Genomic DNA, 288,358 nt, shown 5'->3' on the forward strand with positions numbered 1-288,358 from the left:
GAATGTCACAAACCCACACACAAGTGTAGCAAAGGCCACAACACTTCATGCGCCAATAACCTGCCAACTAATTTGGGGTGTTTCTGCCAACTCCATTGTCCATGTGTGTGCTGGAGCGTGGTCTTAAGTGTCCTATTCACTTCTGACAGCCTAAGCCTCCTCCAGCCTTTCAGTGTTCATCTGGATCTTTTTGCTGACACCTTGCTTTTTGCTTTCCAACGTTAATTCATAAGCCTGTCTGTCCCACATGTCCACTGGTTGTATTCTTCCCTCTGCTGCTTCTCCTCAGCCATCATTTGATTGCCTTGCTAGGAGTAGACTTTTTAAACAACTGACTGGACTCATTGTATTCAGCCTTTATACTCCAGCCTCTGCATTAATACCTGCATCTCTATAACCCATAAAGCCATTCCCATACTTTATGTTTCTGCCACAGCTTTGGCCAAGACCTGGTTGCTGGCTCTACCACTCTGGGAGACAAGCTCTGCCTGGTTTTGTACACTTTTGTTGAAGTTCCTATTGCTCTTGCTTCATGGATCTAGGAAAAGAATAATAAACCGTAGATGCATTTTCTTCCAATTTCTCATCTTGCTCAGACATCAGCCTCAGCTTCTCAGGACATAACTCAGGGTACTGAAGTGCATCTGATGTCTTCTTCTGAACCATGGAGTCTTTCAGGTCTGCTCAGCTGCTGTTCGCACAGGATCTGCAGCTAACCTAATTCTGAAACCCCTTTCTACGATAAGGTGCTTATGTGTTTCTCGGTTTTGTTTTGTCCCATGCATCATGAGTGTCTCGAGTTCACCTTTATCTGCTTTCCCTAAGGATATCTTGGCCCCTATTTTTGATGCTGGGCAACTTTCTTCTGCTGCTGAAGACTGGTGAGAATCACGTCAGTTAATGTCTTCAGTACATTCATCTGGGTAGAATTGACTCTTCCAGGCTTTTTATAACCTGGTAGAGAAACGCTGCAGCTTCTTCCAACCCGGTGGTGTATGCAACTTCAGAAAGCCTGGAAGAGCACAGTGAGTCCATGGCATCAGCAGGAGCTTGTAGTTTCTGTGTGCACAGCAGCCTACAAATTATCACAAATTTATATGCAGGTTTAGGTTAGTTCTACCTTTATGAGGAAATGCCCTGCCTTCCACGGCTAGGTCTCCAGTTAAAGTTTTATAGAAAACACGTGCAAAAGCATGACTTTAATTTCACATTTCACTAGAGTGCATGAAGTTGCTTATTTAACATATAAACTTCACAGGAAACATTTCTTTTGACTTTTCAGGATTTCTGCCTGGCCTTCCACTGTTAGTATGGCTATCCCAGCGATGTAGCACAAATCTTAATGAAAATGTAGGTTAAATGAAGTGATGGGTGTTTGGTGAAGTCTTATAGCAAACAATACTCTGCATCCCTTTGAGGTGTGACCTCTTGAAATACTACAATTACTATGCAGATCAGCGATGTCTTACTTGTTCCTTACCATGTTTGCTGTCTTCTGTGTTTTACATCATCTCTATAGAGGGAAACTTACCTTTTTTTCTGTGTTTTACAGCTTTTCCTGCTTTAGGGTCTTCAGCCATGGCTGAAGAATCCAAGCAATAGAAACACAACATAAAGTTGGAGGTGAATAATTTATCTTAATAAAAGGATTCTTTTTTTGTATCAGAATAATCTTTGAAAGGAGAACTGGATTCACTTGTCTGCATAAAATTGGATGGGAGGACACCTGTGTGTTTATAATCTATCCGTAAATTAATATTTTCATGGAAATTACATTTTCTGTGATTAAAAAGGCCTGTCTCACACTGGCAGGTCTATTGCCACACTAGAGCAATCTAGAGTAGCTGTCCTGTGATACTGGGGATAGGTATAAATAGATTTGCATTCACAAAGTATGATCAGACATTTCTTGAGTTACAGGGGTGTAAATAATTTCCTAGAGCCTAAGATATTGTCATCTTGGTGTTTGTAAGCAATCAGATTAAACTGGAACCTATTTTACAACAAAAGGGCATCCATTACTGTGTTCTATAGCCTAGGAAAAAAAAAAAAGCTTTGAAAAACACACTTTAGGACAATTAAATACCTCCAGCAACAGCACAAATGGAACAATTTAATAGAAACTGCACAATGGTCCACCTTATTGCATTTCCTCACCAGGCTTGTGTAGTAAGCGCCTCTTCCCAGCAGCAAGAGAGAAGAGACAGGCCATGGATGTACACCCATGATGCACATCAAATGAGAACACTGGAGATAACTGTGGAGATAACTGTTGATGACCTTATGGATGATCCTGAGGGAGCTGGAAGTGTTCATCACTGCCTTGAATCTTAGAAGGTCAAAAATGGTTACTCATCTTTCAAGAACAATCGCTTCTTTAGCAAGGCTCAGCTAGTAGAAGCCATCATTAGTACTTCATAACTTGCAGTTCTTCAAGGCAAAATGTCAATAGCACCATTCTCTTTGTGATGAATGAATTTTGTGTTATTTTCCTTTGTGTTATTCTGCTTGTAGCTATGATATTAATGTAGCATCTGTTTCTCCAGTTGGCATATACTGTATGGGGAGTGTAGATTATATTATTTTTTATCAGTTTTTGTCTGATACAGGCAAAAAGAGTGTGGCTGGTGTGGTGCTTAATTAACATTGCATTGAGTACTGCAGAATAATTCGTAAATCTTTGGAATTCCAGTACAAAGAATGAGAATGACTGTTTGTCAGGATAATCTTTTTAGTACTTTCTGATGGCAGAAAAAGTGAATTTTGTCCCCCCCTTTCAATGCAACTGTTTTTTCACAGCAAGAACTGTTAAATCTGCTCTTTTGTAACTTCTGTGGCGGTTTAACAATGGTACTTTTGCTCTGTTCTCCTGCTTCCTGCCCAAACTCAAGGCAGTGCCTGAAGTGTTTGCTCAGTGAAGCTAATCATGATCTGTGTACTCTTTCCCTCTTTGCCACTTGTTACAACCATCTCAGGCTGTGGAAGAGCTGTGTTTGGGCAGAGAGTAACGGGTGTCGGGAGTAAGTCAAGTGCTAGTTCCTCACTGAAATCACATGATGGCAAATCTGGGAATTCCTGCTCCATTTATGAGTGTGCACAGGATGCAATGTCACTCTCTCCCCATCCAGAGATGCTTACTACAAAGAACTGAGCTGAATTCCACAGCAACAAAGTCATTTACCCAAATGATCTCTCTATTCAGAAAACACCAGGCATCTTGCGGCTCCCTCAGCTGAACCAAGTCTTATTTTTAACATCTCTGCACCTTCTTTTTTGTTTGTTTCAGAGATTTTTATTTTCAAACAAAAGAACTGCTTCAAGAATTCTTCAAAAGAGCAGGTAAAATGCAATTTTTCTACAAGAAATGTTTTCTAGAATAGTTTAATGCACTTCTGTTATTTTGAGAGGATGAGTTTTCATGTATGCAATAAAATATTACATATTAAAAGTTAGTCAAACTTTGCAAATAGTGCAGTGTCTCTGGACAGCATTTATATGTATCTGAGCATTCAGCACTTTAAAACATCAGTGAGACACATTGAGTGTATGTTATAATATTGGATGATTCCTTTAGTTACATTTCCTTTTACCTTTACATTGCCTCAAACATTAACCTTTCCCAGAATATTTAATATTTAAAAGATTGTTTTAACTTTCTTTAGATTGTAGATTCTTTAGGGACTCAAACTTACTGTGATTTTTAACGTATGTTTTTTTGACATTCCTATTCTATATATGTGCAAGAGGAGTAGTTCAGGCTTACTTTTTTGTCTAGATGTTCTGTAAAACATAAACTTTCATGTTGAAAAAGTATGTTTAAGTCCCTGTGTTGAGGTAACACATTGATGTGGAATGAATACATCTCTCAAGTACAATGATTTAATAAAAAATGAATGAAGCAGGTATATACTCCCATTACTTTTTTGAGGCATTCCTTTTCATGGATTTTACTCATGTTAGCTGTATTTGTAACAAGCTGTTGTGATTTTTCCAATCACATTGCTGGAGTAGTCTGCCAGCAAGAGAGCAGTCTGCAGACCAACAATGGTCTGGTCTGTTCTGCTCAGCCCTGCATTTGCTGCAGGAGGAAGAGGGTGAAACTGTCCCACTTCCCGAGAGCTAGAGATTTTGCAAATGAGCTGTGAATGTTTGGTTTTCAATGAACTTTAAGGCAAGAAGTCAGGGCATTAGTCATGTAAATGTAGCTACAGAATTTTTATGGGGAATATTCATATATATTTATATAATAAAATCTATTACTCATATAAAACAGATGTTGAAGAGCTGTAACTTTCAAGAGATATGGTTCAGCTGATGTGTAGTAATGTTTTTATATTTCTTAATACAGTTATAGATGGAAACCAGACACTTATTTGCTACCTGAACTCTCACAAAAAATGTTGGTCTTCTCACATGCTGCTGTCAGAATTCCTGGTAGCTTCAATGAAGGCAGCTCCTGAATTGCTGACAAAAGCTGCACTTTCAATGCAGACTTTGATCTATCGGCAGGAGGCTAATTTGGACCTCATCAGTTCTCTCTTGAAGTGTCCACATATTTTCTTCTGAGTTAAGCAGGTCACCATGAGTTAGTCTTAAGTATCACTGGAACAAAGAAGGGAAACCATGAATGACAGAATTGCTGAAATTTAGAGTTGAACGGATCCTGGTGAGTTAATGAGAAGAATTGTTTGGGCTATGGGCTTTTCCCACAGCTAAATCTAGGAGGAGAAATGGCTCCTCACCGGAAGACTTTGGAGATTCTGTTTTGAGTAGAAACGGATGAAAAATTTAGGCTTGTGGTAAAGTGAAAGTGATGTTGAGGGACAAAAAGGGAAGAACAGTGTTAGTCTAAGGGACTTGCCTTTGATTTTCCCTTCAGAAGATGTGTTAAATAAAGCTATAGCCTACTAGGAGAGCTGATAAATTTAAACGTTTGCCCTCTTTTTCATTGCTAGATAAATAAAGTACAAAAAGGATAAAATGTATCACATAAGAAGAGTCTTTAGTCCGAGACAATGCAGCAATTATTTCTATAATGTTTTCCAATAGTAATAGCTGCAGAAATACTGAGAAAAACCCCCACAGTCTAATGAATATATTTTTTTTTTCTTTCTGTGACTGGGTGCTTTTGCCAGATCATATTTTCCCCTGAGGATTAACTTTGAACTGCCAATTAAAAGTTATTGCTAAATCCTGTTACAGCAGAAAGCCTTCAGGTTCTTACTGTTAAGATTTGGCCATTGTATCTCTCAGAATAGATTAAACTGCTGGGGTTTTGGTAAATTACTTTTGTAGAATATCCACACAGCTGATATATTTTTTAGGGGAAGGGTACTGACTCTATTCAGTTCAGGTTATTTCATTCAATTAAAAAAGGAAAAAATCTGAAATTGAGACAAGAGCAAATATTACCACGTTGTGTTAATAGTGCAATAAAGTTTGCCTATCAATACAGTGATGACCTGGTTTCTTGAGAGCTTTATAAAACCCCATCAGCCTGTCCTACTTACAAAAGAAAATTACTGAAATCTGTGTACCAAAGGTTGGATGACCTTTCCTACAATTTTGGGCAAAGGAGCCAGAATACTGCAATAATCCCACTATTTTCCAACAGGCACACGCTGTGTGTGTCGCTGCTCTGAGCAGGGACAAATGGAGCATTTTCTCAGAAACCACTGTGTGGTAATGGCTGGCAGATGTTTGCTTTTTTAATGTGGTCACTGTAGGATCATCATCCACTCTAAAATCTGTGTGTCCAGCTAGGAACAGATCAAACAGGAAAGAGGAATAAACCCACTGATATTTTAATTTGCCTGAGAGAAGAAAGAAAAGCTTCTGTGTCCATTAGAAGAGCTGCATAGTGCTGCCAAAACTATCCACTCTAAGATGTGTTGAACATAAAAATATTTCAGCCCTAAATCAATTTGGACTTTCATGATTCTCGCATTTTCCATACTTTAGCCATGATCCTAGACCTGTGTTCTTGTTGAAAATATTGAAATTCTTGATCTCTGCAGGAATATAACTGTATCCAGCATTTTCCTCTCAAAAAAGGCAGAAAAAGGGTGTTTTCTTAGAGGAAAAATGATAGCTTAGAATGAAATAAAAGTTGCATTCCTCTTCAGCAAATGAATAGATGAACCTGCTTTTATGCAGGGTACAGCATCTTCTGGTTGATTGATGACTTCTTCTTGCATGCATTACCTTGTTTTGAAGCCATCTTCATGACACCTATTGAGAGAAGACTTAGGCTGGCAGAAATCCTTCTGCAGCATTCAGTGGGTTTAGGTACCAGGTCTGTGGTATTTCAGGAGCCTATAAAAAAGAGTAAAAGCAGTACAGAAGAGGGGACTTTGATAACTGGTAGCATCAGCCACAGCAGGGATTTCTGGGGCTCTGGACTTCTCTCTCAGAGAAGCCAGCTTTTAAAATGGAGCCTCAGTAAGTGCAAAAGCTTTATCATCCAGGGGCTACTGAAGTCTCGTAAAAGACTCTCATTAGCTACATGGCACAGGACAAGGGTATGGACGCATCTGTCCTCCACGGGTTTTGTAGTCTGCTTGCCATTTGCCAGCCTCCCCCCACATCGACAGCAGATACTGTTATCTTCTTCCATGGCCATATGTCACTTCAGAGGCTTGCAGTGTCAGCTGGCTCAACACTGTGGTCTCATTTGATGCTCATGCCTTTTATTAGTTTGCATAAACACATGACTTCTTTTACCCTCTTGGGAGGGCTAATTATTGTTGCATTTATTTGATCGATGAAACTACCAGCACACCCTGTGGATGCTACGCTTGAGGTCTCCTCTAACCATTTCTCTTCTCTGACATGAACTGCTTGTAGCAGAGAACTTTACCTCTTTTATATGTATCATTACAACTATTAGTTTAATTTAACATAGAAAATTGGTCTGCTACATTTCTGTTTTAATTAAATAAAGCATGTTGGCATGATGAGCTTTATAACTTGTAATTTCAAAACTGATAACAGCATTGATTATTCTTTTTCAATAGGCTGGACTGTGATGTCTCTGGTTGCTTCACACAAAGGGACAGCAGGAGGTTTTTGTTGGTTTTGTTGGTTGTTGTTGGGGTTTTTTTTTCCCACTAGTTCCCAGCTGTTGAATTCTGCTCAGCCTCAACAAAACTGCTTTCTGCTAATATTGCTGTGGTGTTGCAGCTTGCAGCTCAGCCACCTGAGGTCTGGATTTGGGGAATGAGGTAGTGCCACAGCTGGGCTGCAGTTCTCAGCAGCCTTATAGAGACTGTCTACACAGAGCTCTTCTCCAGGAGGATTAGAATTGCTGCTGTCACTTTTCCCTGACTGAAATAATGACCTCTAAGAAATATTTAGTCAAATATAATGAAGACAGACTTGCTCATGCTGGGGTGCTCTGGGGCTGCCCCAAAGCAAGAGGCTTGCTCTGGTCTCAGACCTTGCCCTGGACTGTGTCAGTATTTTATTTTCCATTGTTCATGCGATCATTTGTTAAAAATCTAATTTTTTTACCTGTCATCAGTCCAGGAGGACTCGAAGCGTACATTTTCCTCCCAGTCCAATGGCAGAAAGCCAATATGGTTACATGACTTCTTTTGGATTTGTGGATTTGTGTTTAGCGTGGATTTGTTAATTACTGCACAGGGAAGCAGCTGTCCCACCAGGCACAAGGCACAGCTGGGATGTATTTTGTACTCTGCAACGAGCAGCAGCAGCAGGGTGAATGCAGCAAAGTGCCTCTTCCAGCTGCACGATGCAGGAGCTGCTTCAGCAGGGGTCCTGGGAAGTTTGCTGGAAGGGAGTTTGTTTGAAACTAAATCAAAACAGAAATATGTGTGACATTTGGTGCCAGTCCCTGTTCCATGAACACCCCTGAAGTGTGTTTCAGGGTGATTTTCCCCCTGAAAGAGCTTCTTTTTCAGAGAAGAAATGAAATGCAGCATTTTGTAATTGCTTGTCTTAAAAATACATTTTTGTTATGGCTTTGTAGGTTTATAAGTTTGTAATTTATTTTTGAGCAGAACAGCTGGATTGGTTAAAATGCTTTGTGAAAACTAGATATAAGTCATAACACAAGCACCACAAATCTTTAACTATGAAAACTACATATGTCATAACAAAGCACCACAAATCTTTAAGATTTTTTCCATTTTCTTGGGAACAGGGCAGTGTTCAAGGTGAAAAATGCCAAAAGAGACACTAAATACAAATTGGAGAGCTGTTGCAACTGTTCAGGATCTAGCACCACAAACTACTCTCAGACTATTACTGCTCTTAAACTACAGCCTCTCTTATATCAGACATTAATCATAACCTATAGACATATGCATAGTTGAGGCAATATCTCTTCATCTGTAGAGATATCATCCAATATTGTATGATTATGAAGGAGCCATTTCAGTGTTTGCACATCTATCCCTAGTGATTGATCTTTACAAACTCTGTCTGTTAATTTTGGTAGTTGTGGCTCTTTGCAGGGACACTTAATTTTAGTTCCTAGTAGAATTCAAGCTATAAAAGCCGCTGCAAATTTCACAACACTATGGAGATCTCATGATAGATGGGAAATTTAGAAATCAACAGCTAACCAGAGTTCTGTAGGCAGAAATATTTGTCAAAGCAGTACCATTCATCATCAGTAATGTTCATACCATAAAGAACTTTTGAATATTTGCCATTTGTATTTAGGAATGTACGCAGGAAGATTTCTGGTTAAGGAGCTGTTTAAAGCAAGAATAGTTTTTACCTGTTTGGTAGCTCTGGAAATATGTTTTCTTTTACCTTTTCAAAGACACAATGCACCTTCATAAATCTCTGTTAATTATCTTCTAATTTCCTGATTAGGTAATTAAACTTTCTTGCTCTGTCTCATCAGTGAGACGGGGAGAATTTTACCTGGCAGTCGTGAAGGGCAGCGGACAAAACCCAAAGTAAGCTTGGGGATATACATGGATGACACAGCTATGCGCCTCAAAGCTAAAGCTCCTACAAATTGGCCAGGGAGGGAGAGGCAGAGACACTTCAGCAGCACTTCTGTAGGAAATGAAGCAGCTGAACACACTCACTCAATAATAGGCACAAGAAAACTTATTGGGAGAACCTTAAATATCCTCAAACAGGGCTCAAGCTTCAGTCAAGGACCTGACTTTTTCAACAATAAACTCAGTCTGTTACAATCAGTTAAAATCAAGAGCCCCTTAGTTTTTTGTGCTGGTGTCTTATGCTTGCTTTTGTAACTGCTAATATATTTTTTCAAAATTGGCAGTCTTGTGCTTGTATGCCCTTGCTTGATTTGCTCTAAAAGTTCATAGTGGACTGAATGGGGCTAATTTAATTTATAAACTGGTGTTTCACCCTGCGGATACAATTTCCCATTGAAATTATTATTCCTGGTGTGTTACACTAAGAAGCATAAAAACACAGAAGAGAAAGCACTTAACTATAGCCAGTAGTGGACAGTTATCTTTTAACTACCCAAGCCAGAGTTTGGCAAGCTTGCTGCCCATGGATGACTCTTCATGTGACAGCTCGAGGGAGGCTCTGGTAGAGCAGGGAATCAGTGTGGATTGCTATAAATGTGAAGGGAAAGGGGGGGGTCTATCCATAAAATCCTTCCTTCCTTCCGCAGCCGGTTTTGAGTCCAGGTGCTCCTCAGACTGTCTGTGTCTAACTGGGAATGCCTTATTGCCATCTGAGGAATTTTACATAATGGTCAGACTGGTCAGCTGAGGGGTGAGCATCAGCCAAATGCTCTTGCTACTGTCATGTGTGCTGCGGTCTGGCCCGTGCCTGGTACGGTTTGCTACAGGCATCACCCTCTTGTCTGAACCAGACATCCTTCTGGGCAGGCTGGGGCCCAGCCTATGGTGTAGCTTCAGGTGGTGGCTGTGGGGATGGAGTGGAGGATGATAAACTTTTCAGGAGTGCCTTGATAAAATAAAGACCTATATTAGTTTTGAAAACTGACCTTATGGACTGACAGGGAGATATCCAGTTGTGCCTAAACCCTTCTGGAAACCTTCTGCCTGGTCCTCGGAAACGCTGATACTTCAGAAACATTTACTATTAGTGTTGAGATGAAATAAAGAATTCAGGAATAAGAGGCAAATGAGGACTCCCCAAAGGACATTCTGGTGGTTGTTCTGAGCTTGGCCCTGGGATACACAAACTCCACATCTGTGTCTCCCAGGAGCCATAATCTACCAGCTACTGGGAACCCATCCCTTCTTACATTGGTTCACACACTCTGAGAGTGCCTGGCCTGAATGCTGGGCTGATTTGGGCACCCCAATTGATAGTGCCTTGGTCTGTTGTCTGCCTTAGTTAGCTCTGAAGACAGGCCTGGTTTGAGCAGGGGCTGGACTGGGCGATCTGCAGAGGTCCCTCCCAACCTGGACTGTTCTTGATTCTGTGTCCTTTGCATTGGGTCTTTGGGTGGCTTCAGGTCTTCCAGGGAAGAAAGAAACTTCAAACTGCATCTTACCCACAGGAAATGAATGCCCTGACCACAGCCTGACAAGTCTCCTTTTCCCAAGAGATACGCAGAAACTGGTATAGTTGACCAGTTTGTAGAAACTGGTATAGCTCCACAGCTTGTACTGTTAGATATTAGCAGCAGAATACCCAAAGTCAGGACAAATGCCAGGCTGATGGGATATTCAGATGCAAATCTAGTTTTGGACCAGAGATTTTAATCCAGCTCCCTTGTATTCCCAATGAGCTTGGTCTTCTTGATTCTTTAGGGTCCCTCTTTCAGTCTGGTTTTAACCAGAATGTCTGCAGTTGTTCAGGAAAAACCTTCTAATAAAATATCACTTGCAGTGAAGTATCATGGGCCAGAAGCTCTTTGCAACAGGAAGCTGTGAATACTTGACATTTTTATGGGTTCAAAAGATGGCTGAGCAAGTCCGTGCTATGGAAGTCCAACAAGGGCTGTGGAGAACAAAGCTACCATCACCTGTTCAGGAGCTTCAAATCCTTGGAGACTGGGGAAGGCAGGATATGGGACTTAGGGTGAGGGAGGGTAGCTCTGAGCTACCCTGGGATGGCTGGTCTGTAAGCATGGTCTTGGCTGTCTACAAACAGATTTACTGCATTTCGGCAGCATCGCTGTGGTTCTTCCTCTACAGACCACATCCTAACGTGATCATATATCCCAGTGACAGTCTTACAAACTAACATACATGTTTTGCAGAAGAGATGTTTTTGCAAACACTTCTTCTATATCCCTGACTTAACTGAGGAAGGGAAGGAAAGGAGAGTTTCTTGTGTCATTGTGTACTTACTGTTTTGTTAGGCTGCAGGCTTTTCATTGCATACGTAAGTTTGGACAGCAGCTAGTGCATCGTGCTTGTGTCTGCCTCCTCACAATTTTCCTAGCTGAGTAAAAATGAAAAACAGGAAATGAAAGGAGTTTAAAACAAGTACATGTGAAATTAAACTGAAAGAAGCAGCTTCTCTGAAAAACTAGATACAACAGTCAAACACACATAACCACTTACAATTAGAACTCTTACATGTTTTAAGAATTTAAGGCCTGTTGCTCCATGTCTGTATCCTCAGTGACCCATGATGCATTAACATTTCATAGAGAGAGACTGTCAGGCTGTTAGGAAGCACTCATTTCCACCTGAGCATTATACAATGCTGTAACATTTGTCTCCTGAAGAAAGAAACAGTAATTTCAGTGAACAATATGGTCTTTGATGTCAATAAATTAATGAGGTTTTTTTAAAGTACCAGGTGATAATGAATTTTCTTCGTCCTTGTTAGCTCCCAAGACCCACTAAGCAGTGAACTTTTTCATGCCATCCATGACAGTTTTAACTGGATCTGCCCTGGTGGAGAGGATGCCTTGCTTCAGTCCATCCTTGAATGCAGTTTTTCAGGTGTTCTTAACCTGTGGTATGGCTATAGTTGCAAGTTTGTCTTTGTAGTTTTTCTCCTCGGGATGGGAGTGCTAATTTTTGTACACATTTTCCTTTCCTCCATTTTATATGTCTACTCTTAGATTTTGGTTCCAATCTTACTGGGTGCATTCTAATGTGGATCAGAAGTACGTCTGAACTGAATCTCCCCACCGCTTCCTTGTGCTGTGCTTTGGTTTGTGTGGTGGAGCGGTTTCAGAGTGCACAAACTTTACTTTTGGCTGAAATTAAATCAAGAGATGTGCTCTCATTGCTGATGGGCACTTGCTCCACAGGACCAGACCAGGGCTAATCCACACTAAAGCTTTCTGAGGTGTGTATAGGACTTTAGGCCCTCAGCACCAGTCCTTTGCCCTACAGATTCATTCCTGTTGTGCCACGCTGTTTACTAACACAGATGTAGCCACAGACAGCTTGGGGAGTACTTTTGTCTTCTTTTATTACTATTTGGGGCAATAGAGCCAGTGCAGGGTGATATATGTGATATTGTAATGTGCTTCTGTTCCTGCCTTGTCCTGGTGTTTTTCCAGCCCAGAACAAATGTTGTGCTCCTCTCTTTACTAGGTCAGTTCTCTAATATCTCTCTTTGGCCATGTTGACAGCTGCTTTTACTTCCCTTTTAGATTGGCTGTGTGTGATGCACTCAGATGTTTCAACTCCTAACGGAAAAACAAAGTATCTGAAACTCCTCACCATGCAAACTATGCTTTGCAGGGCCACTGGATGCTTTAGCTAGAGGCCAGAAATCTCTTAATAATCTAAATGGTAACTGGCCATCAAAAAACTAGAGTAACTTTACATACAATCACACCTAACTTGGTCTGGAGTTGAGCAGGGACCTGATATATCAGGAGACACTCCTCATACACTCCTTTTTCTGTTTTCAAGGAACTTATCAGTAGGTAAGTACTAATTTATGCAATGCATCACTTGGTCACTTGTCTTTGGCTGGCATGGGACACCTTTGGTGTTGCGTACACACACTCTAGCACTCATATGTGCCAAATATATGAAGGTTATAACTTCAGAGCGTGTATCTTTATAAAGGCTGTGTGGTCTTAATCCCCCAAGAATACCACTTCTGCTAACATTTTCTGTGCATCAGATTTCATTACATGGCCCTTTTCTTGTCTTGGACAAACAGGCTGTCCGAGCAGAAGAACTCAGTGTATTTGGGTAAGTCTCTGCAAGGAAGTCATCCTAGATGACATGTCCAAGATCCTGATGAAACTCCTGCATGTACTGAAGATTTTATGACTGAGGGTGTCAGCAGTGACTCTGTGTTTCCCATTCCTTCTCACTGTTCCTTCTAGCACATTTTGTATCTCTTTCTTATTGCTTATGGCTTAAGTGGGCTTAAGTCTCAACTCTGTCACAACATAGATGCTTCAGCTTCACTAACTTAAATGCTCCAAATGAAATATTAGTAAACCAGATCATTTGCATGCATGTAGGAACCACAATGAAGCTAAGTCATTGTAGCCTGGCTGAAACTATGAAGCCACAGACAGCTTCATTTTCATTTCAGAAGTGTATATTTTTCTGTTTTGCCAGAGGTACAAAGTAGGAAATATTTGCCATTGACTTCAATAAGGACAAATTTTTTCTCAATTCAAGGGAACCAATGCTTCATCCAAAGCATTTTTCTAAAGCATCTTTAGGATATGAATAGCCAAGAAGTTACCGGAGGAAGAGCTACTCTGTGACACTGAACATGCCTGGTGTTTTGCAGTAGGTGCCCTTGTGGTTACCTCTCTCCAGGTCTGACACAGAGGTCTGGGTGAGCATGGTCAGAGGGGCACTGCTGGGGGCAGCGCCAGTGCACCATGACCACGCTCCCAGGTTCGCAGTGACAACGTGCCTGTACGCTCCCGTCTGAAGACTGTCATCTCACAGCTTGTGATTTCTCCTTTGATAGCTTCGGGTGCTAGCTGGTCAGGAGGCAGCCATTACCTGGTTGTTGTTGTGATGGTGGTGATTTTGTGCTCCAATTCTTTTGTGTGATTTAGGCAGAATTTTCTGGAAATGCTTCAGTTCTCATGGATAACAGAACAGGGAGTCTGATATTGCCTCCAATAAGCCATTTTCCTGTAAGCCATTTTGATCAGCTTCAAGAAAAAGATCTGAGTCCTACAAAACCATTTGACAGTATGAAGTCATTTACCTTGCACAAGGTCCCTTGGGCTTAGAGCAGGCAGGAACGGGGCTGCTGCTGGCGTTGGCAGTCCAGTCTCTCTGCCTTATGTGCTTGGTGCAAACAGGAGTAACTGTAGTTGGGATTAATTTTTGATTTACAACAGAATATTTTATTCTTTGCCTGGATGACTGCAGACAATGTTGTTGCTGATAGACTTGCAATACTGCTGTGTCTTAAGACCATTTTAATCTCAGATGACCAAAAATTTAAAATGTCTGATAAGATGAATTTTATGGATGCAATGTTTAGATGTAGGAGATCTGAGACAGAGTTTTAAAAAAGTTTTCTTGGGGATACCCAAGATGCTTGTGTCACTGACCAGCGGTGACATGTTCTGGCTGGTAGGGCTCCATTTTAAACTCCTGCCCTTGCTTCCTCAGGCTACATGTGCCAGTTGACACTCACTTCACACACAGGTATCAGGGTATCAGGGATATGAAATGTGTGATGTGCAGACTTTGAATTTATGGTCTCTCTGCCTGTCTCTTGAGAGAGCCTGGAAAAGAGAAGACTTTGAGGAGATCTTACTGTTGTCTTCAACAATCAAAGGCAGTTATAGAGGAGAGAGAGCTAGGCTCTTCTCAGAGGTGCACAGTAAAAGGCAAGAGGTGACAGACACAAGCTACAATAAGAAAAATTCTGCTTAACTGTAAGGAATTTCTTTGTACACTGAGAGTGGATTAGTACTGCAACAGGCAGAGGGAGGCTGAGGAATCTCCAGCCTGGGAAATATTCAAAACCTGGCTGGACAAGACCTAGAGTAACATGGACTGAGTTTGGTGTTCGTCTTGCTTTGGGGAGGGTTTGGACTAGAAGACCTCCACAGGTCCCTTCCAACATGAATTATTCTACAGTGCGTGTCACAGTTATGTGAGAAAGCAGCCTGCTCTGAGCTTTTTACCTGTATTCTGAGCGTTAAAAGGAAGCAAAGCCAGTCTATGTTCATTTTCCGGAATCCCTTATTATGCCACGCAGTGAATTAAAACAAAGCAGGAGTCAGTGACGTGCTCTGCAAGGCTGTTGGACAGACCCGTGCATGTGTGCATGGGTGGGTGCTGAGGGGCAGGAGCCCGCTTGGAGAAGCAAGGCTGCCTTTGCAGCAGCGCGACTGGCCAAGGCTAGTGCCTGTGAGTCCCACTGACCCCGCTGAGCTCCCCTGGAGTGCAGGGTTCCCTTTAGCAGCTTCCCAAGGAGAAGAGGCAGGGGAAGAAGTATTTCAGGTTTGGAACAAGATTTGGGCTGATGAGAGGAGACATAATTAAGCCCCTCTCTGGCATGGCCTATTGGAAGGCATTTCTGCAGGTTCAGCAGCTTGGGGCTGGGAAGGCACCCCAGCACTCATTGTCAGCAGCGTCCTCCTCTGAAGGGTGGGTGAGGGTTTTGCTCCACTGGGGCTGGAGTCACAAGGAGCAAAACCCTGGAGACATCCCATTTGGTGACAGGGGCTCAAAGGGAAAGAGCAGAGTCTCTCCTTCTCCTCTCCTGGAGGGTTCATTTTGAGAGTTTTCTGCTCATACTGCTGGAAAAGCCAATTAAAATACTAGGTCTGGCTAAACTTGGTATCTTCATTGCAAAAGCATAATGAGCTCTTTGCATTTTGTGTTTCTCTCAGCTAATGAGTTTTCCCCTTTTATATGGAAGCTCTGAAGACTGATTTTTATTATCTTTTTTATTATTATTAAGCAAGGAAAAAAAGATAGTCTGAATACAGTACCTCTCAGACATCCTGCCCATGTCAAGGGCTGCCAAAGCATGTAGAGTGTGATTACAGCTTCCTATTTCATTGCTGAAGTGGCTCTATAAATAACAGTGTTCAATGAAAATTGCTGGCAGAAGCATTGCTTTTTAAGCATGAAAATGTACAAAAAAATCTCAGTAACTAGATGGGTTTTTTTGCCTAAGCCTCCTAAAGGTTTTATAGGTGCAAAAGGAACAGATTATTGTAAAGGATTTCTGAAACAACTTTTTCTACTGTGATAAACATTTCTGTTTTCCCTGGTTGTTATCAAAGATCTGCAAAGCCAAGGTCTAAAAACCAAATTCCAGTTGATACTGACACTTATTTATTTCCTGAGCTGGAAAATTAACCCCAAATGATTTTGAGATCATGAACTGAAAGGAAATCTGTACAGCCAGACTTTCATAGCGTTTGGGACTCAAGGGGGACTCTCGACTCCAACTCTCACATTTTTATTGCACATTTGCACATTTCAGTCAGTTTTCCAAGTGTTGGACTGAGCGGCATGCCTTGTCTAAGCAGATGTTCCAGTGATAACTCTAGTCGAGAAGACATTGCCAGGCTGCTGTCCTCAGTAGTTTGTTTCAGTAGTTAATCAATGTGACGACTGAAAAAAAAAGGTCGTAAAAATTGTGGTGTATTTCCTGTTTGAATTTATCTGGCTTCAGCTTCCCGCCATCAGTTTGTGTCATGCCTTGTCCACTAAGTTCAAGAGACTTTTAGTACCAGATATTTTCTCTCTGTGAAGGTGGCCTAGTAACTGAGTCAATGCTCCATCTTTTTTTTTTAAAAAAGGGACAGATCGAATACCTTCGGTCTCTCTCATGGTAGGGCATTTCTTCAGTCCTTGAATTATTTTCATGGAGTTTTTTTCTGCACTTCCTCCCTTCTTCCAAATTCCTTTCCAAAAGGGAAGCCCCAGCACTGTACCTAGCACTTGGTGGATAACAAATTCTTACATGGAGAGAAAACAACAATCCCAATTCTTATTCACTATTTGGACTTACACCTTCAAGGATTACATTTGTCCTTTTTGACACATGGTGCAGAAGATTGTAGGCTTGCTTTGTCTGTTAAATGCTGGAGCATTTTGCAGGGTCATGGCTCCTTGCTATGTAGCTTCATTTTCTGTAAGCAGACTGCATTCCTTGCTCCTAGACCTATTATTTGCATAGGTCTGTTTGCAGAGATGCTTGCTCTGAACAGGCCCAGATGACTGCCTTAAAAACAATTTATAATCATAAAAAATTCAAATGGCAATGCTGTCCATTAAGCAAAAGGTATCTCAGTAAATTTGGGGCATATAACCCTAAGCTAAAGGTGTCTGTATTCTCAGAGAGAAACTTCTCACATCAGTTCCAGCAATACCTGGGCTAAGCAGCTGTTACTGTTTACCTTTACATTTTGAAAGGAACAAAGTTATGGATTCTTTTACAAATGCTTTATGTATGTTTATCAGTCATTCAGAGATTATAGACACCTTTTCTCCTCTTCATGTGAACTGGTTTTGTTTAGCCACTTACTCTCTGCTCTAGAAATCGACACAGAGGGTCCAACTTTTTGGCTTTAATGAAACAGAGGAGAAACAAATTTTTTTTTGTAAACACATTATTCTGCCTCTACCCACAGACTGCTTAAAGGTCTCATAAATCAGAAAAAATGTTTAACATATTGATAGCAATACATTTCATGAACACTTTCAAAAATGTTGAATGGAATAAACATAACTCTTTTCTGACTTTACTAAGCAATAAATTAGTTGATCTACAACTCTGAGCATCAGAGAGACTTGATTTACTTTCAAATAACTGGTATTTAGCTTTAAAATACAGACTACTTGGATGTCAGAGAAAGTTAATAATTTAGACTTTTTTGTTGCTCTGTTAATTCAGAACTATTTCTGCTGTGAGGTAACTTTTTCTGAACTTTGATAAATGAAAAGAAGACTATTTTATCTAATAATTATCCATAATCTAGCAATTAGCTTGTATGAAGCAAAAGAAACAAATGTCTGCAGTTTGATGTGAAATTCATACATATCTTTAAATAATATGTCTCCTGAAGTACGATCCATGATTAAATTAAAGACTTTGGGATGCATGAAATTATCTAGTCATTGTCTTCCACTTTCTTATGACTGCTAGGGTGAGATTTCCAAATTATATTGGGGTAAAGAAAATTCTGTATTCCAGTGAGATTGCTGAGAAGTTTAGATAGGTTAAGTTATCTCTTTAAAGGTAATAGTCCTTATTCCCACAAACTCTAGCATGCATTTACACTGCTTTGACAGTGAAAATAAGATTTAGAGTAAGTGCAAATGTATCTTGCTCTAGATTTATGGTAGGGAGACGAGTCATCAGTGTGAGTGAAAGGCCCAACGCTTTCCCCTTATTTGTACCTGTGTCCCACAGTGGGAATAGGGTGTCATCTCCAGAATATAAGGACAGGGACCAAGAACAGAATGGATCCAATTGTCACACAACAAGGCGACAGTTTCTTCCAACCCTCTGTTGAGCTCTATGACCTGCAAATTATATTTTTCAGGGTCTACTTTTCAATAGGGATTTTTAAAGGGATAGTATGATGATGGAGGGCTAGAGCTAGAGATGACATAAACTCATTTGAACTTCTCGAAAGCTCAGAGCTGTCTGTGCTTGTGGGTCTGCCCTGACACAAGGCGATCATGGTGCTCACACATGCTCAGGGCAACTCACTCTCAGCCAGTGTGCTGCCCTGCATGACAGCCAGAGTCACTGCGGGATGTTTTCACTTCCATCTGAGCTGTTAGAGGCTAAAAAACTTTGAATGAGAATAAAGAAAGGGAAAGGTGGGTGCAGGTCTCCCTCCCCCCTCTGTTTAACTGTCACAATGTCGCATTGCTCTGTCGGTCAATGGTGAGTTTTTGATTGTGTAAGGCTGTCATGTCACGTTGGACTTTATGTCTGAAAGCCAAAAATACCTGAGGGACTGGAAGATCATGTGGCTATTCTTCCAGCCAAGTTTCCCTCAGATCTTTAAGCCGCTGCTTCAGAAATGCATTCTTGCTGCAGATCTTCTGGAGACTTGGAGGGATTCACAGAAGGGCTCACTAATGACTCTTCTGTGCAGTGAACTTTTTGCCCAGGAACGCACTGTCTTCCGTGAGTGCCAACAAACAGCATCACTCATTGGGGGCAGTTTGCTTACGATAATCTGAACAGAGAGGCCAACCTTTTTCCCCCTTTCAGGGAAACACAGTCAGGTGTACTCTCACACGCGGGTCAAACATTTTGATGAGCAGAAGCTGTTACTGTTACTACTATAATGTACTTCCTCAAAATATCAAAATAATTTACAGCTTTGATGCCTGAAACCTACTGGACAAATGTTATTTAGCAGACAAGACACACCTTAGCCCCAAAACAAGCTTCAACACATAGTAAAGCAGGGAACAGAAAATCCCGTGGTCCAGTTCTGTGGCAGTTCCTAGGCTGTGGCTTCACCCCCTCCTCTTAAATGCTTAAAGCAATCCCTGCTTGCTGGAACATTTGAATTGCTTGATGACTTTGGAGATTTTCTCGCTCTTCCTTTTTATTATGGTAGGAAAGCTCTGTTTCTGTGCTATACTTGAAATATCTTCTTCCCAGGGATACTTGAGTAAAATAATCACATCACCACCAATACAAGAGTGTCTGCTGTGGGTGAGGGAGAAGGAAACACTGTGGTCTCCAGGGAGCAGTGCCAGAAAATAGAAATGCACCAGATGCAGCATTGCTATTGATACACCTCCTTTCCTGCTGTGGATCGGGGTTGGTCTGGTGTCCTTTGCTTCCCGCCTTTTCTCTGCCTGTGCTGTCAACTTGCCAACATGAAGGGTGCAATTTTTTTGTGTATTTTTGACTTCTGGCCCTGAGATTGCATCATTCAGCCTTCCTCTTGAAGTCACGGACTTGGGCAACTTCTTTTTGTAACCAAATATCTCTCACAAGCTAAGCATTTCAAGCCTGTTTTACTATCTGTGAAGGACTTGATCCAAAGCTGAGTAAAATCAGTGCAAGGACTCTCACTAGTCTCAGTGCATTTTGGATAAAGCCCTGAGTCAAGGCTCACATTCCATACATTTTAGCTTGGATTTGGATTTTCATAAGCTTTAACACTCCAGAAAGCTGCCAGCTTCACAAGTCTACATCCCATAGAATAAGCTTTCAGGCTCTTGGTTTTTTAACAGTGCTTTAAAGCTGAGAGAGAAGTTAATGGATTTGTCAGGACTATAACATGAACCAGCGGCATCAACATCATGGAAACACCAGTTTTCATTGAAGATACCATGTTTCCTTCTAGTGCATGATTGCTTGCATCGAAGAAATATGAATGTACATAAAAGCAGGCTCATTTGCAACATGAGACAGGTAAAAAGCTGTGTAGAGCAGTAGGGTGCTAATGGAGTGCCCAAATCAAAAAAAGAAAGTTCTAAACATGTCTGTTTTCATTTTCACCCTTGCTTACTCAGTGTAGGCTTGGTCAATTTTTAATTCATACCAGAGCAGGTTATTAGAATAGCACTGAAATTTCTAATCCAAACTGAGGCTTATTAGCTCAATCAAGTCTGACCCTGTCCCAGCTAAAATCAAAGCAAAACTTCGATAGGAACAGAACCAAATCCCTTTGGCTGTCTGGAAAGAAGAATAAGTATTAATGAGGCCTGAAATCAGTACAGTTAACGTTCATTTCCAGGGTCACTGTCTGGCTCCTGGAATGCTTTGCTGTTTGCCATGACTGTCTCAGAAGAGTATTGTTTTTGCATTAATTGCTTTGTAAAACAGGACATAGTTTTGTTCTGGGGTCATGACTGATTTCTGAATGTAGCCATGAAGCTATTTAGTACAGGAAGGAAACATTTTTTTAAATAAATAAAAATCATTTTTTAAAAGTAAAAACTCCCAACTTTTGTGAGCATTGAATATGGAAATGGATCTATACAAAATACTTAACTACCCCCCTTAATGTCCTCTCTCTGGTTTAATTATCTTGGATGTATTATGGCCAGTGTCAACAAATCATGGAGTAGTTATTTTTACCTGCAGTGAAGTAAAAACTCCAGCCATGTAGGCAGGCTATGAAAAATTTACATTCATTTTGAAAAGTATAATCATGTAGTATGCTGCTTTGTTTGACAGTTGAAATAGTTGCTGCACCAAAGTGCATTTCACAAACCAAAACTCCAGTCTGATAATACTAGGACAAAGACACCAGCTAAAAACTGCAAGTCTATCTCACTGCTACCTCCATTTGCACTTGGGTCCTGTAGGAAAAAGATGTATTTCATTCTGCTTTGCTGCATGTTTGGAATAAAGGAGAAACCAGTGTTATCGTGAACTCTGCTCTTCTGCACCTGCTGGTATTATCTTTTTTCATGGTACAGCTGGCAAGGCATACGGAGGCTCTAATTCCTTTGTGCAAAGCGACTCCTTATCATCATCTTTTCTATGAAGTAAATTTAGGCTAACAGCAGACAGGAGAAATGTGACATGAACGCTTATTGCGTATCAGTATTCTAGCTGCTGCAGCAATCTCAAGCACCTGCAGTTTATCAAGTTAGACATAAGAACGATTGACACTGTGGGAATAACAATCATCTAGACATGTCATTCAGGGGGCAATAACACATTTTTTCCTGCACTTTGTTTTAGGGAGCTTGGTGTTCAGCTTGAAAGTCTGTAGAATAATTTGTTAAGAACTTGTTACATTTATTAGTAGAGTATGGTCATAAAACTAATAAAAAACCAACCCCTGATATAGGTATTCCTTTTCCACTTGGCACCCTGAATTTTCTTTTTTTCTGAAACAGAGCTGAAACTAACCAGGCTTATTTTAATGATTTCAAAATATAGTGTCAACTAATCAACCTTTTCCTACTGTCTTGTTCATTACTAAAAAAGGAAGATATAAAGACCTTTATATGCACCAAAGAACAGCACTGCTATATACCTAGTCTGACATGTCTGAAGGATAAAGAACCCAAAGTAAAAATAACATCACCACCAATCTGTAATAATGAATAAAGACCTGTTGGAAAACATTTAAGATTTCAGGATATTCTTTCCTAACAGCCTTTCCTGCCTGGGCTGTTGTCACCCTGTGCTGCCTTTGCTTGCAGCAGCTGGGGTGACCCAAGACCCTTGCAGGGCCAAGCATTTCTTTCCTGTCTCTACCTCCAGACCTCAACAGTTACTTACCCATAGAAGCTCGTCAAAGTGATCTGAGAATGTGAGATCTCACTGTCTTCCTATGACCATGTAATGATGGGTTATTAAAGGCAAAAGAGAAGTATCAAGCTCTCAAAAGTCCTCCGGCAAGGCTATAGTGCTGGAGTTTTTACTCATTGGTGTGAATCATTTCACATTCTTGCACAGACGTGCCATGAAAGGCCTTGGGCATCTCAGCAGGCTATTTAGTTTTTTTGAGCCATGACATTTATTTTTGATCTCATTTTTAGGAGAATGCTGAAACATTAACTTTATGGCATAAGGAGAGAAGGCATAGTCTAAGGAGAGAAGAAAACCCTCTCTGGGTTTACACTTGGGTCATGACAGGAAGGAGACTCTTTTTCCTTTCAAACCTGCCTGGTTTCTCATCATCTTTTATTCAGAGCAAACCCCACATGCTGAATGGTCTCCAGCTATATTTTGCAAGTGTCTTCTAGGGTCTTTTTCTTTTTTTCTCAAAATAAGATCTAAATCCCAAAAAGTCTGTTTCAAAGTTCCACCATTTTCCTTCTGATACAGCCTACTTCTAACACAGCCCCTGAATCTCCAGGGCCATAAACTTAGATAGTATTTAGCTTCTTAGTACTCAGCTGCTTTTTGCTCCTGTTTGTCTAAGATGCGGGCAGCATTTTGGTGCCAGTGAGGGTGCCTCACAGGCCCTGTGCACAGATGACGCAACTATCATTCACACTTGAATGGCGTTGGCTGAGTTGTTCAGTGGTTTCTTGTGTTAACACTGATGTTCACCCTCCCTCCCCCTTTACTTGCTCAGCTTACCAGCAAGAAATCTACTTCAGTGTATGCACTGGTTCAGTGATGTGACAGCATTAAGTAAATCTTCAAATGACCAAGACCCAAAGTTGGTCCCTGTAACTGTTCAGCATTACTTGGTGCTACAGGTTTCCTGTTCCCAGTGACTCCAGTCCCTGATGCTAAGTTAGTGACATTTGCTGGAAAATAGCTCACTGAAGCTGAGACATCTTTACAATACACAGATCCCTGAGCCCCAGGTCCCTTGGTCAAGGAGAGGTACAGACAGTTCTAAAGCATGGTGCATTGGCCCTGCCTCAGGGGTCCACTGTAGCATGAGCTGGATGAGGGCCTGGCAGTCAGTACCTGTCTCTCTCCATGGGCTCTGTGGGGACCTAGGACGTAAAGGTGGTGGTGAGGGGGAAGCTAACCTTACAATGCATTGCAACTTGGTTACTGATGTCTGATTAGATGCTTTAAAATTCTGTGTATTCATTTGAATGGGCTTTGTACTCACCTCTTTGACCAAGACAATAAGAAAGGAAAAAGGGGGAAATAACTGTTTTATCTGGATTTTTTTTTGTTTGACTGTTTGACTGTCATTATGCCTGCAGTGCTTCCTGAGCCTAATGACCAAACTGATAGAGCTTCCCTTACATTCTTCCTTCAGCAAAGGCTCCTTCTAAAAGGCTCCCCAAACCAGCTCTTTAGACTAAACACTGAGCAAGAGCAGGACATTGCTACATAGACATTCAGGTACAGAGTGTTTTCTTTAACAAATATATCCTAATTTATGGGGATCTTTTGCATAGGGTAACGCTTATATGGGGAGCTGAATCTTCAAATAGGATGATGGCTTACTGCCCGGATGATGATGGGAGTCTCTCTGTAAATGCCATCTTCAGCTCAAATGGATGAGACTCCCTAAAGTGTTGTGGTTTTTTTTTTTTGTTTTGTGTTTTTTGTTTGTTTGTTTGTTTGTTTGTTTTTGGTTTTTTTTCTGGCAGATTCTTAAAATGCAGCTACCACGGTAGCCTGTGCGTGACCCACCGCTATTGATTACCTTAAGATACACACAAACCACTTCCCATCGCCACCGCGCACGAAGGAGTGCCCTATCAGACCCTTCCCGCGCACGCAGAAACAGTTTCTGCTGACTAATTACTAATTATCCACCTACAAGGAGGCGAACGCTGCAGCGGGCGGTACCCAGACAACCCCCCGGCCACCCCCCCCCCCCCTTCCGCACTGTGTGCGCTCTTGCTGCGGGCGCGGGGGCGGCCCGGCGTCGCGGACCGTCCCGTGACACCCGGCTTTAAATATGGGCTCTCCTGTAAGAGGGGTGTTTTTGGGGGGGAACCCCCGTTTCTGGGCGGCAGTCCGGCTGCCAGCAGGGGTCAGCGTGGGCCCGCCTGTGTGCCGGCGGCCGCGCCGCGGCCTGGGCCGGGGCCTGGGCCTGGGCCGGGGCCGGGGAGCCCAGCCTGCGGCCGTTTGGAGTGAATGTCGTGTCACCGTATTTCATGTTGACATACTGACATGGTGTCAACACTTCTCTCTCTGTTATGTCTGCTCTGTCACGCTGACCTGCCATGCTCACTTCTCAGCTACTTTACTTAGCGCAGCCTGAAGGTTTTGTGCTGTCTTGGGATGCAGCTAGGCAATAGTTTTTCATCCTGCAAGGAGGTCCCGCCTGGGCTGTTTGCTTTTGCTCCTGTGCTATGGTTTGTTGCCCAGAGAGTTGCATTGATGCAACCATCTGTGGGGCTGCACTTTAAAAAAATGAAAATAACACGAAGGTTTTGTTTCTTTTGTCTGCTGGTCTGCAAGTGGTTTCTTCACAACATTACTTTTCTTTTGTCTTGTAGCCTGCAAATGGTCTCCCCTTCTTAAGCTGCTTGAGTCCTGTCTGTACAATAAGTTTGTCCCCTGGGCAGCCCTCCCCATCATAACCATCATCATCATCATGACCAGCCCCTGGACTTCCTCCATGCACCATCACCAGCAATGCCAGAACCCTCGCATCTTCCCTCACCACTCCCCTGGTGCAGACCTCCCATTTACTCATTCTGACTCTCCATCCCAATTTGCCCATTCCTTTCCCCACCAAGGACTTTCTAGCCCAGCCACCACCTCACTGCAGCGAGGGACGTCCATCCTGTAAGGCCTCCACTCCCATATCTCCCCTGAGCTCTTCGGCTGTCTAGTGAATCACAGCCCCCAGCTGTCTCCAGGCGCAGCAGCTTCTGGATTGCAGCAGCATCAGCTGAATGCAGAGGAGACTGGGGACTTCACATATGCAGAGGCTAGGTTTTGACTCTGAGTGTAGCAAGGTTTTTCCAGTGTCCTGTTAAGTTCAGAGTCCTCAGGTGAGTGAAGCTGTGGTGCTGGATCATCATCAGCTCTGTTGAGCTCTGTGAGCAGTGAGGGAGACAAACAGCCCAAGCATTAACAAAGTCAAGATCTTGTGTGTGCACCAGGGGCTGCTGCCTTAACACAGCTGTAAGGTCTGAGCTGCTGGATCTGAGCAGCAGGATCAGGGCAGCAAAGTCTGAACAGCAGGGTCTGAACAGCAAGGTGTCAGAGATCTTGCTGAGCTGGGAAGTCCGTAAGAGCTGTGCGCCAGTACGGGCTGCCTCCTGGCTGCAGGAAGCCACCAAAGGGGCAGCAGAGACAGTCTTGCCTGGAGGTTTAGGGGCTTCTGCTAAATTCCTGCAAGATGCTCTAGAGGGAGCACTTCCTCACTTTCCTGGTTACATGAGTGCCCATCCCAGATTGACAACATAAAATGAGAGGCCATAGTAAGTGGCTCCATGCTGCTCCACCTTCAGCAGATCTGGCCATGTAGTACATGGATTAGTAAAGCCTGTTGCTCTCAGGCAGACACCCTCCTATTCACTAAGGAAATGCAGCAACTTGCTGGAAACTGTGAAGTTCTGCCAGTTTGTAACTGTGGTATTTTAAACACTTTACAACCTGCTGAGAGAGAATATAAGGCATCTGGGTTTAATGGTTTGTTGTGTCTGGGAACCTCCACCCGGAAACAGTTCTCACTGGATCAATTTGAAGCAATTTCTTCTTGGGCAGGCCAATGGAGACAAAGATTCTCATAGCCCATCACCCTGCTTCCACCTGCCAAATAGCCCTCCCTGCAGCCCTGGGCCAAGACTTCATAGGGAACCTAAGTAGGGAGTCTTGCTCATCTCAGGTACGAGCCTCAGGCAGTCTTATTTGTACATTTATACATTTGGTGTATAATGACAAAGGTTTATCCACATCATGCCTCTTGCCACTGATGGGTGACAAGAAAAGACAACCCCAAAACATGGAAGAGTCAGTAGTGGCAATCTGCTGTGGCCCTGCAGTCCTACTCTGCACACCATGATCTGTTGTCTTTCCACTTGGTCATGCAAGGGAGGGCTGCTCTGCACAGTGTTATTCTGTGCAATCCCTAAAACCACTTTTTGGGATGATGGGGGTCATATATGTAAGATAGGCAGGGTTTTTGTGGAAAACAGCCATACTGGAATGTACTGTGAAATCCTGGATGTCAAAGTGATTTGTTTCACCCTGTATGCCCAAACCAGTCTTATCTCCTTCCTACAGCTAGAAATACGTTATAAGAGAAAACACAACAATTAAGAAATACTGAGAACTCTTGCTTGCACATCACAGCATTAGACACTGCAGTACCCTTTCTTTACTCAAAATAAATAAATGTAAGTGTGTTTTGGCAGTGGTAGTGTGGCAGCATGTGTGTGTGTGCGCAGTGTCTTGTTTTTAGATTGTGGCTCTAGGGATAGGTTTTTGGCTGAGTTTTCATCTACAAGTCCTGGGAATGGTTCTCCACTGTCTCCAGTATGGCAAGGGCAGGAATATGTGTGGCAATGGCCTTGCAAGGACAAGCCTGCAATGGGATGATTCCTGAGATGTAATGCTGAAGCCCTGCTCTGTTTCTCTGGGCCTGTGGCAAATAATGACTCTCCTCTCTGCTGTTGAGACCATTCTAAGGTGTCTTTGCCACAAGGAGGCCAGTACAACATCACCTGACTTGTGGGGAAACTGTCAGGCGATGCATATTTGGAGGGAGATGCATAGATAGAAATGTGCCCCGGTGGCACATCTGCCTTGGCTACTCTGTCAGCATGAGGCTGCAGGAGGTTCCTCATGGAAGCTTGTACCCGTGGCCTCTGTAGTGCTCCTGGCACAGGGGCACACTAAGAGAGGAGTTGGAGCAGGAGACAAGTTTATGTAGTCTCAAATGCTATAGAGAGACTTCCCAGGCAGGCAAGATTTAGCTTGAAATTTCCTTGGGAGAGAGGCTCCCCAGCAGATGCAAGCTCTGGGGGCTGAGCGTGAGTGTTGCTTCAAGAGCCATGTTCTCCTTCTCCTGGGTGAAGCAGGCGTGCATGCACACTCTGCTCAGCAGTACCGCACCCTCCCTCATCAGCTAGGTATTTTTTTAGAATTTGGGTTTCTGCCTGATAATGGGAAGGTGACTTAGTGCAGATGTAATTTTTTTTCCAGTCTTGGTGGGAGAAAGGTTTTGATGGATAATAAGATGTGTAAGACAGAAACCATGCTATTTCTGGGCATTACCTGAAGCAGATGTGATATTTTGTAGCCTCATGGCACCCAAGATTAAATTCTGTTTCATTTTTGATTGCAAAAATGCTATGCTATGCTTATTGATACCCAGGAAAATAATGTTTTAAATGATGATGTATTACCAGCTACATAATTTGCCTCCAGCATTTTGTTTTGCAACCAAAAAGCAGGCTACACAAAGCTTCTTAAATAAAATAATGTACCCCAGTGATCTTATTAGCACCTGAAAAGTTGAAGAAAAAATTGATTCTGCACTAGTACTTTAAAAGTGGATGCTCAACTGCTTGGACTGGGATGAAAGGGATAACAAACATGAAATACTATACTAGCCCTTTTGTAGTCAAACTCCAGAGATGGGTGGTTGCTGGATCAATTTCTAGCTGTTGCTAAAGAAACCTTACTGGTGCATGTCTCCAGAGAGATGAACCCAGAATGAACTTTCCTTGGCTAAAATCTCCCCTCACCTTCACGTGATAACATCTCACCTATGTTTCACTGATGATGGAGGCATTACAAGGTAAAAAAAAAAAGGAAGAAGAAATAAAAGTGAAGAAAAGTTCTGTAACTACAGAGAAATCTGATCATTTGAGAATTTCTTGAATGGTAAATGCACCTATGTCTTATAAGCTTAGATACCATGGTGACAGTTGCCTTAGCAATGTTTTAGCTACATAGGTAATCACAATCTCTTGTGGCAAAATGATGCTGTATTATTTTATTTTTTTGCAAAGCTTTTGTGAATGTGCAATAATGTGGTTTATAGTTTTGTATCTAGGCATCAGATTTTCTCTCAACTTTCTTGTCTTTGGCATTCTTTTGTTTTTTCACTGATGTTAATTCTGAAAATAAATGTCTTTCATGCTAAGGGCTTGTACATATGAAAGCCTGACTAATTTAGTCCTTACTCACCTCAAGATAAAAGATTCCCACTTTTGGGGTGAGAAAGGATCAATTTTAGAGGTTGTGTTCAGGTTCTTATCTTTTAAAAAGTAGTACAGCCTGAGTTGCTGTAGGTGTACTGCTCATGTTTCCACAGCCTGACATTCACAGCAGGCACTCAGACAAACCAAATGTTATGAAAAATGGAATAAGTGGGCAGATATCTCAATTACAATTTATGGAGTGTCTTAATAAAACCAGTATGTAAACATATAAAGTGAGATTGAAGACAAGAGCAATTATCTTTTCCATTTGGAGTTGGAAGTATTTGCATTTCAAAGTTTTTTATTAGGAAGGAAGGCAGTTTGGGATTCTAGATCAAGCAAAACTGGCTGCCTGGCAGGGCAGCAGCCTGCCAGAGGTGACAAGAAGATGTCGGTGGGGCAGTGGTGGCCCCCACATGGTGTGCATTGGCCTTCCCAACACCTCTAGCCTCAGATCCCACAGTGAGGGAATGGCAAGCATAGCCTTTCAGGACTTTTACTCAGGATTTTGTCTTGGATGACCCAAATTCAGTGCTTTCCAGGCAATGGAGAAGCCCTAGACCGGCTCAGTGACAGTGCATTTGTCACATCAGTCATGCTTGTGCTCCTTATACCAGGTGATGAAAGGGCTTGTCCCTTTATGGAAATATCTAGGGGAGAGGTGTTGTCCATTGAAAGTTGAAGCGTCTTCAGTGTTTTTTGATGTATGCCAGCCTGTATAAAAACTGGAGCCCAGTGAAGCCAATAGCTGCCACTTTCTTTCTTTCAGTAATTCACTGCACTCTCCCTACCTTCCCTTTCTTTTTTCTCCCTTTCAAGAAAACCAAGAAAGAACAAGTAAGCAAAGGCTTATTTATGTTGATGTTTTCCTAGCTGTTTTCCTTGCTGGCTAGCAAGCCTGCCTTTGCTTGGAACCAAGATCTGCATTTGTGCTGACTTGTATGTTCAGTCTTTTTTTTCAGGAGCCTTCATTCCTGCAAGGCTGTGAGAGTTCAAAGCTGCACAAAATCATCATTAGTTTTTTGTTATTTCTGTTTCTAGTGATTTCTCCTGCTGGGACCTATTCCCTATTACTGTGCTATTTTTGCCCCACAGCCCTGCAGGTCTACCTGCTTGTCCTGTGCTGAGATCTCTGCAGGGAGGACCAGGTATATGCTCCAACAGGGCTGCTTTCCCCAGCCGCGGGGATGGCAGAGGCTGGTGGGCCCGTTTCCTGAGCTCTTGCTGTCCTCTGCGGTGGCTTTGGCACTTTACACTGAAATATTCCTGTGATTAGACTCCACAGCGTGTGTTTAAGACAGGCTGATCTTTAACTCAGTCTTTGTGTCTGATTTGTGCACTTTGTGGGATTCTGAAGTGTTTTTTATAACTTTTCATGCTGAATTTTAATGATGAGAGCATAAAAGCTTTTTGACTATTATGCACTAAGTTTTATTATAATCACCGTTAATAATCATATAATAGAACCTAATTTTCATCCAGGTTTGATTCACGTTTCATAAATGCCTCTGGCAACTGCTGAAACAGCACGTTGTCTTCATAAAAGTGGAGTACCTGCTCTGCTTAATGAGGGGCCATAAGCTGCACCAGAGCTTCAGTGTGACAGGGCTTTACGAAGGAGCCTGAGATCTGGGAGGGGAGCGATGGCTTCAAGAGGACTGCTGCCACCGGAGAAAGCTGTGTTGTGGTGGTGAAGCAGTTCTGTTATAAGCCAGGAGGGTGTTGTGCACCATTGGCTCCTGTGCCCCTGATGTGGAGATGACTTCAGCTTATTCTGTGGGGTAGGCCAGTGCAAGCTGCTGGGAAATTTGTGGGAGAAAATTGTGGTAGACATGGCAGAAGTAGAAGAGCCATCTCTTTATGCATTTCAGTGCTTCTTATAATGTCTAATTTTGAAGTTGCAAAGATGTTTAAAATGTTGGAATTATTCCTGGTGGAAATAAACCAACAAAAGAAACATCCAAAGGTGCACAAAAGAATCTTCCGCTTGGCATTTTTAACATGCTTGTACTGAAGTAAACATTGAGTCAATTCAATTTAGCCCTAATATATTTGTTTTCACTTTCTTTAGGAGAACACCCCCCAGGGACAGATGTACTTGGATAACAAAGATGACAGTACAATTTCTAGACAACAAGAAATGGAGCTGAATCATACATCTTTACATCAAACCAGTTTATCTGCAAAGGTGGCAGCCAAGCCGGTGACCAGAAGTTGCAATGAGCTTCAGCTATTAAAAGAGTATCATGGCATGGTAGCGAGTCTTGGAGAACCACAGACCCTGTGTGAAAAACCAGAAATAAGAGAGGATGACTGCATTGCTCTGGGCAATTTCACTCCTGTTCCCATGCAGGGAAGGTAAGAATAAGGACAAAGAGAAAATTTTTTCTCCTAATCCAAATTAATTTTTATTTCCTTGCAGAGCAGATATGTATGTTCATTAAGTGGATGTTTCTCCCACCCACATAGAGAACAGGAAGCTTAATGGGACATTAGAGCAGTCTTAATTGCCATGGGAGGGCCATGGATCACCATATTTCTGAAATAATCTCAACTTTAATAGCAGCCATGGGCCAGTTTTGCTGTGTTTTCAACATCAGACACACTGCTTTTCTTCCCTTCTTGGTGTCACAAAACACACAGAGATAAAGCAGTTTTCATGTCCCACCCCTCATCTCTTTTGGAAAAATGCATTGGAAGGCTGTAAACTGAATCACTAGGGCTAAGACTGTGAACACTAAAATGGCACAAATAATGCAACTGTGACAGTTGACACACCACATATCAAGTGTACAAGGAGTGTGTGCTCCTTGTGCATCCCCTCCTGCACCAGGAAAAGTGCAGGTTTGGGGACGGTGGTGCTAGTCTTTCCTGTTGCAACAGATACAACATCAGCAGTTCTATTTGTAAGTGTTTAGAAATATTTTATAGACCCCAAAATATTGCAGGGGGCTTTTTAAACTTTCTTGTTCACACGTTCACTTTGTTAATCCCCTTTGGTAAGCAGGATGGACCAAGCTTTGCACCAGCAGCAACCACAGTGTGTGGAAGGCAGCCAGGGTGAACTGTTAAAATCTTTGGGTAGTTTGAGAATTTGTAGAGGTATCTTGACAGAGCCTAAAGTGAGAGCAGTGCTGTACCTAATCTGAGTTCCTGCAGAGCACAGGCCTTGAAACACTGTCTGGGGGTGTCTGCATCGAGCAAGATGGTTTACACTTCAGTGGTGAAGTAGAGTGCCAGCACAATTTCCCAAACCTGATGCTGGAGACCATTGTTGCACAAATCAGGAAAAAAACAGGGTAGATTTGAAAGCACTTTAATGTTTAAATCAGATTTTTAAAAAATAATAAAAATATAATTTATTTAATTATGTAATTAAAGTGGATCAGAAGTGTAATGCAGATCAGAATCCTGGGTCTTGCCTGTAGTCACCTAGACTTGCCATCCAAAGAACAAAATTTTCTTTTTATTTCTCTCTCTTCTTCCCTCTCTCCTCTCCATGTGGTTCTCCACAGCTGTTCATGTCAGGTGGGATGTGCATTCCTGGGGGCTCCCCACAGTTCTGAGCATGCTGGTCACATCCCTGCATTGCTGAACAGGGCTGAGGTCTGTCCCGTGCCCCTGCATCTCAGTTAGAAGAGAATCTTCTTACACTGGGAGTAAAGGAGGTTTGGGGCATTTTGTCCTTGATCTGGGCAAGGGAGAGCCAGGCTAGCTGGATAAGCTTTGCTGTGCCGCTTACTTACCTACAGTGTAAGTGTGTCATATAAGTCTACAGCAAACCAAGTCAAGATTTTATGTGCATCTGAAAATATTTCTGTCAGAGTGAGAATTGGAAAGCATTATAGCTATGCTTTCCAAATATTAAAAAAATAATCAAATTGGCAGCTTAACCACAAAAGCCATATAAATCCTTTAGAAATGATTTTTGGAGTATTTGAGGATTTTTTGTGATTTGCTACAGAATTGAATCTTGTAAAAGTTCTTCAGCATGTGGCGGGTGTGAGTTAATGTCCTTTTGTAAGGGCACAGTAAATACAATGTATATGTGAGGATGGGAGGAAGGCAGGGGAAGGGAAGGACTGAGTGCATCTGGAGACAAAGTTTTTCTTTTGCAAATTCACATATATGTGTTGCTACAGGTGTATTTACCAGTGCTATTTACTGTCGTGTTAACCATCCCGGTACAGGAGCAAAAAACACGATTGTGTTCTTACAGACCAGCCCTCACCCTTCTGGCTAAACTTCTTCCTGTTATTTTCCAGTGGGTGATATGAATCTGTGTACTGGCAATACACAACTTACTGTGAACCTATGAACCACAGTTTGGAAATCACGGTCACAGGTGCCAGAGATGAAAAATACTAAATCACAGGGGACCCCACCTTCCTGCAAGTTCAGGCAGTAGCTCCAGGTCTTTTGATAATACTGTTTTCCTTCTGAGTAAACTGTAGTCACTGTGCGTGATTTAGAAATAGATGTACAATTAAAGAGCCATGCCCATGCTCCCTTACAGAAAAATATGTATCTAATCTTCTATAGCAATATATTAGGGCTCATGAAAGGATCTCTTGAAATTTATCCTTGTTGATCTTAATCTCTTTTTCTCCTCCAATATTGATTTTTTTTTTTCATGGAGACCAATCTTATCTGGCTTAGCATGTATTTTAGCCATCAAACATTAGGTGCAGTTAAAATACTGATGTGGTCTGTGTGACTGCTCTGTATGAGTAATTAGCCTTAAATCATTGGGACTACTCAACAAAATGCAGAAAAAAACATGAATAAACCTTTGCAGACTCCTGAGTTGTTTGATTAGTTTCATTAGAATGAGGATTAGCTTTTAATGTAAATTGTTCTTTTGCTTGCAAAGAAAACTACTAATCATTAAAAAAAGAGGAGATCAAATCCTTTTTTTTTTTTTTTCTTTTCATAAAGAAGTTCACCAAATTGACAAGTCTGTATGGTTTGTTTTAATGCATCTACTTAACTTAAATTGCTGAATTATCTTTCAGGGATAAGATTCCCAGGTTCTCTAAATTGTTCAAATGTACACTGAGACAAGACTGTCTATTTAACAGAACAGGGGATTTATCTTGGTTGCTAAAATTACCTTTGAGAAAGTGCTCTTGAGTTAAGCTGGGTCCTTTTCCCGGGGACATAGATGTCCACCATATTCTGGACTGCACATTTGTGTTTAACTGCAGCACAATCCTGCAGGTATTTTGTGGTCAGTGTGTGTATTGTCTCGCCTGCCTGTCAAAATGCCTTCTCACTTACTTTGTGTATTGAAGAACAGCACCTCCTGACTCCAGCTTTTACTGCATTGCCTTAGGCTCCCTGGGCTCTGTGTGAGGAGGTCTGGACCATCCACAGTGGTCAGTCCAATGACTTTGTCTTTCCAGAGCATCCTTCCCCCTGAAATAAGCCTTCTTGTGAGCAGCATGCTTCCTTCAGTCCTGCTGGCTGCGGGAAATGCAGGCATACCTCTCTGAAGTGGACTATGTATGAGCTCCAGTGCAGCTCAGTGGCAGTGCACCTGGCCTAGGTGTACATTTACACTGAACTATGGTGTAGTTTAGTCTATTGGAAGTACTGCAAAATGGCAGTGAAATCTGGATTTTGATTTTGTACTTCTCTCATTCTCCTCAGCCTTTAAACAATGGATTGACCAGGCTCTTCTTCATTATGATTACATGAAAGTGGCTTTTGCAGTTGATAGACATTGGTCCAAGCCACCTTCCTGAGCCCCTTACCTTGCAGGAAGATTTCACGCTGCTCTGTGGCAGCATGGGCAATGATCTTCAGGTCAGCCCTGACAACTTCAAAAGCACAAGCTACTTCCTTTCATCATGTCTCTGCAGGTATGGGATGTGGTCACAAAAAAGGCCCCTTGGTTGCCTTGCTCTCACCATCGTCAGTGCTACTTCCATGGGAAGAACCTAACAACATGGCTTTATATCAACCAAATCTGACACCATCCATTGTGGTCCACAGGAAGGGGGTAAAGTCAGCTGTTTTTTGGCTTAGTGAGCCTTGAAGGCCATCTATAACAGTGCAATGAATAGTAAATTCTTAATCCCATGTGACCAACTACTTTGTGTTGCTGCTATGTTACTGAAAAAAGAAGGGCATTCATTGGAACATAAAAGTGGTAGAAGATGGTGGAAGAGGGGAGTAGCAGAGTAACTAGACCCTGTGGCATTCATTTCACGTTGCCTTTTGATCCCTTTCTTTCTTTGATGTAATTGCCAGTTATACCTCCTTTAGGTGGTCGGTTAATAACATCATCTTCTTAGGAAAAAAAAAAGAGGTTGGCAGATATGCATTCATTATGTTGGGAACTTTTCATGAGAAATTAGACTGTGAAAGCAAGGTGATGAAACCAAGCTCTAGTGTTACTCCACTGAAATTATATTTGGATGAATTTGGACCTGGAATTTGCAATTTTTTTCTTTAATCTTTGTGCCTCATTAATAAGATTAATCTCTGGGATAACAAAAAATAATATCTTTTTTTGAATCTGCTTGAATTTGTGTTTCATCGACCAAAACTGTTTCTCTCAGCATTTCTCCTGTCTCAGTTTCACTTGCGTAATGCTCACTTATGTAAGAAAGTAAAAACAATCAACCAAATCCAACTCTTTTGCCCTGAATCTGTAGTCCCAGGATCTGTAGGGAGATTGGTTTGCAATGAGAAGGTCAGTGAGTTAAAAATGTCTATTGAATTCTTGGTTTGCAGCAATACAACGGAAAGATTGCAATTGTATTTCCTGTTAGTGGGAGAAGCTGGGAGAGGATAAGCTATTGTATAGTGAAAAGTCAGTATGAAAGTGAAGTTATGCCTTTAGTAGTGAGGGATTATATATCTCAATTTTTATTTTTAATTATGTTGATGTATTGCTACTTTTAAAGGACATTTATGAGACTTAGAATTAGATGTCAAGAAGACATGGTTACTGTCTAAATAAGTAAAATTTATGTGACAATTTAAAAGCTTCTTCAGACAGGGGAAAAAGGCTGAGGAAAAAAAGCCCTCAAAAGCATTCAAAACACATTTTTTGTGTGTCCTAAGACTAATTTTGATCGTTGGCTATTAGAATAAAATGAGATCATCTTCTGTTCAACAGCCAAGCAGGGAAAGCGGTCATTTTCACACATAATTGCATGTTTGTGTACGAACCATTCTGATTTTTCATGTCAATCACGCAAATATTATAGAAGAGGCCAGGATAGATAGATGACTTCACAGCAAACTGCCACATTCATCATTCTTGTGTGGCTTCTGGTGATCTTGCTTGCTGCCTGAATGGTCACGCTTCTGGTTTTCTTTCCATTTCTTACCTGTAGTGAATGTTTCTGAGTTTTGATTCCCCGTGAGGATCTTTAAATACTATGACACTGCAGTGAACAAATAATACTAAAGAAGTTTTAAAGTCATGACTTTACTAATTGGTTTAATTTTGTTCATTTGGTTTTGAATACTCTCTCGAGCATTTGTTGCTAACATGGAGGCATGTGGCCACAACACAGCTTGTCATGAACAAACTGTGTAGGGCCATGAGACTGCTGAGCATCCCTTAGCTCAGATTACGGCTTCCTCCTGTTGCCCCTACTACATACCAAAATACCCTTCAAAACCCGAAAAACTCAAAAGCAATAAACAGCTCTAGCAAATCTTTAGCTTGAATGGTATAAAGTATAACAGGAAGACAACATTATGCACAATAGGCAAATAAATAAGTTATTGGAAAGTTCTGCTGCCCCCTTCTAACTCGCTATTCCCCATTTCCTGGAAGAAAGCATCTTGGAGTGGTAATGGAAGGAATACAGAAATATGGTTGTATGGTGTAACTCAAGGGGAGTGTTTGGCTTCATGTGAGTAAAAGAGGTGTGTTCATCAAAAGACTGATTTTAACTTAGCCTGGAGGAGGATCACAGGTCAGCAGGAGAGCACCTGAAGAGCAGTACAAAGGAATTCCATCCAGTAAGTCAGCTTCATCGGGGGCCTAACTTAAATGCCTCTATGCAAACACATGTAACATGGGGAATAAACAAGAGAAGCTAGAGATGTGCGCGTGCCTGCAGGTCTATGATTTTAATGGCATCAAGGAGACATGGTGGGATGACCTCCATGACTGGAGAGTTGGCATGGAAGGATACAGACTCTTTGGGAAGGACAGGCAGGGGAGACGAGGAGGGGGTGTCACCTTCTATGTCAATGATCAACTGTAGTGCATGGAGCTCCATCTGGGGATGGATGAGGAGCTGACTGAGAACTTATGGGTCAGGGTTAAAGTGAGGGCAGGGACACGTGACATTATAGTGGGGGTCTGCTACAGGCCACCCAACCAGGAAGAGCAAGCGGATGAAACCCTCTATAGACAGATAGAAGCAGCCTCATATTCAAAGGCCCTGGTCCTCCTGGGGGACTTCAATCACCCTGATACCTGTTGGAGGGACATCACAGCAGGGCATAAGCAATCCAGGAGGTTCTTGGAAAGCATTGATGATAACTTCCTTCCCTAAGTGATAGAGGAGCCAACAAGGAGAGGTTCTGTGATGGACCTTGTTCTCACCAACAAGGAGGTGCTGGTGGGGAGTGTGAAGCTCAAGGTCAGCCTTGGCTGCAGTGATGGAGTTCAAGATCCTTGGGACAACAAGGAGGGAGCACAGCAAGCTTGCTACCCTGGATTTCAGGAGAGCATATTTGGCAGAGTAGTGTGGGATAAAGTTGTGAAGAGAAGAGGGGCCCAAGGAAGCTCATTAATATCCAAGGATCACCTCCTCCAAGCTCAGGAGTAATGTATCCCAACAAAAAGAAAGTCGGGTAAGAATGCCAGGAGGCCTGCATGGATGAACAAGGAACTTCTGGATAAGCTCAGACATAAAAAGAAAGCCTACAGAGGGTGGAAGCAAGGACAGATAGCATGGGAGGAATACAGAAAAATTGTCCAAGTAGACAGGGATCAGGTTAGGAAGGCCAAAGCCCTGATAGAAATAGATCTGGCCAGGAACATCAAGGACAAGAAAAGCTTCTGTAGGTACATTGGTGAAAAAAGGAAGACTAGGGAAAATGTGGGCCCTCTCTGGAAGGAAATGGGAGACTTAATTACCTGGGGTATGGAGAAGGCTGAGGTACTCAATGACTTTTTTACCTCAGTCTTTACCGGCAAGTACTCCAACCACATCACCCAGGACACAGAAGACTGGGAGAATGAAGAACTGCCCACTGTAGGAGAAGATCATGTTCAAGCCATCTAAGGAACCTGAAGGTGCACAGCTCCATAGGACCTGATGAGATACATCTGTGGGTCCTAAGGGAACTGGCGGATGAAGTGATTATGCCACTATCCATCATATTTGAGAAGTTGTGGCAGTCCAGTGAAGTTCCCACTGTCTGGAAAAGGGGAAACATAAGCTCCATTTTTAAAAAGGGAAAAAAGGAAGACAGGGAATTAGAGGCTAGTCAGTCTCACCTCTCTGCCCAGCAAGATCATGGAGCAGATTTTCCTGGAAAATATGCTAAGACACATGGAAAAAAAGGAGGTGATTGGTGACAGCCAGCATGGTTTCACTAAGGGCAAATCATGCCTGACAAATTTGGTGACCTTCTATTGTGAGTCAAAACATCTTGCTAATATTTTTTTTTTCCTCTTTGTCTTGCTTTTTGTCTTGCTAAATATTTTTTTTGAGAATGAAGTAGGTCAATGTAGCTTCTGGAATGTGCAGCTGAAGGTTGGTGCTTTTGTGAAGAAGGGGTTTGAAGATAAGACAGTAATAAATAAGACAGTTGGGGTCTCTTCTTGAAGATAACAGGAACAAGGTTGGGATAAATTAAACCAAACCAGCTCAAGATACAACACAGCTGCACAACACCTCCTAAACAGACCTTTGTGAGCATGCGTGAGCACTGAGGTCAATCAGCAGACACGGTGAGGAAGACTACCAATGACCACCAGGGACCCCTCGAGACCACCACCCAGCAAGAATAGCGCATGCATAATTAGGATGCAGATATTGTAATTTGTTCCAGGAAATCTAATGCATAAGTAACTCATTTCTCAGAAGAATTATGAATATGTATAATCTCACTATATATTAGCTGCCACTTACAGATATGGGGGCGCGCTCACCTTTGCAAAACTTTGTGTGTGTGCCCAGCGCTGCAATAAAGAATGCCTGCTTTCTAAGACTCCAAAATGAGTCTTAGATTGTTCCTCTGATGGCTTTTCCGGTAACACTATGATGAAGTTAGAGTATTGGTGCATAAGGGAAGAGCAACAAATGTCATCTACAGGGACTTGTGCAAAGCATTTGACACTGTCCTGCATGACATCCTCATCTCTAAATTGGAGAGATTTAACAGGTGGACCACTGGGTGGGTAAGGAATTGGCTGGATTGTTGCACTCAAAGAGTTGTCGTCATTGCCTCAGTGTCCAAGTGGAGAGCAGTGGCGTTCCTCAGGGGTCAGTACTGGGACCAGTGTTGTTTAACATCTTTGTTGGTGACATGGACAGTGGGATTGAGTGCACCCTCAGCAAGTTTTCCAATGACACCAATCTGTGTGGTGCCGTTGACACACTAGAGGGAAAGGATGTGTCATCCAGAGGGACCTTGACAGGCTTGAGGGGTGGGCCTGTGCAAACCTCATAAAGCTCAGCAAGGCCACGTGCAAGGTCCTGCACATGGGTTGAGGCAATCCCATGCACAAATACAAGCTGGGTGATGAGTGAATTGTGAGCAGCCCTGCAGAGAAGGACTTGGGAATAGTAGTGGATGGAAAATTTACTATGAACCAGCAACGTGTGCTCTCAGCCCAGAAAGCCAATGGTATCCTGGGCTGCATTTAAGAGAAGTGTGGCCAGCAGGTCAAGGGAGGGGATTCTCCCCCTCTAGTCTGCTCTGGTAGCTCCCACCTGTAGCACTGTATTCAGCTCTGGGGCCCCCAGTGTAAGAATGACATGGGCCTGCTTGAGTGAGTCCAGAGGAAGATGATCAGGGGGCTGGAGCACCTTCCTTATGAGGACAGGCTGGGACAATTGGGGTTGTTCAGCCTGGAGAAGAGAAAGCTCTGGGGAGACCTTATAATGGCCTTCCAGTACTTAAAGGGAGCCGAGGAAAGGATGGGGAGGGACTTGTTATCAGGGAGTGCAGTGATAGGATGAGGGGTAGCAGCTTTAAACTGAAAGATGGTAGATTTATATTAGATATACAGAAGAAATTCTTTACTGTGAAGGTGGTGAGACACTGGAACAGGTTACCCAGAGAGGTTGCGGCTGCCCCCTGCCTGGAAGTGTTCCAGGCCAGGTTGGACAGGGCTTTGAGCAACCTGGTCTAGTGGAAGGTGTCGCTGCCCATGGCAGGGGGGTCGGAACTACATGATCTTTAAGGTTCCTTCCAACTCAAACCATTATATGATGATTCTATGATTAGTTTTTGCTGTTAATGAAACATACAGAAACAGACCTCACTCCTGATAAATTTCCCTGTCTTCAGAGTTATTTAATTTCTCTGTTGTGTACTGTTCATCATCTCAGTGGTCAGTTCTTATAATTATTCACAATATCTCATATTGGTCATATATTACAGTTTCTATTCTGTCATCAGCAGACTAAAACTATAGCACTCCCATGTAGCCACTCAAATGTTTTTTGATTCTGACAGGACATTTTGGTAAACAAAAATCCACCACTATTAATTTTTGACTTTAAGTGCTCCACTGAAAGAATTAGGGGGTACTAATTAAGTGCTTCACATTTTTGCAACTGTCAGGCTAAAAACTGAACTCAACACTCAGTGAAAAATTTGCAGTGTACCAACCTCCAAAGATCAAATGTTTCGGTTAAGTCCCTGTGACATTGCACAAAACTGTTGAATTTTGCAAGCAGCTGCTCTCTTCCTAATGGTTAATAATATGGTTATGTGGGGTTTGTCTTCGTTAGACCTCTTAGGCCAATTGTGGAAAGATGCCAGTAACATACAAGCTTCAATCCTCTTTGGGGTTGGACAGCTCTTTCCTCATGTAAACCTCTGTTTAAATGGGGGTTGGCTTTTAATGTCAGCAATGACTTTTTTTACATTATAAGGTTGGAGTGTTGAGCTAACCAGATCCAGACTTTGAAAAGACATGTGTTGCACAGGGACAGTCACAGCTGAGCAGGAGGGCATGCATGGGGCTTAAATAGCTGATATGAGGAGTAGCTACCCATGTAATAGATATATATGTACAATGCGCGCTCTGCTCTGAGGGATAGTAAACACACCTTGTAACTGTTGAGTAAATGTATGGGCCACCAAAGCACTTTTTTTTTTAGCTCTTTCAATTTATCACCCGTAATAAATAATGAAACATCAACAGAAACAGCAACTGTAACTCGGGTATTCTATTTTCTAAGTAAATTTCTTGATAGTTTGCATAGTTTTGTTTTGTTTATCTCCTCCTCTTGCTTCTTCTTCCAGGGACTATTATTTTGTTGAAAATATAAGGGCCTGAAGGAAGAGGAAGCATTTGCAGGCTACTGTCTTTCCTAGTAGTCAGAGTAGTCAGGTCAGGTCTTGGTAGCTTAGTTCATACTGAGTATTTGCCCCAAAATATTGCCTCAGCCTCTGCCCAAGCTACTGGAGAGCTGCTGCGAACATGGAGGGAGGAGAGAGGACTGTGAGACACAGGTGGAAAGAGAAACATCTGGAAGGAGAGATATCGATAAAATGCAGAGACAGTAGGAATAGTGAGAAGGATTAATGAAACCCCTTCCATGACGCTACAGAGGGACACTGGGTGAAGCTTAAATACAGTGACATACAGGTGAGAGCAGCATGTGGTGAGCTATGAAGTGGATTAGATAAAAGCAAGTTAAAACTGTGGTTGTAAACAAAACTCTGATGCAATCAGTCCTCAATTGTGATAAAAAATCCTAACTCCACCCAAAGCTGCAGTTAACAAAAGAGTATGAAACCAAGAGTATGAAAGAGTCCCAAACCTTGAAGTGAGGCAGCAGAGTTAACAGAATTCCTTGCTTATGCTGAACACCTTGCACTAGTTAGTACTTACAGCTTGATCTTCCAAACAAAAATAAGACATGTTAACAAAATAAAAACATGGAAGGCCATGATCCCTCAAAAAGTAAAACTATCCCACCCTGCAAGGGGTACAGAAAGAAATCTTTCCTTTTTTTTTTTTTTTTTTTCCTTCATATCTTACTGTTAGGAGCAGATGTTTTAGAGCTTATTTCTGCTTGCTGATAGAGATGTGTTTCAGTCTGTCCAGCATTGTAAATGTCTCTTCCATTAGAATTAATTAGCATCAGAGTGGATTGTGTTAGAAGCACTGGAAATCATTCCTCAGCCACAGCAAAAATTTCCAAGATACTGGTGGTCATACATTTAAGAACTGAAGTTCATGTTAAATTGAATGTAGTTGATGGAAAAATAGATTAATGTAGATGGAAGAAATTAGCCAGTGAATGAAAAAAAATAGGGTCACAGTTTGTAGTCTGGCAAATCAAATGGCTTTTTTAAAAACCATAAGGAGCTCAAGTGATTTACTCTCTGAAATAGAGGAAAAGCTGATAAATGAGTCACCAAAATGCTTACAGACAGTGACCAAGCAAGCAATTCTCTGCTTGATAGGTACTAATGGGACTGCAGGGGCAACCTGCAATAACTGTGCTAATGGACCAGCAGAAGTCAGAGACCACTCAGAGCTCTGTCCACAGCATGTTGGAGCTAAGTCAAGGACAGCACAGTGAGCTGGAGCCAGGTCTGTCAGAACTGGTTAGGTTCAGAAGTAATGCACTTGGTTTTTTTTTTTTTTTGTGGTTTTTTTTTTTGTTTGTTTTTTTGTTTTTTTTTTTTTCCTTTTGCATATTTTTATATAATTTCTTTTGGGCAGGGTGAAATAGAAAACAGATTGGCAGTTACAGCAACTCACAGTTTTCAGAAGTGCAGCAGAAGATACTGACTCAGTACTGTGTGAATTAGCATCATTCAGAAGCAGCAGTGAAAGGCTGAAGGTTTTGCTCACACTTTCTGAGCTACTCTCTTTTCCATGCTAGTCAGTAAGGACAGTAAACAAAGTCCATCTGCCATTCACTCCCTGGTATCCTTGAGCAGAGCTTCTGTAAGGACTCCCTTGCCTGAAGTGAAGCTCTGGTAATGGTGGAGTATGAAAGCATTTCTCTCAGACAGACATGCTGGCAGTTATATTGAACTGCTGTGTCTGGTAGGGCATTGCACTTGCTGTTTGAGGAGAAAACATTATGCTATTGATGAATTTATTGTTAGAAGTCTGATTAATACACTGCTTACTTGAACAGGGTAGGTAAATATCGTGCAGTGACTTTTCCACCCATTCTTGTGGTCTTATGTAATTTATTTCCTCTGCTGCTGAGAAAATAAAAAAGTAAAAGCAGCTTCAAATATTCTTCTGTCTGTAATCTTTCTAGGAGTGATAGGAGCAACTCTACCTCCTCAGCCCCGTCAATGACATGTGAGCTGCCATCCTCTTTAGGAGTCTATTGACAGCTGGTTCACCATGTAAACCTCTTACAGTGAAAAGCATGAACCCGAATTTAGTGAATCTGTCTGATAAAAGGAAGAGTAAACCCGGAATGGAGGGTAGCAAGGAATGTACTTCTGTTTTCTCTGATGTGTCTTTAATTGTGTAAGCTAAACCAGCAGGGCTATGCCATAATATATATATACACAATTTTGTTATATCCATTGGCAACACATGGCTTCTTTGCCAAGCTTCTCTGTGTGCTGTACATTATGCCTCCCAGTGCTTTCCAGTGTGGGCCAACAAGAGCAAATACTGTATGCAGAAGTGGCACAATGGAATTTGTGCATTTTATACATTGTTTTTGGCTCATGTCTATTTGGTGTGTTGTAGTCTGTGCCCAAAAATAAGATAAGCCAGAACTGTAGGGAATAGTGATGTTTCAGAGTAAAAATTTTGAACATGAGCATGTGGAAAACTATTGTGTTTAAACACAAAGAAAATGGCAACAAACACCCTTTACAAACCTGTTCATAGTTGTGTAACAGTATTGAAGAGGATTATAGGGCCAGAAATATTCCAACTAGCCTATTTTGACAGAAGACAGACTGTCCTGGCAGAAAAGAATGATAGATTGTCATACGGATTTGTATGTGTGGGTATCATGCTAATCACAGTTTTGAACCTATATGTCTGTCAACAAAAGTTGAAAGAGTTCCACTGATGTCATTAGACCTGTCATGCTTTCCTTCAGCTGGAAATCTGATGTTTGTGAGGCAGAACACACAAGAACTGCACATCAAAAGCAGTTAACAAATGTACCAATTCATTTACAATTTAGAGTAGGAATGATATTTAATTTTCTTGTTATATCAGTCCAACAAAAGTTTTAGGCTCAAGCAGACAGGATGGAGAAAAGAGAATTTTGACTCTTCATACTTGTTAAACACTGTACGAATCTGGGGAGATTTAGGTCATACATATAATACTTTGGGATCATCAAAACTAAGTATAGACACCAGCTTCCTTATATGTAATGGAATTTATTTACTTGTATGCAGAATTAATCATCAGGATCCTACCTGAGCTACATATGTATCTCTTCAGGGGTGAGGTCTTCATGGTATCATGGTCTATATCACATGTAGTCTTCATTAACAAGAAAGTTGCAAGTAGGAGCATACCTTGTCCTATTGATGATACAGCATTTGTTCCCTGACCAAAATAAATTAATATATATACTGGAATAAGACTGCAGAACAGAGACTCTAAGCAAACCTCTTGCAGTTAAGAACAAATGTTGATGGAGTCTGTCCTTCCTTTCTAAATCAATGGCCTTTTTAAAATTTAATATATCTATATGCTTTTGTCTTAAGTTAAAATCTGTTCTTTTATCTCTGCCATGTGTCATGATATTTTTTTCTCTGCAGCCCACGCTTTTTCGTAATGCTCCTGGAGGAGATAATTCGTGTAGCTTTAGTTCTTCCAATATTCTGATTAAGTTTCACATTGCATAACCTTAAAATAGTACGAAATTATTTTTTTCTCTGTGACAATGTGCTATGGACTTCTGCTTCTCATAAATGTCTTTTGGTTGTTTTTAAAACATTTCTTTGCAATTGTAACCTACTTCTAAGTGCCATGATTCAAATGCAATTCCATTATTTGGACTTTAAAGCTGCTATTTTTGTGTAGAGGAACAACTGTTATTCTGTGTTGATTCTTGAGGTACAGAAGAGCTATCTTTGCGTTAAATTTTAAGAACAATGTCTGGGTATGGGCATTTTAGTCTCTCTCTCTCTTTTTTTTTCTCTTTTTTGTCACTTTGTTTACTGCTCTGCTTCCTAGAGTATCCACTTACCTTTTTCTTTTGCATTTCCATATTGTCAGAGTATCTTTCAGTTTTCCTGCTATGTCACACTCTATGGATAATTTCTTTTTGCGAACTGCTTGTGCAGACTATATAAAAAAGACATTTGCTAATGCAGTGGCTGTTTATCTTGGTAACAGTTTCTGGAGGTGTTTTATTCAAAAGAGATGTGAGATGCTGTTTTTGTTAGTACTATACTTTATCCTACATTCAGGCATCTGATGTGTTTTTCAGGCTTCTCTTATTTGGAGGTGCTGTTGATTCAAGAGCACTAAACCTTTTTGATCCATTTGAGTTGATAATCAAACAGCTGCATAACTGTCTGGTCCAGCACATAGAGAAGGATAAGCTTTGCTTTTTTTTAATGAAAAGCCTTTTTTTTCCATGCTTTTTAAAATGCTGACAAGTGTTTTTGATTGAAGATTAATAGATTATTCAGGCATTATATCTGCCTGAAGAAACAAAAGACTTCTAAACTTTCTTCTATCTTTAACTGTCTAAATTAGCTGTGCTCCACAGCATCTCTGCCAAGGTGGGACCAGTAACAGAGATCCTTCATCTCAATTCTTCTGCTTTTGGAGACAGACTTGACTATGTCTTGCTTCTTTAATGGGGTTCATTTGTAAGGACCTGCTGATTTTTTTCATCTGTCTCTGTATAGCAGCTTGTAGCCTTCTACCTTAATAAGGGGAAGAAGACAGAAAGAAGCTGGTGACAATGGGCAGCCATGTCAGCATGGGGTTTCCTCTTTTCTGCAGATAATTTCTTGCTGAAGAATTCCTTTTTTTTAAGTCAGCAACATCGACACTTTTCCTTTTCTCTTCTCTTTTTCTTTGGGAACACAGAATGAGTTTTTATTTATGTAACCTCATGTCTGGATGGCCAGAAATTTTCATGTGTATGTGAAGTTTTATTGTCCATATGGCTACTGAGCAGAATCCTATCTTTTGTTTGGTGATCAATGTTCAGGATTTATTTAGCTTTGGGATGGTGCTGATTTTTAGAACTTGCATAGCAAATATTATGGCATTTCTCATCAAGAATGTGTTACTTCAGGAGCAAGATGGAAGGAAATCACCTCTGTAAGACTATGGAGTAACCAAAGTGTCACTCTTTATAGGGCCAAAGGGAACACAGTGTCTGAGAGGAGAGCCTGGCATCTGTGTGACGGGGAGGGAAGATGTACATCATTACTATCAAGAAATATGATGTATAGTTAAACTGTGGTGCTGGAACAAAGCCATCTGCCATGGAAGGAAAAGGACTTCCCTTCCAAGAGGCATGATTTTGTTTTTTTGACTTTTCAGTGCACAGGAGTATGTTCTTACCTGGAGAAGCATTACAGTTTAAATCAGGAGGAAGGGAAGTTGAAATGGCATCATTATTCTTTGTTTTTGTGATCAGCTTCCCCACTTGAGGGGAGACTTGCCAAATGTAATTTGCATGCTACTCTGCATGAGACAAGGAAATTCTCAGAGTTTCTTTGCAATGCATTATTTATAATCCTTGTTTTGCGGGTTTTTTTCTTCTTTTTTTTTTTTTTTTTCTTTGAGAATATCATTTCAGTGTGTTTATGGACTCAGATCTTGTGATTTAATTTCATCTCCTATTGGCACTGAATCAAAAATATGTGTTTTAAAGCTGCTTGTTAACATAAATTAGATAGTTCCTTCTCTGACATTGTAGCCTTGAGGTATCTATAGATATCTGAGGCTTTTCAAGGCAGAAAAAGATGTCTGGTAGCAAAACAGAACCCAGCACTGTGGAATGAGTTTCCTGAGGCTTGTAAACATGTTAACATGTTAAACGTGTATGTTAACATCTTACAGTGATCTTAGTGAAGGGCTATTACAGGGAAGAGCACCATCTTTGTGAGATAAAACTGCATTTATTATTAAATGATTTCACTGAATATTCTCCAAATGTACGAGCAAATATTATATTATTATCAGCTACTTTTTCAGTCTGTTTGGTTTCTTTAATTTGTTCCTCTGGGATTTTCAGTGCTTTAAAAATTTTTGTCTCTGATATAACTCAAGGTAGAACGCAATGACTAGTGATGTGGATTTACTCTGTATTGGAAGCTACTTGTTAGGAAGTTATGAAGAAATCATGTTTGGAAGGACTTGTTGATAGTTCTTTGTATTACAGAATCACAGAATCAGAGAATCGTCCAGGTTGGAAAAGACCTTGAAGATCATCCAGTCCAACCATCAACCCAACATTGACAGTTCCCAACTACACCATATCCCTCAGCGCTAAGTCGACCCGACTCTTAAACACCTCCAGGGATGGGGACTCCACCACCTCCCTGGGCAGCCCATTCCAACGCCTAACAACCCATTCTGTAAAGAAATGCTTCCTAATATCTAGTCTAAACCTTCCCTGGCGCAACTTGAGGCCATTCCCTCTTGTCCTGTCGCTTATTACTTGGTTAAAGAGACTCATCCCCAGCTCTCTGCAACCTCCTTTCAGGTAGTTGTAGAGGGTGATGAGGTCTCCCCTCAGCCTCCTCTTCTCCAGACTAAACACCTCCAGTTCCCTCAGCCGGTCCTTGTAAGACCTGTGCTCCAGGCCCTTCACCAGCTTCATATTCCTAATAAACATTGAATAACTTTCTTGGTAAAAAGTCTTCTGTACAAAAAAGAGATTTCATCTAAGAACAAATAAAAAGTACATGAAAAAAGTACTTTTTGGTACACTAATATAGATATTGTTTGTGTGAGGCTTATACATAACTTAGTGAAGAAGTCTTTCTGTCATCTGAAAGTTAATTCTCCACGTTCCTTGTACAGTCAACATGGGAGACAGGGAGGATGAAACTAATTCGAAGAGGTCTCTCTCTTGCCAGTGACTGTAACTATCCTAGACCAAACTTTTAGATGTTAAAAGTTATATGAATAACCTCAGTATCTTATGCTCAACCAGAACCCGAAAAGAAATTTTTAGTACCTCCATTATAATTAAAATAATGGAAAAAAAAATAATGGCAGACTTCCATTATAGTGGAAAAGTATCCATTTTATCAACTGAATAGTGTTATCTCAATATATGATAGTTATAACTCCCCCTACAAACTATTGATCTTAAAATTTTATTGCTCTGGAGCATATTTTAGCATTTTTGCTGCATCCAGTCCATTGAGATCAGGATCTACATAAAGGCCATATAAGTTGTCCTAATTATACTGTAATACCTTATGAAACCCGACTATTACCATATATGAGGGTTCTTGAACTTGTTTCATTTTATTGTGACCAAAGGACAAAATGCAAGTCCCAGCAAGCTTACAATAGTTGGGATCCATCATATGTTTTTTTTTAAAACAAAGCTTAGTTTGATGACAACTTGAATTTTTTAAGCTGTGTGGTGGCCTGCTTCTTGCCTTCACCTCCTCTCTCTATCACATTTCCAGGCACAGAAATCAGTCACATTTTTTCATGTTGTTAATGAGCTTTTTTTGTACATCTGTCTGGCTTTTTAAATAAACTCTAAACAATGGATACATTTTGGTTTTAGTGTTTTAGTTACATTTTTTCTCTAAAAGTTGCAGGTATGAATAGTTATTTCCAAATTCTTGGAATGAAACACATGGAACTATGATTTTTTAAATAAGTGTTTAAAAAAGAAGAAAAATAACTTCATGATTTCATCTTTAAGTATAGCTCACTAATTACTCTTTTCAATCACCAAAACTGAGGTGAGTGGCATAAGAGTATATTATAAGACTGTGCAAGGCCAGAAGCATAATTACATGGGACAGCTTGTCAGTACATCGCTTGGATTAAGGAAATTGTATCAAAATAATCCCATCTCACCATTGTGTTGGAAAGCGTTCCCTCATCTGGGAAGTGGTCAATGGTCTTGTAATAGTGCTTCCTTTTCTTGTATCATCCTTAAATTCAACTAGTCTGGAAGTGAATCTTCATACTTCATCATATATTCCCCAAACCTTTGAGACTACAACATCATATCACTGCAGTGCTTGAAAAATAACCTCTCTAGAGATGGTCACATCATCCTGTTGTTTCTCAGACCTATCTTTCTGTTTAAGTTTCCATCATCCAAGTGCCCCATATTACATCTTTAAGAGAGTCTGGTCAGATATAAAATTAAACCATTAAGTTGTGACCACTTCCTTAACTTTTGAGATTCTTGGAATTGTCTCATAGACTACAAAGAAAAAATTGTGGACTCCCCTTTATTTGTCATAAATTCAGTTATCGTCAGAGCTGGTTAAGCTAAAAGCCCATCATGAATGCCAAAGAGAAATGCTGGCATTTAAAAGCCAAGCTTGCAGAATATGCTGAAGTATTACAAGGGCAGGCATGCTGAAAGCATTGCTGATAAATTGCTTCCCTATAGCAGATTCATTTTTCAGTGTGCCCCACAGCATTTGAGAATAATACCTCTTAACAGGTTATCTGTGTAATCCATAGAGACACTGGGGTTTTGGAATTTGGACCACTACCAATACCAGCTACTGCTGCCTATTTCAAATTTTCAGCTTGCTGGCAGTCGCCAACAGCTAAACTCTTTTGGCAGCACCTGCTCCAGAAATGTATTTTCTCCTTCAGACTGTGTGCAGTTTTTGCATGCTCTCCCCTGTAGCTTCCTAATTTTCTTTGCTGAAGCAGAAAACGGAGAGGAGGAAACAGCAGCTATGCCTTTTCAGTGCAACTTCTCAGTCCTTCAAAGGGTAGCTTTTCGGACCTGCCCCATCACTGTGGCCCTGCTGGATAGTCACAAAGATCTAGGCTGGTGCAGGTCCCCATTCCCATTCTGTCCCTGCTCCCTTGCTGGTTGCTGTGGGACAGGCCCTGGTTGGGGATCTCATGGCCCTGCCAGACGCGTGGACACCCTTGGCTCCTGGCTTCCTTCCACAGGGCAGCTGGACCTTGTTGTGCCCTGACATGGGAGTGGAAAATGTGTGGAGTACAGCTTAGTCCTCTTAGGTGGTCAGAGGAGCTTCAGGGTAGTTTAAGGATTAAATACTTTATTTTAGCTTCACCCACTGCAGTGAGGTCATGGTCTATTAACCACACTCTGATGTCTTCTTGATGGCAACTTCCCCTGACAGAGGCAGGCAAAGACTTGAGGAAAAGGAGCTACCAAGTCCTGCAGGTATCTGAAAATATAATTTTCCAGGGAAGTACAGTAATCCTACAAGAAATACAGGAACCACTCTATTTGCCAAGCTATTTCTGAACTTAACATTGCCCTGCTTCTTAAAATAGCAGCACAAATGAAGGAGGAGAGACCATTACCACATGCTCTTGCAGGACATGTTCATTCTTCAAATCCAGCAGAAGTGAATGAAGCAAGCATATTGTGTGTGCCCTATATAAGGAACCATTTCCAGCTTGGAAAACTTGGCGCACATTTCACTACATCTTTCTTAAGCATGTTCTTTATTTGCCTGGGGTCTTGGCATGGCAGACACTTCTCAATATAAGACCCGCCAGTTGGCTGTGCCTTTTGCAGTGTCTTGCTGTCAGGTGGTGCCAGCACTGCAGTCCTCTGGGGAATCCTGTACAGTCCTGTCTAATAGAAAATTAGGAAAGTCAAAGAGAAAATGAGTCTGTATTAAGTAATGCTTTCATTGTTAAATTTTTCTGACATCTTAATGGTGCATGCTTTTAAACGGTCTAGAGGTTATTTGCTGATTTAGTTGAAGCTACATAAAGCAGTCATCAGAAAATGTCTGGAGCCTGTTTAGAGATGTGAGCTCTGGAGTCTTTGATCTGCCCCTTGATTTTTAGTGTATCAGTTGACCATACTTCATTTGCGATGGGTAGTCATAACAGCTGCCCCATGACATGCTACCACAAAAACATGAAGAGAGGGTTGCTTCTCTGTGTGGGCACATATATATCATAATGCTGACGGGTGTATGTACACAGCTGCTTAGTACACAGTAAATGTTTAAAAGTTGAATGCTATGATGTTGGCTAGCACAGTTTGTACCGCGTAACGATTGTCCAAAAGTGGACTTTATCAGAAACTGACAAATACTAAATCTGGTGGAAGAATGTGTTTCAAGTGTGGTCAAAACCTGGTGTGGGTTTTTTTTTTTATTATTTTTTGTAAAAACCTCTCTTTTTCAATTTATTTCTGCATTGTGTTTGTTTACAGTTATGATAAGAGTAATTAGTTCAGTACATATGATTTGTATAAATGTTCTCTATTCAGGGAAGACGTATGATTTGTATAAATGTTCTCCAGGGAAGATGATGCTTCTGAAAATAGGCTTTAACCTATAAGAATGTAGAAACGATAAATTAAAGTCTTACTGTTGTTACTAGTGTCCTGCATGATTAATTCTCTCTCATATTCTTACTCTGGCCTTCTCTAGGAAACTTTTCTTAAATTTGCTCTTGGCTTGGTAGTATTCCTGGACTTTTGTTTAAGAGGAAACCTCACACTTATAATGGTTTTAGTGATTACTAATTCAGGGAAGCATATTGACTTTTTTTTTTTTTTTGTGAAGAGATTCTCCTTTTAATTTTTTATATAGTGAAATTTCCAATAAGTTATCTTCCAAACTGTTGATGTTCTTGCATAATACGTATGTTTCCATATTCACCTCTTCAATTCTGACCAAATTCTTACCAAAGAAGTGAGAATTATTGCTTTCTGTCATCATAGAAATAGCTCTTTTACTGATAGTTGTGTGCATGATGTAGCATACGGCAGATGAAGCATTAGCTGATGTTTAAAATGTATGCTTTTTATTATAGAAAGTGGAAACTTAATGTATTGTGTGGCATGATTAATCTTTTCAATACAAGGCTAAATAATAGGTTCTAGCCAAACCTAGTGATTATTTTAAGTGTCTGCCAGCTAACTAGGATAAGTATGGTCTTTTCCTTTCTCAGTTTCTTGTAGGATGTTTACTTCTTTTGGTGTCCTCTGCTGTCGTGTATTTGAAATTGAAAGGTTACTTATTGCTGAACAACAGTTCCTACCACAGTCTTTCTTTTGTTTAAAGTGGCATGTGTTAACACATTAGTAAATGCCTGGAAATGTAGTCAGGGGGCAGGTGTGGTCCTCAACAGCAGGAATCAAGTTCTCTCGTTGGACTTCATCCAAAATCCCCTGAAGTCTTTGGAAGTTATCACCTGCAGGTAATGGGAAACAGCGGTGTGGTGTAGGTGGAACCTGCAGCACACTTCAGTCACCAACTCTGACTAATGTCCAAGGAAGTCATCAGTCCGTCAGCTGGAGCAACTGGAGTCTCCGAGATTTTTTCCTTTCCTCTCCTGCTCTCCCTGTACCTCTCTATGTGTCCAGGAGTGCAGAGGGAGACTGCTTCTCCTTAAACTGCTCAAATAATTGTAGGAGATTGAAGATCGTATGTCTGCTGTACAGCTGTAGACAAGTAAAAATTGCCACCAAAAGAGTGTGAACCTTGCTCATCTGTGGGAGCAGTGGCACAGCCACAGGTTGTGGGGGCTTCTGCAAGCCTGTGACTTGCATTTGGACCCTCACATTTTTTAATGCTGTGGGTGAGATTCTTCTCCAGCTGCTGTCAGGCAACTGAAGCTTCATCCATGGACACGTCCATGACTTGGCAGAACCTGCTGTATCATCTGGGGTGTGGACGGCCCTCCTACAATGCTGATTCCTCTTCTGGGTTACTATGGAGACAGTCAGAAATTGTAATTACTTGAAAGATTAGTGATGGGAAAGTATGACTCTGACTGCAAGTAACCAGCTCAGAAAACACACTTGTTCGGAACAAACCTATACTCCTGCAGAGAGAGCCAAAATCTGTATATACGGCTGTCACAGCAGTAGCCAAGTGGTTAAGAACACAATCTTCTGTTTGAAAGATTTCTCTTAATTAAAAAAACCCATGCCCAGCTGTAGCAAATGTGAGAATGAATGTGGCCACAGATGCAGTTGTACAGGAGGCAGGATATGCTCTTCTCTTTCTGATGTCAGTTCTAAATGGATCTTTCTGTGTCAGTGATGCTTTGTAAGTCTTTGAAGAAGTATTTGTCAAATACTTTTTTACATAGCTTTTGGTTTTAGTTTTCTCCCTTCACTTTTGAATGAAAGGGAAATGAGAATGTTAAATTTTTGTGTGAAGATCTATGTGCATATCTACATATAAATATATACATTTGTAAATTAAATAATTTCATGTCTGTTCTCATAATTGATGTATAAAATGCTAATGATTTTTGCATCTGAACCATGAGAGAAGAACAGTGGACACAACTGGTGTCCAGCTTACCAGCTCTTCACCCGTATCTAGTATAAATCCAGAACAGTCTTCTCATCCTATGAATGGGTTTATCCCCAGTGGGCCAGTGAGCTGATCTGGTTATTAGCTCCTTGGTAATGTTGCTTAATTGCTCAGTAGAGATAGATTGCACTTCATTCTAGCATGTAAGTATAATCAAAGTTTCTAGCTCTTTTGACTGTGAAGAAACATTCAAAATGTAAACTGATCCTAGGTTTTGAAATGTGTCATACAGATTTCTTTCCCTTATTTACACAGTGTCACAATTGCCAGCCACTTGCAGGGCTGAGGAGCACCAAGAAGGAGCACTGAGGAGCACTAAGAGGGTTTTTGAGCACTGCAGACTTGCTCCTCTAATAGCAGAGGGTCTTTGGGCCTTCCTAGGTTTTGCTTGCAGATGATCTCTGTTATCTTTGCATGAAATGGATGACCAAATTGAACCAACAGTGTCTCTGCAGAAGTATGAGAGGCACAGACATGCTTGCATTAGGCTCTCTGTTCAGGGATGACTTTCTTTTTTATAATCCATGCTATTTTTTCATTAAGTTTTTTCAACTTTTCTTTCTAGAGCTTTCAGCCTTCAAGATTCTTTTATGCCCTAATTAGCTTTATTGTTTATATTACTCTCATTCTCTAATTAGAGTAATCGCATCACGGGGGAGTTGAGGCTTTTCTGCTTTTTCTCGAATTATTTTTGTTTTGTCAAGCCTGGCTGTTTCCTGCTGCTTCTTCTTGTCCATGTGTTTTTACTCTCTGCAAATTGATGTTGTCATGTATTAATTGTTTTCAGTTTATCTGAAGACCTTTTCCATTTTTACTGTATTGGCCATTCTTTGCAATCTGTGAAGCTCTACAGTTCCATTTAAAAGTGGCAAGACCTATAGCAGCAAGCGGCGATGACAAATGTGCAAAAAGAAGGTAAAGATGATGTCTTTAACTAGCTTTCTGGATCCTTCACCTCAGGTTCTGTCATTTAAACCACCTTCTATCAAACCTTTATCCTCTCTTTCTGGTTGCCATTGCTGTGGTTGCTTTTCCCTTCAGGACTGTTTGTATACTGGTCAGTTACTTACAGTAGTGGTGAAGACCTGCTGAGGTGGGGGATTGTCAGTAGATATGCTTATGTAACACAAAGCAGTGTTGGTATCAACTTCTAACAATTAGAAGAAAATAGAAGTTTTTGTAGAAAGTTTTCTGGTTACTAATCTCAGATTTTGCACATGTCCTAGAAGGAAAAAAAGAAAAGTAAGTGTATAAAGGTTAATGGTGTGTGCAATATGAGGTTAGATCAGAGCAGGATAGAGTGTATATTATTTGGAGCCTTTTTTGTGGAACAAGTGGCATCATTTTGTGTAAAAGCAGAAACAGCTAATCGGTCTTTGCGTGAGTTAAATTTCTGAATGTACAAGTTTGTCATGGGTCGGTCCATCTGGTTCGGCAGCAGTGGTCGAGGTTGTAGTGGCTGCAGTTTCCCTTGTGGACTTTGGAGCGGTTGCACTGTCTGTTACTTTGTTACCAGATCCACAGCCCTTCTCTTCCTCTTGAGGGTGCTGAACAGTGTTTAATAGCACTTAGTAAGTGTGGGCTAGGCCCCAGCATGTTGCAGTGAGCTGTGCCTCTCTGGAATTACCCGGGTGACAACATACTTTATCCACTTAGGCTCACGTTGGCCTCCAATACAGTCAACTGTTGAGACTCCCCTGTCACTCCTGAAATAAAAATGGGTTCTGCTCCTTTAAAATTTGACATCATTATGGTGCATTGAGCACCAGTGTCCACTAAAGTCTTATACTGCTGGAGGTCAGATGTGCCAGGCCATTGAATCCACACGGACCAATAAACTCAATTGTCCCTGTCCTCCACCTGGCTGGAGGCAGGGCCCCTCTAATGTTGGTTATAATACCCGTTAACGACAAATGGGTTAGTGTGGTGTGCACGGGTTTCAGTCTCATCTTGATCACTCACTTCTTGTGAATACAAGTCAGAAGTTCTTCTCATAGGATCATGAGCAAAGTCAACCTTTCTGCTCTGTTTGGGCACTTGATTACTGGAAACTGGAGCAGCATTTCTCCTAAAAGAACCCTGTTTTGTACTTGTTCCTCCTTCCAACTTGCATAACCACTCTTCTAGGAGGTAGGTAGGTAGGTTTCCAGGGGATACTTTTAAACAGTTGCTTAACCCTGAACAAAACCTGAACCACATGCAGGAACACACTAGCTCCTAGCAGTAAGACGACCATGTTAGTATCAGCATTCCAAAGGTATCTGAAATTCCTGAATTCCTCAAACACAATTGTAAATAGCCCCAAGGCCGATGACAGCACCCCATCATAGATAAACATCACATAGTACAGCAAAAACAAGATCTTAACCCAGCTCTCACAGACTGTGAGCAACAGCATGGGTCCGTGCTGCTTCAGAGGTGATCGGGACTGAAGCACAGCTCCTCCTGGCACCCCGACTGCCAGTGCTGGGCTGGATGTTCAAAGGGAGTGTCCCCTCCACACACCATGCAGCCGATGCCACGTGAAGTAAATGGGTTGCATTAATCACACAATGGGCTCAAATAGGGAGCCCCACCCATCTAGGAATACTGGAAGTGATTACAAATTGGCCAGAAGGCAAAAATTTTGGAATGGTGCCAGAGGAAGAGGTAGCACATGCTGAAGAGGCCCCAACATATAATAAACTACTGGATAACAAGAAGTGATATGCCCTGTTTACCGACGGGTCCTGTGGCATTGTGGGGAAACATCGAAGGTGGAAGACAGCTGTGTGGAGCCCCACATGACTGGTCGCTGAAGCTGCTGAAGGAAAAGGTGAATCGAGTCAGTTCGCAGAAGTGAAAGCCTTCCAGCTGGCCTTGGATATTGCTGAGTGAGAAAAGTGGCCAGTGCTCTATACTGTCTCATGGATGGTGGCAAATGCCCTGTGGGGGTGGTTACAGCAGTGGAAACGGAGGAACTGGCAGTGCAGAGGCAAACTCATCTGGGCTGCTGAATTATGGCAGGATATTGCTGCTCGGATAGAGAATCTTGTTGTGAAAGTACACCATGTAGATGCTCACGTACCTAAGAGCCGGGCCACTGAAGAACATCAGAACAACCAACAGGTGGATCAAGCTGCTAAGATTAAGGTCGCTCAAGTAGATCTGGACTGGCAACATAAGGGTGAACAATTTATGGCTCGCTGGGCCCATGACTCCTCAGGCCATCAGGGAAGAGATGCAACATATAGATGGGCTCGTGACCGAGGGGTGGACTTAACCATGAATGCTATTGCGCAGGTAATTCATAAATGTGAGACGTGTGCTACAATCAAGCAAGCCAAACAGTTAAAGCCCATTTGGTATGGAGGAAATGGTCAAAATATAAATATGGGGAGGCCTGGCAGATTGATTATATCATGCTCCCACAAACTCAGCATGGCAAACACTATGTGCTTACAATGGTGGAAGCAGCTACTGGCTGGTTGGAAACTTATGCCCCATGCCACTGCCCGGAACACCATTTTAGGCTTTGAGAAGAAAGTCTTATGGCGGCATGGCATGCCAGAAGGAATTGAGTCAGATAATGGGACACATTTCCGAAACAACCTCACAGACGCCTGGGCCAAAGAACATGGTATAGAGTGGATATATCACATTCTCTACCATGCACCAGCCTCTGGGAAAATTGAGCGATACAATGAGTTGCTGAAAATTACAGAGAGCAATGGGTGGTGGAACTTTCAAACACTGGGACGAGCATTTAGCAAAAGCCACCTGGTTAGTCAATACCAGAGGATCTGCCAAGCAAGCTGGCCCTGCTCAATCAAACCTTCTATGTACCGTGGATGGGGATAAAGCCCCCGTAGTGCGCATTAGGAATATGCTGGGGAAGGCCGTCTGGGTTACTCCTGCATCAGGTAAAGGTAAACCCATGCGTGGGATCGCTTTTGCCCAAGGACCTGGGTGCACTTGGTGGGTAATGCAGGAGGACGGAGAAGTCCGATGCATGCCTCAAGGAGATTTGATTTTGGGTGAAACTAGCCAATGAATCGTCAAATAACCCTGTTATTGCAATTGGTGCCTCACAACATCCTCCTGCCACATCCAAAGCCTTCTGCTCCACTGACTGAGCTGACTCCACCTCATTCCTCCAGCCTTAAAGACTGCCATGACAGATGGAACCCGAAGTTATGGACTAAATGAACTCAGTAGACATTGTGGAAGGATGGCTGAGGGAATGATATCTGTGAGACCCGGGAACAGGGTGGTGATTCTTAGAATGTATTTGGAACCTGAGCATGACGTCAATGGTATGGAATAAGGGTTGGAGACTGTTCTGGTTTTGGCCAGGATAGAGTTAACTTTCCTTGGGCTGAGAGGGAGCACAGCTGGAGGGCTGGGTCCTGATCGATCATTGGAGCATTCCATCTCATGTGACGTCAAAGCTCAGCATATAGGCGGGCGCGTGCCCTCTCACCCACTGTTGTTTTGTTTTCCGTTTCTGGATTGGCTGGGCGGAGTTCTCCGGTGCGGTGGGGTCGCTGCTGTGGACGGGCTCTGTACCAGTTGCCGCTCAGTGAGCCACTACTGCATTTTACCCATTTTGGACTACTATTATTACTGTTGGTTTTGCTAGTAAATTTTTTTTATTTAACCTACAAATTTCTTCTTTTTTTGTCCCTCCCCTATTTCACCAGGGAGTGTGGGGGGGAGTAAACAACTGGCCACATGGTGGTTTGCTACTGGCTGAGTTCAAACCACAACAAAGTTCAAGGTCCACCATCAGAATTTTTATTAAAGTTGTGACCTTTGGATGCAAACTTTAAATGTGGTGGGTTGCCGGGATTAGACGGGAGCATATCAGTAATGCTTGGTGAGCACACATTTAAAGTCCTGATAGTGTTTTTGCTATTCTTATGGATTCCATTTTGTAAAAGCTCTAGGTAATCTTTTATATCTAAGGCTACAATAAGCTTAGAATAGCACTTACTTCAAAATACTGGGTTTCTCCACTTAAATTTTTTGTGTGAATGATATTCTCCTATTTAAAAAAAGGAAGCACTTCGATAGCTTCAGAGTATGCAATCATCTCTTCACAGATGAATTGTCAGTGCAATGTAGCACCTGAATTGTAATCTGCCCGACATTTGACCCAAGGTACTGGATAATTCAGTCTCTATAACTCATTCATTCTCTTCTGTTGAGACTGCAAATTCGGTGCTTACAGCGGAGTTTGAATGAGCATTGTGACCACACAAGGCTGAAATAATCATATCCAGTTGCTCAACACCTAACGTGGCTTCTGAATGATAACACTACCAAACAAGCAAGCTAAAACATTAACTGGAGGTTTTAGTTTTACAAAGTCTGAGTTCACACATACCTCTACAAATTGCAAGAAATTCCACTGTCTTCCATTGTGATATAAAGTTAAATAGAGATCCTTCTTTTTGATCTGGCCTTATATTTAGAAGATTGAATTACTACTCACCTTTATATATTTACTTAGTTGTCTATGATTTTATAATTTATTACCCCTCACAGTCCAGCAATAGCAGAAGACATTTTAGGTTTCCTCTAAGTGTCTTTGGGGGTAATGAGATCTGCATATTTACTGTATGTCTAGCAGATTTCTTCTGGACTTTCTGGTGGTGGGTGGCTGCAGTTTTGAATGGAATAAATCTGAGTGTGTTTGAATAATGGTGGTTTTGATGGGAAATTTCTCTGGAAGAGCCAGGTCTTGGAGAGTGTTCTAAAATGGCTCAATTATTTAATCTCTCCCAGAAGCCTGCCCCAAAGCCAGACCCCTGTGATTGTGCTTGATTCTCTTCAGCTATTTCTTAAACCACAGGATTTGTATTTTAGCAAAAGGCTTCTTAACAATGCTAAGCTGCAATATGGCAAGAAGTAGCTTACTCTCTGTTAATTATCTGCTGCACCAGGACCAAGACTTGACAGAAACTGTTTGGAAGGGATTGTGCTGCAGGAATGATGTATTTGTACTTCAGATAAAGCTTTCTTCCCTAATACAAAGGGTGCTGAGGTTGCCATAGAGATTAGTAGATTTCTGGTGATCCATGTCTCAAGTGACATTTATGGGACAGAAATTATCCTATTATTTTATATTTTATGAAGTATATTAATGTGAACTTATATGAATATATGTAATTATCTACCTTAAGAAATTTGCCTCACTAATACTAAAGTGAAGTTTTTCCATTGTAAATTTAAGTGACCAAAATATAAGCATGTGAGTGTGAGTTAAGTGTCTATTGCTCTTCCATCATTCAGAGGGAATTTAATTGACTATTTTAGATGCTGCTTTTAGGATAAGATAAATTTCCCTTATTTTATGCAGTAGAGTCCCCCATGACTATAAGAAAGTAACTACCATGACTAGTTCAAATTTAATGAAAACCTTAATTTAGGTGAACACCATTCTTAAAGAATATTTAACTAATTAGATGCACTTGTAACAAAGTATTCTGTAGTACTGTAGTGAATCATTGTACTGCAGACTTACTGTTCTTTTTTTTTCCCTCCAAAGATATCACTTCAATTTTTCCAAATTATTCAGCTTAAGGTCAAAAAACACTGGCTTTACAGAGAAGACACCACTACTGAAGGTTTCCTCAGAGGAGAATGGGTGAGTTACTTTCATTTTGCTCAAAATATTTTTTTTCTAAGCTCTATTCTGTTTAATTGTGCATGGTTCTTTCTTATATCCTGACACCAAACCTGCTGGGAAATAAAGTGAATGGCAGAGGTTGTGAGCAGAGAATTACTCTGGAGGACCTTGAGTGGAAAGAAGGAGCTGTATATGGGAACAGGAAGGATGTAAGGTCTGAGGTCAGAGTGGTTAGAGAGCCCTAATAATAGGCAACTGCAGGTCATGTGCTCTTATTTCCTCCATGTGGTGTTTCATCAGGTGCACTGAAAGACACAGCAGAGCTACAGAAACCCTCCTTATAGGGGGTTTACACACCAAATCCTGAGGTACACCTGTCTGGTGCATCAGAGAGCTGGTTCTCCCAGGTGCACCTAAACATCATGGGGTCTTTGCTCTTGCTCCCCAGTCTACCCAGCTGTGTCAGCAAGGGGGGCTTGGTCTGTACTGAATAAATCTCTTTCTATAAATGTTTCCATTAAAATCTCTCAAAGTGTATCTAAGGATATGCAAGGTCAGTTGCATCTACTACCTGTTGAAATAAACCACTGTTTTGTTTTATGTTTACTGCAAATGTGTGACAGGTTGCAGTGCATGGCTCTTCATAATCCAGATTTTACAACAGATGATGACGATTCATGGGACAACAGCTCTGCAGAATTCGAGCAAAGGTTTCAACTGGGAAGTGAGATGACAAGTTTGTCCAGATCTGCTTCTTCTGAGAAATATGAAATCTTGGACAACCTTCATGTCAAGTTCAGTTTATCAAAGATGAGGTCTGAATTCAAACATTCATTGATTTCCATTTTTTTAAAAAGTTATTTCTGCAGGGATTGATTTTTAAGTACAGAGAACTAGAAAATAATTTATTTTATGCAAATGAATAAAATAACACTCCATATTTAGGCCATATCTTGCCATTGATAGCTTATAAATAAACTCTGGTGAAAGTGATTACAGCCTCTACCTAATGATCAATAAGCCCTTTTTCTTACAAGCATCAATCATAGCACCTATTCTAAATTTGTAATTAAATACCTTCTATATTGCTTTTAACATTTCTTTGAAACAATTTGTTAAAAGCCCTGTGGTTGATTCTACATCTTTATTCTTCAGTGCTTTTATGAAATACTTAAAATATGTATCTAACACAGTCTTTCTGTAGTAGCTTTTCACATATACAGAATGCAAAATCTAACTGAGCATTTCTCTATCTTTAAGTACATTAATATATTTCACTCTTTACCTCAAAGTAGTCTTTTACCTCATGTAGGCATGGAAGAAATTGAATCTGTTAATACATTAAAAGATACCAATGTGATAAGAGTTTAAGTTCAAATTTTCTCAGGATATTTTTTGCCTGGGATTTAACTAGCAAACCCTTTAATCTTGGATACTAATTCTGTCTGCCCATTTGGTTTGGCCTCTGCAAATAGCTCCACAGATTTGCATGGAGCCCAGCACTGCATGTCTGCTTCTCCGTGTTGATCCACAGAGCCTTTCCAACGAGGTGTCTGCATTTTTTACCAATCTGTATGTTGTCTTAGCTCATCACTTCACAATTGTTTTCCTGCTTTCATCATGCATATGGTATTGTGTGGAGTGCTGCTCTCCTGCACTGCTGCTGAACAAATGGAGCAGGAGAATTTAAATAGCTGCAATTAGTGCAGTATGAGCATCTGTGAAGATGTTTGGCAGGTGTCTTTCTTCACGCTTGTGGTAGCTTTGCCTGGTATTTGATGGAACAAAGGCATTGAGTGGGAGTGTAGAACCCATTGTTTCCAGTACAGTGTAGGTTTGTAATCTGTGGAGTAGTGCAATTCTCTGGCAGAACTTCCCGTAAAATATTGTCATTGCTACAGTGTGCGTTGTACGTATGGGGCCAACTCCTTGGCTGTTGTAAATCAGCATAACTCTGCTGAGATAATAAATGGAGCTAAACTGCCCAACACCACATGCAAATCAGACTAAAAATCATTTGGTTTAGAACAGGAGGTGAAATTCTTCATAGATTTATATTTCATGCATTCCCAACTGAAGTCAAATAGGATTGTGCCGGAGGCATATATCAGCGCAGGATTTGGCACAGGGTTTGTACTTGCATTGCTGTGCCAGTTTAGCGCTGTAGGAAGAGACAGATTGCAAACCACAGGCGAGTCAAAGGCTGATCACTTCTCAACTGTAAGCTGTTAAAAGTGCTTCCCTAATATAAAATGCCATGAAAACAAACAGACAGGAGGAAAAGAGCCTTCTAAATTGTACTTTTAATAAACTAACCATTTCCAAAAGCTTTTTTATTATATCTTGCCAATTCCTTTACATGACATTCTGTTATTTACAGCAAGTGGTTATGAATTTATAAAGGTTTAATTAATGTTTTTCAATTTCTCTTATGTCTTAAAATCAAGTTATTCCTGTTTCAGTAAGAATTTGAATTATTATTATTATAAATGATAATTTCAAAGTGCAAACAAAATATCAAGTACATTAAAACTAAACCAATCTGGACTGGGCTTTAGTAATTCATAACATAATAAGTTCTCAAAAATACTAGAATAGAACTGTAATGTAGCGATGGGAAGAACAGACAAGCAAGGTAGAGAATGCATGACTAAGCTGGCACTAGGTATTTTCCATAATTCACACAATACCAAAAGAAGTTATCAGTTATGAGGTACTGATGATGGCTTTTGTTGTCATTCCTCTCTTTTCAAACCTTTATTATCTTCTTCCCCCTCTCTGCCACCTTGTTTTTCAGTAGAGCAGGGCTACCTGACATCTGAAAGAAGCCACCTAACTGCCTTCCTTCCCTTCTTCCTCGTCCTTCTCTAGATTTTTATGCTGTGTAAAGTTGTTACTGCTTGTATTTCACAGGATATTGTAGTCCCCTTGTACCAGTTTGTCTGTGGCAACATATATTTATTAGCTGCTATTTTTTTTCTGCCTGTTTGGTGAATTCTAAAGAGGAAGGGATTTTTAGAAAACAACATTTTTCAAAAATGTGTCTCCAGTCACTTATGTTGCTTTCTGTCAATGAACTTGATTTAGGGACTTATTTCCACTGTGATTAAAAATTATTTCTGACTCTCTTCAGACTACTCTGCTTTAATATTTTGTTCTACAGCATCTGTCATCTATTTATTGCACTGTTCCCTTCTCAACTAATTATCCTAGTAACTTGAAATGTTTTCCTTCTTGCTTGTCATCAGGTTTAAATCAAACCTTACATTTGTCATTCTGTCAGAAGAGCAATGTTTGAATGTTTACTTTTGAAAAAATGGAATAAGAATATCAATGCCTTCAATTAATGAAAAGAAGGGTGAATCACCAAAAAGAGTTCTGTGTATTAAGACATCTGGGTAGCATACTGATGGGCAGCCAGAAAATAATTAGTTGAGTTGTCTTTTATGGTAAGATTTTAAACAATGGCAGTTTAAAAGCTAAATCTTAAGATTTCTTACTCAAGAGCATGCATTTTCAACATCCACATTTTAATTTATAGTTATTCTTGCTTAACTCAGTAGTAAAACTGACACTTCAGAAGATTTGATGGCATCGCATCTCCAAAACTGGGCATTCCTTCAAAGGGCACAGATGTGCTATGGAAAAAAATACTTACTTTTGCTAGTTGGTTTATCTAGAGATGCTCATGAAGTATATTTGGTTTAAAGAGACACTATTAAAACCAGGAGATTCTTAAAGCTTGCCCTCGTCTTCAAACTGTCTTTTCCCAATACTTTTCAGGATGTATATTAGACGTCCAGTTTTGAGGAAGTCATTCATGATACCACCCCTCTATGTAACAACCTGTGCTTTCTGCTCAGCCATGCCACCTCCCTGCAGTGGCAATGCTCCTTTGTCTCCTTGGGGGAGACCAGGCTGAGCTGATGAGGCTCTGGGTCTGTTGGGAGCTGGCAGTAACAGCAGGGAAATGGTTCCAGGTCCCAGCACCAGCTCATGCTGCAGCTTTCATTCAGCTTTCCCAAGGGGTAAATTCTCCCTCCTGCACAATGAGACCCACCTGCCAGCAGAACCAGGGCAAGAGCCGTTATAGTCACCAAGGCTTCCCAAGCCCCTGCTGACCCTGCTGTGGTGTCTGTACTCTGATGTGGTATGTTATCACCTATAAGGGCTTTCCATGATGCTTCTGAAATGTCAGAGCTATTAAGAGAACAGAAAAGATTTGTTTTAAACTAGCTGTATAGTAAATACATGTTTTTTATGTTTCAGATGCTGTCTAAAATTCCTAAAAGTTTCAGGCCTTTTCATCTTTGTAGTTGTCTGCTCTGTAAGTATTGAATTTGCAATTGTCCCCTGGCCATTTCCTCAGAATTAGTTCAAAATGAGGTGTGATATTTGGTTTTAGCTAATAAAAGACTGTCTTGAGGGTGGGGACAAGATAGAAAAACATGAAAATACTGTTCAGGGCTTCATGCCTAATCAGCCCACTGTTTGCTGCACTAGCTGTCACTCTGGACAATATGGTAGTATAAGCAGTTGAGTTTGAGGAGGCAGCTTAAACTCAAATTTGTATGTCCTGTACAATTGTTGAATTTAGGATAAGTCTTGAGATACTGGCTAACACCTGAGGAATGTTCATAGGAAAAGCTGTGCTGGGGAGGATGCACTAGCAATGGTAGTGCTCCACAGTGTGAAAGGCAGAAGGCCATGGGGAGGTACAGCTCCCTACCAGGGCTGCCAGAGTGCTGCCCTCCCCTACCAAAATCTTCAAAATCGGCAAAATCTTAGACTGCAAGACTTGAGAAACATTTACAAAAGCTGGAGTTTATCCTTTTAGCTGCTGTGAGGAACTCTTTTTTGGCTAGCAGGCTTCTGTATCAGAGACAAAATAGATGGCACTGTCTTTCCTCAGATGTGGGTGTTCCTTTCCTGATAGCTCCTTAAGATTACAACTTTGTCCTAAGAGACACTTGAATGAAATACACTGAATATGTGACTTTGGCAGTAAGTTTATGGAAGGAATATTACTTGTCCTTCTTAAGTATCCCAGCTGTGTTGGAAACATACCTGAAAATACTGAAAGCAATCTTACAATTTAATGTATAGTTTGAAAGAGTCTTGCCTGACTATTTGAAATAGGCTTAGCAGGTATTTTTCAGTTTTTGTGTTATTAATGAATGTTTGTTTTTTATCCTTCCCCTAGATTTTATTTGGCATTTATCCAGATCAAGGTGTGTCCTGGCAGATGTTGGCTGTATCGCCTCTGGAAAACTTCTGTATCCTTCCTTCATTGAAAAAAAAAAAAAACCAGAATTGAAATTTCATTGATAAACTGGTTGAATGGTCTTATACCCTGAGAGGACTGGGTGTCCTCAGAGCCTGGGCTGCATAGACTTGTCCTTTGATGCAGACCACAGCTGTGCTTCCTATCCAAGTCATACTGAACGGTCTGTGTCTGGGGCGCCTTGTGGTGCCCATCCAGTCCTTGTGTCCAGCCTCTGCATGAAGCCAAGAGTGTGGAAGTGGGGTTGCAGACCCAGTGGGATCAAGGCTCAGCAAACAGCTGGGACTATGGCCTATACAGGCACCTGGCTGCAGCAACTGCACCCCAGACCCATTGTATACTGTCATCTATAAAATATCTGTAGTGTATACTTGGACCATGATGTTACCCAGTGAAATCCTTCAAAAGCAGGAAACTAGATGATTTATGGATGCGTTTCCAGAACAGCTTAGCCCAGCCATATATATGGATTTGTAGATCTGTAGATATTTTTCAGTGGAGGTGCAGATTCCTTTACAAATTTTCCATGCGAAATTGCTCAATAGTGAATTTAAGTCCACAGATTGCCAAGAAACTGTTCAAAAGAACAAGCAAGAGAATAATTCAAACTAAAAATGATTCATTGCAGGTGAATGCAGACCTGGATGTAAAAAGTCTTTGAGGGATGAACATTCAGTTAGTAAACAAAAACTTTTGCAAATAAATTACATTTCTTGTTTCTGCTATATTTCTAGTTTAATCAGTCTGGTTTGCAATCTGCTTGGCTCTTATTTCACTAGAGTTAAAAGATGATTCACCTATAGATATATTTCACCTGGGAGGTGTCTTGTTTTGAAAAGGTGCAGTAGGATTTAATTTTTGAAATGTTGATTTTTTCTCTTTAACTAGGCATTTCCATGGCTTTGAGCAGGAAGAATCCATTTTTAAATAGATTTGATTATTAGCATTCTCACTGTCACCAATAATGACACAATATAATGTAATTATTAGTTGAGTAAATGAGGAAGAAAAAGTTAGTGCTTGAGGGCCATTTATAATTAAAAGTTGAGATTGTTTTTTGGAGGAAAGCAAGTGAACATTTAGTAGGACTAGTGACAACTTCAACTGTAAACTCCCATCAATATCCTGTTCACATCAATATTTTTGTCCTCCTTGAAACTGTTGTTGAAAGCTCCTACATATGGTGGTGTTGAACAGTACCAGGGCTGTCGTGGCCCAGTCTGCCAAATGAGGGTATATTGGCAGCGAGTCTTTAAGTTCAGGTTTTAGTCAACTGTCATAGCATAGCTTGAGGATTTCCTCTCTTTCCACAGATTTTGGGTTGGAACCAGAGCTGCTGCATTGTACACATTGACTCTGCAACCAGTTATTCTTTTTTTTTTTTTTTTTTTTCAGGGAAGTGCCGCTGGGACTGGGATTTGAGCGTTCCTATATCTCACATTTTATCTATCATGTCAGGATGCTTTGAGGCAAATAGCGGTCAGACAGTCAGAATATAGCATTCCTCTTTCTTACTTGACAAACCTGGAGCTGAAGCTTCTGAGTTTGTCATGTGTTTTGAAAACTGTCCCCTACCTGAGGTCACTGAGCTGGGGAAAAATATATGAGAGGCAAGCAATCCAGCAAAGCCATGCTTCATTTTCAAGGTGACCTGGTAATTCAAGCAGAAGGGTCAAGGAGAAAGGTCACATTCTAAATGAAGTTTGGAAAAGGCACAAGCAATTCTGAATGTCGTCTCACTGTTGCTGTTGGTCTTCATTTGCACAGAAGTAAGCTCACGTGGTTGTCCTCCACTTTGTTGCATAATGAAGAAAGTATTTACCTTTTTGGCTAGCGTTGGATAACTTTAACCATTCACACAGCAGTGTTGAAGATGTGATTTATGCTGACTGACAGACTGTGGTATTCCCAGAGGACATTAGATGCTACTCTCTGAATGTCTATGAGAATTTGATGGTAGACTGGCAGGTGTGCTGCCGTAGTCCTTGTCACAAAACCCCTAGAGGTTGCTATATGAGACTGCTTTGGGTGGAAAATAAGTCTCTTAGCTCATATGATGCCAAATTATGCAAATGAAAACTCTTTACCTCTTGCTTATGCCTCAAAAGCTGTTAAGAAATGTTTAATGGATACTAGCCACTATATACTTTCTTTAAAAAAATTCCTTCCTCTCATTTCTATTTCTTTCCAGAAACACCCATGCACATTGATGTGTGTGTTGTGTTATGGATGCATGCTCATGCATACAATGTGTCTGCATATGCTAGAAAAATGAAAGCAAAGTTTGAAATATTTTTAAAAAACAAATTGAGTGATCCCCTTTGGACATCATATCCTTTGTCATCCTGGTGTCACTTAGATATTTGTGGTTTTTCTGTCATGCCCATTAGGTCTGAGGCTTGCTCAGAGGCAGGACTTTCTGGCTCTGTGCTGGCAGAGACTTGCATCAGCTAGCATGGGAGTGACCTGCTTTTCATATGGCATCTCTTTAGCACTTTTCCACTTGCTCTAGTTCCCATTTGTTTATGTTTCTATACCTTAATCTCTTTGGATTTACTCTAGCTGTTTTTCTTCCCATTATCTTATTTTTTATTGGCCCACTTATATCTCCCTTTGCTTTGCCAATCCCAGTGGGTACAAACCTGGCATGTAGCACTGAAGTGTGTGGGCTGCAGTTTCTGAAAACAACATCTTGCCTCCTGTGAATTAATAGAAGCTTTTTGAGTCTGTAAGGTTTTTTAATGCTGATTTCCCTGTCAGACCAGTTACAAATTCAGTGGATTTAGTATAGTTTTTCAAAATAGTGGTAATACTGTTCTTTTTTGACAACACTTGGGATTTATTGGCTTATAAATTCTAATTCAGCTCTCTAATACCAGAAGGAAGTAAGTTTATACTGAAGCCACACTAGAGGACCCTCTTCTGCAAGAAGCAAGATTCAATACCCCTACTGATGTAAATGCGCGAAGCATTTTCAGATCCTTTGCTCAAATACTGCATGTTAAGTGGGAAGCATCAAAATTCAGTAAGATGATGTGCCTTTGGAAAGTAGATTATAAAAATAGAAGAGATACAGAGTCTGAATAAATTCCATCATTTCTGAGTTTAGTTATATGTACCTATTCTAAGACATGAACATTTTTATTTTCTGTAACAGTTTGGCCATTCAAACCTCCAGGTAACTTCTCTCTGTTAGCTGGTTGACCAAAGAGTGAATGAGAAATATTCTTGTTCTTCTCCACAATTTACTTGGGCTTTCAGACTTGAAGAATCTTGTGAAATACTAAATATACTCCATGTTAATTCCTTTGTTTCTTATAACTTCTGCCCTGATCTAAGTAAAATTTTAAATTTTTCTCCAGCAATGGGAAGCAGACAGCTGGAGCACTAACTGTGCACTAACTTTTTGAATTGAACTAGGCTTTATGAAATTAAAAAGTAATGGGGATTCGTGAATGTTGTTAAGGAATTATACAATCAAACTATATGCTACCTTACTATCATTTAAAGAAGTGTCTGTCTCCCCAATACAGTGCTGCCTTTTCTTTCCATTCTACAATTATTGTTATTTCTATACTTCTCAATAGTAGAAATATTTTCTTTGCAGAAGAAAAGGTAAATCTCCTTCCACTGCATTTCTGTGCAAGGGGCCTCACACCTACCTTGCCAAGCTGTGGATTTCTGTCTTTCCTCTGCTCCTGACAAGTGTTTCAGTAACAGTCTTGTTTGTCTCCCTCTCAACCTCTGTACTTGTGCCAGTTTCTGTAACAGGTGAGGGTAGGTTAGATCAGTCTAGGTGAAGCAATTGCATTTTCCTTTTTCAGAATGTCAGAACTTCCTTCTCTGGGCCCTGAAACCTGATAAAAACTGGGGAGTGGATTGTGAATTCTTTCTGAGTCTGGCCAAGGATCTTGCATTTTTATAAATATATTTTAAAGCCTTTCAGTCCTTATCTGATTATTTGCTTTAAATGTTTCATATCTCTTTGGTAAAATTTTTGGAGCAAGGGCTCACATTTTGAAATGTATATATTTTCACAGCACCCAATGTGAAGGGTTTCTTACTCACTTGCTTTTTATGTGCAAAAAAAAAAAAAGAAAATACATCATCTCAAGTCATGGCTGAATGGGTCTCTAGTCAGTCCAAGTCAGACAAAACCATAAATATCAAATTGACTAGTCAGTGGCCATTTTCACTGACACCTTCCTCCTCAGTAGCTCTGAGAGATTTCATCACATCCAGTCCAGGATTAAGATCTCAAATTCAGAAAGTAGAAGATGTATCTCAATAGCAGTAACATGTTGAAATTTACATCATACCCTAGATTTCTCATTTCATTTGGATTCAGTGGAACTAGTTAAAACATTTCCACATGTGGAAGTGGATGGGAAAGCTCTAGATAGGGCAGACATAAGATGGATAAAAGTGCTGACCTTATTATCAAATTCCTTGCTGAAGTTGCATGGGTTTGAACGATTGGTGCAACTGTGTTAATCATGGAGCAAGAAAAGGAAAACTTGTAATCATGCCGTGACCATTAGCGACACTGAAAAATCACCTTTCCCAGTCCCTAAACCAGAGGTATATATAGAAAGAAAGACTCTGAGGCAAAAAAGATAGTCACATTTTAGCAGACTTTTCAGTTTCCATGGAGGTCCTAAAAATGGGTTTTTCTTCCAAGGACCATAAATTAACTTAATGAATGAAACAACCTCTCTAATCCCTTTCATTCTTTTTCCCCTTTCATTTTTTTTTTTACTTTTGAAACTCTAGATCTCTACTGTCAGACACTCCTCTGTTATTTTTCCTTGCAGAACACATTTAAAAATCTTTTATGTTTGTTGATGTTGTTGGAAACATACTAAGCATGTTGGCCTTCAGGCAATGTTTAAGCTGCTAAGTAGATGAATGAAGACCAGGACCATGTGCAGAGGCAGAATCTCAAGGCATCATTGAGAAAATGCTGTAGAAAAAAGGGTTTATTAAGGACTCTCAAAACTTCTAGAACCGATGAAGCACAGAGAAAGGATGGATCCAATGTAGACAAAAATGGAACCAGATTGCTGACACTCCAAAAAGGGAAAAAAAAATTATGGAGCATTCTTCAGATGAAGAAACCAATAGGTATAGAAATTCATGTGGTTCAATTTGGTATATTGTGAAGGGATGATGTAAAAACAACTCATAAGCTACAAACAGGGATAGGACATCAAAAGAGAAAGCTGCAAAGAGTGATGCAGAAATAACCCCAGTTAAGGGCAACATGTAAAAATAGATGCTAAGTCCCAGGCAAAATGCCTTTTTTAAAATGGTAATATCCTGGAGAAACTAGCATGAGTGACCTGGTCATAAATCAGGATCAATAGTATATAAAGAAACTTGGTGAAAAATAATCAGTAGATATAGTATTCTCAACGTTCATTTTACAGTAGGCAGAGTAGGTTATACAAGCAGATGTTAAAGAAAGCATAAAGTTAGCCATCTGCATGCAAATATAACAGAAAATCTGTGTCAATCATGGCTTTTCATCTGGCTCTGTATATGCTGAATTAATGGCATGATGGAGGATAGAGCAGGGGCTCAGTATTTAGGGAGTGACTCATCTCAGCTACACCTGAGTTAGTCATCCTAGGATCTCTTTATAATTAATAGAGGGAACTGATGCTTCTCATGAGCAATTTGTCTCATCTTTGTGTGGTGGTCTAAAATGAAGCAATGAATTCCATCTTAAAAGAACCCTCTTTTCACTGATTTGAAGGGAGTAACCAACTCAGATACAGTTGGCCACAAAAGCTACAATAAAGTGACATGAGGTGACTCTCACACACTCTTCAATACCTTCTAGGAGCAGCTAGTCAGAAAACCAAGCTCAGAAAAAACCGCTCTTGGTTTAGCTCTGAGCAGTGGACCCAGTCGGGTGCCAGATGTAAATACAGACAGCCCCTGTGCAGTGGTGCACAAAGCATACACAAACCCAAATCCCTTGACAAGATAATTCACAGCAGTAATATATTTTCAAGAATGGAACTACATAAAAATGAGGTATCTTAGCTGAAGTGAAATAAAAAATAACAGCTCTGGCTGTAAATCTTGTCAGGGAAATTTTTTGCTTTAAAGGCATACACTGGAGGCCACATTACAAAAAAAGTTCAGAAAAGACAAAATGTCCCAGCATGGTTAAGTTGCAGAATAAAAGGAGATATTAGAAGTTTAAAGATAGTTTTCCCAAAAGTTAGTCACATCTGAATGATTAAAATATAGAGGAAATCACACTCTGTCAATTTAAGGGAAATATAAAACCAAGTTAAGGCAGAACAAAAATATTCTGAAGAGCAGCGTGATAAAAAAATTGCAATTTGATTCATGTAAGTGTGGCTGAAGTTTCTTCCTGGTTTGTTTTGATTCCATGTTTCATAAAGGCTGTGATCTGCTCCAGTCTAACAATGAAATTATGACAGAGTCTCTAAATATTGTTTGGAGAAAGATAACTCTAATGGGATTTCAGAGCCTCAGTGCAGACTGGTGAATGATGTTCAGTTCCACTTGCAATCAAAGGGGAATCTGTTTTGCTAGGGCTCTTTCTGATGCACAGGAAGGAGTGGAAAAACATTCATCTTTATAGGAAAAGAAGGAAGGAACCACTCTTCTTGAAAATAAGGTTTAATTTTTTTCCCCCTTTAATTTTAGGCACCCTTTATAATAGCTCCTGAATGTGTCATCTAGGTAATTACAGGATTTATTTTAACAGTATTGCTTAAAAGGAAGCTGCCATAGTTATATGCACCTGAAGCTTTTCAAGATGTAAATTACTGGCTATACTCCTATAAAAGGCAGACTGTCAAGCAGTGTCCCAAATCATTGGGTTAATGACTTTAGGTCAGCAGGCCTGTTAGAAAGTATAATTAATGTCTCTAGTTAAAAGTATAGCTATAGTTCCAGGTGAGACTAATATTATGTATTAATTAGGACACAGAAAACCTGTGATGCCAAATCACACTTAAAACCTTCAGAACCAGAAGAGAACTGTTGTAATTTGTACTGATGCTTGCTAAGGGCTGTGTGTGTAAATTCTCCTGATTGGAGTTGGTCTTCTGATTTGTTGCATCTGAGGTTATTTTTTTATCCTTTCCTGTGTGATTCCTTTAAGCAAATAGACGCTTGAGAGGTTCATTCTTAATGAACGGCATGTGAGTGACACTGGTGCTGATTGCTCTGCTCACCATGCTAAGCAGGGTGACATTTGTATTACTTTGTAATGCATGGGCTGCTCACCTGTCACTAGATCTGCTAAGGTCTTTTTTGGATTAGTGTGAGAGACATCTCTTTTCTTGATCTAGTTCTCCTGCTGGGAATGTGGACAGATGCAACAGCTCTTTTAAAGATGAAGGATCCCTGCCTAATGTCACAAAGCTTCCCCCATTAGAGACTGGTCTACTATGGATGGCCTTACTGGGGCTCACTGGGAAGGACGGAACAGCACTGCCCTGAGTCCCCTCTAATCATACTGTGGTTTTTCTTCTGTTAAAAATCTCTGAGTTCTGTGGGCAACAAAAAATCTTTCGGGGAAAATCCTTCTAGTAGGTATATGATCTTGTACATGTTTTTTGCAACATTCACTCTTTGTAATATGCTCAATTAAATGTTAGATGTTAAAACCCTTAAGATACTCAAACCTGTGATTAAGGCACATGATTTCAACAGAGCATATATGTGTAAAATAAAGTCTCTTTTCCCTTCTCAGGGTATTTTTTTTTTGTTGGTGATGCCTTAGTTTTTTATCCGACCACAGATAGGAGCAAAACAATTACAATATTGCTCTGTTATTGTAACAAATGGACTGTGAAGGGTTTAAAAGTTCAGTCTTTCTTTCTTCCCCAAATACACAGGGATGCTTCTTTCTCAACCGTGCCAGAAGTGGACTATCACAATACTAAGTTTAAATAGTCCTACATGTATTTGGACTAATTGAGTCAGACTTCCAATGGATTTGTGGGTCATGGTTGGCTGATTTCTCCATTATATTAGACTAGGAATGTAGTTTGACCACACCTCATGCTAGATATCCAAGAGAGAGAGAAAGAAAAAGTAGATGATGGAGCTGGAGGAGAAAGAGTCTGTGAGTACCCAAATGAGAAGAGTTTGAAAATAGGTCTTTCAGATGTTTGAAAAATTGTGAGTAAAATTTTGACCAAAAAGCAAATCCTCTGTCATGAATAGGACATTGATTCTGGTTTAGTTTTTCCCATAGTTGGAGCTTTCACAGTGTTTTCCGCAGTACAGATTCTGTGATGTTTAAATTGCTGAGCTAATGATGCAGCCTTTCATCTAGTACAAGCACTTAAAAAGCCTTATTTATCTGTCTCTGTGTATTTCTGTATGTTATTTTGGAGCTTTGGTAGATCTACAGTGTCAGCTGAAAGCACTGGTGATCTCAAAAGTCACTAGGAAAGGTCAGATGTAGTTGTTCTGAATCCGTAACTGCTGATCCCTTAGGAAACGTGACCAAAACAGTGATACTTGGTGAGGAAGTAGACATCTGTTTTGTTTTCATAGTTTCTTAAGCATTTTAGCTGAAGAATGTTTTTTTAATAAGTTGACTAATCTAAATTTTTTTTCCTGGAATTTGTACAGCCTATGCTCATTTTTACTGGAAATTTACACCTTAACAACTTTATTAACAGCTATGAATCTGACCGATTTTCATGATTCTGCTCTGTTGAAGTTAGACATAGGAGGCCCATTTGTAGCAGATGTAGTTGATCAACAATCAGAGGACTACATTTTAGTACAAATCAGCCAGACTGAAGATGCTGGATCAAGGAGGAGACGCCAGCAGCAGGTGATGGTCTTTAGATTTTCTTTCACTTTCTCTGAGATGTGTTTTATCACTTACATTTCATCATCATTGTGTGGATTAAGTGGTCATGCTTCGCCCTGCTGTGAAGTGTGTCAACATCAGCATTAATACTTAATCCAATAAGAGGAAAGTTACATTTTCTTTTGTCTTTTTAAGACTTCCTTTAGCTTCTTATAATAAAATTTTGTGAAACTTATGTCCTTGACTGACACTTAGCATGGAAGTTCTTGTGTTTAAAAGGGGCAATGTTTCAAAAGTTGTCTTAGAAGGAAGAAACAAGTGCAAAGTGCCTTTTTGCACTTACTGAAATACATTTTCACATTTTGTTGCAAATTATTTTCTCAAATGTGTCACATTTATTGGTTTTATTTCTCTTAAGGCTTTCTTATTTTTGATGTTTGTAACAAGTTCCTGCTGCTCTCTCCCAGAGAACTCAGTGAGGGAAGATCTTTTACAGCCTGTCATTCTATATCACTGCAAAATAAAAATAAGCTTCATCATTTAATAAATAGCATTGACATACAAACAACTGCCTCTCATTCTGTATATGTGACAGGATGGTCTGCCTCTACTAGTGAGAGAACAAATGAACAATGCCATCAGTATTCCTGCTTATACCTAATCTCACAGTCTACAGCAAAATATTAGTCCCACTACCTCAGCATGGCAAAAAATACCATAATGGCAATTACTCTCTTAAACCACCCACCCCTGTGATGAGGAGGCTGCTGTAACTTGTGCTGCTGGCATTGATTCCCCAACTAGCCTTTGTGCTGCTGGGGGGCAGCCAGCACACAGTTGGTTGGAGCAGCCCACCTCTGCTGGCACGCCAGCCATGGTCCTGACATGAGTAGGTAGCCAAATTAACCTTCCCTGCATGCATGCTCCTCAGGCATTTCTCTGTGTCAGATGTTCAAAGCTGGCTGATTAAGCTGTTGTTTTTCCACACTTTGTAGCATACAGGGTCAGGACAGGCTTAGGATTTAGGCTACAATTAACCAAATTTGAAGTTTTTTAAAGTTCCTCTACTTTAAAAAAGAGAGAATATATGTATCTACATTTAAAGAGTGTATCTGCCTAAACTTGCATGAATATCAGTGTGTAGTAATGGGCAAAGTTTCAGAAAGTGTTTATCTTCTGAAAAGTTTTTATTTCTTTTTGCTCAGATCAGCAAACAGGAATTTTGTTTACTGAAATTCTACTATGTCCCCTTCATAATATCTAGGGGTATGAAGCTGCCTCCAGGCCTTTCATGGTCTGTACCTTATGTATGTTTTCTTCCCAGGCAATCTTTGGGAGTGAACCCTATTGTTATCTCTTGAGCCTAATTGCCCTAGATGCTCCTTATAGTCAATGCAAAGTGTGATTTGGCATCCCCGCTCTGGACCACCTCCTGGAGGTGTCTCTCACTTCACTGATTGAGTGGAGGAATGAGGACGAGTTTGCTCCAACCTGAATGCCTGTAATATACCTAATCAGGTGAAATTAATTTAGGCTAGTGTGTGTTATGCCCTGTCCACAAAAAATTCTCCTAAATGCACAGAAGAGAGAAAAAAGAGGAATAAAACCCTAGATCAGAGACATATCACTTCCACTGACTTTTATTAATATTGCCAAACGTGATTCTCTTGCAGGTGGTATACAACTGGTCTCTGCCCTTAAGTTCAAGAAGAAATCATCAAATCATCACAACTAGAACCTTTCAGATACCAAACAGGTTGGCTAAGAGACTGAGAAATGTTCCATTGGAGTAGTAGTTTACACAGACTTGACTATGACGGAATAGAAAATGTTTTAAAACTAAGCTATCACTGCCTGTTTCAGAGGGCCGGGAAAGGATGACTTGTTGCTTTTTAAATGATTTACAAGGCTGGTTTGTACATGAGTTGCTTTTGAAAGAATGCTATTTTGAGGGACAGAGTGAAAATGTTTGAAAAGTTGCTTGCAATTGCAAAGGTATAACACATATAAATATATTGATAGATACTCAATATAAAATTAATGCTTAAATAAAACTAATGACATTACATTCCAGAAATAAGAAAATCTTCTCTTTCTTTCACCAGAGGCACCATCTTCATAAACATTCAAGCTTTCCTACAGGAGCCTGGAAGTGTTCCTCTCTCCATGAAGCATCAGTACCTTCACGCAAATATAGAGGCACAAGTAACAATTGCGTCCATCATCTTACTAGGTGTCTACGTGCTGATCATACTGGAAGTAAGCCAGTTTTGAACTTTGATTTTCTTTTTCCCCTATACTGTAAATGAGAGCACAAGGAAGGGTTTTATTCTTGAGCTTTAATACAGTTTTAAAACATATATGAATCCTTGCTGTACTGTGAGTGTTGCTAATGGCATGAATAAGATACATGCAAGGAAATTGTTCTGAATTGTAACTGATTTTGGCAAGTTATATTAATGTTACAGTGATCTTGTGTATTTTTCTATTAGGACCTATTAGTGTTTTAATATTTTAATAGCATTATAGTTTGGCTGTGAGAGTGAAATTAACTCTGAGTTATAAAAGGTGTGTAAAACCTGCTTTTAAGTTAATTATTTTTCCAGATAAGGTAAAAGAGAAAAAACTACTCCCAAGTCCTTCTCTGCAGGGCTGCTCACAATCCACTCCTCACCCAGCCTGTATTTGTGCATTGGATTGCCTCAACCCATGTGCAAGACTTTGCACGTGGCCTTGTTGAACTTTATGAGGTTTGCACGGGCCCACCCCTCAAGCCTGTCCAGGTCCCTCTGGATGGCATCACTTCTCTCCAGTGTGTCAACTGCACCACACAGCTTGGTGTCATTGGAAAACTTGCTGAGGGTGCACTCAATCCCACTGTCCATGTCACCAACAAAGATGTTAAACAACACTGGTCCCAGTACTGACCCCTGAGGAACGTCACTCGTCACTGCTCTCCACTTGGACACTGAGGCAATGATGACAACTCTTTGAGTGCAACCATCCAGCCAATTCCTTACCCACCCAGTGGGTCAAATTTGACCCATTTGTCAAATCCATGTCTGTCCAATTTAGAGACGAGGATGTCATGTGGGACAGTGTCAGATGCTTTGCACAAGTCCAGGTAGATGACATTGGTTGCTCTTCCCTTATCCACCAACTCTGTAACTCCATCATAGAAGGCCACAAAATTTGTCAGGTATGATTTGCCTGTAGTGAAGCCATGTTGGCTGTAAGCAATCATCTCCTTATTGTCCATGTGCCCTAGCATAGTTTCCAGGAGGATCCGCTCCATGACCTTGCCGGAAACAGAAGTGAGACTGACTGGCCTGTAATTCCCTGGGTCTTCCTTTTTTCTCTTTTTAAAAATGGGGGTTTTGTTTCCCCTTTTTCAGTCAGTGGGAACTTTACCGGACTGCCACAACTTCTCAAATATGATGGATAGTGGCTTAGCCACTTCATCTGCCAGTTCCCTCAGGACTCATGGATGTGAGTCCCTCAGGACTCTCATCAGGTCCCATGGACTTGTGCACCTTCAGGTTCTTTAGGTTCTTCAGGTGGTCTCAAACCTGATCGTCTCCTACAGTGGGTGGTTCTTCATTCTCCTAGTCCCCACTTTTGCCTTCTGTGTCTTGGGCAGTGTGGCTGGAGTACTTGCCGGTTGAGAGTGAGGCAAAAAAGTCATTGAGTACCTCAGCATTCTCCATATCCCAGGTAACCAGGTCTCCCGTTTCCTTCTAGAGACGGCCCACATTTTCCCTAGCTTTTTTCACCAACATATGTATAGAATCTTTTCTTGTTGCCCTTGACATCCCTGACCAGATTTAATTCTATCAGGGCTCTGGCCTTCATAAACTGATCCGTCTGCTTGGACAAATTCTCTGTATTCATCCCAGGCTATCTGTCCTTGCTTCCACCCCTTGTAGGCTTCCTCTTTGGGTCTGAGCTTATCCAGAAGTTCCTTGTTCATCCATGCAGGCCTCCTGGTGTTTTTACCTGACTTTCTCATAATCATAGATACTTATAAGTAGATAGATGCTTATAAGTAAACTTTTTTGAATTTTAAAATGTGGAAAGACACCTATTGCCTTACGATGTTAGCTGTTTTCTCCATAACATCTATAGGAATGACAAAAGCTACAATCAGAGTAAATTTTAAACTATAAATATATAAACAAAACTTGACTGGTTCCCTCATGGATCTCTTGCAAGAGATCGATGTTAATGTTGTTAGAATATGTAATAGTGGCTACCTTATATTCACTATTTATAACTTTAGTGCCTGAAGTCCTGCTTTCTCAACACATTGCACTCTCTATTCCATTAGCAGTTATCACTATTAGAGAAATTAATTGGTGTTGCTGCAGGAGCAACCTCTCATGGACTTTAATTTTCAGTGTTGCTGTTCCCCATCTTTTATCAGTCTTTATTAGTTTCCTGTTTTTTATTCATTATCATTGGCAACTTCAGACAGTGTGGACACCCAAAGAAGTTTCAGAGCTATATTTTCACATATTTTCTTATAACAATGAAGAAAGAGGAAGCTCATCTGTTTCTTTTTATCTGTTACAACTCACAAGAACAACCCAAAGGTGTGCCTCTTGCCCCTCCTGCACAGCCCTCTTCTCCAAACATGAGTCTTGTGCCCACAACCTCCTGAACCCCACTGTCCTCATCTTTTAATCCTTCCTCCCCCTTCTCCCCTTGTCCATTGCTACCTTAGTCACCAGGGAGCGTGCAGAAGAACAGACCGCAAGAGCTTCTGCCTCCTGCAGGTAGAAATGATGGGAAAAGCTGATGAAGTGAGAGGTTCCAGTTGGAAAATGAAGTGCATTTACTGTAATTTGTCATCTCCAAATTTGCACCACTGTAAAGACACAGAGTAAATTCTGCTTTGAGGCAGTTTTTACTGAGCCTCTATGTTGGCATGGAATTTCTAGGTCAATATATGTCAAGTACTAGCCCTTGTTGGTGGAGAAGTCTTACTGTGTCGGGATGTGCTGTTCTTCAGAAAACATGTTAAGCTGTTGAACTTTGTTTCTTCAGACATTTATTTTAAGTGTTGTTTCTTTTGAAACTGATTATGTGTTATGTATTCATAAAATACAAATATGTTTCTGGAAAAAGAAGATGCCTCTTTAATTTCTAGTGATAACTTTTTTGATGCTTACCACAGATATGAATATTTTCTTACTTCATGATTCTACTCTGCCCCTTGAAGTTTTGGTATATTGCTTTGAACTCTCTTTAGATGGACATCTTTTAGTTACATTTTCTGTTTGAAATATTTTTTCTTTTTTTCCCCCCTATCTAATTATCCTTTCTTTCAGTAACTAGACATTCATTCACTTGAAATAGATTTTTTTCCAAATATTGATCAGTTCCCTCTTTGCATCTCAGTCTTCTTTCCCTTTCCTTTTCCCAGAGGACACAGGAGAAAAAAAATCTGCTCTTGTGGTATTTTTGAATTAATCTGTACTATTTTATAGACTTGTTGAAAACAACAAAATATTTAGTTTTGTTCTTAGAAGCGTACACTGCACAGGAAATTAAAACAAGTGTATGTTAAAAAAACAAAAAAAAGTGTGTCAGGTTTACCTTTGTTGATCTCAGCCCTACCATTTGACCCTTCAGGATTACTGAGGAGCATAGGTAAGATGGTCTATAAGTATGTTTTCATGTTGGTTGACAGGGCCATCTGGTGTAAAGTGCTGATGTACAGAGTTCTATGCTGATGTTGCTGTACTAAATTAGTTCACAATGTATTTCAAGATAAGCTCTTTCTAGTTTTCATCCTCAAAATGTGTAGCCTCTTTTGATCGAGAGCTTGAAAAAAAATTCAAACAGAAAAATCTTAGAAAATTTTATTTTTACACTTTTCTGATCCAAGCTTCTTTGTTCTTTCAGCTAAGAGTGCATTTTGTTTTTTGCCTTCTTTGACTTGCATTCTTCCTCCAGCAAAGCCTTTTACTGTGCATATAACTGAAGTGACTATTTACAACCCATTCACTCATGTTCAATAAGCAGGCACGTATGGTTGCTTCTGGTGGTACAGCATAGTCAAGGAAAAGTAGTGTGGATAAAATCTCATTGTTTCCTCTTTGCAATACAGTAAGATATATTTGATTTCTCCCCTTTTGCCTGTATTTGTATACACAGAGAATGGGATAATACACTGGTTACCCTGAAAAGAAATCTATCTACCTATCTACATCTTAGAATATCTCTTAATATTATAAACTTTTATTGGTATTTAGAAAAATTTCTTGAGTTGATAAAGCTCTTATTAGTAATTATTAACTGCATATTTGAAGCTATGTTGGAACTGCATTAGTTAGAAAGATGTAAGGAGGAATGTTAAAAATTAATTATTAAAAGAGCTCATTAATTTGAATGAATTATTGTGTGCAGTTGTCCACTATTTTCCTTTAATAATATATTTGTTTTGTGTTGTGGGTTAAAATGGAGTGTTAGCTGTTTATGATACTTAAATGAGCCAGTAGAAACAAAAATTAAGGTAATGGCCTTTTTAAAGCTATTTTATAAAACATTTTTTTTAGTCAGGAGAAAAGGCGGAGTAATATTCATTTTATTAAATTTAAAAAGAAGATATACCAGTAGCACATCAAATGGCAGAAAAGCGATACCAGCAAGTATCAGAAATTCTGTGAAAGTCTCCATAGGGCTTGTTTTATCACAGGAGCTATCATCTAGTTTCATATCCTGTCTTGTAGGTAGCCCTAAGAAAGATCTTGCCAGGATCTTTCAAATGACATTTTAATGATCTGACATCTTGAATAACATTTTCATTTCTGTATTTCTCCTTAAAACACAAATACTTTAAAGTGCAAAATCTGGCCTTAAAAGCTCTAGCTTCTTACTAACATGAAGTATGGGCTTATAATCACAATTTTTATTATTTTAATGGAAATGGAGAATGTCACTTTCTTTCCATATTACTTTTCTATTATTAACTAGCTTAAATTATGAATAAACATCCCCTAAGCTTAATTTTTTTAACTCAAAGCAGAGTGATTTTTAATAGCATCTAACCAGCAGAAATTAGCTGGCAGAGAGCAAAACTTTGATGTAGTTCAGTCTGACCATTTTTCTAGTTTTGTGGACTGGTTTTACCAGTATTTCCTTGCAGGAAGCATGAATGAAATGAAATAAGATGTTTGTTATTATTGCTGTCTATGCTCACAGAGTCTAGTTTTTGCTTATTTCCAGTAATGAGGCTATTTATTTGCACATGGAAAATTATGCTTCAGAGAGGGAATAGGAAAACAGAAGAAAAATTCACTGGTATATGAAACATAATACTAAGTGATGGTAATAGGCTAATCTTAAGGGAGAATTTTTCTGATGAGGAGTCACAGAAACTAGTGATCAGCTTACTCAGCATGGTTTCCCACTTCCCATCCATTGTCGTATTGATCTGTCTTTAATATAGGCAGAGAAGAGTGTGAATTAGGGTGTTCTTACCTCCACATATATCCTACCAAAAGATTGGTAGTAATGGGACAGAAGAAAATTCATAGCCTTTATTGGAAAAGACGGTGTAAAAAAGAAAATTGTAGCTGTTGTTCTCCCTGGCTTTTGTGGGAGAGAATATATTCCTGCTGCTTTCATTTGTGCTGGGATGGAATAATAGTGAAGAGGAGTTAAAACATTGCTGTAGGAGTTGGCAGAAAATTAGGGTCAGGTTATCAGAACAAACCATCTATCCTCTGGTGAAGAGTCCGAGCCATAACTCACTGGGCAAGAATAAAAGTTTGCTCTCATCTACCCTCCTGTCTGGGGGGGGGAGGGAGCAAAAGAGCCCAAGATCAGGGCAGAGCAGGAAAGCCAGTGCCCCTGGGTGTGTTGGTCATCTTCCAGCAGGGCAAGGGTTCTCTCCTGCACACTTTTCCTTCCTTGAGAGACTACTGGTCCTAACTGGGGGAGAGAGAAGGCTGCCTTCATATTGTCTTGATTATCTGCAGTGTTTTACAGTGAGGTAGAAATGGAACCAAGAGGTAGGGGCTGGAGAGCGAACTTCCCAGCCCGAGGCAGAAATCATAAATGTTGTGACTCTGGGGGTTGAACACAACCTGAAACCAGTGTAGTGAAACCTAAACCATAAAATCCAGTAGAAAAACTTAGTTTGAAGAAAAATCTAGCTCCCTCTGGAGCAGGCTAGCTGTGTCCTTCCTGGGCAGCATGTAGTTGTGGGTCTGGTTTGGAGTCCTCATAGCTCAAACCACCATTACCCTTCAAAAGTCTACTCTTTTTTTTCTATTTTTTTTTTCCCCAACTGAAAATGTGCAGTATAATGAGGGCAGTCTTGCAATCCCCATGAATAATGCTTTTAGGATATAAACTCAGGGGGTGCATTAAGAATAATATCAAGGCACGTTGAGCAGATGGAGACAGCAAAGCCTGTTGAGATAGATGCTGGAGGACTGGATTGGACAAAGAGATACAGACATGGGGCAGATCCATCTGTCCTGGCCCCCAGGGTGAAATATTCATCAAACAGTTCTCCCAGAGAGAAGAGCCTGGGACTGAGCTAGCAATTAAGCAATATGGACTATCAAGGTTCCCTGCCTTTCTCTGATTTAGGAGGAGGGTGTGACATCTGTCCATCTTGAGAGGTTCAAAAGTGACTTTAAAACAGCTGTGCAGGAGCATTACAAGTTGCTCCTTATGAGGAGCGTTGGATCAGTACCCCTGAGGTGCTTGAATTTCTACTGCTTGGGTAGAGCAGAGCCCCTACCACCAGCAAGGAGGCTTCAACAGGACAGAGCCAGCAACAGTTAGATAAACTACAGTCATTTTTACCTGCTGTAACTGCAACAAAGGAAGTGTAAAGGAAGCAGAGTGCTCTAAGACAAGGACAGGATAAGTTTAAATTCAAACAAAGATACAGTATAACAGCAAGCAAAATTCTCAGCTGGATCGCAGCTTGATATGTTATAACAACGATTTTGTATTATTAATCCAATATGAATATTGATTTTACACCGACTATTGCCTGTGTAATTGTTAGATCTATCTTGGTAGAAGTCTGGCTCTGCTTTGAATATGTGTGCTTTAAGGAAAAATATCTTCTTTTGGGTGCTATGATACTTCTGTAGTATGTAAATTTGCCTTAATTAAGAACTTAATAGGAAAAAATTGCCACTGGATGGTGCTGCTTGCTATTCTAAGGACTCAGTAGGATTGTCTGCTTTAAAAGATTCTGCCACCCAGGCTTCACTTTTTACAGAATGATATTTTTTTAAATAATAAGATTCATATTTTCAACACTAAGTGTAAAAACTAATTTCCAAATGTCTGCTTTATATTAAAACTAATTCTGAACTGTATTTTGTCCAATCTGTGAAAGACTGTCAAGCACAAATGTGTTGCCCTGCCTTGCATTCTCTGTATGTTTTAGGTTGGTTTTTTTCCTTTCTGTTTGAGACAGTCAGTAGAACATTATATTAGCTTAACTGAATGCTGCTGTTCAGCTTCTACCCTGCCTATGGCAACCAGAGGGGTAGAAAGCCATGTAGTCTTAAACTTTTAGCAAGATGTTAGAACACACATATGCTTCTAACAGACACAAATAAGAATGAGAACCACTCAGCTTCTTTTGCGTCCTCAAATGATGTCTTCTGTCAGCAAAAGCAAGGGCAAAAGTGAATGAACAAACATGAGAGAGTGTAGGCTTGGAGGAAGATGTGATGACATGATCTAAAGAGGAAAAAAAAATCCAGAGAAGAAAACTGGAGTGAGAAAAAGAGGAGATGTCAGAGATGGAAGACTCTCCAGAGGAACTACTGTCTAGAGCTGAAAGCTTCCTGTAAAGGTAATACAAGTGCTGCAGTTTGCCGTACTGTTGCTCATAGTGCATGGCTGTAATTCTGTATGTCTGTATTAGCCTGATATTAAAAGAAGGCTGACAAAGATTCACATAGGTGAAGTAAAATAGTTTGCCCCTCACTTTTGTGATTTGTTCCATGTAATTTCTTTACTAGAAATTCACAATTTCATTAGTCTTGAGGATGCTGAGATAACTGGGGAAAAACAGATGGTGTCATCTTCAGTTTTAGAAAATGTTCTGAAACTTCAAACATAATGAGGGTCTTGCAGTCCCCTCAACTAATGCTTTTAGGACACAAAAACAAGGGGGTGCACTGGAAATGCTACCAAGGCATGTGGAGTGCATGGAGGCAGCAAAGCTTGCTGAGATAGGTGCTGGAGGGCTGAACTGACCCTTGTAAAAGGGTCTTGCAAAAGGGTTTTGCAAGACTGAAAGCTTGTTGCCGGATCAGCCTGTAGATATACAACAGCTTTGGTCATGTCACCCCACAGTAATGGTCTGGTTTATCATCTTCTAGGTAGCAACATTAGTCCTTTACTGGATCATGACCAGATCTCCTTTAGTCACATAGCATATGTTTTTTGTAGCTTAAATATTACAGGAGTGACGTGCATTGGCACATAAAAATGATCACCATCCTGTCTTTCCACAGGGCTCTGCTTTCTATTAATCTGACCTGACTCAAGGCCCTGATTTACAGAACATCAGCTCATTCATCTCTGTGTGCCTCTGTTCAGTTTCGCATTGAGACAAACCCCCTAAATTCATATCAAATAAAAAGACTCACTTTTAAAATTTTACTCTGAGGAGCTCTGAAATTATCACGTTACTGGATATTCCCCTTCTGGTGTTTCCTGGAGGTGTATAAATATAATTTGCTTACATCAGAGCCATCCTAACAGGTAGAAGCTGGAAAACATCCACCTGTAGCTGTAATGACATAGATATGGCAGACTCCTCTTTTTTGTATGAATCCAATAGAAATATTTATGATGTATGATGCTATACCTTTTTATCCCTAGTTCACATTAGCAATATTCTGAGGTGGGAGGTTATTTCAAAACCAGATTCAACTTAGAAGTCAAGCAGTCATTTCGACCCTCATTATAAAGGAATAAACCCTCTTTTGGATCCTCTGGCCAACAATGAACAAATGCTGTTTCCCTCCTTCCTTCCTGGCTCTACACTTTTTTCTTCAGCTTTGCTTTTCTCCCAGGTTTCCAAGTTTTGTTCATCACTGCTTGCTGTTTGCTGAGAAAACTGGGTAGGCTAAAGCTTCATGCTGATACGAAACATTGAATTAACTGGTTCAAAGTAGCCCTTGAATGCTGCAAAGATAAACATATCCTTACTGTATGAGATGAACAAGACTATTGAAACCCTTATATTTTCATGCCTTGGAAACTTGGGGGAATGAATTAATCAGATAATTTATTCACAGAAAATAATTTGATCTCCTTAAGTCTCTCTCTCTCTCCAACTATGCATTGTGTTTTACATATAGAAAGAATTGATGTCAGCTGGTGAAACTTAATGTAGTTACTTAATCATAGAATTTCAAGGCTATCTTTCCTAGACAAAAGTACCAAGATATCCCTGCCTTGTGTTTCTTGGCCTCTTCAGTCAACATACCATAGGAATAAAAGTGAACTTACACAGGCTTGTCTTGGATACCATGTAGCATCACCTTTGATTTAAGATAATCATCTTGTGTAGTGTCATTTTATATTTTGAAACACTGAATTAGAAAGTGGCAAATAGGTGCCTTCTATGCATTTCGGTAAGGCAGGGTTATTTATACCATAACTTTCTCCACTGACATTGACAAGTAGTTTGGCACACTATCTGAATAAAAAAGGATATTATAACCGAATGTCATAGATAGGGTTGTGTAGATGTTCTTCAGGAGTAACAGAGTTTGCTATAGAACGTAATGTTTCTATTTAAGAACCCCAAGTCTTTTGGGAATTTATCTGTAGCTTATTGAATGTGTATGGAATATTATTTTCACAGTTATAGGGATCAGCCATTTACTGTGCAATTAATAAGAATGCATGTTAGTACAGAAATACACAGCTAATGTTTCCAAGTTGACAGACGTCTACAGTCTGGGCTCTTAACTGATCTTGGGCACATATTTCATACATATGGTAAGACTATTATACTGAATCATTGAATTGTTGTAAAAATGAGTAAGCTGTTGGTCCAGTTTTTTTTGTTTGTTTGGCTTTTTTTTTTTTTTTTTTTCCCCCAGCAAGGCATACTTATGTACAGTGATAGGCATACTTATGTACAGTGATGCAGTTTTGACATATTTTGAGTTACAAAAATGAGATTAATAATAAGATTTTCTAAAAATTTAGCCTAGTATAAAGTCTTATTTTATGATTCACATGTCTGCATGTATAGAATACGTATAGTGTCCTTATTTTCAGACAAAGATATAAATAGCTTTTCCTGCTGTCACTGATTTTTTTGATGCTTGTAGTCACTTTGGGATCCTTGATACACATCATCTTTGAGCAGCTGTACACTACATGCTTGTCTCAAGAGCTGCTTTAGTCCATCCCTGAATACTGCATCAGTATGTGTCATACTTTCTAAACTATGTCAACCATCTATCTCCCTTTTGCTTCATTAAAATCCCTACAGAATTTATTTGCTATTGCTTAACTAAGTAATTCTAAGGCAATTAATTTTCTGTTAGCATTCCTTTTGCACTAGCTTTTGAGAGACATCCCCTGTAAGGGGAAGACTGCTGTGTGGCTGAAGAAGCTGCAGAACTGCTTCTGCAGAGCTCATGTAGGGAGCAAACTGAGGGGAGGAGGGGGAGGAGGTAAGGCTTTAGCTGCCACCACCAGATGATGGAGAGGTATGTTGCTATGCCTTTGCTAACTGGTTTGGTTAGACTCTTTAATATAGGTGAGCATGAAGAATATCAGGTAAATATGCCTGGCTCCACTGACCTTCCTTTTCTGCTACTCTAATCTCATCTGTACCTGACTATATCCTGTATTTCTAGTCTATTGGTTTATATTCTGTCCAAATTGTGCAATTTGTCAGTATTAAAGCAAATTTTCATGAATTAAGAATTTGATGCCATTCAGCTTTGAAGTGGATCTAGTGCAGGATAGAGTTCAAAGTATTACAAGGCTTTTTTTGACCCTTGTTGTTTTCTAACATAAGCCTAAAATTTCAGTTATTTTGCTTGACAGAGGTAGGAAAAATTACCTAAATTAGTAAGCTAAATTACCATTTTTTTTCCTGCAAATTTCAGTTTTGATTTCAGCTTCTGATGTCAGTTTCAGGCTTTGGCATTAATTTTCCAAACCATAAGCGGATCAAATACATGTAATATGAAAGACTGAATTTTCATCTGTATCCTGCTAAAACAGCTGGAATAGTCCAAGGCAAAGCAGACCACCAAAATTTATAAAGTATGTGACAGCAAATGATATGATAATTTCCATCAAGGGATCTGACTGAGGAACATGTTTCCAGAGGCAGTCAGGCTAATACTATCTTGATTATCTTTAGGAAAAACACACTCTTTTTCTTTGAAAAAAACCCTCTTCTGCTGCTGAGGATATCTTCTTTTAACCCAGTAAACCCTTATTAAAACATAAAAAGGAATAGATATAAAATGTAAAGGCAGAGAAAAAGTTATCCTAGAGCAAATTTTACTCCCCTTCTCTCCCTCCTTGTCCCCTGAGAATAAAGAATTGATCTAGAGAATTTATAAAGTCTAAGAAGGATTTGGCTGTTGATTTTATAAGGAAGGTCTCAGCTACTCTGGAGGTAGGTGGAAAATGCATAAACCCCATACATGGCTATAGGGTTGGGAATAACCGCCTCCTGGAGCACATGTTGCACGAGGAACAACTGAGGGAACTGGGGTTGTTTAGTCTGAAGAAGAGGAGACTGAGGGGAGACCTCATCACCCTCTGCAACTACCTGAAAGAAGGTTGCAGAGAGCTGGGGATGAGTGTCTTTAACCAAGTAATAAGTGACAGGACAAGAGGTAATGGCCTCAAGTTGCACCAGGGAAGGTTTAGACTGGATATTGAGAAGTATTTCTTTACAGAACAGGTTGTTAGGCATTGGAATGGGCTGCCCAAGGCAGTGGTGGAGTCCCCATCCCTGGAGGTGTTTAAGAGTCGGGTCGACTTAGCGCTGAGGGATATGGTGTAGTTGGGAACTGTCAATGTTGGGCTGATGGTTGGACTGGATGATCTTCAAGGTCTTTTCCAACCTAGACAATTCTGCCACTCTATAAAATGAAAATTAATTTCTTAGTAAAATAAGCCGTTTAATGCAACAGGCTTCACTGGAGAAAAAAAATGGATAAGAAATTAATTCAGGCTGCATTTGAAGCTTTAAAGTCACTGAAAATCATCTTTCAACTGTCATTTATCACTTATAAAGAAGGACTTGTGGAAATAAAATGTTTGGTGTGATGTATCATTTATCAAATATCTTCAGAAACACATTTTAGAAATATGCATGCCCTGGATTTCAGCTGGGAAATGTATGCTCTGAAATAGCACACAGGTCACCATTCAGTTGGCTTCTAAATAGTTTCCTTTTACCTCCTGGAGCACTGTACAAGATAAAGAGTTTGGAATTTTGAATCATTTTTATAATGATGCTGTTGCAGTCTACCAAAATATTTGATGAACTCTGTGCAAACATTCCAAAGCTCTTTCAGATAGATAAAGACATTTAAACCTGGAGAAGGTCTAGGTTGTCCAAATCCAGTTTGCATTATAGCTCTGGAAATGTATATTTTTAATTAATATCAAGCACAAAGACTTGTGGTGTAAATGGTTTAGGTTGCTTTCATGTCTTACCTTATAATTAACTCCTGAATTAAGAGTATGGAAATGATCATACAGAACCAGCATCCAGCACATAGTGTTTATCACACAGCAGGCAATCATGACACAAACTTTCTGCAGATAATTATGAAATGAGATCGCTATAGAAGTTTTTCCAAATCTTTGTCCATTCTGAATTGACCCTATAGCATGACCCTATGGTGTTACCATCATCAAAGCTACACTGTTGATGTTAATTTTAAGGGACTCCATTGTTGCAGTTTTGGGTGTTTTTGTTACTTATATAAAATTCTGTAAATATCTGTTCCCTTTTTTTGAAATCTCTTCAGCTCTCAGCCTAGTGATATCCTGTATGAGTGAGCTCTATGACTGCGTTGTGCATTGTAAAGAGTGAAGTCTGGGCTGCACTGTTTCCAGTAGCAGTTTGTATTGAGATAACTGTCCCTTTGTAAAAGTCAAGCACCATCCTTTGCTGTTTCATTAAGTCAGCACTGCTAGGCATTCTTCAGACAAAAATAAATATGATGTTGGTGGTGAAGATGCCCCTTCTGCAAAGAGATTATAAGGTTTGCAGTTAGGTTGGGAGGTGGGGATCTCTACCATGCAAACTGATAGACTAAAAGCTTTGTATCTTCCTTGTCTGTTCTGACTTTTATGTATAAATGGCCATTGCTTGTTTTTTTAAGAAACCTTTCCAAGAAACAAGGCAAGGAACTTTTATAATAAGTGCATTTTACAGAGTGTGCTAAAACTGACTGAATCATTCAAGTGTGGGGATCCAATTGTGGGATGGAAGAAAAAAGAATGAGAAGAAAATAAGAAGTCACTTTGACATGTGGCTTTGACAGAATGAGAAGGGCCAAAGAGGGTGGGAGCATGTGAGGAGATATTTATGTGCAAGAGAGTGGAAAAAAAAATGCAGATAAGAGGCAAGTTGGAGAGAGAATAAAAGATGAGACAGAAGAGCTGTTAGGAGATGTGCAGGATGGAAAGAATTTTAGTGATGTTTTTTGTCAAAGGAATGAATACTGTGTTGCTGGACAGTGGTCCAGGCAAGAGTTTATCAGTGCTGGGAGATGGATTTTGAAAAAGAGAGATGAAATAGAGAGGAAAATATAGGTACCATAATAAGATCTACAAGAGGTATTGACTACTTCAGTGTCTTTGATGAGGACATGTTACACTGAGTCTTGCACCTGAGTTCGGTCACCCTTGCTAGTGAAGTAACATTTGGCCCACTGTTTCCTTCTGTTTCTATTCCTAGCTTGTAAAATAAAAAGTCTACCCAGTCAGACTGATGCAGCCAACCCAAATTTGTGGTCTTAGAGGCAATTCCTATTTGAAGGAGAAACTCATTATTAATCAGGGTTCTTTCAGTGTAACTGTCTTCTCTTACTAGAGAATTCACAAAGGTATGCACTTTCTCAAGCATGAGAAGGATCAGATGAATATAGATGATTTCTCACTTAATCTTTTAAAATGTCTCTAAATTCAGAAGTCCACCAAAACTCTCAGCTTTCCTGGAGTTAAATCTCTGTGTTAGTTTATTTCTGAGCTCTTTCAATTCTGTATCTGAGCTTTTGTTCATGGATTCACTCTGAGATTCATCCTGAAATGATGCTCATCCTCCTGCCAGGCTTCAAAACGGTTTGAATCACAGAGTCATTCAGGTTGGAAAAGACACTTGGGATCATTGAGTCCAACCATCAGCCCTAATCTACAAAGTTCTTTCCTACACCATATCCCCCAGGATCTCATCTAAACGACCCTTAAACACATCCAGGGATGGTGACTCCACCACCTCCCTGGGCAGCCTATTCCACTGTCGAACCCCTCTTTCTGTGAAAATTTTTTTCCTAATGTCCAGTCTAAACCTCCCCTGTTGCAGTTTAAAACTATTCCCTCTTGTTCTATCGCTACTTATCTGTGAGAAGGGACCAGCACCAACCTCTCTATGATGTCCTTCCAGGTAGTTGTAGAGAGTGCTGAGGTCTCCCCTTAGCCTTCTCTTCCTCAAACTAAACAGTCCCAGCTCCTTCAATCACTCCTCATAGGATCTGTTCTCCAGGCCCTTCACCAGCTTCGTTGCCCTCCTCTGCACTCGCTCCAGCACCTCGATATCTCTCTTGTATTGAGGTGCCCAAAACTGGACACAATACTCCAGGTGTGGTCTCACCAGTGCAGAGTACAGGGGGACTATCACCTCCCTACTTCTGCTGGTCACACTATTTCTAACACAAGCCAGGATGCCGTTGGCTTTCTTGGCCACCTGGGCACACTGCTGGCTCCTGTTCAGCTGCTTGTCAATTAGAACCCCCAGATCCTTCTCTTCCAGACAGCTCTCCAGCCACACCTCCCCAAGCCTGTAGCGATGCATGGGGTTGTTGTGGCCCAAGTGCAGCACCTGGCACTTGGCCTTGTTCAAGCTCATCCCGTTAACGTTGGCCCACTGATCCAATCTATCCAAGTCTCTCTGTAGAGCCTCCCTATCCTCATGTAGATCGACACTCCCGCTTAACTTGGTGTCATCTGCGACCTTACTGATGATACACTCTATGTCCTTATCAAAATCATCAATAAAGATGTTAAACAGAAATGGTCCCAACACTGAGCCCTGAGGAACACCACTTGTGACCTGCCACCAGCTGGATTTAGCTCCATTGACCACCACTCTCTGGGACCGTCCATCCAGCCAGTGCTTGACCCAGCAGACCGTTTGCTCATCCAGGCCATGGGCAGCCAGTTTTTCTATGAGAATTCTATGGGGAACTGTGTCAAATGCTTTTTGAAAATCCAGGTAGACAATATCCACAGCTTTTCCCTTGTCCAATAGTCGGGTCTTCTTGTCATAGAAGGAGATCCATACTATTTTCCAAAAGAATAATAATGGATTTTTACCTAATATAATGCCCTCCAAATGTGTGTTAGATGGAACTGTGGTTCAAAGAGAGTCACAGGTTATAACCTGCATCTCTGAATTTCTGCATTTGTAAACTTTAAATATGCCTTTACAAATATATTATTTGTTTGGGATTTTCTTTATGTGAAAAGAAGATTAAAGAGTAATCAATTCTTTCCTAAACCTCCCCAAATTTCAACTTTTGAATATTTACATGTCTCAGAGTTTACAGATGTGTGCTCTCTAGGCTATATTTTACTGTATAACTTTCACTTGATAGTTTGCTGGAAGGAAGAGTTGTACATTTGACAAGTTTTTTGTAACAGAGCTTTTCACCTGAATAGTCTTTGTTCATTCTTCAGGATATACTTCTGTATATCCTTCTTGGAAAATCACCAGGATGAAGGAACTGACAGATGACTGCATTTTTACAGCATTTTTTCCCTGTCTTTCTGCAGAAATTAAAGTAAATTTCACCCACAGGAGACAGCAAACTCCTGGAAACTGAAGATGCAGTCAACCCAATGTATGCAATTAAGTATACAATGGTGACAGCAAAAATGCTTATGTGGAACCATCCAAAAAATCTAAAGGAAATCAAATCTCGGAAAAGCCATCATATCTTTCTGAGAACTGAAAAAGAGCTATCTAATATGGGTGGTGATTAGATGAGGAGAAAGCCTCCAATCTGAGGAAAGTTGAGGATTCCCCAGTAGCTTACCCTTGAACTTTGCCCTGGTAAGAAGCTGAAGTCCTTCCCTAACTGACATCTCTGCTTCGTGTCTTTTACTGGAGAGAACTGTAAGGTCTAATTGCTGTACCCTGTCATCAGCCACAAAGAACTATCGAATGTTATCGAATGCTCCCCACCTTTGCAGAATCAGAAGGGCCATACGTGGGTGTTCATATCAATGCTCTGAAACTGGAGATCAAAGATGAAACAATGACTTATCACACACATTTCTGTGGGAGCTGGTGTTTTTGTGGTGTTCTGTGGGAGCTGTAATTAGTGCTATGTATTTTTAGGTCATTAAGACATAAAAATCTTGGTCTGATCTCCTGCTTTGTCACTATGAATAGGTTATTCTCCAGTGTATTTTGAAGAAAAACATAGGAGAATGAGACAGATTTTTCTATTGACTCCTAGATGAGTCATCTATGTGTTTATTTTTCTAGTAATTTGGTAAATTGCTTAGTTGTTTACCATTAACATTAAAAATTTATGTTCAAGGAGAAAAAACAAAACCAAATCTTTCATTTTTTCTTTACAAGCAGATGGCAGGGCCTTGAGATGTCCACATCCTATTGTTTCTTATCAGCAAAATATTTCTTATTAAATTAGCAGCAAAAGAAATATTTCTAGACTGCTTTATTTCTTTCTCAGGAATAATTCTGATTTGTGTCTGAATAATATTTAAACACATTAATAATAAGTGTTGTTAATTTGATTCAGTCTTTTGTAGTGTGATTTCCATTAATTACATTCTTACTTTAACTGAATTATTTTACACAATCTGCGATCTTCCAGACATAATGGATTAAATAACTACAAATGAGCACTTGGAGGAAAAAGCACATTTTCAGGGCATGCTTGCTTTTATACTTTCTCCTTCAGGATTTTAAGTGCAATTTATTCATTAGATATATAGACATGAGCAAGTGTCCGTATACTGTAGTAATTGTTGCAGTATTAAATGAATGTCCGTGTTATGATCAGAGGTCTGACCGCTATTTTCAGATGCATTGCTTGTATGCTAGAGAAACATTAGAGATGGAGGAGAACTGTTCAAGGTTAGGTTAGTCTATACTCTGGCGAAAGCAGCTTTTGAGTAACTGAGTAGACTGTGGAAAAGGTGTCCAGCAGATTTTAGCTGAAGTATATGTCTTTCTGGAAGCCAAAATACTTTGTAGAGAAAATGCTAATGTAAAAAACACACTTTATGAAGGAAGAAAACTCTGTGTGAGACAGAAAGCTGGGGCACAGGGCTGTGCCCCAGACCACAAATTGTACCTGGAAACTCAAAGCCCAGTATATCTGTGTGTGTTGTAGGATGGATCTGCCCCAGGTCTGAGCTATTTGCTTAGGAATTGCTTCGTAGACATTGGAGATGAACAAGCACCTATAAAGAATGAGGTGGATCACCTCCTGGGCACACATCTTCTTCCCATGGGCTGTGAAGGGAAGCCAACAGGACTAGGCTGTTTGATCCTTAAGTTAGGGAAGATAAATTGCTTGTAAATTGCTTTCCTTCTTGTGTCACCCATTGGCAAATAGAAGTAACTGGTGCTGAAGTCCCTTCTCTGCTTTGAGATCAGAGCTCACACTTCCTAGCAGGGTTTTGCACAGGCATGTTTTTTTTGGTTGGGTGTTTTTTGGTTTTTTTTTTGTTTGTTTGTTTGTTTTTTTTAATAACATGCTATAGTGAGGTAAGATAATCAGCCGTTCTCTGGGCAGGTGTTTTTGAAGGGGGGTGGTGTGGAATAAGAAAAAAAAAAACCCAAACAAACTAAGAAAAGAATAAACTACCAGAATTTTTATAATTTTCCCTCCTCCTTTTTAATTGTAAGAAGATGTTTAGAGGACTCTCTGGTCAATTCTTATCCTTTGTTGCAGATTGTTCACAGGACCCTTGCAGCGATGCTGGGCTCTCTGGCAGCTTTAGCCACCTTAGCTATTGTTGGGGAGGTAAGTTACCAAACTGTAAGTGCTTACTTTATTTCTGGTTATGATATAAATTTCCATGTTTGCCCTGTTGTGTCTGGGGACATGACAGAGCAGTGTTTTTTAAGAGAGAGAGATGGTAGGGCAGATATTGGGATGGGGAAACTTTTTTGGGAAAACAAGTCAGCCTAAGGTATAGACAAGAAGAGTAGAAAAAAGTCAGTTGATGCTGTTTTGTTCTGATTTGCAGGCAGCTGAACACAACCATTTTCAGCTTAATTCAGAGTTACTTTAACACTATTATTTTTAATAATGTTAGGTTACCAAGCAGACCTAAATGGAAATACTTATGCTACCCTGAATAACTGCACCTCATGCTTACACCTTCCAATTCTTTTGTTTCCCCTCCTTGTTTACTCTTAGTTGATATTTAGTGAAACCTCTGACTGATTTTCTCTGTTTTTCTTGTAACTGGTCACCACAACACTGCTATGTTCCCTTAAATTCCCTCCAGTTAGTTCACAGATGAAGTGGTATGCTTTTGTTCTCTTACCAAACAGGAAACTGGGGTGTATGATATAATTCAGTTATCTTTTATTTCTGTAGTGTTATGTAAGGACCAATTAGATAAACCCAATAGCATAATGTAGGCTTTTGATAATGACCCACTTAGGATACCAATAGTATTTTGAATCAGTAATAATAATAGTAGTAGTAGTAGTAATACTAACAGTAATAATGGAGTCCTTTTTGTGTACTTTGTAGGAACACTTACTAATTTCCATCATAGCTTATTTAAATGGTTCATCAATTAAGTGGAGTTTGTATTTCATAGCTAATCACAAGTTAGGTGTTTCAAGGCATTCACTGGTAATTGTATTTTTTGATTGCAGAGGCCAAGTATGGTCAAAGTGGTGGAGTGGATTGATTATGAGACACTGGCGCTGCTGTTTGGAATGGTAACTAAAATATATCTTTTGCTCTAAATGTGCTGAAATAATCACATTCAATATAGAGATGTTTCCTTTTTAAACATTTTGTTAGTTCTACTTTACTGAAAAATGTTATGATGAAAATTTGGGCCTTAAGGGGTTTATCAAAAAAGAGGATGATCAGACCTCTGAAGGAGCCTTTTGAAAATGTTGATCCTTTTCTATTTTTAAAAAAATCTGTAAAATTGTGTTGATAACATACTAAACTAACCTTGAAGTCTATAAATGGAAAGACCTGTTTAAGTGCCAAGTATTATCACTCTTGTTTATCTTGTTAATTTTGTTTACTCAAAACCTTCCTCAAACACACTCTGTTGGAAAAGTATTTGTCTTAGTCAGTGCTATGTTTGGAGCCAAAATAAGCAAACCAGAAATGGAGGAGAAATATCTGATTAGATTATAATCATATATTATTTTAATCACTTTGCCCAGAGCTATTTATGGTTAAAAGGGTTGTCCAAGTGCTATTAAACTCTAACACAAATTATACAATATACAGAGACAAAATTGCAATTATCTGTTGCCATTCAGAGCTTTTCTTATTTCCTGACACTGCTCCATGCCACAGAAAAGAAAGCAAAAAAATCTGTTGGGAGCAAAGATGGAAGGACAAGAGACCTCCCAGAAATGTGGGAAAATGCAAATTATTATTGGAGCCACTGTCTTCTGCACTCTGTAGAGCATTACTGCAGAAAGCAAACACACTCATTGATTAATAACATAAGGAAGATACATTGAGTACTTAATGTATGATGCCTACTTAGTCACTACAAATAAAATTCAACCAGACTAGTACGACATTTACAGACTGTTTATGTTGAGAACTAAATTTCACCATATGACATATTAACAAGAGATATCTGGCATCTGTAGTGGATGTCCTAATATGAAAGTGATCAGATTCTCAAAGCTGTGTCAGATAAGGACTTTTGTCAGGATCACAAACTACATCACTTTGTTTTTTGTGTAATAATTCAGTTGCAATTTCGTCATCTTTTGGTAGATGGTTTTGGTGGCCATATTTTCAGAGACTGGATTCTTTGACTACTGTGCAGTAAAGGTAGGCTTCTTTTGGTACTCTTAATTATTACTGGATTAACCAGGTTAGTATTTAACCAGATCTATTACACCAAGCACTATCTTTGAAGAACTTTTCTTAGGCCAGTGTATACTTATAACATTAGCAATGACAGTGGTCAACTTGTAATTTTGAAAAATCTCTTAGGAATGAAAGGAAGCCCTTAAGGCAATTCTGTTTCTACAGGAGGAAGGTAAAGGCCCCCAGTAGGGTACACAAGCATATGAACAATATAAAGCGGAGTTATTCCACTGACTTCATCAGGACTGCATTTCCACTGTATCTGAAATCTATATTTATGCCTGGCAGTGGGAGAGAGAAAATATGGGAACTATCATTAGCTTTACAATCACACATGAAAAATTGCCACGGACCTTTTCACAGCAGCAGAACCAAAGATTACATGAAAAGGGTAATACTGATGGATTGGTTGTAAAGCAAGTATTACCCATGGTGAGGGACTCCTTCACCTGCTGCAAAGCTTAGTTTTCTTGAGAAGGGTGGAAAGAAAGAAAAAAAAATGACAGGAAGAACTGCTTTAAACACAGAACTCCTAAACAAAACTGGGTGGACACAACCCTTGCCTATGTAGATGCCCAGACTGTGTAGCCCTGGCAGTGCTGTCCTGAGGATGGGGAAGGTGTCCCAGTGTGTGGAAGGGGTGGGAGGTCTGAGGTCTGAGCCACGTTAGTACACCCAGGCATCCAAGCAGAAGATGGGGGCTCAGCCCTCCTCCTGCCACATACCCCCTTTATGTCTGGCAGCAGAGCATGATGTCTCTTCAGACTTGTTTCTTCTTCTGCATGATGGAAAAGTTTACCCACTTTCATGAAATGTTTTCTTGCTAAATTAATATTGGAGAGGGTGCTGCTGGAGGTGCATGGAGTAATAAATACTCTGAGCCCACTGTCCTCATCTTTGGTGAAGTTGTTTTCTCTATCATTTTTTGGAAACTAAGCTGGAGTGATCTAGTCTCTTACTTTTGTTTCTATTTGTTTGGTTTTATTAGGCTTATCGATTCTCTAGAGGCAAAGTGTGGGCCATGATTACGCTTCTGTGCCTCTTTGCTGCAATTCTTTCTGCATTTTTGGACAACGTTACCACTATGCTACTCTTTACTCCAGTAACCATAAGGTACTTTATTGTTATGGTTTTGGGCCTGGTCATTTAGCGAGCAATCAGTAGCAGACATGTGTGCAAAATGCTTGTTTAGACCTTTTTTGATCATCTAAATGGAAATCAAAACTTCAAATACTCCTATTGTAGTAGGGTAAACAGCTAATGTTTTCAAAGGGATCGGTTGCCTTTCCCTTTGTGTTAATAGCACATATCTGAAGCCTGTTATACTGTCTTGGCAGCTAACTATTCTGGTTTGTCTCCATTATCTGAACTGCAATAGCATATTGCACCAAATGCTCCCTAGTAGATGAAATTTTTTCCTGTAAGTGGGGAGAATTTTTTAACTAAAGCTGCCTTGTCCTTTACTGGCTAATATCTAGATATGATTTTAGATATTAATTTATGTTATAGTGAAGTTGTTATCCCTTCTAATACTAGTGAAAAATAAATTTAAAAAATTAAAGCTTTGTTTTGGAATATGAGACTCTGAATTTTCTTCCTGCTGGTGATCATGACACTGGTACAGCCACTGGTTAATTCCACAATTTGGGACTAGATATTTGGAACTTTTAATAGAGAACAGAGAATTTAATTACTTCAGATTTCTGTAAATTAATAACACATGATTTGTAACTACATTTAATCAATGTGTGATTATAAATTACTGTTTAACTTGAATTTAACCTGTGTCTGGCCAGGCAAATCTGCTTAATCCAGTTCAGTGTTGGAAAGATCTATTGTGTTTTTAAAATGATCCCGAGTGATGTAATGCTTGCAGTCATTATCACATTAAAGTACACAGAAATCTATTAAGATATGCTCGTATTTTAAAATGTAGTGTAAAGCAGTAAAAACCAATTTTGCAAGTGGAATTTATTCTAGATTGGAAAACAGCTCGTGAATGAAAGATTCATTTGTCTTCTGTCCGATTATATTTTAAAGAGATCCTTTTGCCTTACTCCAATCAATAATTTCACCTCTAGCAGTAAACAACACTGGAACTATTAAACACCAAGTTTTCTTTAGCTGTGTTGCAGAATAATTTGAATTAACTATAATTGGGAGTGGACTGAAATCCAGACATCAATGCATCATGAACTACTGTTCACAGGCAGAGCTACTGTAGCATTCATGCTTTTTCAAAGAATCATAGAATAGCCCAGGTTGGAAGGGTCCTCAAAAGACCACCTGGTCCAACCTTTCATGGGAATGAGAGCCTAGATGAGACTATCTAGCACCATATTCAGTCATGTCTTGAAAACCTTCAGTGACGGGGACTCTACCACGTCCCTGAGAAGGTTGTTTCAGTGGTTAATTCTCACCATAAAAAATGTTTTTCTTATGTTGAGATGAAATCTCTCCCAGTGCAACTTGTACTTGTTGGCCCTTCTCTTCTCCATGTGGCTCCTTGTGAAGAGAGAGCCTCTGTCTTTGTAGTCACCCTTTAAGTACTGGAGTTTTATATTAAATGTATACCAAGTACTTTACTTTTATACTAAATGAGTTTGTAACACTGAAGAAGGGGAAAATCACTATGCAGGAAATATTTGTATTTGAATCACTATCAAAGCTAAAATAAAATTTTATCTTGCCTAGTAAAACCAAATAATTACCTATTTCTAAAAGCTTCATGCTGGGGGTGTTTTTTTTGTTTTTATCTTACTGCCATTGTCTTCAGCACTTGTTTACACCTTCACTATGTTTCACTGTACTGTCATTGCCATGGAGATAAAGCTTGCAGAAAATCCTACTGACTCTATGGATATAAGGATTTATATTTCCATTAGTAAGGTGCAGAACAATGATACTTGTTTCACTCTGCATTATGTAGTAAGCTGATAAAAAAATTAACAACTACCCATTTTTAGCTATAGTTTATTTTCAAGATACTTTGTTATTGGGAACTGGAAAAGGCTAATGGTTGTTCACATGGGGAATTATATAACCAGGGTAAGTAAACTGAAGTTTGATCCTACCATATAGCTAACACATTCTGATGGGTTTATACTTTGGCCTTGGCTTTCTTGGCATATGTCAGAGGTTCTTTCTTCAAGATATCACTAGGCCCATCAAAAAGAAAGAATCACTAAAGAAAAGTTAAGGTTATATTTTGAAACATTTGGAAATCAAGGAGTGATGAAGAAAATTACAAATATAATTGTGGTCTTGTACCACAATTGATACAATTGGGCCAGCTGTACTACAAAGTACCCTTTAACTGCATAATTTTATGCTGTTGGGGAAATAGTGTACTTTTGCACAGTTATTTTGTTCTGGAGTTTTTATGGGTTGACATATGTGTCATCTGACTTTTTTTCTGTTTTAAATTGACACTCTTGGTGACAGTGTAAGTGTATCAAGTTAAGCTTTTGTGCAATACAATCTTTTCATTTTGAAATATAAGTTTTAATAATACACACTTAGACTGAATAGTAAAGCTCAATTCTTCCTTCAGGGAAACGTGTGACAGCACTACAGCAAAATCAATCTTGAGAAAGTATTCTTGCTGCCAACTTTTCCCCCCTCCTGTACTAGTTAGAGGGGGCAAGCATTTAAGCATGGCCTTCATCTTTACACACCAGAGCAACGTTTTGAATAAGCAGTAAGCAGGAAAGCAGTTGTTCCTTATTCCAAAGTGCTTAAGTGTGACCTTAACTTTCAGCGTTTAATACCATGGCCCAAGTTTAAAGTCAAACTTGTACTTCAGCAATGAGTGGATTGTGCAGATCTATGTGTAAATGTAATTTGTGTGAGTTGAAGTAATCTGTGTGAAGATTACTATAAGTGGGCTCTCAGTTGAAATGGATCATGAGGTTACTGAGTCAATCCCAGTATTTGTCAGAGCACTTTAAGATGCTTCTTATTAAAAAAGCATTTTAGTTTTTCTTATTAAAGAAGCATCTTACTAAAGAAGCATTAAATATTCTTGAACAGCTAAAACCATTTTGAGATTTTTTTAATAATGAGGAATGTGTATTTTCTACTCTTGTTGTATTACAAATAGAAATGATCAAGCTTTAGAGAAGGGGAAAAATAGGAACAGAATAAACTGGATAAACCTAGGCTGAAAACTGAGGTTTCTAACAGATGATTTACAGCTTATAGGTTGCCTGCACAATCCTCTACCACTGCTCACCACAACAAAGCTAGTAACAGATGCTGAGTGCAAATCCTGTGGTTGTCTAGAATAGTTTTCCATAGGTCAGTGTACCCTGGGAACCATTGTTTAAAAAGTTATATGACACTGAGAAGTTGACGTGCTATTTTCTGTGTAGTCCAACTCCTCTAATAGTTGATTACTTTTAATGAAATGCTCTTTAAAATGCATCAATTTTGTAACTATTAATTATTGTATTATAAATGTAAAAAAATCTATCATTTTTGCATTTATATGGCTATAATTACTGTAGTACATATAATGTAGCACAGCTGAACCTTTAACAATATACACAGACAAAAATATTATGTTTAAAATCCTGCAATTTTTCAGTGAAATTACTGCATTTTGTAAATTTTATAAATTTTAAGATGTAAGGTAATTTAGTTATAGGGTAAGAGGTTAATTTCATTCCTTTTATACTGCAGGCTCTGTGAAGTACTTAATCTTGATCCTAGGCATGTCCTGATTGCAGAAGTAATCTTCACAAATATTGGGGGAGCTGCCACAGCTGTTGGGGATCCTCCAAATGTGATTATTGTCTCAAAGCAGGAGCTGAGAAAGAAGGTATGTACTGCAGGCTGTTTGGCTACTAAAATTAAGTATTGATACTGACTTATGCAGTGTTGAACCCTCTTCCCCCAGACAGCAACATAAACAGAAGAGAATCCACTTTTTCTGACACGCTATTTCTTTCTTAGTAGGATGATCAGACAGAATAGAGTGATCTTTTGGGGACAAAATTGTGGTGAAGAATAGACTGTTTGACACAGACTGAGAATACCATTTTCCTTTTTTTTTTTTTTTTTGTGGTGGTGGGGAAGATTTAATTGTCAATGGCAAAGTGAAGAAGGAAGCAAAACAATGGAGGGGGTAAAGAGAAGGCAGTAAGTTGTGAAAAAAGAAAAATGAGAAAATGAAGATGAAACTCCAAACTTATTTTTTAGAATAGGCTTTCTCTTAAAAGTTAAATATATTGAGACAATTCAGTTCCTTTTCAGAAATTTCAAACCAGAAATACTTTTCATACACAAAACCCACAACGTGAGAGGCTGCGTTGCCCCTGTAGACTCATGCCATACATGACTCCGCTGCAGGCAGAGCCTTTGTCCTTCAGCCGCAGTCCAAGGAGATGTGGTGGGTGAGATGAGAGAGGGGGCTCCTCCCATGCAGTACGGGCTGCAGCTGGCTCCCACCTCCTGACAACATTTTGGTATCCCCAGGCTGCAATGACAGATTTTAACTTCCAGCACTTGGCTCTTCTGCCATTTCATTTTGCTGGGTGACTGGTGCCAAAGGGAAGGCTATGGTCACTGATGCTGGGTGGGGCTGCAGGACTCCAGACACCTGGCAGCAGAACTGTCCCAGTCCCACCATCTCCTCCTACCCACATGGCCTCTCTCCCCTGTGGACAGACATAGCCACTGCAGGCAGTAGTTCACGTTTGCGTGAGTCTTCTATGCTTTCAACTATCCCTGCCTCCCCTGAACCGGGGAGCATCAAATCCCACTTCTGCCTCTGACACTGTGCTCCTCAGTATCCCTTGGTGCATCACCCATCTCTGGTATGTTGAGGGCAGCAGGGAGGCAGTCTGCTTAGGATGCAAGGGCCAGGCCCTCCTGGGATGGGGTAGCTCTGCTCTCCTCCTGCCCCTGCACCACCACGGCCAAGTAGCACGATGGAAGGGGCAGCAATGTAATGGGAAGGTCTGTGAGATCACAGGCATGTGTTTTCTGTTTTAGCCAGGTGTCATAAACCCCCCAAAATAAATAAATCTAAAGGAATTCAATGTAGTGTATGGGCTAGTATGAAAATACCTGTGCAAGTGGGATGAGGGCATTGTAGTATAAAACTCTAACTTTTTTTATTTGGAGAAAATTATGTTTTTCTTGCTGTACCAAAAAAGGATGTCTTCTAATTAACTGAATACGCTCAAATTAATAAGTACTGTCCAGGTTGGAAAATGTCTTAAAAAGTTCATAGTATTTAATAAATTGAGTGCTTACCTTCAAAATATTTGAAATGTGCTGCAATTTGTTTGTTTGGGTGATGACTTTGGAGACTCTGTAATATTCCTGGCTGAGGATTTGATAGCTAAATTTTACATTTTTAAATATGAAATCTGTGCAACTATTTAAATGTTCTATTCTGAAAGAGAATAATTAACACCTGTCATGCAGGTCATTTTCCTAAATATTCAGAAACTCATAATCTCTCTAGCACCTTTAGAAGTGGCTATAAACATGGGAAGCAATTAAGCAATAACGTTGAGAGGAAACAATTTTACATTTCTCTTGAATGAGGTATTGATAATTTTAGGAGGACTGAGATATATAAATACTCTAGCAAATGTGACAAAGCAAATTCTGTATTTGAAACAAACACAAAAACTTTACAAATGTTTTCACTCTGGATTGTCTTCAGACCTTTTGCTGCATCACAGAAATAAGAACATAATAAAATAGATCAGATTCCACACAGGACCATGGGACTTGTACTGCTTCCTTCCTATATTCTCAACTGTTATATCTATGTGTATAAGCAAAAGAGTGCCATTGACTCTGAGGCTGAATGGCATGGACTGGCTTATGTCCTCACTGCTTAGGGCTCACCCCCACTCAAGGAGATTTGCCTGGGAGAACGCTGGCAGGAGTAACTGGATAAAGCCAAGAATGAGGGTGGGGAGGGAGCTGGACCATCTGGCCTCTGTCAGTCTGCGCTGCTGAATTAATAGTGAGATCCCTAATTTTGTCCACCTGCTCCAGCATACTTCCTTTTATTCAGAAGAAGAAACATAGACATTGTTATCTTATTTCTGAAACACTTCTAGCAAAGGCTTCTATGAGGAAGGGTTATATGATAAACCCCAAATGTGCCTCTAAAATGCATGGGGTGTCTGCTATATTTGTACCAAGCAAAATTTATTTCTTTTTTAAGAAAATGTGTATCAGAGGTAAAAGTTCTTGAATGCGGTAATGGCATTTTGGAATCAGCACTTCATGCAATATTTTTTATAGTATATATTATGATCTTTTCTAGAGAAAATACCTGGTTCTTAACCTCTTTTTAGCATTATGGTCATGTTTTTGCCATTCTAGGAAATTTTCCTCCCTATATTGCCATTGAAATTCCCCTTTTTGTCCTCTTGCACTTCCTATTCAGTGTTATTTTTGCATAGTAAATACAGGAGTACTTGGACAACTGCCTCTGTAGGAGGCTGAATAGTGTATTGCACTATGTAGGTGATTGTTTTTTCTATTTTATTAGGTACGATCAGGAGGAGAATTTTACCAGTCTTCCTGAACTTTTACTGTTGTGCATCAACCTCTAAAAGCAGCCTAGTAAGATATTACACAAGTTTACACATTCTTAGGAAACCTTTGTTTTTAAATCAATACAAAATGAAGTGCAGCCTTGTTACTTTGGGTGCTGTTATTGGATTATAGCATTTGAAATGCTTTATTCTTTGTTTACTGTAGTGCTGGAGAAATTTTTTCCCTAGGTTCTGGGGAAAACTCATGTCATATTTAGAACATTTTATTTAAAGTCTGTTTGAATAAGTAAGCTTTTTGTTACAGTTTACTCATTAAAATGTAGGGATAAGTCTGCTTATTTGTCTTGAGATGCAAATGGATGCCAAAAGGATTTTTTCTTTGTAGCAGTGGTTAATTTATAATACTGACGTATTCCCTATATGCCTGGAACCAGTGGAACGTTTGCATAAGAGAGGAAGATTTGTTGTACTCTTGCTTGTTCTTAGTTGGAGTTGGAAAAAGTTTCACAAAATAACATTTATGTTGTGATTTTAGGGAAGGAAAATAAGAGATTTATTAAGAGCAAATGAAAAACTCATTCAGTGAATACAAACCTTTTTTGAATTTTTTTATTACCTTCAGAATACTGCTACTGAATGGCCATTGTTAGCAAAATTATATTTTTATCTTGAAGAGATATGTACTTCACACGTTGGGAACTCCATTTTTACATGCAGAATAGGGCATGAACAAGTTCAAAACGGTCATTGCTTTCAGAAAGGTTGAACATTGAGTCCTCTATATTTGGGAACTTCACTAGTATCTACAGTCACACCTTTGAAACCAGAAGTTGCTTGTGCTCTAAATTTAGACTGTGATTACAAGTTCTTTAGAGGATGGATGGTGAATAAGTCTCCAGAACAAAACAATGGTGTGAACACAGTGTGCACTAGTGTATCTAGCTTTAATCTGCCTAAAAGAAGTCATGATAAGAGCAAAGGCAGTTTTACCATGTGCTAGCCACTGAATTATATCCTCTTATTTACTGTCTTTGTTAGCATGTGATAAAGCTTGTACTGTTAACCTGATATGTGCTGACAATGTTGGGGTTTCAGCATCCCACTCAGAGTTCTTCCTGTCACTTAACAGGAATGCCCTGGAAAATGAACAGCCATCAGGTTCTCCTGTTCTGCCTTTTGCAGACTTTCAGCCTTCATGCTGAAATTTAGCATGATGCGATGTTAGCTGATTATATTTCATGTAAAGTTGTGCTACCAAAAATTTATGAATAAAAGTAGATAATTCTGAAAAATGGAAGAGATAAAATTCTATACATGAATCTGTAATGGTATTTCAAGCACTGGCAGATTGTGAAAAGGATTCCTGTAGTTTACTAGGCTATTTGTGGGTATATATATCCAAATACATATATATATATTGCTGGATACAAGACTGTTAAAACTTTTAATCAATTTGTTGAATCCCTACCCTTACCGTCAATGTTTCATTGATTCTTTTTCTCAAGAAAAAATGAAATCCTAGGTAAGGAATATGAAATAAAATTTATGGATTTATGACTGATTTCAGATTTTTTCCCCATCTCTGCATGTATTAATCATTAAAGAGTATAGTGCAAGACAAAAAGGGAGGTTCGTCAATGTCTCAGATAAGCATTATCTACATGTAACAATGTTAAACAATCAGTGATTTCTGATGGTGACATCATGAGCAGTTCCCCCTGAGATAACTTACATCTCAGTCACTCAGCTAGAAGCGATGTTTAAACCAGTGTGGAAATAATAAATGACTTTTGCTCTGCCTAATTTTATTAGTTTTAAAATATTAAGTAAAGGTCATTCTGGCTAGAAGCACAGTATTGGCTGCTTCCTGAACCACTGCACCTAGCTATAATTTTTGCTTTCTCTTTGCTCTAAAATGGCAGATTTCTTCTGGAAAGGTCTGAATTACTAGCAGTTAATTTCACACCTCCAAAAGCAATAAAAAAAAATTATTATCAGGATGATAGAAATTTAGCATTTAAGGAAAACGGTATGATGCTTCCTGCTCATATGAAATTGATATATTTGACTTTGCCTTTAAAACTGTAAACCAAGGAAAGATGCCCACTCTGTTTCAGCTCTGAATCTGTCGACAGTGGAACCTTTAGGCTGTTGTCTTGCTAAAATAAAATCTTTAGATTTTCTGTTGACTGGGAAATGGGAGAAATTTAACACAATCAGCATAGCCTCAAGTAAGGGACATTTGAAGCATGTATTGTATTTATCTGATGGATTGAAAACTCCTGGAAGAAAAGTATTTCTTGCCTATTGTGCATGCCAATTTTATTTCAGTCTATTGTGCAGGAAAAAGAAAATCTTTATGAAAATGACATTTTGTTGTATGCAGCAGACATGTGGAGCACTTCAATGTATTTTTACAAGGCTGAATCCTGGCCCCAGCTGTGCAGAGGACTCAGGAGGTATAAAATGTGTTATCCACAGCCACAAAGGTTATGAATGTAAGCTCTGTGGAGATGTTGCCTGCCCTTTCTAGGGTGTGGAAAAGGGGACAGGAGCAACTGTACTACCATCTTGGTATCCTCTGCAGCATTGTTTGTATCTGTGGTACAGTGTAAACACTTTAGTCTCTTAAAGTTCTCCGCAGACTGCCAGTTGACTACTAACTACCTGACAATGCCTTCTCCTTCCCTGAAAGAATATTCTGTGTACTTCAAAGAGGCTGGTGAGAAACACCCAGCCCAAAGCATCAGGGTGGGCAGTGGTCTGTTTTTCACCATGAGCCACTCTGATATCAGCCATAAAAAGGAGAGCACTTGGTGGTCCTCAGCCTCCTCATGGCTACAGGATACCAGTTGTCCAAGGCTAACGATCATCAGGATTCATTTTTACTCACTGGCTCTTGTGGATCAATGCATGGAGGTAATATGGGGAGGAAAGCCAGGAGCAAGGGATGGGAAGTTAATCAAATCCAGCCTTTCACTATCACAGACAAAAGTCATGCAAGCTCTTTCCTGAAATAAGCACGCTCCGTGTTAGAAAACGATTTGTTTCAGCTGAATTGGAAAGCTGTTCTGCAGTTGCAGCAGAGCAGCATGTTTTCTTTTTCCTCAGGGATCTCAGAGATAAGAAAGATCAATGGAGTGATATTATGAAGTTTAACAAAATCCTGAATCTCAGCCCAGCTACTCTCTTTGAAAAGTTTGGGTAAGCTCCTGGATAGGATGCCAAAAAATCTAGCAGACAATTTTTTTCTCTTGTGATGGTGTCTGCAAATCACTTTTAAGGCTCATCTGTGTCAACTCTTATGTCACAAAGCTTTGTTAATCCTGATTTTTTTTTAAGAGCATTGTGATCTCCATCTCATTTCAACTCCTTTCAACTATTAGTCAGATCTGAGACCTCCTTCTTAACCTCAGCATTTTAGTTTGCCTTCTAGGTTGATGTGATTTTCCTTTTCATAGAGAAATTAGTTTCGTTGGTTTCAAGTGACACATTTCTTGTGCTGTATTTTTTGTTTGAGAAGCTTCTGCATTGTGGCATTTCAGTAACAAAACGCAATTGTTTTGCTCTGAAACTGGTGTGATATTCAAAATGTAGAGGCAAGTGACTTTGTACATTTTTGCATTTGTTTCCAACGAGCCACTTCCTTAAATTCAAATCCCATTAATATATGATGGAGACTTCACATATATAAACTCAAGAGTTTCAAAGGATTCTTTGGGTTCCTATTTCTCTTTTTTATTTACTACATTAGCAATTATCTTTATGCTGGAGTATCTCTGCAGAGAATTTCTGCTGGCATACTCTGCCTGGTAGCTGGCATCCTTCTTCGTGTCATGGACACATTACTGCCAGCCTAAGAAAAGCTTCATCTCCACTGCTCTTTGTAAAACTAGATTGAGTGCAAAAGTAATTTTCCTGCTTCTGGTAATTCTGGTTTGAGTATATTCTGACCACCTCTAATTACTCTATTGCTCCTCAACCAGCTGTGTCCCAGTCATTTTGTTTTTCAGAGAATAAAATTTTTTCCAGTCAGATTTAGGCATTGATATTTTGGCTGGTGTAGCTTCAGTGTTTTTACAGCTTAATTCCTTTCAGCTTCCTACCTCTCCTTAGGACATTTTAGAGACCATAGAAAACTGAATACTTACTTTGCATACTGCCTGAACTGTTTAGTGGCACACTGTCAATACTTGAGAAATTTCCAAACCAAGGCCAGTTCACCTTGCTTTTAAGGATTTTGATTTTTTTGGCCAAAATTTTCTGATCTTTCTTTTTGGCTACAAGCTTAGAGGCAACCCATATATAAATTAGACTTACTGACAATTTTAAATGGCTGTAATTAAGGACATACACATGGGGGATACGGACTCTGTATACTTTGGGGACAGGTCTTACAAACATTGAGCCTTTGCAGATTTTCAATTATTTTTTTTCTCATTGGTATTTGTAAATTTTCTGGAGTTATGAATGTTGTTTATCCTTCATAGAAATGTCTCCTGTAGCTCTGAATCATAACTTGAAGCCCAGAGGCCAATCTTTCTGAACATTTATAAAAATTGACTTGTAAAATCTGTCTTGCAGAGATGTCAGATTTGTGACTGGCTGACCTATTATGTAGGCAAACTGAATGAAGGTATATTATTTTCCTTTGGGGTATCATGTTTTTCTGTCCGATTCTTAAAATAATCCTTTTTCCAATTCCTGAAGTGTCTTCCTTCTACTTTCATAAAAGAAATGGCAGTAGCTGAGTTATAATGAAAGGCCAGTGAATGAACAGGTATATAGTTTCACCTTTTAGTGGCTGGAGAGTAGAAGAGGCAGGGAATCTACAATTAAATAGCAACTAAGGATGATTTTCTTTATCTCATGAAGCTGAAACCTGTGTTTTTAATAGGATGAAATTCTAATCCTAGGTCTGCGTATTTGTGTTTTGAGATTTATTTAACTGTCTGCAAACTATGGATTTTTTGCAAAAGAGCACTAATCTTTATCTGGCTATGAAAGTTCTTTATGACTTTAATCAGTTTCTTGTGTCATGTGTCTTTTTATTATGCCCTGTGGTGCAATAGAGAAGCATTTTTTTCCTTTTTTGAACCAGAGACCTCTCAGCTGGGACATTTCCACATAAATTCTTTTAGTAGGAGACAATATAGAAGACCACACATTTAGGGTAGTAAGTCCCCAGTGGTCTTGATACACAGGAGGTAATATAAGCTAATGCTGCATGGGAAGCTGTTTTTAATATGTATTGACATTAGAGAAAGGTCTGTAAGTTGCACACAGTATTTGGTAAAAAACAAGTCACTATAGAGTCATAGAGATGTGGCACAGGGAGATTTCATGACTTTCTAAAGTCTCTGGGAAACTGGTGGATGATCTGAAAATTCAGTTTGGACAACCTGAGTTATCCAGGGCTTGGACCATACTTTCTTTCAAGTGTCACGGAGAGACTCGGCTGGGATCACCAGTTCAGACAGCCTTTGCTTTGTGAATATAAGACAGTTCCTTGCTACCAGAGTACTTGGATATGATCCGCCTTGGAGCTTCATGGACAACTTCTTTTGGACAGGCTACTTCAGAAGTTCCCAGTCCAAAGGCTAACCCTGATCCACTACAGTGTGTGTAATATGGAATCATGGAATAATTCAGTTGAAAGGGGCCCTGGAGGTCATCTAGTCCAACATCCTACTCAAGGCATGACTAACTTTCAAGTTTTAGGGCAGGTTGCCACTATTCATTCTTACTGCTTAAAACAGTAGCTTTTTAATATATTCTGCCTAACATTTTGAGAACCCCTTTATTAAAGGGTTTCATTATGCAAAATGTAAAGAAATATGTCCATTTATTAACCGGGCAGGAAAATAAACAGAATATTGACATATAATGTTTTTATTATCGAATAATATTTGTGAATTTAGATGAAATTCTGGTTCAGATAGAATTATTGTAAAAATCAAATCCATGTTGTCATAAGTTTAAAACAAAAGCTGATAATTAAAATTGAACTATTTCTGTGATTCAGTGTGATTTAAAACAAATTTATAGTGATTTAAGTAAAAAGTGAAAGTTAATGATTCAGTTTGGTGTTTTTTTTTTTTTTTTTTTTTCCTATCCATATCAGGAACACAAAATGTATTTCAGAATAACTCCTAATGTTATTTTTTTACTTCTCTGAATTAAATTGTAATGTGGCTCGTCTATTTGAAACAGATGAAATATAGCATATACTGTACTTGGAACTTACTTTATTGTTTTATATTTATTATTGATTTTTAAAGTACATATAGTTGAATACTTTTCTCTGTAAGTAATATAGAAAAATAACCGATTTTTAATTTAGGTTTTCATTTTTATTTCCAGGGATTGGATTTCGCAGCCTTCACAGGACATATGTTTGTTGGCATTTGCCTTGTTGTTCTGGTCTCCTTTCCTTTTCTTAGACTGCTTTACTGGAACAAAAAACTTTACAATAAGGAGCCAAGTGAAATTGTTGGTAAGTGTGAGCATGAAAACATTTTTATTATCACTACAGTGAATATATGCTAAATAGAAACTGAATAGTGCTTACTACAATGTTGTCCTCAGATGGAAGTGACCACTCAGTCTCTGAACATTATTTTTTTCACTAATAATTTAGATTTTACTTTTAGTTGTGATATTTTCTGACTTTTAGATATGGATGTTTTTCTGGTGCAAAGGTTGAGGTGTTGACATGAATTATTAAATATCTTTCAAAATTTATAGGGATATTTTGCATCATTTATAGTCACAGGCTTGAATGCCAGGGTGTTCTGTATCACAACAGACAACACCTGCTCAGGGTGCTGAGTTCACAAACTAGCGTTAGAAATATCCCAGGTTTCCCTTATGACAGGCGTAGTGCACTGATGCATTCCCTCACTGCTGGTTTTCTTCCACTGGATTTTTTCAGCAATCTTTTCCTGGTCTATGGTCAGTGAAAGACATTTCATCAAGAGTAGAACTTTCCAAGTTCTTTCCAGCTTGTCTCTGTGGCTCTTTCAACCCTAAATTTCCCTGGTGTATAATTTCTATAATTCAGTAGGACTAAATCTATGTCTTTTTTAGGTTGCTCACCTCAGTAGTCTCTAGAGGTATTGGTAAAGTTGTTTTAATTGCTGTTGAGTATGTTGGTCCCTTTTTGTCTTCATGCTTTTATGCCTTTCCATTCAGTTGTTTTGAAGTTTTCATAATTGTTCTCAGGCTTCTGTTTCATTGGTTAAACTTAGTAAATGCTGAACTTTCACAATTTCTTTATGAGGTAAGAAATAATTCACTAAGTATAATTTCTTAGCAAGCTTTGTACAAAGATAGTCGAGTATAATTTTCTTCCCTGTGACTGATGTTTTTTTTCACTTTTGGCTGCAGCAGACAGGATTCAGGCTTCCACTGACCATGCAACACATGTTTTCATGTGCTGTATGACATCTCTGAACCTGTGTGCATGGGGTCTGTTTAGCATGGAGAGGACAACTTTTGAAATGGTTGATAGAACTTGCCTCCATTTATAATCTGTGGAGAAAGATAAGCCCTTCTAAAGACTAATATAGCTGTCTACAATAGAACAGATATATTGCAGCTCCCAAAAGTTTATTTCTCTCTTTTGAGTATAAGGGGAGTCCAAGGTGACTAACTCAATGGTAGAGATCTTCGTGACAGCTAACTAATTTAGGCAAAATGAGTACCACATGTAGTAATGCCTTGTTCCAGGGACAATTAGCTTTAGGAGTAGGATTTTATTAAAAAGACAGAAGTGACTGTCCTCTCCTCAGTGGATTGTACTATGTCTCTTGAATCCCATCTGTTAGAAAGGTCAGAGAAGAGACTTCACTGCTTAGGAAGTTAGTTCTGTGCAGACATTTGGTTTTGAGGGACTTCAGCACAAGACATGCTCAGCCTACTTGTTCATAGTTTAGGGGCCAAAGTCTTTCCCAGTGTTAAGAACCAAAGCATTTTTGAGGTGTTCTAGAGGTGATAATACTTAACTGTTTTCTAAGACAATTAAGGAGACTTTTCCTTCTATATATTTGCCTCATATGAAATATGAATTTTCATTACTGTGTCATTGTAAAACAGCTGAGACTTTCTGTACCCTTGGATCCTGAGAGCAAGAGAAATAAAGCAATGAACTCAGTGCACAAAATGTCTAGATATTTATTTTTCTCTGACACTACAAAGTAAGATTTTTCAGAAAACCATCAAGAATCTTCTTTTCCTGCCTTCTCATACCAAGGGAAGGTGTTGCAAGAAGTCTTCCTTACCAGGTAAATAAATCTATTGACTATATACTTCTGGGTCAACGAGAGGAAAGACTTTACCAATAGAACACTCACCTCAGTTTACATTTCGTCAGTTCCCATTCAAATATCTAGAATTTTATATTGAGTGCCAGGAATGTCTTTAGAGAAAGTAAATCACTGAAAATAGGCAGTGCTAGCATGCAGAAAGGGATGCTCTCTCCTCTCCTCTCCTCTCCTCTCCTCTCCTCTCCTCTCCTCTCCTCTCCTCTCCTCTCCTCTCCTCTCCTCTCCTCTCCTCTCCTCTCCTCTCCTCTCCTCTCCTCTCCTCTCCTCTCCCCTCCCCTCCCCTCCCCTCCCCTCCCCTCCTCTCATGTGCCTTAAATTTGTCAATTTGAAATAATTAATGTTGACTTTTGTCTTATGGGAAGGCATCATTACCTAAAATCCATAAAAAAATTAATAATAAGCATGGGTGAGTGATCTTCCTACTAGTCTGGTCAAAGTTAGTACTTGGAAGAGAGGTGAAAAATTTATGAGGTAAACCATATCCACTCCCAAGTTGTCCTCAGTAGACTACTGAAATGCATAATCTGAACAGGTGGGGAGCTGGCTCATGTTCCTATTGCTCCTTCTCTTTGTAATGGTAGATGAAAAGCTGGACAGGACCCAGCAATGTGTGCTCACAACCCAGAAGGCCAACTGTATCCTGGGCTGCATCAAGAGAAGTGTGGCCAGCAAGTTGAGGGAGGTGATTCTCCCCCTCTACTCCACTCTCATGAGACCCCACCTGGAGTACTGTGTTCAGCTTTGGGGTGCCCATTATAAGAAGGACATGATCCTGTTGGTTTGAGTTCAGAGGAGGGCTGTGAAGATGATCGGGGGGCTGGAGCATGTCCCTTATGAGGACAGACTGAGAAAGTTGGGGTTGTTCAGCCTGGAGAAGAGAAAGCTCTGGGGGACCTTGTTGTGGCCTTTCAGTACTTAAAGGGTGCTTATATGAAAGATATGGATGGACTTGTATCAGAAATAGCATGGCCAGCAGGGACAGGGAAGTGATCTTACCCCTGTACTCGGCACTGGTGAGGCCGCACATCGATTACTGTGTTCAGTTTTGGGCCCCTCACTACAAAAAGGACATTGAATTACTCGAGCGTGTCCAAAGAAGGGCAACGAACCTGGTGAAGGGTCTGGAGCACAGGTCTTACAAGGAGTGGCTGAGGGAACTGGGGGTGTTTAGTCTGGAGAAGAGGAGGCTGAGGGGAGACCTCATCGCCCTCTACAACTACCTGAAAGGAGGTTGCAGAGAGCTGGGGATGAGTCTCTTTAACCAAGTAATAAGCGATAGGACAAGAGGGAATGGGCTCAAGTTGCACCAGGGAAGGTTTAGACTAGATATTAGGAAGCATTTCTTTACAGAACGGGTTGTTAGGTGTTGGAATGGGCTGCCCAGGGAGGTGGTGGAGTCCCCATCCCTGGAGGTGTTTAAGAGTCGGGTTGACATAGCGCTGAGGGATATGGTGTAGTTGGGAACTGTCAGTATTAGGTTAATGGTTTGACTAGACGATCTTCAAGGTCTTTTCCAACCTAGATGATTCTGTGATTCTGTGAGTTTTAGTAGGGCCTGTAGTGATAGGACATGAGGTAGTGGTTTTAAACTAAGAGGGTGGACTCAGACTAGATATAAGGATGAGGGTGGTGAAACACTGGAACAGATTGCCCAGAGAGGTGATAGATGCCCCATCCCTGGAAACATTCAAAGTCAGGCTGGATGGGGCTATGAGCAAGCTGATGTAGTTGAAGATGTGCCTGCTTATTGCAGGAGGGTTGGACTAGATGACCGTTAAAGGTCCCTTCCAACCCAAACCATTCTATAATTCTATGATTCTATATCAAAATGCTAAATATAGAGCAAGTTTCTACCTGTTCTACACAGGGCTCAAGAATGAGAATCCTTTGTGGAAGAGATCATCTCTGGGAAAGGAATTGTCTTTTTGCTGGAGAGGAAAGAAACCTTTGCAAGCTCCCAGATAAAATCCTTTGTAATTATGCATCATTATAAAAAAATGATTACTTTTCTTTATTGCTTGGATATATATTATTAAATCTTTGGTATTCAGCATTTTTTTGTAACTTTCCAACTTTCTTATTTAAAAAGAATTAATTTGTTTTTTATTAATTTCTTATTTTCTGATAAAAGTCATATCTTCATGGACATTTCCATGAATAACTACAGTTGTTATATATTTAAATTATCTTTAAAAGTGCCAACTTGCAAGGTGTCCTGAGATAAGTAATATCTAAACAGTCAGAAAATTTGTTCTGTCAGCTGTGAGCAATTGTGATGTAATAGCATTATTTTGTGAATATATATTTTAGAAAATAGAATTATTATATTTTCTTTTATCTCTAAACTTTTAAAGCATATGTTTGGGATTTTTAAGAAATCAAGTATACATAACAATTTTTTTATTAATTTGAATAGTACAATTTATTTGCTGATGTAATTTTTTGCCAATGAAACACTGCACTAGTGAAACACTGGCTAGCGTATTTCCCGCAATTCATCTGTCTGTAATCTTTGTTACTTGCAGCTTAGTATGTTCAGATGTAGCAGTCTCCTAATCAGTATACCATGTGTTCTTATAATCAGCTGCTCCTCCATTGCTGCAAAGCTAATCAGTAGCTGTTCAATTAGAGCAAATGCTGAAGAGCTACTCTTTCTACTGAAAATTTCTGTGAAAAGGGAAGAGAAAGCAACCAACACAGCTCCATCAGGAGGTAGCTGTTGTGGTCTGGATTTGCAGAATATGCTTCAAGGTGCTTTCAGAGGTCCTTCCATCTCAGCTTGCAATGATTCTGTGATAACTTCACATGGCTTATTTGAAGTAGCTGTTTTAATCAACTAAATACCAGCCTTCCCTCACCCTGCCCCCAACTAGCAATTAAAAAAAATATGTGAGACTTAACTGGTATATTATTCTCCACAGATTTTTTTTTCCCTGTATGCCACATGTTTTAAGATTTTTCTGTTGCTTTGGGGTACACAGATTACTGAGAATGGATAAACACTAATTTTAAGAACAGACAATTGTTGGCTTTCAGAGTGAGCTGCAGCACCTGTGCAGCAGAAAAACACATGTTCCTTCCCCAGGAGCCGCTGTCTACCTGCGGTGGCTAGAAGTGGGGCATATTTCAAAAGAAAAAAGATTCTGAACTCAGTTGTGAGAGAGAAAATAAAATGCTTTTTAAGAATGAAGGGACATTTTGAGGACTTTTTGAGTGTGACTTGCAGCTGATAAACCTGCACCTTGAACTGCGTGATGCAGAAAAAGATGCTAGGATTAGGACAGTAAGCTGAGAAGGTTTAAAAAGTATATATATACTTTCCCAAAAGAATATATAGGGGGAAATAGTAATATATGAGTGTAAGAGGAATTAAATTTGCTATTCCCCTCCCGCCCCAAAACTCGAAACCAAAGTTTTTACCTCCCTTAAGGGTTAACAATATATTATTTAGTCCCTGGGAAGCATGACAATAAACTACTGTGTCTCAGCTATCTAGCTGTGGAGATCTGGAGCTCAGTGTTTGGGAAGGTGACTATTCTCAGTACAAAGTATGGCACACGGTCTAGTGACAAGTATTATTACTGCCATTTTTGCCAAAGAGGAGGAGCTTTCTCTTAGCACAACAACTTATTTGGCACCAGCTCCCCATTTCCCCTGTGTTGCTTGCTCCAGTTTCTGATTGTTTTGTTGGCTGAAAGAGAGACTCACCATTGAAGCAGGAGTGGTGATGCCAGGAGAGGGGGGAGCACATTATTCTCTCTGGTGTAGCTCACTGTCTACAGCAGCTGGGAAAATACTGCTATGGTAGTATGATAGTCAGTATGCAAAGCTGACAACAGAAGGAATTTTCTAATTAATCATAGTCATGTGTAAAGTGCTTAATGTGTGAAAAACACGGTGCTGTTTCCCACAACGTGAAATGTGGTAACCAGATGAGTGAGCAAATCTGTTTCTTTCTTCTGTGTGGAGCTTTACAGCTGCTTCTCTAAGACAAGAAAAAGGAGAGGAGGAGAGGAAAAAAGACGTACAAGACCAGCAGTGAAAAGGTAGAAAGTCTAGAAAAGTAAAGAAGTAGAGGAGAGGTAATTGAGGGTTGTCAGACATGTACAATTGACAGGACTGTGCTGCCTGCAAGATGTCCAGGCATTGTTCCTGGACTTAGAGTACGTACTGCTCACATAGTGCCTCATTTTGCGTGAAACTCTGCAAAGAATGGCAGAGCTAAGGGGATGGTCAAGAGAGAAAACAAGGTAAAACTGAAAACTCATCTAGCACTTAATGTCTGGTGAGTTTCCCCCTCCGTGTCCCACAGTGACTACAAATGTCTGCTCTAGTACTTTGTGCTGCATGTGACTGACCAGAAGGTATAGCTCACTGCTGTCATTATTATTTTGTCCACGTGAACCCCCTTGCCTGTCGCAGCTCTGCGATGCCTGCCTGGGAGAATGGTCCCCAGGGCAGGTGGCCATTGTTAAAGGGTTAACACCTTTATTGCTTTCTCAGGGCATGGGATGTTGGGGTGGCCTCTGCGTCCTCTAACAGTAGTGCGTGCTCTCACGCCATGCCCTGCAGTGTGATGTACAACCTTTTGGTTTAATGCTGGGGAAGAACTACTGTGATGACTTGCAAGAAAACACCAATTCTGCTTCAGACAATTTGAATTGAAAAAATCCCACATAAAATAATAATAATAATGTCTAGGGGCACAGAGGGGACCCAGGGTAAGGTGTTATGTAGCATCAATACAGCTACATGTGCTGCTCGGGATCAGAGAACAGTCGTTAGCTCTATTTTAGTTAGTAACATTTTTGTAACTGTAGGAACCATTTCTTGCTAGAATCAGTGAGAGGTACATCAAGTACCTAGCTGGATGAAGTACATCAGCAAATCTCAATCCTGAGGTGCTTCTGAACCTATGTAGGTACTTTACTAACTTCCAGTAAAGCATTATTGGTATTTTAATTGTAATGTTGACAGTAGTGGGTTGTCCTTACTTGAAAGTTGGTACAGGTGAGGAAACCAGCAGGCAGATTATGCAGAGAATAATGTTCAAAGAAAGGAATATTTCAAGATATTTTTAAGCATTCAACTCCAGGCTCAATCTGGATGACAGTTTGCAATATGCATTTCACTCTACAGTCCTCACCCAGGATGCTAAATTCATGGGAATATATGGGAAGCATTTTTAAATCTTGAAGGACAATGCGGATCAGGGAAATGTTGATTTTTTTTTTTTCTTTTTTCTCTTCTCTGCAATCCAGTTGTCTATATTAACAATGAATAGTTAACATTTTAACTCTGTGGATAACAGCATGCTAAACTAAAAGATGAAACTTTCTTACAAATTATCTTGGGATCTAAGATCATATCTTGATGGTACCTATTGTGTCTTTTATTTTAAGGAACTGTAAGACTTTCAGTCTTAAAGGAACTAGCTAGTCTTAAAGTCCCTGCAGACTTTTTGGATAATATATCAGGATCTACCAGGGTCATGGTTTTATATTTGAAAATGTAAAAAACCCTCTCTTTTATTATTTGCACCTTCAATAGCTCTTCTGATGATCAGGAATGAAAATAAGTGTAGTTATTTGCTTTACACAGATTCAACATTTTTGTATTTTTGAACATTTTAGATCATTTTATATTTAAAATCCTTTACATGTCCTTTGTGCTGCTTTAGAGTTGATGGAGTATTCCCCTTGGAAAGAGGAAAATGTTGATCTCTCTTTTCTTGTTTTCAGATGACAAAAATAGTATTCTGACACTGCAATATCACATTATTTGCTTAGCGCATTGATAATATAGCCATCACAAGAATGCAGCTGTAATATTACTTTACCTGTCTTATGCAGAAAGAAAGTATAATACAGCGGCATTTTGAATCAATAAAGCTTTCTGAACAGCCTAACTCCTGGGGCTGCTGCAGCCCGCCCCAGCTTGCCCAGAGGAAGACTTCTGGGAGGTGACTTAGCTGTGTGACACCCTCTGAGCTTTGCAGTATTCTGCCCAAGCTCCAGCTGCTTTGCTGCAGGGATGAGGATGTCCTCTAAGTCCTGTGCTATGGATGCAATCCAGTGCTGGGCAACCGAACTGGCCTTAGGTGCCTTGGTGACCAAATGGGGCTCCAGCTGTTGGACTTTGAGTTGAAAAGCTTATATAAATGCTTTGTATTGCTTTATGCAACATTGTGCATTCCTTTGCGAGTATTTAGCTGAATAAGGCAAAGCGTGTTTTGTTGTGGTTTTGAAGACCCTGCAATGTTTATGCCCCTGCTTATCTTTATCCACTATGATGAACTGTACTACTCAAAGGAATAAAGACAAGAGCATTTCAGCATTTTTTTTTTTTATTTCAGAATTAGAGCCTTATGCTTCTGTTCTGTTGAGGGGTGCCATCTCTAGGAGAGAGGCATGGGTTGTTGAGCTGGAATATCACAGAATCACAGAATTGTCCAGGTTGGAAAAGACATTGAAGATCATCCAGTCCAACCATTAACCTAACACTGACAGTTCCCAACTACACCATATCCCGCAGTGTTATGTCGACTCCACTCTTAAACACCTCCAGGGATGGGGACTCCACCACCTCCCTGGGCAGCCCATTCCAACACCTAACAACCCGTTCTGTAAAGAAATGCTTCCTAATATCTAGTCTAAACCTTCCCTGGTGCAACTTGAGCCCATTCCCTCTTGTCCTATCGCTTATTACTTGATTAAAGAGACTCATCCCCAGCTCTCTGCAACCTCCTTTCAGGTAGCTGTAGAGGGCGATGAGGTCAGCCTCATCTCAGCCTCCTCTTCTCCAGACTAAACACCCCCAGTTCCCTCAGCCGCTCCTCGTACGACATGTGCTCCAGACCCTTCACCAGCTTCGTTGCTCTTCTTTGGACATGCTCGAGTAATTCAATGTCCTTTTTGTAGTGAGGGGCCCAAATATCCCTCAGTATGAATTCTTTCTACACTTGGGTTTCATCTTGCTGACTTAGTTTTTGTGCTTTTAAAATGGAGATGACACTTACTTACCATCTAATAACAGTTAGAAGATTAATTACATAATATCATGGATTAAAAAAATTACCAGAAGGTATAGATATTATTACTACTAGATTAAGCTATAATTCATGGTACTTAATTTGCTTTTCAGTTAACATTTAAACAGAAGTATTCTTGTTCTGAGAAGTTAGCTAAGAAAAATAATTGCCTTACTGAAAATAGTTAAGCAGCAATAGCATGTGGAGAAAAAAAACATTTAGAGGAACATGCTTTGCATGTTGTTAGTCACAGCCCAGCAGTGCAAACTTGTGTTGCTTGCAAAAAGGTAGCTAATGTATAAGTGAACTTGCAAGTTAAAAATTGCCATGTCATGATAATTCTTATCATCTCATCAAGGTTGGTCATGCTCTTCTGAGTATCTTCAATTAACAAGACTCACCTTTTCAGATTCTGAGACTGGCAATTAATTATGCTCAGTTTTTGGGGATGTCTTCTTTGTTACTGGCAGTCAGGTGGGAGGGAATGTCATTACTCTAAGTGAAAATCAATCTGACTATTAATTATCAGATTGCAGAAAGAATATGCATTTTAAAATGAAACAATGTTTTCTAAAATGCAGAAAATGTTTTCTAAAATGTCACAGCATAGGTCAGTAGCTGAAACTCTGTTAAATTCAGTGGTCCAGGATGTCATAGCTGAGGTCCCCATGGCAAAATATGATAAATTAATAAAGCAGAACAGACTAGCAGCATAGGTTTTACATGTTTGTTGATCCTTTATTTGATCCTAGAACTAAACCAAAAATTATTCTTTTCTTGTTGGAAATGGACTTTCTGGGGAAAAAAAAAAAAAAAGAAAGAAAAAGAATAAAGAAAAAAAAAACTTTTGTGAAATAATAATGCTATCTATATTGCTGTGGTGCCTTGTGGGCTTTATGAGTGTACCATGTTCACAAACATTTTAGTATCAGAATGGGCTGATTTCCCTGACTGAGCTGCAGCTCTCCTGTCTTCTTTTACTCCAGATCACTGCATACTAAACTTTGCTTTGCTTCTGTCACTTCAACTACTGCTACTACAGTTGCAGTTAAATGTTAATTTAGCTGCTTTAATGATAAACTGCCATGAAAGATGCATGACACACACATACCATTTCAATTATTAACAATAGACCTATCAGTGGTGGGATAAATTGGTTAGTAGGCTGATCCACCATGAAGCTAACCCTGTGAAAACCCTGCAGATTGGGTTTTGGTGGACGAGTGAGTGCAATGAGCTTGCCCTGATGTAACATGACCATTAGATCCCATCTGACACGGGGACAGGAACTTATGGACCTTCCCGTTTAGGGGCAGCCAAGTGCTCCCCTTACGCTGCCTTAACAGTAATTTCAAAGTGATTGATAAGAACCTGTAGTTGCATTAAGCTGTTGTCCATGTGTAATATAGTGTGTCATAAAATATCAGATGTTCCTAAACTCTAGGGGTTGCTCCCCAAATGGGTTTGCAGACCTGAAATGGGAGAAGTATGGAAGGGCCCAAAAGTTTTTGGCCATGTTCAGTGTTCTCACTGACCTCAGGGGCCTGCATTATATTTCCTTCAAAACAAAGACTGCTGCTAATACATATGTATCACCTGATGCCACAATGGGCTATTACAATAAGAGTGCATGAAAGAGAAATAGGAGAAACATTCTGTGGGATGACCTAGAAAACCTCTTCACAAATTATTACTGCAACAGTAGTTGCACTATAAAAAGATGTATCAACTGTTCTGATTTCCAAAAGAAAATTTTTGCTCTGAAGTAAATTCCACAGTGGGTTGGATGTTCACATCCTTGGGATGTTTAGAAAACTAACGACTGAAAAATCAAGCATGCTCTTGCTGTACATAAAGGCAAGATCAAAGCCATGTGTAAACATGCATATATTTTTTAACATAGACCAGAAAGCACCAGGCTGACCTTGCTGAACCTGGAGATTAGCCCCACAGCACTTCAGACATGGAACAGGAATGTGCAACACAAGTCATGCTTCTTTGTGCTCTGCGGGATTGTTTGTGGCACAGATACAGTGATGCTAGCTGCCTCTTTCTGAAGGAGAGAAGATAAAGATTCTTTGTATTAAAATACCTGCTGGGAATCTGCATCTTGGATAGATGATGAAAGATTCAACTTTCCTCCATCTGCAAAACCCTTGGTGAAATTTCACTTGGAAAGGATGGGGGGAAATGTTATGGCAGGATGAACAGACATGATCAGAAAAGGTGTTACAGCAAAGACAAGCTATGGGAAAGCAGGATAGCGAACTGGATAATCATGCCTCATGAGTGTTTGCCAGAGAAAAAGACAAAAACACACTCTTTCTCTTGGAACAATTCCCCAGCTCACATTTTCAGCCCAATTTCAAGGTGGATGTTATGAGGAGGAAGATGCCAACTGAAATAGCTTGTTGCCCCATTGACCAGAAACTGTGGAGCTGAAGCAGACCCCAAACGTAGTCACTAGTTTCTTTCAGAAATTACCATGCAAATTCAGAGACTTAAAATTTAATCTTGCCATTTTATTAAAGAAAAAATGTCACCATTTCTGAGGTTTAAAATATGGGGGTTTTGCACATCTCCCATCGATGTTAATCCTCAAAAAGAGCTGTGGGTTTTTTTTTTTTTCTTTCTGTGGGGAGCAGAGGGTCAACTGTGGCCTAAAGCTCTGTCACTTTCTTGTTTATATTCTGGAATAGAATGCAAAATCACTGCTGATATATTTCTGTGTGTCACAAATGTTGATGGAAAAGTAAATGATGGCCAGGAGAGGGTCTCCACACAAAGTCATGTGGATCCTTTGATAAACAGGACCCATCCATGTTTTAATATAATTTAGTGTCAGATTATGCTCCTGGCAAGAATCATCAAATATATCACAAAGGAAAGTGGTAGATTCTGCACCTCTTTGATATCTGTGGTTCAGGTATGAATCCCTTCTTGGAAGAAAAGCTTTAGCCGAGCACTAGTTGTTTAATAAGCTGGGATTGTCATTGTACTTTAGTGTGAATTCACATTTCTGGTCTTTCATTGTAAATCTTAGGCAAAGATTACCATTTTGATGGATGTGTGCTCATCTATAGACATGAACCATACAAAATATGAGTCAATTGCTGTTCAGATCCCTTTTTTTGTGTCAACTGTTCAGGCTCTGGACATGCTTTTGCTCTTAAAAATTTGAGTTCTGTCAAGTCTAATTCCCTCGTATAGTCAGTCAATCTTTCACGATTGTCTCTTCATTAGCATTATAAATACTTGGTCACAAAAGAAGGGTGGGGAATTAAGCATGTTTAGTACTCTTTTTGATAGTAGATACCATGAACCACTAGGGATTTGCAGGAGTAAATATTAATATCACTGCCTACATCAAAATGTGTTTAAATATTTCTTATGTTATTACATAATTTATTTTTTGATAAATAATGCATATAGTCTATATAGATGGTGCAAAGACTTCCACATTAATTTCTTAAGAACAATCTGCTGTTTGAACAGGGATCTTAAGATATAAAGCCTTGACAAATTGTATAAATTCTTGACACATTGTCTTCAACAACACGAAATTTGAGAGGAACAGAAAAAGGGTGAGGAAACATCCTGTTGCTTCATCAGGAAGCATTTGTGCAGACAGTTTCTGAATGAATATTCTGCTTTTATTTCTTTAGTGGTTTCCTAGAAAATCCAAAGGTTTTTTTTGGCATGCCCAGTCTAAGGTATATCCTGAACAGGAACACATGCTTTTTGGTCTTTCCCCAAGGCCTTGACAATGCTGGAAAAAATAAATCAAAAAGTGTTGAAAATCCTGACAAGATTTTGAAGGCTGATTTCACGTGTTAATCAGTCTGTCTGAACTTACACAGGATCAGATATCATTCAGGTCAGCACACAGGTGGTGGTAGCTATGTGTATGGATATTTTCAGTGCCTAAGAATTAAGTCCTCTTAAGAAACCTTTAAAATGTTATTAAACGATATTCCATAAGACAGTGCTAAATTTCAGTTTTGCCTTACACTGATAAAATTGCTTGTATGAACACAGAGTGTAAATGGAAACGTGTTGTCCATTCTGAATACAGTGAAGGAGCATTTGCTCTAATTACTAACTACAAAGTAACTGGAATCTTGTTAGCTGTATAACAATGTATATTGGCAGTTTATTTTCTGATGAAAAATGAATGTGCTACAATTTTAGCACTAAAGCTTGTGGAAGGCATCGGCAAGTGTTTGAAGACAGTACTTATTTTTCTTTGGAAAAGGACTTTGAGATTAATTTATTTAAAATTTTGAAAAGTTACTGTTTATTTTGCATTCCCTTCATCTCTGGAAAAAGAATGGTAAAAGCAGCTTCCTAAGTGGAAAATAATTGGGAAACCATTCTAGTAATTTTAACAGCTTTCAGTCCAGGCACGTTACACGTATTTTGTGTACCTCTGGTTTCACACACATTATACGTGCTTCTAAGATAAGTGATTTTGCTTCTTTTTAGAGCTGAAACATGAGATCTATGTTTGGAGACTGACTGCACAGCGCATTAACCCGGCCAGCAGAGAGGAGACTGCTGTGAAATGCCTCTTGATGCAGAAGGTGCTGACTCTGGAGATGCTCCTGAGGAAGAAGCTGAGGACATTTCACAGGTGAGCAGGGAGCAGCCTGTCCCACCTCCCCTGCTCCGACCCTCAGCATGGACAAACTGCAGGCACAGGCAGTTTGTTGGACTGGCAGGGAGCTCCTGCTCATCTGTCTACAGCCAGGAATGGTAGCGTGGCTTTGCTAATATCAGGGGTAATATTTCTGTTTGCTTCAACCAGCCAAGGGCTCATATCTAGTAATTTTTGGCAGAGCTGAAAGTGAAGGATTTCAGGGATCTTCACTGGGATGAGAACTATATTCTTAGTTGTCTCTTGATCAGATGGGTGTTGGGGCAGATATGAAGAGCCACCCTAAGTCTCAGTGAAACGCAAAGTATTTTAGGACAAAACCGATGTAAGGCCTGGAAAATATATATCAATATGATCCACATTTAAAGGCCTAGAAATTTCAGGTAGTTTTTGTTTTAAGAAGATCACAAATATGTTATTAGACTTTTCCTTGCAATAGTGGCTTCACATAGTAAAATCATATAATTTCTTTTTTTACTGAAAAATTCAAGTGTTCTTCAGTGAACTGTTGGGTTTGAAAATATATCACCAGTGAATTTCTGTGTTTTAAAATTATTTCATAATCAAATCTTCAGTGTGAACCCGAGTGCAGACATAATTAATTGTTTATGTATAGAAAAGAAGTTTATATAACCTAGGCCTAACAAAAACGCTAACCTTGTTTACATTCTGGCAAAACCAGCTGTTCTGCTATGGAATTTGATGACTGAGAACATCAGTGAGAAATACTCTGAAAGTGAATTGACTAAAGTGAAACTGAAATAATTTTCATTAATAAACATGTTAAATAGACAGTATGAGCAAGGACATGTAAATATGATTTCTTAAACTATTTCATTAATAAGAAGACTTTTGTTTACATAATTTTTGCTGATATTGTGCACTTTGAATGGTGTGACAGTATTAATACTTAAAGACAAAAAAGGCTGTTAAAATCGCCTCCTTTTTATAAGATTATAAGAGATTATTAGACTTTATGACACTCTAAAGAGGAAACTTCTGAAGTATATTTAATCTTGAAAATCAGGATCCTCCACCACAGTACACTTACAGCAATGTAAAAATTCATTAGCATTAACAATAGCATTCCTGAACTGCAAACCCCAAGGCTTTTTGCTGGAGGGCTGACTATGCTGATATCATGTTGAAGTTATTCTGATCTTAAAAACTTTGTTATAAAATGCAAATGTAAAATATATGTGTCCTGACTCGTTGCTGTTAGCATACGACCCTTGTTTTATCACAGCAGGACACACATCAACTCCTGAGAAACTATTAAGGGAACTAGATATTGCATATAGCCAGATTCCATACCGAGGTCCATACTCTGGAAACTAGCTCCTTCCAAGCCTGTGGCACTCTTCATCAACCAGAGGGTTTATGTATTAGTGGAGTGTGCTACAGAAGTGGAGTCTTAAGTGAATGCTCATGGGAATTTTGCTGCTGTGGTATGAGTGACTCTGTATGGGGGGAAAGGTGATCTATTTGTGATGAGAGAGATTTATTCCAACACTCTTGGCAGAGCTCTAATTTCACTTTGGAAAAAAGCAGGTGTCATTTTCTTTCAGGCAAATTTCACAAGAAGATAAAAACTGGGAAACAAATATTCAGGAACTCCAGAAAAAGGTAAATAGATGGCAGTTTTTCTTAGTATCCATGTAAGTGGACCTATGTCCTTATATCGAGAGTGCTTTGAATCTAATGCAAATTTAATAACACTCGTGATAGCAGAAAAGCTGTCAGGCAGGCTGGCTGGCTTCTCTGTGGGACAGGGTTACTGAACCACACTGTGAGGTTTTTGTTAGGTTTTATACTTTGGTTCCTTAGAAAAAATATCACTGAAAGAATCAATAAATGATTCATCAGTGTTTTCTTAAATTTTTAATCCATGGCCAGAAAGACTCAGAAGGTGTCAATAGGTTGTTTATAACTGTGCTGCATGACGATAGAGTACACTCCTGCTGATGTAGCAAATACCAACGCTAATTTACTACACTGTCTGTGACATGGCTGTTTTATTATTCAAGTAGGGATAAACCACTTGGATAAATCCTGTTCTCTCTGCTGTGCACACATTAATACCGCCTAAGTCTTTATGCTGAAGCCGGGTCTGATGAAATGTAAACTCTGCAGTGGGATTAATTTCATCTAAATTTAATTGTCTAAATGTCACATCCTCTCCACCTCACTGGCATCACTAATGAATCCAGGCCTGTGTTTGGGAGCTCAAGTCCTTGACTGGGACATCACCATTCTCCTATGTATCACACCAAAAGAGAACAAAACCAACAGGACTTCTTATTAGGTTTTACACCATTTTCAAGGCACTGCATAAAAGACAACCTTTTTAAAGTACTTTGGTAGAGCTTTAAACCATGTGAAAGAAGAGAGGGACTCAGGCTCGGAAAAGGTGATTCCCCGGGTTGGTGGTGAAAGTGAGATCAGAGCAGAAAAGCTGAGTTGTGATCAGAAGCACTGGGCCCGAGGATGAGACCATGAGGAGATCAGCACAGGGAAGCTGAACACGGGGGTGTAGAAGCTGAATAGAGATCATGGGCTTAGCATGTCCATGAGAGTTGCACAGGAGGCATGAAAGATCAGACCTCTAGGCTTGTTTATAGGTTTTCAAAGCATACATTGCAAAACAGGGTGATTTTGTCCAGGGTCATGAAACCCTAGAGGGCATGGAGTGCCCTCTGTAGTAGGAATTCCATTTCAACCCTACTTCTCCTACTGAAATGAAGTTGTGATGGGGGTAGCTGAATGCAGCTGAATTTATGCAGCAGGTGCTAGCTACTTATATCTGTTAGATCACATTGGGCCACATATTCATGCTTCAATTTAAATATTTCTGTCTTTTATGCTGAAGAGGAATATGCAATACAGGAATAGAAGTTTGTGCTTCACACATGCTTTTGTGAACTCTATGCATAATAGACAGCTCCTTCTTTAATACAGTCATTAATTTTTTCCTCCCTGTCTACAGCACAGAATAACAGACAAAATTCTTCTCATCAAATGCCTGACTGTGCTGGGATGTGTTATTCTTATGTTTTTTCTCAACTCATTTGTTCCAGGCATCTACCTAGATCTTGGTAAGTTTCGTAGTTTTGTTCCATCTAAGTAAAACAAAAAACTTCCCTGAAAAAAACCAATATTTATTTTCTGAGTCTGAATCTTTTCAGAAAGCCCTTTTCCATATGTCTCTGGTCTTCCAATTCCACCAAGTTAATCAGAACAGCAGTTTCTCAGAATAGGTTTGCAAAATGCAGTCAGGGCCCAGTCACCCCAGGAGGAATAACAGAGTGCTCATGACTTCATTTTTCTGACTTCCCAATACTAACAAGCTGACTAAACATTACAAAATGAGCAAATTTGACCTTGGCATCATTGCACTGTAGGTTTGAGTGAATGGCCAAGATGCATTATAGAGATCAGAAAATAATCACTCCATGGAAGAACAAAAAAGTATTCTGGCACTATTTCTCAAGTATAGATAACTCTTGTATAACTTCCAGTCTTCATTACCACCAGAATAAATAATTTCCCAAAATAAAATCAGGAAGACACTGTATATGTGTGAAATGAAAGTAGCTGTATGCATACTTTCTATGTATAGACCTAAATGTGCAGGTTTTTATACAGCTAGTTGAATAGGCTCTGCGTATCCTGAAAACAGAATCAAATTAAAGCTCACATTTAACTGAAAGACTGTCATAAAACCTACCTGTGTATTGCCCTATAAAAAGTTAAAAATATTTTTTTGGCTGCTGAGCACTTGAAAGTTATGGAATTTCAGATTTATGTTGTTTCATGCAGTCTGAATTGCCCCACTGTGTACATCAATCCCAGTGGCTGAAAGATGCAACAGTCTTGAAGAGGAATAACTCATAATCAATAAATCATTGATTGAATCATCATATATTCATATACTACATTGAAATCCATGCACAATACAGAGGTAGTCATAGCTGTACATTGGTGATCAAGTTGCAAATAAAACCTTCCATATCTGCTGCTGATATTTCTGGTGTATTGACTGGCTTAGAAAGGTACCAGCAACAGAAGGCTGTTCTCTCTGCTGGGTCCTAGGGAAACACCAGTGTTGTGTATTGCTGGCACCAGTGGGAGAATATGGGCTACTGTGTCTGGAACAATGTTTTTTAGTAGTTATAGCTTTGCTACTAAATGCATTTGTTCCAGGGACTGATCCCCAGCCCTCAGGCCTTAGAGGTGCAGGATGGCTTGTGTCCACAATGTTCAGACCTTGTCCCTTCAGAGCAGACTGACTGTATCTCCACAGCACAGCAGCTGGCCTTGTGTTTCCTCTTGACATTTGTATGTATGGGTTAATTAATTTTCAGGTTTGTAGTGAGGGCAGTTTTGTAGCCTAGCAGAGCTGTGTTTTAAGATTATGAGGCTGAGGGCATATGTTGCATTATCTGGTACATGTAATGGGGTTTGAGTGCATGAAGACACCAGAGGTAAAGTTGGAGTAACTGTACAGAGCAGAGACAAAAAACTGATCCAGACTCACGCTTGCTGCTGTTTGGGTGTGATCCCTGAAATGAATGGTCTCCAGAACTGCATCTTGGTTTATTTTTATCTTAGATTAAACAAGCTGAGTCACTGCAAAGGAGTCTGGGAGCAAAGCAACACTTTCACAAGAGGTACTCTGGGGGATCAGGACCTTGCTGTGGACTTGGGCTAAGCAGTTATCTAACAGTGTTGATACACCCAGCAAGACCTTGTTGACATGCAGTGGAAGTTCTGGTGCCCTGGAGCAGTATGAGGTTAGGAAAGGGGCCATGTCAGCCAGGCTTTCTTCCCCATTTCAGCCAATGCCACAGCTGCTGTGGCAGCTTCCCTGTTCCAGAGTATTTGCCATGGAAATGGGTGGTTTCAGAACAAAGATTATTGTTCTGAGGTGTAAGAAGGTGCAGAAACTGAAGACATTTGAAGTCACAGTGGCTAAGAACATAAGGAAGGTGTTCACTTTGGGAATTTAAGAAATCAATTTTGAACCTTACTTTTCTGTCCCAGATAAGTGGACACTGAACCATGTAGGATTTCTTGAATTAAACCCATCTGTAAGTGTTTTTGAAAAGCCACAGACAGTCAGTAAAGACCACATAGCACTGGTTGCAAATGCTTCTGGTAAGATATTCTTTCAAAACTACAAAGCAGTTGGAGTCAATACTAGAAGAAACTTAAGAACTGATGGTTGGTTTTTTGTCTTGCTTTACATCAGTGAAATGAATGAAAACAAATGACATGGTTGGCAGTGCAGGGTTCTATTATTCACTGGCTGATCTTCAACTGCAACCTTGAAAGTAAACAGGGGCTGTAATGTATTCTGTATAATTTCTACCTGATCTGTATTCATGGCAAACCTGTCAGATTAATGAATAAATGTTAATAAAGCCTACACATAATTTCTATTAACAATTAATGGAACCTGCAAACTTCTACTGAGATCTCATTGGTGATTCCTGATTTCTACTATCTTGATGATAGCTGTCACTTATTTATCATTACTAAAGTAGTGCCACTGTGGGTCTCTATGGATTTTAGTCCTCCAGTGCATGGAAATGAATTTCCTAAAACACAGTACATCTTGTACTCTGATGGTTTGGGTAAATTTGTTCAACATGTTTTTCTCATAAAAAGAAAAGTAGACTGTAGTTCAGTGTTTAATTTTCTACCAGACAATGTTTTATACAGAGGCTGAAGTGTTAGAAATCTAATAACTTTTAATCGCATTGTGTAGAGTGAATTAGAAAGATTATAGAATTCTTTATCTGTTCCCAACCTTGATACAATTACTGACATTTTAATTTAAATAATAACATTTGCATACTTAGCTGCCTTTTAAAATGCAGAACACTTTCCTATTCAGTTTTCTTGTACCTGTTCATCAATTTATTTAGTCTAATTCTATGAAATATCTATATTAATGAAAGATTAGTACTGAGACTTTAAATAAACAGATATGGCAAACTTTAAGACTTCTACAGTGCTTTCATTTGGCCCCATGGGATTTTACTTTATTGATAAAGCATCTGAGAAACATGACAAAAGATGAAAGTAAAACCCCTTTGAGGATTGTACCTGGCTCCTATTTTGACTAGCTTTCAGGCAGGCATGTCTAGAGCTTTGAACTATGAGGTCCCCCAAAAGGGACAAAAGATTTTAAAAGAAAAATAAAGCAAGTTTTTGTTGAAATTTAAACTAGATTTTTTTTTTTTTTTTTTTTTTTTTACAGAGGATGCTTAAAGTGACTGGGTCAGAAAGAATACACAAAATCAATTTATAACCTACTTCATTCTACTTCTGTGGGGCACGGTCCTTCCTTTTTTGTTTGATTTCAGTCAGTTCAATGAGTTGCTGAGCTGCTGTGGACTCTGTGCAGTTCCTTCTAGCATCCATGAACAGGGACCCATCACCCTTGTGGCCCTGCTTTTATCTGTCCCTCTCAGTGGTCTCTGCATGCAATGCAGGCACCCTGCTCCTTGCAGACCTCCTTGCTCTTGCTCCCTTCCACCTCTGGACACCTCTTTCCCAGGGCTAGTCCGAGTGGTTTATGAGGCAGGGGAAGGTCCTCTCCTCCTTTTAAAGGGTTGCAACAGACTCTGCTGCTCTCATCTTGAGTAAACAAAGTGCAAACCCAAGAGCAAACAAAAGAGATATTGCCTTTTTCAGAGAAGAGAGACGGTCTCTACTTTGGCTGCAGACTGCTGGAAGCTGGGAAAGTATGCCAGGAGAAATGCAATTGTATGGTTGCCTTATTTTTATATTCATTCCCACATTATTGCCACTACTTTACCTGTTGGAGATAGGACTCTTGCATAGGTGAACCTCTGGTATTATCATCTACGGCTGTTCTCATGTTCCTTTGATGAATTAATTACTTATGCAAGGGGACAGGGAGAGATTTTTGGATTCACTGAATTCTTCCATAATTTAGAACCGCTATTTGCTCCAGCCCTAGCAGAAGACAGAGTTTCAAATCATAACCTCAAGGGAACTATCTTGACTTTTTTTGCTTTTGCAGAAGGGTTATGTCTTCATACTACTGTCTGAGCCCATTCTGGTGTTTTTGGTGCCATGGATGTCTGTGGCCTTTCAGACATCAATGTTTAAGCTAATTACTTCCAGCTGCCCTTAAAATAATCTCTGGAGGAGGTCAATAATCAGTGAAGGTGATCAACAGTTGTGATTCATCTGACCTACTTTAAAGGCCTAATTAATGAAATGATTCACCTAACCCTATGTCACTTTACTCTTCATATGACAGAGGGTATCTTCTCAAACTCTACCAAGTTTTAGTCACAGATACTTAAAACCAAAAACCACAACAGCTAAATGGACATTTGGCTTGAAAATTGATTATTTGGGGGTTGCACTTCTAACTAAAATCAACTTTGGTATTATTAACCAGAGCAGTGTTAGCAAAAAACTTGAACTTAAGAACTTTTAAAAAATTTATGTCTTTATTATTTTAACTAACTAATGTGATCACTGTGACCTTTCTGGGTAGTAAGACAAGTTCTATAAATCAGCACACTATATCACTTCTGTCAAGCAAGCATCCTAGGTCTAAATTTTCCCTGTCACCCTTTCTCTAAAGCTAAAATCCCTCAATATTAACTGACAAAGGTCATCTTGTTTGATGAGACCTCATTTATGTAGTTAAATATAGTTCCTCTTGGAAAACTCTCTTTTGTCTTCTATATTCACTGTGTTTTAACTTCTGACTGTGGGCTTGGTCTGCAAATTCTGCTGCAAATACTTCTGAGGATCTGAAACTTTATTTTTGTGATTTATCTTAACTAGTTGTATCTTGCACCATTGAAACATTTTTAAACTGTGACAAATAGTGGAAAAATAGGGCAATAATTATTTGCATTTAATTTAAACTGACTTCTGTTTGTTTGGTAGGCCATGTGTGTCCTTTTTATTTTATTGCTAGAGAATTAAAGGAGAAATGTTTTCAGTTGCTGTAGATACAAAAGACTCTTGTATTGTCACTACTTTGGATACCAGTTGTCATATTTTCTGACTCATTTCCGTAATTTACAGAAAAATAGTTGAAACTAACATAAGAAATTAAATACTTGAATTGGAAAGGGCTTCAGCAGAACAAAACCGCCCAAATTATGTCTACAGAGAATGTTATGCAAATTATAGCAAAAAATTTGTCTTAACCTGCAGAGAGAAGTGACATCTCAAGTTCAGGTGAAGTTGCATCTGAAGTTTCTCCCATATAATTTCCCTCGTTTTTCATCCTGCTTTGTTTACATGGATGTGCACAATTTTCAGCTTATACTGTAATTTACATAGGTGAACCAATAATTATAATAGAGTTAGAACTGAGTGACACTTGTCTGGTAGCTTGCTTAGTGATGAAGAAAGAGCTGCACTGTCCTAGAGAGCTTCACAAACTTGCTTAAGTTTGCTATTGAATCACAGAATACCAGAAGTTCCATATCAATATTTAGTTGGCTTAGAAACACTTCATTACTGCAGCCTACTAAGATTTTAACAACTAACTTAATCCATTTTGTTTTCTGCAACATTTTCAATAATGAACTCACTGCAGCAATGATTGTTCTCTAACAACTTTGAGACAGATTGGCAGCGTTATATGTGTAAAATCTTGTGCGAGAGTTAGTGCTGTAACCAGTGGCAGAAACCTTAAACTCAGAGATCTTTGGCTAAATTATTTAATGCTATAAGCTGAAAAAGAACTAATATGGCAGAGGCGAAATAAATGCAGTCTGTGTGGTTTTGTTCTGAATGTGCAGCCTAGGAAGCTGCCTAAGAAGAACAGTAATAAAAGAACAGCTTTTATCTGGGCCCTGGGACAGAGCACGTATGTGCATTTGAACTTGTGCTAAGAGGTTTCTTTAGAACGGTGAAAATGTTTTTAAACTTGAATAACTCCCCTACAGCTCTGTGAGAAAGATCCTGCCTCACAGTGTGCAGCAGAACTTCTCAGGTCCTGAAGATTTATAAATGCTCATGGAGAAGGAGCACAGGGCTGAGAAAGGTGTGGGCAGATCCCATTAGTCTGAAAGGGGTGTTAATGTTAAAGCATCCATAAGGGTCTTATTTTTACACTTTAAAATGTTATTCTGGAACTTTTTTCTCATCTGCTATGAGTGATAAGTAGATTAAACCATGTTATACTCTTACCCTGTATGATGGTGGAGTTGTATAGATCTGACACTGTTAAAAAACATTAAATTATATGTGCAGGAACAAACAAACTTTACTCTAAAAATATAAGTGTTTGTACCCATAGAGAGGGAGAAAAAGAGAAAATGTTTATATTTTGGTAATGTTTGATGTCAGGTTAGTTTCTGCAATAGTTGAAAGGTTCATTATAGAGCTACTTAATGTTACTGAGGAGTTATTTTATAAAATGTTTGAAAAAACAGATCAATTTAATAAGCTGGTGTATAATTGTTTAGTACTTAAGAAAACAGAAGATCCTGGTGAAACAGACAGCTATTGAGCTATACGAACTGGTGGATGACATAGATTTAAGAAAGCATAGGCTTAATGCCGATAGCCACATTGTTAAGTTTAGCACATCTTATATTTCGCATCTTATATCCTCATTGTAAAAAGTGCACATTTGCCCTTTAATTTGTCACTGATCTAACATTTATCTCCAGATTATCTAGGGTCTGTGATATTAATCAGTTTTAGCTGAGGAGAGCTTGTAGGTATTGACTACTAAGTAATGGCTCAAATCATACTGAATTATCAACTGTATTTAAAGCTGTCACAACCAATATTTTATTTTCTTTGTCTTTTCTTTTTTCTCCTTGTATTTTTTAAATTTATTTTATTACTATGTAAAACTTTCCAACATTGCTTGATAAATTAAGGAGCCAGATGCAAAGCCTGGGAAGTAACATTTACGAACCTTTTCTATACAGCTAAAAACATCAGCTTGAATAATCTGTGGTTGCCTGGAAAATCCTTCACACATTTCAGTAAAGTAGATGGTTTTGGCCCCCAAATCGTTTGGACTAGGGAAGCCTTCTCTTCTGTATCTGGCAGAAGGCTCCCGCTTTCAAAGTATCAGTGGCAAAGTTATGCTTGTGATATTGTGAGCAAAAAGTGGAACATTCTTTATACCCATAGCTAAGAATTTATTTTTTATCTAATTAAAAGTTGTATCAATGTAAGCAAAACACAACAGTTATTGTTAGTCCTCTTACGATAATACTAACACAGTCAAAATTATCTAATTAATACAAACCAAAACTCATTAAAAATATACAGTTAAAACTGTTGTAAAAGAAAGACCTGACAGAAAACAAAAAACCCCAAATATTCCCACTATCTCCCTCTTATATTCTAATGTTAGTGTCACTCTTCGATGCTTTGCCAGATGCTAAGGTTCATAGGTTTAGGCTGGGAGGAGTCGCAACACGGTGTTGAAATCTTCAGGTCTTTGCTGGGATGAGCATGATAGGGGTGTCTTCCTCCTTACCAGGAGGTGAATAATGTTGATGTTGATGGTTTCTTCCTCCCTGTGCTTGGGTCCACATGAGACCATTTTTGTACATTTTCTAAAGCTTTACCTTTTGCTTTTTCAAATTTGGTATTCAGCTCTGCATTATACCCAATTTTATCATATGTGGTGTGTAGTATGCATGTTACATACTTGTTTCTTGTGCTTTTTGTTACCTCTAAAATGGGTTTTGATCATCTCCTAAGTTTGTTCTATCATCTATAACTAACCACTGTTGAGTTGCTGATAAACTTGGGGCTTTTAGTATCATCTGATGGATCTCTTTTTAGCTGCAAATACTCATCCTGTGCACTCTTGTCTGTGGCAACTTCTTTCTTCTCTTACTGTTTTCCATTAACACTCGACCTATGTGAAATTGTGACACTACTTTCTGTGACTAAAGTGGTTTCTTTAGTTCCTGACCTGATAATGGTAAACAGAGCAATGAATTGTAACATCTGACAAGAGAGTCCAGCCTAAGGTAGTAAGTTATAGTAAGATTAGAGCCATGGTTTTAAGCACTCATCTTTGAAAGTGCTCAACCCTTTCTGGAGACCCTTCCAGGTCCTTGCAGTTGTGCTTGCAGGGGCTGATCTGCAGCCCTTTCCCCCAGGTGGTATCAGCTACAACTGTCAGTGGAGTTTGGTATATTTGTCCTCATTTGCAATGGTGTTGGTTTAAGTTGTCTAGTGCTTTTACATTGAGGTCAAGAAGAGCACTGCATGGGACTGACCTGCTGGCCTCTGAGTATGTAGTATGGAGATCTGATTGCACCGTGAAGATGTGAATTGTTGTTTTAAAATGAGAATGGACATAACTGTATTTAAGAGACTTAGTACATCTTTGATGCATAGTGATGTTGAGAAAAATCCTGGTACAGTGTTTATGAATATGAGTTAAAAATAAATCTGTCATTTTTTTCATATTAATGAGAATGTTGGAATGGAGTTATATTGATGCAGTCAGCATTGACTCGGGACTCAGAAAGTCTGGTCCAGATGTTAGTTGTTTGTCCTTCTCAGCGTAACACTTTGCTTGTGAAAATAAGAAAAATCTGTTTTCCATGATCCTTGCAGTCTTAATTTCTTTTAGGATAGTTTTAAAAAAATTCTGCCCTTGAAATTTCACAGTCATCTTTACAAACATGTAATCAAGTATGGAAAATATCCTCTCTCCTTGGAGCTGCCCATTCACCTGACAAGAAGGAAAACAAGAACCAGTAACGGTTGTATCTGGTAGTGCAGCTTTTGTACTTTATTGCTTACTTCTAGAAAAGTTGACCTTTCCTCTATCTTGCTATTTGCATCTTCTCAAATTATTTTTGGTTCACAAGAGTCAATGAGGCTATGGCAATAAAGTGTGTTTGTTTGCAGTGACCTTTACTGAGATAATTCTGTAAATTTTTTAGACTTATGTATTGGTGCAATATACACAGCTATATATCTTTGCTGTAGCTGCAGTGCCTAGTTATAGCAATCTCTAGCCAGGGTTTCTTCCTTAGTGTTCTATTTTGAATGCCGTCCTATCTCATCTATGAAATTGCATTTGGAGAATTAACAAAGTTGGGTGTTGACATTGCAATATGAGGGTGAATGTGATTTCTGCATTCTGACCTCATGGTATTACAGCTATGGAACAAAGTCCAGCCCATCGTTTCCTAATGTGCATGTGCTGATCTGTGATTACAGAGCAGCTAGTCATCTGCCTCCTTGATTTATTCTACACTTCTGCTTTTTAACATTGCAGTTGCCTTCTATCAGCATAGAATCACAGAATCACAGAATCATTCAGGTTGGAAAAGACCATTGGGATCATCGAGTCCAACCATCAGCCCTACTCTACAAAGTTCTCCCCTACACCATATCCCCCAACATCTCATCTAAACGACCCTTAAACACATCCAGGGATGGTGACTCCACCACCTCCCTGGGCAGCCTATTCCACTGTCTGACCACTCGTTCTCTGAAAAATTTTTTCCTAATGTCCAGTCTAAACCTCCCCTGTTGGAGTTTAAAACTATTCCCTCTTGTTCTATTGCTACTTATCTGTGAGAAGAGACCAGCACCAACCACTCTACAGTGTCCTTTCAGGTGGTTGTAGAGAGTGCTGAGGTCTCCCCTTAGCCTTCTCTTCCTCAAACTGAACAGTCCCAGCTCCTTCAATCGCTCCTCATAGGATCTGTTCTCCAGGCCCTTCACCAGCTTTGTTGCCCTTCTCTGCACTCGCTCCAGCACCTTGGTATCTCTCTCATATTGAGGTGCCCAAAACTGGACACAATATTCCAGGTGTGGCCTCACCAGTGCAGAGTACAGGGGGACTATCACCTCCCTACTTCTGCTGGTCACACTATTCCTAATACAAGCCAGGATGCCGTTGGCTTTCTTGGCCACCTGGGCACACTGCCGGCTCATGTTCAGCTGCTTGTCAATTAGAACCCCCAGATCCTTCTCTTCCAGACAGCTCTCCAGCCACACCTCCCCAAGCCTGTAGCGATGCATGAGGTTGTTGTGGCCCAAGTGCAGCACCTGGCACTTGGCCTTGTTGAAGTTCATCCCGTTAACGTTGGCCCACTGATCCAATCTATCCAAGTCTCTCTGTAGAGCCTCCCTATCTTCATGTAGATCGACACTCCCGCTTAACTTGGTTCATCTGTGAACTTACTGCTAATACACTCTATGTCCTTATCAAGATCATCAATAAAGATGTCGAACAGAAATGGTTCCAACACTGAGCCCTGAGGAACACCACTTGTGACTGGCCACCAGCTGGATTTAACTCCATTGACCACCACTCTCTGGGACTGTCCATGCAGCCAGTGCTTGACCCAGCAGACCGTTCGCTCATCCAGGCCATGGGCAGCCAGTTTTTCTATGAGAATTCTATGGGGAACTGTGTCAAGTGCTTTTTGAAAATCCAGATAGACAACATCCACAGCTTTTCCCTCTTCTAATAGTCAGGTCGTCTTGTCATAGAAGGAGATCAGGTTTGTCAGGCAGAACCTGCCTTTCATAAACCCATGCTGACTAGGCCTGATCCCCTGGTTGTCCATTATATGACTTTTAATGGCACTCGAGATGACCTGCTCCATGACCTTCCCTGGCACCGAGGTCAGACTGACAGGTCTATAGTTTCCTGGATCCTCCTTTCTGCCTCTCTTGTAGATGGGTGTCACATTTGCTACCCTCCAGTCCATTGGGACCTCCCCAGTTAGCCATGAATTCAGGTAAATCATGGACAGCGGCTTGGCGAGCACATCTGCCAACTCTTTCAGCACCCTTGGGTGTAACCCATCTGGACCCACAGACTTGTGTGCATCCAAGTGGTGTAGCAGATCTCTGACCACTTCCTCTTTAATTGTGCTGACCTCATTCTGCTTCCCCTCCCCATCTCCTGGCTCATGAGGCTGGGTGTCCAGAGAACAGCCAGTTCCACTGCTAAAGACTGAGGCAAAGTAGGCATTGAGCATCCTTAGTTACCATGTTTCCCTCTGCATCCAATAAAGGAGGGAGATTTTCTCTAATCCTCCTTTTGTTGTTAATGAATTTATAGAAACAGTTTTTATTATCTTTAACAGCTGTCGCCAGGTTGAGCTCTAGCTGCACTTTGGCTCTCCTAATGTTCTCCCTGCATAGCTTCACTACATCTTTATAGTTTTCATGGAGACCTGCCCCCTCTTCCACAGGTCATAGATTCTCCTTTTGTTCTTGAGATCCAGCCAAAGGTCCCTGTTTAGCCAAGCATAGGTTCCTGTTTCTTTTGCCTTCTGTGGGGTTATATTTTCCATCAACCTTTTTCATGTTCTTTTAATACTCTTGCATTGTACCAGGCATTTACTGTTGCGGTGCAAGCTGTCCTGGACTGTCACCATCACCGATCTGTCCCCAGGAAGTAGCCTTAGACTGTGGTGCTACAAATAGTACAGAACAGAAAATGATTTTTATGAAGCTAAGCCTCTGAAAAGAGACTTCTCAAAAGACACGCAAGTTGATTTGTAAGAGGGAAACTTTATAAGAAAAATTATTGAAGATAAAACAGTGCTTATCTGTTGACAGCAAATATTACTTATGAACATTCAGCATGATTTCAGAATGTATATTTTCAGGGATGCCTGATAAAATAAAACAAAAAATTACAGAAACTGAAATACAGGATATTTTCATTCACATTCAGAACTACTGATGAAATATATTCCATGAGTAGAGCAAGCACTACTGGAAATGTTTTTGATTTAACTTTTTTACCCCAATATTTCTATATGCTTGTATAAGAGTATAATTGAGTGTACATTTTATATAACATTACAACTACACCATAGTATATGAAGGACCGGCATACCTCCTTAGACTAAATTTTGAGGGGTTGTGGAGTTAATCAGACTTCTTCTGATTAAGTTGTTGGAACACAGTGATGGACTTGACTTTGTTGTATATTCAATAACATGCTGTGTAATCAGTTATTCAAAGGTGAGTGCCAAATATTTTTTAGTTGGTAATTCTGTAATGGACATTGTAGGCTAAAAGGGTTTCTGCAGTTCACAAAAAGTTACTGTGGCCATTTAGACAAATAGAGAATTGTTAAGATCACAGAAAAAGAATATCATACTTTGCTCAGTGACAAATGTCTAAAAAATCAGTGTGTCCATCCCATAGTTTGGAGATAGGAGTATTATATTTTCATCTGGCAGAAGCTGATCTAGCTGTTTTTTAAAAAAACCCTCATTTCTTAACCACTATGAACACTATTGTGTAGCCTGAATCTTCCTTGCTGCTATTACACCTCCTCCTCACTTCTTCTTGTCCTACCCACTACTGCTGCCACAAAAAGGTTGCTCTCTGCCCTCTGGAGCAGCCTGGTACATACTCAAAGACTTTCCAAGACACCTTTAATCCTCTTATCTTTGAGATAAATATCCTGGATTATTTAAATTTTCCCTCAAAAGTCAACTTTTTGGATCGTTGATTGTGCTTATTTCTCTGCCTTGGATTTTCTAATGGGTATGCATCTTACTTAACATATATCTTCTCAAGGTTTACCAGGGATGAAGAGAGCAGAGGTTGCTTCACAGGATTTACCATTTATAGTCATGGTTCTGTATTTCAGTGGGCCATTAGGTTCAGTTGTGATCCACTGTATTTCCTGAGTCTTTTCTGCAGGACTCTTAGGCATCCAGTTGCTTCCCACCCTTGATTTGTAGTTTTAACTCTTCCTACCTGAATGTAGTACCCTGTGCCCATCTTTACTGAGCAACATGCTGTTTTGCCCAGGCCAGCATTGAGATCATGCAATGCTATCCTTGCTTTAGTTTTCAGTGCAAATGTCTCACGTGACATTCCAGTTTTCATAAAAGTGAAATTTCTGTGTAACCTTAGTATTCATAAACACATTATTTCAAATTCTGTGCACATAAAGTGAACATACAGTGTCTACGTGTTCACAGTGTTAGGAGGAAGCCCATTATGCTTTTCAGCTGGTAGTAGGTCAGACAAAATTACTTTTACTAAGGAGTACAAATCTTTCTTAATGAGCTTTCGAAAGGCCTACAGATTCCACAGTAATTTTTTTCTTTCATTTATTTCTCTTTCACCTACCTTCCTCCCACATATTCTAGACTCCTATTTGATTCTATTAGATTGTTTTCTATTTTCAAGTTCTTCTGCCTGATTATTTCAAAATAAAGGTTTTTTTTTTTTTTTTGATTAGGATTGCAATTGTATTCTGCTCATCATGAGCTATTTATTGTTCCAAAGGTGGTTTTCCCTACTGGGTAAAGTGTATGTGAAAAGCAAAGCACTCAAGCTATTTCTACTATACATTTTTTCCAGTCCCAAGCAGAAGACATGGAAATGTTTTCTATGAAGAATGCATTATAAATTTGCAAGGTGCATTTTATAATAAAATTTCATTTTATCATTCCTAAATAAATAGAAACTGTCACTGTCTTCAACAGGTACCATATCAGTGCAGAAATGGAATTTAGATTCATTTTCTCTTCCTGTTTTATTTCCAGAACATCAATTGCTGTGAAAGAGAGGCACTAAAAGGCAGTAAAGGTAGTGGTCTGTGGAACTATAAATGGGCTTTGCTTTCAGTATAATAATGAGAAGTTATTTTTTGAAATTATTTCTATTTCTCTTCCTCCTGGCTCTCTTTTGTGGCCCAGTAAGCTAGAAAATAAATGAACAGAGAAGCCAGTCTTTAATGTATCCTAGTATTTTCAATTCTTTAAAAAGGAAAGAATACTTCAAATTGAATCCAGGGCAAATGCAAAGCTACCCAAATATATAAAACTGATATAGTATGTTTGCTGTCGTGAACATACTTAGAAAGGCATGGGAAAAGACTTAGAAAACCTGCCCACTTAGAAAGGCATGCTGCCACTAACTTTGTGGTTATCTTTGACAAGCAGTTCAACAGAGAGCAGTTAATCAAGTAGTTATGCCATACACTAACTACTGTGGGCTTCAGTCTTCAGAAGAAGACTTTACTCTGTCCAGCTGCAGGGTGCCTGAAGTTAAACTATGGTATGAAAGGGCATTGTGAATGGAGATCTTGCATGAAGTCCCCCAAATTCCTCAAGACACTTCCTCCTTACTCTTCTCTTCTCTGTGCTCCCTCTGAGAGATGGGTAGCTATATCTCCTCTTTGCAGGCATAGCAAAGAAAGCAAATACACCCTGAACAGACCATGTGTGTGTAGACTGAAATAAGCTCTGTGCAGCCAGAACTGGCAGCTGATGTGTTTGAGCCTTCCGAGAGCTGTATTTGCTGGAGCACTGCAGGAGGACACCTCCCTTGCCTGTCCATATTCCCAGGGAACAATATTGTAGGTCAGGGCACTGTTCTCGCATGCAAAGTTGCATGCGGGAAGCTAATGCTTGCTGGTAACACTCATGGTGCTAGAAAATACCTGGCTCTATCCACGTCTTGGGCAATTCAATTACATTTCATTAGCTTTAGCGAATAATTATCATCTCCATATAGCACGTTCAAGTTGATTTGTTTTCGTTGGAGACAGGAGGGGAGAAATAATGCCAAGATATTATCACAGATTGTTCCAGAACTATTGAGAAAATGCTGTTCTTTAATTCTTCACTTCGTTGTACTTACATGCAAAATGTATGTGACAAAATGTAATGCTGTCACTTACATTTGTACAAAATAGCAGTAAAATTCTGCTACTAAGCTCCTGATCTGCACACATCTACTTCCCCTTGCAGTGTTCATGTAACAGGAATAGCCATCATCTTTATTTATTTAAAGCAGAGTTGAGCCTGCTCGCTGTTCTTTACTGGATGTTGTGGTTTGAACTCGGCCAGTAGCCAATCACCACAGGGCCAGTCGTTTACTTCCCACCCCCTCTTCCCGGTGAAATAGAGGAGGAAAAAAAAAAAAAAAGAAATTCATAGACTGTATATAAAAAAAAAAAATAGTAATGGTAACAAAACAACACTAACAATAGTAAGTCCAAATTGGTAACATACAATGCAATTGCTCACCAACCAGCGACTGGTACGCAGCCGGCCCCCAGCAGCGATGCCGACTGCATCAAAAAAATCCCACCATGCCAACCGGAAAACAGAGACCACATCTCCTTTATATACTGAGCATGATGTCACATGATATGTAATACTCCAATGATTGATCCAGGCCCGGCCCTCTAGCTGTGCTCCCTCTCACCCAAGGAAAGTTAACTCTATCCTGGCCAAAACCAGGACACTGGAATTCAGAGAACAGCCAAGATGACAGAAGAAAATGAGGCAGTGCATTTCCATAACCCCTTTCTTTGTGTTCAGAGCAAATAACTATTTAATTTTCATGGACAGATTTGCTTTGTTTTTGGAAAGACAGTAAATCAGCTATGCTAGCAAAAAGGCATGGTAGACAGGAACTGACAGTTCTCTCACTGTCTACTTTGGGAACTCTGGGAGCACTCCTCTCCCTGTTGTTTGTAACTGTTTTTGCAAAGTCTATACACATACCCAAAGTTCAGTGCCCACCCCAGAAAATTAATATGTTTTCACTTAATGCCAGAAGCCAGCATTCATCCTTAGATCAGTCCTGGAGTCTCTATCCAGTGGTTGGGAAAATGCCATTCTTCACAAGAAAATTTGGGACCAGCTATTCCCACCCTGCTCTCTTTTGTGGTTGGTTTTGCTCTCCTCCTCCCTTGCAGTATGGCGCTCATGCATGAACTATTTTTGACCATGCACTCTGATTTGATCACTGTGACCAAAGCAGGGAACAGACTTGCTCAGCTGGCAGCATGGCAATGTCTCTGTCTTTGGAGGTGAGAAGAGCTGGCTGTGAGTCATGGTTTTTGGATCCAGTGAGGCCCTCAGATCAGATTTTACTCAAAATCTGTATCAGGAGCAATGTAGGAACTGAAGCTACAAAATTTGGGATATAAAATTCCTTTGGTTTTCAGCTCTCTGCTTAGCTTTGGCTTTGTTTCCATCTATATGGTGGTATTTCTGCCGACAAGCCATTAAATTTCCTAGTCCTTCATACCTGCTCCCTTACAAGGATTTCCCTGCATCTCCCTGTAGATTAGGTTTGCACCAGTCTAAAAGAAACCTTATTGTGAGAGATGCTTATCAAGGAAACAGCAAGGCCACAGTGATCAGCTGTGTGGAAGCTTTTCAAGAAGGATCATGCTGAGAGAGAAGTCATTTGTAGTGCTGGGAAATGTGGTTTCAGCCAAGCAAAGAGTACAAAAGCCAGGTTAGGGCTATCAAGAATAGAGCTGAACTGGGGAGAAGATGGCACTTGGAGATGCTTGAGAGGACAGAAATAGGTCATCATCTGAAGAGTTGGTGTCACTGAAAGTGTTTTGGTTTTGGAGCCAAACAATGCAAGAAGTATGATTTCAGTGCTGCGCAAATACTGCAGCAGGAAATAAACCCACATCAAAGAGTGAAAGCTGGAGCTAGGGTCAAGCTAGCTGGTTTAGCTCTCCTTACCAAACAGACCAGCCAGAGTATCTCCTGAGCTGCTGGTTTTGGCTTTTGGGCAGGTCTGGTTGTCTGCACTGGGCTTCAATGTTTTCAACAGGTGTTCGTTACTGATCACAGTTAACCTGAAATTCTCATTTAGAGTGCAGTGTGTCACTGAAAGCTCCTAAAATGTACCTGAGAGAGCAAAATTCTTTCTTCGATTAGGGAATTGAATCTGTGACACTGTATAGGAATTTTCACAGAAAACAATTAATTTTTACAGCTTCATGAACAGTGAAAACATTTGGTGTCTCTACTTCTCTTGTATTAAATACGATTTAAATAGAATATAGCTTAATTTTAAACTGTTGGATATTTTTGGATCTCTTCTTTTAATTTAATGGAAAAATACATATGCATAAGTTGAATGGTCTAAAATTATATGAATCAGTCTTCTATCTGAATTTTCTTACAAGTGTTAAAGGCTTTTGGAGAGGGCTCGCTTTATTCATCTATCTACTTTATATCAGGGACCTGTTTTCCCTAAGTCACATTTGTTATTTGATTGCAAGTTGATGACTTAAAGTTTTTTGCCAGCAAAGATTGTTATTATTCTCTCTTCCTCACCTTTTCTGCAACTCTGTGAATCCATCACTTTCCAACTATGAATATATGAAATATTATGAGGTGTATGAAATAGTAATTTGAAGAGGTGGAAGGCTTTATTTCCATGCCATTTAAAAAACCCTTAAATTATGTATCTTAGATTTTTGTATCAAAAATAAAATAAATCATCTGCTATTTAGGAAAAAAAATAGAGAAGAGACAGAAAGAGGAACATCATTCTGAGGAAAGAAACACCCAAACCCCTTTTGTTTCATGTCTGAAATCCCATTCTATTGCCTAAGATAAGTGTGCCAGAGGAATCAAAGACCTTCAGAAAGAATTTTATCTGTGCAGAGAGAACGTGAGCCTTGCTGGGACAGGACATTTGCTGATTATGGTCTCTGGCTGATTGTGCATTTGATTTGCATTTTTTATCAATCAGTTGCCTAAATATGTGCCTTAAAACACTTCAGGATGCATAGAAGGATCCTGTCTGGAAAGGGCCTGTTTTGCTTTTTAAAGTCAGTCTCTCTTCTTTTTTTAAAGAGGTTTTCCTTTCCTCTGTTTATCTTCTAGGGCAGGTAGCCAGTGAGTTCTCAAGGGCCTGGGGCTGCAGCCAGCCTTTCGGGAGCTGCAGAATCCTTTAGTCTAACTCCTAAACACCAAAAGGTTTCTCTGTGATTCAAACCCATTGATTGTTGGGGGTAACCCAAATGTGCCTTATTTGCCTTTATTTCTTTTCTAATATATTTTAATTTGAAATCAGAGACCATTCATCCTGTGGTATCTGTGAACTTTCCCTGTTACAGCGTCAGAGCAAAAGTGTGACAAAAACCTGAAAATTACAATACTGTAACTTTTACATTGGTAGGACATAACAAGGCTGTGAAAGGTAAAGTGTTCTCTCTTTTTCTCACACAGGCTGGATTGCCATGTTGGGAGCCATTTGGCTGCTAGTGCTAGCAGACATCCATGATTTTGAAATGATATTGAACAGAGTTGAGTGGGCAACCCTCCTTTTCTTTGCAGCCTTGTTTATTCTCATGGAGGTAAGATTTTCTCATTTCTAAAGCCTGAAGAGTTATAACCGATTTAAAAGATGAATTATGTTCCTGGGCAGAGGCCTCCTGCAGATTCAATCACATGGGAATATTCAATCACATGGGAATATTGTAGATTGAGTGTAGCCATGGTAGAGAGAAATTGCAGATTCATGGACGTTGGCTGGACCTCTTTGATATTTAATTTTTCACTGTAAGCTTCATCTCACTCTCCTTCTGCTGCGTTTGTTGAATATATCTGACACAATCATTTTCATATAAGTGGAATTTTAGTTTCCAGGTTTGTCGACAGTTTATGTGTGCAGATACTTTATATGTATTTATGTGTTTGTTTTGCAATTATTTAGATAAGTAGTAGGAAAAATAAAAGAGCAAGAATAAACCAGAACTGAAAAATGTTCCTAATGCTGTCTGCTACATGCTGGCTACCAAATGGCGTAAGAGATTTCATGGGAGTGTGGTTTGAAAGGATAATATCACTGACTTTCAGTTTGCAATTTAATTTAAAAATGAATTCAGTACTTGAAATGCCTGGTTATCTTGCTGTGTAGTTTTATTGTGTTTGTCTGCTTGGCTGTTAGAAACAGTCCACCCATGTTTGTATCCCATTTTATGTACTATTTGATGCTTTCTTATAGCCTGAGTGGATTTATTTTTACCCCAAATATTTGGATAATTCTTTGTATGACTACTCACATTTACTTGTCAATTAGGCTTCTAGAATGCTTGGTATTTTTCAGTTGTAATTTGTTGGGTTTAAATGATGTAATAGTGTAGAAACATGACTGACAAAACCCTAGTGACCACCAGCACCCCCATGGCTAGTGAACTGTTTGAGTGAGTAGCCTGGGAAAAGCCTGTAATAAAAAATTTACTTACACAGCCTCCTTCCTCCCCCCTTCCCCTCAGTAATTGCAAAGAGTCCAAGAATTTGTAAATTGGGATCTATTAAAAAAAAAAAATCACCAACAGTAAAAGGAACAAAATTTGAAACAAATACAAACAATGAATAATTCAACTAACTCTAATTAAAGCCAAACTGGAAGTTAAAATTTGGTAACCTCTGAGAAGATGAATGGAAACTCTGATTATCATTAGGAGGCTTGTTTGCAAGCTACTAGGTCTAAAATTCATCAGGAACTGTTGATTTATTGTACACTCATTAGTACAGGCAATTTTTAGTTCTCTATGTTGTCAGGCTCTATATATCCTTGCATTTTCTAGCTATCATAGGGAATCCATATTGAAGCCATGTTTATTTTGTCTGCTGCTGCTGTAACAGTTTATTATTTGCATTCCCTGATGTATTTATTGTTCTAGCTTGGATTGAATGGTTTTGATTTGAGTGCCGTGTGACTGCACAATAACATAGTAAAACGTGCAGGAAGTTATTTGCCATTTACTGCCAGACTTTGGATACAACTGTTGTAATCCACTGAACTTCATTTTTATGGTTTCTCAGGTCACCAGTGAATAGTTTGCTAATGAAAGAATATTTTTCCTTTGGCTCTCTGGAATAGCATCAATTTAAGGTCATGAAAGAAACTTGTACAAATAATCAAGAAAAAAGCAGGAGACATTAAATTTTTCCGCATAAATGAATGAGAAAAGTGTTCTAAGTATCATCGCTTCTAATTTTGATCTGAATTTATTACACTCTGGATTAGCAGGAGATGACAGTCCTTGCCAAGGCATTTTTTTTCCTTTAGGGCAACAATGGCAAGAAGAAACAAGTCAAAACAAAGATATGCATTGAAATATAAGAAATTTTTCAATGATCTAGGCATTCAGCAGTTGTCAGCTCATATTCTTCACCTCACTGATCCTTTACCTTGGATGCTTCCCTGTCTGAATCTACTTCCTACTGCTGTAAATGTTTCCTTTCCTATTACAAGGCACATTTAAAAACCTGTGTGGGACTTAGGCTGCAAGTCATTTTGGAAAATATGATTTGAGTTCCAGAGCCATGGGGGAACTCTTGGAAGTTCTGCCTTTGCATGCTCCTCAGTCCAGTCTGGTAGATCTTTTGCAATGAAAAAATCAGAAATCCTTTGGAGCTCTGTTGTTTTCTATTGTGTCCTTCTGGTACTTTGTCTCTACAGCAGTCTTTTTAGTCCTTGTTCACAAGTGGCTGTTACAGATTATAAAATCTTTCTGCTTCTTCTGTCTCTGTGACATAAGTTCCTTCGCCTCTCAGGGATACAGTATTTTGTTCACTTTTATAGTCGAAATTGACATTTTACCTCAGTGCCCTCAGAGTTTATTTTCAACAGTCCTCATGGCATACTGTCCATAAGAGGGTTTCATGCAAATTTTTATGCACAAATTAAACTTTGATCTAAAATGGCACATGAATTTTTCTGCAGTAAAACTCTATTTTGAGCTGTCAGACAGGAACTAGTACACTTGAAGTAGTAGTACAGTAATAATTATTCCTCTTAGAAGACACAGGAAGATCCAGGACATCCTCTGTGCATTTTACACCCAGGGAAGGCCAGTGGAGGGGTGCTAACTGCTGAGTGTCACTTAGGTGCTTGCAGGCGATTGGCCTGGATATTGTAGATACACCCTAAAGCTGGTTATGCAATTAGTACTGTCATCAGCTCTAACGTGATGAGCTACCTGCAGACTGACTGTCTTGCAGGAGCGATGTGCCTGTCCTTCACTCCCTTCCCTCTTTCCCGAATATCTCTTTTGTAGTACCATGCCTGGATTCCAGAACAAATTTCGAGGGTTACTGAAAAGTAATATGAACTGTTAACAGATAATTAACTAATAAGGCAGCAATGTTAACTGAATGTAACTCTGGGCTTTAATTGCTGACAACTATGTGTTAAAAAGTTTATGTTGAAGTGTGAACACAAAGCAATTGCAGAAAAAATATTACCTTAATTAAGAATATTGCTCTTACATACATTTAAAAAGTCACTGTCATAACCTTTGAGCTGATAAAGCTACACAGATAGCTTAGAATGAAAATGGTAACTTAAAATTACCAACAAGAATTCATTTCTTAGGAAACTTTCTCCTGGGAAATTAAAGTAATGAAAAACTGCCATTTTTTTTTTAAATGTAAGGGGTATGTGTGTGTATTTAGAAGTCTTATCACTTGTTTTCTGTGTGCTGCATCTTTAAATGTAGAGATATCTTGTCTTGTGCAGACCATTGTTAAAAGGGAATATAGTTTCTGGGCCAAACTTAATATGTGGTGATATCCAAACTACTAGCATTCAGCTGCCACCTGAACAAGCTGCAAATACAGGAATTGCTGGTCTGAATGACAGTCCCTTTGTCACTGTAACATTACCATGTCTTATACCACAACACTTGGTGCCTATTAGGATCTTTGTCCATCTCTGTCATGGAATCTGACAGTGTGCTGGTTAAATGTTTTTTTTTTTTCCACTGATGTCTCTGAAGGGCTCTGTCTGACTTCCAGGTGTGCAGGTTATACAGAGTTGTGTTGTGTGAATACTGACTTCTGAGGCTCTGTGTGGGAACGGAGTCAGTAAGTGAAGCATTGCAGCTGACTGATTCTTTGCCATGGCAGAAAAAATGAAAGCAAGCCAATCAATGTGGTTCAGGCTGAGCCAAAAATGCTGCAATCTTCTCCCCAAGAAACTGAAAAGTCATAAAATAGATATACCTTATTCAATCTAAAACTAGTACTTCATTCTGGACACTTGTAAGAAAAGAAAACAAACCCAAAGTGAATTAAAGGCTAGCTCTTGTGAGCTAAAATCACCCTTTTACCTTGTGGTTTGAGGGAGCAGATCATTCTTTTGGGGTGTGAATACTCAGTTTGTACTCTCCTGTCTGCCCGAGGGGAGACCAGAGCAATCACCACTAGGCTGGAGTCTTCCTACATCTTTTCATCCATGGTAGTAGACATGGTTGTATGGGATGCTATCTAAGTATTCTGTACAAATGGGAGTGGCTCTCACAGGGAGGACAGAGCACTCTCGTCCAGGCTGTCCCCAGGTCCAATGCTTACAGGGGTCACCTCCTTGGTTCAGGTGCCTGACTTGAGCATCAAAGAGCTGATTTTCCTGCCTCTCAGGTGCTGCTGCCTCTATGCCAATTTCCATTCAGCCAAGATCTCTGGCCTGCTTTTAGTAGATGGGTACTGTTATTTTTTTATGGGTCTGAAAAAGCTGTTTAACAGAAACATGTATTTTGTTTTTCTATTTCTTCATCTGAGACTGAGCAGAATATGCCTGATTTCATCTGACCTTTTAAACGCGTGATATACTTCTATCTATATTGCAGTTTTGGGGAAGTTGGTTTAAAATCAGTTGTGTTCAGGTATTCAGAAAGCACGTATCCACTGAAGAATGTAATCTTTACTTTTCAGCCATTCTCTGATGCCTGTGCCCCACACAGTAATCCTACAGTAATCCACAGTAATTTTAAATAATCCTACCAGTCATTCCAGTACAACCAACACACTTCTGCAAATGCAGCTAACAATTTCAGCCATGTCTTTTCTCTCCACCAATTGCAAAGTTGCTGTAGAAGCTACATGAGATGAATATCAATATTTTGTGAATGGGAAGGAATTGTATTTTCTCACATCCACTGAAAAAAATGTAAGTGCGTCAGGTACTTCACTAGTTGATATCAATGTCTTCTTTTTTTTTAGGCTTTGGCTCATCTGCACTTAATAGACTATATAGGAGAGCAGACAGCTTTGTTAATAAAGGTGTGTTTAAAATATTTACAGTTTTTTAACAGTTAAGGAAAATAGTTTAACTCCAATAGAATAACGAATAATACATTCATTTTGAATTTAATGTTAATTATTACATTCCTGCATCAGCAATATCAAGAAAGCATGTCATACTTTGGTGTGGGTGATATTTAATATGTGTGTATCTGTCCACAGCCAGAATAAATAGCCATAAAAGCAAAAGGGAAACCTTTTCTGTAGCCTATTCTATAACAAAGGTGAAAAAAGTATAAGCAGTTAAAGATGAAAATTCACAGTTGCACAATATATTTCTTGTGTGAAATCTGAGTATTAGAAATATCAGTATTTGTTTTTTTATTTGTTCAAATTTTCTTGGAAAAAGAACAGTAATTGTGTTACTAAATGTTGGGCTATTTTCATTAAGATGCTTTTCCTATCTCAGAGTCTAAAGGAATAATAAATGTTGATAAATTAAACCTGTGAAGAATGTGCAATTATGCCATGGGGTGTGGACAGAGCAACACTGATCTCATCAAAGTTTTAATTTGATCTCTCTCAATTCCAGGTGGTTCCTGAGGATCAGCGCTTGGCGGTGGCCATCATTTTAGTGCTCTGGGTGTCTGCTTTGGCCTCCTCTGTGATCGACAATATCCCCTTCACGGCGACAATGGTAGGGTCTGTGCAGCACTTGCACATCCCTCTCCTGGTGATGGCAAGGGAGCTGAGCTTGCTGATTAAGATTTACTTAGGTTTTTTTGACCTCTGCTGTGTTGTAGTTTACTTTATCCCCTGAGACTGAATCATTATTACAAGTTTATTCATTCCATTTAGGCATCTGGCTAGCCATTGCTGCTAGCAGCCACAGTTAGCTGTGGAAGTAAAGGTACGGTTTTAGCTGCACCTTTTCACTTTCCCTTGTATATCCACATCTGTAGCTGAAAAGTAAAGTTGTCTTTTTGATGGAAACAGTCACTATCCATCCACTGCTATCATTTTCCCTCTATGTGCTGTGTAGTTATGCCAATGTTTTTTTAACACCTGAAGCTTTTATTGCTACCTTACTTATGTAATTAGTTTAAAAAACAGCAAATAATGTTAAGCATAACAAATCCTTATCAGCAGCTGTGTTTTAATATCAGAAAAGTATTAAATTATAACAAATTAGGACATGCTCAGATATGTTTACTCAATCAAGTTCTCTGTTTAAAGTGCAATAATCCCTTCATTATACCATAGGAACGATTCATTGTTACAGCATGTTCTCAGTTAAGCATAATTTTTCTGCGCCTTTTTTCTTCCATTGTTATTGGATGGTCGTGTCTACCCTTAACCTGTGTCAAGGTTTAAGACACTTCTTACAGGGCATGTGACAGATTGGACAGTTTTGTGACTGCTTTATAATTATATATTAATGTGGTATTTTGGTTTGATTACCGTGGTGTTTCCTGTGGAATTACATTGATTTAACAACAACTGATTGCAAGCAATAGTCATGAAGGGAAAGATTGGTTCAGGATGAGTCATCTCCCAGCAAACACTTGAGGACTATTAAGCGATAATGCAGAAATCTTAGCTTATAAGGTTTTGCCTCATATCCAGCTAGTCTATGAAAATTGGCTTGTAGCAATACCAAAAAGCAGCTGCATGCACATTGATGAAAGGGTCTTTTACAGGTTTTGAAAGAAGCCCTCTTTTAAAGGAGTATGTTTTGGGGAATAGATTGAAATATGGGAATCTTTTGGGATGTCCGAAGACCACATTTTCTGTATCTCTGAGGAGGGTAATACAGATGGACAGGAAAGGATCCTTGCTAACATCTTAGACATATAAAATGTATATCTTTTTCGAGAGACTGCTGCATTTTTTTCTTTAAAAAGGAGGTGGAGAGAGGAGGCAGGAAGAAAGAAAATTGCAGACATATTCTCACCTATGCAGAAGTGGTCATTAGGTGAGGTGTTAAGATACTAATGTGTTATATGACAAAGTGGAAACCTAGCATCATCTAGCTCAGTGAATGGCCTTGCACTTTAGTCTTTGTCATCCTACATTAGAAAATTCTTAAGTCCCAAGTTCTTATGTAAGATTGTATAAACTTTCATTTAAAATGATTTTTGTTTCTTTGGCACTTGGTTCCTACTGTTAAAATAAGCAATATTTGAGTTTGGAAGGCTAAATAACAATATATAGGTCAAAGTTATGATCTTCTGATGAGGAGTATTACATATATCAAACCCAGCTCTTCTGTAGAATGGCTTTTCGTTAATTGGGGACTGAGTGTTTGTGTGTAATAACCACACAGTGCAGCAGGTATTTCTTAAATCTCCTTTTATTTGTTCACTTGCTGTTTAGAGAATCAAGCTGTAATTGTTAATAGCAGATAACCATCCACACATCAAATTCACTTATTCCACCACATAGTTCACTCACACATTCACACAGTTACCCAGTGGGAGCAACGTTTGGAGGCCAACCCCAAGTTTGTGCTCAGAAGCAGAGGATCATATTGACATGCTTCTATATATGTTTGGTTTCATACACCCTAGTGACATAGGAGTATGGGGCATCTGCTATGACGTAGCCATAAATGATCCTGTCCTTCCCTTGCAAAAGGTACCAGCTTCACAGCTGAGCCTGTGCTCATAATAATAGAAGAAAGACTTACTAAGTCCCTCCAGGGCTCCATAAATCTCCTTCAGTGATGAACAAATGTCTGCATGACAATGGGGCAATCTCTCTTGTGATTTTTGTAGTCATAGCCTTGATGGGCCAGGTACTGGGTGGGAATGTGGGACCCATCAAGTTCCTCCCATTTTTTGAACCCAGAGATACAAAAAATCTGGGTAGTTTCATAGATATTAGCTGTATGCTCTGACTGAGCAAAGAGTGTTTGGAGAATGGCATGAGAGACCTCTGCCAGTAGTGGATTTTCTCAATCCAAGGTAGTTAGCCATGGACCAGTAGGAGTTAGGGGAAACCAGGATCACAGCGTGACAATTTATTTGACTTGTACATGGATAGGGATTCCTGAAATATCATGCAGAGATGATGAAAGGTTTAGTGGCAGCTCACAGTCAAGGACACCAATGGTGTCTCTTCTGCATTAGAAAGGTGAATATATCATCATTTTTGTCCCATATTCCAGGGATGAGACAGTCCTGTCAGTCCCAGCTCTTCTGGCTGTGAGCCTCCAGCTGATTGAGGACAAACTACAGTGATGGCAAGGGTGTCTAGAAAGTCATATTTCTCTGTTCCTTCAGGGGTGGGGAGGTGAAAGAAGACAGACATCAGTTCTTTCATGGGATGTCCCCAACACTGCCTCTGTGTTCCTGGATAAGGTCTTTCATTCATCCCCTACAACACTATGCAGTGCGTGTTGTCCAGACTTGGAGCAGGGAGATGGGATGGGGTACACACAGTGTAGTAACTCATAAATGGCATGAGGGTGGACAGATGTAAAGTTCTCCAGTGTGAGGTGACTGACCCCCCTGGGCTGAAGCACCCTAGATAAGAAGAAACTCAGCTCCAACTCTTTCAATCTCCTATTACACTGTGTTACTTGCTCATGTAGAATTAGCCCATATAATTGATATGTAGAATATTTTGACCCATTTTCTGCCTGAGAAATGGAAGAAATATGGAATTCCACTATAGCCTGAGGCTTGACTTATAAGGCACATAGCTGGAGGAAAGAAAAAGAGAAAAACATGCAGATAACTCTGTAACTGTGATATTGTTTCCTTAAAAAAAATCAAGTTGTAGTATGGTTGTCCGAATTTTCATTTCAGCTTCTTTGTTTGTACTGGTGGGATAATCAGATTCATAAGGACTTGCTTTGTGTACAGAAAAAAATAAATATGGAAAAAATGTGGATGCATAATTAATGGATCTTGAGACTAAAATTTTCACTTTATCTGTGTTTCAGATTTGACAACATTAAAATTTATAACTGACTGATTCTTTAACAGGATGTAAAAAGTGGAAGCTGTAGATCAATATTTAAAAAAGGTAATTAAAATAGTAATATATCTGAGCTAGCATTACAAAGAGTTCTAGGAAATAAACTGTTTTATGAATTGAAATAATGAAAACAGATAAGGAAAATTATTTCCTAGCAGAAAATCTAAGCATTTGCAAGAGTTTCTAAGTATCTATGTAGACAAATTAGGATATTTGCTTATCCTAAAATATAAACACAATGCATCTGCAGTTTTAAGAACTAAACCTAAATATTTTCAGTTATTTTAAGATGGAAATATTTTAAGGTGCGAAATATTCATGTGTTTAAATATTCTGAACGCATTGATGCTTTTCATCAGCCTTCAACACCAGCATTGTGGAGAAGATTTCTCTCTTACTAAAAAATCCAGAAATTACAAAAAATAGATTAGTCTATTATTTGAAGCACCTTACCCTGAAAATATCTTTTCGGTGCAGCACCATTGTTGGTCAAATTCTTCTTTACTCTAGACAAGAGTAAATCTGTTATAACACCACCATCAAAAATGTCAGTACTATGTGGAATTAATGTACAGAGGTTGCTAAACTGAAATCTCTGCAAAGAGCTCAGAACACAGCAAGTATTTTATGCTACAGAGGATGCTGTAGAAAGATAATTGCCTCTATGAAACAGTGGAATGAGTTTCTTAGGGCACTTAGCTCATCATATGTTGATTACTTTTACTGTTTCTGTCTTGGTGAAATTCTGTTTGTGTTAAACTAAAATAAAGCATTGGAGCTGCACAAAGACAAAGGAGTCTTCAGAGTATCTTCCAATTGCTTGTTTCGTATCATTTGTCCTGAATGAAAAGATCATGAACTGCCCCAAAACAAGATAGAGACTTCCTTGATGAACTGTAATCCCAAGGCTTTTCCCTTCTCTTTAAGCATTGTAAAGTGAATATCCATCTCCCTAATGAAATAGATGTTTATATGAGTGAGGGTTTATTGTACTTCATTGCATGTGTGCCTGGCAATTGTGATAGCTATCTGCAAGTGATAGGAAAATAGATCTTGTCAATATGTAAAAAATGTACTATAGCAAAATTCTTTAGAATTATAAAATAAAATAGACTATTTCAGTTGGAAGGGATTTACAATGATCATCTGGTCCAACTGTCTGACCAGTTCAGGGCTGACCAAGTTTAAGAAAGTTATTAAGGGCATTGTCCAAATGCTTCTTAAACACTGACAGGCTTGGGGCATTGTCTGCTTCTCTAGGAAGCCTGTTACAGTGTTTGACCGCCCGCTCGGTAAAGAAATGCTTCCTAATGTCCAGCCTGAACCTCCCCTGGTTCAGCTTTGAACCATTCCCACACGTCCTGTCACTGGATCCCAGAGAGAAGAGACCAGCACCTCCCTCTCCGCTTCCCCTCCTCAGGGAGCTGTAGAGAGCAATGAGGTCGCCCCTCAGCCTCCTTTTCTCCAAACTAGACAAGCCCAAAGGCCTTAGTCGCTCCTCACAGGACATTCCTTCCAGCCCTTTCACCAGCTTTGTTGCCCTCCTCTGGACCCATTCAAGGACCTTTAACATTCTTCTGAAATTGTGGGGCCCAGAACTGTACACGGGACTCAAGGTGAGGCCACACCAATGCTGGATGCAGGGGGATAATCACCTCTTTTTCCCGGCTGGTTATGCTGTTTGATGCACCGCAGGGTGCGGTTTGCCCTCTTGGCTGCCAGGGCACTGCTGGCTCACACTGACCCAGCTGCTGACCAGCACCCCCAGATTCCTTTCTGCAGGGCTGATCTCCAGCCACTCCTCTCCCAGTTTGTACTTGTGCCTGGCATTACTCTATCCTAGATACATAATCTGGTACTTTGACTTGTTAAATTTAATCCTGCTAATCATTGTCCAATGCTCCAATCTATCTGAATCTGTCTGCAAGGCATCTTGTCCCTTAAGCGTGTCAACAGCCCCTCCCAGGTTGGTATCGTCAGCAAACTTGCTAATGGTGCATTCAACTCCTGCATCCAGATTGTTGATAAATATATTGAACAGACCTGGCCCTAGAATTGAACCCTGAGGAACACCACTGGTGACCGGTCACCAGCCAAATGTAGCCCCATTCACCACAACACTTTAGGCTCTGCCCTTTAGCCAGTTCTTCACCCAGCGCACTGTGAACTGCTCACCCCACAGTTGGACAACTTGCCCAGAAGGATGTTGTGAGGGACAGTATCAAAAGCCTTACTAAAATCCAGAAAAACTACATCCACTGCCTTCCCTTCATCCACCAGGCAGGTGACCCTATCTCAGAAGGATATCCAATTAGTTAAACAGGACTTTCCCTTTGTGAACCCATGTTGACTGTGCCTGCTCTGAAAGGAACCCCAGAAGAGTCATTGTAGTGGGTGACTCCATTCTGAGGGGTGTCGAAGGCCCCATATGCAGACCAGACCCGCATCATAGGGAAGTCTGCTGCGTCCCTGGGGCCCGCGTCAAGGACCTCACAAGAAGACTCCCCTCTCTAGTCAAACCCAAGGACTATTACCCTCTTCTGGTTTTTCAGGTAGGTAGCGATGACATTAGCAGGAGAAGTCCTAAAGCAATGAAAAGAGATTTCAGGGCCTTGGGGAAACTGATCAAGGGGTCGGGGGCACAGGTTGTGTTCTCCTCCATCCCTCCAGTTGGGGGGATGGATGAGGATGAACACCGAAGAACACAGCAGATGAATTCGTGGCTTCAAGACTGGTGTCACCGTCAGGGCTTTGGTTTTTTCGATCATGGGTTGGTATACAGGGCACCAGACCTCTGGGCGTTAGATGGGATGCACCTGTCCTAGAAGGGGAAGAGGATCTTGGGGCAGGAGTTAGCTGGGCTCATTGACAGAGCTTTAAACTAAATTTGAAGGGGGAAGGGGGCAAAACACCATCCCATCTGAAGTGCATGTGTACCAATGCACACAGCATGGGTAACAAACAGGAGGAGCTTGAAGCCATGATGACACAGGAAAATTATGATGTTGTGGCTATCACAGAAACATGGTGGGATGCCTCCCATGACTGGAGCGCGCCAGTTGATGGCTACAAGCTCTTTAGAAGGGATAGACAAGGTAGGAGAGGTGGTGGGGTAGCACTGTATGTTAGGGACTGTTATGATTGCCTTGAATACAAGTGCAGTGAAGACAGGGTGGAGTGTCTTTGTGTTAGAATCAGGGGGAAGGCCAACAGGGCAGATGTTGTAGTAGGAGTCTACTATAGGCCACCCACCCAGGACAGAGAGGTGGATGAAATATTCTATAGGCACTTGGGTGAAATCTCACGATCGCTTGCCCTTGTTCTTGTGGGGGACTTCAACTTCCCAGACATCTGCTGGAAATACAACACAGCAGAGCGGGACCAGTCCTGAAGATTCCTGGAATGTGTGGGGGACAACTTCCTAACACAGCTGGTGAGAGAACCGACCAGAGAAGGTGCCCTGCTGGATCTCCTCTTTGTGAACAGAGAAGGACTGGTGGATGATGTGGCGGTTGGAGGATGACTAGGGCACAGCGATCATGAAATAATAGAGTTCTCTATTCTTAGAGAGACCAGGAAAGGGCTAAGCAGGACTGACATCCTGGACTTCCAAAGAGCTGATTTTGTCTTGTTTAGGCACCAGCTTGACAGGATCCCTTGGGAGATGGTCCTGAAGGGTATAGAGGTCCAGGAAGGCTGGGCACTCTTTAAGAAGGAAGTGTTAATTGCTCAGGAGCAGGCAGTCCCCAGGTGCTCTAAGAGGAGCAGGCGGCAGAGAAGACCACCCTGGCTGAACAGGGAGCTTTGGCTGCAACTCAAGAAGAAAAGGAGAGTTTACAGCCTTTGGAGGAAGGGGCTAGCCACTCACAGTGATTACAAAGACACTGTGAGGCTATGCAGGGCAGAAATCAGGAGGTCCAAAGTCCAGCTGGAAATTAATCTGGCTTCAGCAATCAAAGATAACAAGAAATATTTCTATAAGTATGTCAATAGCAAAAGAAAGACCAGGGAGAGTCTCCATCCCCTGCTAGATGCTGAAGGAAACTTGGTAGCAAGTGATGAGGAGAAGGCTGAGGTACTTAATGCCTTCTTCGCCTCAGTCTTTAATAACAAGACTAGTTGTATTGAGGGAATCCAGCCTCCTCAGCCAGATGATAGAGACTGGGAGAACGACCCCCCCGCAATCCAGGAGAGAGTCAGTGACCTGCTGCCTCACATAGACACACACACGTCTATGGGACTGGACGGGATACACCCGAGGGTGCTGAAGGAGCTGGCTGGGGTGCTCGCCAAGCCGCTTTCCATCATTTACCAGCAGTCCTGGCTGACCGGGGAGGTCCTGACAGATTGGAAATTGGCCAATGTGACACCCATCTATAAGAAGGGTCGGAAGGATGATCCGGGAAATTACAGGCCTGTCAGCTTGACTTCAGTACCCAGGAAGCTGATGGAGCAGCTCATCCAGAGTACCATCTTACAACACATGCAGGACAACCAGGGGATCGGGCCCAGTCAGCACGGGTTTATGAAAGGCAGGTCATACTTGACAAACCTGATTTCCTTCTACGACAGAGTGACCTGCTTATTGGATGAGGGAAAGGCTGTGGATGTAGTTTACCTTGACTTTAGCAAGGCCTTTGACACCGTTTCCCACAGCATTCTCCTGGCAAAACTGGCTGCTCGAGGCTTAAATGATCACACGCTTTGCTGGGTAAAAAACTGGCTGGATGGCCGGGCCCAGAGAGTTGTGGTGAACGGAGTTAAATCCAGTTGGCGGCCGGTCATGATTGGTGTCCCCCAGGGCTTGGTTTTGGGGCCACTCTTGTTTAACACTTTTATTGATGATCTAGATGAAGGGATCGAATGCACCCTCAGTAAGTTTGCAGAAGACACCAAGCTGGGTGGGAGTGTTGATCTGCTCGAGGGTAGGGAGGCTCTGCAGAGAGACCTGGACAAGCTGGAGCCATGGGCTAAGGCCAACTGTAGGAGTTTCAATAAGACCAAATGCCGGGTGCTGCACTTTGGCCACAACAACCCCCAGCAGCGCTACAGGCTTGGGGAGGAGTGGCTGGAGAGCTGCCAGTCAGAGAGGGACCTGGGGGTGTTGACTGACAGCTGGCTGAACATGAGCCAGCAGTGTGCCCAGGTGGCCAAGAAGGCCAATGGCATCCTGGCTTGTATCAGAAATAGCGTGGCCAGCAGGGACAGGGAAGTGATCTTACCCCTGTACTCGGCACTGGTGAGGCCGCACCTTGATTACTGTGTTCAGTTTTGGGCCCCTCACTACAAAAAGGACATTGAATTACTCGAGCGTGTCCAAAGAAGGGCAACGAAGCTGGTGAAGGGTCTGGAGCACATGTCGTACGAGGAGCGGCTGAGGGAACTGGGGGTGTTTAGTCTGGAGAAGAGGAGGCTGAGGGGAGACCTCATCGCCCTCTACAACTACCTGAAAGGAGGTTGCAGAGAGCTGGGCATGAGCCTCTTTAACCAAGTAACAAGCGATAGGACAAGAGGGAATGGCCTCAAGTTGCTCCAGGGTAGGTTTAGACTAGATATTAGGAAGCATTTCTTTACAGAACGGGTTATTAGGCAGTGTAATGGATTGCCCAGGGAGGTGGTGGAGTCCCCATCCCTGGAGGTGTTTAAGAGTAGGGTTGACATAGCGCTGAGGGATATGGTGTAGTTGGGAACTGTCAGTGTTAGGTTAATGGTTTGACTAGATGATCTTCAAAGTCCTTTCCAACCTAGATGATTCTGTGATTCTGTGATTCTGTGATGATTGCATTATTCTTTAAATGCCTTTCAACAGTACTCAGCATAATCTTCTCCATAATTTTTCCAGGAACTGAGTGTAGACTAACAGGTCTGTAGTTTCCTGGGTATTCCCTCACACCCTTTTTGTGGATTGGAATGGCACTGGCCAGCTTCCAGTCAGCAGGGACCTCCCCAGACTCCCAAGACCTTTGGTAGATGATCGAGAGGCGTCCTGCCATAACATTCGCTAGATCCTTTAGTACTCTGGGATGAATCTCATCAAGCCCCATGGACTTGTGAACATTCAGATGATACAACTGGTTCCTTAAAATTTCAGTGCCCAAATTTTGAGTTTGAGACATACTTTGTGGGAAACTCCATTAACTCTGACTGTATGTAAAAAACTACGTTGCCAGCAACAAATCTAATATATATAGATACATATTGTAGTTGCTTAAAAAACACCCACAAAATGTTCTGTGTATAAACAATTCTTAAACCAGGAGCTTAGTTATTAAGTCTCACACATTTTAATTCTTGAATGGCAAGAGCTTTTTTCATGTTGGATATCCAGCTTTCTTTGTCCGAAGAATAAATGTGGTGAATCATGCAGTGATGCTCCATGTGTCGTTCTATTAATCCTCCGATATTTCTTCTCCTTTTTCAACAGGCTAAACTCACAATGACATTCCTTGACAGGCAGACTTACTCATTTTTAGGGCCGGCATTTTCCTAGTATTGTCATTTAAATGGCTATGGATTTCTGCTCTTAGAATGTTAGGTGACATGATTTTATTACTACTATGCTCTTAAGTTTAATTGACATGTTTTATCAACTGTATATGCTGGAGCCATCTGTTTATATTTTTCTTTTATTAACAGAACTAAAAATATAGCTGTAGTAAATCCCCATTTTAGCTGAGTTTAAATACTGTTTCCTCAATATAGGGTAACAAACAATTTCCATTAACAACCTGGCTGGCAAGGTGACTTAGTCTCTGACAGGTATTTGTTAGAAACCAGATAATTTTTGGCCCACTATTGCCTCTAAAACTATCAGAGGCTTTGCATTTGCAGTACTGAATGTCTCGTATGTATCTTATGTTCTTAGTGCCAGTTTTATTTTTGGATCTTCTTTGCCTTCTGCCCTACCGGGGTTTTCTATGTCCTGCATTTCATTGCTTGATAAAAGAGTAAGACTGGGCCATAGCCATCTGCAGAGACAGATAAATCATCAACAATTTGGGGAACTACAAATTGTTTTCTATTAATGCATAGTCTCGGCAGTTTTCACAGATGTCTTTACCAGTTCTTAGCAAAGTGTGTGCTGTGAAATCCCATAGCGTAGAGCAGCAATGAATCTCTGAAATAAAGATGTGAATTGCTGTTTCATTGTAATTTTGCACAAATGGACAAAATGGGCAATATGACCTGATGCCTTCTATTGTGCTGTACAGATATAGGACAAACTTATCTAAGTTACTCTTCTTGTACAATGGGGGTGTATGATTATTTGTACAAGTGTTATATTTGGGAAGCAAAAGTAGCTGAGAGGGCTTCACTCTCTTATGAGTCTCCTGCCATCCCAAGAAGAGACAGTCACTAATAGAGCAGCACCAGTGCCCCTTCTCTTTGGTCTCCCCTCCACCTACCCAGTGTCCATCTAGTAAACCTAAATCATCATTTCTATTTCAGAAGAAGGTCTTCATAAGTTCAAAAGAGGTCTTCCTTCTTCACCGTCTTGACTGGTGGAATGTCATGCTCATGAGAAGGTTTTGTCGTAAAAATAAGTTAAAGGTCTTGCTTCAACTTCTTTGGTAAATTTAGAGTCTTGGGAAAGAGGCTGCGACAGCAAGGTGTGAAAATGTTAACTCTTTGATCGTGGTTTTGCTTACAAAGAAAGCAGTCTATGTACCAAAGTAAATACGAAAGCAAAATGTTCAAGAGTCTTCATTCCAATTCTGTACAAACAGGACTGAAAGGAACAAGGCTTGAGAGGTGTCAAGTGGACAACAGAATTGAGATGGGCAAACACCACCAGTCTCTTTTAACAAAAAGGAACTGCATACCACAACATAAATGCAAGGATCGTTATGAGAAAGCTAACAATAATTTATGAAATTTAGCTTTGTAGTAATTGGTGTAAATAATTGTGGTTTAAAATCTCTCAGTTTTTTTCTTTTTCAAAGCCTTCATTTAAAGTAAAAACAGAACTTTCTTTCTTTTTGATTGTTTCATTTGGCTTACATTTTCAGCATGTTAGAGAGCTGAGAGGGATAAGAAGAAATATACTGTCTTGCAGAATCATGCTTCTTGAGTCTGAATTAATTTCTAATATTATTAATTGTTAATAGATGATATTTTCTAGGGAAGGTGGATAATTTATAACTAATAAAATCCCATTCCATTTTTAAAAGCTTGCAATACTGATTTAAGATTAAAAACAGTGTGAAAGATGAAAATATACACATTTCCATTTTCATTCTTTTTATATTTGTAACAGAGCCTATGTACTTCCACAGTATATGTTATAAACAAACATTTTCTTCACAAGGGTCGATTTTGATTAGGTTAGTTATATAGACAAATGTGGCAATACCTGTAGACACTAACGTTGTTCTTCGTGCAGCAGCTTACATCCTATATATAATACACATAACACCCCATACAGAATCAAGATTAATGGCTATTTCCTTTATCAAGTCTGTGAGGACACTCTCCTTTTTCCAGGTACAATCATTATTTTTTACAGTTGCATTCTTCTGTTTTAATACCCGGAGGCAGATAGTCTTGAAACGAGTTGGTGAGGGCATTTGGCTTTACTCTGTTGAGCTACATCACTCATTTTAACGATATCTTGCCAGTCAAGCAGCAATGTAGGGTGCTTCAATATCGAACTTTCCACCAAAATTAACAAGTTTTCAAGAAACTAGTCAAACAGAGATTTATCCTGGTAAGACTTTGAAATAAAGGGTATAAGAAATGAAAGCTATTTTCCTGATAAGACATTATTTTTCTCCTTCTAATATTGATAAGGGTTTTGTTCACATAATCTGAAGAGGGAATAATGAAGGAAACATGAGGCTTCATAGGCTTTAACTTTTGCTTTTTTGTTTGTTGAGGGACAGCACTTTGTAAAACTATGAGAAGTTAAATCAATATGACAAAGATATTTGTAGAAAATGTATCACAGCCAACTCTACTCCAGTTTGCAAAGTATCCTACTTGGAATGCTTTTGATGATACTGTAAATGCTTATGGCTTGAATCAGAAAAAGTTGTAGAAAGAATTCAGTTTTTCAGAAACATTGAAAACTATACTAAAATGTTTACTTCTAACCCTTTTATATTTTGCATTTCTTTTTTTAATGTTCAGGTTAATTATAACAGTAGATGAAGCTGAGGTTCATCTTTGATTTCAAATATATTTCATATTTGAAATAAATATAACTGCAGTTTGAATTGCATATCATGTCTAGCAGTGGCGGCTTGAGAGAAACAAAATTTGAGAGGAGAAATAAAATCTTCCATGACTGTTTCATGGAAAAAAACAGACAAGATGTTGGGCATGCTGACTCTTCTTTAAGCCTTCAAATAGAAATAGACATCAAATAGAAATAGTCATCTTCAGGCAATGTATAATTCAAGAATAATTGTTTAGACATTAACTTATCTTGGTTAATCGATCAGAAGGTTTAAGAGGGATGATTAGCACCACTGGCAGGAGGGATGGGGAAAGGGTTGTAATTCTTCATAAAGCCTGTATATTACTCCATACCAAAAGAACACACACAGTCAGTAAAGGCGAGCATCATTCAGCCATCAAAGTGAAAACATTTTTCAGGAATCTGTTCCATCTCTGAGCTCATACCCTTTGAGTGGGAACTATGACATACATTTGAATGACAAATTGAAGGATTAAAAGTCATAACTATTCACTACTGAAAATCCTGTACTCTGAGAAAGCATTATTTTTAAGGTATACCACAGTTATTTCCACAAATCCCTTCCTGCTTGATCTCTTGCTGTTCCACATTTGCTTATTCTTTCTCTCTCCCTTTTGGTCCCGTAAACCGCTGCACACGTTAAAAACAGGTTAATAACATTATCACCTCTCCCCTTGCTAATGACCTCCTCTCTACAGGCACTGATTACACCTTTCTTTCAAACCAAGTGGTTATACAATTAAGGTGAACTCAAACCAGTTTTTCCCAACTAAGGTGACAGTTGTTTAGTTTTGAAAGGTGTTACTGACTGAGATCTGGTGCTATTAGAAAGCCTGTCAGCTGTATTTTTGGGCTCTATAGCAATTGCCTAATGAAGTCTGTAATGTCTCCCTACAAACCTCATTTAACTTTTCAGGGATTTTATTTTATTTTATTTTATTTTATTTTATTTTATTTTATTTTATTTTATTTTATTTTATTTTATTTTATTTTATTTTATTTTATTTTATTTTATTTGCTAAAGTGATCAAATGAAATTCGCAAGACTTGCAAATATTTCCCAGTGAACTAAATCTACATTCTCTGGTAAATATAATGTTAGAATAAAAAGTAAAATAACTCAGCTCTTCTTATGAATTCAGAAGCCTGCCACATTGATCTTTCTCAATTTTTCCCTAACAGATCAAATACTTTTGATTATAACAAGGATTCAGGAATTTTTTAGTTACTGACACATGATCTACAGCCATCTTGATTGTGAAGGTCTGTGCATCTCTTACAGCTGTCTCCAGCAAGAAGAGGCGATACAGCTCTGTCCTTTAGGCTTTAAGAAATGGAAAGGGAATTAATTTATAGTCACTGTCAGTTCCCTGTTGATCTAGAAGGATCTAATGGGAGGCATTCATAACCGTAAGAGAGCCTCAGTTTTGTTAGCAGTACCTGTGTCAGGCTTGGCCTAACATTGCCAATACCTTCCATTTGGCTTGTGGATCTAGCACAGTCAGTGGGGAAAAGTGAGCACAGATCAAGAATATGGTACAAAGATACTAATTAAAAAAGAAAAAACAAAAAAAGAAAAAACTGCAAGGTATTCTTTGCACTTGCTGGTGGTTTAAGTTTTTTACATAAACGAATTTTATTTATATTGTGTTGATGGTCGGATAATGTCTCCAGAATCTCTCTCTCTTTTCTTCTTAAACCACAGATTCCTGTGCTTCTCAACCTGAGTAAAGATCCTGATGTTAACTTGCCTATGAAACCATTAATCTTCTCGTTGGCCATGGGTGCGTGCCTTGGAGGTAAGAGTTTATGTGAGAAAGCGGACATAAGGTAATAGCTATGCAATTATGGCATGTATAAACTGGCACAATAGGTTCAGTGATTTTATTATGCAAAGCATAGGGAGGGCCTGATCCAGCTCCTTTTGACTTCAAAGGATCCTGTATAAGGATCCCAGTCACTGTCTGCTGCTACAATAGGATTTTTGCAATCCCTGTTTGAAGGCTGTATCTGCATAAAGTACAAATGCACAAAGAAGCAGTCCAGATGGTGCTTATAGGGTTCTGATCTTTTGTGAGAGAAAATACAAAGATGCATTTAGCTTTCAGAACAGGGACCCATCATTGTTCATTGAAAAGATGCAGAAAATATATAATAGCTGAGATCTGAAGGCTTGATTCAAAGTCTGCTGAAGTCACTGGGAGGTTTTCTGGCTTACAGAAACAGTTTGAGTATCCATTTGCTGACCTCTCTAGCACTCCTCACATGAAGAAGAGCCTTTTTGAAGTCTTTGGGAACTGTACCTCTAATAATGAAAGCTGATAGCCGTTCTTCTAATGCCTACCTTGGTGCTAACTGGGATTTCTTGTATTGTCAGTACATTTGCACAAAACAAGCAGATGGTTTCATTACTTTTTTTTTTTATTATTATTATTTAAAAATGTACCATGTATGTACTGTAGGCCCAGGATTTTCTCTCTGTTTGTTATAACAATAAAGGAGAATAGCCATCCGATAGTTTTTAAATTAATGTTTATACTTGATTACTTTTTCTTTTTATATTCTGCAAATGGCTTATGAAGGTGTTACAACACAAGTTTTCCAAATAGCAAATGTACTAAGTGCAATTAAAATATGTAAGTTTTTAATGAGAAATAAAGTTAATATTATATTTTTACTACTGAGAATTTTAATGGTAATTACATTGTATTGGGCTGTGTTTTAATCCCTAATTATTTAGGTAGTTAGCTTAAATAAAGTGGATAAAATGGTGTTCTGCCACATATCCACCCCTTCTTCCTCTCCATGCCCCTCCAAATAGTTTCCTTGACTTAAAGATTAAACTACAACCAGTTTTGTGTGTAATACAAGTTCTGGTTTGTTTATTTAGCTAAGTGATTGCTAATACAAGTGATTTTAATACCTAACAAAGATTATAATTATGTAATTTACAGATTGAATTTTAAGAGCATGTTGCAAAGGCAGGAAAATTTATAACAAACAACAGTTATTCATTTGAGGAATATCTTTTTGTACTCATCATTATATTGTAATTTTAAGGTGTTCCTCTTTAAAACCAGTGATTTGAATAATCAACATATCTTTATATAGATGTTTGCCACAAAAATATAATCTTTCTTCACAATTTCCTGATCACTGAACATACTCTGATTTAATTAAATTTTCAGATTAAAAATCCCCAAAACATAAGGAATATAAAATTGGCCAGATTATGCTGACATATTCTGAGTGGGAGACACTTCACCAGCCTTGGAGCCTTTACAAGTCTCAGCTGATTTTCCTAAAGTATCAGTTATCATTTTAACCCAATTTCCTTTATTTTGATTTATTGAAGGGCTGCAGGGATTTTAACAGAGACTTCTGTGTGTATGCGGTATGAGACAAAAGTAAAAATATAAACAGTACCATGGGAATTATTTGAATTAAAGGCACTAGAGATCCATAGGAAGTGTCCAGGTATTCAGATAGGCTTCATACAAATATTTCGATAAAAAGTTAGATCATTATCATTATTAGCAAAAGCTTAAACTCTCCAGACTGTGCTCTATTAGGGTAAAGATGAGCATATGCTGAGTTTTACTGGCAAGGTCTCATAGGAGTGTTAGCCTGAAAATTAATATGCTTCTGACTTTCCCATGTCAAAACAAAAGCTAATGAACAGCAGAGTATTGTTTGGGAATGAAAAATGTGGGAAAGCTTTTGCTTTAAAAGATCTTGCAGCCCCCAAAAATGGGGGAAAAGTGGCTTTTCTTTTTTTTAAAGAAAGGAAGTGTTGATGGCCTTTAAAAACTAGTTCTAAAAGAGAAGTCTTAACATCACTGACGTGGTGTGAAGGAATCTTTAAGGTAGGCTAATCTCCCTGTGGAAGGGGTAGATGATGATTACATTATTACTGCCTGGTACTTAAGGCAAAATATTGGGTCTTATCACTGCTTATGCAACCAATGGAACTTGGCAACAAGATATTTTGTAGAAGAGTCTCATGAAAAATACATTATAACTACATATTTTAGGGTTAGGTGTTTACTACACAGTGCAGAGCTTCAAGTCTGGTTATGTTCAGGGTAAACACTGCTGTATGCTTACATGTCCATAAAAGGAGCATCAGCATTTGTGCCTGTCTTGGAAAACACTGTGCAACATTTTGTCCTGAAAAATTTCCAGTGATTGCAATTACTTTTTTCTACTTCACAAATTGCACAGGCAGCTATGGGTTTGGAAGGTGATAGGATAGGAAAAGAAGTAATTTTCCTTCATCGCTTTAGCTGTTGTCCTGGAAATGAAAGAAAGATTGAGTCAGTCTCAAGCAAAATGAAGAGACCTTTGCCAGTATAACTGCCACATTGTTGTCATCTTCAGCAGTCTCTCCAAAAATAGAGCTGCTGCTATTAAATTTCTGTCTTCTTTCATGGCTCAGATGTAAGGAGTAACTGAATATCACATAGATGCTCCTTGCTCTGTAACATATGTCTCTGAAGGTGAGAAGGGATGAAAAATCCTGTCTCTTAATTAAGGAAGACAAGGACAGTGATGGCCATGGACAGTTCCTGGTGAGATAGTCACAATTTTGAAAATTTTGGGTCTTCCTCAGAGTTTGCTAGTTCTTTTTCTGACAGTTTTCTTGCTCAGGTCAGGACAATCTTACATGGTTAAGAAATAAACATGGTAATTTTTCAGGGGAACTGGTTCTGGAAATTTAGGTTTACATTTGTCCCAGCTATCTTTAAGAACTTAAGTTGTAAGTTAGGAGTCTGGCTGCCCCAGCCTCCCTGTTTGGTGATGGGGATACCAGCATGTCCAGCAGGCAGATGTTTATACATCCACTGAAATTGCCAGACGCTCTCTGCAGAGCACATTGGGGCCCCTCACACACAGAACTTCAGTAGCTGAGAAGGGTCCCCAAAGACAGGTCAAATTAATTTAGGCCTTTGGGCCTTTTGGTTTGTCAGTTCTGAATGCTGAACGATCCTATTAGTTCACATCTGCCCAGACATTAATGGTCAGGCTAAGTAACTTGAAAAATTATATTGCTTGTGGAGTTTTTTATGTACTGTCAGTGTTTCAAATATATTTTGACCATGAAGGGCAAGAGAATTAAAAATTTAAAAGTAACTAAACAAACAAGTAAGTAACTTCACTTGTTTCCTGTGGTGTCCTGACAAATCTGCATCCATATTTCTTTTGCACAAGAAGATGTTGAATAAAACTTTACTCATTATGCTTCCTATTCCAGTACATGATGGAATTATGGTACCTCTTGAGACCGAGTTGTATGTAGACCTTCCAATAGTGTCTAGGGAATGCTGCCCCACAATTTTGGAGGACAAATGAAAATGGCTAACAATTTCAGAACAAGACAATTTTAATTGCACTGCTTCGTCTGGCTCATGAGTTTTAAAATAACATGAAATACGGATTCACAGTCAGAAATCCACCTGTTAAGACTGTGCAATTGTGTAGAACTAGATTCTTTACTGAACTGAAAAGGTTATAGATCTCATTTGAAGGGTTTTTGTACATTTGATATTTAAAGAGCTGGCATTTGTCTTTTTATCTCTTTTTTCATGATTTATAAAAAGTATGTTTTTGATAAAAGAAAAAAAATAAGAGGGAAAAAAATTGAATTTATATTTGAAAGTCCCTACCTTCTGAGTTCTCTGTTGCTAGTGTAGAAAAGTGCAAAAAGTATTTTTCTTATGCAGTGACTATTGCTGTGGTCCAAAGGGGATATTTTCTATGGTGCATAGTTTTGCAGTGTTTTCCTTTTCTGTATATTTTCCTGGAGGACAACACCTGAAAGTCATCATTGTCACAATTCTGCAGAAAGAGGCAATCTCTAGGGTGCATGCAGCTGTGTTATTCCAGCCACACAATCTCAGTTGTAGGCTCTACTTCAAGAAAAGAGGTAGGAGGAGGGGGCTGCTGGCTCTTTTCTTCTAACCTTACAGGGTCAAAACCCAGGTGTGAATAAAATCCATTATCCGCAGGACATTGTGCTAATTACAGATATTAAAGGAGTGCAACCCACAGTGTAGCTCAACAGTGGGATTACTCTCAGTGGTCCAGTGCTATAGGTATTCTGTCTCTTGGCACCCCTCCTTAGGTCCCTGATGCAGATGGGATCTTGCATAGTGAAGTATCATTGATTTATTATTCCTGCTGATTCTGCTCAATAAAATCCTAAACTAGTTTTAAACCTTCAGACACAATGAAGGTAGAAATATTGTTTATATTCCTACACCAACCCTCCTTCTTTGCAATATGAGGGAAAAGTAATAGCCTTCAATAAAACATAAAATTTATTAAAATATGTAACAATTAATATTATGAAAAAACCACAGCTGTAGATCCTTTGAAGTTCTTTTATAGTTACAATAGATCAAATTTGTATAACACTTTTTAATTTGAAATATTCAAAAAGTCTATCAAGAACCAAATGTATGGCCTAGAAGTATAGTAGTTATTTAAAAGGAGCACTATTCAGTTTTGGTTTTGAACTTAATTGTTGTATACAATATGTAATTGAAAGTGTAATAAAAATTTCTAGTCAAGAGAATATACCTACCGGAGCTTGATTTTAATCAGGACACTGATATTGAAAGTTCATATTGTTTCTAAAGAAGCCTTTTAATGATGAGAAATCCTGGGGCTCAGTTTTATGTCTTGTGGGTGAGACAGCCCAAGTATTTTGTCTATGGATATAAAACTCCTAATCCATATCAAAGGGTGAGGAATTGTAGAGAATGAGAGTGACTTGATTCTGTAGCTCTTTATTGACTGCAAGGACTTTTTAGTTTTTACACATAAAAAATATTAAAAGATATTCAAGACTTGTAGACATTCAACAGATGAATATAAATGTCTTTGTTTAATGAGGCAAATCTGGATTACTTTTGTGTGAAACAGAAAATTTCTGAAAGCTATGAAGGCTGTCTCCTGTAAGGCTAATCAAAACCATAACTACTCAGTGTTCACTTCTGCAGCCAGATTTATTAGATTTGCTCAGATTGTGCTTTAAGTAGAGAAATGGAATATGCTATGGAAAGGAAGCCACACACATCAGTCTACCTTTATTTGAAGATGTAAAGCACATGAGAAACTCTACAGAATTTTCTTTTGAAAATGGAAGCAATGAGATGGCTTCCTCCAATACGTTTTGCTGTGACGCTGTAATGGGATGGTTTGATTACAGCAAAAAGCAGGGCTGATCATCCTTACCCTAAAATTCATGATTCTGTAGCAAACTCCTGGTGTCAGAGTGAAAACCCTTGTCTGGGACAAAGCAGTGCAAACAGCTGTGCCTAGGTAAAACTGGGCTTGTCACAGATATTTGTCAAAGGCCAGGGAAAAGCTATTTTCAGGACTTGTGTTGACATGAAGCCAGGGTAGTCTTTTGCTTCTGCATTAGTTAGCGAGAGATACAGGGACAAGAAAATGCATAAAGTCTGTCTGTTAAGCACTGGTGTAGCTTGTTATCCACTGTCAGAGCATGTGGAGGGGAAGTGGTCTGTAATGCTCACAACAAAACAAGACTTTTCTGTAAGCAATCCACTTTTAAGCTTGCTGTTGCACAAGGTACTATCTATCCCCTTTATATTTGAGAAAGCTACTTTTTATGAAGGTTACTCATCCTAGGTCAAATAACTTTATTAGTGATAATCCCTTCCCTTTGATTTCTCAGTGCTTTGAGAAATGAACACTAATCCTGCTGGGCACTTTTGAGGTGATTCTCCAGGCAAACACATCAATGCAGCAAACCCAAGGGTTTGGCTTGCTCTTGAGGTGGCACTACCAAAGTGACTCCTGAGAACTAACAGTATTTAGCTATAATAGATGTGCTGCTGACAAGTAAAAATCAACAGCTGAGAATGAGGCTTAAAGTGAGAGGAAATATGTTATTGATGAGAACTCTCTCCCTTTTCTTGTTGCAATTTTATCCCAATTTCCCAGTCTGTTCCTTTAGTAATCTTAATCAGTTCTCCCAGCATTGATTTGCAGTGCATTGCAGATTATAGTCACCTGGGGAAACTCTGTTTACTGAGGGAGAGGCTGAAAGATACATTTATATCACCTTTTCTGGACAGAAACAGTAGAAGACCTTCTACTGTGCTTCTGCAGTGATTGTGCAAAGCTAGGTCAGGTCCATGGAAAAGTGAGTATGATGCAGCAGCAGCTCTTTAAGTGACATGTCTGTATTTTTCTATGATCACACTTCAAAATGAGATTTTTTTTTCATTAAGAAAAAGGTCTTGATTTCATGCTTATGAATTATTATTCATAGTTAGTATTGACAGTAGTCCATGTAGTCTACCAAGAGTAAAAGGCAGAATACATATGCAGGATAAAATGTATGGCTTACCTCATACATATCACATACTATTGATATTAGAAATATTTATTTCATTGTAAAGAATCCAGTTTCTCAATAGCCATATGCCTTGTGATAAACGATGAGTTAGAGTAGGAGTCATAAAAAGAAGTTAAAATAGGAGTAATCAAAACAGATTGGTTATTACAATGTTATTCTTTGGTACTGTTCACACGTGTTACTACATTTTGAGCATACAAACAAGCAAGTAAGAGTATTTCTATGATTTTTAAGCTTAATTACTTTTTAAGATTGAAGATGAAGTGAAGATGAGGTCAAGACTGGGTGCTAGAAAATGCTTAGAATCATAGAATCATTCAGGTTGGAAAAGACCCTTGGGATCATTGAGTCCAACCATCAGCCCTACTCTACAAATTTCTCCCCTACACCATATCCCCCAACATCTCATCTAAACGACCCTTAAACACATCCAGGGATGGTGACTCCACCACCTCCCTGGGCAGCCTATTCCACTGTCTAACCACTATTTCTGTGAAAATTTTTTCCTAATGTCCAGTCTGAACCTCCCCTGTTGCAGTTTAAAGCTATTCCCTCTTGTTCTGTCACTAATTACCTGTGAGAAGAGACCAGCACCAATCACTCTACAATGTCCTTTCAGGTAGCTGTAGAGAGTGATGAGGTCTCCCCTTAGTCTTCTCTTCCTCAAACTGAACAGTCCCAGCTCCTTCAATCGCTCCTCATAGGATCTGTTCTCCAGGCCCTTCACCAGCTTTGTTGTCCTTTTCTGCACTAGCTCCAGCACCTCGATATCTCTCTCGTATTGAGGTGCCCAAAACTGGACACAATATTCCAGGTGTGGCCTCACCAGTGCAGAGTACAGGGGGACTATCACCTCCCTACTTCTGCTGGTCACACTATTCCTAATACAAGCCAGGATGCCGTTGGCTTTCTTGGCCACCTGGGCACACTGCTGGCTCATGTTCAGCTGCTTGTCAATTAGAACCCCCAGATCCTTCTCTTCCGGGCAGCTCTCCAGCCACACCTCCCCAAGCCTGTAGCGATCCATGGGGTTGTTGTGGCCCAAGTGCAGAACCTGGCACTTGGCCTTGTTCAAGCTCTTCCTGTTAATGTTGGCCCACTGATCCAATCTATCCAAGTCTCTCTGTAGAGCCTCCCTATCCTCATGTAGATCGACACTCCCGCTTAACTTGGTGTCATCTGCGAACTTACTGATGATACACTCTATGTCCTTATCAAGATCATCAATAAAGATGTTAAACAGAAATGGTCCCAACACTGAGCCCTGAGGAACACCACCTGTGACCGGCCGCCAGCTGGATTTAGCTCCATTGACCACCACTCTCTGGGACCGTCCATCCAGCCAGTGCTTGACCCAGCAGACCGTTCGCTCATCCAGGCCATGGGCAGTCAGTTTTTCTATGAGAATTCTATGGGGAACTGTGTCAAATGCTTTTTGAAAATCCAGGTAGACAACATCCACAGCTTTTCCCTTGTCCAATAGTCTGGTCATCTTGTCATAGAAGGAGATCAGGTTTGTCAGGCAGAACCTACCTTTCATGAATCCATGCTGACCAGGCCTGATCCCCTGGTTGTCCATTATATGACTTTTAATGGCACTCGAGATGACCTGCTCCATGACCTTCCCTGGCACCGAGGTCAGACTGACAGGTCTATAGTTTCCTGGATCCTCCTTTCTGCCTCTCTTGTAGATGGGTGTCACATTTGCTACCCTCCAGTCCAATGGGACCTCCCCAGTTAGCCATGACTTCAGGTAAATCATGGACAGCGGCTTGGCGAGCACATCTGCCAACTCTTTCAGCACCCTTGGGTGTAACCCATCCGGTCCCACAGACTTGTGTGCATCCAAGTGGTGTAGCAGATCTCTGACCACTTCCTCTTTAATTGTGCTGACCTCATTCTGCTTCCCCTCCCCATCTCCTGGCTCATGAGGCTGGGTGTCCAGAGAACAGCCAGTTCCACTGCTAAAGACAGGCAAAATAGACGTTGATCACCTCAGCCTTTTCCTCATCCTTAATTACCATGTTTCCCTCTGCATCCAATAAAGGAGGGACATTTTCCCTAATCCTCCTTTTGCTGTTAATGAATTTATAGAAACATTTTGTTATCCTTAACAGCTATAGCCAAGTTGAGCTCTAGCTGTGCTTTGGCTCTCCTAATGTTCTCCCTGCATAGCTTCACTACATCTTCATATTCTTCATGAGAGACCTGCCCTCTTCCATAGGCAATAGATTCTCCTTTTGTTCTTGAGATCCAGCCAAAGGTCCCTGTTTAGCCAGGCCTGTCTCCTTCTCCTCCTGCTTGTTTTTCGGCACGCGGGAACAACCTGCTCCTGTGCCTTTAAGACTTCTCTCTTGAAGTATGTCCAGCCTTCATGGACTCCCATATCGTTCACGGCAGCCTCCCAAGAGATTTTGTTAGGCAGTCTTTTGAACACGTCAAAGTCTGCCCTGCAGAAGTCTAAGGTGGCAGTTTTACTCACCCCTCTCTGTTTCTCCAAGGATCGGAAACTCAATCGTCTCATGATTGCTTCACCCTAGACGGCCTCCAAACTTTACTTCCTCCACAAGCTCTTCCCTGTTCACAAGAATCAGGTCCAGGAGGGCACCTTCCCTGGTCAGCTCACTCACCAGCTGTATGAGGAAGTTATCCTCCAGACATTCCAGGAACCTCCTGGATTGTTCCCTCTCTGCTGTGTTGTGATCCTAGCAGATACCCGGGAGGTTAAAGTCCCCCATAAGAACAACAGCAAGTGACCATGAGATTTCTCCCAACTGTTTATAGAAATTATCTTATCTTCCTTTGCATCTATTGAAATTAATTTGATGTGTGTAGGTGTCAATGTACATTAATCTAGACCTGGGTCTTCCGTGATTCAGAGGTCACAGTGTTGCTGTTTCACTGCTGACTTAAAAGTTTGCCATGGAGACAGATGTTCCTGTGACGGGAAACAAAAGTTTGTCTCTGTTGTTAATTTCAGTGTAGTTTTTTGAAGTCTGCTGAGCCAATACCTAATTAAACTGGACACATGTTCTGAACAAATAAAAAAGAAATGCTGCTCCTTTCAGATAACATTTAAGGTGACAATTTCTTCTCAAGTGAAATCTGCTTGGGGATGGTCACACTCAAAGGGTTGTGGTAAAAGGTTCGATGTCCAAGTGGAGAGCAGTGACGAGAGGCATTTTTCAGAGGTTGGTGTTGGAACCAGTGCTGTTTAACATCTTTGTTGGCAACATGGACAGTGGGATTGAGTGCCCCCTCAGCAAGTTTGCTGATGACCCCAAGCTGTGTGGTGCAGTTGACACGCTGGAGAGAGGGGATGTGCCATCCAGAGGGACCTTGACCGACGTGAGAGGTGGGCCCATGCAAACCTCATGAAGTTCAACAAGGCCAAGTGCAAGGTCCTGCATATGGGTTGAGGCAATCCCATGCACAAATACAGGCTGTATGGAGTATGGATTGAGAGCAGCCCTGAGGAGAACTATTTGGGTGTGTTGGTTGATGAGAAGCTCAACATGACCCAGCAATGTGCACTTGCAGCCCAGAAAGCCAACTATATCCTGGGCTGCATCAAAAGAAGCAACCAGCAGGTTGAAGGAGGTGATTCTGCCCCTCTATTCCACTCTGATGAGACCCCACCTGGAGTACTGTGTTCAGCTCTGGGGCCCCCGACATAGGAAGGACATGGACCGACTTGAGTGCATCAAGAGGAGGGCCATGAAGAGGATCAGGGGGCTGGAGCACCACTCCTATGAAGAAAGGCTGAGAGAGGTGGGGTTGTTCAGCCTGGAGAAGAGAAGGCTCTGGGGAGACCTTATAGCAGCCTTTCAGTACCTAAAGGGGACCTACAGGAAAGCTGGAGAGGGACTTTTTCCAAGGGCCTGTTGTGGTAGGACAAGGGTAATGACTTTAAACTAAAAGAAGGTAGATTTACATTAGTTGTAAGGAAGAAGTTCTTCACTGTGAGGGTAGTGAGACTGGAACACGTTGCCCAGAGAAGTGGATGCCCCCTAGCTGGAAGTGTTCAAGGCCAGGCTGGATGGGGCTTTGAGCAAAGTGATCTAGTGGAAGGTGTCTCTGCCCATAGTAGGAGGGTTGAATCTAGATGATCTTTAAGATCCTTCCAACACAAACCATTCTATGATTCTAATTAAATATATGAAATCAAATGTCTATTTTGGATTGCAGGGAGCAGGGGGGAATGCTTTTCTCATTTCACATTGTCTGCAAGATTTCTGCTTATTTCTTGTTCCATAGTGGGATCAGCTCAAAAGCTGTCTGAGGCTGCTGATAGAAAAAAAACAAAACAGTCTTCTGTTCTTAATAGGTGTTGTTTAGGCCACTAACCTGAGACAACAGATATCCATGTTCAGATCTCTACTCCAGGATGAAAATTTTAGTTTGCTGCCTATTTTCTGTTGATAATAATTGACCATCCTGGAGTAAATAAGAATCATGTTTTCTCTTTAGATCAGTTGGAAAAATCTTGGCTGCACAGGGGCTTTTTCTTGGAAAGCTTTGGTTTTCATGAAATCAACTTTTTAAAAAAAGGAGTCCTGAGCAACTTTTTTAGTTTCAGTTGTTTCTCAGAGTTGTTGCATTGTCCCTAGAATGACCAGTCAAAAACCTGTGTCTTAGAATCCACTGATACTGGTATGGCTTTGAATCCAAACTGGGATCAAAATTATCACAAAGAAGGTCTTTCTCCTACCCTTTTTCTTATTAGAAGAGGAAGATCTTGCTTCCTCCAATGTTACTTCCACATCACATCTTTTCTCTCCTTTTCCTTACTTCTGAAATCCATAACTTCATTTTATTTGAATTTGAGTGTTCTACTATTTTTTTAAGAATATATTTAGAAGTCTGCTCATTTTGTGTGCACTTTCAGTTGCAGAATGCCATATGGGTACCATGTGTGAATACTTAGGGAAATAATCCTTCTGCCTTTATTCTGAGCTATTCTTTGCCAAACTGATCTCTGAAACATTTACTAAGTCAAAACAACTAAGCGGAACGGGAATGGTATTTTCCTTCTGATCTGTTTCTCTTAAAGTCAGACCAGAAGAGTCTCCACTGAGCAGTAATATTTAACAGGGCCAAAATGAGATGAGTAGCTATAAGTCAGTGAGAGCAAAGAAAGACTTGTGCTTAGAATAATGGATTGTTAATGTAGTGATGCATGGCAAAAGAGATGATTTGGCATAGTATAAAAAATTTTCTCCTAGATTGTTACCACTTTTGTTCAAAATTTCAGTTAAGGAACAGAATGTAGGAGTCACTGTCACTTCCCGAGTCATACCTTAGATCAGAAACATTTGCTGAAGACATCTGCTTTGTGCAAGTCAAGTATACAGCATTTCTTAAGTTTGAGGTATGACTCATGGGAAAGCTATAGGAAATGGGTTGGTCCTTCTGAGCTCTGAATACTGAACTTGTCTACATTGCCTGATTGTTAAAGGTTTAGAGAAAACACAGGAATAAATTAGTCACTGGAAAAGGCTTAGGAGATGTATGTAGTTCTTCCAATAGGATAGATGCTCATTATAAACATGGCATATTATTTTCCTGTGGTGTGTTCTTCTCCTAAGAGGATTTGTATAATGTAATTTGGTGAAGTTCACTGAATAAAGTTATGTACTTTTACATATTAAAGAACCATTGCAGTTTGGTAAGCAAACTCTGTATCTGTGGTGAATATTTGCCTTATCAGAGAGATGTGAAATAGATCCCTTCCCCTCCATTGTTCCACTTATTTTGTTTGAAATTTCTCTTAAAAACTATATATCTTAGCAATTAGTTACCCTCTCTATAAAAAAGACACTAATTTGTCGGTGTCAAGTTTGTGTAAGAAAAAAAGGCATCCATTTTTATTAGCATCTTCAAACTATCTCATCCTTTGTTTTCAGATCATCTGATGGCACCTTCTTGTACGTAAAACCAAAAATCAGCAAGTTTATCTGAATGCAAGTCTCTGGTGTCATTTTGACAATTGATAGATTGGTGTTATGTTCCTTCCCTATTTTTCTGGCTTATGTAGAATCAGAGAATAAGACCAGGCTTATCTTTCAAAGCATGAAGCTATTTATAGGATGTGGAGATACAGTCTGTATGTTTCTTTTCAAGCCTATACAACAGAAATTGATTTTTCTTTTTAACTGGTACATCTTAGGACTTTAGCACAGAATAAAACAGAGGAAGAGTAAGAAATAGAGCACACCTATAAACTGGTATTTGTTTTCTGAACTGCAGGTAATGGAACATTGATTGGAGCATCCGCGAACGTTGTTTGTGCAGGAATTGCTGAACAGCATGGTTATGGCTTCTCTTTCATGGAGTTTTTCAGGTACAATTTTAAACTTCTCACCATAAATCTGTCATTTTTTTTTTCTCTAAGCAAACACTGGTTCCTTCAAGGAGAAAATCTGGAGAAAGGGTCTATAATGTAGACCTGTGCTCCTAGTTTGTTGCGGGTGGAGGGCAGATCACTTTATTTTTGCATGCTGTGGATAGTATGCATAAAGGTGGTTGGGAATGCAGTGGAACCCCAGGAGAAGCAAAGCCTCAGAAATTCCTGCTTTGATTACCCTCAATTTTATCTTCAGCTCTGTAGTGGTATTAAATTGTTGTTTGGTTGTTAAATACAGTTTAAATGTAGTTTCTCATCTGCACATTTTCACAGACGTTCCATCTCCAGGAGAAAGTGGGATGTCCCAGTTTACACTGAGCAGAACTTTACTCTGTGATCCCAAGTGTAAACCTCTATCTAAAAGCAATTACTTCTTTTGACTAACTGCTTAGCAGCTATGAGTGGAAGTGTGATGAGTAACTAGTAACAGCTCAAGTTGTTGTTTAATATTTGTTTCATTAATAATTGTTGTTTAATAATTGAAGTTTCTCTGCAGGCCATTCATCAGCAGGTTTTTAAGGGACAAGGTCTACTAAATGCATACAACAGTTTAATATTTTTCCAAACATGTCCAGTTTTTGAGGCTGTGGTTGAAAGGTATAAATGGAACCTCGCAAATAGAGGACTAGACATGAAGTTAAAGTATAGTTAATTTAAATAAAACATAATTCCTTGCTTATTTTTCTGCAAATTTTGGGCAAAGGATACTGTTAAGTTCACACCAATATTTTTTTCTCTTTTCTCGTTACATTGTTTATTTTAGTTTCTTGGCTCTATCAGCTTTCCTTTATATAGTTTACCTCAAAGCCTTCAAATCTGCATAACTAATATGATTAATCATATGGGAGTGTCTGGAGAAGAGTCAATGATAAACCTAAATAGAATGATGGTCTGAACTGTTCTTGCTAAAATTCTTGCTATGAGCGTGTTCTGCTCATAGCACAGTTTATCTCTTCACCCATAGTCTTCTGATGATATGTTTCAGAAAGACAGATAGCAATCAATATGAATGAGCAGAAAGAATATAAAAGCCTACTTTTGTTGGCTTCTTCTCAATCATTGAGCAGGCAGAGCATGAGCTCCTTCATAATTTGTTTTAGGAAAATATTTGATTCAGTTGAATGTGCCCCAATTCAATATTTTCTGAGGCTTCTCCTGGCGTTAACAGGTATTCCACGTATCCCTTGAGAATTTTGATCTCACTTACTTTTATTTATGAAGGTTGTCTCAAAGCATGAAGTGATTTTTCTTCTCTGTTTACCCAGGATCACTCATTAGGTTTCACATCCCCATTCAGGGTCCTCTGTGGTGCTTCTACTAGTATAGACACAGATTGTTAGTCTCATTTTGAAAATCCCTATAAGTCACCAGGGAAAAATCATGGATACCATGTGTGGGGAGATGATGGCCTCTGCTGCCTGACTTTTGCTAAGATGTCTTCTGTGCAACCTGTTATGGTATTGTTTTGTCCTTCTCAAGTGTCTCTGTGCAGGAAACCCATGTCATGTCTGTCCCAGGTGGCATCTGGGATCATAAAGCACATTACGCTACTTCCCATACCCTTCCTCCCTACCTGCATGCTAAGCCAAAATTATGCAACTGTTTTCAAGGGGGGGGCCTCTGCTAGAAGCAGCTTTTTTGCAAACCATGTTTTGACATGGTGGTCTGAGGAGGAACTCTGGGCAGGGTTGATAAACATATCTGGTGAATACACCTTGACACAACACGGTTGGAGAGGCTCTGGAGGCTGTGGGTGCCTAGTGGCAAGAGACATCATGATGACTGTCTGTGTAGGGAGAGAAAGAAAAGGCAAGAACCAGACTCTGTGTCCTGTAAGAGGGCTGATAGGTTCATGACCTTTCCTATGTGCGTCTTTGCGCAGTGGCTCTTGGTGCGGTTTGAGGTTCCTCTTCTCTTTTTTTAAGAGGGCAGCAGTGGCAGCCCAGCTGGTGTGCTGTGAAATGCTATTCTGCTGCCCAGCCAGAGCCAGAGGTGACCAGGTGTGATAACTTGCCTCGAATGCTGTGGTATGACCAGCTATCTGGAGTGCCTTCAGAAAAAGAAATCCTGTGCCAGAGGGGTGCATGCCTGAATGACCATGAATGTTTTAGTCTGTCAGAAATCTAGCATCCTGGGGAAAGTCCCCTTTGAGAACCACATCTAATTGCTTCCTTCCCTGGATCAAGAGTCCTACCTCCTCAAGGACCTGGGGACACTCATCTCCTTCCAGACTGTTGGACATGACTGGATGTAAGGGAAAGACAGCCATGGTGTCCCATCCTTACCTGGTAACCCAGCCTTACCATCCAAGCAACTCAGGCCCACGTGTTGGCTGTGCCTGTAAGGAGGTCCCAGTAGGATGACATTTAGGTGGGAAAGAATATATTGAGAAAGGAGTGAGAAAGGCATAGAGCTCCCTCCCTGTGTTGAAGCACCTTAAAGCAGCCTGGTGTCCAGAGTACACTAGTTGAAGAGATACTGGATCCCAACCACACATGCCTGGCTGTGAGTGTGCTGACCAGTGCCACCAAGTATCTTACCCAGAATGCATTCAGGTCTTGTTCCCGTCTCCTGCATTGCCTGTCAACACATGTAGAAACCAGTTCTGTCTGAACTGTGCTTACAAAGGAAAGAGCGAGATTTCCTGTGAGAAAAGATCCCTTGGTTGCTATGAATTCAACTTGCTGTTTCTGACCCTTGTGAGCTTTTCCTGCTACTTCATTATGTTCCACAGAAACAAAAAGATTGCCACATCACTTAGAATATACAAATACTGTTAATTAACTTACTTTATCGCTGTGAAAATATTTTAACCTTTGTATCTGTTATACGTGGCAGTAGGGCAACAAAAAGGGGCTTCTACTGGTATATCACAGCAGCAAAAGGAAGATTAGGGGATGTGAGCCTGCTGCTGAGTGGGGAAATGACCTGCTGACAAAGGACGTGGAGAAGGCAAAGGTTCTCAGCGCTGTGATCAGCAGCACAAAGTCAGCTGGAGATCAGTCACTAGTGGTGCTCCTCAGGGTGCTTGTGATTCCCAGTGGTACCTTCCAAGCTCAGCAATTCTGGGATTCATCTTTTAATGAGCCCCAGAAATCTGAAGGCAAATAATGAATCACTGCCACTGGATGATTTATTTGGGCTATCCGAAATTGAAAGGAAAGGAAGCAATGTTAAGACAAAAAGAAAATGGAAAGTCCTAGGAAATCAAGATTACAAGTAGCAATTTGCTTAAAGATGCTCTTGCATTTTTGGCATCAGTCCAGCCAAATTACACTCCTTTTCCACCTTGGAAACTTCCTCATCAAACTGTATTTATGTGTTTTAATCTTTCCTCTGAAAAAATCTTGCACGTACCCTAATTTTTCATTATCCTTCTAGTAATTCAGAAGGCAGAGCTGAACACAATATTCCAGGCACAGTCCTCTTATTTTTTTATCATTTTACAAAGATGAGATTAAATACAAAATATGAGGCTATTTGCCTTTTTGTTGTTAATCTAGGCCATTTCAAATTCCTATTTAATTTGCTATTTACTGTTAAATCCAAATCTCTTACAGCTTTCATGTTATTTACTTGAGTGTGAGTATAGCTGGTCCCCCCCTGCTCCCCCAAGTTCTTATACTTTTCCTACATTCTGTTTTTAATTAACATATAATCAGTGGTCAGAGGTAAAAGGGAATTGGTCTGCTATGTAATCTAGTAAGTGAATTGGAGGGTGGACTCAAAGAGAAATATTTAAGTGGTCAAAATAGAAATGATTGTGAGTTAGTGGGGTTTGGAAAAGGCGATTAAAAGTATTAGGATATTTGCTGTACATGGTCAAGGGTGAACATCAGAGCAAACAAATGAGCATTATGTCTCCAGAGAGAAGAACAACTTTTTTGGTAGTCTTGACCCTGTAGAAAACACCACATGTGTTAATAATATGAAGGTAATTGCTCAGGAACAGCATATATGAGTAAGCAGAAGGCAGGGAAAGATAATATGCATATTATGATTTTCAGTCTAATTGGCAGGGAAACATTAAATCATAAATAAGGTCTTAACATAAAGGAAAACCCCAAACGTAGGACAGTACTATTTCTCTCGGCAAATGGTCAGATAGGGACAGTATAGTCTTGTTGCCTTAATGATTTCCAGAGGTTAACATAGTGATTTTATACCAATTAAGACGGTAGAATAATCAAGAGAGCTTTGTTTTTCTTGAGGTATAAGATAAAAGAAGAGATTGCAGATGTCTCTTCTAATTAGATGCTTCATTTCATGTCTTTAGATTTTTACTAATACATCTCTGAGTGCGTTTATTGCAATATAGCATTCCACTAGATCAGTCTACCCTATGGAATATGAAAATGACCCACAGAAATCTTTTTGTTACCAATGAAAAATTTGGTTCCATCTTCATAGTGTAAGAAGTTCTCATTGCTGTAGAGGCTTTAATTATCTGTTTCCACTCACTAATAAAATTGCCAGCTTGATTTTAATTTTCTCTTTAAGAGAGACCTTTACAACCTTATAAAGATACATAGTATTTCAAACATAAAATAAGTCATGTTCCTTCATCCTATTGTAATTCAATACCAATCACCACTGTGTGTCTGTGATGCACGATGTGATAAAAAATAGAGAATCACAGTTAAATGCTGAACCTATTTGACACACAGAAAGTGGATATTATGGGAAATAGTCAAATACTATTTCAAGAAAATTTTGGCTGACTGTGAATATATCATGGTGTGGGATATATAGGTAAGAGAAGAATGGATTGGATAACTATGTAATGGGATAAGAATATGGGAGAGATTATTTGATACATGAAGAAATCAGTCTGCCCTGAGGAACAGGGTATGAGCCTAAGGACCTAGTTTAGATTACAGTGGTAAGGTTAGCTGGGCATGATCCTGAAAGCATGGTGCATATTTTCAGATTTTGCATTTTTCTGTCATTGTTCTGCCTTTATATGTAGTCTGAAGAGCTGGATTAATATTCTCTGTCTTCTCTGGGAGTAACAATAATTCGGAAGTGTCAGAAAATATTGGTTTCTGATAATAGCTTAGGAAAGAATTTGTTTTTGTCATAGGATTTGTCTTGGGAGATATTCACAGCAAAAATATTTACAGTAGGATATCCCATTTATCCCTGCTTGAGAGCACTCACCCATAAAGACTGTGAAACAGTGCTTCCCGTGAGAACTGTCATTCATGCATGTGGGAGGACAAATGTGTTGTTCTTTGTTACCACCTGTGTATCCTATTTATGCAACTTATTGAAAATAACTTTAAAAAAAATTGGGCTCTGTAAAGCCAAATAAATGTTTCTACTTGATTATGTATTAGACAGCTGTAGGCTTTTTAATTTCTGTTAATTTAGTGTCATTTTCCCCCATCTTCTTGCTATTAACACTGCTCTATGTCAAACACTTGCTGTTTTAAGGTTGATTCTGATCAGACTAAAACCAGGCCTACTATTTTGGGTGTGAATTTTGCTGATGGAGACTTCAGGTGAACAGTGTGGTATCCAAATACCTAAACACAATTCACCTATGGGCTTTCTGATCAATTGTGAAGCTCCAGAAGATAGAATTTTGGGATCTTCAAATTATATAACAAAGATTCAATGAACTGTTGAATAAAGGTTTAATAATTATGATACACAAATTAGCTCAATCTCAGTTCTCACTACTCTTCTGATCAGTAAGGAAGAATAATTGGTCATGGGTTAAAGGTTGGTGTTTTACATGGTAACATGTCATCTGTTCAAACAAGTGCAAATGCAACACTTGAGCAAAACTCTCTCAACAAACACATGTTAATGTACATTTCCAGTTTGGGTGAATTTTAAATTTTCACAACTTTTGCTTCATAAAATTTCTGTCTTTAAAAATCTGGATATTTTAGGTTTACTATATCAACTTCTTTTCATCTTTATCGTGATTTCTTTACATGTGTAAGAAAAATATTAGAATTTTTAAAAAATAGCTCATTTTAATCATAAATTTAAAATCCAATTATGTATGAAAATATTATCAGACTTAGGGAAGTGATTTTAAGAAATACAATTTAGATTTTGACATCCTATTCACTATTATGCTAGGAATGAGAAAGCTATAGATAATCTTAATTTTCAGTTGATCACTCAAGGAAGTAGAAGGTAGTTCAGCATGTATTCATCTTTCAGTATTAGGTTCTAGGCTGGGTTTGTTAAGAAGAATGCCAGTTTTCTTTCAGCTATCCAAGAATAATCATTGCAAGTTTTTAAATTGTCAGTGTTGATCTAATGACTGCTCTTAATCAAACAAATGTTACATTTACATCTATGGCAGTTGAATAAAGTGAATGCTGTTTATTTTAAACAGTTGCATAGCTTGTGTCAACCCCCGTGAAAGTAAGTATTCTTGCAATAGTGTTGTGCAAACCATTTTAAGAGCAATTCCTGAGTTATGGGTGGGATTTTTTTTTAATGTATCATTTTATTTGAGGTCAAGAAACACTGTGAGTGGAAATGTAAAGGAAAGTGGGTTTAACTTGTTTAATTTTAGAAAAAAGGGGGGAAAATAGTATTTTAAGCCCTTAAACATGAGGGTATTTCCTTTTCCAACTTGAAACAGGATTTATCTATATCATGTGAAGTTTTTCATGGAGCTTAAAATGCTCTTATGTCTTCTCTGTAGAGTCAATATCTTTGAATTGTTTGACCTGTGAACATACAAGTATTGTTTTTTTCTTCTCTTATTGTTGTGAAGTCTTTTGGATTAGAAAATTAGTTTCCAGTAAAGGTAGATTTAAATATTTATCATCTTACTCAGCTTAAAATAAGGTTATGTGATTCAGGTATTAAAATTTTATTGTGGTTTTATCTTTTAAACTCTATGAAATGTGTGTTTCATCTCTAAGTTTTTGAAAAAGGACATTTAAAATGCAATTGCAATAATCCAGTGTTTCATTGGGCTTCATAGGAAGCACTGATCCTCCAGACACATACACATCACTTTAATATTATGGGGTAAGCTCATGGAAGTGATATCTAATCATAGGAATCATAGAAAAATAGAAAAATTCAGGTTGGAAGGGACCTTAGGTGGTCCAGCCTTGAGCTCAAAACAGGGTCAGCTATGGGCTACATAGAAACAGCACAGCCTCTTAGGGCAGTCTGCTCCACTGCCTGGCTGTCTGTATGGGGAAAATGTTTCTTCTCTCTTGTTTCAACTTGTGCCAGTTTTGTCTCACCATCCTACCACGCACCACCATAAGGAGCACAGTTTCAGCTTCTCAGTTACCCCTTGTAGGTGCTGGGCGCATTGCTAATGCCCCTGAAGCTGTCTTTCTTCCAGGCTGACCTAGATCATCTCCTCCAGCCTCTCCTCAAGGGGCAAATGCTCCCACCCCCACTGCCTTGGAGACCCTCTGTGAGGTCCCTCCAGTTTGTCCATATCTTTCCTGTGTTGGAGGATCCAAAACTGAATGCAGTGTCTAGATATGGTCTATCAAGTGCTATGTAGAAGGGAACAATCTCTTCCCTAGATCTAAGGCCCATTCCCCTTTTCATATAGCCAAGGAGGTTGTTGGCTGCCTTTGCTGCTGGGGTTTCCACAGGCTCACATGCAGATCACCACTCCAGGGCCTTTCTCAAAGAGCTGCTTCTCAGTCAGTCTGTCCCCACATGGTGTTGTTGCAGGGGCTCTTCTGTCCCCCTGGACAGGACTTGGCAGTTGTCCTTGTTGAATTTTATAATGTTCTGGTCTTCTCATTTCTCCAGTTTGTCCAGGTCCAGCAGGATGGTGGCCCTGCCTTCCCTTTTCAACCAATGTAATATTATAGATAGTCCAGTATTTCCAGTGAAACTTTGCACAACTGTTGTGGTATGCAATGATATCCAATATTAGTATTCAAAATGGTGCCAATATAAGAAAGAAACTGTTTGCAAATATCTGTTTGTGCTGAAATGGGAATTTTGATTCAGCCTCATGTGTAACACTTCTCATTTGATCTTGTTTGATCTTCTGGGGAGGGGAACCTCAATCCCTGCCACTCTTACCAACTTGATGCCAATGCCAGCAATAGATGACCAGAGTCTGGAGAGGGATCACAGGTCAGCAGGAGAGCACCTGAAGAGCAGCACAAAGGAATTCCATCCAGTAAGTCAGCTTCATCGGGGGCCCAACTTGAATACCTCTGTGCAAATGCATGTAACATGGAGAATAAACAAGAGGAGCAGAGATGTGCGCATGCCTGCAGGGCTATGATCTTCTTGGCATCATGGAGACATGGTGGGATGACTGTTATGACTGAAGTGTTGGAATGGAAGGCTCTTTAGGAAGGACAGGCAGGGTTGACGAGGAGGGGGTGTCACCCTCTATGTCAATGACCAGCTGGAGTGCATGGAGCTCTGCCTGGGGATGGATGAGGAGCCAACTGAGAGCTGATGGGTCAGGATTAAAGGGAAGGAAGGGACAGGAGATTTATAGTAGGGGTCTACTACAGGCCACCCGACCAGGAAGATCGAGCGGATGAGGCCCTCTATGGACAGATAAGACCAGCCACATGTTCACAAACCCTGGCCCTCCTGGGGGACTTCAATCACCCCGATACCTGTTGGAGGGACAACACAGCAGGGCATAAGCAATCCAGAAGGTTCTTGGAGAGCATTGATGATAACTTTCTTCCCTAAGTGATAGAGGAGCCAACGAGGAGAGGTGCTATGCTGGACCTTGTTCTCACCAACAAGGAGGGTCTGATGGGGAGTATGAAGCTCAAAGTCAGTCTTGACTGCAGTGACCATGAAATGGTGGAGTTCAGGATCCTTAGGGCAGTGAGGAAGGAGCACAGCAATCTCGCTACCCTGGCTTTCAGGAGAGCAAACTTTGGTCTCTTCAGGGATCTACTTGGCTGAGTAGTGTGGGATAAAGTCGTGTAAAGAAGAGGGGCCCAAGAAAGCTCGCTAATATCCAAGGATCACGTCCTCCAAGCTCAGGAGTGATGTATCCCAACAAAGAGGATATCAGGTAAGAATGCCAGGAGGCCTGCATGGATGAACAAGGAGCTTCTGGATAAGCTCAGAGATAAAAAGGAAGCCTACAGACAGTGGAAGCAAGGACAGATAGTGTGGGAGGAATACAGAAAAATTGTCCAAGTAGCCAGGGATCAGGTTAGGAAGGCCAAAGCCCTGATAGAAATAGATCTGACCAGGAACATCAAGGGCAACAAGAAAAGCTTCTGTAGGTACATTGGTGAAAAAAGGAAGACTAGGGAAAATGTGGGCCCTCTCTGGAAGGAAATGGGAGACTTAATTACCTGGGGTATGGAGAAGACTGAGGTACTCAATGACTTTTTTACTTCAGTCTTCACCAACAAGTGCTCCAGCCACACTGCCCAAGTTGAAGAAGGCAAAGGTGGGGACTGGGAGAATGAAGAACTGCCCACTGTAGGAGAAGATCATGTTCAAACCATCTAAGGAACTTGAGGGTGCACGAGTCCATGGGATCTGATGAGATGCATCTGGAAGTCCTGAGGGAACTCGCTGATGAAGTGGCTATGCCACTATCCATCGTATTTGAGAAGTCGTGGCGGTCCAGTGAAGTTCCTGCTGACTGGAAAAGGGGAAACACCCCCATTTTTAAAAAGGGAAAAAAGGAAGACCCAGGGAAGTACAGTCCAGTCAGTCAATCTCACTTCTGTGCCCAGCAAGGTCATGGAATGGATCCTTCTGGAAACTATGCTAGGGCACATGGAAAATAAGGAGATGATTGGTGACAGCCAACATGAATTCACTAAGGGTAAATTGTGCCTGACAAATGTAATGGCCTATTTGACAAATTTGATGGGACCATGAGAACCTCATGAAGTTCAACAAGGCTAAGTGCAAGGTCCTGCACATGGGTTGGGGCAATCCCATGGACAAATACAGGTTGTATGGAGTATGGATTGAGAGCAGCCCTGCAGAGAAGGACTTGGGAGTAGTAGTGAATGGAATACTGACTATGAGACAGCAATGTGCACTTGCAGCCCAGAAAGCCAATGGTATCCTGGGCTGCATCAAGAGAAGTGTGGCCAGAAGTTTGAGGGAGGTGTTTCTGTACCTCTACTCCAATCTGGTGAGACCCCACCTGAAGTACTGTGTTCAGCTCTGGGGCCCCCAGTATAAGAATGACATAGGCCTGCTCAAGCAGGTCCAGAGGAGGGCCACAAAGAGGATCAGGGGCTGGAGCACCTCACTTACGAGGACAGGCTGAGAGAGGTGGGGTTGTTCAGCCTGGAGAAGAGAAGTCTCTGGGAGACCTTATATCAGCCTTCCAGCACCTAAAGGGGACCTACAGGAAAGATGGGGATGGATTCGTTATCAGGGATTGTAGGGATAGGATGAGGGGTAATGGTTTGAAACTGAAAAAGGGTAGATTTATATTAGGTGTAAGGAAGGAACTCTTCAATGTGAGGGTGGTGAGACAACAGAACATGTTGCCCAAAGAAGTGGATGCCCCGTCCCTGGAAGTGTTCAAGGCCAGATTGGATGAGGCTTTGAGCAACAGGATCTAGTGGAAGGTGTCCCTGCCCATAGTAGGGGGGTTGAATCTAGATGATCTTTATGGTCACTTCCAACCCAAACCATTCTATGCTTCTATGAATGTGTGTTGATCTCATTTAAATTATTTGAATGATTAAAAAAACCAACCTTAAATATGCTCCACATAGTTTTCATATAATAGATCTGACTACAAAATGGATATCAATTAATTAGGTGAGATTTTGAGCAAGGAAACAAATAATAGTAAAATGTGATACATATAACATTTATATAGCTTGTGATATAAACTACAAAAATGTGCAATGTTCAATTTGTGTAATACTTCTTGTTCAAAACCTTATTAATTGATGAATGTCTCATTAAATCCTTAGTTTCAAGACTTTCATGCTGAAAGTTCCCAAAATGATTATAAATAGTACAGTCTGTGCATATATATATACATGAAAGAGATGACAAAATTGAAGTAAACTTCTATTGACATAAATTTTGAGTCAGTTGTGGTCAAGCATGAATGTTGTTACCTCAAGTGAGTAAAATCATTGTAACCGCATATCGTCAAAATACTTGACTGTGGAATGACTATCAGATACAAAAATTCATTTTTTGGGGGGTGGTGGGGGGGTGGGGGAAGCAATCTGAATAATAAACCCAAACATTATCAAGATAAAAGTCAGATCAACTTTTTTCATGCTCAAAAATATTATTGTTTTAAATTCTGAAATGTTGCATACCATTTAGGAGGTCTGATATATAATCTGAATTGCCTCATAGGACTTCAGGATATCTTTCCCTTCTACTAGCGTAAAGCTACTCTTTCTAGCCTCGTATAACTACAGCATGCAAACCATGAGATCCAGACTATCTCCCGATATAAATGGTTATGAAAAAATAAGGAGAAAAGTCCAAGCCACCCCTTGCATTCCAATGTCTACTGTTCTGCATATTCACCAATGCTCCAAAACCTGTGTATTGAACTTTGCTTGTGTGGATTTCAAGAAGGTGCAAATTGGGAAAGGTCTGCTCCAAATGGGACAGTGACAATCTGTGGAGAAGGTTGGGTTTTTTTGCAAATCAGTGTGGTTCTTTGGCACTCAGAATCTTTGAGGTGTTCAGAAATTCATAGATTTGAAAGATTACATTCAGGAGGATTGCAGAACAAGGTCTAAATAATATTGGTCTGTCATGAAAATGAGTAATGAATGTAATTCTAAAAGCTCTTCCCTAAATGTTGCATAGATTCAAACTCCTCACCTTTTTGGTGTATTTGCAGGCATACCTTTATTCCTCTCGTGCAGTATTATATGTATACATAATATGGATGAAGTTATCCATCCAGTTCTTGCAGATATTTTTAGTTTCTGACATTACATATCAGTGAAGTAAGTAAGGAAAATAAATACATATATAAAAGTACAGCATAGAGAGAAAGGCTATTTTGGATCATACTAAAACCAGCTGAGTACTATTTTTAGTACTAATACTATTAACAATAAAAATACTATTTTTATTGTTAGCTGAAATGCAGGATACTGATCTTGTTTATTCTGAAAAACATAACGGTTGCATCCAGTATGGATGTAAGAATTAATTTTGTTACAAGAGAATTTATGATCACACTAGTGCTCCTACTAGATGTACAGGTTATAGGAGTGATCGTGTTTATAGAGTATTCTGTTAGAAATTGCATGCAATGGATGTTGTAAGTCACAAACAGTATAAAGTTATTTAACACTTTAAAACCAATCAATGAACAGTGAGGAGAGTGGTAAATGTAATATATATATCTATATTTTTGTAACGTTGACCATAACCTATTCTTGGTCACCTTTTCTAAATACAGGCTACCAACTGAATCAATACCTAATAACTTCCCAACAGCACTTAGAATGAAAATAATTTTAGCAGTAATGATTTCTAGATACTTATGGCAGTGTCAGAAAGTGGATATCCTGCAGGGTTTGTGCAGTTCTACTCCTATACAAACTATTTTATACAAAGGTTTTGAAGGTATCTTGGATTGTGTCTTCCTTCATGGAAGAAAAGACATAAAACTCTCCCCCAATGCATATGTAATAGTTATGTCATTAGGCTGATGCAACCTGTTGGGATAGGAATCATCTTTCAAGATTTTATATTAATCTATAGTATTCTCCAGTATTAATCTGCATTAAACAAATTTGCCTAAGCACACCCAGAGAGCATTATGTTCCAAGCTTTGCATTTAAAACACAGGGAATGGATTTTTCTCTGTGTACATACTTATAGCTGTATTGAGTACAGAGGCAGTCTGGAACTCCTACATGGTTAAAGTCTGGCAACATGAAACCCTTTCTTGTCTATTCCAACCAACATTTTCTAATTTTACTTCATGTTCACTACAGATGGCAAGAGGAAGCTAGAATAGGACAGGAAACGTTAGATTAAAAAAAACTGGGAGCTGTGCTGAGGCATTCTTGAAACATGAAGGGACAGCTTTCATGCAGTGCAACATGAAAATACTAGTCCTTTTTTTCCTGAGAGTGGAAAAGGCAAGGACATAACAGACAGAACGTTATTAACATAACAGAAAAGGCTTCTCATAACAGACAGAATTTTCTGAAGTATTTTTCAGAAATGACATCCCATTTTTAATAATTGAAAAATATATTAATCTGCTTAGCTATCCTCTGGCCAATATCACCAACTTTTAAACATATATAAGCTTTCTTTAACTTCTAACACAGTTAATGACTCCCCTCTTCTTGTTTTATCTTCTCCACTACTCTGTGGTACTCCCGTTACCAGAACCCATCACCAGGATGCATGCAAATAGAAAAAGATGTGTTCCTATCATGAGCTTTGGCTTGTGTTTGCTTATAGCACAGTATTACAAAATATGAAAGTATTAAGTTGGGTTAATAGAAAACTTCATACTTGCCTGGTTCATATTTTGAAATGATAGGCCAGCTGCAAAACTAGGAAAAAGAGCAAAATTGTAATTTTTTGAGTTCTAGAGGAAAAACTTGGCTGTGCTTGAAGTGACTTAAAGGTACATGGTGCAGGTGTGAGGTAACATGGTCCATCACCCCTGGGTCCTTGTCCCTGAATTGTCCGGTTTGAGAAATGGGGTGGAATGTGCTGCGTTTCCAATCTGGCATTCCAATTTGAACTTCCTTCCTATGGAAACTGGGTGGGAGGAGGGGGGTACGGGGAGAAGAGGCGAAAAGAGAGAAGAAAGGATGAGAGGCCATTGTGCACCCAGATGTAATTTCAGGTTGGAGCTGGTACATGACTAGAACATAGGCCGTTTGTTTAGAGACTCACACTGCTCATGTTCTTGGAGCAAGTCTTCTTGTGCTGCTATTAACACCTAGCTTCTTATTCTTCACCCATATGTGTCTTGACCATCTTCTCTACAACCATTGTGTTGAATTGTTATTTTTAATGAGTTTTGACATACAGATGATCATTGAAACACATCTTTAGAGTCATTAGCCTATAGTTTAATGCTGTTGTTTCCATAGCCGACTTTTTGCATATGACAAGGCTGTACAAATTTTCTGAATTAATTCCCCTTTCAAGGTACAGAGCTGTGAAGGTTGTTACAAAAGTGAATATTGCAGTAAGAAAAATATTATTTGTCTATAGACTTTTTTGTTTAGACTACTCAAATGTTTTGCATGTCTTTTTATATTAATTTGTAAAGGAAGCTGAAGAGAAGAAAAAGTCTTACTACATTTCGGTGGGTGTGATAGATAGGTTTTGAGAAGTACTTTGTGAAACTTTCACACCATACTTTTTTTTTTTTTTTAAATGAACAGAACCATATTTTCATGAAAAGATTCTTGAAGTATCTTCAAAGCCCAGAATTTTAGTAGCAGATTATGATTTGTGCTGAAAAGTGTATTTGAAAATCAGAATGTCTGCACCAAAGAACAGTGTGGTGGATCTTCAGTATCACTTTAAATAGTAGTCATGTAAAAACTTAAAAAATGAATTACCAGAAAAATCTGCAGGGAACAATTTTTCACTGGTAGGTGTTGGAGTTTAAATAAAAACTCTTTCTTTGATGGCATGTCTGGCCATAAGGATTCATATTTTACCACTACTGATATGGGCTGAAATCAGCTGAGAATATTCACCTTTCTAGCAAGCTTTTAAAAGGCAAGTAAATTACCTCATTTTTCATTTCACCGAATTTGATTTACACCAGATCCTATAAAACTAGTTTGAGTTGTACTGTATCTAAATGTACAGAATTTCATGGTTAGATATATAATTGAAATAGGTGTTATCCAGTTTTACAGGTATTTGGAGTGGAAATAAGAAGGCTCTGTAGTTGATTAAACTTCTACAGCATCAAGGCAGGAGCTAATTTGTAGCCTTTCTGCTTTTATATTGAAGTAAATATGCTTTTGTTAAATGCTAAAAGGCACAAAATGAAGGTCATATGCACCATTATGCTGTTAGGCTTGTCATGATTGTGATTTAAAAATTTAAAAAAAACTGGAGCCTATTAAATCAGAGAGATTTTCTGTAGTTAAAAGAGGTCAGTGCATTATTTTCCTAGATAATTCATCAATGTCAGTGGTGCTAATGAAAATGTGGGCCATGTGTCAAGAGTTAGTGTGTCCATGTTTCTGCTGCCGTTGTGGTCTAGCACTCACGTGTCATTGCAGATCATTAAATGAAAGGTTTGCTAGTGCCTTACAAGCTGTCAGTAGGTCTATGTGAGAATAGAGGAGAGAGCCTCTACAGTCTCTTTTGAGTGATTCCACTCACTGATGATCATGCCCAACTCATATTGCCAGCTTGTTTTGCTAGCTAAGATTAGAGGAATATTTCTGGCAAGAAGAGAAGTAAGACTGAAATAGTCTTTGCTGCTTTCCCCCACCATGTCTTGAAGCTAACAACTGCCTTGAATTTCTTCTTGTTACCAGCTCAGTTCATGTAGTGAATGTAAAAGAAAGGGTCTGCTTTTGATAGATGTGGTGCCCAATTGACCTGTGTGTTGTGTAGTGGTAAAAGAGCTGTATGTTATACAAGGGGAAAAAATCTAATAATGCAAAATCTTAATCTTAGTTATTTTGGTTTAGAAAATATTTATAAAAAAGAGATTTTTGCCACAGGTGCAGGAAGCCTTTGGTCTATTTTAAATTACAGTGGAATCCATCTTTGTTGGGGCTTTATAGTTGATACTATACTGTAGGTTAAAATGTGCGTTCACAGACAACTAAACAGTTTGACTGTTTGTGGCTTGTTACTTGGTCTTGAGTGTCATCTGGTCCAAAAGTAGTTAATCATACTGAGGTTAGCTTTAGGGTTGGTATGGCTGAACCCAAGGGTCTTTCTCTTATGCAAAGTGTAGTAGTGGTGTTTTCTGTCATTCAGATGGTCAGACCAGATCCTGCCTTTGGGCAGCCATGTGTTATGGCCATTCAGGCCTGTGCAAATAGCCCACCTGTAAAGAAACAAAAATGAGATAATAATAATCGTGCTAAATATTCCAAGTTCTCTGTGTATAGACTTGTGTATGGAACAGGACCTGCTAGAAGATTGTCTTTTTACACTGGTTTTACAGCCATGTGTATTTCATGACTTTTATATGTTTAAGGTTTCTTTCATGTCTTTTCCAGTTTCTCTGTCAGAAAGACAGTGGCTGTTTCATATGCTTCTCTTGATCTTAACATTTTTGTTTTATTCCTGCAGTGTCTTCTGGGGAGGTTCTAAATTGCTACCTTGTGCATAAATTCTTGTCTTTTGAAAAGCAAATACAGAAGGTCAACTGAAACACTTAGTTTGTTAAACAGCTGTGAAAGTTTGCCTTACTCAAGTGCCAGCTAGACTGTTTGAAAAAACATTGCTGCACAGATGCTGTCCCCACCATTCACAGGAATCTTGTTTACTGATTTGTTTCATTGTGACTGAGACTTCATGTATCTTGAAGGGGATTCACTTTGAAATAGACTAAATCACATTTTTACTTCTCTCAGTGTAATGAGGAGCTTTTTAAATCTTAAAAGTCTCTTCTCAGCAAGAGCAGGAGGTTTGTCTGTAGTGGTAGTGATAAACGAAATGTTAAAAGAAAGAAGGTGAGCAGTATAGCTATGAATAATCAAACCAGGGAGAGCGAAACCAAAATTGAGACCATTCCAAAACAGCAAAAGCCAAAATCCAGCAAAATTAAAAAAAAAAAAAAATTTCTGCTGTATTTCTTAAATATAACATATTGGTGAAGGCTGTTTATAGTAAAGGCTATTTGCAGTGTCTGGGAGAACAGTCAAATACAAGTTTACTGCTTATGGAGTCCTCTGCTTTTGTAATCAGTGATTTCTTTTAATTAAATTCAGAAGACTTTGGATTGTTGTTGACTGTGATATTTCCATGCATTATTTCCACTGACTATTGCAACCAGCAGGTGGTCATTACTATATTAATGAAATATAATATTTTCTATATTATACAGTTAAATAAACTGTATGAGAATAAAGGCAGCGTAGATTATGTCTCATTTTTAGATCTATTACTACATGGATTGTTTGGTCTAGTGGCTAATATGATGAGAAACATGGCTGTATTCCTATATAGTAAATAGTCTGTAACATTTTATTACTTAAATGTAATATTTTAAAATAAAAAAAAATTGCTCTTATCTGTCATGGACATGAGAGCAAAGTAAGGTCTTTGGGATCTCTGGGCTTTAATTTTGAAGTTAAAGCCTGACACTTACAAATTGTGCCTGTTTGACAAGAAAGGTTTTCTTTTTGTAGGTTTTACAGGAATATCTTTTTGACAGATTGATTGTGTAAGTCTTCGTGTTGCTCTAATAACTCCTTTTTAATGGGAGAACTTTAACTGATGTCAAACTCAAAAGTTCAGTGACAGATAATGTGCCTTCTCTTAGTTAAGAGGTTAAAAATATTTGACACTTCTGTATGCACAGAATAAACTGCCAATAAAAATATTAATTTCTAGCATTATTTAGATAGGAAGAGATAGAAACAAATTCAAAATGAGTGGTCAGCTTTTCTGTAAGTATTGAGACAGTGAATATGACTGTATTAATAAATACAATCAACAGCCATTACTGATATAATTAAGAAAAACATGATAAACTAGTGCTTGTTGTCATTACTGTTTCAGATGGAATAGAATTACAGGTTTTGAAATTTTTAAGTTTTCTGATGATGTAGAAATTTCAAAAATACTTTTCAGAAAAGCAGCTAATTTCTGAACTATTGTAGTATAGAAAAATGATTAAATTTCTTTTTTAATACAGATAACTATTAAAAAAATCCACGATTTGCTAAAATACACTGCTGTCTCATGTACATGTTTTTCTGACATTAAGAACATCTGGGTGGAGGAGCCCCAGAGGGGGGTGAAAGGGGATCCTGGTCCATGAGCAGAGGGGAGCTCCAGAGAGGTTGCACAGGAACAGTTTGGTCTGTGGGTACACTCTAGGCCATGGCAGCTTTGCAGTGTAATTGAAAATCAGATGATTTACAAACATGACCAGTGTCTGCAGGCTGTTCTGTCTTGTGTATATTGAGTAGTAAGACACAGCACAAAAAACTGCATACCTGAACTCATGAGTATGGATTATATGAAATTATTTTAAAAGAATTTTAGTCTGGTTAGTGACTTTTTGGATCACCTTTTGGCTGAACCTTTACCTCACAGAAGTTACAGATTTTTCCCTATGGTTGTGTTACTCTAGAATTTTCTGTGTATTCCTTGTGAACAAGACAATTGTTATAAATAGGATACTCATCTTGAAATGTGACTCATCACACCTGAGTTCATCCATTTAATTCAGCCTATTCATTTATATTCATTCTGTAGTCAGTGGAGAGGAAAAGAGAAGACTTGTCCTGACATCTTAAAGGTATATTCTGAGATGGGAAGAATTACCTTCTTGAAGTCCCTTTCTTTCATCTGACTAAAAATAACCCTATACTGTTGTGTCTTAAAGCTAAATAATATAAACTGTAAACCATAGATAAACGATGCATATAGCTAATTTTTAGCAGCTCTTAGATAAAGGCTGTGTTATAGCACATATACAAAAGAAATACTGATACAGTAGTAATACTTTTACTACTTGATTCATGAGAACTAAAGGATAAAACTAGTAATTTATCTTGACAATTTTTAGTGGAATTTATGCATGAATGTGGGTATGTCTATGAAAGGCATGGTAACTGAGAGTAATTCTACATTAATATAATGTATTTAATTAAAAGTTAATATTTCAAATTTTTAATTAACACTTCAGTTGAAAAGCAAGTAGATCAAACCCACATCAATTTTGAAATAATTTAGTCTTCAAACCTTTCTAATGCAATCTTCAAATATTATTGACCAATGCAAACACTAAATTTTATGGGTTATTTTTATTCCAGAAAAGCGTAGAACAAAAAAAGTGAATGAATGCACTATTTTAACACAATTTTATTCTGGCTAATCTTCATGTAACAAAAATATCTTAATTCTCAGTACAATGGTTTACCTGCAGATGGCATTCAGCTTCAATTAAAATACCTGATGCGATAAGAGCTAATCATCTAAGCTCCCACTGGAGCTCCCAGTGGGAATGTAAGGCTTTATTCACTTGCCTAAACACACGTATTTATCCAGTCCTGTATCCAGGACATCTTCATGGGTCTGATAGATATGACATAAGATACATGGACCCATGCCATCCTCAAGTGGCAGCTGGAAGCTGAGAGGGACTGTCTTCACATCTCCAACAGTACTGCATGTCTTTGTTTAGGCAACAGATTTGCACATCTCACAATAGACTCAATGGAATCTAACGTGTGATTTGTCTCATCCTGCAGTAGACACATCTATTCTACACACTGCTTACTGTGTTGATTAGATTTTCCTCTGTCTACTGCAGGAACTGAGACAAAAAAAACCCTTTCACATATAGTTCCTATCTGCATGTGCCTGAATCTGGAGCGGAATCCCAGCATAAGTTTCTTATCATGCATGCACTGACGTTGTGCAAAAATTCTTCAAATGAAAATGCAAAAGGGAAAAAAAAGCAATAACCAAGACAGAAACATATTAATGTAGCAACCATGTACACTGAAAAAATATATACACCAAAACTTAATTTAAGATACTACAACACATTCATCTATGTTTATTTTACTCTCCACTCTTTCTTCCCCTCCCATACTGTCCCTCTACTCACATCTTTTCTCGTGTTATTTCCTTGCCCAGTAGCAGGTAGTGTTTTCTTCTCCCGTAGAGATGTGTGAGAATAATGAGAAAGGCAGAGATAAAGATTTAGTGTTTCCCAAGCTCCTGAGCAGCTATTAGGTCAATAGTCAGGACTTTTCAGCAGGATCTGAGCTGGGTTCAAATCTATATTTCATCTAGCTAAATAATTGAAAGGGACTTTAAATGGTAACCTCGTACTTTAGCCAACCACCTGCTGTTTCGGGGCTGATGATGGTCTTGTTACGATTTTTGCATTTAAGACCCTGGGTTGTTGGGCCCGGTTTGCTGATGAGCAGAGGAGAGGAGTGAAGGCTCTGTTCTTGGTGCTGCAGGATGAGGCCGGGACTGGACCTTGGCTGCAGCAGGACTGGGCGGCTCCCCTTCCCTCATGTTACTTTCTCTCCATGTACATTTTCCCCCCAAACACTGGAATGACCATAAAAAGGGCAGTTCATAGGGGAGTGGTCATATGCTGACCAAGGTCTGATTCCTTGGGAATACAGGGACTTGAAAGGGATTCTCCTACTGTGCCTTATTGGTGCAGTCTTGGTGAAGATTGTGCATGGATGGTTAGGTGGCTGGTCGCAGTTGTTGTATTTCACTTTGCATAAAAAATATATATGTAGCAAGCAGGTATCATTTGTCCAGTGTATTTAGGAGGCAAAAATGGAAGGACACCGACTTGTTCTTGCATTCCCAAATGTAAAGTATATTTAGTTAACAACCTACAATTCTTTACCAGTCAGCTATTTAGTCTGTTGGAAATAACCCTTTTGCTATGTTTGCTTCACCTTAAAATTCTCATCCCAGGGAAAATTTTGAATATACTTTCATGCTCCTGTCGTCACATAACATATTTTCATTTAAGTTCTGCATTTATCAGATTTAGACCAGGATATATTAAAACAAAAAGCTCATGATGCATACCTACTGCAAATTTCAAAGTCGATGAGAATAACTTCTGAAGAATCATGCATTGTTGATAGCCATAATCTGTATAATCTTCAAGTCTGATCATACATAAAATGGGAACTTTAAAGTTTTATTGGCTAGTGGGAATTTTTGCTCACAAGAAATGCATAGCTCATGGAGACACCTGTGGTCTCAGAAAAATTCTTCTCCATGAGACTTATAATAATCTTACACTTTTTACCCTGTCCATCTTTTTTAATGGTTCTGTGCCTGGCTTCCTACATCCCTTGTTAAATTCCTAAAGAAATGATCTATTGATCCTTAGATGAGGATCATCTATTCAGTTAAACCCCAGATATAAACCTAATGTTTGCAGATTTCACCATTAAATATGACTGTTTATGTATAACTATGTTTTTCATTGAAAGCAGCTGAAATTTTTCTGTTATCAGAAATAAATTCCTGTTGAAAATGATGCAGTATTTTGAAAATAAAGCTTTCTCATTGCTATGTATGTGCTGATATTTGTCATAAATCACAGAATTCATGGAAGCATGATGTTTGTTAAAAGGGAACACATTAAGTCTTTATACACATTCATATACGTATTCCAATGGCAAAGCTGTTAAGGATTTAATTGACATTTACCATTAGAATTATCAAAAACTGCCTGGTACAAGAACAGTAAATCAAATACTGTCTGGTTATTTCCCAGGGTCTTCATGATGTAAACTATGATGTTTCTTTACTTATACCATTTCAAGACTTGTTGCAGGTAGTTCAGGATCACAAGAGTTATTCTAGGTTGTGACTACAGTGAAGACTGCTTTCATTAAACCCAGGATAACTAGAAATATTTCCATAAGATATTCAAAATTGATAAAATCAATGACTGAAGCACAGATTGGAAAAATTTGAAACTAAGAGCAAGTCCACTCAGCAGAAGCTCTGCTGAAAGACAAAGGTAAATTTGAAATTAAACTTTTATTCTGTTCTCATGAGCTTAGTCATATAAATTGCATAAAATAATTTGTCTTCATAACTCAAATTCATACTGATACACAAAAATAAGAAAAGTTCCAGATCCCATGGTTTTAGGATCATATTAAGCCCACTAATATGTCTAACTTTAAGCATGGGAATAGTCCATTAAAATAAAAATTATACAGGTGGTTTAAGTACTTTGCTAGACTGGGGCCAAAAATATAAATTGGGAAATACATGTGATTTTAGAAATGTTTTTTCCTATGTGGTGTGCTAGCTACATCAATGAAAATTTTTTTTTGTGGGTTTAGCATAAAAAATGTCTAATGATTCCTTCAATAATATTTTAGCTTTGTGGTCTCTTCAAATAGCCTTCTCAAATGATCCACAAGAACAAGAAAATTATTAGTTAATAAAAGGAGAATTTTTTTCCCTCATGTAGTAGTTTCCTTCTATATCATTGTTGCAGTTGCTAGTGCTGACTCTTAAACTTGAATTTGCAATTCAGCATGTATAATTTATGATGTTTGCCTTTTCAGCCAGGTTTTTTTTTTTTTTCTTTTCTTTAAATTTCCTTAGAATTTGCTTCAGCTGGAAAGTTTCCACATAGTACTGTCCACAAAGTATGTTTTGCTATCTAGGTGCTCTGCTGTTTTGGGTTATAAAAATGGTAAACTGAAATGAAAACTTCTGTGCTTTCTAGAATCTCTGACAATAACCTCTGTTTACCTGATCAGTTTTGAAGGAGAACGTATCCTCGGAGAATCTAATGGAGACATTAGTATATCAACTTTGTTTTATTATTCTGGTTTGGTATCTCACATCTTACGACATTTTATCTAATTAAAAGCAAAGTCTGTTGGACATATTTATAATTCATTAGCTGGAAATAGAACAGGACTATTTTACTAGCAAGAAATTAATACATATTTTAAAAATATTTTAGTAGTATGGATCAAGATTTATCAAAAAAATTATTTAATTTTTATTTTCCATGAACATTTGATGCAGGAAGTGTAATGCCAAAGTGGTTAAAATTAGAACTAGCTTTCCATTTAAAAGCTGATTTTTCTAACTGTGCTAACATACACATACTTACTTGAACTTTATATGAAGATACAATTAATTTAGCAGGCCAAGGAAAACTGCCAGAAAACCTCTGGTCTTCATGAAATTCAAGTGCCACATATGTATATCGTAGAAGATGAGGAAGTATGTGGTTCACAGTAAGCACAAGAAAATCCCTTACATATAATGAAGACATCATTGCTTTAAAAGGAGCCCAAATATCCAAGTTTAAAAGGGTTGTTTATTACTCTAGAGATGAGTGATGAATGGGATTGCTTTGCAAGTAAGTCTTAGATAATAGTGGGCGCACTTGGATATAATGACAGTGGGAGACAATACTTTGGTCTGGCTTATCTTTTAATTTTGCTGCCATAAAAGGTGGCTTTTTACAAAGAGATAGCCTGTGTTCTATGCATCTGTATGCAAACTCATAGTGGAAGGAGGGTATGATTTAACTATAGAAAAACAGGGAAAGTTGACATAAATACCTCCAAGTTTAACTTTGTCAGTCTACTTAAAAAAAAAAAAAAAAAAAAAAAAGAGAAAATCTCTTTCTCCTCAGGATATTTTTGGCTATCTCTAAAAAGCTTCTTATTTTACCAAATACAGGTATCAAAGAAGGATAAGATAGACACCTCTGCAGTTTCCATTTGTTGTATTGGTTGGGTCTCCACTGATGGCATTGAGAACTTAGCCACCTCCCACGTAGATGTCTACATACTAGGCACCTGAATTTAGGTGGATCGATCTGGAGCTGAATCTCACAGTCCAGGACATGTCCGGTGACTTCAGTGTAATGCAGATGTTCCTGACCTTGATCAGATGTAGCAGTGTAATCACAATGACACAGTTATTGAAGCAGAATTCACTGAGCTCCATGATTCTGGAACTCGACTGCTGCTGGTACCTCTGCTTTGCAGGTGTAATGCTAGCTCAGCCCTGTCCACACTGTCTACATTGTGCTATGACCTTTGGTGTAACTGTGGTGACATACACCCAAAGAAAGATATCTTGATTTAAAAAAGAAATCCTGCTTTTAATGACAACCACGGCAGAATGTGGAAAACCAGCAAGCCTGTATTTTCTTGCCAAGGGAATGATTTGATTCATTTTAGACTAGGGCTCGTGTATCAACTGCTGTATATCCAGGGACAAGCACCCTGGAGCCAAACACTGGAAAACACAAACTGGTAGCGTGTTCACACCTTCAGAGACAACAGAACAAATCCTCAGACTGGCAGAATACTGTTTTCTTCAGGAGCCCTCAGTGTTGGAGATGCCTGAGTTTAGTATTTTAAGGCAACGACTGTTACCACTGTCCAGTAAGCCTCAGGCTCTAAGTGCACCAATGAATGATGGGGACTAGGGCAGATGAGCTGGACTGCCTGAAGCACAGAGGAGATGGAACATGTGCTCTGTATGAGGGAGATCCATTTCATTCACTGTGTTGAGGTCCATGTGACACACCATTGCTTTTAACCTTGGCTCTGAGATAGATGGGAGTATCAGAAGCTGAACTGATTAGGTTTTGTTGTTGTTATTGCCAAAGCTGATCCCATCTCATTTTTAGAAACAAAACAGTGAGGACTGTGATTGCTGAAATTATACATTGGTGGTCTAATATGTCTCAGTTGAAGCTAATGGGCATTCTTCAGAGAGTTTCGGGGAGGACAGAACTAGGCCATGCCCTTTTGGTAAACTCAGCTGTTTCTTATGCCTCTTTAAAGGCATTTATGGAGCAAATATGAGTCTTGCTAATGAACAAGAAAAAATATTTTCCTTTCAGTTTAATATTTCCAGAATTTCTTGTGCATTTGTTTTATCTCTTCCTATGAAAGGACACATTTTTTCTTAATGCAGACTTTTAGACTGTGTGTTGTCACTGTAGGCGCTGTTGGATTATATAGAGTTTAGGAGACGGTTCAGTAATGGGGCGTAAGCCAGGAGGTGATACAAGAAATCTTATGCAAGAAATTATCTTCTGCCAGATGGAGCTGTACCTTGCTGATAGATGATTATAAGGCTGCTTATAAAACAGCAAATGGTTCTTGGGCCATTTGTCTAGCTTTGGAACCAAAATGACCTGGTTAATCTAGCAAAATCTGTGTCTGTTGGTTGCCGATACCACATTTTTCTTTCAGTGCTTGTTTAATTTAAATGTCATTCACAGAAATATACATTACCAAGCAAGATGTAGGTATATATTCATGTAACAGAAGTTCACTTGCCCAGACTGCAGGAGTTATCTATCAGCTCCTGAGGCTAGCATAATGTTTGGTAGCTAAACTGCTCTTGATTTACCCCGACTGTGAACTGAAACAGTCAAGGTAAAATCTTTCAGTATGGCAGAATATTTCTTTGTTCTTTTGATACAAACTCAGTTTGCAGAGACCACTGTTTCTTCTGGTAAGCACTTTTTTTGGCTTCATTTAGAAACATATTGTGCTTCTGATTTATGGTGTGCTAGTACAAGGTGGAGTTATTGTGCAGGTAGTTTCATGAGGATTGCATTAATGCGCATGTTCTCAACCCAGAGCTGCCTACTCCACCCAGGTTTGTTGTGCTGATTCATGCAGTCACTGTTACCACAGAACCAAGTTCTTGCCAAGGCCCAGCACAGTAAAAAGGCAAAGCATTGTAAAAGCACTGATCATAAACATGGTACCTGTCCAGCCAACTTGTAATCTGAGTGTAAGATTGTTCAACAGTAATGAATACAAAGAGTGGGCTAATTTAGGCTACTAAAGTGAGGTGTTTAACCTGACCTGTACTTCCTGTGTGGTCAATATAAACAGAAGATTATCATAGATATCATATTGTATCTGCATGGATGTTAGCTTAGCACTGAAATATCAGTAACTGTATCAAGTTGGAAGGTTGAGACAGAAAACACATCTCCTTGGGATTGTAATTTATTTAGCCCAGTTGTATAGTAAACGAATAAGATACAAATGATTATGGTGATGTGGCAGCAAAAGTTTGTGAACGGCAAACAGAAGAACAGGTCTCTTTCTCTACCAAAGGTGAGGAAGGACCTGCTACAGATAAGTAGTGGCATGGATCAGATGTGGGGGATCCCGTGCTGGAGCAATTTTCTTTCTGCTCCTTGTTTGCTATCATTTGTATTGGAGCCGTAGTTCTTTTTATACCTTCTTCTTACCTCCTTTGCATTTTAACCATACACATGGTGTTTTACATACACTGGATACATCTTCTTTTCTCTCTTTTATTATTCCCTAAACCCAGTTCTGCCTGGTCCTGAAGGTGGCTTCCCTTCAGTCATGAATAATTGAACTTTCGTGATTTGTGTTTCTATGCCCGGGACCATCGTAGTCCATGTTTGTACTCTTGGGAGATGTTGCTACATGTTTTGGGGACAGACATAGCTTTCCCAAGGTTTGTAGAAAGAAGTAACCTCTTTTATCAGACTTACTAAGTATAATGGGAAAAAATGTGCAAGTTGCTATGAAGATAGATAGGGCATCTCAGTGCTCATGCATATATATAAGTGCCTATCTCTTTCTGATAACTGCACAGACTGCTGCCTAGTTCAGAATGCCTCGGTTTTGGACACCCCATGTTAGGTGATGTTAGTCCAACTGAGAGAGGAACACAAAGAAGTGTAATACTGAGACTGCAGTGAAGATTACTGTGTACTGCCAGTTGTGCCATGACAAAATGGAGTGGAGGAATACTGACAAGGTGACTTTACAGGCAGTTGTAGGGGATCCGTACCAGCACTGGGAAGAATTGTGGGAGTAAGGTACTAAGATGAAATATGAAAAATGGTGATGAGGGCTGACACCAGGATGCAGCTGGAAACATTGCACTGTGAATAAACAAATAATTAATGAGGTGCTAGGATATGAATGTTGACAAAACTTCTGCTCTTCTCAAAAGAGAACTAGTGGAGGGATGCAAAGAGACTCCTGCAATGATCAAACTTTTGGAGCTGGAGAATAATCCTTGATATTTCTTGAGGCCAAAGAAAAGGACATTGAGAAACTGAGGTGAGAGAGCCCTGGGTTAGCATTTTAGTTATGTGAATAGGCAGGAAAGAACAATTACACAGAGCTAATCTGTAAGAGTGTTAGATGTAGGCTGGTTGTGAACAGAGATGTGAATCCAAACTGACTAAAATGATGTGTGAGGTTAAGGAGTACAATGATAGTGCTATGAAGAAAGGAAATAAATGGAAAGATTTGCAAGGGAAATAACGTGAGAATGGTGCTGGCTGTCATGGAGGGTAAACTAATAGCTAAACATCAGTAAAGATCTGGAAGAGGAGTGCTCTGAACTTTGATTCGAAGAGAGTGAGATTAGCTTAATTGGAGGGAATGAGTTCAGTGGATTGTTAGCACAGGGGACATTGCTGAATTGTATGTAGTCTGTGGTGAAATTACCCGGAGTTGGGAGGAAGGGGAGAAGGGAGAAGAGAATCAAGGACAGCATCTCTTCAGCAAGAGGACACAGTGACACACATATGAAGAGAGACTAGAGGAGAGATGGAAGATGAAGCAGCCTCCAAAGCCAAGAGTAGTACAGGTGGCTGTGTCAAAACCAGTGACTCCACTGTGAGGACGAGGGAGGAACATTGCTTCTAGTTTCACTTAAGAGGAGTGGACTTCAGCAAGAGTGATTTTGTTGGCAATAAAATGAAATGCTCTGCTATTATAAAGCACTTTTAAAGTTTCTGTCACTGATTGAAGAAAAAAAATACGTTGAGGGCCAAGCTAAGGCCTGAAATGAAATCTGCACTTGATGGTAGTAGTTTACATTACAGCTTAGGTGAGGAAAATCCTATTTTTTGATACATACATATACATTGTCATGGAGGAGAACTACATGACATGCATTAGAGTGTAGAGCTGACCCCACCAGAGGCTGTGAATATTGCGCAAGATTAATGCTGTTTACAAGGAGAAATAGGCAGAAGGTAATGTATATCTTTCTTGTTGCCCCTGCAGGACTTTTTGACTTACAGTGTAAACTAATTTCCTGTCCCTGCCATAAATTCATGTACATGCATATCAAGGAAAAGAAGCTTTATGTCTGGTACACTGACATTCAAAAAGCCATTGGCTGAATCTGCAATTGCTTCATACATTTACATGGACTTCAATGTTCTGTCATTGTACTAGTCAGACTGCAGAATGTCTCCTCACTTAAATGGTTACTAAGATTATACCATGTTTTGAATATTGTACAGAAAATCTAGTGAGTACATTCTTCTGACACAAAGTATATTTAGTCAGTGTATGTTCTGAAGTGCTAGCAATTAGTATGTCAATGTATAGAAGAATTTGAAACACTAAATATATGCTGAAGCTTATAATTAAATAAATTACTTCAGTGACACTTGTGCAAGTTGTTTATTTCCATTGTAACTACCAGAGCATGGTATATGTGGTGCAGACTAATGATGTAGTTGCATTTAGAAGGTATGTTCAAATACATTTTTCATGTTTAATAATTTCAACCAAGACATACAAACAACTCATTTCTTTGTATTTTAGCAGATACTATTCTTTATCATAAGAAGAATTGGACTTTTCAGTTATGAGGCACACTGCTGGAATGTTAACTTTTTGTTTTGTAAGATTTCTGAACAGTATTCAGAATATGTAACTGTTTAGAATACAGACTGCATGCAGAACTATTCTCACTTTGAGCAGTAATGATAAATTATTCCCTACTTCAGCAATGTTTTCATGTTCAATAGGTATACATCTGAGTAGTAAACTGATTAAAATGCTCCTTTTATTTGAACTTTGTTAGAGATTGTTCATTAAATCATAGAGCTGTTTTAAAATAATTTGGTAAATGGAACTTCACTTTCCTATTTCTTATTAAGTCTGAGATACATGTTGTGGGACTGTCAACAGCACCACACTAGTTAAGATCACCTTGAAATTTAAAATTGAAGTGTGATAGTAGTATTTCTTTTTTGTAACTTAATAACTGAATTTTAGTTTTTCTATTTAACTTAACAATTCCTTCAGCATTACATGAAATTTCAAATCAAGATGTATGCTAATTTATGCCAACATTTAACTTCACGTTTCTTTCTCTTCCCCTTACCTTCCCACGCTTATAAGCATTCTGATAATAAGTTGGAGACTAGAACTGTATAATGTAAGCACATGCAAAGCTAGATCCCTTTCTCTAATCATTCTTGAGTTATATCAAGGTAAGTCTTTAGCACATCTCAAGATCAGTTAGCTACTTGTAACAAGTATGTTTCAGAAAAAAGAATGCTTTGGAAAAGCTTTTTGTTCCTCTCTTTCCATCAAAGCCTAACTTTTAATCTACTTTCCTGTGCAGTCATACTGCTGTGAATATGTCTCTCTGTTTCCCACCTAATAAATTCTGAATGTGCTTATCGACTTCAAACACTTTTGACAGGGGAGAAGATGGTGGGGAAAGAGGGCTTGATTTCTCAAATATAATTAAAATTGCTGAAATGTCATCAAAGTTGGTGGCTGGGAAGAGGAAAAGAAACACTGTTAGTATTCCCACTGAGGGAAAATGCAGTCTGAGCCCACACTTCTTTACACACTGAAAAAATCCATGTCAGTGAGCATATAAGTTATGGAAGAAAGCTTCAGTAGGAGCTTTCTACAGAAAGTTAATCAAACTTAAGACACAAATTGGTAGGGAATAAGGCTTCATTATTTCCCAGTGTTCACAGAGCTCCTTGTCAGTAAAGGAAAGATTCATCTCACCTCACTTTTCCATTCTACAGTGTTAATGTCTTTATTTCCACACACAGAGCTCTTATTGTAGTCAATGGAGAGAAATAACTTTTAAAAGTGATTAAGTTCAGAGTATGAGCTGTATGCTGAGGAACAGGGTTTGAGGTCATAAACAGCCAGATGGAAGATAGTCCTGTTCTGACAAATTCTGCATCGTAAGCTGGGAATAAGTGAGTTGATGGGAGAAGGGAGGAAGGGGGGGTTGAGAAGGGAACAAGTTCATCCAAGTAGAGATGACTGTAAGAGAAGAATTGAGATACTTTGGCAATTACCAGAATTAGTCTGAAAATGCTGGATTGAGAATATTCACTTGGAGAAATGTATCTGTAAACATTTTTTTGAAAAACAATTCACAAGAGATCCAAACACATAGGTAACTTAAATGGCAGGAAGAGACATGAAGTCTGGGAAATTCAGAGAATGCTGTTAGTCTGAAGCTTATATACATTTGCCATATGAACCCTGATTAATAAGACTTCTTAAGAGAATATATTAATTCTCAACTTGAGCTTGCTTAATCCTATGCTTCATGTTTGCTTGCCAAATCATCATACAGACATTTGGAATTACATCAGAATCATAGTTTTACATGGCATTTCATTTTCTCAAATAATTTGATATTTTTAATAGTACTAGCAAAGTGATTTTCCCTCTGTTGCTAAATAGAGTGTCAAACAGATTATCCTGGTGTCTCCCAACATGATTCGAAGAAAGGAGGATTTCACGTTTATGTTACTTTCGCTATAATGCATTTGAAATTAGAACTGTTCAAAGGAAGTAGTGCTTTTCATGGAATAGTAAATAGATTTTTGTTTTCTTGTGTAAACTAGCTGTTATTTGTCACACAAAAGGTGTGATAGTATTTACTATATTCTTTGCATTTTTATTGCTTGAACTTAGCAGTGATTTTTGATAACTTAAACCAATAATTATCTTCCTGGTTATGTTTACACTCGGGGTTATTGCATTTAAACAACACTAATAAATCACTTGTATAAAAACTTCTTGGTCAACACTTGCAATTGTTCAGCTTCAGTGAGGATTACTTACATAGGGGTACTCTAAAGTTTTAAGCAGTTATATAGCAATTCAATAGGCTAAAATTTTAATGGCTCTGTAATGACATTAGTCTTAGTCTGATAGTGACTAAGAGCTGCTTTTCTGGAAGAAGGTACAAAACCTATTCCTGAAAAATAGATGTTTTGCAGGTTTTTGTTTTGTTTTGGGTTTTTTTGTGTTAGGTATCAATTTTATTCTACTTAGCTTGAAAAAGTTTATTAAAGGGAAAGGGAAGAATTAATGCTAAGAAAGTTTGAAAAGGAGTTCTGCTTTTTTGTCTTTTTTTTTTTTCTTTTGTAGTACTGTGCAACATATATTACTAAATATTACTAATTACATTTTAGAATATGTATTTGGTTGGGGTTTTTTTGTTGTTGTTTGTTTGGTTGTTTTTTTTTTTTTTTTTTTTTTTTTCCCCCTGTGTTCATTTGTTATTAACCCTTTTCATTACTACTTCCTGATAATGAAGGCTGAATAAAAATTGTTAGAGGCTCAAAACTGAGTGGCATCCATACAGATAAATTGTTTTGCTAGTACTATGGAAATTATTTAAAGATTAGACTTTCTGAAGGCAAAGAGGAAAAAACCCCAAAATTATTCCAAGTAGTCAAGAAATATTCTTATTCAGTCTCTGGCACTATAAGGATATTAATGCCAAGATTTTGCTTAAGATTTTGTTTTATGATGATACAGCTGAAATGCATCTGAATGCATCACTGTACCTTCTGTTTCTAAGACAGGAAATTTGAAAGTCTATTTACCTTAGCTGAAAAGGCCAAATTCAGAGAAATAAACTAAAATGGAAAATGTCTTAAACAAATGAAACAATGATCCTGATATTTTAGAAAGTTAATGTGATTCTGTGGTGGGACTTAGAAATGATTCAGGATCACTTGACGACACTTAAACCAACCATTTGATTGTCCAAGATGTTCAAAAGAAAATGAAACAAAAAAGGAGGAAGACTGGGCTGCATGTAGCCTTGGTGTAAATGGTTGGCCCAGACCATCTGGTCTGCTGCATAATTCACTTGCTAGAAACTTCCATGGCACTCATGTGTCGTGTTATGAGCTAAGTGCAGGCCCATGAAGAAATGCCCAGGTGGGTTGCTGGTGCATGCTTACATTCCTGGAGCAGCAATCCACTGTAGAGGTGGAGATGGGAGGAGAGAGGCAGAAGTCAGTGAAGAAACCAGCTTAGTTTTCACCCACTTGTTGAAAATATGAAGACAGTAAAACGTCTTCATATGTAAATGTAAAATTAAAAAAAAATCCATTAATTTTATTTCTGTTTGTCTCTCATTTCAGTCACTGTGTAATCCTTATTCCCAATGAGAACCAGAGTTTCTCAAGACCTGACCTTTCAATTTGAAGCACTGTAACGATTATCTGCCATCTATAAAAATTAGACAGTGAACTCCAATTGATGCTTCTGACGATTGACTTACAACACCTGTGAACCAATCATGTAGCTAGCCCATGTTTAAACATTCTGCTAGTGGTACTTACCTGCCTCTCCATACTACACTTTTTCTATCTTGCCCATCTGTTAGCTCTCCTCTTTCATCTCATAAGAAATGTTGATATGTATCTGTGACAATCCAGGGGGATATATCTGTATATTATTTATTTTTCTACTGCTTTGTATATGGCAGCTTTAACATACTGAAGAGCTAATGTACTCGGAATAGGATTCACTTTAACCTTAGTTTACTAGTGCACTTAAAATTAGACCTGTGGTTAATAAAAACTTTCCTTGTAATGAGCACATAAGGAGTTCAGAACTGTGACTTCTCTGCGGTAGGAAGACCTGTACACTACAGTGCACCATGGTGACAGAGAGGGCTTGGGAGGTTCCAGCTGCCCCCTTATTTGCCTCTGGTCAGCATTTCATGGTGGGCTGGAGAGAAGCCTCCAAGTGCACCCTGCTGGATTGAAAATCTCCACTTTGTTCTTCTCTTAGACTTTGTGGCCTAAAGCGTAGGGTTTGTTGTGGGAAGTTTACTGGCCTTACATCATCAACATTTTATCAGGAGACATCTGCTGAGTTCATAAGGAAAAATAATCAGTAGTGCACAGGAAGCATCCTTCTGCTTTTCAATTCAAAATGCAATTACATTGCTCCTTTGTCATGGTAAACTGCTATACATGAGTTCTCTATTATCACATTGTATGGCACGTGAATGGGAATCTCAAAGTGGGGAGAAAGAGGAGAGAGCAATGGGGTGGAACATATTCTTTCTTATATAGCATCTGGCTTTTTAGCAAAGTCCAGGGCTTTTAAAATAGTTGAGAGTGCTCTGTTGAAATTATTAAAGAATTGGCTGATTAATCTCTACCGTAAAATGTCATTTTCTTTTTGTCTTGTGCTTTAATCAAAATAAAAGAGCACAGTGGGGGAAAATAAAAAAAGAAACTAAGAAAAGTGCTCCATGATACCGTTTGTGAGGGTTGAGATTAAGGACATTAATGGAAATAACATTCAGGCAACTTCCATTTCTGAATCCTCACTGAGAAAAAGTAAGTTAATACAGAGTTAGTAAGGGTTAATCTGAAACATTTTGGAACTAAATTAAATCACAGTTAATTTCTGCTATATCCATTATCTTTGGTTTGTTTAGACTATGTAGAAAAATAATGTAGTCTATAAATTTTTGTAGATAAAATTTGTTTCAAGAATAAACAAAACACTTTATGAGAAATTTCTATAGCAGAGAGGTTTGAGCTATAAAAAGGTTTTTTAACAAAAATGTGGGTAAACCTCAAATTTACTTTTTGCAAAGCAAAAAACATATAACCATCAAAAGTGAGTTTACAATATATTAAAATTTTCATAAAATACAGAAACATTAACTGTAAACATTGCAAAACCTATCCCAGTAAGCCTAATGCATTCATTTTTGCACAGTGATCTCACTAGTTTTATATAAATCTATCTCATTAGTAGAATATTTGTATCAGAACCATTCAAACAATTCATGAGAATAGTTCATTACCGGGAATACTGAGGTTTGTACTCACAATCAGTACATGAGTCTTTTAAAGTACTGTCAGAAAATACATACTTCATTGATTTTTCTCTTCTAGTTGTCCATGATGATTTTAATCTTAAACTCAGATTCACAACTACACCTCATTACACAGATGTGTGGGAGAGGAATAAGTCTGGCTTTCCCAAGGAGCTGGATCAGTTACATATATTTGCATTTCCTAGTTTTTAGAATGGCTTGAAGGTTTCATAACAAGTCCAGAAGCAACAAATGGAGGACTAAACTTGTTTTGGGGTCTGCCTGGAGAATGTGGAGATTAGCAATATATTGCTAATATATGATGATAGAACCAAGGGTGCATGAAGTTCTGATAAACTCAGAAAATCACTAGCAGGTTATCTTGAATCTTTATGCCAAGCTTTATTATGGCATGTCATACTTCTTTAGTAGGGCACGAAGGGATCTAGTCTATCTATATAGAAGATGTTCCCCTAATAATGAATGGAAAGTCTACTCTGCCTCAATGACTTACATATTAAAGCATCAGGTAATGGATTGTTAGGGACTATTTGGGGACTCAAATAATCTTAGCAATAAAAAAAAATCAATTTTGTCATTAGTGAACTAGAAACTTATGTGAACTGAAACTATTTAAACTAAATTTACCAGTAAAATTTGCTAGAAGGTGTGCAAATTTAAGTTTGCAGAATTTCTCTCAGCTCTGGTAAATGTAATGGCAAACAATTTGTCTATCTGCACTTTGGCAGTAACAATAAATACTGTGTTTGCAATTCTTTCTTCTTGTTGGATCAGAAATGTTGGAAACAAAATCAAGTGTGTTACATTACAAGACAAAGAAAAATCATCTGACTAAAGATGAAGCTAAAATTCAGTCTGTGACATATGCCTTTTTGCCAACATACAACATGTAAGATCACTTGTTTTCAGATAGTCATAGCAATGCTGTCTGTCAAAGAATGGAGTTATTACTTTGATTATAAACTTCTATAGTTCTGACAGCCGACTTTGGACCTTTAACATTGTATACTGTATGTTTCTTGGGAGTATCTGTTAATAGAAAAGAGAGATAATATACTCTTTTAAACAAACTATACAGATTGAATTACTGAGAAAAAGTAGATATAAAGCAATTTATGTTTTAAAGGGATATGTAGATTTTAGCAGTATTAAAAATTAGGGGAAACTGCTTAAATACAAAGCTGTCTAGTAAAATTGCTTGAAGAACCTTTGTCTCTCTGAAGAGACTGCATGTATGGTAGAAAATATAATGACTAATAAAAAAATGGCATGCAGTTTCTTCTGTTTTCCATAGAGGCTTAGAAACAAAACAAGGCAAACCAGAGGTAAATTAAACTTTGATTATATTTGAAGGGCAAAATCTGAATAAAAAAGAGGAAAGGTGTTTCCAAATTATTCCAGTCTATCCAGTTAGTTGATTAGAATTTGGAAAACAACTACTGTAATATAAGATTTTTTGTGTAAGTAGTAAATAATTTTAATATTTATCTTGTATTGACAACATTTATTTTTTCAGGATATCAATGGTTTCTTGACACTGGAATACAATACTGGTGCTCTGAGTTAACGGCAAATATTGTTCAAGTTGCTAGCACATGAACATTTACCTTTTTTTAAAAAAAAAACAAAACAAAAGGCACATGATTTTTTAAAAAACTCGAGACTTAGCAACATTGAAGCTGTAATAGTATAGAAGGTCTGAATGCACAGTTCCCCATGGAAACAGGGATTGATAGTCATAGTTGACTTTGCAAAGGCTTCTTTCTATTTATCAAACTGTGGGTTTGGTTAACCCCTCTGGAAGCCAGAACGTTCTACCAATGTGTACAAGATTGCTTCCTTCTGGAAACTAAGGAAAGATCAGCCCTCTTCAAGTATAAGTGCGAACAGATGATCTCTTATCCACGGACTAGTGTTTGACAGTTGGTTTCAGCTAAGTAAATTGGGTGTGTTAGGTTGTCACGGCCGCCTGATACTGTCTCTCTTGTAATACAGGTTATATCAGTTACACAGGTGTTAGGAAAAGGAAAGTGTTGAGAGCAGTCTGGGTTGGCCATCCTCAATGCAAGAGCTTCCTCTGCTCTCTCTCTGTTTTCCTGGCTCTCACCTTGGCTGAATGTTGGTGCAAGCCTTTTTGGCAAAAGGATGCCTGGTATGTTCAAACATGGTTGGTTCACTCTTGATATTGGTAGTCAGGTAGAAAATAAGTGCTGTCTCAGGGAAATCTTGTGAGTTGCCGTGGGTAATCGTATCATTCATGTCAAGAGTAACTAAATTTTTACTCGAAGCTGCAACTTATCTGATGAAGACCCTGATAAGTGTTTCATGCCATAGAGCAGATAGATGGAGAAAAGACAAAACATCTATAGATGAAGCAAAGATGGGTACACAGTGGAATCATATTGTCTTATCATTATATTGGCTTTTCTGCCATTGGAGATCTTCCAAAAGAGACTATAGATGAGATGTCTGGGGTCCCTTGATTTGTCTGACTCCTGGTCCAGCAAAACACTTAAATGCTTATGCATGTCTCTAATAATATCCCATTGAAATCTAATTTATAGAGCCAAGTAATCTGGATTTGAGTGGGCTATATAAATTTGTATCTCAACATGTGCAAAGATCTCAATCTAGCTTCCTTTACATCCTGTCACACCAGTGAGTTTGACTTACATCATTATCTTTCTCATTTAAATGTGGAGTATTTATGTTGGTGTGGGGCCCTTCAGGCTCAACGTGGAAAGTTACTGTTTTTTCCCCCTTTGTCACCTAGATATAAGGTTTTGAACACATTGTGCACATTGCCAAATTATTAATACATATTTATTCATTTAAAGGGATATTAGAATCATAAGAATTGTCGGAAAAATAACTTCCACACATTTCAGTGTTATGTTTGTCTTCCCCAGTAAAATATCACTGTTGGTTCTATCTGTGTTTTCAGGTTTGTTTCTGTACTTGAGCTCTGTTCTTTTCTGGCTGTCCGCAGGATTTCACCATTTCCTATTGCGGTTGTGTGTTTAGTTTTAAAAGATAGGTCAGATACTGTTGTCATCTAATAACTAGTGTCTTGCTGATTTTTAAATAATCAATTATTTTTTTACTAGAATTGATGTCTTTTCCAGTTTTTATCATTGTGTTTCATACAGGTTGCTAACTTACCATGTATGAATAGGTTCTGTATAGTTATCAGAGTCACTTGTTCTGACAGTCCTGTATTTCATCTCAGTTGTACCACAGAGACCTAGACAGATACTGCAACAAATGTTCTATCAATAGTAATTTGAATCTGCCAGGTGGAGCTGGCAGACGAACTATTCTCTGACAGTGAAAGTCTACACTTTTTTCTTTAGATAATCAGAATTTTTGAAAGACAAGGAAAGGCCCATTGCTTGTTCTACACATAAAAGTGTTGAGGTTACAGCAGAACACCTTTAGGAGAATGTTCTCAACCGTGTAAGGCAAAACCTAACATTTTCTCACTCAAGATCTGATTTTCTCTATCTCAGGTTCACTCCTGGCAGTGACTCTATGGGGAATCTTGGCACAGGCTCAAAACAGATAGAATACCATGAGAAATTAACATAATTTTAGCAATCAGAGAAAAATAGGGTTATAGGTTTTGTTCTGTGATTTAAATTACACAGTAACTCCTGTGTATGGTAACTAGTAGGTAACCACACTGTAATTTTTATGTAATTCCAGACTATATGAAATTCACAGCAATTTAATGTTGAATTAATGATCACTTGCAGTTTTAGCCACCTGTTTTCTGAACTACAACAGGTGTCTGGATTTGAAGGGGTCATGGGCATGTGATAAACATTTTGAATCTGTTTTATTTAAGCTGGTAGTAAAGTCCACACTTTCATTTCAGGTAAATGGGATCGATATGTCAAAGACATGGAATGATTGAAAGGTTGACACAAGCAAAATGACAGGAGACTCATAAGGTAGTCTGCGTTGATAGAAAGGGAAAGAAGAAATAAGATGACAGGAAGTGACCACAGATATAATAAAAACAGAGAAATTGACTAAGAGGAAAATTCCTAGTGGCTTTGAGAGTAAGGTAGACAACAAATTAAAGATCTTTCCTTTCAATCTCCATTCCTTCCCAAAGCCAAAGAAAAAAGGTAGGGAATTAATCAATAGACCTAATAAAAATGGATTTTTGTTCGCAAGGAATTCTAAGGTTTTCTTTTTTTAACAATTAGGATGAAAGGCCAAAATAATCTTGTGAGAAAATCTCTTAATAGGAGAATTTGGTAACAAATAATCACGAAGAAATTAAGCTATATATCTAAGAATGTTATTATAACTAATTTATAGGGTTTTTTTGATAAATCTGAAAAAATATGGAGAATTTCAGAAACTACAGTATTCACAAGCAAGTCTTCTCCCCTTTTTCTACAAAAAAAAGATTTAACTCTGATATGTAATCCTAGCTGAGGTACAGAAAGAGAACTTGCTCACAGAGCTGTACTGCATTAGACTATAACTTATGTAGACCTATATAACTTCTGTTAACTAATTGAGTTCTGTTATTCATAAAGGTAAAATTGTTCTATCTTCCATTAAAAAAACCCACCCTTGTAGAGTTCAGTTCATGAGGGTTATAATATATTCTTTTCATTAAGATCCATGAATATTGTGGTTCTATCCTTTTGTTGAAAAGAAATATAAATAAGTTACTATGCAAATTGAATTATGACACTTCATTAAAAGGTGTAACTTTCCTTTCATTCAGAAATAACCTTATGTATCTTCTAAGTATATCCACACCTGAGTCTCTTTTTTGAGGCTGCTTTCATAGACATTTAGACTTTCTTTTAAAAATGAGCTTGTGATGACAAACTTCTAGAGCAAAGCATTGCATATGATGAGAGACTGTTTAAGAATGAGAAGAATCATCATCTGTCCTTTATTAAATATTTTCTGATGACATGCCAATCTTCAGGTGTGCAGATGATGCTTTCTTATCCTGTGTTGAATAACAGAGGAACAAGTAGGTGGGTGACAATCACAGAATGGCTGAGGTTGGAAGGGACCTCTGGAGGTCCGCCTCAAGCAGAGCCACCTAGACCCTGTTGCCCAGGACCGCATCCAGATGGCTTCTGAGTATCTCTGAGGATGGAAAATCCACAGTCTCCCTGGGCAACCTGTGCCAGTGCTGGGTCACCATCACAGTAAAAAAGTGTTTCCTGATGCTCAGAGGGAACTTTCTGTGTTTCAGTTTGTGCCCATTGCCTATGGTCCTGTTACTGTGCACCACTGAGAAGGGCCTGGCACTGTGTTCTTTACAACATCCCTTCAGGCACTTATACACATTGATGAGTTCCCCCCTGAGCCTTCTCTTCTCCAGGCTGAACAGTCCCAGCTCTCTCAGCCTTTCCTCACAGGAGAGATGCTCCACTCCCTTAATCATCTTTGTGGCCCTTCATTGGAATCTCTCCAGTATGTCTATGTATTTTGTACCAGGGAGCCCAGAACTGGACCCAGCACTTCAGGTGTGGCCTCACCAGCACTGAGCAGAGGGGAAAGATTACCTCCCTCAGCCTGCTGGCAACACTCCTCCTAATGCAGACCAGGATACCACTAGCCTTTCTCGCTGCAAAGGCACACTGCTGACTTGGTGTACACCATGACCCCCAGGTCCTCTTCTGCAAAGCTGAGGTTACACCTTCTACAGAACTTGCAGTATGAAACTGATATGAAGCGAGAAGATCAAAATTTTAAGCCTGATGCACACTCCACTAGTCAAGTTTAAATTGTCCATTAAAATGCAAATACAAGTGGGAGTAGAAGTTAGCTTTAACTCTTTTTTAACTCTTACTCCTGGCTACCACCAGGTTTCTTTCACTGCCAGTGTTTTGGTCTTGAGAGATTTCTGCTGTTGCTTTTCCATTGAGGAATCACTGAAGGTTCCCCATTTCCTTGGAGACATGGTTCTGCCACAGATCCCCCCAGGGATGCACAGGCTCTGTAAGTTATGAACTGTCATGGAAGGCAGTGCTTGTACGTTGTTTTTTATGGGTGAAAGCATCTCCTATGTGTGTTGGGTTTGTGTGTGGTGGGGTTTTTGGTAGGGTGGGAGCGGCTACAGAAGTGGCGCCTGTGAGAAGCTTCTCAAAGCTCCCCCAGCTCTATGTCAGACCCTCCTCTGGCCAAAGCTGAGCCAATTAGCAACAGTGGTTGTGCCTCTGTGATAACATATTTAAGAAGGGGAACCTGAGAGGAGAAGGAGTTGTGAGTGAGACACTTATGCAAACACCAAGGTCAGTTGAGGAAAGGAGGAAGAGGAGGGGGAGGTGCGCTGGAGCAGAGACTCCCCTGCAGCTCATGGTGAGAGGGCAGGCTGTGCCCCTGCAGCCCATGGAGGTCCACGGTGGAGCAGATGCCCACCTGCAGCTCATGGAGGACCCCATGCCGGAGCAGGTGGCTGTGCCTGAAGAAGGCTGAGACTCTGAGGGAAGCCCACGCTGGCGCAGTTTGTTGCTGGGAGGAGCGTAGTCCATGGAAAGGACCCGTGTCAGAGCAGTTCATGAAGAGCTGCAGCCCGTGGGAAGGACTGGCTCAGAGAAGTTTGTGGAGGACTGTCTTTCATGAGAGGGACCCACGCTGGAGCATGAGAAGAGTGTAAGGTGTCCTCCCCCTGAGGAGGAAGGAGTGATAGAGACAATGGGTGATGAACTGACCACACCCCCATCCCCTGTGCCTGTGCTTCTGGGTGTGAAGAGGTAGAGAAATCGGGAGCAAAGCTGAGCCCAGGAAGAAGGGAGGGGTAGGGGGAAGGTGCTTTTAAGATGTGATGGTATTTCTCACTCCATTTGATTGGTAAATTAATGTTGGCAGTGGTGTTCAAATTAAATTGATGTTCTTTTTTTATTTCCCTAATGGAGTCTGTCTTTTGCCTGTGACCATAATGAGTGAGTCATCCCTCCCCAACCCTATTTTGATTCCAAAGCCTTTTTCTTCTTTCTTTTCTTTTCTTTTCTTTTCTTTTCTTTTCTTTTCTTTTCTTTTCTTTTCTTTTCTTTTCTTTTCTTTTCTTTTCTTTTCTTTTCTTTTCTTTTCTTTTCTTTTCTTTTCTTTTCTTTTCTTTTCTTTTCTTTTCTTTTCTTTTCTTTTCTTTTCTTTTCTTTTCTTTTCTTTTCTTTTCTTTTCTTTTCTTTTCTTTTCTCTTTTCTTTTCTTTTCTTTTCTTTTCTTTTCTTTTCTTTTCTTCTCTTCTCTTCTCTTCTCTTCTCTTCTCTTCTCTTCTCTTCTCTTCTCTTCTCTTCTCTTCTCTTCTCTTCTCTTCTCTTCTCTTCTCTTCTCTTCTCTTCTCTTCTCTTCTCTTCTCTTCTCTTCTCTTCTCTTCTCTTCTCTTCTCTTCTCTTCTCTTCTCTTCTCTTCTCTTCTCTTCTCTTCTCTTCTCTTCTCTCTCTTTCTTTTCTCCTCCCCATCCCTGAGGGGGAAGGAGTAGGCAAGTGGCTGCGTGGTGCTCAGTTGCCCTCTGGGCTGAAAGCATGACAGTATGTCATGTCCCAAATCAAGCAGAACAAGGCACTGAACCTAGGTCTTGTACATCCTGGGTCCTGCTCGCTCTTGAAGTATCACAAAATAGAGCTGCAAGGTACTGTAGGAGATCAGTTTGTCCAGAAGAACTCAATTCAGACTCCAAAGACTTTACTCTTATTATTTAGCAAATTGTATTGGATAAATTTATAACCTAAGAAAACTGTAATAGTCACATCTGTAGATACTCATTAAAAATAGGATTTATTCCCAGAATAATCATACACAAGTTTCTTTTTCTTCTAAGTAAATACAGTCTTGTGGTGAAGCAGGATCAGAAATAACTAGGTCATTACCAGTGAAAAGCTTCACTTGCCTTGCTCTTTTTGTGCCTGTGTTTGACTTCTAATACATCACACTTACTTTCACGGAGTTTCATTTTGTTCATTTCAAATTCTCATTTTAATTTGTTAAGAACACGTTGAATTCTGTTCTCCACAGTGTCTGACATCTCTCCCGCGCTGGGGCAATTTGCAAGCTTTTGACTACTGAATCACTGATGTTATTAATAAGTAAGACTTTGTCCAAGACAAATCCCTGGGGCTCTCACTTGAAATGCTCTCACTATCTCATGCTGAACTAACATCTGCTTGTTGTAGATATTTAAGCTGGGTGGTTTCATTTAGATCACGGTTTTACTTGTAAGCTTCTAGTATGAAGAGGAAGGAAGAATGGGGTGAGTGCTAGATCCTGTCATCCATCCTTCCTTGTGTCTGACCCTGCTTCCTCTCCGCAGTGGTGAAAACTCCCTGAGCTGGCTGTGGAGAGTCAGGATGAACCTTTTGTACCATGCAGGGTGTGCATGTCCCTGTCTGCAGAGAGGGAGAGGCAAGAAAAGGATACCCAGTGCAGGATACAAAAATGTATTTTTATGCCAAAGATGCTAATTAGTGTTTCTTACAAATGTGAAGTTTTAGTACAAGAAAGGTTTTATGACTTTTAAACTCTGCTGATCATTTTTCCTGGACAGGAGCAACTGAATGACATGGCGCGTTTTGACTCCAAGGTGTATGCTGAAAATGAGAGTTGCTGGAAGTAATTTTTACCTTGTTTAAAATACATTCTTAGATTTGATATAACTAAAAAAATCATAGGTACTTAAACATTGTGTTGTGTGTGTCCTGGGACAGGAACTGTATCTTCCTTTCGGGGAGAGCAATGGGTAGTGTAATAGTATAACAGAGCACTGAACCAACAAAAGTAATCGATCAACTCTGCAGTAACTAATACTTACTGACTGAGCTTCATCTCCTGTTTCTCTGGCACACAAATTCCACATTGAATTTGATCCAATTACTTCAGGGCTCAGGCCAGCAAGCCTGAAATTCAGGCCCCAAGTTGAGGGGTAATTGTCCATGCAATGAGAATAATGGCTTCGGAGTTGTGCCCTATGCAAGCATCCACACTAAATGAAATGAGATTCATCCACAGACCAGCTGTGTCTGGCTCCAGTACACATTTGACTGGCACTGTCATAGTGGGGGTATGATCACAATTCCTGCATCTTTGTATGTGGCCCTGTGTAACTCATCCATTTTCTTGCATGGACCTCCTCCAAGCTGGAGCTAACTTTTCTGTTCTCTTTTCAATGGTCGAGTAGCCTTTGAATCTTTTGGATCCTTCCCTCCCCTTGCCAGTCTTCACAAAAGCATCATGTTGCCATTCACTGCTGAGCTGCTGTGCGTTCTCCAGGGAGGTTTGTTGGTTTGCATTAGTACAAATTAAGATCTGCGCTGTCCCTATTCCTCCCAGTGCCAGCTCATTATTTACTAACTGTGAGGTCAATAAAATTCTGTTTTCTGTCAGACAACAGCTGGTTTTCTTATGAGAATTGTAGCAATCTCCGGTTCACCAGCCTGTCATGTGGATACAGCTGCAGGGAGCATTCATTAGATATACTGAAAGATGTAGGAAGATTTTTTTAGCCATCCTATTTTATTCCTACAGCCATTGCTTGTTTTGCTTTTTTGTCTGGACACTTTTATCTAAGTAAGATTAGGGAAGGCCAGAAATCAGATTTGCTGAGAGAGGAAGGAAAGGGTCTGAGAAGCAGTTGACTAGCCATCAAATTAATTTTTTCTTTTTTCTAAAATAATTCCAAGAGATGCTTTAGCTCTGCTGTTTTACAATATTATCAGCTTGATCATAGTTTAGTGACTGAATAATGATTCAGTTCTTTCAAGTAATGAGTCATTCAAAAGCAAGGATCTGACCAGTCAGTCTGGAAAAGAAATAACACTTATCTGCAGTATATTTATCCATGTTCATATTAACACAAAAAAAAAGAAAAAAAATTTCAAATGCATTTCAGACTTTTCAGGAAATATTTGAAAGCTTAGTCACAATCCTATGACCCTTTCAACAATTCTTCATACATTTCACCCCTTGGACACAGTTGGCCATTCTCTCTCCTCCTCTTCCTCTCTCTTTTGCCAAGTCCAAATATCAGCTTAACATTTAATGCCTTTGAAGCCAGAATAGCTATAATAATGTCTGTTACCAAAATGGCAGAAGAGGCCAGCACACCAGATCCTAAATCCCAGAGAGATGGAGGAGAAAGCTTCTGGAGCCAGGCATGGGAACTGCCCTTCTGAGGCAGATCTTTCAAGCACAATTCATGCATACAGACACATCAGCTTCTTCAAGAGGATGTCAAGGAGACAGAAACAAGATGATCTGCCAGCCTGGACAGTCTTGCCCTTTGTACATTTCCAGCCTTGCAAGAGTTTCCTTCTGTTCTTGGTTTGACTCTATTTCTACTGGTATGTGAGACAGGCTCACTTTGATAGTGGGTTAAGAGCGGCTGTGAAGCAGGCATTATGGACAAACTTGTTCTTCACTAAATAATTCCAACATTTTCTGTTGAATGGTGAACAATGGCTGTTAAAGATGAAAGCACCTCTGATCTGCTGGTCACATTTATGCTTCCTTCAGTCAGCTTTTCAGCAAAACAGCAACGAGAGAAACATAACTCATGAGGATCTCAAGATTTAGAGTAGTGCCACAGATGCAGGTAGAAAGAGCAGACTACAGTGAGGAATTGAGAAATTTAATTTTCATTTTATGCAATTGGTTTCATACCCTGAGGAAGTGGGGGCCAAAGTTAATGACCCAAGATGCCCCTTCTAGCTGTAGCTTCCTAAAGAAAGAAGTTATTCAACCACCCAAGATAAGAGAATGTTGTCCTCCTGTCACCTACAGAATGGACATCTCTTCATTAGTGCTTTGATTAGCAGTGACACAGGGGAATAATGGGCTCGAGGAACCTTGCTAAGGGTTCCTAACAAGCAAGGCAAAGAGACACAACTAGTATACCCACATGTAATAAGTAGGTCTTACTTCAAGGAAGAGAATAAATGAAATGCTGTACTTCAGAGAACATTGCCATGCTTTGGTGAGGTTTATGGAAATTCTTAGCTGGACGTGACAAAAGAAAGTACATAAAGAAGGTCGTTTGTGGCACGATCATTTCTCATCTCAGTTCTCCCTGTGATTTTAGTAACATAAAACAAATGAGTGTGATCACAGCAGTGGTTCTTCACAGTCCCTCAGTATCATACAATAATGCTTTTAAGTTTCAGAAAACTCCCTTTTTTTCACACATATAGAAACCCACAAATTTAGCAGAGTAGAACTTGGCCAACTCCACAACATCCTTTTCAGTTTTCTGTCTCTGCTGCCTGTGTTTGTCAGTCTAAAGAAAGCTATAAAATCTGGGTGTTGTCTGAAAATCTTATTCTGTGGTGAAAGAGCTGTTTTGATAGAACATAAAATTCTTAGCACTTTTACAACTGCCTGGGGTTTATTTCCAAGAGTCCATTAATATTCAAGTCTGTTAAACCTGGTGAGAGGTACAGAACAGGAATACTAGCTGTATGTGTCTACAGATCAACAGGGAAACAATTTCATGAATTTCAGCCATAGGTTAAGTTATAAAGCACCATACCAGGGTTACACACCTAATCTTAAGTGATACACACTGGATAATCTATTCTACAGGATTTGTAAGAATTGATATTTTACCTGTACAATAGCTTGTTGTCAGGGGGAAAAAATACCCAAAAAAACCAACAAGGCATGCCAGATTCTGAGACAGAGTAAATTGGAAGAGGTATCCTGAAACCAATGAAATTATGCTAATTTTGACCTCCTATCTCTTAAATAGGCCGTATGTAGAAATGTGAGCTTGCATATTAAACTCCTAGACATTGCCATACTCAGTACATCCATGCTTTTGGCTCTGCTATAAGCATATTTGAGGCTTGGAATGTGTAGGATAACTTAAATTTCCTTTTCATAAATTGCTTGGAGAACAAACCATTGTATTCTTATTAATCTTTCCTTTATTTTATTGTTTTTTCAGGTTAGGTTTCCCCATGATGGTTGTGTCCTGTACCATTGGGATGTGCTATCTTCTTGTTGCTCATGTTGTAGTAGGTTGGAACTCATAGTAATTTATGCTTTCAAGACTCAAAGAAGCTTTCTCTTTAATTTAGTTTATATATCAGAACACTAAGAACACATATAAAAGGAAGAAGATGTGTAAGACCCCCAAATATAGCATAATTCAAAATGATTGTCAGCATCAGTATCAGGTTTGGTCATTCTTAACATTCTGTTTTGTGAACAGTTTGCAGAAATTGACAATCAAAATTAAAAGAATCCATATATTTACTTGTGAATGCAATTATTGTGCAGATGAAAAGGCACCATCACATGGGAATATGTTGTGCCTGAAAGTTTGTATTGACACAATCTGAGTATAGTCACAGATGAAAAACTCATTCACAATAGCAGATGTTCAGTAATTTCTTTTTAGGGTTTCATTTGTCTTTGTCAATGTATTTAGCTATTTGTATTAAAGTAATATTCAAGTTGTAATAATAGACAGCTAAGCAGAAATTCTGTACACTATGAAAGATGTATCATTATCTACATTTAAAAATAAACACATCTGCTGAAAATGTGCTGTGGAAGGAATTATTACTTTGGAACTGGGATTGCATTCTATGGAGGCATTTTCATTTTAAAGATCCTAACCTGTGGTAAGCTACCTTTTTCTTAAACTAATGCCCATCTTCTTACAAAAATATGGACATAAAATGTGATAAGGCACTGGACATCTTCCATTTCTGTGGTGGAGTACTCTAAATCTTTTAATAGGTTAATACACTATATGGAAGAATGAGATCATACTTTGGCTTTGATTTCCTCCTCTCTGATAATAATGTGGTAAACCACATATATTTTTTTGTATAATTGGCTGCCAGAACAGGTTAAACTTCTCATTACAAATATTAAATCCTGTGAGGCATTCAAGGTCTCAGTCTCCATCTTCCAATACCCTTGTGGGATTGGTCTGAATTACCAACGGGTCTGTTTTTTCTTGAGTTAGAGAAACTGGCAACCTTGTAAGTGCAACCCAAATGAACAAGGTTGAATTACAGGAAGCCAGTAGAGCTGATCAAATGTGGCTTTTTCTTGTGCTTAGTCCTTGAGATAACCTGGTGAGGGAGAAGCAGTATCTCTTGCACAGAGGGTGTGAGGTTAATCATACACCGCATTTTACTCACATGCAGGTTCTATTCCTCACCAAGATTTTTTTTTTAAAGTCTGAAATATGATCTTAAGAGACTAATGGAAATGAGTCACAGCACCCACTCAAAGCAAGGCTGTCTCCCACCCCTCCTAGTAGATTCAGTGGTAGCAAAGGAATCATGTGGAGCAGGAGGGGAAGAGCTCACTCCATTGCCCCAAAACCTGCCACCAAGATTTCCAGCCCCATCCATGCTTGGGCCCCCTGGATCAGTGAAGTCTCCTGTGGCTGGGCTGAGTTTTGCAGCACTGTTGAGAAACCTCGAGGCTGCTCTAACAGTGACTAGCTGTAGATCACAAGACCTTCTCCCAGAACCAGCATGACCTCCACTTCCTTTTATGTTAAAAAAACCCACCAAAACCAGAACGCTGCAAGAAGTCTGGATCAAAACAAACCAAACCAAATAACAAACAGATGAACCTGAAAGACATTTCTTCAGACAATTTGTCTGATATTGAATTGGGTCTGTCTCACTCTCCATGTGGAGACTTTTTCTTTGTAATAGCAGTTTACGCTGTAGTAACTGGAATTCTGTTTCAATTAAAGAAACATTTATGCTAATCAGCTTAACACTGATCCCTTGTTAAAAATATTCACACAACATTTTATAACCCTCAACATTTCTCACACTGGAGCAATGTTGGTGCAGTCACTGGTTGTGCAAGAATTGTTGCATTAAGCCCTAGAGAACGCAAAATCAGCCTCTGCTAAAACACATTTGGTTTTATCTGTTTTGGAGTGATTGTTTTTTTTTTTTTTTCTTTTTTTTCTCACACAGTTTAAAGTTTTATTTTCTTTTCCATTCCACTAAAACACTGCTGGCACATAGGAGTATAAAAATGAGACTATGGTCGCACAGCACAATTTACTAATTCTTTCTTAGTGTTCTTTTAAAGGGGCAAAAAACCTAAACAAAACCTAATCCTGCTCCTGGGACCTTGAAACCCTCCTGCCAACCTTAAACAAACTCATGCTAAAAATGCGATCACATTAGCTGATATGAAAATGCATTTACAGTTTGCTGGAAGGAGGAAGATGGAAGTGCAGCAATTCATTTCCACTCACTCATCTTAGCAAATACTCTGGAACACTTTGGTGTGAGAGAGATCTCACTGGCTTCAGGAATGATACATCAACAGGACTCAGATGAGATTTTCATTCTCTTATGTTACTTGTCCTGTCAAAAGAAGGCAAGTAGTGCACAGGGAGTACAAATCACTCAACAGGCAACCAAACTTAAGGCTAAATTCATTCTGGTTCTAGGAAATTTTTTTATGATATACTGTTTTCCTGAGGATTTCCTCCAAATTGACTTTCCTTCCTTAAACAACCATTTTGCTTCTTTTGCACAGCCAAGAAGAGCTCAGTGAGAGCTCATATGACAAAGCAAATTGTAAAAAGAAGATAAAGCTGTTTGTTTGCACAGGGCTTTACGTGAGTGTAATCTAATGTTCAATAACCAGAGAAATAACAGTGATAAATATGTTTTTCTGGCCTCTTGCTGTTGTTTCTCACATTAGGAGACAATCTGCTAAAATGAAAATTACCCAGGTATTTCAGATCATTTCAAGGTAATGAAGTATATTTTTCACCATTATAGTTATCAACATAATTTGCACATCAAAAGTGCACAAGTTACAGTGACTACATCCTTCACAAAACTATATAGGAACCCATAAAAACTGAGTAAATTTGAAGAGTGGGTGGAATTAATTTTTGCAGTGAAATTCTCTCTGAAAGGCTGAACAAAATAGTTAAATAATACATTATGTAAAAGTGTATTATCTTTAGTATGCTCGTGGCTGATCTCAGAGAAAGGATTCTCATTTTCATTGACATTCCTTTAGGCTATTTGGTGACGTTTGTTTTAAGCCATTGAGTAAATATAAATATATGACTACTTTGAGATCCGTTTTCTGAAGGGTGTAAAATGCAAAATTGGTATAAGACAGCAATATATGAATTATACCATTACAGAGCAATGTAAGCAAAGGCTATTAAAAGAAACCATCTCCAGTATATAAGCAGGGCAATTACTGAAAACAAGGAAAGTAACAGGGACGTATTAGAACTTCACCAAATACTGAGCTATCTAGCAAATATTATTGAGAGTGGACAAGAGTCTGCCCAGCCTAGCAGCTGTCTCTGACAACGGGGCATTGTGGGTGCCTGTGAAGAACACAAGAGTAGAGCAAACATAAAATGATGCTTTCCCAGAATACTGTCCCCACTTTCAGAGATTCAGAGACTTCTTGAATGAGAGATGTCATCTTTATATTGCATTGCACCTGATGGATTGTCCTTCCACAAACTTACCCAGCTCCTTGCTGAACATTTTAAAATTCAATGTCTGTCACAGGGAGTTTCAGAGATAAACTATACACCATGGGAAAAATATTCCAGCTGTTTGTTTTGAACTTGTCCTTTGCTAATTTAATTTTTATGACATCTCTCCCCCAACACCTTTCCAAAATATTTTGGCTGGGAAGGGATAATGAATACCCATCCTTTCTCTAAATCGTGATTTTATAGACCTATTTCCAGTCTGGAGATCACAGTCTATATGCTCATTTGTTATACGGGAATACTCTCATATCTTTGCTCTTTCCTTTTTTCACCTTTTGAAGTTTCACTGCATCTTTTTTGAGTCGAAAGGATAGGAAGGGTGAACACTAGCCAAGACACAAATACGCTATGGATTTTCACAGCAGCCTGCTGATCTCTTCTGCTTTTCACTTTCTTCCTAAGAAGAAAAGATCTAATTAGTTAATTAGTTAAGATCTAATTCAGTTCTTGAACTGTTATTGTCAAATAAGCCGAGGAATATGTTTATACAAGAACATCTTAAAATAACAAGCTGCATTTCCTGAGTGATAATTATTGGCTCACATTGTTTAGTATGTAACGTTAAGGTTATTTTTGCTCCTCTGTCTATATTATTTTAAAACTGTCCACAATGAATAGAATCATAGAATCATTCAGGTTGGAAAAGACCCTTGGGATCATCGAGTCCAACCATCAGCCCTACTCTACAAAGTTCTCCCCTACACCATATCCCCAAACATCACATCCAAACGACCCTTAAACACATCCAGGGATGGTGACACCACCACCTCCCTGGGCAGACTTTCCACTGTCTAACCACTCTTTCGGTAAAAAATATTTTTCTAATGTCCAGTCTAAACCTCCCCTGTTGCAGTTTAAAGCCATTCCCTCTTGTTCTGTCACTAATCACCTGTGAGAAGAGACCAGCACCAACCTCTCTACAATGTCCTTTCAGGTAGCTGTAGAGAGTGATGAGGTCTCCCCTTAGCCTTCTCTTCCTCAAACTAAACAGTCCCAGCTCCTTCAATCGCTCCTCATAGGATCTGTTCTCCAGGCCCTTCACCAGCTTCGTTGCCCTCCTCCGCACTTGCTCCAGCACCTCGATATGTCTCTTGTATTGAGGTGCCCAAAACTGGACACAATATTCCAGGTGTGGCCTCACCAGTGTAGAGTACAGGGGGACTATCACCTCCCTGCTTCTGCTGGTCACACTATTTCTAATACAAGCCAGGATGCCGTTGGCTTTCTTGGCCACCTGGGCACACTGCTGGCTCATGTTCAGCTGCTTGTCAATTAGAACCCCCAGATCCTTCTCTTCCAGACAGCTCTCCAGCCACATCTCCCCAAGCCTGTAGCGATGCATGGAGTTGTTGTGGCCCAAGTGCAGCACCTGGCACTTGGCCTTGTTGAAGCTCTTCCTGTTAATGTTGGCCCACTGATCCAATCTATCCAAGTCTCTCTGTAGAGCCTCCCTATCCTCATGTAGATCGACCCTCCCGCTTAACTTGGTTCATCTGCGACCTTACTGATGATACACTTTACGTCCTTATCAAGATCATCAATAAAGATGTTAAACAGAAATGGTCCCAACACTGAGCCCTGAGGAACACCACCTGTGACTGGCCACCAGCTGGATTTAACTCCATTGACCACCACTCTCTGGGACCGTCCATCCAGCCAGTGCTTGACCCAGCAGACCGTTCGCTCATCCAGGCCATGGGCAGCCAGTTTTTCTATGAGAATTCTATGGGGAACTGTGTCAAATGCTTTTCGAAAATCCAGATAGACAATATCCACAGCTTTTCCCTCTTCTAATAGTCAGGTCATTTAGTCATAGAAGGAGATCAAGTTAGTCAGGCAGGACCCTTTTTGTCACAGGCCATTTTTTCCCAGTCACTTACTCTTGTAAAGTTTTTCTGTGTTCTCTGCTATTAACTGTTGTCTTTGCTACCCTGAATAGCACATAGGCTTTCACTTTTAGCTGTTTACTTCAAAATCTAGACCATTTGAAAATATGTTGAGTATCACAGAACCTACCTGACTCCCTCTAGAGCTTCATGGAAGGGCCATACCCCTTATCCTGTGGTAGTTTAATTTCTTTTAGAGGTATTGGACAGGATATATTTACTGTCTATTGTAACTACAGATCAAATCAAAATGAGTGTAAAAAACATGAAATTTTATTCCTGTATTGCACAGTGAGCTTTGTGAACCCCTTGCTAGCAAATATTACTGAGGTATGATTGAAAAACTATTTCTTATTTCTATAAGAATATTTAAATTAAACTGTAGGATTTAGAAACACCCAACTGTCTTGAAAAAGATATAATGATTTATTCTTTGGGTAATAAGCCAACTCCAGACCATATCTATAAAGGGAAACTTGCGTAATTGAATGGATTGTTCCAGAGCTGCTCATAAAAGCTTATTTTAGATCATACTAAAGCTTCTTGTACCCTGTCCTGGTTAACACCAAATCTAGTCCTAGAAAGTAATTCTCGTTTTCTTAACAAAAATCAAAATAAAGTGTATTTTTTCTAAGAAAGCAAATTTTAAAGGTACAGTTAGAAATGAAAACTGATTGACCACCCAGAAAGAGGAAGGTCTCATCTAAGAAGTCAACTGTTATTTGAAAAGTATTTCCAAAAACTGTCTTCAGACAGCTTGCACTGCAGACTTCCTCCAGTGTCTCAGAATTATTTTATTTTTAATTCATGGAAATAGGTTCAGAAAGAAAAGGTTTCTATTTCCTGCTGTGTTGTTATCTTTCTGTGTAACTTTTTACAGTCAATTGATTTTTTTCCTGATTTTACCCAACTTTCTGAAGTGTTTAAAAAAGATACATTTTCTATATGTATGCTTTGGGCTTTGTAAAAGAAATAAATACTGTTGATCAAACAGCAGGGAATTATGAATTATATGCAAACACCATCTATTATTTTAAAGATACTAATAAAAAATGTGGAAACATTAGCATAACAGCTATCAGATGGTTACTCCCTACATTAACCACCTTTAAAGAAATCATAGGTTCCAAGTGGCAGAAAATCAGTGGCACCTGAAATAGACAGAAAATAAATTTGCTAAGCATGAGCCTCTGTGTTTATTGTAATGGGATGCTAAGAAAATGATTGGGAACCAAGTCAGAAAAAATAATGAAACAGCTGAAGCATTAAATTAATATTTCTGAAGTGAATTTACAATAGGAAATCCTAGCAATTCAGAATAAGTGCTAACCACCTCAGATGAAGTCAGCATATGAAAATCTGAGTGATTTATTAAGGACAACTGAAAATCAACAAGTAATGGAGATTTATTGAGAGGAGGATTAAAATCTTCCTCCATAGATGGTCTAGAGGGAGAAGATGAGAGAAGAAACCTTTTTGCATACATTTCTTATTAGGGAGAATATTATATGATTAGCAATATCCTAGTGCTACTCAAAATAAGAAGCAAAGGGGTTTTGCTCTATGTTTAAAGTTGATCACATGCTGGTTTTTGTTTTCTTCAGGTTGCTGTTGCAACTTTGATAGGCAGCAGTGATTTATTAGCTGTAGTTTCAATTAGTGCTTTGCCTAATGAATCAGTAATGGAAAGAAAGCTCTCTCAAGATGTGGTCTTGGCTATCATTACTATTATCCTGGCTGGAATAAAAGACCTGCTGCTATTTTTAAGAAAATTAACACACATTGGTTTGTCCATGATGTATGAGCTGCACTAACTGTACAAGATAATAGGGAGAAGGGAGCTGCAGAGTGCTATAAACAAGAGGCACAATCAGTGGGGAGTTACAGATTTTTCTCTTTTTCCTGATTCCCTCCACGTCTTCCCCTTTCCTCTCAAATTTACTGTCCACCAGATATTTTCTCTTTATAGACATCTGCTATTCTGAACCTTATTCATTCACATTCTGTTCCTCTAGCCCACCAGTTCCCCAATGAAACCCTAACTCATTTGTTTTGCCTCCAGACCCTTCCTTCAGATGGCCTGTGCCTACTTATCCTTAACAAAGTATAAGAAGTGGGAAAAACCCCCTCTTACTTAACAAGCAATGTTAATAGAGAAATGGATTATTTTTCCCCTAAATTTCCTAATGTCAGTGATGTGCATAGTCTCCTTTTTAAATTTCATCCTTCTATTTAATATATTCACTTATTGCACTTTCCAAATTGTAACATCTCATGTGCATTTTATGCATTGGTCATGAGAAGAATTACAGACACTGATTTGAAGGAAAAAATCACAGCAAGTCTGACAGTGCTGGGGCTCATGAACATAAATTGAAAACTTAAGATTCTCCTCAAATTGACTCAGGAGTGTTAATGCTTCAGGATGTTTTATTTCTCATTGTCCTTCCTGCATTCGCTTTTGAGCTCAGATGATTGCAGATTATAGATACAGATTATGGCCAATTTATTAAGATCCCAGAATGCCTAAGAAAAGGAAACCTGTGCAGTATAATTATTTTTTTAAAATTTATTTTTATAAATAGAGAGTGATTTACCTGCTGGTTGGAAATATATGAAACTTTGTGCTACTAGTTTGGTTATAGCACGTAGGTTATTTCACTTGACAGTTCAAGTTATTTGTCAAGAATAAGCTTAAGGGAAGATGAATATGAAACACATTAACACACAACTCTTTCTGTTGAAGAGCTTTAATGCTCTCATGTTTCCATGACAGACTTCAGGTTTTGAAATTTGTCAGAGACTGAGGTACTGCCATAGACATAGCTTTAGGTGTCCAATAAGAAAAATCCTCCAAGCTGACTTTGTCATAAGCCTTTGAAAAATCTTACCAGCTGCTTAGGCTAGCAGTTAAAACCTTTAAAACAGCATATGCAGTGCATATACTGCATCTGGGAGCTGCTGGAGGTTGAGCAAGGCTTTTCACCTGAGAATTTACTACCTGGTTTTTCTGATGTGCTGATTAGTCACTGTTGCAAATTGTAAACTCCAAATTAGTATAAAATTTTATTCTTAAACTTTCTTTGTCTCACTTTGCTTATCCTGCTGAAGGATTCTTGTGAAAATAAGTTGAGTGATACTTCAAGGATGTCTGTGAGGAAATCTGCAATTCTGATTAGAGAAAAAAGCTTGAATGTCATTCAATAATGTGTGGCTACATCATGAATTGATGTAAAGCAACATGCCAAACAGATATTCACAGCACTTGTCGACTAAAGATGGTTGCATTTTTTTTAATTAAAAAAATATGTAATCATGAAAATGAAAACTGTGTGATGAAGTAGATGAATAAAGAAGCTGCCTTCAACTTGAATGTAAAACTTTTAATTTGGTATTCCTTGACTCTACAGTCTGCAAATTCTTTCTTGTTCCTGTGTGCAATAAAATACTTGCTGTACTGTTATTTCCACCATCAGACTGGAAAAATAAGTAGGTGATCAGATTTTTCTCCAATGAAGGTTAGATTTGAAAGTTAGTTTCAAAATAATGACTCAAAATTAATATAAATATTCTACAGTACCAACAGAAACTGGAAATATTTTTTGTGTATCAATTACTCTAAACAACTTTAGATAACAACAAATCCAGAGAACATATGTCATATATTCTGCATATGAACAGACAGGAGATTTTTAAGTATTTAAAAATATTTATATTTGAGACATAACATTTGTTATAAGAGATTTTTAAACCTTTACTATAAGTTTCCCTTAACATAATTAAATTTTACATGACTTTTCTATGGGCCATATTAGACATGATATTTTTTGTTGCCTTTGTAAAAGATTTATCAAACTTGACATCTCTGTACTGGAACAAATTTAAGATTCAACCCATCAAGACATTTTTCTATTCATGGGATGGATATATGCATACAACGTGTATACTTGTTTCGTACACAAACATTAAAAGAGTTTGCAAGGCAAGCACTCAGGAGCTGTAGAACATCAAAATAAATGTTTTATAGCCAAGTTTAGGTTTGTTCTTTTTTTTTTTTTCCTTCTTTTTTCCAGTTAAAACAGAGCCCTGTGCACCACCTTTGTGATAGATGGCTGAATTTATTCTCTTTGTGTATTGTTGCCTGCAGCAGTGCTCCTTGGATTTCAAATGTATGTTTTCTGTTTTTTGTTATAATGATTAATAAAGATACAAGATAAAATTGGACCTCACACAAAGCTCAGGTAGATTCTCGTGAAGCAGCTTGTCCCAACCTGATACATTAAGCAATTGTTCTTCAGAGAAAGTCCTTAATTGAGAAAAACATATTTTTAATGAAATATTTAAGTGATTTTTTTTTGTTTTCTAAAAAGACATCTGTGCTTTTCTTGAATGGTGAAACACTTGCTTAACTGCCTTCCTGAACTGGGACTTAGACTGAGTATTTAAGATTATTTATCTTGGTATTATTACTTTGACCACCAGCACTTGAAGAAAGGAAATGAGTTTGTCCTTGAAAAAGTGCTGAACTGCTGAAACGTGTATCTGATTACCCCATTTGTACATGCAAATCTGAATTTGGAGGGTTACAAAATAATGTGTCCCCAAAGGACAAGCATTTAATAAAATAAACCTATCTGTCCCGAGAAATGGGAAGAACCACCATATTTATTGGTAGAGTAGCCTTCATAAAATCTTTGGAAATCCATGGGACTAGTGGCAGTGAGGACAGTGTGTAAGAAAAGTTTCAGGGTGTCTGAGAAAATGTGACTTCTCCAAAATAAAGTGCAGCTGAGGATAACATGTTGTCTGAAGCAGACAGTATTCTTATTATGTTAATAGGTTTTGTGCTAAAACAAAATCTGCATTAAAGTCCTGGATTTTGTAAACAAACTGTCAACAACACTTTTTATGTATTCACATTACATTTGGGCATATTATTCTTAGTAAAATTGATGCCAACTTGCATTACATTTGATTGTGGAATGGTAAACATATCCCAGCAATAGAACATAAAAGGATTCATACTTTTTTCTCCTCTATGATGCTAAACAAAGTATCTTGTAAACCATAAATACATATTTAGCTCTTCAATGTGCTTAAAAGGAAAACGTCTCATAATCGCAGGAGGTAGGTAACAGTGAAGATACTGAGTCTCATTACAATTCAGAGCATGATAGAGGAAAGGGATGGCAAGAGATTTTGTACAACAGACGAGAAATGTATGCTCAGTTTTCAATCTCCATGTCATTTAACAGGGCAGTTAGAGTCAGACCTGCTCTCTTTTCTACATTTCTTGTTAGTCGGTGCCTAGCAGCTGATTGTGAGCTTTTTGCTTCTATTGGCTTTATCATCATTATATATCAGGGAGATTGATTAATCAGAGCTGCTTCAAACAGCACAGCAGTGACATTTGCTTTGGCAACTGAAGGATGACAAAGCTCAAGGAAGGCAATGAAAGGAGAGAGGATTTCTTCAGCCCCGCTCACAAGCCAAACTAACCCCTCAGGATGGAGCCATTTATTCTGACATGACATAAGTTTGCATCTGCATTTTGGTGGGCTTTGTGGCTCCCCCTCACAGGAGACCTGATTTAGGACTCTGCAATGGCTTCTCCCAGGCTGCAATGGAGTAAGAAGTAGGACTTTGCTATCGGTGAGCTGCTCAGAAACTAGTTCAGACTGGTAGCATGAAAATACCTCCTCCCGCCAAAACCATCCTGAGAGTCACAGATCCCAGTGACTCCTGACAGCAACTTCATTTCACACTGAGTTGATCTGTTTTTCTGGAACTTTATAGTCATTGACTCTAATGACAGCTTCAAAACATCTGCTCAGGACAGCCAAGGGGGCCATCGCAAGACCAAAGGCAAAAACCAGCGAACACTAAAAAAGCTCCCCGGAGAAGATGGATACAAGAGAAGCATCAATAAAGTCCTGGCTGCACAACTCTCTCTGCTTCCTAGAAAGAAATGTTTTGAACCATTTGGCCTGCTGGAAGGATCTGATTTCTGTTGCTGACATAGTCACAGAGGCTGTGGAGGGGGTTGGAATGAGGCTTCATGGCTGTAAGCAACTGCCAGCAATAGTGTCTCTTAAGGCAATTTCATGCCACAACTGATATGGAACTGAAAGGGTAACCAAGCCATGATCAGAAAGCCTGAAGGGTACCCTAGCAGTTATATAGTTGTTTGTGTCATTGCAAATGCTGTTAGGTGGGTTTTAATACTGATTTTGTGCAGGAGTAAATGGTTGTGCAAAGGAAAACAGTTCCCTTGTCACCCATAAAATCTTGTGGAGAATTGGCTCTCTTTCTGTGCATGCATCTAGGGATGGGTCAGTTTAAATGTAAATAAAACCAAGGAACTGGGAAGGAAAAAGAGATTCCTGTGGTAGAAGGATGGCTCATAGCGTATGCCCATCTCAAGTCTGGAAATAACTCTGGCAAGTATAATATACACAAATTACTATGAGTTAGGTAAATAGTTTTGAGGCAGTACTTTAGCATGCACAGAGCTTAGTGCAATCTATACCTCAGTGGCATTCTCCATTTAGATGTTTTTGTCCCTCTTAATTCTAATTCTAACTCTTCTGATCAAGCTAGAGTGGGTTTTTTTCAAAATAACTTTATGTCCTGACCTTTTAAACCTGGCGCAGGTAAGTATCTGGAGCACTGAAGGAGTGCTGTTGAAAGTTTTTGCTAAATGTTCGTTTTCTCTGCATGTAACAAGAGCTTTTGATTCTTCTAATTTATTTCTGAGAAGGAACTTTCCCAAGTCTTCCAGCAGCTTTCTCACCTCTACAGTATAAATGGATACCTTTTTAATGTCTCCTAAAGAAATGAGTTCATCCTGTAAGTTTGTAGCTTTGGAAGTGTTGTAGATTTGTGTTAGTGTTAAATGAAACTACAGTTAGAAACCTAAGCCAGCAACTGAAATAGGAATCTATTTTTTTTTTCTGGAAACCTAGGAGCACTTCCGATGGGATATGCAAGCCAGTATACTAACATAAAATGACTGACTGCACATAACACCATAGTCTACTGTTAAATGAAATTATATTTAGAAACCTAATTCAGCAACTGAAATTGAAATTTAGTTTCTTTTCTGGAAACCTAGGAGCTCTTCTGATCAGATATGCAAACCAGTATACTAATTTAAAGTGACTGACTGCACATACATCTATAGGCAAGTCACAAAAGGGGCCAGAGAAAGCTTATGATACATAAAGGTCTGCTTAGAGGTTACTTTGTCACACTTGATGGTAACACTTTTGTGACTCAAAATGTAGAAAGATCAGCCTATATTTTCTGCCCAGAGAAATCCTTGCTGGCAGATCTATTGTGCCTGTGTTATAAAGCACCTGCCTTTTCGAGAGAAAGCGAATGAGATGTAACCCTCCCTGTATCCATATCTCTGAGACAATGACCGGTTAGTAACCTGACGGAGACACAAATCTGCCTCTCCAGCAGTATATTTTCTCTAATAATTATTAGCTTCCTGTTACTATGTTAACATACATTTAGCTCTGTTATTAATGAGTTTAACTCCACTGATTATGCTTCATTATGGAAATTTCTGTAATATAGAAACGTTTTGGCTCTGCTGGAGTGGGTTTATTAATACACAATGTGGTGAAGTAGAGCCCTGTCACCTTTAAGACTGACCTACTCAGGATCTTGCTCCAGATCCCTGCATAAAGACAGGTTTCTGTGATGATGTGCCTGCTCACACTAGAATTAAAATGGATGCTCTGTATTCATTCGGTGTGAAAAAGAATACAGTAAGTACAACAGATTAACTTTGCTTTGTGCTGGTTTGTTAAATGTGATAAATTGATATAAAAATCCCTTTTAGACATGAATACGCAGTAAAAGAAAACCAATTAATTATAACTTGGATTAACTGAGCATCCATGTTTAGTGTGGAAGTGGTCCCTGCTGCTATATAGAAAGCCCTATCCCTCAAGAGGCTGTGACTAAAGGACACCAGATTGAATCATTTAAGTGGTCATGCTGTCAGTAGACATTAATGAAGGTTGCTTTTGCATACTAATAATAGAGTTCCTGGTCTTATCATGTGAATCTTTATTACCCTCTATCTAAGAAAGAAAACCAGCTGCAAAAATATTAATAGTGGAAAGGAATGAGCATAAAAGTAACTGCTGCTCATCTGTGCATGAATTGTCTGGCTTATCAGATCTACCAAGATGCTTTTGGCACCCAGACACTGGTCCAGTCAGCTGAAATCCACAGTGCCTCAAATGCAGTGTAATTGCTCTGAAACTCAAGAGAAAAGAGGATTAGTTTGTACATCAATCTTATTCTCTTTGATGTGATTCATAACTGCATTTGAAAATGTGTTCAAAATATATAAATACCAAGTTACCTCCCCAGAGTCCAGTATTGACTGCAGTGGATCCCTGCACAGTGTATGCGTGGGTATTCCTGCCATCTACCTTTGGCCTTGAGTTTATGTGCCGTGAAGAGGACTGAAGTTAGAAACCCAAATCTTGAAGTCTTCCCCCAGAACCTCAGCTGTGTGTGTGAGGGGCAAATGCAATTGCCTAAACTGATGAGAATATTCTCTGCAAAGCAAACATCCAGAAAGTGTGAAGTCTAAGTCTGTGTCTGAAGTATCTTGACATGAGAGGGAATCATACGAGGTTTGGAAACCTTCATTTGACAGTTGAATGTATTGTTTGATTTCAGAAGTGAAACCTTTCTGCAATAAAACTTAAGAGGTACCATTAAAATGCTGTTCTGTTGTTACTGCTGAGTAGAATGTGCAATTCCATATCTCTTTTTTCCAACCTGACCATTGTTTTGCTTTTGCTGCTATTAGGTGTACTCGTGCCCTGCAGATTTTACATTTCTTTTACAAATATGCTCTACTGATACAAACACGTTTAGATCTACACTGCTGAGTCTATGCTCAGGAGGTTTTACCTGTGTAACTACATAGCATGATTAGAGCAATACAACTTTTGCGTCCTTATTCTTTCCCTGAGGCTGTATTGCTTCAGATACACAATCATTCAGTCTCAGTAGAATTCTCCTACCTTTCCTCCTGTTTAATTTTTTAAAAAATTTTTACTTCTAAGATGTATTCATTTCCCTTGTAAGATGTGTACATTCCCCATTTCTGCCTTCCATTTTTTTCATCTTATCTCCCAGACTTCTATTTTTGCTTAACTTCATCTAGCTCCTTGCCATGCTTTTTCCATCTGTTGCTTCACTTCTGTCTTTCTATTCTCTTTCTGGCAGTTATTCCCCTCCTTGTCTTCTCTCATGTATTTACAGGCTTCCTGAGAGTGGAAATTGGCCTATTTTGTTAAATGCTTATTCCTTGTCTCATTTTTTTTAATGTTTCAGGTAGCTACTCAGGTTAATTTTGTAAAAAGATATGCATATTTGATGTCTCTCTTTTCTTTTTGAGGAAGGAAAGGAAAGGAAAAGATGATACTACTTTTACAAGTCATCTATCACCTTGCTATTTTTTTCTATTTCTCTTCTAACTTTGAGGCAAAAGAAGATTCTGGACATTTGTCTGGTATGGTCTGTTCAACACTATGTTTTTTCCATGGTACAGGCATGGCACACATTTCTGTCCAAGAAATCCCAGACAGAAAAAGAGGGATGCTACATCTCACAAATCAGTGTGTGACATTTTGACTGTTGAGTGGTGGCAGGTATGTTTATAATATCATTAATCACAATCTTCACATTGTTTCTCCAAAGAGAGGCTTAAAAAATAGAAAATCTATTTGTGGCAGGACATATATGGTGTAAACAACACATGCAGCAGTACCCTATAAGCTGGAAATGATGCCAGTGGCACTTAAAATAAGAAGGCCTTCGTATCTCACAATAGTACAAAACCAAAGAAGTGCCAGCGAAAAACAATCTTGAGAATAGGCAAACAACGCAACTGTAGTCCCAGCAGAGGTCTGTGACATCTATAAAATATAATTAGGATATAATTAATAATAGCTTACTTTGAACCCAAATATAAGTGCTCTAAAACAGTGTGATCTACAACAGTGTACAAGTATTTTGTGAAAATGTGATGGCAAGACACAATGTTTAAGCATTTTCCAAAGGTGTGTGAGCAACTTGACCACTAAAGGGACAAAAAAAGACTTGTGTAGTTACAGATAGGAGGCATGGGAAAACATGTAAGCAGAAATCCTTGTAACCAAACTTTAAACAAAATAGCATTAGCAGAACTGAGTTGTTAATGAATAAACTTGGTAGTGTTTTTTTTTAATGTTTAACCCTGGCCTGGTTTGTCAGTCTTTTAAACATTCCCCTCACAGCCATCTAATGAACTATGTAGAGATGCATATTTAATTGTAATACAATGTAGCATATTGTGAGGTGGATCTAAATGGCTTCCCTGCCTCAAAGTTGAGACCAAAACAAGTACCATGGAGGTACAGTGTCGAAGTTACACTGGCCGTACCAGCTGAGAGTCTGATGCTTGCTCTCCCTTGGCAGAGCTGCTGTCCTCACGGATATGAGAAATACCTCTGTGATCTCCAGCATCTTCTTGCTTTTCTAAGTTTGGTTCTTCTCAGAAACCAAATACGTTCAGCTACAATTTGCTGAGATACAAAGAGGAGAACATATTAATTGTTTGCCCTCCCTACCCGGGAGGTCTCAGCAAGGAAGAAGAGATTTTTTTCTGCTCCATTTGCTGCAACTCCTGAATTCCATGTGAATGGATACTAAAGGCCCTAGCCCCTAGCTCTATATCTTCTTTCTATAGATGCTGGTATGGGCAATTTTGAGTATAGCAATGAATCTGAGAGTTTATTACTGTTCGACATCCAGCTGATCGTGGGACTTATAATCTTTTCATCACAGGAACAGCAAATGTTGAGAGGGGGCAGGGAAGTGGTGGCCCCTGGGGATGTCAGCAGCTGTGGGGAGGTGGTGGTCACTGTGCTCAGTCTGTGGTTTGGACCCCAGGAAAGGCAACCTGGGAGCGAAGTGGGAAGGAGTCATATGATGGCCAAGAGGCTCATCAGAAATAACCAGCTGGGACCTGTGCAAGGATTCAGGGGTTAGGCAAAAGTTTTCATCTCAGGTGAAGGAGAAGGAAGGGAGGAGAGAGGAGAAAAAAGGTGAGTGTGGGAATTTGTCCTGAGTGACTAGCGTGCCTGTGGGGAAGGGACAGGATGTTTCTTCAGCCTGCCAGGGCAGGAAGGACAAAGTTAGGAAAGGTTTGGCCCTGTAAGATAAAGGTTAACCACAGTCCCAAAGGCTTGTGCTGTGTTAAGGGTTTTATAAACCAGAAAAAATTAAGAATGTGAAGCACAGATAACCTCACTTCGGTGGTTCTTGCATTCCCTTTGGAAACATTTATGTGTAGCTCTTGACACCACCTTTTAAAAGTTTCCACCCATTCAGTCCAAAGAGGCATTCATGGATTCACGGTATTAAATCAAAAGTGTAGGCTGTGTTTCAGCAATATGGTATTTGTGTACAAATATTCAGCAGAAAATTAATTCCAGGATTAGATTAATCTGCATATTCATCTTCCTCAGTTGTGTTCAAAATAGAAAACAAGACCACTTGAGAGGTAAAGTTAGATTAACTAGCAATGTATGAATATTCTGGGTTTGATTAACTTTTTAAGAGTACTGGAACAGAATCACCTCAGCACTGTTCCTCTTATCTTGTACTTTATAGCAATGGCTGGCTTTCCTGAGCCTCACTTGCTGCAGCTTGAGTTTTAAATTTGTATCTTATTCTCTGTTGACAGTATTTGTCTGTCTTTCTTGCCTCATTGGTTCCAGATAATTATTTATACCAATTTTACTTTCAGATTTTTGTAGCCTTGACAGCTTTGCCTACAGGGATGTTTTCCTCTTTTACCATACGGTTTTGTAATCACCCGTCTGTTGAGATCAGGTTCTTTAATAATTCTCCTGTATTGACAGTAAGAGGTAACTGATGGTACTACCCTGCATTTTGGGGTGCTGCCAGTCTTGAGTCCCTTACACATCAGAAGTGGAGGAATTTTTTACTGTTATGCCATTGATACTCTGTGGTGGAGCCTAGACTTTTTAGGCACTGTGACACTGCAGTTTTACCACAGTTTTGGTTTAAATTCTGTGTCAGGGAAGAAAGAAAGACTTTGGTTGCTTATGAAAAGCTGCTGTTACCATTTAAATGTTGCCATTGCTACTACAAGAACTATAGCTCTGATCACGTCTAATGTTTTAGTGACAAACCTAGATGGCATTCAGGTCCCTATTCATCTCAGTCTACACTGTAATGAAGGTTTAAGTGAGGGGATAGATGCCCATTCTCCACACAATGGGCAGTTCTAAGAAATTATAAACAAGTCAAAATAAGCTCTCTGGGAATTTTCTAGCCAAGCTGGGATGTGACTGAGGAGTTACAGGACCTACAGACCTACAAAAATCCAGCACTAAGGACAGAGATAACATTTTCAACATGTTAATCCTACCCCTATCACAGACATCTAAAGCATTTAAGTAGGGAAAAAAAAAAAAAAAAAGTAAAATCATAGCTTTGTTAGGCTTTCTCTTCCAAGAAAATGGCATGGTGTCTTTTTTTTGGGTTTTTTTGGCACAGGGATTTACTCAGGTGGACTGACTGCTTCATGCAGTTTCATAAAACATGTCTGAAACCGTCATTTTAAGCCCACTGTTTTGTAGCATACTTTTGTAGAAGTGGCATAAAGGATAAAGAACAAATTGGTGAGTACAGGTAGATATTTTCAATGAGATAAGTCATTCAAAGTAAATGTGACACTTTAATTCTCAAAGATATTCCAAAGTGCCCTTTTCCTCTCTTTTTTCTTGTTCTTTACTTTGGGTTTTTTTCTTTGAGGAAAGGTAATGCTATTCTTTTTTGAGAGAGAGAATTGAGTTTGGCAGACTGTGATTACACATGCTGGCAGAGAAAGGATGCATGGATGGTATTGGAGCCAGAAGAAGTCACCAACCAAAATTAGAATTTCCATGTGTCCCAGTTCCTGTACAAAGGCAGAGAGGTAATACAGGTGGGATATTGCTGCTTGCGCTTTCATCCAGCACTGTGCCGAGACAGTCAGTGGGGGAATACTTTAGACATGTTTTTTAAAGGTGGTAAATCCTTGACTCCATTAAAAATAATGGAAGTTTTGCCATGAAATTTTAAAATGCACAGATCTGTTTTCTTTTACATCCTCCCCCCCCCCAAGATTTCTCTTGCAATCAGATATTTCTACAGAATGTCATAGGACTGACAGTCTGGGGGTCTCACACTCCTGTCCTCTCCATGTAGTGAGTTCCCTCAGACGGTTGCTGACTTCCCTGGAGATTAGAAACTTCCCTATTGCACTGCCATACCTTACTGTTAGAGGCATCTCTGTGCCTCAGGGGATGCTTAATGCCCTCTGGGAGCTCAGATGAGAGAAAAGACGTTTCAAGATGGGAATATATCAATGGCTGGGCAACAGCTGGTATTTTGACACTTTGCTGGTAAATTGAAATCTGTGGACATCTTGTCCAAAAAAGTGTGTGCATGTACATATATGTATGTATATATATAAAAAAAGTGTGTACACATAAGTGTATATATGTGTATATCTGCATATAGAACGGTTTTTATAACCTTTTCCATAAGGGAACCCTCCCTGCCCCCATGTTATGCACTGGCTGCTGTTAACATGGAATTCAGCTACAGATTGCATGACTTATTGTCAGCTGCCCTGGTATGTCTCTGTTGTGATGTCAATACACTTGGATGTCTATGGAGAGTGACTGGAATACACAGTAAATTAGTATTGTTAGTATTGTTACTATTTTTATTATTTGTGTGCTTACATTCTTGCATTCTTTAAAAAAAAAAAAAAAAAAGGGCCTGCAGGATATGTTTCACAATCCCATTTACTCCCATTAGCACACAGACATATTCTGTTTCAAATTGACTTTTAAAACAGACGTCGTATCAAATCCATTTTAAAAATAGTTTGTACCCACCCCAGGGAGATCTGGAATCCTTTAAAGCCTATGGCAATTTACATTCAGAAAAAAAGTTCAAGTCAAGCTTTATCAGTTCATGCTGTGCACAGTTTGGTGTCTTCAGAGCGGATGGTAAAAAAATAAGAGCTTTGCAACTTGTAACAGTGTGAACATAGGTCTGATACAGTGTTTAGGATGAAAGAGCAGCTTCTTTCTCTTAAATAAAAGGAACAAAATCAGTGTTTTGAACCTTGCATCTCCTTTGCTTGATTAGAGGTGTTAATTATTTCAGCATAATCACTGTCTATGTTCACAAAGTGTGGTCCCCTCAGGACATTGTGCTACCTCTTATCAGCTGCCTTTGTATGGCACCACTCTACTCAGCTGGAGCTGTGCTTTGCAAAGCATGTCAGATGGGGTAAATAAACCATTTCAGCTCCTACTTTACAGCCATGTATCTGCCTGAGTGCTCTTTAGTTATTCACATACTTTGTGTAACTGGACACTACAAGAGGAAAAGTAATTTTCCTTCTGCATGTTTTAGTCATACACTGTTCCAACCTTATTTTCAGCTAAGTTTTAGAGAATAATTTTGGGATAAGAGCAGAAAAGTTTATGAAGTCATCTGCAAACCCACTTACAAAGCTTCCCACTGCCTTTCTGAAGTAATCCCAGAAGTGTCCTAAAGGATCAAGCAAGGGCTTTGGGCATTTCAGTCCTTGAGCTTCTTGTGGGTGCAGCTACTTGTTGGCAACAGGAAGCACGTGTATTTCCTGTGGGGAGATTCTTTGGCCTTTGAGTCAACAATGTGGTTCATAAGTCTAGTAGACAAAACAAAAAGAACAGAGATGATGGGGAACCCAGACTTCTCAATCTGAATGGTATCTTCAAGTGCTGCTTTCCTTCTGAAGACTTCTATCCGTTTTTCAAGTCTTCAAGACTTCAATCTCACTTTTTATTACACCAAGCCATTGTTGACATTACCATTCTTCGGTATTCTTGTTTTCTATACTTTTTCATGCCAAGGAAATGTTTTTCTACCTTTGCCTCATTGCTTTTTCTTTTCTGTAGTCCATGAGTTGTCCTGAGAGAATTCTTTATGTTAGCAACAGAGTTGTGTCCTAAAGTTGGTCTTATAGATTTATTCCATACCTGAAAATTACTTTTTGGTCATCACAAAGAACAATCTTTTCTTCTTTTGCAACATCTCCCTTGAAATAAGTTTTCAAGGGTTGGAGTCATTCTCCTTTGTGTCTTCCTGTATCCCTCATGAGAGAAAAAGAAAGTCAGATGTATTTCTCCCTATTCTGTTGTCCTAAATTCTTGTACTGCTGGGCTATAATTTTAAAAGGCAAAACTGATTGGAAAAGAAAACTCTTAAAGAGTAAATTGTAAATCAAGAGGCAAGCACATCATTTGACTGCAGTGCAATGAATGAGCATTTCCGTGGAGCTGAAACGTGATTCACAATTGTTCGCACACTGGCAGAAATGTTCTCTGGCACACTCTTGTTGCAGGTCCTATAATTCATACCCTTTAACAGCTTCAGGAGCAAGCTGGAGCTTTTTAAATAATAGTTTGCAAGAATGATAATTGCAGACCTGTCATACAGTAAGGAATGTTATAGAGGCATTCAGTGCACAAGGGAGGGCTACGATTTTCGGGAAAAAATCATGATTGCATCTAAGGACAGTTGAAGTACAAGCAACTGTTCCATGACATGTCAAGAGAGCAGCTGGAGATCAAGCACAATCTGTAGATGAAATACTTTAAAGGTAGACTGGAAAGCAGAAAACTGCCTTTTTTGCCTTTTCCTTTCCATGTTGTGTAAGTTCTTTCAAAGACCAGTAGATTTCTTCCTTTTCCCTTCTTTCCCTTTTTTTTTTTTTTCATTTTATACTTCAGGTCATTACTACTCAGTGCTGAAAGATTAGGTATACAGGTATCTGAAACAGTAAAGCTATCCAAAGGCATAGTTAACAGTCAGATCCTCTTACTCTACTCACATTAACTGGAAAAATCTCTTATTCACATGGGAGATACCAATATTTGGGCCCAAAAATCTCTGAGGAAACTGAAGTAATTGAGGAAAGCAAGGAACAAGAGACAGTTAAAAAAAGAAGTAATGTGAGCACAACAAAGGTTACCTTTATCATGGACATGAGTGGTAATTTTGTAGGTAATATGATATGATCACCTCTGTTACAAAGAAGAAACAGCTGTAAGGGAAGGTCTGTCTGAGGCAGAAGAAACATAGCCTCCCTTTTTTCACTAATTTAGGGAAACAGGAGGACAGATGTAAAAAGTAATAGCTTTTTAAACTTTCTAACTCTGGCAGAGAAATGACATATTATGGGATGCCTGGAGGAATGAATGCCCACCCGGCTGCTGCTGACATGGTTAAAGACTGGTCTGCTGGGAAACTTGTTTCCTTCCTTCCCTGGCTGCAAAATGGCTCCCCAAGAGGCCTATTTGTCTCTGTTTTGGATTTTCTTTCTCCATCTCTGTCCGCTCCCTACTCTCCAACCTCCCAGACTTTCTGAAGCACAGCAAACTCTTTCTTTCCTTCTCTTATAAATTTTGCTACTTGTTTTCATCATTCTGTGTGGCAGTGCTCTTGTATCAGAGAACATCTGAGATTGCCTTGCCATTTCTCTGAGACTCTCGAAGTCTCCTCACTGACTTTTATCCCCTCTTCCTCACATTCCCATCTGACTCCAGGCTGTTCTTTGACTTAGAAAAGAAAAGCCAGACACTGTTGAAGATCCAAAGCCTGGGATGTCTCTGACTTGGCTGTCATGTCTGTTAGTCAAACTTCAGTCATGTCTTTCTTAGAGCATCTTTTGACAGAGGATTTTTACTTAGCAGAATCATGAAAACAGCAGTTATCCCAAATTATCACTGCATTATGCTTATGCTGCTCTGTCTACTCCCAGTGATGCAGTCTAGACTATTCCTTAATTTTATGTTCTTCAAAGAAAAGAAAAAAAATGCTGCAAAACCCAGAGATCAGGTAAAAATTTACATTTTTCAGACGGTGTTGGCTGTGTTTCTATCTTTCAAGCCTGCACAAGTTCTGCTGACAGAGTAGTGATTGAGTAGGGTGCAAAGAAGATGAAGAATTCCAAGGTGTTAAACCAAAATAGTTTAAATCATGCCTGACTGAAAAGAAGGCAAAGAAAAAGAAAGAAAAACAATTTTTAAACAAAGCTTTGTTTCCAGTAAGTAAGTTAACTTTTCTGTTTCACTGAGCATGTGATGTCTTTCCATGTAAATCACTTTGGAAAGTGGATGTGCTCATCCAGGTTCAGCAATTTCGATGGCTCCATCATGCTGATATCAGTGACATCAGCTGGTATCAGCTGTTTTAGTGTTGCATAGCATTTAGGTACAAGCTGCATCTGACTGGGGATATACGGAATTTTTCATACAGTCTGGATTCCTTAACTGAAAAAATTCTTGAGACAGGAACTAACACTCAAAATCTGAAGAAGTTGATCTTCATCAAAAGAATGCAAATAGCCTCCTAAATTTCAAACAACCTCCTGAAGAAAGAAGCCTGACCCTTTTGAAAATGTGAAGTAACCGATGAGATCTTCCTGATCAGGGTTTCAATACAAGATCGTTACAGGAAATAAACCCAAAATAACTAGAAAGATTAGTTGCAAATTTATACAGCTGCTTTTATTTCTGAGCAGATTATGATCCTGATATTTCAAAGTTGCTGAAAAAGAGTGGAGACAAACTCATGCTGGAAATCACAGCTTTTAAAAAGACAAGTGGTATTTCTCAGACTTCTGGGAGATAGTATGCACTATTGCAGATGAAACAACAGATTCTGTCACACTACCAGGTGGTTAAAAGCAGAGCCAAACTCAGTGAAAATTTTGAAAGTGTTATAAAATCACTGAATCAGTTGAAGAATTATTCAAATGATAAGGTGTACATTAAAATCTGAAGTACACACATTCTGATACTCCAGTGGGCTATCATTCCCCCAGGCTACCAGCTTGTTATCACTGTAAGCTGAAAATTTTCAAAGTGATATTTTTCCAGCTGCTGTTCAGCTTCATGGACAAGCAGGGCTCCTCTTATCCCACATTTCAAGGATGGGCATTCTGCAAATGCAGTGAGTTTTTTTGGCTTGCTGGCTCAGTAACTCAACAAAAAAAAGAAGAGCAGGCACAATCTAAGTGAGAACTTCACTTGAGTTTATATAAAGTTTGGACTGAATGTTTACAACAGGAAGAAATGTGGATGGACTTGCCTTTTGCATGCTTCTCCTGATTCAAGCTTCTTTACGTTGCACACATATATATGTAGTTTCTCTCAACTGTAAAGAAATGTCAATATATTGTCTTTATTGAGAAGATTAATGTAATTACATATCGGGACTGTTGCTTTCCCACCAGTTTTTTCCATACTTTGGCCTGTTGCCTACCATATTACATCATGTTATATGGTATTTCATAACAAAATGATCCTATGTTAATTAAATTTTTTAAAGGCATTGTTGTGAAACCCCATTAATATTAACTGTCTTCATTTCCATCCGAAACATCAAAAAACAAAAAACATTTAAGAATGTGAACCAGTGAAATACATGTAATCATATAGGGTCTTCATTTGGCCTGAATCAAAATAATAAAAGAAATATTTTGCACTTGAATGAGTCTTAGGCCTTTGGGCAATTATCTGTGATTAATTCTATGTGTAGATTTTCCTTTTACTCCTCCTCCTTTTCTCTGTTCGACTCTCAGCAATTTGCAGTTACAGGCGAACTACATAATCACTGCCTCAATTTCTGTATCTGTAAAATAGGTTGTACACTCTGGTGACATCCCACCTGGAGTACTGCATCCAGCTCTGAGGCCCTCAACACAGGAAAGACATGGACCTGTTGGAGTGTGTCTAGAGGAGGGACACAAAAATGATCAGAGAGCTGGAACACCTCTCCTATAAAGAAAGGTTGAGAGAGTTGGGGTAGTTCAGCCTGGAGAAGAGAGGGCTCTGGGGAGACTTTATTGAGGTCTTTCAGTATTTAAAGGGGGCTTATATGAAAAATGGGGACAGACTTCTTAGGAGGGCCTGTTGCAGTAGGACACAGGGTAATGGTTTTAAACTAAAAGAGGGTAGACTCAGACTAGTTATAAGGATGAGGGTGTGTCCTGGTTTAGCCAGGATAGGGTTAAGTTTCCCCAGCAGTGGAGGGGGGAAGCTCTAGCCGAGTTATTCATATACCATGCTGACGTCACGTCCAGGCGCCAGAGCACGGGAAGAATCGGTGATCGCGTGGGGTTGGTGCAGCCGGTTCTCTCACTGCTGTATCGGTATATACCTTGCTCTGTTCATTGTTATTACTGTTACTCTTATTGTTATTGTTGTTTGTTGTGTTGCTGTTGCACAGCTGACCCTATTAGAAGCTGAAGTAAGTTTAACTGGGAAGGACTGACATAAGCACCCCATTGTGACTGGCCCAGATGCCCCGTGCATCCTAGGTATAGACTACCTCAGGAGAGGGTACTTTAAAGACCCAAAAGGGTACTGGTGGGCCTTTGGTATAGCTGCCCTGGAGGAGGTTGAGCAATTGTCCACCTTACCCGGCCTCTCAGAGGACCCCTCGGTGGTGGGGTTGCTTAAGGTTGAAGAGCAGCAAGTGCCAATTGCCACCAAGACGGTGCACCGGCGGCAGTACCGCACTAACCGAGATTCCCTGGTCCCCATCCATCAGCTGATCTGTCGACTAGAAAGCCAGAAGGTGATCAGCAAGACTCATTCACCTTTCAACAGCCCTATATGGCCAGTGAGAAAACCTAATAGCGAATGGAGACTAACTGTGGACTACCGTGGCCTGAATGAAGTTACGCCAGCGATGAGTGCTGCAGTGCCGGACATGCTAGAGCTCCAGTATGAGCTGGAGTCAAAGGCAGCCAAGTGGTACGCCACGATTGACATCGCTAACGCATTTTTCTCCATTCCAATAGCACCAGAGTGCAGGCCACAGTTTGCATTCACTTGGAGGGGTATCCAGTACACCTGGAAGCGATTGCCCCAGGGGTGGAAACACAGCTCCACCATTTGTCATAGACTGGTCCATACTGCGCTGGAGAAAGGTGGGGCTCCGGAACACCTGCAGTTCATTGATGATATCATTGTATGGGGGGACACAGCTGAGGAAGTCTTTGAGAAAGGAAAGAAGATAATTGAAATCCTTCTGAAGGCTGGTTTTGCCATCAAGTGACAGAAAGTTAAGGGGCCTGGAAGGGAGATTCAGTTCCTAGGAATAAAATGGCAAGATGGGCGTCGCCACATCCCAGTGGAGGTGATAAACAAGATAACAGCCATGGCCCCACCAACCACTAAAAAGGAGACTCAATCTTTCCTGGGTGCTGTGGGGTTCTGGAGGATGCACATCCCAAACTACAGCCTGATTGTGAGCCCTCTCTACCACGTAACCCGCAAGAAGAGCAATTTTAAATGGGGCCCAGATCAACAACAAGCCTTTGAACAAATTAAGCAGGAGATTACCCAGGCAGTGGCCCTCAGGCCAGTCCGGACAGGGCAGGAGATTAAGAACGTGCTCCACACCGCAGCCGGGGAGAATGGTCCTTCCTGGAGCCTTTGGCAGAGAGCAGATGGGGAATCCCAAGGCCGACCTCTAGGCTTTTGGAGCTGGGGATATAAAAGCTCTGAAGCTAACTATACCCTGACTGAGAAGGAGATACTGGCAGCGTACGAAGGAATTTGAGCTGCCTCAGAAGTGGTTGGCACTGAGACACAGCTCCTCCTGGCACCCCGACTGCCGATGCTGGGATAGATGTTCAAAGGAAAGGCTCCCTCCACGCATCATGCAACAGATGCCACGTGGAGTTAATGGGTTGCGTTGATAACACAACGGGCTCGAATAGGGAACCTCGACCCCCCAGGATTAGTGGAAATGATCATGAACTGGCCAGAGAGCAAAGATGCTGGGATGTCACCAGAACAAGAGGTGAAACGTGCTGAGGAGGCCCCACCATATAACGAGCTGCCAGAGGAGGAGAAATGATATGCCCTGTTCACTGATGGGTCTTGCTGCATTGTGGGAAAACATTGACGATGGAAGGCTGCAGTGTGGCATCCCACACGAGAAACCACTGAGGCTGTTGAGGGACAAGGTGAATCGAGCCAGTTCGCAGAGGTGAAAGCTATCCAATTGGCTTTGGAGATTGCTGAGTGAGAAAAGTGGCCGAGGCTCTATCTCTACACTGACTCGTGGGTGATGGCAAGTGCCCTGTGGATGTGGTTGCAACAATGGAAACAACAACTGGCAACGCAAGGGCAGACCCATCTGGGCCGCTGAAGTATGGCAGGACATTGCAGCCTGGGTGGAGAACCTCGTTGTGAAGGTGTGCCATGTGGACACCCATATACCCAAGAGTTGGGCCACTGATGAACATCAACATAACCAGCAGGCGGACCAGGCTGCTAAGATCGAAGTGGCTCAGGTGGACTTGGACTGGCAGTGTAAAGGTGAACTGTTCATAGCCCGGTGGGCCCATGAGACCTCGGGCCACCAAGGCAGAGATGCAACATACAGGTGGGCTCGAGATTGAGGGGTGGACCTCACCATTGACACCATCGCAGAGATCATCCATGGATGTGAGACATGTGCTGCAATCAAACAAGCCAAACGGGTGAAGCCCCAGCGGAATGAAGATCGATGGATGAAATATAAGTATGGAGAGGCCTGGCAGATCGACTACATCACACTGCCACAGATCCGCCAAGGCAAGCGCCACGTGCTCACAATGGTGGAAGCAACCACTGGATGGCTCGAAACTTATCCAATGTCCCACGCCACCACCTGGAATACCATCCTGGGCCTTGAAGAGCGAGTCCTGTGGCAACGCGGCACCCCAGAGAGGATTGAGTCAGACAATGGGACTCACTTCCGAAATAACCTCATAGATGCCTGGGCAGAAGAACACGGCATCGAGTGGGTCTACCACATCCCCTACCACGCACCAGCCTCTGGGAAGATCGAGCGCTACAATGGACTGTTAAAAACTACATTGAGAGCAATGGGGGGTGGAACCTTCAAACGCTGGGACACATATCTGACAAAGACCACTTGGTTAGTCAACACAAGAGGATCTGCCAATCGAGCTGGCCCGGCTCAGTCAAAACTTCCACGTGTTGTAGACGGGGATAAAGTCCCTGTGGTGCACATGAGGGATCTGCTGGGAAAAATGGTCTGGGTTAGTCCTGCACCGGGCAAAGGCAAACCCATCCATGGGATTGTTTTTGCTCAAGGACCTGGGTGAACCTGGTGGGTGATGCAGAAGGATGGAGAGGTCCGATGCGTACCACAAGGGAACTTGATTGTGGGTGAAAACACACCGTGAATTATACTGGGGCTTTTGTCAATTTTTTTCTTTGTTAATGCTAATTGCTAAATGGCACCTGGATGTGACGTGCATGGTATAGAATAAAGGGGTGGATTATGTCCTGGTTTAGCCAGGATAGGGTTAAGTTTCCCCAGCAGTGGAGGGGGGAAGCTCTAGCCCGGTGTGGTGGTTTAGCCCCTGCCGGGGTCTGAGACCACGCGGCCGCTACCCCTCCCCCACAAAGGGAGTGAAATACAAAACCCCAAGACTGAAATAAGGAGAGGTTTAATACAACAATGCAATAGCAACACAACAAACAATAACAGTAATAGTGATAGCAACGAACAGAGCAAAATAGCTACCAAATACAGCAGTTTGAAGCACGATGTACAAAGCCACGAGTGCACCGCGCTCCCGCGCCAGGAAAAATGTGACCTGCCAGGATGTGACGTCTGCATGGTATCTGAATAACCCGGCTAGAGCTCCCCCCTACTGCTGGGGAAACTTAACCCTATCCTGGTTAAACCAGGACACCGGGTTATTCATATGCCATGCTGACGTCATGTCCAGGCGCCAGAGCGCGGGAAGAATCGGTGATCGCGTGGGGTTGGTGCAGCCGGTTCTCTCACTGCTGTATCGGTATATACCTTGCTCTGTTCATTGTTATTACTGTTACTCTTATTGTTATTGTTGTTGTTTGTTGTGTTGCTGTTGCACTGTTGTATTAAACCTCTCCTTATCTCAGCCCCGGGGCTTTGTATTTCACTCCCTTTGTGGGGGAGGGGCAGCAGCTGCGTGGTCTCAGACCCCGGCAGGGATTAAACCATCACAGGGTGGTGAAACACAGGAACAGGTTTTCTAGAGAGGTGGTAGATGCCCCATCCCTGGAAACATTTAAGGTCAGGCTGGACAGGGCTCTGAGCAACCTGATCTAGTTGAAGATGTCCCTGCACATTGCAGGGGGGTTGGACTAGATGACCTTTAAAGGTCCCTTCCAAACCAAAATATTCTATGATTCTATTCTATGAGTTTATGCTTAATACATTTTTATACTGATGAATGAGAAGTCCTGTGCAAGTTTTCTTTTTCTTTTGCTAGACCTTGAATAGACAATACAGAGTATTTTCTGAGTTTCTCAAGAGAGAATTTAGTACTGGGAGAAACTTCTGCTGTAACACAGACCTCCCTCACCTACCACCAGTAGAAGAAATTGCTGTCTCTCCCTTTCTTCTATTCCCTTTTCTTCTTGGCAAACAAAGCCTCCCTGGGCACCCAGACTGCAACCATCAGATGCTGATGGGACAAACCTGGGAAAATCTTTCTTTTGGCCACTTGCTGGCAGACACTATATGGCAGTAGGGGAGTATTCTTTATGCTTCATTGCTGCAGTGATCTGAGCTAACAAGAGGAAGAGCAGACTTGCAGGGCTTGAGCTGAAAAAGACTTGAGAAATTGTGCTGGCTACACAGAGTTTTGCAATCCTGAGTACCAGCACCCAGTCACCTTGCAGCAGACATACAAGAGGAGGGGACAGCTGCACCGAGGCTGCAGACAGCCCTGGCGTGTGCCACTGAGGTTCTGGGTATGTTATGTATAAAGACTGATTGTGTCCTTCTGGAACCTTGTAATTAATTTCCTTTTAATGGTATTGTCCTGGTTTAGCCAGGATAGGGTTAAGTTTCCCCAGCAGTAGGGGGGGGAGCTCTAGCTGGGTTATTCAGATACCATGCTGACCTCACATCCTGGCACCTGAGCGGGACAGTCGATTACCGATTACCGGTGTACTGTGGGATTTGCTCTGTTCTCACTGCTGTATTGGTAGATATTTTCCTCTGTTCATTGTTATTACTGTTATTGTTATTGTTGTTGTTGTGTTGCAGTTGCACTGTTGTATTAAACCTCTCCTTATCTCAGACCTGGGCTTTGTATTTCACTCCCTTTGTGGGGGAGGGGCAGCGGCCGCATGGTCTCAGACCCCGGCACGGACTAAACCACCACAGGTATCATATTTAATTTTCACATATGAACTTTAAACACTTCATCTGGAGCTAATCAGGCAACAGTTTCACTGCACAGCTTAAAGCACAACTGAAAACTAAGCTTTAGGGTCTGTTTTTGAATTAGTCAAGTTTTTGACTGTTTAATAATGAATGGAGAATGGGCTTGATTTTTGTGCCTGTACACAGTGGTACATAAATTCAGGAGAAAAATATAATGCACTGTATCTAGTAGCCTGAGAGAGGTAAGGCTGCAGCAGCTCCATGCACCAGGTCCAACCCGTAGTGAAGCTGAAGATGCATTCCCAATACGCACATGAACACAGAACACATATACACACCACCATACATACATGTATATACATGGCTGGCCACATAGATCACAGACAGACACACAGGACACTCAACATGAGTACAGACAGCACCAACAGTCTCATCCTGTCCCCGTCTCTGGCTGAGCAGGATGAAGATCCACTAGTAGGAACGCATATACACCTGTACAAAGTACATCTCTCCAACAACTAGGCTCAGACACACAGTCTGGCCAGTAGCTACACCTGGATCCCAGTCTCCCCAGTTCCTGGCTCCTGGACTTATGAGTCCCTGAGGCCACAGCCACCTTCCAGTTGTTTGTACAGATTCTCACGCACATACAGAGACATGAGACTCATGCCTAGAGACCCCAGACACTGCTATCCCTCTGCCAGCTGGCTGGGGCTCCCCAGGTCCCCATTTACAAACACACCCCTGATCTTGCCCTGTGTTCTAGGCAATCTACTTGCTGGCTGTTTGGGCTTGATCCTCACTAGCCATCACATGCTTATCCAAACACCCACACTCGCTCCAGTTGCTAAGCTCAGACCCCCATACACACACACATATGCCAGAAAAGGGTACGAACCAGCCAACTACTTACAGGTCACCAGCCTCTTCTATCTCTTACCCCTCTATTTTTCCACACTTGTTTCTCCTCATATTGCTTAAATCCATCCCTTTCTCCACTTTTGGTTCCTTCCCTAAACATCCTATTAGCCTTGTGCAATCCCAAAATGCTCTTCCCTTGCATCCCATCATGTGTCCCACACCCCTACACAGCAACCTCCCTCAGCCCAAAAGATGCTTTGGAGTTGACTCCCCCTGATGGATTCCACTCCTGGGTGTGGGGAGGAGGCTCTCCCAGCACAACCCGGAGAAGGATTTGGACAGAGTGTCCCTTCCTCTGAATCCTTAATTTGGGTTTACACTTGCCTTTGTGCTCCTGTACTCTGGGCTTGTGGAGAGGGGCCTTTGATGGGCTGATGGCTCCTGTGGTGAGCCTGGGAGCAGCTGGAGCAGGGTGTTGCTTGGGCTTCCCCACTGTCCTCCTTTGTGGGTTTGCAGACAACCTTTTATAACAGAACCTAACAATAAATATATTCCTACCACTACACCACCTTTAGCTTTGTAACTCTTCCTCTGCCAACTGGACTTCTCTGAAAGTGTAGATTTTCTCTTCAGGCAATGCCATGAGCCAAAATTTACAACAGACTAGCTAAATAATTTAAAGGTAAACCTTCTAAAAGTCAGCATTACAATAATGAATTTTAATAAGTGTTTTCTGGTTCATGATTTAATCTCAATATACCAGGAGAAATAGTCTTCTTGTAGTTTTCTACAGACTCAGACAGTACAAATCTGATTCTGAAAACTACCTATAAGGCTGAAGGTTTTTGTCTGAACCTATCATCAACTTCAGTGGGCTCTGCAGGCTTAAAAAATTCCCTAGAAACTCAGAGATCATCTGCACAAAGCAAAAGATCCTCCATGTGTACCTCTTCCTCTGTCCTTGTAAGCAATGTTACTACCTTTCCCAACATTTGGTCTTTCACTCAAAGCCCCAGAATCTTGGATCTCATTTTTTAAGTTTCATCATTGCAGAGAGAAACTTGAAAATGTTGAACATAGAAATGTGGCAACTTGAACAAGAATAAAAGGAACAAACCCATAAATTATTTTTTAAAATTATGCTATTTTCACACTCATCTCTTCCATTGTTTTTCTGTGGCATTAATGCATGAAGTCTGGATAGCTACAAGTGTTGCAGAAAGGCAATATAGCTAGTTTTTAATGTGAATTATTACTTAAAAATTGCATCAGACTCCAAGGACAAGCATTTCAAAAGCTATGAAAACAACCTTACAATAAGATGCAAAAATAACTGTTTATTTCAGCTGGAAATAAAGAGAGAGAGCTGAGGAAGGGAAAAAAGCAGCTGGTTTTATAATTCATTTAAGAACATGTAAGCCTAAGACCCAAATCCTTTCGTACTTCCAGCTTGGCATTCTGTAGTTACAGTTCTCAGTGGAACTATATAATCAGTATTTATGTCTAACATACAGAAATAGCATTTCAAGGCAGAACATGAAGTAGTAAAATCAGAGCATTTTCAAAGCTCAGTAAATGCTAAAGAGCTCTTTACACTCAAGCTGTTGTTCATGTTTCTACAAATTCTTACGAGCATCTTTTTTTTTTTTTCCTAATGGCAAGTGGTGTGTAATGATGACTTGACTTGGAGGCATAACATGTAATTTAGATGCTGTTTGCTAATACCTTTCTTCTTAGCAACTCTGTGTTTTATAGCAAATGCTTGTGACAAATGCTGTCTCTTTGTTTTATTTGGAACGTGAATAACTTACTAAAAATAAAGTTGAAAACCATATGGGTCTGTAAGCATCACATCAGGAAAAACTGACATTCTAGTAAGCAACCTGTTTTCTAAAAATTTGTCCACAATCTAGAAGTGTGGAAATGCTTGGTGTTATTTAACATTTTTAGTGTGCTACAAGTCTATAAGTAATAGATATTAATTTTTACAAGCCAAATCACTAAGGGGTAAGTAACTCCATCAGAGAGGTTTCATACCATATCTTTTTTCCTTATCTTCTTCTTAAAAGTACATCCCCCCCCCACTTAATGATCCGGGAAGATTAGATGTATGAAGCTGTAGAAATACATTGTAAGAAATCAATGTAAGAAATCAAGCACTTAACCATTAGGATAACAAAAGAAGTGGTATTTTCCATCTCAGTTTGTCATGTGAAAGATAGATGTTACTGTGGTGTTTCTTATTAAAATGTACAAACAAATAGAAGATGAAATAGAAACTGACAATTTTGTCATATCTCTATGTGGTGGTTTGACCTTGGCTAAATGCCAGGTACCCACCAAGTCGCTCTATCACTTCCCCCTCTTCCCCCTTTTTTCTCAACAGGGCAAAGAGGGGAAAAAAAATAACATAGGGAAAAACCCCCAACCCTTGTGGGTAAAACAAAAGCAGTTTTAATATAAGCAAAGTGAAGCAAAGGTCTGCGCACAGAAGCAAAAAAAAGAAAACAGATTTATTCTCTACTTCCCATTAACAGGTGATGTCGGGCCTTCTCAGGAAGCAGTGCTCCGATACACGTAGTGGTTGCCTCGGAGGACCAAGGGTGACCCCACCCCCTTCCTCCTTTTTCCCAGCTTTATACTGAGCAGACGTCATATGGTATGGAATATCCCTTTGGTCAGTTCGGGTCAGCTGTCCTGGTTGTGTCCCCTCCCAAGATCTTGCCCACCCCATCCCACTGTGGGGGGAAAATGTCGGAAAGAGCCTTGGTGCTGTGTAAGCACTACTCAGCAGTAGCCACAACACCAGTGTGCTATCAACACCCTGCCAGCTGCCAACATAAAACACAGCACCATGAGGGCTGCTACAGGGGAAAACCAATTCCGGCTCAGCCAGACCCAGTACACTCTAATAAAAGCAGCAGTAGGTCTTTTGACTTTTCTGATGTGGAAAAACTTGATCTCAGATTCACTATTTTCAGCGTGTAAGGATTTTATGATGTACTGTGTATAAAAGACAAGTCTAGATTTTACATTGGACGTCCGAAAAGTGGTGATGCTCTTACTACTCAAGGTGTAGTTTCCTTGCATTGCTATTTTTCTTTGGGGACAATAAAAGGAGTTTAAAAGGCTTCTAGATGCATTTTGTGTTGTTGTGGATTTGAGGAGCGAACAGAAGCTTTTTGGTGGTATCATTTTGTCTGTCTTCAGAAAATAACATTTACTTCAGTTCTCAGGAAATTACCTTACCCCGAAAACAACAAAGCCCCAGATTGTTTCTATGACATGCATTATACGTTGAAGAAAAAGAAATGAATAAGTATCTAGTCTAATTTTTTAAAATAAAATAAAAGAGTGAAAATAAAAGAGTGTGTTAGTAGTTCTCTAAATTTCTCCAGATTGGTGTCAGAAAAGGAAAATGTGCAGTGAGGGTGATCTCATTTGGAAGTGACATCCCAGCGATCAGAGCCACTGAATTGCTTTCATCTCTGCCTACAATCCACTTCCTTTGAGAAACCACATATGTTCAAATAAAAACATCGGCCAAATTAGTTTTGTGACAGCCGGTCCCCTGCAAATGTACATCATCTTCAAATACGCATTGAAGAAGAGAGTTTAAATTTGTGTTTCTATCCTAAACCTCTCAGGATAAAATCAGAATTATCCAAACACTTCACTGCCTCTAGGTTAAGTAACAGCTTCCAAACCTGAATACATCTGTCAGTGGCAGATTGCAGCTAACATCTTGCAATTGGCACCATGCATCCAGAGACTGATTAAGAAGAGCCAAGTGATTTTTCTGCTTAGTCCTTTCCTTTTGTTTGTTAATTAATTAATGTATACACTAATTTAAAAAAAAAAAAAAAAAAGCATGGAAGTTTCCTGGTTTGCGCTGAAGTAATCTGTAATTAAGACACATATCTTTTTGCAGGATTTTCTGTAGGTGTCTGCTGTAATTTCCCAGAAGAGTAGAAAAATGTGATTAGATATAACTTTTTTCAGTTCTGCAATAGCTCCCTGCAAGATTGCTCTTTAGTTTATAGAAGAAATTTATTACCAGACACATTTTTCAACCTACTGAATTCCCACTGAGAGCTAAAAATATTGGATGCCTCCTATTTCAGAAGTCTTCTATTTAGCTAAAGTATTTGGATAGTTATCTACTGTCCTCCTACTTTGAGGCTTATCATGTCTAAATAAAGATTTCTCCTACACCTAAATCTGCCCATCAATAAGCAGTTGCTATTTGGCAGACAGCTAACATCAGGAGAAAAAAATGCATAGTAGATGCGTAGATGTTTTCTTCAGCTGATAAAATGAGCCTTTATAAACAGAAGCAGTAAAGATATCTGATTTTCTCCATTGTCAGTAAAGATGAGGACATCTGTTCAAAGTTAACATATACTACGCAACAAATTTAATACATGATTTTCCTTATCTGAGAAGCTGCAGGCACCATCCCCACTTATGGAGAAGCAAAGAGGAAAACCAGAAAAATAGTTTAATTTTGCCACATGTTAGTGCTCTTCTGCTTCGTTCCTTTGCCCTTAAAAGAAGGCAGCAAATAGGGGAAGTGTTTTAAAGGAGGATGTCTCCTATTTCAGCACGAAACCCATGCAAGACACTATGCAGAACAGATTGCTTTTGAAAAAACAGCTTCACTGTAGTGTACATATATATCTCCAAAAGTCAGAATTGAATTCAATGTCAGCTGGATGTGCCTCTACATGACTGTACTCAGAGGTGCACCCTGCAGGGGTCACAGCACCACCGTGGCAGAGATGATGGAAGGGACTGCACAAGACAGACAGATGGGGTTGTTCTTGGCTGATGTGACTGGCAGTCCATCTATACCTGCTGCTGTATGTTTGTGTAAGAAAAAGGAAGCAGAGACAGTCTTTCAATGTAGGCCCAAATTAAGGAATTTGCAGTTATTTAGAAAGTAGGAGAACAGAAGGTGATAAATTGAGTTTGTAAGAGCTTGAACGTGTTTAGCTTGCCCTCGGTGACAGATGTGGGAACTTGAGAGAGAAAATGACACTCTGCAAAGCTGAAACACGGTTTGAAACAAGAAAGGGTGTTGAAACTTGCCCCAAAGTAGGATACCTGAATCACTTATGTTGTCTGTAAGCAACAGCCCTGCAGATTTCACGAGTAGTACATGGGGGTGAGGTGCTGGATGAAGGCTCAGAAGAGTGGTGCCTGCTTACAGGCACAGGGCTGCCACTGAGCTGCTTGTCAGGGTGGTCTGGAGGCTGGTGGGAAGGCTGGGAAGGAGACACATGCCATTCAGGCAGGACATCAGGACAGGGCCCTTCCAAGCTGCGTAGTTGTGTTTTCCAGAACTTCCAGGGTTGATGCTACTCTGAGGGGCCTTTGCAGAACCTTTGACCAAACACTGCAACCATTCATCCCATCCACCCCCAACCCATGTAACCACTCAGGATGCCCCATCTGGTATACCCAGCTCTTGTAATTTGCAGAGCTGGCACAGGGAGCTGCACCCTGACCCAGACCCCGTGTCTATCAGCATTTCCTACTGCTCTCAAAACTGTCTGTGTCCCTCCCAGTGAGGTAGGCAATGCTTCCCCTCTCTCCTGGGCTTCCTTGAGTCCTGTGAGGAGCAGCCAGCTCCTGACCAAGCTGTGCCTCTTGAATGAACAGTGGGTTTTGGCAGGTAAGGAAGCACTCACCCTGTGCACAAGGGATCCTGCCATTCTTCCTAGGGGCACTGGGGAGTTGTCACCTCTTCCCACCCTGTGACGCCAAGTACCCTTTGCCCAAACATGCATCTTCCCTGTCCTCACCACTGTGACTTCTCCCTCCAAAGTAAGGATGTGCTGTTTTACAGGTAAGATGCAGAGCTACATTTGGACTGTACAGAAAACAAATGAATAAGAGCAGGTCTGCAGACCAAAGCAGATGTTTGTGAAGACCTGAGAGATGCATTTCAGGGGAGTTTATTTTAGACTACATCTTGCTTGCTCTGGTGGACTACGTGCTAGTTAGGAGCTGGAGTGCTTTAGGTGTGCTCCTGCCATGCACCTTCTGGTTTACTTTAATCCAAGAATAATATAGTTTGTGCACTCTGATGAGATTTGAGCAATGTGAAGCAAAGCACAACAGGGAAATAAATCTGCTTCAAAAGTGTACTTCTGGTGAAACACCAATATAAAATCACTCAGTGAAATCTGGAAGACCTTAGACTGGAAAAGTCGATACCTGTGACCTGAATGTTAAATGTAATCCACAAACCCTTGAACATCCATTCTCATACTCCAGGCCCTCCATTTAGTTTTTTAAAAGATGAATGGAGACTATGCTAATCCTATTGAATGTAGTAAGATATTTCCTCAGGGTGACATCTTCCATTGGCAGTGGGTAGTAAGACCAACTGTGACAAAAAATGGTAATCAAAAAGTCTCATTCAGGAAAGGACAGAAAAGAGCAGAAGGTTTTATTGACTTTTCTTTTGCTACAGACTACTAAAAACTGAGTAAATATTTAGATACAGAAAATTGTTTTTCTTCCTAAAACACTCTCATAATTTTATGGGGGTGCTGAGTGCACTTCCTCACAGAAGAGCTCCACACTGAATGTTTTGCATATATTATATGCTGGGCTTTTCCATAGTCAGCCATTGCTGCAGCCTTTTCCTTAGCAGACCACAATGAAGCTGAGAGAACAGTAACATCTGAACTGTAAAACTGTTGGAATTTCTGATTTGACCACTAAAATGAAACATTTGCAAAAGTTTATAAACTCTTCTGGGATAAGGCTCTTCACTTATAGCTGCTATACTTCACATTGATAAATATTCTTCAATCTAGAAACAGGAAGAAAATCTGAACGGTAATTTAATAAAGGACTTTGCTACAAAATGTAGGTCTGAATCCCTGGTTGTATGAATATTCATTTTATATAAAGTACAACAGGAGATACTTTGCACTTACCTGATAGTTCAGGTGTCTTTAGGGAGGGTTGCTAAATGGGGATTTTAATCTGTATCTCTCATGACCAGTGTCTGGCTCACTGAGCTGGAGCTGGGAGCTCTTGGGGATGGAGAAGAGACAATGATACCTCATTTCCCTTATTTTTGTGCATGGTATCAAAGTCCTTAAAAGCAAAACATTGAGGATGGGATGCAGATGTGTAAACATAAGTGTCTAATGCCATTTGATGTCTTAGGATAGCTGAACTATTGACACAGAGATAGAAGATAGGTTCCAGGCTGCTCTACAGTGGGGGCCAAGTAGGGTATTCAAGAGGTATTCAGATGACTCTAGGTACCTACACTAAGGCAACGGAACCTCAGTCTTAGTTTCAGAAATGCAAAAACAAGATACTGATTTCTATTTTGTTCTTATTTGGCCAAAGCTGAGTGTTTATCAAACAATTACATTCCCCAGTAATCTCCCTGTTTTATCCGATAACCGGTACTTACTAATGTGAAAATGAAGAATAAATTACCAAGATCACTCCTACAGCATTTCTGTAGAGGTAAAGTGAAAAGAGGTATTTCAGTCCACTGCTTCACTCGCAGATACCTCTCCAGGAAATAAACACATGAGTAGAAATTCTTCAAATGTCACAGGCATGCTGACCTTATGAAGCTCTGTAAGTGTCTAAAGAAAATGAGGTGGCAGCACAGGGCAGCAAATTCCTAATATAAGTGGAAAAAAACATCTCCGTGGCAACCAGAGGGATCTAGCACCAGCAAAGGTTTTGCAATGTGTACTGCACTGGGCTTTCCTAAACAGGCACTTGATCTTGGCACAAAATCACATCTGAGAAGGTAGCTGAATTTTGTTTGTTGACGTGGATCATGTAGTATATGGGCTTCATATAACAATTCCTCTTTTTTTTTTTTTTTTTAGTTCAGTCATTTGCTGTAAAGTGTATGGCATCTCAGACATTGCCACAGCCTCCCTGAAAATATTGGCTGAGGTACTCTCAACATTTAAGTTTTAATGCTTAAAAATTCAGTTAATGAATGAAATTACCCTTACAACAGGGAGTATTCTGGTTTTCACACAACAGGCAGGTTGTTTACAGGGTTTTTTTTGCAGGGCTCTGCACAGGGCCCACTGGTCAAGCACCCACTGGCAGCAGTGCTCAGATGCTGCACACCCAGGAGCACTGCTGCTGTCTTTACATGGGCTTTCTGAGCAGCAACATCCACACAAACTGCTTTTATTATCTCCCCAAATAGGAGAATGAGCTTGGCAATGGTATATACCCAGAGCAGACATTAGCGTTCAGATGGTAACTATGTGGGTCACTGAATGCAAAGCTTTGCTTAACATTAGTGGAAGCCAAGACCCACATGAACATTATTCAGTTGTATTTTAAGAGAACAATCTCACATGTTTTATACAAGTGTGAGGAAATCTCACGTGTTAGACAAGTCGATATGGTTTTCCATATACTCAAAGAGGCCGCAGGCATACCTGTCAGCTGATCTCTGTAAATTACAGTTGCTATTAACACCTAAAGAATTCTCCATACTGCTGAAGTCCTTGGCCTAGGAGGATCTCTTGGATTACGCTATCTTCTGGATTGTTTTTCTTCTTTCATACAAGGAAGAACTGATGTATCAGTTTATGATGGGATAATATTACAATCTAAACTGAAAAATGGTTTAAGTGGCATCTCCTTATCTGCTTTAAATTCATACCAGGGTGTCTGGTCAGTTGTTGTTATTGCTATTATTTGGATGTCAATAAACAAAAACAAAATGTCCTTCTGTTCAGTGCAGTTCACAGTTGGGATGGTCTTTGTTTCAGAAAATGGAACAATGCATGCTCACAGGATGTGGGAAACAAAGGATTACTCTTGCTGTGTTACGGATGAAAGGATTAGCAAACAGGCAGACTGGATGAGTTGCTTGAGCTCACACAGAGTCCATAGGGAGAGCTGGACTCTTCCAACACCATTCTGGTCTCCTATCCACAAGTTCATCTATCTCCAAAGAGAAAATTCAGAGGAATTTTCAACCCAGGAATCCAATTTCTATATCTGACTCGTTCATTTCTCTGCTAATGATCCTCTGCTCTCAAAGCGCCTGACATCATCTTGTATAGTAAGAGAGCTAAAGACAGTATTGACCTCTAATCTTTCTGCTACTAATGTCAGCTAGCAGCTCAGGGACAGCACAATGCATGCATTTTGAGAAGAGAGGGGGCTGTTTTCCAGGGACTTCTGTGATAAGCCCAGCCCAGCCCCACTGACCAGGAGCAGGATCTGAGGCAGTACAAAACCAGCCTGGACTGCCCCTTCTCTCTTTCCAGTCTTGGGTGTCTTCTGATTGGGTATGAGAACACTGCCTTGGGTTTTGGGGATTATCTCATTACAACTTTCTTTTCCTCCTTAATTCAATATATTGTACCTAATAATTTTTGGCTGTCATTTCCTGATATCTGTTACAGTGTCCTGAACATGTGCTGGCAAAATCTTTTGGAGATTGTTGAATACAAAGTCTTTTTGATAAATCTCTATTTATTTTATCTCTGGGTATCCCATGATGCATACTTATTGCTTATAGTTTGCAAATACGGAAAATTTCAGAGCATCTGAAATCTGAAGTCTTTTTTGTAGACTGCATTTTAGTCTAAGTATTACCATACTCTTACTTTGTAGACAGGCTGTGGGGACGCAGGCGAGACTCAGAATCAGTTTAAACATGATACCCCTGGACAGTGAAAATAGTCAGTTGAGAAGGCTTATACTATCTAGCTCAATACCCTCCACCTCCTTGTACACACATTTCTAGATTTGGGGGGAAGTCCTTCTGTCAGTCCTATTACAGGCAGGCTACAAGTTGTCATGAAGGTGTCCCGATCCAATATTGGGGCGAGTTCTTAAACGATCCCAAGAGCAAGATTAAGACACGAACAAGGTCAGATGCTGTATAACCTTGTGAACTTTATTTCCCGTAACAATTAGTAATAGCGACAGGACAGAGAGGAAGAGGAAGGGAAAGTCAGAATCCCTAAGCAAGAAAACGGTAGATATGCAGCTAATTACCACCACCACCAGGGATCCAGCGATGTTCTGTTGGCTTGGGCTCGGTGCAGGTGATGGTGCTCCAAGCTCCAAGCTCTGCTGAAGTCCCGGCTCCAAGTAACAGGTGTCAAAGAAGGTGCCCCAAGAGAGGAGTACGCAGTCCTTTTATTGTCCCAGTCCCCATGATTTCTTCGAAGAGTCCGCCCATTTCCACGGAGCTCATTGTAATATGTGCCGCCCCGTGGTCCTCCATACGCGCATGCCCAAGTGTTCATGGTGGTTGTGCTGGCAGGGGGGGTCGACCTGCGGTGCCTTCAGCCTTTGCACATCTTCCTTGCCCCGATTTCCTCTTCACCCAGCTTGCGTGCAGGTACAGCTTGGCAGGCACTGCCAAGGCTGTCGTTGTTCTTGCTTTGAGCAGGTGTCGTGGTTTCAACCGGGACTCTGCGTCTCCTCCAAAGCTTACTCCTTCAGAGCAACAGGATGCTGAGGCCAAAAAGTGGTAGTCGTGAAGCAGCAATGTTGAGACAAACAAAGTCTAACACAGTTCCTTACAAAAGGTTCACTTGGTGTGATGTGGTAAGGCACTAATTATTTTTTCTTTTAGTTTAGCAGCACCCCTCTTTCCTTGCTATACTTACAGCAAAGGAAGAAGTCCCAGGAGAACATTAAGACTTGGTCTATGTTCAGAAGGATTATCTTTGCAATGGGAAAATTCTCATCATGTCAGCTAACAAGGCTTTAGGTCTGCATTACGTTTGTAATGCAATGCAAAGCAATGATGTCAGAGCAGAAAATCTAGCCTGTTTTGTGTGGTGTGATAATTCTACATGTTGCAACAGAGCATCTGTCATTTAATATATGTGTGCATACAAAGAGAAAGAAGGTTTTTTGGTTTTATTCTGGCTCATTATGTAGAATCGCAAAAAAAAGCTTGGCTATAGTAGTGTAGCTGTCTTGATCCAGGGGTGGCTGTAAGAAAAATAAGGCTTCAATTAATGAAAAAATTCAAGAAAGCAAGCAAGATTTCTCGTACAAACTCTATTCATCATAGATATAATTTTAGAGGAAGAGTTGACAACTCTGGGCTAGATTTCCTTTCCCAGATGATAAGTTTTTTGCTCAGAAATTTAACTGGACAAATAACGGACATTTCATTCTGGTGACTGAGTGGCAAATTGAGAAAATCCGAGACTCAAAGGAGATAAACATTTATTTATCTATTTATTTAGTCTTTTAAATTATGTTTAGACATATGCCCCCCTCCCCTCAAGTTATACCGGAAAAATATTTGCAAGTCAATCAGAACCATTTACTTCAACATAAATCAAAGTGGATTTTTAAAAAAAATTATTATCATTTGTAGGGGGAGAATTATTGACTGCCTTTATACCTAGATTTACATCTTTCTTTGTTTAGATTTTTTAAACCTCCTCGTGTCTGGCATCAGGCCATGGCTTGAGGATGTCTAAAATGCTGTCAGCCAAACATATTTAACCCATCTATGAGACCTCGTTTTTCAAATGCAAAACCAAATAATCTACCGATACTCAGATTTTTCTTTCTCCTTGTTCTGCTGGATCTACTGAGGTGGAATTAAGTCATTTCTTTCCAAATTATAAAAAAAGTTTAGAAACTACTGGTGTATCAAAGCTTGATCCATGGTGTTAGTTACATATTTGTCAGGAATGAAACCATCCTGGCTGATCTGACCTGGGGAAAGGCTAGACGAGCTTCCTGATCTCCCTTCCTGCATGACTCTCTGACTCCCAGTGAGACTCATTTCTGTTTGTGCCAGGCTCTTCTCTACACCTTCAGGTCTGCAAGACAGAGTCTTCCTGCAACTGCATTTGGCTCAAGTCCCAGTAGTCCAGAGGCAGGGCTTTGTGTTCCGCAATGCTGTGCTGCTCACTCTGACATTGTTCATGTCAACATCTGACCTGAAACATTTTTAAGGACTGTAAGTAACCAATCTAGCTCTCTCATTCACCCTGCTTTTGATTTATCTGCTGTGACAAAAAGTCCTCAGCAGAGTTCACAATGTATATAGTAAAAGTTAGTACCCCCTGTGGTTGACTGAGTATGACCGTCCTGGGAGAGCAGAGGTTTGTCTGCACAGTGGTTTCTTGCAGCAGAGACAGCTGCAACATCTCAGTTGCCCGAGTCCTCACAGCCAGCCAAGAGGTAATAGTAAGGTGCTATTTATGCTAAAAATTATGTCTGCAGAAAGGATTTCAGATTTTAAATACTCTGAACTTCTTCAGTATTTGTAAACCCAAGGATATAAAAGTAAAATAATAATTTAACCTAAGGTGAATAGATAAATAGTGATGCTCAGATTGGTACCCTAGCTCTGTGGTGGCAGTTAGAAGATTATGGTCACACTCAGTGTCCATGACACTTGGTGCTGAACTAGCTCGTGGGAAAACACCATTCTTATCTCAAGTGCTTCACAATATCCTGTAGCTTCCTTAAAAATTAAAGACGTCAGCAACATATGTCAAATAAATTTAAAGCAGGCTTTTATTTAGTAGCCTATAATGTGAACACTGACTTCAGGCTTGTTTCTGGGATATCTTCACAGAAGGGGAAGTCATTGTCTAAACACTGTCCACACATATTAGTGGATACTTATGAGATATATAACTAAACTAAAATTTAAACAACATGGTATAGGGAAAAGCAAGGAAGAGGGGACAACTGTTATGCCAGGGCAATCATCTCCTATGAGAAATCTGATGTCTGAGTTTAGAGGTTTAAGGGCATGAGAATAACCGCACAAGGATAACAGCAGGAGAACAATGCAGGGAAAATATCACCACAGCAGTTTAGGTGAAAGATAGCAGATTGAAAGACAGAATACAGAATTGCAAATCTGAGATCTTTAGAATTACAAAGGTTAAGGCACAGTGCAACTGGGAATTTGATGAGACAGTCATTATTCCTAAAAGAAAGAAAAGCAAGATCAATAGGAAAATAAATAGACCACTCTGCAGCTTGACAGGGTTTTACAAGATCCCCTAATTGCTCAGTTTCCTCCCTTTGCATCTTTCAGTGCAATAATGATACCTGGCTCTATAAGTCACTGCTATGAAGCCAGCTTGACAACTTCAGCTGAGGAATTTACATTTCAGCTTAGATCCCCACCATGGGCAACACACTGCCGCAGGAAAGGGGGGAAATATTAGGTGTATGGCAAATTTGCTCTGCTGGTTTTGGCTGGGGTAGAGTTAATTTTCTTCATAGTAGCTGTTACAGAGCTATGATTTGGATTTGTGCTGAAAACAGTATTGATAACACAGGGATGTTTTCATTACTGCTGAGCAGTGCTCACACAGCCTCAAGGCCTTTTCTGCTTCTCACACCAACCCACCAATTAGCAGCCTGGGGGTACACAAGATGTTGGGAGGGAACACAGCAGGGACAGCTGACCCCAGCGGACCAAAGGGATATTCTACACCATATGACAATGTGCTCAGCACATAAAGCTGGGGGAAGAAGAAGGAAGGCAGGGACATTCGGAGTGATGGCATTTGTTTTCCCAAGTCACCATTACGCGTGATGGACCCTGCTTTCCTGGAGATGGCTGAGCACCTGCCTGCTGATACAAAGTGGTGAATGAATTCCTTGGTTTGCTTTGCTTGCACATGCAGCTTTTGCTTTGCCTATTAAACTGTCTTTATCTCAACCCACGAGTTTTCTCACTTTTACCTTTCCGATTCTCCCCCACGCCACCCAGGGGGAGTGAGCAAGCAGCTGCGTGGTGCTTAGTCACTGGCTGGGGTTAAACCGTGACATATGCCAACAGCTATGGTTGATGGATGTGGAAGCGTAGCCTCTTTGAGATTTGGAAGCAGAATAATTCTGTGCTATTTAGGGCTTGCTGAGCCTGTGATGCTTTCATGACTATCATCTGGCATCTCCCTCCACTAGGTATGGGTCCCAGCTGGGTGGTCAGTCAAAGATTTAACTGTAACTAATCTCAGGCCAGCTCTTGTTAAGCCTCTATCATTTTAACCATCTGAGGACATACTGTAGAAAGGAAGTATTGCCATGAGAATTTCTTAACAAGTCAGACAATCCTTGCTTAACCTGTCCAATTTTGTGAAACAAATTTCTCAAGAGAACTCCATGTCTATTTGCTTAACATCAACAGCTCTAATAGGTATGGAAGCCAAAAATCTTGAGTAGCTAATAATATAGAGTAAGAAACTAACAGCCAGGAGTCTGTCTGCAGTGCTGCCTTCTTGACAAAGAGCAAGTACCTGGCAGAGATTTCTAGCATAAGAGGAACTTGGTAGAAGATATAGAGAATGGTTTCTCTGGAGGATAATGTGATGCCCTCAGCACAGATTGTGGTGGTCCCTGCTAGTGTGCAGTAGATACTGGTGGGTTTTTCAGTTTCTGGTAATTGAAATGACATTGCTACTACTTCTTTCTTGTAAATATTTTCAAGTTCTGGGAGGTCCACTACTATAAACTAAATGCAGGCTATTTTGCTTAAGAGTAATAATTTAAAAACTGCAATCAGCTATGCATAAATTGCCTGTTACTCTTAGTTTCATGGCTCAGTGCTCAAAGTTTGTAAAAAGAAGAGTGACTTTGCATTGAAAACTCTTGAGAAATGCTAGTCTTCAATTGCTTATTTGAGAATGACATTAATTACAAAATATGCAGGCAGAGTAACCACATCGAAAGTTGTCAGTAACAATAGTATGAATACTCCTAGGGGCTTTGTCCACACAACCTACATGCTTTTGCATCTATTCAAGTTGACTAATAAAATGACAGATTAAAACGTTCTTTTTCCAACCCCAAAATGCAAACCCAAAGATTGCTACAAAGCTCAAAATTGTACTCCTGTGGTGGTGTCTCTTTGGGCCACTGTTTAGCCCTGTTGCAGAGACCCTGCAAGCAGGGTATACACAGCTTTAAAGGATAAGACAATTATGTCTTAGCCAACACACACAAAAGATAACCTGTATTTAACAAGCCACATGGTTTGTTATGCTCTCCACCCCAACAAGACACTCAGAGTGTTTGCAGGCCAGACAGGCATTAGTCAGGACAAGAAGGACTTAACTGCTTTGATGCATGGCATAGATGCTGTGGCTGAGTTGTTATCCTTCAACATCACTTTTGTTTTTTATTTCTTAGGATTTTATACCCTTCCATGACAGCACTTTCCTTCTTGAATCCTTGAGCTACTAATGAACCTGTCTCAGAATTCTTACCTGTCTGCAGTTTTATCTTATCTCTGCTCTACAGACATTTTCCACAGCTCTTTCTCAAACTGAGCAATTACCTCAGAATTCTGGTTATGCAAGGTTATGCAGTTTGGCCAGTTCAGTGCGGGGCTTCCCTCTCCTGGCACACCTGGAACAAGCTACAGAGAGGTACTGAGAGGGAGACCTACACCATCTTGCCTTTCATATTTCCCACTAGGAAAAGGTCAATGAAACAAGGAATGGAAACTATAGCAAAGACTTTTCTATATGCTGACATTCCACATTAGAAAAGCTTCTAAATAATATTTGACAGATCTCTGAGGTAAATCCTTTGAGTTTTTCCTGACCACTTTCAAAACAGGATAATTTGGTGTTACACATATATATCGCTTTGCATTAGTAATGCGATCCTGAAGTACAGGTGCAAAGTGATTAAAAAAGATAAGGGAAAATCCCTGCATGTGAGTTTGAACTTCCTTCTGGTTGAATATTATCCATTTGTAAACACAGTGGCCTCTTGTGCCCTCCTGGCTCAGGCTAGACCTTTATAAAGATTATAGTAATGTCTCTTCTTGTGCTGAATTGTTTATGGAATTGAGCAATATTTTAAACCTCACATAAAATCAGAGAGTAATTTAGGTTAGAAGTGAGCTCTGGAGGTGTCTAGTCCACACCCTGCTCAAAACAGTGTTGGCTTCAAAGCTAGATCAGGTTGGTCAGAGCCTTCTCCAGTCCAGTTTTGAAAATCTGCAAGGATGGTGATCACACAAAAGCTCTTGGCAGGATATTCCACTATATGACAGTCCTCACTGTGAACACTCTTTATGTTGTGTTCAGTCAGAAATTTTGTGGCAACTTGTGTCTGTTGCCTTTTGTTCTTTGTAGTGTACCTGAGAAGAGTCTGGCCTCACCTCCTGTTCAACCCCTCTTTAAATAGTGGAAGATGGTATTAAATCCCTGCTCTGTCTTGTTTTTTTCAGGCTAAATAAGCCCATCTCCTTTAACTTCATATTTTATCCCATATGCTCCAGCTCCCCTCACTTACCCATCTCTGGACTCTCAAGTTTGTCAACATCCCTCTTGCACCAGGGAGACCAAACTAGACACACTGCTCCAGAAGTGGCCCCACAGGTGATCAGCAAGCAGAATAACATCCCTTGACCTGTTGACTGTGATATTGCTAAAACAGCCTAGGACGCAGTTGGTCTTCATCTCTGGTCACATTGCTGACCCATGCTCACCTTGGTGTTCATGAGGACCACTGGGTCTTCTCTGAAAAGCTACTTTTTAGCCTGTAGGCCCCTGGCCTGTCCTGGTATTATGCAAGCCCAGGTGAAGGACTTTGCACTTATCTTTGCTGAACTTCATGAGGTTCCTGTCAGCCCATTTCTCCAGCCTGTCAAGTCAGCACCACTCTCCAGTTTATCAGTGACTCACCCACTCCCCTGGTTTTTAAATCATAATAATTTGCATAGATGTTGCACTTAACCTGTTCCCTTTCCTCAAGTGATGTCAGTAGGAGTAGGTAGTACTCCTTAATCACAGTGGAGAAAAAGCAGTCTTGGAGCTTGTGGCATATTTTACAACTGTGCATTCACATGACTAAGTATAGGGTCAGATCTCCAGTTGTTATGCACTGCTGTTATTCTCTCCACTGGCTTTAATTTTTATTTTCCATTGTTTGTCTCCCCTCACTTTTGGATGCACAAGAAGGAAGTGAAGGAAATCCGAACTTCTTCCAAAACAGTGAGAAATCATAAAATCATCAGAGAGTCATAGAATACCAGGTTGAAAGGGATCTCAAGGATCATCTGGTCCAACCTTTCTTGGCAAAAGCATGGTCTAGACAAGATGGCCCAATGTCTTGTCCAGCTAAATCTTAAAAGTGTCCAATGTTGGGGAATCCACCACTTCCCTGGGGAGATTATTCCAGTGGCTGATTGTTCTCATTGTGAAAAATTTTCCTCTTGTGTTCAGCTGGAAGCTTTCCAGGAGTAATTATACCCATTACCCCTCATCTTTTCCATGTGACTTCTTGTAAAAAGGGAGTCTCCATCTTCTTTGTAGCCACCCTTTAATTACTGGGACATGGTAATAAGGCCTCACCTAAGCATTCTCTTCTCAAGGCTGAACAAGCCTAGTTCTCTCAACCTTTCCTCACATGGCAGGCTTCCCAGTCCTTTGATCATCTTTGTGGCTCTCCTCTGGACCCTCTCCAGCCTGTCTACATCTTTTTTGTATAGCGGGGACCAAAACTGAACACAGTATTCCAGGTGTGGCCTGACAAGTGCTTAGTAGAGTGGGACAATGACTTCCTTATCTCTTCTGGTGATGTCGTTGATGCAACCCAGCATCCTGTTGGTTTTCCTTGCCACTGCAGCACACTGTTCACTCATACTGATCTTGTTCTCCACCAGGACCCCCAGGGCCCTTTCCACAGAGCTGCTCCCCAGCCAGGCAGATCCCAGCTTGTGCTGCACTCCTGGATTATGTTTTCCCAGGTGCAAGACCTTACACTTGTCCTTGTTGCACTTCATAAAGTTCTTGTTAGCCTACTCTTCCAACCTATCCAGGTCTTCCTTCAGAGTGGCTCTCCCTTTTGAAGTGTTCACTTCCCCACTCAGTTTGGTATCATCAAATCTATCATTTACTTCAGAGACCAGCATTTCCTTCAATATTTCAACTCTTCTGTTATAAAAAGACAAACTTCAGCTGAGAAAATGCAGTGGAAGAAGAATACACCAAAATGTTTTATAATTTACATTGCTAAACACAACAAAGCATAAAAATCTTCAGAAATTATATAAAAACCACAAGACCTTTACAATAGAATAGCTCATTTTGCACTTTATGTTCATTTTGGCTTGTAATTTGATTAAAATCCCTGCAGAGAGAAGTGTTTATGTTTTGATAAAAATGGTTAATATATATGTTGGTGCACTTAGACTGTCTTGTTTGCATAGGCAATGAAGTTTGAGGTTAATCTCATCTAATCTAAGTGATGCTCACATTAGATTTTGTCAGAGAGCTGCAGAGTGAGGGATCCCATGTCTATGCAGCAAAGTAGACACCTCCCAGATTTCTTAAAAGAAGCATTATTTCCAGATGTCTTATGCTTATATTGTGTCCTCAGTTCAACTCAAACATCAGAAAGCAATTAACTGCTTTCATCCCTGCTTCTGGCTGGATGCACAGCCAGTAGCAAGCTACCTGGTTTTCAGAACATTTGACATGGAGGGCTAAATTTCCACTTCAGTGCATGGGATTCATCCTCTGCCTCCTATTAACAATAATGGGGATCCACTAAATCCCCTGAAGTAGACTGAAAATCTCTTTCTGTTTGTAACTCAGGGTCATGTTGTTGTTTCTCTGTGGATTGTGTCCTGAGGGGATTATTTCCATTTTTATGCCCATGCTTTCATATGAAGTAGAAGGAGATGATTCTAACATTTTCAGGCAGTATAATTTGCCTTTCATGAGTCTCTAGGAGCTTTAAGGTGATTAATATGTCGTAGTTCTAATTTCCCTCTAAACCTAGTCACACCAAGAAACAGTTCTTCTGGCCCCCAAACAAAAAAAAAAGGAATAAAGTACATTCCCTTAGATCTCTTCTTTAGTTTTATTGCAAGTTGCTTCAAGACCTGAAATCCGAAATGAATCCATCTGGACTGACACTTTGCAAGAGCAAACTAGTTTCTGCATGGACCGTGTGTATAGGTCTTGTTTTAATGTACTGCTGGGAAGTCAAAGACTTTTAACCCCTGGAAAGCACTCCCAAATTTCATAGCATTCAAGTAGTCCTTCTGTGGAAGATCACTGCTCTGTGTGTGTATAAGGTGAGTTGCTGACTTGTCTTTGCAGCTGGAGGTACATAATAAGAATTAAATAGGGATTTATTTGGACAGATGAAAGATGGTCACAGCTGTCTCTTCAGGGTGGAGCAAAGTTGCATCAAGAGATGAAGTGAGAAAGCTGTGCAAACATTAAGGAGTAAATGATTTAAGAAATGCCTGAAATATCTAGTATGCCTGTAGAGCAAAATTAAAATACTGTGTTTAAAGGCTATGTTTGTAGTAGTAAATAAAATGTGTCTAGGAACAATCCTGGGCATTGATGTTAACTGACAGTGAGTAGTGTGCATCTCTGCAAAGGAACTGTATTAATCTCCCTAAACAGCTTGCCTGCCTGCCAACTGTACATGTGTGCGGGATGGTCCCTGCCCTGCACCGACTGCTGAACTGTGCCTGGGAAACATTTGTACTACACTGATTGTTTTGGGTCAGAACAGTCCCAGAGTCCACCTCTTTAACCATATAGAGGGGCACACTGCTTAATTCACTAATATAAATGTATTCATACTGTTTGCACACATATGTTTGCTAGTTCAGGTAACTGGCATAAGAAAAGTAGTGACAATAGGTCAGCTCAGCTTTATCTGAAGTAGCTACCAAGGTACAAACTTTTGACTCTAGAAGCTGACTGTTATGTGGCCTTCTAGCAGCACATGTTGACATTGAAACTATTCCATCCTTGTTGCTGTTGCTGCCCCTGCTATCTAGATTAAATCTGCCACATTCATTTTATGGTGTGGACAGACCATATGTTCCTTAGAATTTAATTTCCATTTTAAAAATCATTTGAGTGTTCAGCTGTCTTAAACTTCCTGAAAGTCAGCAGAGTTTAGGTCAAAAAACACTCAACAAATTCTTCTGCAAAAGGTGCTCAGTGCGTTTCATGGGCAGCCAGCAGTCAGGGGAGCAGACCTGCAGCTCAGCCCCAGAGGACCATGCTGGGACAGGGCAGACTCTTGCTGTGTAGACGCCCAGCTTAGTCACAGGTTTCCATGGTACAAGAAACAGCTCTCTGCATATGAGTTAGGAGCTCACATGCCTGTTGTCAACCTGCCCTTACTCACTTATTTCTATTTCTACTGTAACCCAGTCATAGTTGAAGCAGCTTCAGATAGCTGTCTCTCACGTATGTATGGTGCTTGGGACTGTAAAGAGCTTCTCAAATGAGCTTTGCAGCCTGTGTTAAGATCAGTGTTTCTAATTTGGTGTGCAGGCTAGCTAATTTAAGGCTATTTGGGATACACTTACATTACTCCACAGGCACAGCATGGTGCTTAGCAGAGCCACACATCAGGAGAGCAAACAGGCATGCAAACTGCTGCCTATGCACATTTGGATACTTACAGAAGCATAGCTTATCACTCTTGTGTAAGATATTGATTTGTATCTGTTGGTCAGAGAAAGGGACTTGCCCTCTCTTGGCCCAGCCCTCCCACCAAGCATACTTCCCACCTTCTGCATGCGTGTGTAACATCCCAGAGGGGCTCAGGTCCAAGCTGGTGAGATAAGTGTCATGTCAACATAAGCTGTGGCCTGTACTTTCCTCTGTTCAACCACAAGCTCACAGCTGGAAATGAAGAGTAGTGCATTCAGTAAAAACTTCACAGGCATATAGAGGTCATTAGGAGAGTGTTGTGCCAAGGTGAAAATGTGGCTCACTCCCTATCACTTACAAACACTACCAAGCAGTCTCTAATAATCATACATAGCTAGGCTCAGGATTGTGGTTCTCCATGGGAAAAACCCCCACTAGTTTTTAGTTCACTGCCCTATGAAAAGCATTAGAGCTTGAGTCAGAAGGAAGAGTCCTGTTAGTTGAATAATTCACATTCATCTTCACATTCATCGTAAATATAAGTATCCTGGCTACTGGCTGTTCTACTTCTTTAAATAATGAGTGATGTAGTCTGTTGCACAGCAAGCATACATTTTTAAATAGACAAAAACTATTTAATAATAGAAAGTTTTGTGGTATTTTTGCATGAAAATCATCTCCATGTGTCTTAACTTGAAGATCAACAAAAAACTAACCTTTCTCCTCTCCCTTTCAAACAAACCCTTGCATTTTGAAATAAGTGGAGATGATATATAGGCAATGTTTAAGCCCCACTTTAAAGACTAAGAGATGTGGCAGCAATTATCTATGCCTTTTACTGGCTACCATATTTATTTCAGTGAGCTTGGAGCCAGACTCATTAGATGGTTGAAAAGACTGAAGTACAATTCCCTAAACCCAGGAAAAGCTCACAGAGACCTTTCCTTTTTTTGCAAGTCCATGGTGCGTCGAGAATCACATTTCTGAGATTCGCTGAGTATGTCCCTGCTGGCTATTAAAAGACACTTGTAATTCTGCAGTTACATTGTTCATTTATCATTGTCTTCCAGCACTTCAGAGCATAATTGGGTTTTTTTGCCACATGTTTCAATAGATTTGATACCAAGTTTTTTAAAAAAACTAAGGGGGGCAGGTTTATGACAGCCATATCCTGATAATGGAACAAGTTGCATCCTTAGGGAATGCTGGGAGCTCCTTTTAATTGTCTGCGCAATCAAGGTCCAACTGACTGCACTTTACTCCCTTCACATTTTTCATTCAGATTGTATTCCTTTGAGTCATACTCATTGCACTCCAATAAATTACATTTGTCAATCTATTGCAAGTGATGTTTTAACTCCTGGGTGTCTGTTGCACCTACGGCTGTGTTCAGAGTGCCTGCTGTGGTGCTGAAGATGACACCTGCTATGGTATTCAAGTGATTTGAGTTGAGCTTGAGTTGACAGACCTTGGCCAGCTCTAGTGTCAGCAAGGAAACCTAAGAATTACATCCAGGTTGTGAGATCTTATGTACGTAACAAGGTCCTTTGCCCCCTGTGCTCCCCATGTTTGTTTTCTCCTTACAAAGAATGTAATTTGGACATGGGGCCTGTATTTCCCATTTCTTGTGCTGTGTTGAAGTAAAGAAAATAGGAACATAGATATAGAATAACAGGCAGGTTATGAATCCTTTGTATTACAGCTGCTTGTGTTGTTGTAATACATTCTTTATTACTTGGATTTTTAAAACTTTCTTGTGATAAAAACAGAACGTTCCTTTTCTCAGGATGTCAGTCTATCACTTATAATGTGTACTTTTTAATGAACTAAAGCCACTGTTGAGTACTTTTTGCAGGTAAGCACTGGAGGAGATTGCTTAGGGGGATAACAAAATCTCCTTTACTAGAGATCTTTAGGAACCTCTGCTGGGAATGTCAGAGGTTTAGCAAACCCAACTGTGGGGAGATGCAGGTAGACTGAATGACCTCTTGCGGTCCCTTGTAAGTGTGTCTTATATGAGCTTTGTGTGAGTTAAAGCAAAAACCCCCACCCCAAATCCATAAGGAAGATACAGGACTAAAACAATTTTCTTTTTTCTCTTTGGTTTGAAAGTCTGTAGAGTGCAAACCTGGAAAAGGGCATTGGTTGTCCTACAGGTTTTAAGTGCAAAAAATAAGCTTCAGGAAAGTTGCCAAAATCAAATACTGCCCTTGGAATACTGGATAGATATTAAAAAATATGACAACGTAGATCTGGTTACTGTTCTCCTAATGGCTCTGTTTACAGTGGCTTGAGGATGCCCAGGGACCATGTCAGATTTCACAAGTTTGTCACCTTCCCTACAGAGGGAAGTTCCTACTTTTTTTTTCTTCTAATACTAGAGTTCTGACATTAAAATGAGATATAGATCACAATATACAAGACAGATTTTTAAGTCTCCTTCCATCTTGCAAGACGAATGTAGCTTTCCACAACACTGTCAGTGAATTAAGGGCAATGGATTCAGCATCTCACAGAAAAGGGATGTTTCCCATTTTTTCAAAGGTGTAGTGCAAGACTCTCTACAGATTGTCAAAGGCATATCCTTTCATCTGTTATGCTTGCTTCAGCTGTTTCCAGAATTATTTAATGACTAAGACATACTTGCCTTACTTCATTAAAATGCTGGAAATCAGGGCAATAAGCTCAGGGAAATCTTGCCAGTGCTCACTGCTTGTGCTTCTAACTCTTTCTCTGAACGCTTGAGTGAGCGCTCCTTGTTCCCCCTGTTTGTTGTCATTGTTTTTGCTGTGTTTTGATGGACATCTGGGCCAGGAAAGAAAAAAAGAATAAAAGAGAGGGAAGACAGGTCACAGATGAATAAAAGGAATCCATGAAACAATAACATATGAAGTAACATTGAATTACATGCTAATTAGATTTCCCTGTATGTTTTAGCTTTATAGCATAATATATGTTATAACATCTGTCTAGATATATTGTCCCCATCACTATAACAGTGAAGACCTTACAAATATTTTAAAATAGGAATAACTATGGAAAGTTATTTTTAGCAAAGATATGCTCAGTGGAATTTTGGAAAACTGTCAATAATTCAGACTTTATGGTCTATCTCTGACAAAAAAACCCTATAGCATGGACAGTGACACAATGACATTTCTAGAAGGTTAGGTGTTCCCATGGACTGCTTAAATGAGTTCTGGCTCAGCTTTAGAGAGAAAGTCTAGTCTTGAAACAGGAGTGTAATTAACACCTTTGTCTCTTGATTTCTGGCTTGTGACATAAGAACTCAGTTAAGTGAAAACTCTCTCTAGATAAATAATATATAACACTAGATTCCCTGGAACCTTTTTAAGATGCTCATGCCCTTTGAAGAAGGAGAAAATGCTATTAAATAGAAATGAGGTTGTTTGTATTTAATTTGCAATGGAAGATACAGGGCAGCAGAGAATCTGACTCCTGATATTTTCTCTGTTAGAGATGAAGAAATCATTCAATCTTATTCACAGAAAGTGGAAAGAGGTGAAGTCTCTGAACAACTCACTGAAGGATTTCTAAACTTCCAATGAACAGAAGTGTGCTATACCAATAAAGCAAAGATTTCTTTAATTCTTTGCTCTTAGGTCATTATGAACAGTTACATAGGGGATGGAATAGTTGTCACTGTACTGATCTATTTTTTTCACGTACCTCTGGAAGCTACTATGAGTCATGCTGACACATCCTCTTTGGGTTATTATTGCATTGACAAGTTGTGTGAAACATGAGGATTTTCAAATGGGTCTGTGAAGACATGCTACTTATGGACTAGTATTTCAGAAACTGATTCATTAAAGAATGAGAAAAACATATTTTCTTAACATGTCTTGTGCAAAACCTGTTACAGGAACTATTGACAGGTGTGACAAAGGTAAGGAGCTTATGCCTCAATTTTATGCTGGACATGCTTGCACAGGCCTGAGAAGATGCATGGTATGTGCTGAATGTTGGCATTTCTGTGCATCCTGATTCATGTTCGGACAACATGGGTATGTCTGATTTGTAATGATGGGAGTTGGTAATAAGAACTGTAAAATTAGTTCTAACATGGATTTATCAATCAGTTATACTAGGAAGGCAGGATTTTCTAAAATCATTTATCAGGTCTTTCAGAAAAAGCCTGAAAGAGCAGGGACTTAGGTGTGGAATCTACACTGTATGATTCATTGGTGACTTGTGAAGTCTGAATATTAGGACATCATGGTTAAAGAAGAGCTAAACAAGAATGATAAATGAAAAGAACCAAAACCCATGGTTTTGATCATAAATGAGTGCTTAGGCAAAATGTATGCCTCTCAAAATCCTTATAGTGATGGCAAACTGATTTCATCTTGATTAACTTTTCTTTATGGAAAGATTCTGACAGATTCTGACAGATCACGTAGCTCATCTGCAGGGCCTGAAAGGAGGAGTCATGCAGAAAAATGATCACATACTTCAGACAACTTCAAGGAGAGGCTCTTAAACACTCTTTGTTTTGTGTAGAAGTTAATAATTGATAAAAGGCTGTCATGAATTAATTACAAATATAGAAATAGCTACATTCTTTATTTTAACTTCTCAAGGAGATGATATGCTCTATTTCTGTGCCAAAGCTGCCTAAATGGCGATGTGACACTTCAACTGAAATGTGAGCATTCTTTGGAAATCTGAAATAGTGTGCAGGTCTTGTTCTGGCCTTTGGCCCTCAAAAGTGAGAATTTTCTCTGAGGACAGCTATAGCTTTGTTAAAACATCTGAAAAATAAATTTTGAACAATAAATTTTAGCAACTTGATTTCAACTAAGCAAAGTTAGACTTCTTTGTTCGTAAAACTAAAGAGATAATTGTGTTCTTAAGGGAAGAATAGTATTAGTGGCTAAGGCTAAATGCGTATTTTAATTTAACTATCCAGTAAAATATATATGACACCTTATACAAGATTTTAGTCTTCTTTCCCGGGGGTATTCTTCTGCAATGGACTCTTACTTCCTTCCAGCATCCTTTCATTAAAAAATCCCTCCATATTCATAGATGTGCAGCATGACATTTGGCCGAAGAGATTAACCAAGGGAAAACAGACAAATTCATCCCTCCGTATCAGATCTAATGCTGTGAACTAAAAATTAACAGCTCAAATTTGTTTAGACTATTCAAGTACATTAGGGCAATTATTATCCAATCACTGTATCCAGATGAACACTATAATCCAAACTGGATTCAGATGAAATATGTAACGTACACTTTAGAGTGCAGTGCTCATCTGTATTCATGCTTCTTAAGAGAAACAATAGTTTGTCATTCACACTGGGAGTTTTTCTGAAGACATTAGCATTTTGAGCAGGTTTGAATGTGACCAAGACACTGAAAACAGCTGCATTGATAGCAGTGCTCAACATTCTTTCTGGTTAGTTTTGGTAAACATCTATTATGTTCATATTTACAGCTGTAAAAAACTTTTCTGTGTTTAAATAACTGTTTGAATCTCGATAGCTGAACTTGCCACTTGAGTAAGGTCAGCTGAAGAGAAGTAGATTTTTGTTTTAAGATGACAATAATATACTCACTTCACCTTTTGTGTAAACTCACTTCACCCATCCCAGTAGTGCCAATGAAAATATATTACTGGCTCATGTTTTTTATTTGCAGAAAATTTCAAACTGATATAATGCTAGACTGAAAGTAATTTCTATTTTGACCATGAAAGACTAACCCAATTTGCTGCTGCAGTGGGACACCCTTACCCTGTAAATCCCTCACATTACTTCACTCCTTCCCATGAACCTCAGAAGTGCCACCCCGTACCGTGCTCCCCTGGCGGAGGTAGTGAGATAACCTGGTGCCGGATGTGAGCAGGTCACTGAGAGATGGGGGACCAGTTCCTGGGCTCTCCCTTCCCACCCTTTGCTGTTTCACCATAGCCCTGCCCTTAGCAAGGGCACAGCACAGGGATGATGTGACAGTCATGGTAGCTGGCCTGTGACCCCAGTTGACCTAGAAATGGAGGGATGGGAAGTAGGGCTGGCACCTTCTGGCTCTCCTCCTATAAAGAGCCAGGAGAGACAGCCATGCCATTTTCTCCCATTTATAAGCTTATTCTGCTCAATATGAAATTTATTCAGGGCCTTCCCCCCACCTTTCCCTCCTAACAGTTTGCTCCAGAGTATTGCTGTTCCCATATTTAGGATCATTCTCCCAATTTACAGTCTCACCTTCTTCATGGTCAGTTTAAACCCATCTGTTCCTTAGGCTAGTATTGTCTTTCTGTCTTCCTTACATGTTCTGCCTCTCTGGTAAAGCTTTCACCATAATTCCTCCTGACCTAGACTTCAACAGATCAGGTCAATCAATTATTGTAATCTTCTCTCAGATAAAATAATCTTCTTTCTCCTACTGTGTTATCTCCTTCTGCACCTTTTCCAGATTCAGTTTATCTCTTCTAATCATAGCTGTCAAGAAATGTATGTATTTTATTAATTGTGTAACCAGGACTGCAATAGTACTTATATTTCTCTGTCTCCACAAACATCTTAAGATACCATTTCTCTTTATGATATGTAACTTTGCAATGATTGCATATAATTATGGTGTCAGTGACTAGATTTTCCAGAGCTTTGTCCCTGGCTCCCTTCTTATTACAGAGTCCATCTTTTTGTGAGAGATGGAGAGGTGAAACTGTCCTATGTCTTGAAATATTTGTCTTATCAAAGAGAAAGGAATAGATGATTAAGGAAAACTGCAGCTTATAACTTTCCTGACAAACATACTTATAAAGTTGTTGTGATATAAGTAATAAAAAATGTTTTGAAAAAAATGCATCCTAATAGCTTCCAAAAATCTCACACTTTTAAAGAAACTTGAATTGTAATTGCAGGGGAAAATGGGGAAAAGAGGATGCAGTAAAAATGGTATAATGATCACTTGCTAATTTTGGTTACTCATCCCACTGGCTAATTGACCCTGTGCATATTCGTCTGTGTTAATCACCATGCATTGTATGTCATAATAGCTATGAAGACCAGCATTTTCTTATATTGATATTTTTAGTAGGCTTTACTGGGTAATGTTTGCATTTTTTGATAACCAGTAAAATATCTTCCTGTCAGAGGACTTTTACATATTCTTTTACATATTTTTTTCTTGCCTAGTTAATTGTTTATTGTGAGTAGCACAACGAAAATAATGCCACCTTAACTAGTTATATTATGACTCAAACCTGTGTGCTGGTTTACGATGGGATAGAGTTAATTTTCTTCATAGTAGCTGGTATGGGGATATGTTTTGCATTTGTGCTGAAAACAGTGTTGATAACACAGGGATGTTTTAGTTATTGCTGAGCAGTGCTCACACAGAGTTAAGGTCTTTTCTGCTGCTCACACCACCCCACTAGTGAGGAGGCTGGGGGTGCACAAGACGTTAGGACGGGACACAGATGGAACAGCTGACCCCAACTGACCAAAGGGATATTCCATACCATATGGTGTCATGCTCAGCATATAAGCCTGGGGGAAGAAGGAAGGCAGGGACATTTGGAGTGATGGCATTTTGTCTTCCCAAGTCACTGTTACGTGTAACAGAGCCCTGTTTTCCTGGTGAGGGCTGAGCACCTGCCTGCTGATAGGAAGTAGTGAATGAATTCCTTATTTCGCTTTGTTTCCATGCATGGCTTTTGCTTTACCTGTTAAACTGTCTTTATCTCAGCCCATGAGTTCTCTCACTTTTACCCTTCCAATTCTCTCCCCCATCCCACTCAGGGGGAGTGAGTGAGCAGCTGGGTGGTGTTTAGTTGCTGGCTGGTGTTAAACCACAACAGCCTTTTTTGGCGCCCAGCATGGGGCTCCGAGGGCTCGAGATAACAACAGATTTGATTGGAATGTGCCAGATGGAATTTATAGCTGTTACTGCTGTTTAGCTATTAATTGACAGGCTTCTGTTCTTGCCATGGGGCTTGCTTACCTCACTGTATATTAGAGTCTGGTGCTCGTTAGTGGCTGCTTTTTGCTTTTGCTGCCTGCTGTGATGCTCTAGTGTTTATCATCTTACTCTGCTGTGCCTGGGAACATTTTGATAGCAGCAATGGTGATGTGCCTGGGCTGGCAGATGGCCAGGGCATCACTGCTGTTTCTGAGCTGCTGCACTGGACAGGCTGGAACTCCAGTGCAAACTTGAGTCGAAGGGACTGTGACCTGTGGATGAGTTCATGTGGGAGCAGGACACCCCGAAGCATCTGTGACTGTGGATAATTTCACACCAGAGCAAGTACATCTCAAAGCATCTGTGACCATGGTTATGTCTGTGCAGCAGCAGGTATATCTCTGAAGGGACTGTGGGCCAAGGATAAGTCCATGCTGGGGAAGTGTTGTGGTAGTTTAGTTCCTGTCGGGGTCTGAGACCACGCGGCCGCTGCCCCTCCCCCACAAAGGGAGTGAAATACAAAGCCCAGAGACTGAGATAAGGAGAGGTTTAATACAACAGTGCAACAGCAACACAACAAACAACAACAATAACAATAACAGTAACAGTAATAACAATGAACAGAGCAAGATATCTACCGATACAGCAGTGAGAACAGACCGATGGCATAACACATGTGTTAACCGACTCTCTCGCGCTGCCACGCTTTGGTGTCAGGACGTGAGGTCAGCATGGTATATGAATAACCTGGCTAGAGCTTCCCCCCCACTGCTGGGGAAACTTAACCTTATCCTAGCTAAACCAGAACAGGAAGGGACACCTTGAAGAGATGGCTGAACACCTGCCTGCTTATGGGAGGTAGTGAATGAATTTCTTATTTTGCTTTGTTTGCACGCATGGCTTTTGCCTTACCTATTAAACTGTCTTTATCTCAACCCCTGAGTTTTCTCACTTTTACTGTTCTGATTGTCCCCACCATCCCACTGCAGGGAGTGAGCGAGTGGGTGGGTGGGCTTAGTCAGGGTTAAATCATGAGAACTTGTCAGTAATGTTATGTTTGATTTCCGTGTGGAGATTATCTGAGGTCCTGAGTGAAATAGATGGACAGTGGAAAAAGTATAACTATGGTTGAATGAGATTATTTTCTTTGGCAGTCATGGCTTTTTATTCAAAACTGCAGAATAACTGGAGTTTATTGTGCCCTTTAGACACATTAAAGATGTTTCAACAGACACTGGTGCACATCTGATATTTAAATCTAGCCTCATCTTTGGAATGACATTCTAATTTACTCAAAGTCCACAGTTTCCAGCTGTGTGTAGTTTGTAAGCTGGAGAATGAATTGTTGCAGCTATATTCAGTAAAAGGTATTCCATAAAGGAATTTTTGAAAAATGACTGTAGACCAGTATAAAATAATCCCTTTTGAATGGTGAATCAATATACACATAGAACTTTACACTGAGTGGATCTGTTTCTTTTTGTTTCTGTGAATTGAGAAGTCTAGTAAAACTTTAATGAGAATACAGTGCACACCACAAAGTTTTTCCAGGCCCAGTTTATTTTCTGCAAATAGGATAGTAATTCAGACCTGATTCTGTAGTGGAAGTGATGAACTGAAATATGGAATTAGCAAGGTGATACGCAAGAAGGAGAAAGAAGTTTCAGACTATCAATCAACTCTACAGTAATATATCTCCAAACTTTGACCAAGCAGTCTGCTCTGGTAACTGCCTCACTCAGATAGGACTTACTGGGAGGGCATCCCAAGAGGCTAAGGAGAGACATTAGGAGAGCCAAAGTGCAGCTAGAGCTCAACCTGGATATAGCTGTTAAAGATAATAAAAAGTGTTTCTATAAATTCATTAACAGCAAAAGGAGGATTAGGGAAAATCTCCCTCCTTTATTGGATGCAGAGGGAAACATAGTAACAAAGGATGAGGAAAAGGCTGAGGTGCTCAATGCCTACTTTGCTTCAGTCTTTAGCAGTGGAACTGGCTGTTCCCTGGACACCCAGCCTCATGAGCCAGGAGGTGGGGAGGGGAAGCAGAATGAGGTCAGCACAATTAAAGAGGAAGTGGTCAGAGACCTGCTACACCACTTGGGTGCACACAAGTCTGTGGGACCGGATGGGTTACACCCAAGGGTGCTGAAAGAGTTGGCAGATGTGCTCGCCAAGCTGCTTTCCATGATTTACCTGAAGTCATGGCTAACTGGGGAGGTCCCATTGGACTGGAGGGTAGCAAATGTGACACCCATCTACAAGAGAGGCAGAAAGGAGGATCCAGGAAACTATAGACCTGTCAGTCTGACCTTGGTGCCAGGGAAGGTCATGGAGCAGATCATCTTGAGTGCCATTAAAAGTCATACAATGGTCAACCAGGGGATCAGGCCTGGTCAGCATGGATTCATGAAAGGCAGGTCCTGCCTGACAAACCTGATTTCCTTCTATGACAAGATGACCGGACTATTGGACGAGGGAAAGGCTGTGGATGTTGTCTACCTGGATTTTCAAAAAGCATTTGACACAGTTCCCCATAGAATTCTCATAGAAAAACTGGCTGCCCATGGCCTGGATGAGCAAACGGTCTGCTGGGTCAAGCACTGGCTGGATGGACGGTCCCAGAGAGTGGTGGTCAATGGAGTTAAATCCAGCTGGCGGCCGGTCACAAGTGGTGTTCCTCAGGGCTCAGTGTTGGGACCATTTCTGTTTAACATCTTTATTGGTGATCTTGATAAGGACATAGAGTGTATCATCAGTAAATTCGCAGATGACACCAAGTTAAGCAGGAGTGTCGATCTGCATAAAGCTAGGGAGGCTCTACAGAGAGACTTGGATAGATTGGATCAGTGGGCCAACGTTAATGGGATGAGTTTCAACATGGCCAAGTGCCAGGTTCTGCACTTCGGCCACAACAACCCCATGCATCGCTACAGGCTTGGGGAGGTGTGGCTGGAGAGCTGTCTGGAAGAGAAGGATCTGGGGGTTCTAATTGACAAGCAGCTGAACATGAGCCAGCAGTGTGCCCAGGTGGCCAAGAAAGCCAACGGCATCCTGGCTTGCATTAGAAATAGTGTGACCAGCAGAAGTAGGGAGGTGATAGTCCCCCTGTACTCTGCACTGGTGAGGCCACACCTGGAATATTGTGTCCAGTTTTGGGCACCTCAATACAAGAGAGATATCGAGGTGCTGGAGCAAGTGTGGAGGAGGGCAACGAAGCTGGTGAAGGACCTGGAGAATAAATCCTATGAGGAGCAATTGAAGGAGCTGGGACTGTTTAGTTTGAGGAAGAGCAAGCTAAGGGGAGACCTCATCACTCTCTACAACTACCTGAAAGGACATCATAGAGAGGTTGGTGCTGGTCTCTTCTCACAGATGATTAGTGACAGAACAAGAGGGAATGGCTTTAAACTGCAACAGGGGAGGTTTAGACTGGACATTAGGAAAAATTTTCACAGAAAGAATGGTTAGACAGTGGAATAGGCTGCCCAGGGAGGTGGTGGAGTCACCATCCCTGGATGTGTTTAAGGATTGTTTAGATGAGATCCTGGGGGATATGGTGTAGGGGAGAACTTTGTAGAGTAGGGCTGATGGTTGGACTCAATGATCCTAAGGGTCTTTTCCAACCTGAATGATTCTGTGATTCTGTGACTCAGTAAAGAAAAGTTGTCATCTGGTTAATGTTGAGAAGATACTTCATGATTAAGGAGTTGGGCTGCAAAGTAACTGTTTCTTGAATACAGTTCTTTAGACTGATTGATGGTTACTGTTTGTGAGTTTAGTGATAGTAGTTTTTAGACATATCGATCTCTCCCTCTCAGGACATTTCCTGTAGTATCTGCAGACCTGCTTGTTTAGTTTAACCTACGCCTACATTAATAGGGGAGGCTCAAATTCCCAGACCAGCTTCTTAGTGTATGCACACATGCCACATTAGATGATAGAGTGAATATCTACTCTCTGAAGACTCACCTTCCCTAACTGAGGTTAAACCTAAAATGTCTTTGGTATTCATGGAAGAAAACTCTGTCTTGTTAACACTTTTCTCAAGAGCTTTTATCTAGAGCTCTAGACCAGATACTCTCTGTTATCTTTTTCAGCTTGAGCTATTCTGCAAGGTTAATAATTTTTAATGATCCCACAAAATATCTGTCTGGAATTCACATACACTTAATAACATTCATTAAAAACTGAAATAAATGTGCCTACTTTTTCACAGAAATCACCTAGGCCACTTTCTTTTTTTAGCAAATTGTTGAAAAATGGAAGAATGGTCTTGTTATCAGTGGAGACAAAAGACACGGTGGGTCCTCTGCTTTGTACAGAAACTATAGTATTAATAATTAGTGGTAATGCATGAAAAAATACATATTGTTTTTAGAAGTCAAGGCACGTAATGCTTTCTAACTGGGGAAGTTTTGTATGCTGTGGCGGTTGTGCTAATAACTGTGCCTTGGGAAGTTATTACAAATTTTTCCCCTGATCAGTTCTACGAACACTTTACTTCCTAAAATTAAGCAGAAAGATTCCTCTAATTGTGCTGCTTTTGAAAGAACACTTATGCAATTAAATGGCCAGGGAGGAAAAAAAAAATCAATAACCATCCTTGATAATAAAGGGAGATCTCTATATAAAGTGTTTCTGAAGAGGCATGCTCCAGGCCAGACAGGGACCAGCTATTACCCGTGGTGTTGCCAAGCAACACTTACCTTGCATTCTTAAAATTAAAATGACTTCTCTTTCATTTTGCAGATCAATGGGGTTGAAATGGAGGGGACACACAAGCCCTTCAAGTGAAAAAAGGAGCTGGAACTTTGCAAGGTTACATATTCTCTGTGTAATTGAATAGTGTATGAGCATTCCTGTTCTGTAGCAGAAAGATTCATTTATTGTGACCACCACTGAGGTGTATCAGATGTAGCACACCTGTGTTTCTATATAGATTTATCAATACCAGATTACAAATTCTTTTTTTTTGTAATCACCAGATTGTTCTGTGCTACACAGTTATCTTTCTATCATGAATCTCATGCTGGACAGGTATTAAAGTGGTGATAACAGGTGGCTAACAAAGCAAAAGAAAGAACAGATGACCATTTCATATCAGCATCATCAGACACCAGCTGTAGTCCAGAGGATCTGCTCCTCCACAGTGTTACCCAAATAAATCAACTAATGAGGTCCCTCGATGAGGGATGTGAATTCATAAATTCACATAAATAGGGAGAAGTCACCTAATACCCTGGAAAATAAGGGTGTAGGGAGACTTTTCCACTCTTGCTTGAGAAAGGAGAATGTAGACCTCTGCAGGGTGAAAGCTCAGACATGGAGCCAAGAGGTGTAACAGAAATATCTCTTAGGGATTCCCAGAAAGGGAGACTACACTATATTCTTTTGTTGCCTTTCTGTACTTGCCTTTCTGTGTGTGAGAGGTACTGGTTTGCAGATTTCCCAGAAAAGTCTACATGATGTATTTACTCCACTAGATCTTGAAGACAGACATTTTCTTGGCTTTAGAGGAAAATGGGTTACACAAGAAATTTGGGAGAGCTGTCATTAATGTTCAGATGTAGAAAGTTGATCTCTTATCCATTTCTAGAGGCATGAAACTAGAAAGAGATCCCAGAAAAGCCCCAAAACAGGGAGTCTGATTCAGCTCTGGATTGAGACACTGAATTCCAGGTATGGTAGGTGTTCATATGTGAGACAGATGCCTAAGCTCCTGGGATGGAGCCAGAACAAGAGATGTACTCTAGTGAGTTATCCATCTCATTCTCTAAGGATGGGTCAGATGCTAATGTTTCATCACCTGAAGAGATGTCTTAAGGCTTCTCAGTCTTTAATGATCAGTTCAGTGGCCTAGTTATAGGTGACCAAGTGAAGATCTAAATCCCCGCTGACGATAATAAGAAGTTAGATGTGTAGCATACAGGTTGATATCTATGTTAGACACCTGATAATGTCTGAATCTGAGGCCTAATGCTCCCCACAGGTGATAATTCAGTTGTCTAAACATCAGTACCTACTTCTGTTCCAGCTCTTTGGAGATATCCATATGGCTGGCAGATGCCATTCCTGGAGGATACAGTCCTACACTAACATCCCTCCCATTTCTGCTAGCCTAACCCACACAACTTGGACTCTGCATGATTTCTAAAATGGTGCTGGGTGTTTTTGTTTAGGCAGAAGTCTCCGTGGCACCCAGTGCTTTGCTCCACATATACCCTGGTACACATTTTCTGGGGGTCCAAATAATGTATTTGTAAAGCAAATGCTGAGATTCATCTCATCAAATTTCAGAGGCTCAAAGTGTAGGAACAAGTTTCAGTTGCCAGTCACAGCTGTCCAGGGCCATTTCAGACATTCTGAGATTTCTACACAGGCCAATTAGGTAGGATACAGGACCTACAGAAGGATAGGTATGGAAACAAGGTGAGATAACTTCGTAGATTTAAAATGGTGATAGACACCTGCATTCAGGTAATTGAATTGCATCCTAGGTGTCTATATCTAGGCTAG

The 288,358-nt window shown here is 39.7% G+C and overlaps 1 protein-coding gene across 1 annotated transcript; it reads left to right on the plus strand.

Moving 5' to 3' along the window:
* Positions 1–30,477: 30,477 nt before the first annotated feature.
* On the plus strand, positions 30,478–223,438 carry OCA2 (OCA2 melanosomal transmembrane protein). The gene is made up of 23 exons (XM_074816908.1): positions 30,478–30,743; positions 59,542–59,640; positions 60,246–60,437; positions 63,892–63,949; positions 64,826–64,898; positions 73,588–73,745; positions 75,398–75,480; positions 75,830–75,983; positions 93,926–93,997; positions 94,867–94,932; positions 95,969–96,025; positions 97,053–97,177; positions 100,748–100,886; positions 109,957–110,089; positions 123,436–123,583; positions 125,176–125,233; positions 126,594–126,702; positions 144,598–144,725; positions 149,380–149,439; positions 149,993–150,097; positions 164,289–164,382; positions 177,222–177,315; positions 222,838–223,438. Exons 1-23 carry the CDS (start codon positions 30,478–30,480, stop codon positions 222,923–222,925), a joined length of 2,559 nt encoding a protein of 852 aa, XP_074673009.1. The 3' UTR covers positions 222,926–223,438.
* The last annotated feature ends 64,920 nt before the right edge of the window (positions 223,439–288,358 follow it).

Source organism: Strix aluco, chromosome 2, assembly GCF_031877795.1.
Source record: "Strix aluco isolate bStrAlu1 chromosome 2, bStrAlu1.hap1, whole genome shotgun sequence".
In the NCBI taxonomy this organism is placed as follows: Eukaryota; Metazoa; Chordata; class Aves; order Strigiformes; family Strigidae; genus Strix; species Strix aluco.

Excerpts from the sequence above, each read along its gene's own strand:
- OCA2 (XM_074816908.1), top strand. The coding sequence starts at position 30,478 with ATGTACTTGGATAACAAAGATGACAGTACAATTTCTAGACAACAAGAA. Across the intron at positions 75,984-93,925 it reads ACGTGCTGATCATACTGGAA|ATTGTTCACAGGACCCTTGC; the intron begins GTAAGCCAGTTT and ends CCTTTGTTGCAG. Across the intron at positions 149,440-149,992 it reads AGACAGCTTTGTTAATAAAG|GTGGTTCCTGAGGATCAGCG; the intron begins GTGTGTTTAAAA and ends TCTCAATTCCAG.